General features: G+C 40.4%; 1 protein-coding gene and 2 long non-coding RNA genes across 3 annotated transcripts; 2 read left to right on the top strand and 1 right to left on the bottom strand.

Moving 5' to 3' along the window:
* Positions 1-23,113: 23,113 nt before the first annotated feature.
* On the top strand, positions 23,114-137,069 carry Pex23 (peroxin 23). The gene is made up of 21 exons (XM_068353780.1): positions 23,114-23,240; positions 43,904-44,161; positions 44,370-44,552; positions 51,657-51,809; positions 53,639-53,731; positions 54,508-54,688; positions 57,501-57,730; positions 59,225-60,075; positions 61,536-61,640; positions 71,622-71,793; positions 77,546-77,711; positions 79,424-79,533; positions 81,240-81,379; positions 84,203-84,281; positions 104,114-104,236; positions 106,408-106,527; positions 106,837-106,991; positions 118,001-118,193; positions 119,570-119,779; positions 120,712-120,945; positions 132,227-137,069. Exons 2-21 carry the CDS (start codon positions 43,937-43,939, stop codon positions 132,584-132,586), a joined length of 4,083 nt encoding a protein of 1,360 aa, XP_068209881.1. The 5' UTR covers positions 23,114-23,240; positions 43,904-43,936; the 3' UTR covers positions 132,587-137,069.
* Positions 137,070-156,026: 18,957 nt separating this feature from the next.
* Positions 156,027-194,730, top strand: LOC137623779 (uncharacterized). The gene is made up of 5 exons (XR_011040636.1): positions 156,027-156,135; positions 169,339-169,446; positions 170,641-170,817; positions 193,918-194,127; positions 194,508-194,730. It is a non-coding gene; the product is annotated as an uncharacterized lncRNA (long non-coding RNA).
* A 2,446-nt stretch (positions 194,731-197,176) lies between these two features.
* On the bottom strand, positions 197,177-211,728 carry LOC137623109 (uncharacterized). Its single transcript, XR_011040553.1, has 3 exons — positions 211,679-211,728; positions 211,094-211,273; positions 197,177-199,605 (listed from the first exon to the last, which is right to left on the bottom strand). It is a non-coding gene; the product is annotated as an uncharacterized lncRNA (long non-coding RNA).
* Between the last annotated feature and the right edge of the window lie 23,272 nt (positions 211,729-235,000).

The following is a 235,000-nucleotide window of genomic DNA, read 5'->3' as shown; positions in this document are numbered from 1 at the left end:
AACGCTGGAAGCCATTTGCATCTTCATAGAATGGAGGTTGTGGTTAGGATCGAACCACGAACCCTACGACTGTGAGACAAGTGCCATACCACAGTTGAAGATTCCCTTAGCGGTGACAATAACTATAGTCATTTCAGAGAGAGAGAGAGAGAGAGAGAGAGAGAGAGAGAGAGAGAGAGAGAGAGAGAGAGAGAGAGAGCAATTGAAATAAAAGTTTATTGCTGTTACTTCATGAGAAGAAAAGATGAATACTTTATGTATTTGAGCAGTGGGATTCCTTCTTCTCCCAAACACAACATAAAAACAGATGGATTGTTTACGTTTTCGACGTCCCTTATCGCTCCTTGGCGATATGAAATCCTAAAACTCTCTCTCTCTCTCTCTCTCTCTCTCTCTCTCTCTCTCTCTCTCTCTCTCTCTCTCTCTCTCTCTCTCTCTCTCTCTCCTCTCTCTCTAATAATGTAGACTATTATAGACATGCCTTGAATGCAACAAGTGAGGTACACTGAGCATTTTACATATTAGAAAAACTGCGTGAATTATGTTGTGTAGAAAAGAGAGAAGTATTAAGGGAAATTTTATCTTCAAGATAAGCAACATTATTATTACTATTATTATTATTATTATTATTATTATTATTATTACTTGCTAAGCTAGAACCCTAGTTGGAAAAGTAGAATAATATAAGCCCATGGGCTCCAACAGGGAAAATAGCTCAATGAGGAAAGGGAATAAGGAAACTAAAACAAAAGTAATTAACAATTGAAATAAAATATTTTAAGAACAGTAACATTAATGTGAATATTCCATATGTAAACTATAAAAACTTGAAAAAAAACAAGAGTAAGAGAAGATAAGATAGAGTAGTATGCACGAGTGTACTCTCGAGTAAGTGAACTCTACCCCAAGATGGTGAAAGACCATGGTACAGATGCTATGGCACTACCCAAGACTAGAGACTTCAAAGCACAGTCATAACAAAATGAAGATAACCATCAAATGTATAATATCAGCTTTCCAAATAAGGAATATCAATATATGAGGTATCAAATAAATAAAAAATAAAGACAACATTACCAAATGCATACCAGCAACCTTAAACATCCCATCTGGAGCATACTCCCCTGAATGTTTACTGGAGCTGTTCAGTACGAAAAAAAAGAAAAGCCAGGGAAGGAAATTGTCATTTCAAAATTAGATTTGGGAGCCGTTCTTTTCGGACGTTCGCCTCGCAGGTACTTTGCGAGATTATGTCACAGAGATAAAGGAACACAGACTCGTGCTTAAAGAGGGGATGATGAAGTTTTCGCGCTAAAAGAGGTGAGGAGGGAAGCTTCCGCGCCAAAAGAGGTAGCCTACGGAGGGAAGTTTCAAGTAAAATGAGGAAATGGATAGATAGATAGATTGATTGACAGATAGATTGAGTATTAGGAATAGATGTAACTAAGACTTATCTGTTTGATATAATGGTTTTTGGGCTACAAGCAAATACTTATTCGTGTTTTTTATTAACTGGTACATTAAAAGTAAAGACATTTAACAGACAATATAAACAAACAGACAAACTCTACTCCACCTGACAAACTAAAAGATTTATTGTACTACGCATAGCGTTAAAGTACCTGTAATGCTATTATTGACATTACTAGATATGCTACAAACCTAATTAGAAAAGCAAACATACCAATAATGCATAAAAAAAGGATTAATACACAAACAGACAGTTAGACAAAAAGACAAAACGAACAAACAGAGAAACAAACGGGTAGACAGACAAATAAACTTGAAGACACACTGCACACAAACAAACAAATGATTACTTATCACAGACAGCATTAGAGAGTTAGAAACCGAGACTTATATTTGTATCCTTCAAAAAGATCTCTAAGTTCTTAAGATTTCCTCAGGAGAGACAGACAAGCATATGAATGTACATAAATAGATATATGACCTAAGGCAAGCTTTAATTACTTACGAGTCACAATGAGATTAAAATGAAAGAAAGAAACAGTGTAATGGTTAAACAAAATTGAAAGAAGTAATGTCAGATGAAGAAACACTGCAATGGTAAACCACAGTTAGGGAAAGAAACAGTGTAATTTATAAACAAAATTGAAAGAAGTGCAATTAAGGGAAGAAACAGTGTAATGGTTAACCAAAATTGAAAGAAGTACAGTTAAGGCAAGAAACAGTGTAATGGTTAAACAAAATTGAAAGAAGTACAGTTAAGGCAAGAAACAGTGTAATGGTTAAACAAAATTGAAAGAAGTACAGTTAAGGCAAGAAACAGTGTAATGGTTAAACAAAATTGAAAGAAGTACAGTTAGGGGAAGAAACAGTGTAATGGTTAAAAAAAATTGAAAGAAGGACAGTTAGGGGAAGAAACAGTGTAATGGTTAAGAGAATTGAAAGAAGTAGTTAGGAGAAGAAACAGTGTAATGGTTAAACCAAACTGAAGGAAGTAGTACAGTTAGGGGAAGAAACATTACGATGGTTAAACAAAATTGAAAGAAGTACAGTTAAGGCAAGAAACAGTGTAATGGTTAAGCAAAATTGAAAGAAGTACAGTTAGGAGAAGAAACAGTGTAATGGTAAAACACAGTTAGGGAAAGAAACAGTGTAATTCATAAATAAAATTGAAAGTACAGTCAGGGGAAAAAACACTGTAATGGTAAAATAAAATTCATAAAAGTACAGTAATACGGAATTTATTTTTCCTCGTATCCTTGCTATTTCATTATTTCCTTTTCCATTTTGTATCCAACTTTACATAAGATAAAAACACAATTTGCCAAGAAAGGAGAATAAAATTGTATCATACCTACCTGAAGCACTTGAGAAAATTGATATACTGTTACTGATAACTTTTTTTTTTTTGTCGTTTAAATTGGTGTCTACAGAATAAAATAGAAAGAAAAACACTTACAAAAAAGAAAAAAAATACTTTTCGAAAATGTTTGTGTAAATCATCCCATATTAAAAAAGATATCAACGACGAGTCATCTTCTCATCTCCTTAATGGAATCAGCTTCAGGGTCGCAGTTCATCGTTTCTCGAATAAATAATGATTTTTAAATTAAATTGCGCAGTTTTTTCACCGTTTCAAGTGGAATTATGATAAAAGAAACCAATTAACTAAAACAATAGACGGAGGAGAAGCGTGTAGGAGAGAAGGGCCGGAAGGAAAAAAATAAATAAGAAAAAAAGGAAATGTATTTCAGCAAAAGTTCAGATGTCAAAATGGTGGTCTTTATTTTTTCTCCCCTTCGCCATCAGCTGATATTCATTTTAGAACGTCGTCCATATGATATATTCATATGAGGAATATATAAAGAAATCATTATATATAGAAACGACTAAGAATATAAACAAATAAATAAAACAAGTAACTTGATGCATCAAATTTCTGCTAGTTTTAACATACCACAATTTCAAAGAAATTAATCTGATGAATTATGAAAAAGAAGAAGCAATTAATGGAAGATATTTAGATCTCAGAAAAGAGAGCGTCTACATAGTCACTGGAAGCCTTTTATATCTTAATGGGTTGTGATATCTTCATCAAGGTTCAAAGCATAAAAGAGCAAGTCAGACTTCTTCCCTCTGCTGAGTCCATTTGTAGAATCTCTAGGTATCCAAAATAAATTGTTGTTGTTGCTGCTGCTGCTGTTCCTGCTGCTGCTACTATTGCTGTTCCTGCTGCTACTACTATTGCTGTTCCTGCTGCTGCTACTATTGCTGTTCCTGCTGCTGCTGTTTCTGCTGCTGCTGCTACTGCTACTGTTGCTGCTGCTGTTCCTGCTGCAGCTACTGCTACTGCTGCTGTTCCTACCTCTGCTGCTGCTGTTCCTGCCTCTGCTGCTGCTGTTGTTGCTGTTCCTCCTGCTACTGCTGCTGTTCCTGCTGCTGCTGCCAAACATACAAGAAGTCAGACATTTTTCTCTTGCATGTGTCCACCTGAAAAAAAAAAAAAAAAAAAAAACAGTACAAGTGAATCTTCATCAAGTTTCAAAGCGGATATATTGACGTAAAGGAGGGATATTACGGCCACCAACCCGTAAAAGATAATAAAAAAGTAAGTTAAAATTACGATCGCCTGTATTTCAGTGAAATACGGTAGAGAGCAGTATATCTTTACGGAGAATTTCTGATTAAAATTGCAGTTTTTTTCTAACAGTGATAGAGTCTGTGGTCGGTCTTGTGGGTCTGGTTTAAGCTTAGTAAATGACTCCATTTCCCTCCCGGGCAAGAACGTCATGAGCCAAGGTGGGGGGAAATGACTTCATTGGAAAAGATCGCCTGATCGTCTCGGGAAAAATGGCGCTTTGCCTTGCAAAATAAAACCGGGGTTTACACGCTCGAACGCGGTTCGACAGGCAAGCGTTTGAAGTGATGTTTAAACGTGAGAACGGGGTATCTGGTTGTCGAACAGTTCGAAGAAAGTCTGTTCCCGCCTGACTTTTGTGGGCGGGGTTTCATTGTCCACAAACCTTTGTGGCTGACTCCACCTCTTCGAACCGTTTGACAAACTGGTTCGACAACCCGGTTCGTCGAACCGTTGCCGATATCCAACGTATTTTTCAGTCTGGGTCCTGAGACTTGGAGGAAATGAACTTCCTTCGAGTATCATCTTTCTTATCTTTTTTTTTTTTTTTTTTTTTTTTTGAGAGAGATAAGGGAGCGTGGAGTAAAGGTTATGATATCGTAAACAGATTTAGAATTATATTTTATAATTTTCTTTACATTCAAAGTAAATATAATAGTCGTAATATTCCCTATATAATAAAGAGCTAGTGTCTAGCTATATATATATATATATATATATATATCCAGTCAGGCTCTGCTCTCCCCGTCCATCGGGTACAGGGGAGAGGGAGTAGCCATACCCTGGTAAGAGGCCTAAAAATAAAAATGAAAATAATAATCCTAATAACAACAACAATAATAATAATAATAATAATAATAATAATAATAATAATAATGATAATAATAATAATAAATAATAATAATGAAAATAATAACAACAACAACAACAATAACAATAACAATAATAATAATAATAATAATAATAATAATAATAATAATAATAATAATAATAATAAAAACAACAACAACAACAACAATAATAATAATAATAATAATAATAATAATAATAATAATAATAATAAAATAATAATTAAAATTAAAATTAAAATTATGATAATAATAATAATAATAATAATAATAATAATAATAATAATGATAATAATAATAATAATAACAATGATAATTAAAATTAAAATTAAAATTGTGATAATAATAATAATAATAATAATAATAATAATAATAATAATAATAATAATAACAACAACAACAACTACAATAATAATAATAATAATAATAAAAGCCTCACTTTTGCAGAAATTGTTTATACAATACATTTTCCCATGACGCTCGCAGGAATTTCTCCCGTGACAGATATTTCCATAACAAAAACAACATTAACAAAAATATAAACAACACGAATTCCAATAGTTGTTGGTCACAGCAAAACGTGGAGTGTGAATACGAAAAGCATTGGAAAGGAGGCATGACCCTCCTACCCATTCATATGTAAATAAGGAAAACAATGGCGCGTTCGGTATATATTGGAAACGTTTTCCCACCAAGCGTGCAGAGGGACAAATGTTTTGAAAACGTATGTTTGAAGGAGGAAATTAACGCTTATGGCTGTGTTAAGTGTATAGTTGATCGTTGTTAAAAATGTTTTATTTTTAATTTTCTATTTTCTCTCCTTATCTATTACCTAGATTTTACTGTGTCTAATGTTAGAAAGTAGATAATATGAGAGAGAGAGAGAGAGAGAGAGAGAGAGAGAGAGAGAGAGAGAGAGATCATTTTACTCTTAGCTTTTTTGGAAGCGTTCCATAAACTGGAATTTCTACCGAAATTGGTTTCTTCAGTCTTAATTTAATCATTCATGTGCTCTCTCTCTCTCTCTCTCTCTCTCTCTCTCTCTCTCTCTCTGATATTATTCACTTTCTAGCATTAGGCACAATGAGAATACAATCATGGTTATACAGAAATATTATGAAATAGGATATGGATGTGAAGTTTGTTAAGCTTATAATAATGTTTGTTTAAGCTTTCCTCTTTATTAGTTATCTTATACGTGTATGTATATATATATATATATATATATATATTAGTTATCTTATATGTGTATGTATGTATGTATATATATATATATATATACATATATAATTTATATTTGTATACATATATATATATATATATATATATTTATATATAATAGATTAATAGATAGATAGATAGGGTGATAAAGTTTCTGATTACGTTTTGCAACGAAAGTCGTTAGTGTTCAAACTAGCTAGCACCCAATTAGATTAACCTTCAATTATCATAAGACCTTCGATATAGCGAGCATGGCATAACCGTTAAATGGACACACACACACACACACACACACATATATATATATATATATATATCATCCATTGATTACGTGTATTGGTCTGTTTCTGTGTTCGTGTATGTATACCCCATTGTATGTGTATGTATTTGTGTTAATGTATACACTTATTTGCGTCTTTAACATAATATTACGCCTATGCATAAATAAAAGGAATTCTAAACAACTGTTTGTATGTATATATTGTATACTTTATCAAGATTTAAAGATAAGTAACCAACTAATAGCCGACAAAATAATCATTGGCATATCATACAATCGCCTTTATACTCAGTCATTCATTACTTCATTTCATAACCCAAAATCTATTTCATAACCTATTTCATAATCTATCTAATAACCTATTTCATAACCTGTCTCATAACCTATTTCATAATCTATCTCATAACCTATTTCATAACCTATCTCATAATCTATTTCATAATCTATCTAATAACCTATTTCATAACCTATCTCATAACCTATTTCATATCCTATCTAATAACCTATTTCATAACCTATCTAATAACTTATTTCATAACCTATCTCATAACTTATTTCATAACCTATTTCATAACCTATCTCATAACCTATTTCATAACCTATCTCATAACCTATTTCATAACCTACTTCATAACCTATTTCATAACCTATCTCATAACCTATTTCATAACCTATCTCATAACCTATTTCAAAACCTACCTCATAAACTATTCCGTAACCTTACACGAATGAAAGATGAAGACCGTGTCAATTTAGACCCAACACCCGATAAAACGTTGGTCAGAAAACTCTACGTATCTACCATCCGTATTTCATTACTAGGTCGCATTCAACCAATCTCGGTTTTCATGTAAATTGGCTTAACTGTATTTCCTGTTCGGCTGGCCTCCGTGTCTACTGCAGGGTAAGTGCATTAATGAAAGCGGACTGCAGTTAAAGCTTAACTGATGTTAAATGCATTTCCTGCATCTCTGATATGAGAGAGAGAGATTCTGACTAATTTATGGGAGGAAGTGAGTTGGGCAGTTGTTTAGACATATCTTTGAACGTATCGTATATTGTTTTTTCCAGAGAAAAAACAATATATTTATTTATATTTTATTTGTGTGTATATATATGTATATATATATATATATATATACATATATATATATATATATATACTGTTTGTGTATATGTTTTTTTATATTTCATTTGTGTACACACACAATATATATATATATATATATACATATATATATATATATATATATGTGTGTGTGTGTGTGTGTGTGTGTGTGTATATGTGTGTGTGTAATTACAGACAAATTCATATAACTACGTAAATAAAATATTTTCAGTATTATTGCCATCATAATCAACACTAAAAAGATCCTTTTTCTCCCACCATCACAAAAAAAAATATATATATTTTACCCAAAATGTCTAAAAAAAAAACGTAAGAAATTATGTAACGGTTTCAACAAGTCACAAAAAAAGGTCACAAGTCACAATAGAATTATATCTTTCCTCAAAGGTTAGGTTAGTTAAATCATCAATCAAAATAGTAATTTAGAATTCCCCAATTTCCTACAATACCATCAACTCCAGTTAGAGGTCGAGGGGCAAGTCACACAAAAATGTCACAACAAGTCACAATAAAATTATATTATTCCTCCAAGGTTAGGTTAGGTTAGTTAAATTATCAATCAGAATAATAATTTTGAATTCCCCAATTCCCTACAAAACCATCAACTTCAGTTAGAAGTCGAGGGACAATTTAGACAAGTCACAAAAAAAGTCACAACAAGGCACAACAAAATTATATCTTTCCTCCAAAGTTAGGTTCGGTTAGTTAAATTATCAATCAAAATAGTAATTTACAATTCCCCAATTTCCTACAATACCATCAACTCTAGTTAGAAGTCGAGGGGCAATTTAGACAAGTCACAAAAAAAAAAGAAAAAAAAAATCACAATAAAATTATATTTTTCTACCAAGGTTAGGTTAGGTTAGTTAAATTATCAATCAAAGTAATAATTTTGAATTCCCCAATTCTTACAACACCATCAACTCCAGTTACAAGTCTAGGAATAAGTCACAAAAAAAAAGTCAAAATCAGTCACAATAAGATTAAATCTTTCCTCCAAAGATAGGTTAGGTTAGTTAAATTATCAATCAAAATAACAATTCAAGTTAGGTTAGTTAAATTATCAATCAAAATAGTAATTTAGAATTCCCCCAAGTTCCTACAACACCATCAACTCCAGTTAGAAGTCGAGGGGCAACTTAGACAAGTCACAACAATTCACAATAAAAAAAAAAGGTTACGAACTGTCTGTTTCTCAAAGAAGGCGCCAAGGAGAACGAAGGAAGAGTTTTTCTTCTTCCTTTAAACAAACTCAGTGATCCCTGGTCTGGACTTTGGTGCCTGGACGTCTCGCCAGATGGCAATGTTGGCGGTCTGTTTCGTCTTCAATTTCTCATTTTCTCTGACCTCTTACTCATTTTTTTTTTCATTTTGTCCGTTTCTTCTAATTTCCTTCCTTTATCGCATGATTTTTATTCTTTTATTTATATTTCTTTTCTCCTCATCCTACTCTTCTTTTTCTTTTACCTTTTTTCTCCTGTTCCTTCTTTTTTTTAATATATATAAATATATGTATATATATTATCTAATATATATATATATAGATATATATATATATATATATACATTGTATGATATATATACATATATAATATATAATATATATACACACATATATATGTATATATACACACACACACACACACACACATATATATATATATATATATATATTTATATACTCGTATGTATGTTTCTTGGTACATTATTCTGAATAACTTCACAATTTGAACACTAATGTTACTTTTTGTTAATAGGATGTTAATGTTTTCTTTCAAAGTCCCCATTTTGATATGCTATTTCCTGTGTGTTAAACCATTTATTTGATTACCTTGATCACATCTTATCAATATTTATAGAATTCTTCGTTCTTACTTAAATGTTTATTTGCGTTTTTATCAATTTTGTTAAATTTCACGAGCCACATACAAACAGACAAACATGAGGCATAAAAACATACATACGTAAAACTGGATCTAGGACAACTGCCCCCGAGACAACTGCCCCCGAGACAACTGCCCCCAGGACAGTTGCCCCCCGACAACTGCCCCTGGGACAATTGCCCCCGTAGGACTACTGCCCCCCGGAAAATTGCCCCCCATATTGCCATTTACGTAATTACTTTTTCGTAACAATTTACGAAGATATTCTTCCTAATTACATATTCGGTCATTGAACAAATAATTGTATCTATTTCCTAAATTTATTACCATTTATGTAGTTATTTCCTAATTAGGTCATCGGTCGTACGATTTATAGTTTATTTTCGAAAGCTATCGCCAATTGGCTAATTCTGTATAGTCAAACAGATGTTTACAAAAAAAAAAAAACGCTATCAGGATTCTAGCATACAAATAGCAAACATTGTGCTAGAATTTGAGAACCACGATGTATTGGAATTTTTGAGATACATAGCCCACAATTTAAAATTCTAGTATTTAAATCCCTTTTCAATATTTCTGCAACCCATCTATGTACAAATTTTAGTATATAATGTTATCTTTTTAAAACATGTATTTTTTAAATCATGTATTTTTTATTAACAATAACAAAACATTAGTTTTAATAGTTATTAGGTATTTTTATTTTTTACACCATTGTCCAGTGGTTTTACAAGGGCAATTGTCCCGGGGGCAGTTGTCCTACGGGGGCAGTTGTCCTACGGGGGCAGTTGTCCTATGGGGGCAGTTGTCCCAGGATCAGATGTCAGGGGGCAGTTGTCCGGGGGGCAGTTGTCCGAGGGGCAGTTGTCCTGATACCCGTAAAACTTTATGTCAGTTTAATGAAACACTTTAAATTTATTCTCTAGTTACGTCATATTCTGGTATCTATTTTAAGTATTATTACTCTCTTAGTTCTACTACCCTCATTTTAGCCTTTAGTTCAATCAACAACAATAACAACAAATCCAGTCAATTCTAGTCTACTGCATGACAAAGGCCTCAGACATGTCAATTCATCTCTGGGATTTGGCCAGTTTTCATCACCACGCTGACCAGTGCAGATGGTGGGAGGTTTTCGTCTGATCACTCACAGCCAACTAACCTAGTAATGGTGTCCCTGACTAGTACAGCTTTGCTTATAAGACACTTTCACTACGTTAAGTAATCCCTACACAATACAGGTAACTCTAAATACATTCAGACAAATTATTTAAAAGCTAAATAAAAACTTATCCACGTTACGTAATTTCGTCATGAAGTCCAGAGAGTTTGTAAATTAAAACCCATTCCTCGAATACCAACAGCTCTTTTAAACGGACAAACACAAACAGAAATGGCGTCGACCCCTCTTTAGAAGCTATGAATGACGATTAAAGGGAAGGTTTAAATACGCCTTTATTAAAACCAAATTCCTTGCATTCATAACTCGGTAAAGTGTTCTCTTAAAAAAAATTATAAACCTAAGAGAAGCCTGTCTGAACGAAACATGGACACTCGCTTGATTCTCATCCCCTGTCCACATTTATTTTTCTCGTTTTCTTTATTTTCATTTAATCGTTGACAAACGAGTTACCCCTCGCAACTTTAGGATAATTGTATTTCACTTTTCGCGTCCACTCAGTGTTTTCATTTCTCTTTTTCTCTCTCTCTCTTTAGTGAAAGGGAGAGGCCATGTTCTCTGTTGAGAGAGAGAGAGAGAGAGAGAGAGAGAGAGAGAGAGAGAGGACGGAAATGAAAGGAGAGAAAGTGGGGCACTGGTAATTTGATATGTTAAGTTTTTTCCCGCGAGTAGCTGGGTGCTTTTATTCCATTTTACATTTATTTATGAGTTCATCTAATTCCTTAAGCCCAGTACTTTTGCGATGTTAGTTTATTTACTGTTGTCCTGACAAGTAAACAAGCTTTGTTTATATCTAGATAATTCTCTTGTACGATATAATCTGCTTTGTAGGAATGTAAAGTTATTTTTTTTCATGAAAATCAATTTATGTAGAATTAATGTTCCAGTTTTTTAGAGCCAGCCTTTTGAATGGGAAACATCTTCTTTGTAAAATTTATGCATGCATACAAATGTATACACGTGCAATATAAATGTGTATAGATAAATACACACATATTTATATATGAATATGCATAAACATAATCAAACACACACATACAGCATATATATATATATATATACAAAATATATATATAAATATATATATATATGATACACACATATATATAATATATATATATATATATATATATGTATATATATATATATATATAATACACACACACACACACACACATATATATATATATATATATATACATTTATATATATTCACTTTATAAACGAAAAGAAATTATTTTACATAATACATGTATGCATACTTGCAAATTTTTATTCAATGATACTCTTGTTACCTAAGTTTCTTTACTTTTATCAAAATGAAAATAAAAAAAAAAAACTCAAAATTTCGACATTATCAACGTCATGCTACGCAAAGACTCTCCACCACACCCCACCTCAAGATATGTCTTAATTTAAACCCAACAAAAAGGGGTTACAAGATCGACCTTTGCTTGTTGTTGACCTTTGAAGGCTCTCTCTCTCTCTCTCTCTCTCTCTCTCTCTCTCTCTCTCTCTCATTTATAGATTGTAGAAATCGTAACATTATTCGGTGTTCCCAAGGATATGAGACATTCCCCTTGTTTGAAATTTGATCCAATAATCATATGACACGAACTGTTTTTATCAATAATAATAATAATAATAATAATAATAATAATAATAATAATAATAATAATAATAATAATAATCATTATTATTATTATTATTGTATTATAATCATAATCATTATTATTATTATTATTATTATTATTATTATTATTATTATTATTATTATTATTATTATTATTATTGATAAAAACATTCCCAATCATAAGAAGATCACGCTGTATTACGTTTTATGAATTGTTATCTGTTTTGCTTTACATCTTTTGAATATGATCTAAATAAATTTGCATCAATAAGACAACAGTATATGATATTCCATGAAGAAAACAAAAGAAAATCAGTAATTACTGAAGATAATATCACATTAAAAACACAAACTTTAACTAGAGTGGCACTCAGTAGAGCGCAGACCTCAGCCGCGGCATGTTATTTCTTGACCTTTCGCTCAACCTTGACCTTGACCTTTGACTTTATTAATTGGATGGGATTTTCATACATTCAAATATTAACCAAGTTTTAAGTCTCTGTGACAAAAATGTCCAAACTTATGGCTGATTACGTAAATTGGACATTTTGCTTTACCATAAAGCTAACCTTTGACCTTGTCCTTCCAAAATTTAATATTTTCCAGCTTTTTATATAACAGTTAATCTCTGTCAGTTTCATTACTCTACGACTAAAATTGTGGCCAGGAATCTGTTCACAAAAAACACACACACACACACCCCCCCCCCTCTCTCTCTCTCTCTCTCTCTCTCTCTCTCTCATTACCTCCTTCCAACTTCGTTGGCGGAGTTAATGAATATAAAAAAAAGGAAAAGAAAAAACCAATAACCGACAGAGCCTCCTACAGAGACAAATAACAGCTGGCGACCTAAATACCCTTGTGCCATAACCTGCAGCCAGACATCACCATAAACATGAATGGGGGAAGATTGGATTGGGGCAAGAGCCTAGAGAGGGAGACAGCTTCTGCTCTGCTCTCGACACACCACTTAATTGGACTTAATTATGAGGATTTGCAACTATAGTCCTTTGCACCAACTCGCAGCGGTGCCCTTTTAGCTCGGAAAAAGTTTCCTGATCGCTGATTGGTTGGACGAGATAATTCTAACCAATCAGCAATCAGGAAAATTTTCCGAGCTAAAAGGGCACCGCTGCGAGTCGGTGCAAATCTGCCTCGATAAAAGAAATGGACTATAGAGGCCGTCAGTTCACGAGAACGGACTGGTAGAGTTTCGACATTCGCTTCAGTTCATCCGGCCCCCTTTCCGGCCTGACTGAATTTTAAAAAGGCCAAATTTGAGGTAGTTTAGGCCTGAAAAAAGGCCAAATTTGAGGTAGTTTAGGCCTGAACAAAGGCCAAATTTGAGTTAGTTTAGGCCTGAAAAGGGCCAAATTTGAGGTAGTTTAGGCCTGACTGAATTTAAAAAAGGCCAAATTTGAGGTAGTTTAGGCCTGAAAAAGGCCAAATTTGAGGTAGTTTTGGCCTGAAAAAGGCCAACCTGGCAACCCCGCGCTTCAGTTGAGAATACCCCTATACACGCTCAAACCGGCCCAAATAAATAATGTAATAAAAACTGCTCGTTATCATCTAAGAAATATTGCGTTTATAAAAAAAAGATACCTGGACGAAAATTCTGTAAAGAAACTTGTAATAAACTGTGTTATTACCAGGATTGACTACTGCAACTCTATCTATTACAATTTACCAAAAGTGCAACTTAAGAAATTACAAAACATAATAAACAGAGGAGCAAGACTGATAAAAGTTGTTCCACCTAGAGAAAGGATCACCCCTATACTAATCGATTTACACTGGCTGCCGATTAAAGCGAGAATTGAATTTAGAATATGTACAATAACCCACCAAGTTATCAGAACCGGTCGCCCAAAATACTTAAGAGAACTGATACATATTGTGCAGCCAACAAATGATGTCGATACGAGAATAGTTACAGTGATCTTCAAACTATTGGAACCTAGATATATGTCTACTTAGGCTCCAGAGCCTTTAAATATGCGGCCCCGAGACCTGAGACTATATAATAAGCTCTCACGAAACATTCAAATGATTGAAGACATTAAGGCTTTCAAGAGGAAACTGAAGACTTTCTTATTTAAACAATCCTACAACAGTGACGATTTAACAGTAAATGAACAATACGTGATCTGAAACGATAAATACTCTGAACGAACAAGGTAAAACGACAGCGGAGGTCCTGTAGAGAGTATGGTTCTCCTGCTGTATGGGACCAGAAAAGCAGCCATCAAAGTAAGTAAGTAAATTGATTGATTGATTTAAAGTTTTCAGGCATCCTGACATCTAAGGTAATTGACGCCGGTAACATTTAATTTATGTATACAAAAATAAGAAATAAAATAAAATAAAAAATGAAAGAGTATTCAATTAAAATCATAAAAGTTGAATGTCATAAAAGTTAAATAGTTTTCAGAAGACCTGCTTCTGAAATAAATCTAAAAATGCCACTTGTATGGTAGGACACATCATTTCCAAGAATCTTGGCAAGGATGAACCTGCCACCCTCACCTCGAGCCTCAAACAAATATCTATTCCTTAAGTTTTTATAATTGGGGCATTCGGTCAACAAATGCCTCACTGTTAGAGGTACTAAACAGTCGTCACAATACGGTTGGTGTTGGCCCTTCAGCAGAAACTCGTGTGTCAACCGAGTGTGACCAATACGGAGACGACAAAGAGACGTCTCCCATTTTCGGGGCGTCATATTATACCTCCAAGGAGATATGACATTTGTTACCTCTCGCATTTTATTCCCATCTAGTCTACCCCATTGCTGTTGCCAAGTAAGTAAGTAAATCTGGTTTCATCAGTCGGCCTGGAAGTTAAAACTGTGCGTGTATAGCGGGCTTTAGGAAGCTCTGCCCGGATGATGACGCCGTCTGAGTTTTGATAATGGGGGGTGAGGAGGGGAGGGGGGTTGATTACAGTCCGGGCATCAGTTGTGTAATAGAGGGGTGGGGGTGGGGGGGGGGGGGTGTTATAGTCCTGGCAATTGGTTATGTGTAGACCCTTAGAGCCAGGCGGATTGGTGCTCCTTCTCGGATGGAGAAGTGATCGGTTTAAGTGGCAAGTGTTTTGTGAAGTGGTTTAATTGAAACAAACTTTGCTCGTGTGTGTTTGTGTAGTAAACTGTGATTTATGAACGGTATGTATTCCCTGGTGTATGTTTCATCTCTCTGTTAGTTTGTTTATTTATTTGTTTGTTTGTTTGTGAGCAACTTTGCACAAAAACTACTGTACCGATTTTGACCAAACTTGCTAGTCATATCAGTTATGAACAGAGGATGAATCTATAGTATTAAGGATACAGTACATCAAAGTACAATTAAGCAGCAGTACTTTGAAAATAATAGTAATGTTAATTAATTGGCAGATATTTTGTTTGTTTGTTTTTTTGTGAACAACATTACGCAAAAACTGATGAATCAATTTCAACGAAACTTGGTGCACATGTGAGATATGACGTAAGGATAAATCTATTAGATTTTGAAGAAAATGTATCGAAGTGTAAGTTTGCAATGGAGTTAAGAACAAAATAAGACTGCTTGGCGTGGCGAAGGCGTGCTCTCTACTGAGTGCCCATGAGAGAGAGAGAGAGAGAGAGAGAGAGAGAGAGAGAGAGAAATGGAAATTATTTGACTTAGCGTTGGTTAACTCTGCTGCCAAATGTTATCAAAATTTACTTAGATATATATTGTACACACACGCATATATATATATATATACACTGTATATATATATATATATATATATATTTTTTTTTTTGGTCACGCTCAGCAGCATTGCCAGGCGTATAACTATTCATTCTCTCCTCTTCCACCGGGTAGGGAGAGAGGAAGTAGTCATACCCTAATGAGAGAGGGTACCCTAAAACTTCCGTAGTGTAGTCAGGAAAGGGTGGGAAGGGTTGAATCTGTCTGTTTGCTTGTACGTGCGCGTGTATATGTATATATATATATATATATATATACCATCATCATCATCTCCTCCTACGCCTATTGACGCAAAGGTCCTCGGTTAGATTTCGTCAGTCGTCTCTATCTTGAGCTTTCAATTCAATACTCCTCTACTCATCACCTCCCACTTCACGCTTCATAGTTCTCAGCCATGTAGGTCTGGGTCTTCCAACTCTTCTAGTGCCTTGTGGAACACAGTTAGAAGTCTGGTGAACTTATCTCTCTTAGGGAGTTAGAAGAGCATGCCCAAACTATCTCCATCTACCCTTCCCTATGATCTCTTTCACATATGGCTCATATATATATATACATATATATATATATATATATATATATATATAATGCGTAAAAATCACAGGGAAACGGGATGCTCAGATTCAAAAGAACCACAGGGAAAGTGAAAATATGAAATATAGGATTCAGTCCCGCCTAGTTTCATGGTACTTCTTCAGAGGACTGATTTATTGAACGAGGTTTCTTTAATTTTTGTAGGTACAGTAAACGTACGAACATGCATATACAGACTTATAGAATTTCATTATTCTATAAGTCTCTATATGTATGTTCGTACGTTAATATACCTATAAAATGTAAAGAAACCTTGTTTAATAAATCAGTGCTCTGAAGAAGTATCACGAAACTAGTCAGGACTTAATCTTATATTTCATATTTTCACTTTCCCTGTGGTTCTTTTGCATATATATATATATATATATATATGTGTGTGTGTGTGTGTGTGTGCGTGTGTGTGTGTATGTGAGTATGTGTGTGTGTAAAGAGAAGGAGAGAGAGAGAGAGTGGGAGCCGGGATTGGGATAAAGCTTAATACCCATGAATCTGGGTTATGTGTTTGTGAGTCAACAAACTGTAATTACAGTGTACAACATCCTTGATGTCTATTTGAACTGAAGCCAGGAAGACGTGTCTAGCATTCATTAATATGAATGGGGCCGATGCATTAGATATGTGTCTGTTTGTATACCATACGGCTGGACTTATTAATCATTATTTACACGCTCATAATTATGATATCTTATTCACACTAAGCAAATAGATTGTTGATAAATCTCTCTCTCTCTCTCTCTCTCTCTCTCTCTCTCTCTCTCTCTCTCTTATGTTTCCTATTTCATGTGAGTTGTCTTCCATTTAGAAGCAATGTAGCTAATTTTTTCTGATCGATTTTTCTTATTTATTTTTTTTTTTTTGCAAGAACCTTTTCCATGACGTAATAACACAAAATAAATAATAACCCTCTTTTAAGGAATGGCTTAAAATAATTTCTTTATAGATACTTCTAAAAATAAGAAATAATTAATCTTCTGATTTCGTCTTCAGTTAGGAAGAATACATTCTCACTTTGCAGGACAAAGGCCTCAATCATATCTTTATTCATGTTTGGTGTTTGGCCAGTTTTCATCACCGTGTTGGCCAACTGAGGATTATTGAATGTGGGAGATTTTTGTATGATCGCTCACAGCAAACCAACCAAGTATGATTGGCCCTGACTAGTACTGCATTGCTGATCTTGTCGATCCACAAACCCTTTCATTATGTTAAGGTATCACCTCTCATAAATAGATTATACACACACACACACACACATATATATATATATATATATATATGTGTGTGTGTGTGTGTGTGAGAGAGAGAGAGAGAGAGAGAGAGAGAGAGAGAGAGAGAAGGATGTGTGTTCCATGGAGTACCAGAAATCTGACTTATTTTTCCACCAATCATTTGATCAAATTACAGAGACAGAAGAAACCCAAAAGACAAGAAAAAATATATTCACGATCTATAAAGTATAAAGGTACCCTCTCCATAAAGAAACACGAGTCCTAGCATTTGACAAACAGAGAGAGAGAGAGAGAGAGAGAGAGAGAGAGAGAGAGAGAGAGAGAGAGAGGTGTTTTCACACTGTTATTCAAGTGATAGATTTTTTTCCAGATCCGTCTTTGTTCTTTCATAAAAGACTTTTTCAAAAATCAGTCTAAACTTCCTGTTCAGGTCAGACTCGTCGTAAACAACACGGGTTCAGTGAGTTCAATGAGTTTGCTGAATCAGCCAGTTGGACAGATAACTAATTATCATCCTGACAATGACACAGCACTCTCTCTCTCTCTCTCTCTCTCTCTCTCTCTCTCTCTCTCTCACACACACACACACACACAAATGAATATGACTCTGTTGAAATATCATCATTATCATCCCATCACTAGTCCACTGCAGGGCAAAGACTTCAGACATTACTTCCACTCGCATCTGTTTATGGTCTTCCTATGACAGTCTATACCCACGAATTTTCTTAGCTCGTCATTCCTTCGTCTTCTCTTCCTTCGCCTTCTTCTTTTGCAATCGCTAGGGACCCCATTCTGTTATTCTTACTGTGCATCTGTCATCTGTCCTTCTCAAACATTTATTATGTCCTGCCTATGTCCATTTTTTTCCATACATGTTGTTAGAATATCCTCTACTTTAGTTTGCTCTCGTATCTAAGTTACTCCTCTCTCTCTCTCTCTCTCTCTCTCTCTCTCTCTCTCTCTCTCTCTCTCTCTCTCTTAAAAAACAAAGGAAGTGGGGCATATCAGATTTATCAAGTTCGAAATAACAGCTTCCTCCCTGTGACTGAATGGCTTTTGTTCTTTCGGCGTCAGCCATTGGGGCCAAGTTGAGTAGTGTAAATATAACTTTTCCATTTTTTTTTTTTAACAGATGTCCAATATGAGACATCTATAGTTTCTCAGGCTGTTGAAGAAGCCGAGCTTATTACGATATTTATTGAGTTCACAGTCTGAATCTGTGTCTATTTTTTACTATTAATGTATTTTTGTACAAGCAAATTTGAAAGCGTTAATAATGTATGCATAACTAAAAGGGTATATTTCAAAAAACATATTCATTGTCGTTTTTTCATTGCATTCATGCCAATATATCTTCCCAAATATTTCTTATAATACTGTAGGTCTACTGTGTTTTATTTTACAAATCGGATCATCTTTAAAGAGTATTTTTTAAGAATATATATATATATATATATATATATATATAAATATATATATATATATATATATATATGTATATATATATATATATATATATACATATATATGTAAATATCACCCACGAATGGCATGTAATACCGAATTCTATCTTGCTTGATAGCTCACTCGGTAGAGTCACTGTAGGCAGGGTTTCCAGCCGCACATGTGGGGGTTCGAATCTCCACCCGGCCAGAAGCTGTTACCATAAAATGAATTCCAAGTGGATATATATTCCCAAGATAGAATTCGGTATTAAATGCCCATTCGTGGGTGATATTTACATTGATTGAAATCACGTGTGCTTGTGATATATGTTCACATATATATATATATATATATATATATGCTGTATTTATATATATATATATATATATATGGTGTATATATATATATATATATATATATGCTGTATATATATATATATATATATATATGAAAATCCCCAAAACTCATGATTAAAAAAAAATCCCCAAATCAACCCGAAAATCCCCATTTCCACAAATATATTTTCTTCTGATCCTGTAGGCCTTAATTACATAGAAATAGCTCACTATACATCATATAAGTGCAAGAAAACTAGTTGCAAACTAATTGTAATGATATAAAGGTTTACCCATCTGTGTTTCTTCTTCATTGAAATTTGTACAGAATCCCCCCCCCCCAATTAGACACCCAAAATCCCCAAATCTATGGATAAATCTCCAGTTCTAGAGATAAATCCCCATATCTGGCAACCCTCCCCCTCCCGCTGACTTTAGTGGCTGAAAGGTAGGTTGCCAAGATTTCTAAATGAGAAAAGGCCAACTTCTGATCTACTGCAGCTTTAAAAGGCCAACCCATTAGTAAAAAAGGCCAAAAGTATAGCATTTAAGGCAAACCTTTTTTATGATGTTGCTAAAGGCTAACCAATTAAAAAAAAAGGCCGAATTTGATGTTTTTAGCCTGAAAATGCCAACCTGGCAACCCGCTGAAAGTTGTACTTTATGCTTTATATCAGCTGCTTCCCGTTGCATCCCTATATGGCGATGGAAGTAGGAAAAATCTGCACTCTTTAACCAGAACGTAACCTGTAATAATTTGAAGATAAGATCTAAATCTTAATTCTAATATTAGAATGATATACGGGAAAAAAATAAATATTGTTAAATTCACTGTTATTTTACTAAACTCTTGTACACACCTGATTACTTAAATATTAATTCGATGGTTTCATCTATCCTTTACATAACCCGGAATTAAATTTAGGCAATGTTACCATAATTATCAAAATCTATTATTAAAACCAGAATTGTAAAAAACTTTGAAGCAAATGTTTGGAAATCATTAACAAGGGCCTACAAAATGAGACATAGGAGAAAAACAAGCCCCAAAAGTGGAAAACGTCAAAAACGAAAATGATAAAAAAGGTTAAGAAACCCACAGTTAAATATATAAGACCAATTGCGCATAAAAATGCTCTATACAAGATATTTATGGCTCTCATGAAAGACGAAATGGAAGAACACTTAGAGAAAAATATGGAGATGAAAGAAACGCAAGCCGGATTCACAAAAGGAGGAAGGGTAGAAGATAATATATTTATTTTGCAATATTGTGTAGCAGAAATTTACAAAAGGAAAGAAAGTTTGTTTGTAATTTCAATAGATTTTAAAAAAGTTTATGATTCAGTAAAAATAATAGAAATCATGAAAGAATATAGAATACACCCAAATGTAATACAGTAGATGCATTAGAAGAAATCTACGGAGACAAAAACAAAATAAACATAGGATATGAATTAGAAAAAGACTTTGATGCAAAGAGTGGGATAAAGCAGGGATGCACAGTAATCGACTATAATGCGTATTTGGGAGGATCAACATAATTATGGTTTTGTGGTGCATATATGCTTCGATAAGCTAGACCTGAAGGATTGCATTAAAGAAATGGGGAAAATGATAGGATGGAAGGAAGCACTGATACTTAAGAAAAGGAATGAAAAGGGTAAAGCAGCCATCAACTGTCCAACAGGTATAACAGGAAACATAAAGATTGAAGGAAAAGTGAGACAAGGAACTATATATGGATCAAAGCTATGCAGTATCGGGACTGACAAAGTGAACAGTATTAGTAAAAAGAATATTACGTTGATGAGGGATATTAAAATTGAATCACTGGTATTTGTAGATGATATTATGTTTCCCACAGGAAGGAAATAGAAATAGAATGTGCCGTAAGTAATTCTCAGAGCTTCGAGATCTTAAAGAAGTTCACAGTCAACACCAACACCCTAAAATAGGGTGTATTAATAATTATCAAAAGAAAGAATAAGAAAGAAGAGGAGATTGAAACAAAAGTGAAGAATGGGTCAGTAAGTTTAGTTAAAGAATATAAGTATCTGGGTGAATGGTACATAGAGATAGGAAACAAAAAATTGAGTATCAGTAAAAAGAAAAAAAAACTGTATATATGACCCAAGAAATACTAAAATATGAAAATACGATAAAAGTAGGAAAGATGTCACTGGAAGTCAGAAAAGAATATATGAAACAGTAGTGGAGACCTGGAGTGAAATAAGAGATAAATATATGAAAGATCTGGAAAAACTTCAACATAGGATAATAAGGAATATGTATGAACAACCTGCAAATACTCCATATTGGGGCATTCTTGCAGAAACAGGGATATGGCCGGTGTCCTCCAGAAGAGAATATAAGAAATTAATGCTCTTCCATAATATCATAAACTCAGATAAAAAAAGTCTAGTAAGAGAGATAATTGAGGATCAGTTGAAGAACCCTTATGGAAAGTGCTAGAGTATGAGCAAAGGAGAAATCTATAGTAAATATGGGATGGAAGTTGAAGAACTAAGAATTTGGGGGAAAGGGACCCTGAAAAAAGAAATCAAGAAAATAATTATGAAAAAAATAGAAGAAATTATTGAAGAAAAAAAAGAAGGTAATGAAAAAATTAAGATCAGAGAAATGGATATGTATAAGGCAATCCTTGTAATGAATACAAGATTAAATATTCTCAATTTAAAGGCAAATTTCAAGGGAACATATGAAGATAATTTGTGTGACCTGTGCAAAGATGAAGAGGATACTACTGAATATTTATTTCTATGCCCAAAATTATGACAGTTAATGACAGTAGACATAAGTATAGTTACGTTACAAAATCCTAGCAGGAATCTGGTTGCATTTATAAGTAGGGCAATGCACATGAAAGAAGAATCTAAAAAGTCCAAACTGACCACAATAGGTTACCAAAACTGATGATATCTGTGTGTTATCCTATCTGATTACAAGGTAAGATGGGATAAAAGTAAAGATTGAGAATCTTGTTATTAATTTATTTACGGTACAGGCAAAATAAGCCCAATTACAATAATAACAAACTAAGAAGCTTTGCACATATCTATAAAGTGATAAGAGTACCCGCAAACATATTTGCGGCGTGAGCAATAACCAGAAACCAGATACCAGGACGTTGCTAAAGATATTAAAGAAATCAATTATACCAACAAATAAAATGATTAATTGTAATAAATATATTTTTTGAAAATATGAAATGGCAATAATGAGTATATTCTTTTATTTCTTTTAGTCTAATTGCCTGTTAAGGAGTGACAAGTGATCTGGTAACACTGCTTAACACTTGTTTGTTATCGTGCAATAATAATGAATGAATCAATTATAAAAACAAATAAAACGATTAATTATAATAAATTTATTTTTAAAAATATGAAATGGCAATAATGAGTGTATTTTATTATTTATTTTAGTCTAATTGCCTGTTAGGGAGTGACAAGTTATCTGGCAACTCTGCTTTACACTAGTTTGTTTACAATAATATTACTGACAAGTGTTCGAACTAGTTGGATATCGAAGTTCTTAATTATATATGGCCATAAATTAAAATTTTAGGAGTTGTCATTGCATTTAATGATGCAAGAACTTAGTTGGTAAGTATAACTTAAGGATATTTTGCGAGAATTGCCTTATTTTACTTGAGAAATATGATGGCTGTCATGGTTATCCTCCCCTAAAAAACTGTAATTATCCTAGACGTAAATATTGTTATTTGAAAGAATATTCTTTGTTGGTATATTCTTAAGGTAAATATATACTTTAAAAACATTTTTATTAACCAATACAAGTCCAATTTAAGTCCTATACCCCCTAACATTGATGAGGTCAAGTACCAACTTTCTCTTATTGTAAAATCACTACGCTGTCATATTGCTACTGCTAAACTGGTAAATAGAAGCCTTTGTATATCTACAGCCAGTCCCTCACAATTGGATTAAAAACTGACAACTTAACTAACTGACAACTTACCTAAATTTTCCCCCCTAACCTACAAGCCGTGTCCTTACCCATTTACCTAAGGGGGTTAGCTGCTAACGCCCCCCTGCGAACCCCCTTCCACTGCCGTATTCTAAGTTTGCTGTAATCATGCATACAGGTGGCCGCTATCGTACATACACCCCAATATTCCTAGGGCTTTATAAATAATAGCTGCCATCTGTACGTATGATGACGGCCGACTAAGATCACGGCAGTGAAAGGGGTGTCGCAGCGAGCTGTTAGTCCCCTCCCCCCCCCTGTGTGGTAAATTGGTAAGGACACGGCGTGTAAGATAGGTTAGGTTGGAAAGTTTAGGTTAGTTGGTGTCCATTTTCCATGCACGCGGGAGGATCTGGCCGCTGATATACATAGGCTCTATTCCTAATAAAGAGAAGTCCTTCCTCCCTTCGTAGGTAATGATACTGCTCCTAGGTTGGGTAGTAAATTTATATATTTTATCGATATCTTTTACGTTTATAAACATGGGAATATGATGTAATTATTGGAGTTTTGAATTTTTTTCATTATGGATTCCGGCGGAAATCCATAGTTTTTGAGTTAAGGTTGGTCGATTACCATAACAGAAAAACGTTGGTTTTGCGCACGATATCATCATCATCATCAATTACATTCGAAACTCCTTAAAATACACCGTGTACCAGTTTAATTGTATAATATTTAAATTACCCTTTTTAAACTCTTTTTTCCGTTAGTCATCATAAAAAAAAAAAACAGTTGTGATGAAATAAAAAGTTGCTTTAATCATAACCGAGTAATAGAAATGAGATATCTTTAGAACACTGGAGCTTCTGTTTGCCAGGATATCAGGATGCATAAAAAAACGTGACTTTCCATCCATTTTCTCTGGAGTCATTAGTAACTGTGTTCCCTATTAAAAATAACTCCTTACATAATTGAGCCAATAATTTATTGGTTTTGGCTCTGCTGTTTGTTTGCTTTGCTCGTGATTAAACATTACCTCGTCGATCATGTGTTCGGCCAAGTAAAACATGTTTTATTATGCACGTTAGCCGTGTAGGCTAGTATTTCTGCTTTAATTATCAATTATATAAACTTAGTATTTGATTAATTATCAATTATATAAACTTAGTATTTGATTACCTCGGTTATTATTACCCAGCAATTTACGGTTATGACAGATAAACAAATGTACTAGTAGTGATTTATTGAAATATGCTGGTTGAAATAGTTTGAGGAAATTTGTGGAAAAATAAAACCAGTTAGGTTAGGTAGGGGATCGTAGGTTGGGTGGTGGTCATGTGTTTGTTTCCCTTTGAAAATGTGTTTCTGATAAATATATGATACTTTAATTTCCAGCCAAATACTTGAAACATATATTTTTAAATATTAAACTTAGCCGGTGAATATATAATAGCTGCAACTCTGCGGCTCGACAGACAACATACTCAAAAAACTCGCGAGCGATCGCTATGCAGGTTGCGGGTGTGCCCACCAGCGCCAACTGTCGGCCAGATACCACTCTCGAATGTAAACAAAACCTTCAATTCTTCTCTGTCGACGTTGACGACAAGACGTACTTATACTCGCTGTAGAACCTGGAGTTTTCCCATCATCTTTGGTGAAGTACTTTATTTTGGTTTGAGCTTTCGCAGTACAGGTGTTTTTCCTCAACATAAACTCTTGAACTCTTTATTGAATCGGATTATTTGTTGATGACTTGGATTGTTTTTGGAATTTTCCTTTGACTAATTCAAAGGCTGACCCTTCTCAAGTACCTAGGTTTCGAAAGTGTAATGCTAGGGACTGTAATAGGCGTCTTCCAAAGGCTTCTCTCGACCCTCATACTGTTTGTTCCAATTGTCGGGGTAAAACCTGTCAATTGGGAGATCGGTGTGAGGAATGCGTGGGCCTTTCGGAATTCGATTTTATCGAATATGATAAGTACACACGCAGACTAGAGAGAGATAGGGTAAGGAGAAGTTCTTCTAGGTCCGTAGATTTTTCCTCTCCACATGCCCCTGAACCTAATCCTTCCCCTGTAGTGGTTGTTCCTAACCCCCCTTCTAGCACTCAGGAACCGTCGATGCAAGACATGTTACGTGCTATCCATGCCTTGGGGGAGAGGGTTGAAGCGTTAGCAAGTGACCGTAATCAACTCATGGCTGACGTGAAGGAACTTAAGTGCCACGGCGGAAAGTGGGAAAGTGATTAGTGCGCAAAGTGTTGTGAACAGTGTTGCGACCGAGGGTTCGTCTGTTCGTGCCTGTCGTTCACCTAGTCCGGGACCTCTTGCAAGCTCCCAAGCCCAGGGGAGAAGCAATGTCGTACGACTTATGGGTTCGAGAGGCCTTGATCAGCGAACAGACGTTCCCTCTATGGTATCAGGCGTATCTCGTCAAGATCGCCCCTACCATAAGACGAGAGAGCCCATTTTTACCTCGTCGTCCGAAGGCGTTTCACGTAAGAAACCATGGAGCAAGGTTTCTAGGCCTTTGAAACGCAAGTCGGTCCCTTCAGGACAGGTCCAACGTCCCGGATGTAGTCATTGGGACAGTTCGGACCCGTTGCTGTCATCGGATGACTGCTCGCCGCCTAAGCAAGGCAAAGTTGTGCCGTCTCAGACGCTAACCCCGGCTGTTACCGCACCCGTTACCGTAGACCCTAAATGGGTTATACTGCAGGACATGCAGTCTAAGCTTGCGTCCCTTATGGCAGATTACAACGCAGAGAAGGTTTCCGTTGAACCTAGCCGTTTATCTCATGGAGATCCTGGCCGTCAGCCACCCAAGCGTTCTGTTGTGCGTCCTGTTGACGTTGGTGTTGCCAGTTCACGTCAACCAGTTGGGGTTGTACCACACCCGATGCGGTCTCGTGTGGACTTTCAACCTAATGTGGACGTTAAGCAACTCACTGATGCGGCTGGTGACGTTCAGGACGTTCGCCAACCATCAGAGTTGACTTGTTTTGACGCGGTGCGTCAACCTCCGCAACCTAGAGTTGTTTTGACTGCACAACCCAGGCGGTCTAAGCAGTCTCGGGTGGACGCTGTGCGTCCTCACGCACCTGTTGTTGTTGTTGACAGTTCCCAGACTGTTCAGCAGTTTCAGGACGCTGCGTCCTGCTCCGTCACGTATGCACCAGTGCGGGCGGACGCTGCGTGTCAAGCATTGCCTACCCCTGTGCTTGTTTCTCATCAGTTATCAGATGAGGACGTTGCTGACCCACAGCCTGAGGATCATCCTTCAGATATTGATGAGCCTAGAGCAGTTCCGCCATCTATGGACTTTAAGAAAGTCATGCTCATCTTTAAAGAGTTGTTCCCTGAACACTTTATCTCTGTGGCTCCTCGTTCGCCGCCGTCTGAGTTTGTTTTAGGCGTTCCTGCTGCCATGCCAGCCTTTACAAAACTCGTTCTCTCTCGCTCATCCAAGAGAGCTTTACGGCTGTTAGGCGATTGGTTAGAAACCAAGAGGAGTTTAGGGAAGACTTCCTTTGCCTTTCCACCAACTAAACTCTCGTCTAGATCGAGCGTCTGGTATGCCACGGGAGAAGTTCTCGGCTTGGGAGTTCCTGCCTCTGCCCAGGGCGACTTCTCAAGTCTTGTAGACTCTCCCCGCCGCCTAGCCATGAGACGCTCGAAGATTAGTTGGTCATCCTCAGACCTGGACCATCTACTTAAGGGCATCTTTAGGGCGTTTGAAGTTTTTAACTTCCTTGACTGGTGTTTGGGAGCCCTGAGTAGGAAAATCTCATCAGCCGATAGAGATGTTTCCTTACTCATCATGTCCTGCATGGATAAGGTCATCCGCGATGGATCCAACGAGCTCTCCGCCTCGTTTACATCAGGAGTCCTAAAGAAACGAGAGTCTCTGTGCTCTTTTCTGTCAGCAGGAGTGACGCCCTGTCAACGATCTGAGCTACTCTTTGCCCCTTTATCTAAGTTCTTGTTTCCTGAACTTTTGGTTAAAGAAATTTCGTTGTCCCTTGTGCAGAAGGACACCCATGACTTGGTTGCGTCCTCGGCTCGCAAAGGGACCCCTTCGTCTGCCTTGTCTGCTAGACCTAGGATAGACACGCCAGCGTCCAGGTTTATTCCGCCCTTTCGTGGCAGAGCCCCCAGCAGGGGAAGTACTCGTGCCGAAGGAAAGAGAGGAAAGAGGAAAGGAACCAAGTCCTCGCGAGGCAGAGTCTGACTGCCTGCAGCTTCAGACAGCAGTAGGTGCCAGACTCAAGAACTTCTGGCAAGCCTGGGAGAAGAGAGGCGCAGATCAACAGTCTGTGAGGTTGCTCAGAGAGGGGTACAAAATCCCATTTGTACGCAAACCTCCTCTAGCGACGTCCCCCATCGATCTCTCTCCCAGGTACCGAGAGGAAGCAAAGAGACAAGCCCTGAAACTAGAAGTGTCTCTTTTGCTAGAGAAGGGAGCGGTGGTCAAAGTCTCGGACCTTCAATCACCGGGGTTTTACAACCGTCTCTTCCTAGTACCAAAGAAGACAGGAGGTTGGAGACCGGTGCTAGACGTCAGTGCTCTGAATGTCTTTGTCACAAAGACAAAATTCACCATGGAGACCACGAAGTCAGTTTTAGCAGCGGTCAGAAAGGGAGACTGGATGGTCTCTCTAGACCTAAGAGACGCTTACTTCCACATCCCCATTCACTCAGATTCCCAACCTTTTCTGAGATTTGTGTTCGACAATGTGGTGTACCAGTTTCGGGCCCTGTGCTTTGGCCTAAGTCCTGCTCCTGTCGTGTTTACGAGGCTTATGAGGAATGTGGCAAAATTCCTTCATTTATCGGGTATCCGAGCCTCCCTTTATTTGGACGACTGGCTTCTCAGAGCCTCGTCCAGTCATCGCTGTCTGAAGGATCTCAATTGGACTTTAGATCTGACCAAGGAATTGGGACTTCTGGTCAACTTGGAAAAGTCCCAGCTGATCCCATCCCAAACTATTCTGTATTTAGGGATGGAGATTTGCAGTCCAGTTTTTCGGGCTTTTCCGTCGGCCCCCAGAATAGATCAAGCCCTGCTCGTAATCCAAAAGATGTTGAAGAGAGAACGTTGCTCAGTCAGGAATTGGATGAGTCTGATAGGAACTCTATCATCCCTGGAGCAGTTTGTCTTGCTAGGAAGGCTACACCTCCGACCTCTACAATTCCATCTAGCTTTTCACTGGAAAAAGGACAAGACGCTAGAGGCGGTCTCGATCCCGATTTCCGAAAAAGTAAAGACTTGCCTGAATTGGTGGAAAGACAATATCAGTCTACGAGAGGGACTTCCCCTAGCAGTTCAGAAACCAAACCACGTCCTCTTCTCAGACGCATCGGATTTGGGTTGGGGTGCGACACTGGACGGTCGGGAATGCTCAGGTCTGTGGACCTCAAGTCAGAGGAGCATGCATATCAACGGCAAGGAGCTTTTGGCAGTTCACCTGGCCTTGATAAGCTTCGAAAGTCTCCTTCTAGGCAAAGTGGTGGAGGTCAACTCGGACAACACCACGGCCTTGGCGTACATTTCCAAGCAAGGAGGTACCCACTCTCTGACACTGTACGAGATCGCAAGGGACCTGCTCATCTGGTCAAGAGATCGAGGCATATCCCTAGTGACGAGGTTTATCCAGGGCGACTTGAACGTTCTAGCAGACTGTCTCAGTCGGAAAGGTCAGGTAATTCCAACCGAATGGACCCTCCACAAGGATGTGTGCAAGAGGCTTTGGGCGACTTGGGGTCAACCCACCATAGACCTATTTGCAACCTCGATGACCAAGAGGCTTACAATCTATTGCTCTCCAGTCCCAGACCCAGCAGCAATACATATAGATGCCTTTCTCCTAGACTGGTCTCACCTAGACCTTTACGCATTCCCACCATTCAAGATTGTCAACAAGGTACTGCAGAAGTTCGCCTCTCACGAAGGGACAAGGTTGACGTTAGTTGCTCCCCTCTGGCCCGCGAGAGAATGGTTCACCGAGGTACTTCGATGGCTGGTAGACTTCCCAAGAAGTCTTCCTCTAAGAGTAGACCTTTTACGTCAGCCACACGTAAAGAAGGTACACCAAAGCCTCCACGCTCTTCGTCTGACTGCCTTCAGACTATCGAAAGACTCTCGAGAGCTAGAGGCTTTTCGAAGGAGGCAGCCAGTGCGATTGCAAGAGCGAGGAGAGCTTCTACCATTAGAGTTTACCAATCGAAGTGGGAAATCTTCCGAGACTGGTGCAAGTCAGTATCTGTATCCTCGTCCAGTACCCCTGTAGCCCAAATCGCGGACTTTCTCTTATACCTGAGAAGAGTTCGCTCCCTTTCAGCTCCCACGATCAAGGGCTACAGGAGCATGTTGGCTTCGGTCTTTTGGCATAGAGGCTTAGATCTTTCCAACAATAAAGATCTACAAGATCTCCTTAAGTCTTTTGAGACCTCTAAGGAACGTCGTTTGGCTACACCTGGATGGAATTTAGACGTGGTCCTAAGATTCCTCATGTCAGACAGGTTCGAGCCTTTACATTCAGCCTCCCTGAAGGATCTCACTCTTAAGACTCTTTTCCTGGTGTGCTTGGCCTCAGCTAAAAGAGTCAGTGAGCTTCATGCCTTCAGCAAGAACATCGGTTTTTCGACAGAAAAAGCCTCTTGTTCTCTTCAACTTGGTTTCCTAGCCAAGAATGAACTGCCTTCTCGTCCTTGGCCTAAATCTTTTGATATTCCTAGCTTATCAAAGATCATGGGCAACAAGTTAGAGAGAGCATTATGCCCCGTTAGAGCTCTTAAGTTCTATTTAGCTCGTACTAAGCCTTTAAGAGGTAAATCTGAAGCGTTATGGTGTTCGGTTAAGAAACCATCCTTACCTATGTCAAAGAATGCTTTGTCATATTTTATCAGATTGTTAATACGAGAAGCTCATTCACACTTGAGTGAGGAAGACCGATCTTTGCTTAAGGTTAAGACGCACGAGATTAGAGCTATAGCAACTTCCGTGGCCTTTAAGCAAAATAGATCTCTGCAAAGTATCATGGACGCGACCTTTTGGAGAAGCAAGTCAGTGTTCGCGTCATTTTACTTGAAAGATGTCCAGACTCTTTACGAGGACTGCTACACACTGGGTCCATTCGTAGCAGCGAGTGCAGTAGTGGGTGAGGGCTCAACCACTACACTTCCCTAATTCCATATCCTTTTAATCTGTCTCTTGAAATGTTTTTAATATTGTTTTTTGGGTTGTACGGAAGGCTAAGAAGCCTTTCGCATCCTGGTTGATTTGGCGGGTGGTCAAAGTCATTTCTTGAGAGCGCCCAGATTAGGGGTTTGATGAGGTCCTGTTGTATGGGTTGCAGCCCTTGATACTTCAGCTCCTGGGAGTCTGTCAGCATCCTAAGAGGATCGCTGGGCTCCGTGAGGAAGACAGACTTAAAAGGCAGAGTAATCGTCTAAGTCGACTTCCTTACCAGGTACCTATTTATTTTGGTTTTGTTATATTGATAACTGTCAAAATGAAAAAACTCTTAGCTTATACGCTGTAAACATATTAACTCTGGTCTCTACCCACCTCCTTGGGTGTGAATCAGCTATTATATATTCACCGGCTAAGTTTAATATTTAAAAATTATATTTTAATTATAAAATAAATTTTTGAATATACTTACCCGGTGAATATATAAATTAAATGACCCTCCCTTCCTCCCCAATAGAGACGCAGCGGGACGAGAAGAATTGAAGGTTTTGTTTACATTCGAGAGTGGTATCTGGCCGACAGTTGGCGCTGGTGGGCACACCCGCAACCTGCATAGCGATCGCTCGCGAGTTTTTTGAGTATGTTGTCTGTCGAGCCGCAGAGTTGCAGCTATTAGGCCTATATATTCACCGGGTAAGTATATTCAAAAATTTATTTTATAATTAAAATATCATTTTTTCTACTTATTTTGTTTTATTCTTTTGTGACTATGAATATTGGAACAAACCACCCATTTATGAGTTTTCTTACCCCCTCATATAAAAACAATTATGAGGGATACCAGTTAGAAACCAGGGTTTTAGGGTAAGGGAAACACCAAAAAGGAATTATTTGTAGCATTTGTAATGGTCAGAAATGCATAATAAATACTCATATAACCAGTTGGAAAATATATAGTTCATGTAAGCATTGTGAAATTAAAGTGACAATTACTCTAACTATAATTTATATCATCATCTCCTCCTACACCTATTGACGCAAAGGTCCTCGGTTAGATTTCGCCAGTCGTCTCTATCCTGAGATTTTAAATCAGTACTTCCATTCATCATCTCCTACTTCACTCTTCATAGTCCTCAGCCATGTAAGCCTGGGTCTTCCAACTCTTCTAGTGCCTTGTGGACCCCAGTTGAGAGTATGGTGAACTTATCTCTTGGGGAGTGCGAAGTGCATGGAATTTATATCACAAATTATGTTTGCTCCACCTTGGCTCACTTCACTCACAATTAAACTAGATCTCGCTGTACTTCTGTAGTGGCAAGCGGTACATGGATATGCTGCAAACGCCATCCATATGTTTAATTATTTCTGTGATAATTTTAATTTTCATTTGAGCAACAATAGCTATACAGTATACTAAATGGAGTGTGTTTTAAACATAATCAATTACATAAATAGATAAAATTGCTTTAAATTTTGAAATAGATTGCATTTCCATTTTGAAGGTAACTACTAAGGACAGTAGTCATGCTGGAAGTGAAGCGGAGGGGTAGGGGAGGTGATGGCTATTGTAGAAGAAAAACGCCTGGGAACTTGTGCATGAATATTTGGAAGCTCTTAATTGATTAAATAAGCCAGGTAGTGATTCTGTCGTACAAAAAACAGAACAGCTGGCAAAAGTGAATGCAAACAATGCATACTCGGTAACCTTCAATCAGTCTCCCAAAAGTAAACAATAAACTTAATAAATGAAATGGCGTTCACATTTTGATCGATTGATTCACAAGTTCTTATTCCCCAGCCCCAATTCTTATCATAGATTCCAGTTTAGCTAGATATCAAAGTAAAATCTCGTTCATTTACTACCAATAAGGTGTAGGTAAGTTACATTGGAACCAGTAGAAGTTGAAAAACCTATTGTGTATCTTGTTTAGAGTTTTTTAAATGGAAAAGGAAAGTTGAATCCTATTTGTTCCGTAACTGGAATACAAACCACGCTATTTAATATGGGTACTGTAATTACTTTCGGCGTAGCTGAAATGACGAGCCATAAGAATTTTAACGAGGGTTTACTACTCCACCGCTAGTTAGCGGGGGTAGGGAGGGTAGCTTGCTAACCCCCCCCCCCCCCCGCTCACACACACTTGTGTTGAGCTCACTTTGCTATCGGCTCAGGTGCTAGATGGACGTGTCCGCTGTCACCCTCGCCTTACTGACAGCCATTTTGACTGATCTTTTGTTTGCTTTTTCTTTTCTACAGAGTGTTTGTGAAGTTGGCCTCTGTGATGCGGAAGTGTCCCGGTTTACCTGACAGCCCTTGTGGGACTTATATGTCGCCGGTCGAGACGGACCCTCACACCTTATGTCCTTTTTGTAGGGGCGAACGGTGTGATAGAGATAACGTATGTGGTGTGTTTGGGGAGTGGTCTACCTCCCAGTGGGAGAGGTTTTCCCAGCGCCGGAAGAAGAAGTCCAAAAGGGATATTTCTCCTTCGAAGAGTTCTTTGAAGGGGGAAAACCCAAGGCTTCTTCTTCCGTGCCCCAAACCTCCTCCGAAGCTCCCACTCGATCGGTTTCTTCCGAGAAACTGTCGAGTGGTAGCGTAGGCCGCAGTTCTGTTGACCGATCTCGGGGTTTGGGTGAGGGAGTTGCCTCCCATAGCGAGGCAGCTCCTCCTCCTCCCCCGGGGGAGGATATTAATTCTGATGTTAATGTTAATGTGTCTAACCATGATTTGTTGCAGCTTTGGGCTTCCTTTGGGCTTCAGGGTTCGCCCTCCAAGGAAGCCCTGTTTGACATGATCAAGTTGGGAGCAGCTGTCAAACAGTCGCCGACTTTAGCAGAGGTCGATCCTCTGTCTATCGTCGACGTTGTTGTGGCAGAGGCTTCTGACGAGTTAGGTCAAACCTCTGCTCCTGATGTAACTGAAGGCTTAGCTCCCCCCTCCGAACATCCTTCGAGGGAGGAGCTAAGTCCAACGGTCTCTCCTGCAGGTGATTCTCCCCCTCAGGGGAGTTCACTGGCAGAGACTCCTCTTCGGATGACTGCTGGTCAGGATCACCGACCCTGCCAGCTAGACCCTGGACCTCTCTGCAGATCGTTCGCAATCTCCTTCGGTGGAAGGTTGTCCTTGCAAAGGACGCACCGACCTTCCTTCCGCTAGACCTGCTGACATGCCTTCGCCGTTCCTGGCTGCTGATGCGCTGTGGGCGATAGCATCCCGTTTTCAGGCGGGCATCGGTCCCTTCGGGGCACAAGGGACTTTCTCTCCTAGAGACTAAGTCCCTTACGCGCCATCGATCTCCTACGCGCCAGCGCGCTCCAGTTCCTGTTAGAGTGCGCTAGCGCTCTTCTGTGCGTCAGTGCTCACCTGCACACCAGCGCTCACCAGAGCGGCAACGCTATCCTGCCCGCCAGCGCGCCACTGCGCACCTTCATCCTGATGCGCGCCCACGATCGCCAGCGCTCGCCTACGCGCCAGCATTCTCCAACGCGCCAGCTCTCGCCTGTGCGCCCACGTTCTCCTGCGCGCTCACGGCCTTCGGATCTGGACACAAAGGGGAAGATAATCTCTTCCCCTGCTCGTCGGCGCTCGCCAGCATTGACACCTACGCGCCATCGCGCGACCCGCATGCCCACCGATTGCAGTCCAAGATGTGCGCCCTCTTGCGCGCCTGCGCGCAAGGGATATTTCCCCTGCGCGCGTGCGCCCCACGTGTTCACCTTTACGGGCTCATCATGATCCTGTGCGATCTTCAGAACGCGCCCCTGCGCGCCATCGTTCGCCAACGCGCGCCATCACTTGCGTGCCATCGATCGCCCACGCGCCTACGCGCGGCAACAATCGCCCACGTGCCAACGCTCACCCGTGCGCCCTCGCGCGCGAGGAATCGCTTGAGCGCGGTTTAGGCGGATTTCCATCGCGCGAGCGCCAACGGGACCACCAGCGCGATCCCACACGCGAGGCTGTAGGACGACGAACGGCTAGGTCACCGTCATCGCTTCCCCCCTGCGAGCGCAGAACAGCGTGCTCGACGGAGGGAGGGATTTCTTCAGATAGGTCCAGAAATTTGCCTTCATGTTCTTTTCAGGCCGACCCTGCTTTGGTAACTCCTCCTAGTGATCGAACGATCCCCTTCCCTCCAGAGGGAGTTTCTGACAGCGCGACTGTCAGTCGACAGCCCTGGTTTGGGTCCCTCATCAGAGCGTCCGTACAGGTTTTCAAGCCTGTTCTCTCTGAATTGGGACACAAAGCAGTGGCAGTCTCAACTCCCCTGAAGAGGAAGAGAGGAGGAGTGGACGTGGTAACTTCTCCAAGGGCGACGTTGACTCCTCGGAAATCTTTGAGAAAGGCTCCCCCCCCAGACTTTCTCTCCCTCCCCTTCGGACGAGGATTTCCCGTCCTCAGGGGAGTTCCGTGAGGTGAGACGTTCCCCCATCGCACCAATAAGGGAAACCCCACCTCGCGCAGAGAAGTCCTCTCGGGTAGGGGTGGAGAAAAGCCTCCCACCATCACTTCTGGAGTCCTGTATCCCTCCCAGGAGGGAGTCGAAAGACTCCAAGACAATTCCGAAGTCGTCCTCGAGGATTAGACTAGAGCCAATCAAGCCCTCGGAGAACATCCACGAGTCCCCCCGAGAAGAGCCTTCGGGGACAGGAGACTTTGCTGCCAGCCCTTCAGGAGGGGAGCTTCAGGAGTCAGAACACGCTTTCTGGCAAGTTCTGACCCTTATGAGGAATCTCAACGGGTTCTCGGATCCAGAGATTCCTCCTCGTGAGGGCAAGGACACGGTCCTGGACCGAGTCTTTGGTACTCAGAAACCCGCTAAGGCCAGTGCCTTGGTCCCAAGGGGTTAAGAGTGCCAGAGATTTGGTCGAGGGCCATCTCTCCGAGCTTGCCTCCTCCAGCCGGTCCAGCGCCAGGAACAAACTCCTCCCTCCTCCTCGTGTCCATCAGAGGAGGTACTTCGAGATCATGGAGGAGACTTGTCTAGCTCCTCCTTTGCACCATTCTTTGGAAGAACTTACCAAGGGAGTCCCTCTCGAGAGACTCTCCACCCGGCAGGTGGCTTTCTCGGCTATGGAGATCCTCAGCCAGGAGAAGGTAGCGAAGTGTGCCATGCAGGCAACTTCGTGGCTGGACATCTGGCTAGGGTCTCTAGGCATCCTGCTACGATCCGAGGATCTATCTAAGGAAAGTACCAGGAAGGCCATGGAGACATTTTTACTCTCAGGCACTCGTACCATCGAGTTTCTAGCCCACCATGTCTCGAACTTGTGTGCTAACACCATCTTGAAGCGTCGAGATGCAGTGTCTGAGAGGTTTCACCAGAAAGTCCCCAACACCGAGATAAGCAGGCTCAGACATTCCTCCATCTTGGGGAGAAACCTGTTTGAGCCTAAGGACGAGGAGCAGGCAGCTGAGAGGTGGAGGAAGTCCAACCAGGACTCCCTCCTGCAGAAGGCTTTAACATCTAAGCCCTATAAGCCTCCAGCAACCACGTCCTACCAAGACGACGAAACCGGTAACGGCAGCAAAGACAACGGTGTCGAAGCCCTTTCATGTCAAAGACAAGAAAGGCAACAAGTCCTCCAGGGGGGGGGGGGGGAATCCTAGAGGGAGTGGCCGAGGCCACAAACGCTAGGATTAGCAGTTCCCCTGCATGTCCACCAGTAGGGGGATGCCTGCAAAGTTGCGCAACCAGGTGGCAGCAACTCGGGGCCGATTCCTGGACGATTTCCCTTATCAGTCAAGGATATCGCGTCCCGTTCATAACATCTCTACCTCCCCTGACAGCGGATCTAGTGTCGTTGAGCTCCCTTGCCTCGGGATCGGTAAGGGGGCAAGCCCTTCGGGCAGAAGTCGAGACCCTGTTGAAGAAGGGCGCTCTCCAAGAGGTCGTCGACGGGTCCCCAGGCTTCTTCAGTCGACTCTTTCTTGTAAAGAAGGCGTTTGGAGGCTGGAGACCAGTCATTGACCTCTCAGCTCTGAACAGGTTTGTCAAGCAGACCCCGTTCAGCATGGAGACGGCAAACACGGTCAGACTTGCAGTGAGACCTCAAGACTTCATGTGTACACTGGACCTGAAAGACACGTACTAGACAACAAGATCTACCAGTTCAAGCTGCTGTGCTTCGGTCTCTCCACAGCACCTCAGGTATTCACCAGAGTGTTCACCCTGATATCATCGTGGGCACACAGGATCGGCATCCGTCTCCTCCGTTATCTGGACGACTGGCTGATCCTAGCAGACTCGGAGTCAGCCCTTCTTCGACACTGAGACAAACTTCTGGGACTTTGCCAAGATCTGGGGATCATGGTAAATCTCGAAAAGTCTTCTCTGCCTCCCACTCAAAGACTGGTATATCTAGGCATGATCATAGACACCAATCTCCACAAAGCCTTCCCATCAGACAACAGGATAGCAAGGCTGAGGAGGGTCGCGAGTCCTTTCCTCAGACGAGAAAAGCTTCCAGCCCAGTCGTGGTTACGTCTCCTCGGTCACCTCTCATCCTTGGCCCATCTAGTTCCCAACGGCCGCCTCAGAATGAGATCTCTTCAATGGCGACTCAAGTCCCGGTAGAATCAGGGTCACGATTTCCCGGACGTCATGATCCCTATGGGTCCTACGGAACAGACGGACCTTCAGTGGTGGGTGACAGACGAGAACCTACGAAGGGGAGTGGATCTTCTCGTCCTCCCCCCGGATTTGATGCTGTTTTCGGACGCCTCAAAGAAAGGGTGGGGGGCCCACGTTCTGCATCACAGGACCTCAGGCCTGTGGTCAGAATCAGAAAAGTGCCTCCATATAAATCTGCTAGAAATGAAGGCCGTATTCCTGGCCCTTCAACAGTTCCAACAATACCTGGCGGGTCACTCTGTGGTGGTGATGAGCGACAACACCACAGTTGTGGCTTACATCAACAAGCAAGGAGGTACCTTTTCAAAGCAGCTATCCCATCTCGCAGTAGAGATACTGAGATGGACCGAAGTTCACTCTATTCCACTATCGGCTCGCTTCATTCCAGGCAAGAGGAATGTGCACGCCGACAGTCTGACCAGAGCGTCTCAGATAGTGAGTACCGAGTGGTCTTTGGATCATCTAGTAGCCAACAAAGTCCTGACTTTGTGGGGTTCCCCGACTGTGGATCTGTTCGCTACAGCGCTGAACTTCAAGCTCCCGCTGTACTGCTCCCCAGTCCCGGATCCCAAGGCACTCTGGCAAGATGCCTTCCAACAACGGTGAGACAACATTGACGTGTACGCCTTTCCCCCGTTCTGTCTGATGAGGAGGGTACTCAACAAGACCAGAATATCGGTCAATCTCTTGATGACCCTTATAGCTCCGCTATGGCATCACGCGGAATGGTTTCCAGACCTTCTGCAACTCCTAACGGAACTTCCGAGAGAACTCCTTCCACGACACGAGCTACTCAAACCCCCACACGCCAACATCTTTCACAAATCCGTAGCTTCGCTTCGACTTCACGCCTGGAGAGTATCCAGCATCTCTTCGCTGAGAGAGGATTTTCGCAACAAGTTACGAACAGGATGTCTGGACACCTGCGAAGGTCATCCGCAGGGGTCTACCAGGTAAAGTGGCGAGTTTTCTGTGGTTGGTGTCGTGGAAGGGGTATCTCTCCACTCGATGCCACTATTCCAGCATTAGCGGAGTTCTTCGTGTATTTGCGAGAAGAAATGCGCCTTTCAGTCTCGGCAGTGAAAGGCTATTGCTCAGCCTTAAGTCTAGCCTTCAGGCTCAAAGGAGTGGACATTTCTTCCTCGCTGGAACTTTCCCTACTCATACGAAGTTATGAACTTACCTGCCCTCAGTCGAAAGTGAGACCTCCTCCATGGAACGTGGTTCGAGTTCTCAGGTCTCTTAAGAGACCTCCTTACGAACCATTACGCCAGGCTTCTGATCGCCACCTGACTTGGAAGACGGTGTTCCTACTAGCTTTGGCCTCGGCCAAGCGAGTCAGTGAACTTCACGGTCTCTCGTATGACATCGCCCATTCAAGGGGATGAGGGATGAGGGGAGGTAACGTTCAGATTCGTCCCTGAGTTTGTTGCTAAGACTCAGAATATGGGAGTGCCGGACCCTCGGTTCGACTCTTTCCAGATTTCGAGTCTTTGTTCTGTAACAGATGACCCAGACCATCTCCTACTGTGTCCAGTAAGGAGTCTGAGGCTATATCTCAAAAGAACGGCTGCAGTTCGTCCCCAAGTGCAGGCATTGTTTGTGAGCACTGGGAGAACAAAGAGGAGGGTTACCAAGAATACCATCTCAGCATGGATTTGTAGGGTGATCCATCTGTCCCTGAATCCTGACCCTCCTCCGTCACGTCGCCCTAGAGCACATGATGTCAGGGGCGTAGCCACGTCCCTGGCCTTCAAGAAGAACTTTTCAGTGACGAAGGTTCTTCAAGCGGGGGTGTAGAAGCGTCAGATGACCTTCACAGCCCACTACCTGCAAGACGTGACCCACAGGAGGCTCAATACGTTCTCTATCGGTCCTGTGGTGGCTGCACAACAGCTGGTTTAAAACCTCAGGCTCCTTAATGGACAAGTAGCAGAAGGTTGAGGGCATTGTTACCCAGTCTTAGTCTGCATGAATGAAAAGGTTTGTCTGGCCCTTATTCTTTTCTTCATCCTCCCCTCTCTTGGGGAAAGCAGCATCCTGGGTTCTCTGCACAGCTGACCTCGAACCACTGCAGGTAAACCATGTTTCCTTGTGTTCCTAGTATTAAGCTAATACTGTCACATCCCCATACCCTGACGAGGTGGTATTGGGAGATTCCTAGCCTAAAGTTTCCATCCAAAGGACTACAGGTCAACTTCCTAGGACGAGTCACACTTCATACCTTCACACACAGCTTACGTAGGCCGCAGCCCTTATGCAGCAAGGTTCTAGCGAGGTGCAGGGACTCCTTATTGTTGAGTGCTGACAGACTCAGATACTGAGTCCCCGGGCAAAGCCAAAAGCCAGTACTGGCTGGGACTTGCCACCCTTCCTAAGGGGTGAGTCACCCATATTAAATAGCGTGGTTTGTATTTCAGTTACGGAACAAATGACAAATTCGTAAGTAATTTGTATTTTTCCTAACTATACAGAACTTAGCTATTTAATCAAACTTGCCCGCCAGTCCTATCCCCCGTGAAGTCCTACCTCTAAGCAAAGTGAGCTCAAGCGCAGGTGTGTGTGTGTGTGGGGGGGGGGGGTAGCAAGCTACCCTTCCTACCCCCCGCTAACTAGCGGTGGGGTAGTAAACCCTCGTTAAAATTCTAATGGCTCGTCATTTCAGCTACGCCGAAAGTAATTACCCCATATTAAATAGCTAAGGTTTGTATAGTTAGGAAAAATACAAATTACCTACGAATTTGTCATTTTAATGCATTTGTTCTTATCCATGGTCTGTTTAGGCATGGTAAGGCGTATATATAAGGCACAATTGGAAAGTAACATGAACCCAAAAGTGGACAAAAAGCGGGACACAAAAAAAAAAAAAAAAACAATTCCGATCGCCACAAAGTACCAAGTGCAACTGAGGTAAACAAAGCTTATGCTAAAGTCTCCCCAATTGTTGACACTATGTCTAGAAAAAACGTCGGCTCGTTACACAGTTTTTAGGGGGGGACTTGTGAGGATCCAAGACTTCTTGAAAAAAGGTGTGAACCTGGGGTTAAGGCGTTAATTCATTCCACGCATACTGTACATATGATCAGTGCCCAACCCCCTCTCCACCAAAGCTAGGACCAAGGAGGACCAGGTGATGGCTGCTGAGGACTTAGTAGATAGATCTATAGGCTCCCCCAAAACCCCGTCCTTAGCTCACAAGGATAGTGAGGTTGCAGCGACCAAAGGAGCTAACGAGTTTGAGCCGGGCTCGAACCGCAGTCTGGCGATTACCAGTCAGGAACGTTACCTCATAGGCCACTACAACCCTTAATTGTTGTTGAAGAAGTGCCAAGGAATTGGGGGTAATGTAATAGTCGACAATGCAAATTAACATCTTTCACATAGAATAGACAATCTTTCCGTCTGAATGGGTTCAGTTTGAGCATTTTTAAGTTATTTCATATAGTCTTCCATGATTATAACCCATGTTGTTTTCCTCTTTGACAATATTGGCAGAAGATACTGTATATATACAGGTAATAGCCTGACTCCTCCTATGGTTAGTATGGTTAAAGCACTCAAGAGTTTGATTTCATCTGTGTATAGGTCACAACATGATACAGAAATGCATTCCTTTAAAGAAAACCCATCTCTTCTCTCTTTCAAAAGAAAGTTTCTAACCCACGTTCTGATTTCTCCAGTGTAATAATAGACCAATTAAAACAAGTACGGTACAGTAGACTTATTTCTTATGTTCTTAGCAACAAGTCTAAATAGTTTGCCCTAAGAAAGGATTTTTAGTAGGGGAAGGAACAAATTTCACTCTTATCCTTGACCTCCACATCGGAGATATTCTTCCAATTCAAATACTATTTTATCGGAATTCATGTCTTGAGACCATGGCAGACTAACAGACACATTTCGAAGGTTTTGGAGGGTGGCCAATATATGTTACATAAAGGAAAGCCATTTTGAATTTTCTTTTGATGAAACTGCCCTGTCCCCCTTAAAAGTCATCTTATGGGGACATTAAAGCTGGGACCGTTAAACATTTCCTAGTTTTGTCCATTTCTTTTTGGTTAAATTGATGGGAAGCAATAAATATATATATATGGTATATATACAGTATGTATACTACATTATATAATGTATATCATTATAATACTGTGAAAAAATTGCAGTAACATTGCAATATAATTTTCCTGTTGAAGAATGTTCTCCCTTGGCATATATTTTTTTTAGGGTTCGAGCCATGTCGTCTTGATAGAAGTTCCTCAAAAGCAGCTTTCTACTTGGGCTATTTCTACCAGTGATATACCAGAGATTAGATTTTTCCTATGTCAAAATCCATTATTTATTATCCTTCAATTGAACCATCTATCATGAGGAAATTAATTGGATTTTACTTTTATTGTATATAAAGAACGGTGGAATTATGAGAATTTTCATTAAGTAATGAAGTATTACTAGTGGTAACTAGTCACATTGCATCATTGCAGAGGTCAAACCTTTCGCAAATAATTAGTCATTTGATTGGAAAAAAATAATGAAAAATACTTATGCATAAAATGTTGGCAAGATTCAAAATTATATATTTAAAAATAGAACTAATTTGAATGGAATATGGTAAAATATGACAGAGTTATGAGAGTATATGTAAAGATGGCCCCGTGGGGTGACTGACGGGTGAAATTAAGGAAAGTATGAGTTGATACGTGCCCTAAATTTTAGGGGCATGGTTACAAGTGCGCACAGGCTTCTTTTCTAAAAATTCTTTTGAGTCACTTCAGTTACTAAAGTTATCATTTGCTGATAAGGTATTTACAGTATCTGTGAAAAGGATTACATTCAATTGTACTGGTCTGTATAGAAGCTTTGAAATCCTTATATACTCTCCATTGGCACTTTATACATACAAGGCAGCCATTTTTTAAATGAATATATCTGCTTGTAAAGATTAGAAAAGCAGAAAATCATTATAGTATTTCAATAAAAGAATTTATGATGCTTTAATAGGTTGAGAATTGATTACTGTATATTCATTGCTCAACAGAAAAAAAAACTTCTATACTCCTGAATAGCACATGCTTTAAAAACAGTAAAATTCTTTCTGGAAAAAGCAACAAGCTTAAAGCACGATGCTATTTATTTTTTTATGGGCAAAAGACTGGAATTTGGTCGGACATCAAGGTACCGAAAGATGAACTTTTCCAATTTTTATAGCATAGCACTGTACTCTTTTAGCTTTAATTTATCCCAAATCTGCCTCTCCATTAATATTGATATTAGATTAACAGTGTTTGGACATTGGAAGTGCAATTGTTTGACATATATTGAAGGTCCCCAACCTACAAATACTCGATTTATAAACATTTGGAGATACAAACACAAATCCAACTGAAAATATTGTAATGAAACATTATATAATTTATTACAGTAAGCAAAATGACATTTGTAATAACCAGATATTTATTTCATGTGAAACCGAACGTTCACGGGTGCTAACAAGGAAACAAGGAATGATGGGAGTAGGATAGGTAGTGGTGGTGGTGGGGGGCCAGTAGCTGTAGTGAACGACACCTCGTAGTAACGGGGGATTTTGAGCAGGGAGAAGTCTAATTGGAAAGGGACCTCTGGTAGTGGTTTCACTCGCCCCAGTTTTAATATCGACACCCTATAAGGGTGAGCGAGCTGGGTATATTCCTGGCATTCCATGCAACTTACTTCTCTGGTATATTTAGCAGTATTTTTACCTTAGAAATGGTGCTTTAAGGAGCATTTCACTGGGCGACACAGGTTGAGCCCAGAAATAGATTTTTCCTTCGTCAAAATCCCTTATTGACTTTTGTAGCTGGAAATCAAAGGCATGGGATTCCAATTTGGCTTAACCTAAGCCAAAATGTAACAAAATTTGACTTAGAAACAATTCGACTTATAAACACCTTGGAACCAATTATGTTGATAAATTGAGAACCTTCTGTACAGTATTGTTTTGCTTTTTATTCTCAATTCTTGTTTTAATCTCTAGATATCAACTGATATGTTCTGACCATTGTTTTGATAATGTCATTCATTCCTTTTCCCGTCATTGCTGATGTATTCTAATTCATATCTTGATATTTACTTTGATTAAAATGTTGTGTACAGTTTTAGTCATTTATGTGATGAATGTTTCTTTGGTTTCTTATTTTCTGTTAAAGTCTGTGTTTTTTATTGGATTAATTTTGTTATATCACTAAATCTTTATTACCACCAAGTAATTTTGTTGCTCTTAAGTGATTTTGTTTATATATGTTTTGTTATTGTACGTTAAAGATATAATGCTGTACAATATATGTTGAAGAATTAGTATTTTCACTCCACAAAGTAAATTTGGTTGCCGTAGCTGTAGTTTTCCTGATTATCCTTCAATTCATATAACTTCTGTATTATGTAAAGTTTATGAACATGTGAATGCATATACAGACAGTATTATTATTTGCATATAACGGCAATTGTACGTAAAATGTTTTTTTATTGCAGAACTTTGGGCGGAAGAAGATCAAAGGTCTTAGGATGCCGTCTTCCCAGGTTTTTGCCGTTAATAACCGTGGACGAGTATTCAGCCTTTCAACGGATCAAGCAGTATGGCGAGAGCTACCGTACCTGGGAGTTGAGTTCAAACGAGTTTCGGCTCACGAAACTGTTATATGGGCACTTGGAGGAGATCATCAAGTCTATGTATATGTTTATGGATCGTCTGTTCCTATTCGAGTTTGTGAGGAAGCTTACGAAAACCAGGTGTGTGGTTCCCGATTATCTGTACTGTTTTTGCATTCCCAAAAGGTACTAAAACTCACATTGTTTTGAGATGGTACACTGTTTGCTTTTCCCAAAATATGCTAAAGAGACCTTAAAAAGGGAAAGGTTAATCAAGTATATTGTTGTCTCTGGACATTGTCATGTGTTGCATTTTTAATTTTAATGCTGTGCCTTATGTTTTTGACAGCGGTGGAATCCGGTTGAAGGCTTCAGTAGTGTTTTGCTACCTACTGATAGAGCTCCATTCTCATCAGCAGATGGCTTAACACCTCGTCCTTTAACTAAGATTAGTCTCCCAACATTAGCGTGGTCATGGGAGTCTCCATGGCATCTTCACGACACACATGAAGGCCAGGCGTTGGATAAAGAGGTAAATATTATTATTATTATTATTATTATTATTATTATTATTACTACTACTTGCTAAGCTACAACCCTAGTTGGAAAAGCAGGATGCTATAAACCCTGGGGCTCCAACAGGGAAAATAGCCCACTGAGGAAAGGAAATAAAAGAATTAACAATTAAAATAAAATATTTTAAGAACACTAGCAACAATTAAAATAAATATTTCATATATAAACTATAAAAACTTTAACAAAATAAGAGGTAGAGAAATAAGATAGAATAGTGTGCCCGAGGGTACCCTCAAACAAGAGAACTCTAACCCAAGACAGTAGAAGACCATGGTACAGAGGTTATGGCACTACCCAAGACTAGAGAACAATGGTTTGATTTTGGAGTGTCCTCATAATAGAAGAGCTGTTTACATACATATACCAGAGGCACTTCCCCCAAATTTTGGGGGGTAGCCGACATCAACAAGAAACAAAACAAAAAAGGGGATCTCTACTCTCTACGTTCCTCCAGCCTAACCAGGGACTCAGCCGAGTTCAGCTGGTACTGCTAGGGTGCCACAGCCCAACCTCCCACATTTCCACCACAGATGAAGCTTCATACTGCTGAGTCCCCTACTGCTGCTACCTCCGCGGTCATCTAAGGCACCGGAGGAAGCAGCAGGGCCTACCGGAACTGCATCACAATCGCTCGCCATTCATTCCTATTTCTAGCACGCTCTCTTGCCTCTCTCACATCTATCCTCCTATCACCCAGAGCTTTCTTCACACCATCCATCCACCCAAACCTTGGCCTTCCTCTTGTACTTCTCCCATCAACTCTTGCATTCATCACCTTCTTTAGCAGACAGCCATTTTCCATTCTCTCAACATGGCCAAACCACCTCAACACATTCATATCCACTCTAGCCGCTAACTCATTTCTTACACCCGTTCTCACCCTCACTACTTCGTTCCTAACCCTATCTACTCGAGATACACCAGCCATACTCCTCAGACACTTCATCTCAAACACATTCAATTTTTGTCTCTCCATCACTTTCATTCCCCACAACTCCGATCCATACATCACAGTTGGTACAATCACTTTCTCATATAGAACTCTCTTTACATTCATGCCCAACCCTCTATTTTTTACTACTCCCTTAACTGCCCCCAACACTTTGCAACCTTCATTGACTCTCTGACGTACATCTGCTTCCACTCCACCATTTGCTGCAACAACAGACCCCAAGTACTTAAACTGATCCACCTCCTCAAGTAACTCTCCATTCAACATGACATTCAACCTTGCACCACCTTCCCTTCTCGTACATCTCATAACCTTACTCTTACCCACATTAACTCTCAACTTCCTTCTCTCACACACCCTTCCAAATTCTGTCACTAGTCGGTCAAGCTTCTCTTCTGTGTCTGCTAACAGTACAGTATCATCCGCAAGCAACAACTGATTTACCTCCCATTCATGATCATTCTCGCCTACCAGTTTTAATCCTCGTCCAAGCACTCGAGCATTCACCTCTCTCACCACTCCATCAACATACAAGTTAAACAACCACGGCGACATCACACATCCCTGTCTCAGCCCCACTCTCACCGGAAACCAATCGCTCACTTCATTTCCTATTCTAACACATGCTTTACTACCTGTGTAGAAACTTTTCACTGCTTGCAACAACCTTCCACCAACTCCATATAACCTCATCACATTCCACATTGCTTCCCTATCAACTCTATCATATGCTTTCTCCAGATCCATAAACGCAACATACACCTCCTTACCTTTTGCTAAATATTTCTCGCATATCTGCCTAACTGTAAAAATCTGATTCATACAACCCCTACCTCTTCTAAAACCACCTTGTACTTCCAAGATTGCATTCTCTGTTTTATCCTTAATCCTATTAATCAGTACTCTACCATACACTTTTCCAACTACACTCAACAAACTAATACCTCTTGAATTACAACACTCATGCACATCTCCCTTACCCTTATATAGTGGTACAATACATGCACAGACCCAATCTACTGGTACCATTGATAACACAAAACACACATTAAACAATCTCACCAACCATTCAAGTACAGTCACACCCCCTTCCTTCAACATCTCAGCTTTCACACCATCCATACCAGATGCTTTTCCTACTCTTGTTTCATCTAGTGCTCTCCTCACTTCCTCTATTGTAATCTCTCTCTCATTCTCATCTCCCATCACTGGCACCTCAACACCTGGAACAGCAATTATATCTGCCTCCCTATCATCCTCAACATTCAGCAAACTTTCAAAATATTCCGCCCACCTTTTCCTTGCCTCCTCTCCTTTTAACAACCTTCCATTTCCATCTTTCACTGTCTCTTCAATTCTTGCGCCGGCCTTCCTTACTCTCTTCACTTCTTTCCAAAACTTCTTCTTATTCTCTTCATATGACTGACCCAGTCCCTGACCCCACCTCAGGTCAGCTGCCCTCTTTGCCTCACGTTCCTTGCGCTTTACTTCCACCTTTTTCTCTCTATATTTTTCATACTTCTCTATACTATTACTCTGTAGCCATTCGTCAAAAGCCCTCTTTTTCTCTTCCACTTTTACCTTCACTCCTTCATTCCACCATTCACTGCCCTTCCTCATGCTGCCTCCAACAACCTTCTTGCCACATACATCACTTGCAATCCCAACAAAATTTTCTTTTGCTAACTTCCACTCCTCCTCTAAATTACCAGTTTCTCTTACTCTCACCTCGTCATATGGCATTTTCAACCTTTCCTGATATTTACTTTTTACCCCCGGTTTTATTAGCTCTTCAACCCTCACTAGCTCCCTTTTAAATCCACCTACTCTATTCCCCCACTCTTTTGCTACAACTAATTTTCCTTCCACCAAAAAATGATCAGACATACCGTTAGCCATACCCCTAAACACGTGCACGTCTTTCAATCTTCCAAACATTCTTTTAGTTATCAACACATAATCCATTAATGCCCTTTCTACTACTCTTCCATTTGCCACTCTTACCCATGTATACTTATTTTTATCTTTCTTTTTAAAAAAAGCTAGCACTTATTACCATCTCTTGTTCAACACACATATCTACCAGTCTCTCACCACTCTCATTTTCACCTGGTACGCCATACTTCCCAATGACACCTTCTACCTCTCCAGCGCCCACTCTAGCATTTAAGTCACCCATAACAACTACATAATTCCTTCTACCCAGTCCTTCTACACACCTAGTTAATTCATTCCAGAACTCATTCCGCTCTTCTTCACTTTTCTCACTACCTGGCCCATACGCACTGACAAACGCCCAACATTCCCTACCCAACCTAACCCTTACCCACATTAACCTAGATGATATCTCCTTCCATTCCACTACTTTACCTGTCATCCATTCACTCAGCAATAAAGCCACACCCTCTCTCGCTCTTCCCCTTTCAATCCCAGACACTCTACCAGACATTTCACCAAACATCACTTCACCCTTTCCTTTCATCTTTGTCTCACACAAGGCCAATACATCCATCCTTCTACTTCTAAACATACTTCCAATCTCACATCTTTTACTCTCTATTGTACTACATCCACGCACATTCAAACACCCCAAAACTAGAGTGCGGGGAGCAGTCACTCTCCCCCCAGCTCCATCTCTTTGTTGCTGTCTCACAGGATTTTTTATACAGGAGAGGGGGTTCCCAGCTAAAGAGTCTCTTCTACACTTTCCAAGAGGAATGTAGCCACTGAAAAATTACAGTGCAGTAGTTAACCCCTTGAGAGAAGAATTGTTTGGTAATCTCAGTGTTGTCAGCTGTATGAGGACAGGAGAATGTGTAAAGAATAGGCCAGCCTATTCGGTGTATGTGTAGGCAAAGGGAAAATGAACTAACCAGAGAAAAGGATTCTATGTAGTACTGTCTGACTAGTCAAAAGACCCAATAACTCTAGCGGTAGTATCTCAACAGGTGCCTGGTGCCCTGGCCAACCTACTACCTATGATAGGTCAAGTTAATTATTTTAAAATTTCCAGGGTTCTTTAGTTTGAGAGGATAATAGCACTAGTGTATTATGTTTTTGTGCTGTTATTCATCATCATCATCATCCTTGGCACACTACTTCCTCTTTGTGGTAGCGTTTTGGAAATGTCCCTGCCTGGCTAACTGCTGGACAGGAGTTCAAATCACACTCAAGCTTGATAGTTTCTTGTCGTGTCTGCAACCTCGCCATTCTTGTGAACTATAAATGGGGGCTTTGGAAAAGCTTATGTCTATCTGCTGAGTCATCAGCAGTCTTTGCTTGGCCCTCCTTGGTCCTAGCTTGGGTGGAGAGGGGCTTGGTCACTGATCATATGTATATAATTGTCACTGTCCTTTGCCTCTGCCAGTCATAAGCAACTTTTAAACCTTTAAAGATGTGAAGTAAGCTGTTACTGCTATCATCTGTCTTGGATATTTTCAGCCTAAATTTCCATCTAATCCAAACCTTTGACTTTACCCATTTTCCAAGATTTCATGGGCCTTCACTCATGTCTTTGACCTATTTATGCAACTTCTACTCTGCTGACAAACTGTTTTTTGTCCTTTCTGATCACAGCTTGAAGTATCTCCGTTGTTTTTCCTGGTATCATGCTGTACTCTACATATATCTCTGCTAATTTCTTATTAGTGATATGATGCCTCCACTCTATTCTGGGCATGTAGTCTCATTTTTTTAGAAATTTCATAATCTTATCCACATCTCTGCTACTTAACTTAGTTAACAGTTTGGACGGCATCAAAAGTTTAAAGACAATCCTGTGAGTTTATATATGCCTATTCTTTGGTTAGCAGGTCCAAACATGCTCCAAAATAAAAAAAATCCTCAACTGTTGGTTGGATATTATCGTGTGGTTAACCTAACTTCCAGTATGTCTGGAAAAGTGTAAATACCTTAACATCTGTTCTCTTATTTTCCTCGTTGTTTGTCATTTTCTGTTTAATTGTGTTTAATTTTTTTTTATTGCATTTCCCTTATTTTCATAGTTATAACAGTTGGTACTTTTAAGTATTTTTTAAGTATTTAAGTATTCTTTTTTATTTATTTTGTGAATTATTTCTCTCTGGCTTGCAGTATTGTTCAGAACTATAATTGTTCTCTTGTAGCAGCCTCCTTTTGAAAGTACTGTATTGTATATTGGTTTTCCTTGGCTCAATCATTTGTTTGTTCTGGTACTATATACAAACCTTACGCTCTTAACGTAGGAGTATTATTTCGACGCTAGCTGAAAACCAGCAGTTAGCGTGGGTAACCCACCACCCGCTCACAGTAGCACTAGTAAACAACCGTCCCTTTTTATTTCGGTTTGGTGGAGTACAGAAGTCTTACTCCTCCGCTAAAACCTTTAAACTTAAAAAGATTTAATTTTGAACTGGTGTAATAAGCAAATAAATTTCCTTCATTCTTTCTATTTTGAGGTGTGACTGCCTGTGAGATCCTGTTAAAGAATGCAGTTTTGTCCTGGTCGTGGAGGGCGCCGGTGCTGCACCCTCATGTCCGCTGAGGAGACAGATCCTCATGGTCTCTGCCCTGCATGCAGGGGTTACTCCTGCATGCAGGAGTCTCCTTGTCAAGTTTGTAGGGAGTGGTGCCCTCTCAGTGGTTGAGGTTCATGGAATTGATCTTTTGGCTTAGTTTGCTCTGCTAGAAGAGAGATGAAGTGAGGTGTCTGGAGGTCCGCCTCCAGGTGTTGTACAATCTTCCCTTTCGAGGGAGGGGCCCACCAGATGTGGGAGGATGTTCCCTTTCGAGGGACAGATCCCCTTTATCGGCTTCTGCGCAGCAGCCCCCTCCCTGCGAGGAAATTTGCCATCAGGAGCAAAAGGGGTTGTTCATCCCTCCCACCCACAGGAGAGATGGCCTACTCCTGAGTGGTCTCCCCCCGGGGGGTTCAACCAAAGGTCATTGGACTTGTCCATGCCCCACTCTAATCCATCAGAACTTAGCTTTTCGGAGCTGGTTACGCTATGTAAGGATGAGCTCTGGCGAGCTTGCTTCTTTGACCTCTCCTTCTTGCAAGGAAGAACCTGCTTTACTGCCTGCTCATTCCTCTCCCTTAAGGGGAAAGGAAGACTTGCCTTTCTCCTGTTGGGGAAAAGGCTAGTAGAATTCTGTTTTTTCTAGACGTGCTAGGAAGCACGCTGACCAACTTCCAGCGGACTTGTCTTGTGCAGTGTTGCACACCATATCACCTTGTGAGTTGGGAAGGTGAGCTCTTCTACCAAAGGAAGGCGAGCAGGTTATCACTACGCACGTTGCTTGTTCTAATGAGTTTTTATCTAGACCCGCGAGCACGAGAAGCTTTATTTAGAGCAAAGGTGAGTTCTACGTTGTTAGCGTGCGCTGCACGCATCGCACAAGTAGATGAGCTCACACAGATAGACTACTGTACATCTTACCTGTGCGAACTGATGAGGGTGTGCACACAAGTTTTCCTTGTCACCCTTCGCCTCACCAGCGCTCGTCCTATAGTCAGCCTACCTTGCAAGTTCCTTCCCAAAGGAGTGTAGGTTTTCCTGCTCAGGTTGATCATAGGGCAGGACAGGTTGACAGCGCTCACTTCCGCAAGGAAAATGAGCACAAAGAAAACTTGGAGCGACCATCCTCTCGACCCATTCCTTTCCAGGGCATTCCTCCTAAGTCTTGGAAGCAGGTATGGGGAGCTCATTTGGGAACGATGCTGTTCTTGAAGGACGCCCCTTGTTTTCTTGATCTTGTTTAGGCTGTGAAGTCGGCGGTTTTGGGGCCTACCACCCGTTCCCAGAAACTTCCTTCTCCTGGCATTCCCACCATCCCACTGGAATCCTCCCAGGATTGAGTGCCCATCCTAGTCCTTCAATTATATTTCCTGCCTCAACCACCCCTCAAGTGGTAAGTTTAAGGTCGAAGTGAGAGTTTAGTGGCCTGTCGGGTGGGATGTGCTTCCCCCTGCCATCAAGCCCCTCTGATTTTTAACACCCAAATCCAACTTTCCTGAAACCATACTCATATTAAAGGATTCATGTTTGTTTAGTTAGGAAAAATGCAGATTACTTCTGAAAAATAATTTATATATTTGTTTGATTTTGAGTTCTTTTTGTTTGAATTTAGGCTTGGACCTATGCCATAGATTTCCCTAGAAGTTACTCAGCCGATAGGAAATGGAATTCTTGCGTGAGGAGACGTAAATGGGTGAGGTACAGACGATATGTTGCCCTTGATACTTGGTCAGCAGTTCCCTCTATCCACCAGGATCACACCCAGGTATGTTTTGTATACTACTTTATTTTCAACCTTGTGAAGTATCAACTTTTATGTTATCTTTTATTGTAAATGTCTTGGTAAGAAACAGTAGTGCTGAGTTGAGTTACCAAGGAGGTACCTTTACAATTCTGGTGAGTCCTTTCTTTGAATAATGTTAGGTTCTTCCCTGCATCTCCAGAATATTATTATTATTATTATTATTATTATTATTATTATTATTATTATTATTATTATTATTATTACTTGCTAAGCTACAACCCTAGTTGGAAAAGCAGGACGCTATAAGCCCAGGGGCTCCAACAGGGAAAATAGCCCTCTGAGGAAAGGAAACAAGGAGATAAGAGAAGTAATTACTAATTGAAATAAAATATTTTTAGAACAGTAACATTAAGATAGATATTTCCTATATAAACTATAAAAACTTTAACTAAACAAGAAGAAGAGAAACTAGACAGAACAGTGTGCCCGAGTGTACCCTCAAGCAAGAGAACTCTAACCCAAGACAGTGGAAGAAGTTCTGTCCAGAAGGAAGGTTTTACCATTGAGATACTGTATATTTTTATTGCCGTACAATGATTTTTAGGCTCAAAAGCTAGAACTGGAGCATATTAACATGAATTATGCTTAGATTACATTTATCATACTGTTAACCCTTTTAGCCTCAGGCTATTTGGAAATTTCCAACCCTTAACCCCCAGGGGTTAATTTTTCTCAAGCACATTTTGCAGTATAATTTTTTAAAATTGCTCTAACAGCCTTAATTTTGTCATAGAGAGGTCAAGTTGGTCTCATTCTCTTGGAAAATGCCTGAAGTTTCTCAAAAAAATTATCAAAAATATGCAATAAAAAAATTAAATAGCAGTTTTTTGCAAGAACGTACCGGTACGTCCATGGAGGTGAAGGGATGAGTTTTGTGAAACGTACCAGTACGTCCTTTGGGGGTAAAAGGGTTAAGAGTTGTTTTTTGCTTACCTTAGTATTTGAAAAAACACAGGTTGTAGTAACGTGCGTTCATTCAATATCATAACTGTAAAGTATTTTAACGCAACAGCTGAGCAATACTTTTAGGTTCTCTTATGGGTTATCCAATGGATTCACTATTGAATGAGTGTTATTTTAACAACCCCAGTAGTTTTTAGGTCTTATTGATCCAGTTAATAGAATGAGAGTAATCAATTTTATATTTACAGCTTCAGTTTTATTTTTATAAATCTCCATATTATATCATGACTGTTGAGAATCAAGTCCATTATATTTACCTCTGCCAATGAGATTGGAAGGAGGTTATGTTTTTGCCCATTTGTTTGTGTGTGTGCGTGTGTTTGTGAACAGCTTCCTGGCCACAATTTTAATCGTAGAGTATTAAAACTTGCAGGGACTATCTGTTACGTAAATAGGTGGAAATGATTAAATTTTGGAAGGTCAAGATCAAGGTCACAGTCAAGCAAAATGTCCAATTCACGTAATCAGCCATAAGTTTGGACATTGTTTTCACAGAAACTTTAAACTTTGAGTGTATGAAAATCCACTCCAATTAATATATGTTAAAGTCAAATGACAAGGTCAAGAAATAAGTTGCCGCAGTGGAGGTCTGCTCTCTACTGAGTGCCTCTCTAGTTTGTTCTGTTAATATGTGAATTTATTCCATTTCCTTGACCTGTCTTTGATTGTCTGGGATCTCAACATGAAACTTAATATGTAAATACTTTGCAATCTCCTAAGCTGAATAAGAAGAAAAATATTTCTCAAGTTCTTTTCCTTTACATTTTTCAGAAGCAATTTGAATCTTAAGAATTTGCTTTTAAGATATGCTTGCTTTTTCTTGGCAGGAACCCTTTATAGATATATGTGTTGGCGGAGGGGAAGTACCGGGGGACGATGCAGATAAGCTCATGGTTTGGGGTGTGACAGCTCTTGGAAGGGTGAGTTATGACAGATAAGTAATTTTTTTATTTATTGTGATCTTTTAGCATCTTTTAGTTTAACCCTTTTACCCCCAGGCTATTTGGAAATTTCCAACCCTTAACCCCCAGGGGTTATTTTTTTCCCGCCACATTTTGCAGTATATTTTTTTCTAAATTGCTCTAACAGCCGTACTTTTTGTCATAGAGAGGTCAGGTTGGTCTCATTCTCTTGGAAAATGCCTGAATTTTCTCAAAAAATTATCAAAAATATGAAAAATAAAATTTTTATAGCATTTTTTTGCAAGGACGTCCATGGGGGTAAAGGGATGGCTTTTGTGAAACGTACCAGTACGTCCTTTGGGGGTAAAAGGGTTAAACACAATGATCTTCAATATAAGGATGAGTGTTGGTTTAATATATAAAGCTATTGTCATGTTATTATTATGTGTATTTTTTTCAACTGTTGATTCAATATATTTTTGCTAGTATGTTGATTATGGATGTGAGAATTGATTTTGATTATAATAACAAGACAATTTGTGTTTTGTAGATAAACTTCCAATACTCTTTTGTAAAAGGCAATTAATACAGGTATTGTCATTTGATGTTAGGATCATTTTTTTTTTTTTGTATTTTGGTCCAAATGTATTGATTTCTAAGCCAGAAACCAGAATTATTGTTTAAAGACAAATATGTATTTTTGTTCAAGTGTACATTTTCGAAGTTTTCAATTACTGTCTTGTTAATCAACATACCAACATATAATAAATTAACCTGCTTTTTTCTATATTAAGGTTATGGTGAGAGGTGGGGTCGACGGAACTTGCCCAGAAGGATGCAATTGGGTACACATCCCTACACCAGCAGATAAAGATGTTACATCTGTGTGGGTCGGGCGCTCTGGACGTGTCTGGGCTGTCACTTGGGATGGACATGCTTTGATCAGGACTGGGGTGACCAGAGATACACCAACGGGTAAGTGTAAGATGCTGTCGTTCTGTTCTTCAAGGGATGACTATAGAAATCCATGTTTTAATGGATCTCATAATAGGATTTTTAGCTTTTAAAAGCTCTGTTTTCAAGTGATTATTCCTTTAGTCGTTTATTCGTTGATAGTTTTTTTTAATTAGAAATCCGTTAATCCATTATTTACCTTACTCGTTATGAAGGCAGCACTGTACTGTACAGTTGGACACAAGAAATCCTGACACACCTTACCGCATGATGACTAACCAAACAGCTAGTGTAGGGAGAGTTGGCAAAGGGTGTGGTCAGGGCTGCATACAGGAACTTGCTGTGCAGTTAGGGTGTGGGAGGGTTTACTTCCTCAGAGTGAAGTGTGCCAGGAATTCCTGTGTCCAACTGTACATAAATGTAATGTGTATGGCCTGAAGATTTAAGTTATGCAACAGCTTCACTTGTTCATACATTTCCATAATGTCAGCAAGTTGTTTCCTAGACTTTGTAGATTTGAGCTTTATTTTGTGCCTGTTTGTTACGTTAGTTTTTATTATATCCACTCGTGTTCTTGAAGATTCATAACTATTCTAGTTATCTGAGATGGTTTGGAGTAATAATGAGAATATTTACCAATTTCAATAGCTCACTTTCCTGCTTTTCCATGTTAAGCACCATCTGTTTTGTATAAGATTATGAAAATACTTTGATTTATACGTATAATATTCAAACTTTTTGTCTTTGATAATAGGGAATATCTTCAATGGAGCTTGAACATTCGTTGAATTTGTTAATGGGGTCATATGAAAGGTGGTGAGCACAGGCAATTAAAGATGTTCCCTTACTTGCCAAGGATTCTTCACTTTCGTCTTCAGACACAAGTACTGATGTATTGTTGCATTGTATCCAAAGCTCTCTGATTTGTTTGGTTGAATGGTTGCTAAAATCTCAGAACAACAGGGCTCTTTGATGTCCAGTAGGAACATCATGAACCTTGTTTACAAATTAAACTCGTTAAGCCCAGTAGGACCCAGCATCTTCAAGGATAGGTGAGGTGCTACATCCTTGGAATGATCTCATTGTTGCTTTTTCTCTGCTAGTATTCCTCAAGTTGGTACTAAAAAAATCTTGTAAAATTGCTCAAGGATGATTTTCTTACTGATTCCATCAAATAAAGCTGGAATAGTTTGTAAGCTTACCATCCATGGTGGCTGAACATTCCTTGTCTTGGAGGAAGTCTCATGCAACTGTACTTATTACTTTCACAAACATCCTGGACACAATACATCTTCACACCAGAAGTTATTCAACGTTGTAGAGGTCTTGCAGAATTGCAACTTCTAACCCCTCTCAGGCCAAGCAAAGCCTATCCTACGGTGAGAACAGTGGATGGGGTATTGAACTGATCGAATCTAGTGGATCTTTATTTTTCCAATTTAATCCTCTTCAAAGTTCTTGTAGAGGGAGTCCATATTCATCCAAGTTTTATAGATCCTTCCTCTTGTAGTGTAGTTGATCCACAACTTTGAAAGGAAAGGTTCCTTTGGAGTAGCTCATGATTGAGCTTCAATTCTTGTCCATTAGTGCCTTGTGAATACTCCTCAAGAGCCTTGTTATAAGATATATTTTGTGAACTTCACGATAATGATGGCCATCATTCTAGCATTTACTTCTTGGAAGATCTAATGTACAAGGAGTTGGTCATCGTTGGGTCAGAACCACCAAAACATCGGGTAGCGAGAACTTTTTTGTTTTTTGTCTAATAAGAGCTATCAGGCTTTAGTTGCAAAAGACAAGTTACTTCAGGGAAGATTCTGCTTTATTGTTTCTCTACTTGGGTCAAAGGACAGAGCAACTAACTAAGAACTGTCTTTTTGTCTGTGGCAAGTTTTGGAAACCCACATGTAATGTGATAGTTGGCAGAGTAAAACAGGTAAGAGTTAAGTCACCAGTTGAGAGCACTACTTACTATTGTTTTACACAAATGGTTAACATCATTAATTTATACAGTACAGGTAATTATTTCGGGCCATGATTCCTTTGGCAGAAGAAGTTGCAGACTTATCGATGTCATCTCCTTTACCATTTGTGGCACTGTCACAAGACTTAGTTTTTTGTTGTTATTGACTATTTCTCATGTTCCTGGTAAGTATTATATTTTACCAATTCTAAAGGATTGCTTTACATTCCATATATTTTTTTACCATACCTTTCAATAGCCTGTAAGCTACAAAAGGCGAGGTTTCTGACTCTGTATAGTCCCAAGCATTCTACTGGATTCTATAGCCATATATAAAACACTCATGGCCATTCAGCATTTCAGCTTCCCTTGATAATGATTCAGGCATATACTGTATATGATTAATAGAGATATTATGACAAAAAATATGTTTTTATAATATAAAAAAAGGGCTTTTCATATAAACCTTTTACTTATATAATGAGTTTCCTCACCTCAGCACTTCTAATCTCACTGCCTTGCATAAAACCTGTATGTTAATTAGGTGAAAAATACCTGATGATCCAGAAGCAGCATTTTAAAGGGATTGCTTTCTTGTGAATAGTGTCATAAATCATCATCATCATCATCATCATCTCCTCCTACGCCTATTGACGAAAAGGGCCTCGGTTAAATTTCTCCAGTCGTCTCCATCTTGAGCTTTTAACTCAATACTTCTCCATTCATCATCTCCTACTTTGCGCTTCATAGCCCTCAGCCATAATAATAATTATTAGTTATATTAATGATGATAATAATAATATATACTATATTCTAGTGGTTTAGGATGAATTAAAAATTTATTTTATGAATGAATTTTTTTTTTTCCAGGTACTAATTGGGTAGTTTTGGAGCACCCTGAAGGAAGCTATTTACACCAACTTGCAGTTGGGGTGAAGTCAGTGTGGGCCCTTACCAGAGACCATCGGCTATGGTTCAGGAGAGGCCTAGAGGCATCATTCGATAGTTCTTCAGGGAAGAGCCAAAACAGTGATCTTGGTACATCTTGGTTACTTATGGTTGGCCTTTTAAATATGGTTGCTGTTGGGCCCAATGACCAGGTGAGAGGACAATCTTTAACGCTTTTGTTCTTTTTCTAGGTAATTATTTTGCCATTATGCATAATAAGGCTCAAAGAAATGGGCTACTTTTGCTATAATGTATGGATATGTTCCTGAAAAACTGATTGTAAAGTGATCCATTGGATGAAGGTCTCATTATAACATTGGTTTAATTAGGATACATTACTAGCAACTCAAAAATAATAATGAATTGATGATGAAAAAACCTATTTGGGATCTTAAAATATTTATTACCAATAACAAAATATGGGAGTGGCTTTTAAAATAACAAAAACTTGAAAAAAACATAGAATATAAAGCATAACTGAAAGAAAGCAAAAAGAAATTAAGAGCTTGGATGCTTGAATGGAAACAAGCAAATAAATAAGAATTTAAGTAAATAAAATCAAATGAAACTACTTACGCTTACAGTAATGTTTACATAATTGACATAAATCCTAGCAAATGAACTATGAAAACATTTGACTGTGTTTTTATATTAGTTAGCAGTCTTTAAGAGCCAAACTGGCATATTCTGTGGTAGTGTCTTTCCAAACATGTATGCTTGTAATTATTTACTCAGTAACAGTTTGTAATGTAGGGGAATTGAACACAAAAGATAAAACAGAAATAGTATAAAAAGGAAATAAACAGAAACTGAAAATATTTGTTTTAAACTTTAAGTTTGTGTATGGCAATGTATGTAGGGAGGAGAAGTTACTTACTGCTTAAAGATGTTGGCAGGCAATATAATATGTTTTTTGAAAATATTTTTACTCTTGTTTATTCTAATCTTAGTATATGCCTGTAGTTTTATATACAGTATTACTGTTTAGAGTAAAGCAGCAGAAATGCTTCTATTTTGTTAATTTATGTGTCATTTACCTTTTTATCCTAAAGAAGTTAGTTTAAATCTGAAGGTGATAGTACTTACACTACACAGTATTCTTGAAGCTTACTGTACAGTATACAGACATAAAATCTTCCCCTTTCAATGCATGAATGATAGAAAAATATATGTTCACTGCAGTGTTTTAGGGAGAAGTCTAATTGGAAAGGGACCTCTGGTAGTGGTATCACTCGCCCCAGTTTTAATACCGACACCCTTTACAGGTGAGGGAGCTGGGTATATTCCATGCAGCTTTTTTCTTTGGTATATTTAGCAGTATTTATACCTTTGAAATGGTGCTTTAAGGAGCATTTCACTGGGCGACACAGGTCCCTCGCCCAGAAATAGATTTTTCCTTCGTCAAAATCCCTTCTTTAGGTAGGCATGACAAATAAAGTGTGATATGGTATTGTAGGTTTCAGATTAAAAAAAGAAGAAAAGACGCTTTTCTTTGTATAACAATGCGAAGGTTATTGGGTAAGGATTTTGTGTAGGGAAAAGTGTCAATTGTATAAGCAATGTAACATAAATCAAAGTGTTGTACATTATAATAAAGTTTGCTTGTATTATATTGTATCTTTAATAATGTTCATCTTGTTTTGCAGGTATGGGGTATAGGAAAGGATGACCACTCAATATTACTCAGAACAGGCGTGTCAGAAGCTGAACTCACAGGCCGTACTTGGAAATCAATATGCTTACCTCTAGGAACACTAGATTCTCCAGACCCTAGTCGTAGTCCAACACCAGATCCATTGTCTGTTAATGTTAATAACCAGGTTTTCAATTTTCCCACCGTGAAAGTTTCACCCTCCAGTGAAGCCAACAATAGCCCTACTCCAAGTGTAAATTCCAATTTGCAACATGATTCAGGTGATTTATTCAGCATGCAAGCAGCTTTTGATAAAATAAAGTTAGAAGAGAAAGAGGAGAGTCTGAATGGAAAAGATGAAAATAATGCATCTCTGGATAACCAACAGTTGGAGGATAGTCGTAGTCTCGTGGATGATAGCGCACCAAGTATTGTACCGGAGGAGGAAGTGGATGCGAAAAATATCACAGCTTCTAGTCAGTTTTTAGAAAGTAATGATAGCAGTGCTACACAGGAGGAAAAAACACTTGATACTTTTAATGAGGAGCTTAGTGATGTAAACGGAGATGAAGAAGGTAAAGGTTGTGTCTCTGAATCAGAACCATCAAGGATAGAAGAGGAAGATGAAGGGAAATTAAGTGACATGATTGATCGCCAATCTGGAAGTAAAGACTGGAGTGAAGCCCGCCTCCGACACGTCAGTGGTAGCAGTGCAGGTAGTGAAGCAAGTGTGGTGAAAGGAAACCTTGTGATATTAAGAGAAGATGCACCAAATTATGATCTCTTAGCAATGCAGGCAGAGCATTTGTGGATGTGGGTAACTGGAGGAGGGTGCTGGATAAGAGCTAATAACATGCCAAAGTGGTATGTTTAGCATTTGTTTCTTGTTACAGGAGTAATTCCCCATTTGTTCATATGCATATATGAAGCTTTTGTCCTTTAAAATAGGAATACGGGTGGAGTGGCACTAGAACGTCCATAAAATCGTTAATAAGGTAGTTGGTTATTGAAAGGTGGTACCAGTGAGAAGCCGTGCCCTCCCATCTGCCACAGAAAGCTCCTCTCTCAACTTTAGGATCTTTTCTTACATTAGTTTACGCTTTGTCTTGGTTTATATTCTTTTTTTTTCTGAGCGCTTCTTGCTTGGTAAGCCTTTGATGAAATGAATTTTGTTCCTATAAGGATACAAGCTTCAAAATCCCATGTATTGTGTAAATACATATGTAAATGTAAGCAGCCAACACCTTTTATTGTATTGTTCTTGCTTTTTTTATCAGGATGATAATGAACTCAGAACAACTTGTTTGCTTCGTGGTAGTTTCTCTCCTCAGGTGGGCGTTACCCAATTTAGACAGAATATTGCCTGTATCTGTGCCCAATAGTAAAAATTATTCGTTTACAGGGCTTATCTGCCGCAGTCCGTGTTTTCTGGATTGTGATCCCTTTGTTGCAGTGTCATTTAGTTTCTTAGTGCTCCCCTTGTTAAAAACCGCTGTGTATTGGTTTGTATTGCGGCAGTGGAGACAGCTACCGAGCGGGGACCGCTGCTTCGTAGCAAAGGGGATAATACTTAACAATGAGGGACTTAAAGCTGTAATTGAAGTATTTCAAACTGACGTAAAGAACGGTAGTACTGTAGTTGTGTGGCACTCCCAGCTCCGTCACCGGACTTGGTATACATCCTGTCTAAGGTATCACGTTCAGCCATGAAACAAGTCCTCAATCCCCCTGGCAAAGAGATAGGTCTGTGTCATAACTTTGCCAGTGCCGTCTCCTTAACAAAATTTTCCGGATCCTAGTACTGTACTAGCTTCCTCTTAAGCTATTACTGGCCAAGGCCCTGACAGCTTCTACATCCCTTTTATTAGCTGTTGGAAGTTGTTAGAGCTACTTTCCTCGGTCCTGTATGGGACTTCCTTCCACCAATGACAGTGTCCCTACTTTGAAAGTTGAAAGGTTTGTATACGAATAGGAACAAATAAAATTTTTTTTTATTTTTCCTAACTATGCAAACCTAAATACTTTAAATTACTTTCACAGCTCAACCACCCCTCTAGTTATAGGCCTAAGAATAAAGATGGCATGCCTGCCCCTGTGTGCCACCTCTTGTTAACCAACTACCCTCTTAATGATTCTATGGGCTTTTCAGCGCTGCTAAAAACATCCCTATTTTAAAGGACTCATATTTATTATATTAATTCATGTTTGAAACACATTCTATATGAATTTAAAGTAGCCATTTTCATTACTGAAAAAATAGCCTTTGAATGCATATATCTTCATACATATGAAAGAATATTTTATTAAACGAACTTTCTTTCTAGGTTTCTTAGTGAGGGCAGTCCAGCTGTAGTGTCGGAACCTTGGAGGATAAATATCTTACAGAAACTGAAAAGTCGACAAGAAGTAGAAGTTAAACCGTTTTCTGGGTATGCATCATAGATTTTACCATTGTAATTTTGTGTATGCTAAATTTATAGTTTATCTTGATTGTCAAAGTTTTTATTTAAGATTTCCATTTTTTAGAGTCGGATGTGATACAATGCCTGTCTTTCATTTGTCCTGTGAACCCTTTACCTACATTTCTACCTAATCCAGGTCCCCATTTCCATGATATTTGTATTTTTATCCCTCATGTTCATGACATCACTTTCTTAGCTAATTTCAAGTAGCGATTTAATTTTTAATGTTTATTTGTTCCTAGATGTTTTACAATCCACAGACCTCAAATAAGAATATTACTTCAGTGAAGCTGAAGCTGCCATTAAGCTGGCTGTTGGGTGGTGTGCAGGCCCTGCTGATGCAACAAGTAGCGCTACCTTCACTTTGTTTTCAGTCACCATTCATTACACTCGTACTTCTTGGCATTCTGTTTGGGCAGGATTTGCACTTTTTTGCTTTTACTCCTTTTTTTTTTTTTTTTTTTTTTTTTTGAGTGTTTGTTTGTTGATGATGTAGTGTCCTTAGGGAGACATGTGACTTTACCCTTGTAAGCCTAGCCAAGAATGTGACCAGTACATGGACAAATCTGAAGAAGACCCTCATCAACTATGTAGCTTTTGCAGGAGGCATGACTACTCACAGCTTCCCCCTATTCTCAGTGTGATAAGTGGCCTCTTGTGCAGTGGATTAAGTTCATGAAGAAGAGGAAGAAACCAAAGAGAATTTCTTCAGAATCAGTCTTGGCAATGCCTAAGCTGTTGCCAAACAAGCACTCAAGCTCCTTCATCCCTCCTTTTGGGTGTGAAGCCTTCTATGTACTCTTCTTCTCCCTCCAAGGCCAAGTTCATTGTGATACTACCGCTGGAGAGTTATCGTGTTCTTTGACAGGCCAAATAGTAGTGCATTGAATTCCTCTCTGGTTACAGTCAGACTGTGTAGCAGAGAGAGGCTTGAAGGCTTTAAACCTGAGTGTAAGTCTGAAATTGAGCCTCTGGTTGAGAAATGTAGATGAAAATGATTTTGAGGAGTTTGTGGAGAACCGTGACACAGCACTGACTACAGAGGAACTCCAACTCCAAATTATCAAACCTGCATGTAATTATAACCAAAGTTAATGATAAATTCTTGTTCTTTGCCAAAATCATGTACAGTACATTAGGGCATACTGATTAACTTAGCTTTTACACAAAACTTACAAACAATTATTATTATTACTACTAGCTAAGCTGCAACCCTAGTTGGAAAAGCAAGATGCTATAAGCCCAAGGGGTCCAACAGGAAAAATTAGCCCTGTGAGGAAAGGAAATAAGGAAATAGATAAACTATATAAGTAATGAAAAATTAAAATAAAATATTTTAAAAACATTAACAACATTAAAACAGATATTTGATATATAAACTATAAAAGGACTTGTGTAAGCCTGTTCAACACAAAAACATTTGCTGCGAGTTTGAACTTTTGAAGTTCTACTGATTCAACTACCCGATTAGTAAGATCATTCCACAACTTTGTCACAGCTGGAATAAAACTTCTAGAGTACTGTGTAGTATTTTCTTTATAATCTAGCGTGGAATACAGTTTTGGAGCAATACATTGACCAGAAGCTGCAGGTATCCAGTAAGTTGTGACCTTTCTTACAAACATTGGCCAAATCAACAAAACCAAACTTATTGTACCAAAGGTTTTATCACCAGGTTTATAATATATAAATGCTGGAATTCCTATTAGTGTACAATATATCAAAACTGTATTTATGTTTATAGAATTCATTGAATACTTAAAAAAGTGTGCCAGTAATGCTCTGCTTGTGGTGAGCTTGCAACAGTCTAGCCTGAATTGAGTTGTGTATTGAATGTAGCAACTATTTAGGATGACGTATCCCTTTAGTATTGACGTCAGTGCACCTCAAGCGGTGCACTCTAGGCATTACTTAAAGATCTCTCTTGTATCCTTTCATCCCCTAACTACACTCACTTTTAAACCCCCTACTATTTTTAAATATTTAACTTAGCCGGTGAATATATAATAGCTGAGCCTCCGGCGGCTCGACAGAAAAACACAAAAACTCGCGAGCGATCGCTATGAAGGTTGCGGGTGTGCCCACTAGCGCCAACTATCGGCCAGATACCGCATATACATGTAAATAGCTCCAATTCTTCTCTGTCGGTCTGATCGACAAGACGTACCATTACTCGCTGTTAACCTGGAGTTTTTCAACAGTCTTGGTGAAGTACTTCCTTTTGGTTTGAGCTTTCGCAGTGCAGGTGTTTTATCTTCAACTTAAATCTTGAACTCTTTTTTGGATAGATTTAATTGTTGATGACTTTGGATTGTTTTTTGGACTTTCTTTGACTTTTCAAAATGGCCGACCCTTCCCTTAGTACGGAAGTGTGTTTTAGGCTTTTAGAAATTATCTTATCACGTTATAAATTGTTGTTGTTAATTATAGATTTTCCTCTATATATTTTATATCTCACCCGCCTTTATTAGGCCTCTTCGATTAGCTTTCCATTTATAATAAACATCAAGATAAAATTTAATGATTTGTTTATATGCGGCCTTACCTATTCCTCCCCTAATCCGAGAGTAGGCGGTCCTAACTTGGAAACCGAAGTTAAACAACGTTGAGCCCTTTCAATCGTAAATAACTTTTACAGAGCAAATGATTTAAAACTTATTAAATGAATATTTTTTAGTAGATATTTTATGAAAGATTTTCTTTGAATAGTCTTCGTGCTGTTTCAAAGATGAACTAACGTTTGGTTTTTTTATGCTACGCAGTTTGCGCTCTATCGTTACGATAGAGAGAGAGAATCACGGTTTCACTTAGCAGAAAGAGTAAATCGATTCTGACGTTTTGTTCATTCTTCTTTCAAACTGAAATGTTTTAAATACTAATTTAAAGGAACTTGTTAATTTTCAATTTCTTAGTCCTTTCAGTTTTTTCCTTTGGTCAAATAACCTGTTTATTGACGAAAGGTGAGTGGGCTTTTCTCTTCGGTGTGAAATCAAGAGAGAGAGAGAGAGAGAGGAAGAGAGAACGTTCCGATCTTTATTCTCGTCCCAAGCGAGTAACGTTGTTCTCGAGTCAGTTTTTTTACTCTCGTCCCAAGTCTCTGTACGGGGAGAAAGGATAAAACTTTTTTAATTTTTATTCTCGTCCCAAGGCACTGTACGGTGAGAGATTGAAAACGTAGTTTTGAATGAACTAGTGTTTAGTCTCCTCCCCAGTCACTGATCCTTTTATCTTTATATATTTCCGTTTTATTATATATATATGTTTACTGTTTTTTGCTTGTATTAATGTGCTTACATTATACGACTTATTTCACAATTATAACCTTTTGATGTAGGGTAGAATTGCGTGCTTCAGGTAGAAATCAGTTTTATTTATGCCTAATGTGAATTATTGAAAAATTCGATTTCAGTGAAGTAAGTGCAAAACAGAAAATCGTAGTGATAAAGTGATAATTGCGCAAAGTGTTATCAGTGTTGCGACAGAGGGTTCGTCTGTTCGTGCCTGTCGTTCGCCTAGTCCGAGACCTCTTGCAAGCTCCCATGCCCCAGGGAGAAGTAATGTCGTAGGACTTATGGGTTCGAGAGGCTTTAACCAACGAACAGACGTTCCCTCTATGGTTTCAGGCGTGTCTCGTCAAGACCTCCCCTACCATAAGACGAGCGAGACGGTTTTCTCCTCGTCATCCGAAGGCTTATCGCGTAAGAAACCGTGGAGCAAGGTTTCGAGACCCTTAAAGCGAAAGTAAGTCCCTTCAGGACAGGTCCAGCGTCCTGGTTGTAGCCATTGGGACAGCTCTGACGCCTAAACAGAAGCGTAACACAGGCTCCGAGAGTCTTATTGTAGGCAAGGTTTTGCAGTCACAGACGTTACCCTCGTCTCTTACCGCACCCATTCCCGTTGATCCTAAATGGGTTGTACTGCAAGACATGCAGAATAAGCTTGCCTCTCTTATGGAGGACTATTCTGCTGAGCAGGTTCACGATGATCCTCGCCGCTTAGCTGATCGAGATCCTGGCCGTCAGCCGCCCAAACGAGCCTTTGCTCGTCCTGTTGACGTTGACGTTACAAAGTCACGTCAATCACGTTTTGTAGAGCCTCACTCGATGCAGTCCCGTGTTGACTCTCAGCCGCTTGTGGACGTTCAGCCGCTGCCGCTTGCTCTTGTTGACGTTCAGGACGTTCGCCAACCAGCGAAGTTGACTTGTTTTGACGTTGAGCGTCAAGCACCGCAGTCAAGAGTTGTTTTGACTGCTCAGTCTAGGCAGTCAAGGCAGTCTCGAGTTGACGTTGAGCGTCCTCCCGCACCTGTTGTTGTGCTGGTCAGTCCTTTAAGCAGTTACATGACATAGCGTCCTTGACTGCTACTGTTGCTCCTTTGCGTGTGGACTCTGCTTGTCAAGCATTGCCACCACGGCAATTGTCGGACAAAGTTCCTTCAGATGAGGAAGTTGCTGATCCCCCTCCTACTGATATTCCCTTGGGGACTCTGTCAGACGGAGAGGAGCCTAAAGCTGCTCAGCCCTCTATGGACTTTAAATAAATCATGCTGATTTTTAAGGATCTTTGTCCGGATCTTTTTGTAACTGCTGCTCCTCGTTCGCCTAAACGTCAGAGTTTACACTAGGCCTAGCTACTTCGAAGCCGTTGTTTTCTAAGTTAGTGCTCTCTCGCTCTTCTAAGAGAGCTTTACGTTTGCTAGGCGACTGGTTGATCACCAGGAGGAGTTTGGGGGAGACAGCCTTTGCTTTCCCTCCTTTTAAACTGGCTTATAGAGCGAGAGTCTGGTATGACACAGGAGAAGTTCTCGGCTTGGGAGTTCCTGCCTCTGCCCAGATAGACTTCTCAAACCTCATAGACTCTCCCTGGCGCCTGGCCATGAGACGCTCCAAGATTTTATGGTTGGCTTCAGAGCTAGACCATCTCCTGTTAGGAGTTTTTTCGAGCGTTTGAAGTTTTGCTGTACAATTATGTCATGCATAAACAAGGCTATCAGGGATGGCTCCAATAATCTGACAGCCACGTTCTCTGTAGGAACAAGACTATCAGGGATGGCTCCAATGATCTGGCAGCCACGTTCACTGCAGGAGTACGTAAGAGGCAAGTGCGCTTAATGTGTTCATTGTCAAGACAAACTTCACGATGAAGTCTACCAGGCTGTCTTGACAGCATTAATGGAAGGCGACTGGATGGTCTCTCTCGACCTTCAGGATGCATACTTCCACATTCCTATACACCCGGATTCCCAACCGTTTCTGAGGTTTGTTTACAGGAATGTGGGGTACCCGTTTCGAGCCCTGTGCTTTGGCCTCAGTCCTGCTCCTCTCGTGTTTACGAGGCTCATGAGGAATGTGGCAAAATTCCTCCATCTATCGGGAATCCGAGCCTCCCTGTACTTGGACGACTGGCTTCTCAGAGCATCGTCCAGTCATCGCTGTCTGCAGGATCTACATTGGACGTTGAGTCTGGCCAGGGAGTTGGGACTTTTGGTCAACCTAGAAAAGTCCCAACTGATCCCATCCCAGACTATTCTATATTTGGGGATGGAGATTCGCAGTCCAGTTTTTCGGGCTTTTCCGTCTGCCACCCGAATAGAACAAGCCCTGCTCAAAGTCCAACTAATGCTGAAAAGAGAACGTTTGTTCAGTCAGGAGTTGGAAGAGTCTCGTAGGGACTCTCATCCCTGGAGCAGTTTGTCTCGCTAGGGAGACTACACCTTCAGCCTCTCCAGTTCCATCTAGCCTCTCACTGGAACAAGGACAAGACGTTAGAGACGGTATCAATCCCAGTCTCCGAACCAGTAAAGGCATGCCTGAAATGGTGGGACAGCAATATCAGTCTGAGAGAGGGACTATCCCTAGCAGTCAAGAACCCAAACCACGTGTTGTTCTCAGACGCGTCGGATTTGGGTTGGGGTGCGACCCTGGACGGTCGGGAATGCTCGGGTCTGTGGACCTCAAGTCAGAAGAGCATGCACATCAACGGCAAGGAGCTATTAGCAGTCCACTTGGCCTTGATGAAATTCGAAAGCTTTCTTCGAAACAAAGTGGTAGAGGTCAACTCAGACAACACCACAGCTTTGGCGTACATCTCCAAGCAAGGAGGCACACACTCCCTCACGCTGTACGAGATCGCAAGGGACCTTCTCATATGGTCAAGAAATCGAGGCATCTCCCTGTTGACGAGATTCATCCAGGGGGACTTGAACGTCTTGGCAGACTGTCTCAGTCGGAGGGGTCAGGTGATACCCACGGAATGGACCCTCCACAAGGACGTGTGCAAGAGTCTTTGGGCGACTTGGGGTCAACCCACCATAGACCTCTTTGCCACCTCGTTGACCAAAAGGTTACCAATCTATTGCTCACCAGTCCCAGATCCAGAAGCAATCCACATAGACGCGTTTCTACTGGATTGGTCTCATCTGGACTTATATGCATTCCCACCATTCAAGATAGTCAACAAGGTACTGCAGAAGTTCGCCTCTCACGAAGGGACAAGGTTGACGTTGGTTGCTCCCCTCTGGCCCGCGAGAGAGTGGTTCACCGAGGTACTTCAATGGCTGGTAGACATTCCAAGAAGTCTTCCTCTAAGGGTAGATCTCTTACGTCAGCCCCACGTAAAGAATGTTCATCAAAGCCTCCCCGCTCTTCGTCTGACTGCCTTCAGACTATCGAGAGACTCTCAAGAGCTCGAGGCTTTTCGAAGGAGGCAGCCAGTGCGATTGCGAGAGCTAGGAGAGCTTCTACCATCAGAGTATACCAGTCGAAGTGGGAAGTCTTTCGAGACTGGTGCAAGTCAGCATCTGTGTCCTCTTCCAGTACCTCTGTAGCCCAAATCGGAGATTTTCTTTTACATCTGAGAAATGTTCGCTCCCTCTCAGCTCCCACGATTAAGGGCTACAGGAGCATGTTGGCTTCGGTCTTTCGTCATAGAGGCTTAGATCTTTCCAACAATAAAGATCTCCAAGATCTCCTTAAGTCTTTCGAGACCTCTAAGGAACGTCGTTTGGCAACTCCTGGATGGAACTTAGACGTGGTCCTAAGGTTCCTCATGTCAGACAGGTTTGAGCCATTACATTCAGCCTCCCTGAAGGATCTCACCCTCAAGACGCTTTTCCTAGTGTGCTTGGCTTCGGCTAAAAGGGTCAGTGAAATTCATGCCTTCAGTAAGAACATCGGCTTTTCTACAGAAAAAGCCACATGTTCACTTCAACTTGGTTTCCTGGCCAAAAATGAACTGCCTTCTCGTCCTTGGCCTAAGTCTTTTGATATACCTTGCCTGTCAGAGATCGTAGGCAACGAACTTGAAAGAGTGCTGTGTCCAGTTAGAGCTCTTAAGTTCTACTTAGCTCGTACTAAGTCCTTACGAGGTGGATCTGAGGCATTATGGTGCTCAGTTAAGAAACCATCATTGCCTATGTCAAAGAATGCTTTGTCATATTTTATCAGATTTTTAATACGAGAGGCTCATTCTCACTTGAATGAAAAAGACCGATGCTTGCTTAAGGTTAAGACGCACGAAGTAAGAGCTATAGCAACTTCCGTGGCCTTTAAGCAAAATAGATCTCTGCAAAGTATTATGGACGCGACCGTTTGGAGAAGCAAGTCGGTATTCGCGTCATTTTACTTAAAAGATGTCCAGACTCTTTACGAGGACTGCTACACACTGGGTCCATTCGTTACAGCGAGTGCAGTAGTGGGTAAGGGTTCTACCACCACATTCCCTTAATTCCAATATCCTTTTAATCTGCTCTTGAAATGTTTTTTAATTGGGTTGTACGGAAGGCTAAGAAGCCTTTCGCATCCTTTTTTGATTTGGCGGGTGGTCAAATGTCATTTCTTGAGAGCGCCCAGATTAGGGGTTTGATGAGGTCCTGTTGTATGGGTTGCAGCCCTTGATACTTCAGCTCCTGGGAGTCTTTCAGCATCCTAAGAGGATCGCTGGGCTTCGTGAGAAAGACAGACTAACAAGGCAGAGTAATCGTCTAAGTCAACTTCCTTACCAGGTACCTATATATATTTGGGTTTTGTTATGGTATAACTGTCAAAAACTCTAAGCATATACGCTGTAAACTTAATTAACTCTGGTCTCTACCCACCACCATGGGTGTGAATCAGCTATTATATATTCACCGGCTAAGTTAAATATTTAAAAATGATATTTTAATTATAAAATAAATTTTTGAATATACTTACCCGGTGAATATATAAATTAAAGGCCCCCCCTTCCTCCCCGATAGAGACCCAGCGGGATGAGAAGAATTGGAGCTATTTACATGTATATGCGGTATCTGGCCGATAGTTGGCGCTAGTGGGCACACCCGCAACCTTCATAGCGATCGCTCGCGAGTTTTTGTGTTTTTCTGTCGAGCCGCCGGAGGCTCAGCTATCATATATTCACCGGGTAAGTATATTCAAAAATTTATTTTATAATTAAAATATCATATTTCCATTCCCAATTCCCTTCTTCCATCTTGCTGTCCAACCTCTACATACAAATTTGAAATGCAACTTTTGGGTATTCCCCTAGTTTTTCATGAGTGTTGAATGGTCTCCCAAGCCCCTTGTTTGGTCTTATAGCCCAGATTCAGAAATTGAATCCTTGGATCATTTGAATTCTCCTGTCATGGAGAGCACCTGTGTTGTTTGTTTTAAGCAGCACGTTGATCAGATTAGGTTGGCATTGAAAATAAAGACCATATACAGTAGAGAATCATGAACCTTCCCCGACAGTCTTGTACTCTTACCAACAACTGTTCTCTTACATGACAAAGTTGCTCATGGTTGATTTATATTGGGATGCTGAAGACCCTGCAATTATTCCTAGTTACTTTGGAATGTGGTTACAGTGTACCTTTTTTTATATTTATTATCTCCGCCAACGAAGTTGAAAGGAGGTTATGTTTTTGCCCATGTTTGTGTTTGTTTGTGAACAGCTTCCTGGCCACAATTTTGATCGTAGAGGAACGAAACTTGCAGGGATTAACTGTAATGTAAAAAACTGGAAATAATTAAATTTTGGAAGTTCAAGGTCAAAGGTCAAGGTCTTGGTCAAGCAAAATGTCCAATTCACGTAATCAGCCATAAGTTCGGACATCGTTGTCACTGACTTCAAACTTGGTTCATATTTGAGTGTATGAAAATCCACACCAATTAATACATGTTTTGGTCAAAGGTCAAGGTTGAGCAAAAGGTTGAGAAATAAACTGCCGCGGTGTAGGTCTGCGCTCACTGAATGCCCTTCTACTTCATAATGATTCAGCTCTTTTGAGTGGCTGGAGCCAGGATAAACTAGTTGAAATTAGTTCAGGTGCACTACTAATTTACTGTTGCATTTTGTTTTAACCCTTTTACCCCCAGGCTCTTTGGAAATTTCCAACCCTTAACCCCCAAGGGGTTATTTTTTTCCCAGCACATTTTGCAGTATATTTTTTTTAAATTGCTCTAACAGCCTTAATTTTTGTCATAGAGAGGTCAGGTTGCTCTCATTCTCTTGAAAAATGCCTGAATTTATTCAAAAAAATATAAAAAATAGGGAAATAAAAATGTTTATAGCATTTTTTTGTAAGGACGTACCGGTACGTCCATGTGGGTAAAGGGATGGGTTTTGTGAAATGTACCAGTACGTCCTTTGGGGGTAAAGGGGTTAAAGACTTCCCAGAATAACCATTTTTCTCGACCAAACAATGTCACAATTTTCAGTCCACTTCTCTTATCTTTTAAAACATATTAAGCCTTCTAGGAAATTGAATTTTGAGTTTTTGGACTGTCCAGTCCTTCCTCAATTGCATATGGCAGCATGTGTAATACATTTTATATTTAAACTAAATCACTCAATAAGGAGAAAATAGTATTTCTATGCAGTAAGTTCAATGTGTGATTGCAATACAAGCTTTTGCAAAATTGTGGAAAGAAATAATTGCAGTAACCTGCTAATATTTTTCTTTTTTAGGTATGAAGAAGCTGTTGAGGGTACATCTTGGGTTATATCTGGAAAGTGTCGTTGGTGGGCTGGCAGTCAGTGGGTGCCCGCCTCTCTGGAACTCACTATGGTTGGCTCTCGCAGATCACAAGTTCAAGATGCAACTCTGGTTGTGCAGTACACTCTTGGCTCAAATAAAATGGTTTGTGTTTAACATTTTAAACATTTCAGGTCTTTTTTTTGTATGGATAAATTAACTATAAGAATATTTTTAAGATATGTCCTGAAAACAATTAGTTTCATGTCATAATATTTATATACAAATTGCTGTGTTTAATGTATTTGAAGGAAATTTTACATGATTAGGCAAAATTTGGTTTTTAAAACTGAATTAGATTTCAGTTTTGGGTTTTGATAATTATATGCTTTAGTTTTTTGTTCTCGATCAGTTTGTTTGGCAGGATTATAAGAAGGGCCAAGGTTGCTGGGTTATCTAAAATATATTTATGTAGTACGGTACAGTATATGTTAACATTGTTAATGTTAAATCTTATTTTAAGTGATGTAACAGTTTAGGGTTAATTTGCTCTGTGGTCTCCAAGGATTTTACTGTAAAAAGCTAGAACAGGGAATCCAATATGACATAAATTACCAAAGAAATATTGTCTCCTCTGCTCTAGGGCCAATATATTAAGATGCAAAGCACGTACTCGGTGTGTATAAGGGAGATCCACGAGTACAGACAGTATTGAACCCATCACTGCACCTCAAATGCTGAAATGATGTGGCAGCCGATGACACATCACCACCGAGAACCAATACTAATACTGGAGACAATGCAACTTGTGTACTAACTTGCGCTAAGGCAGCATCATCATGTCGCCAAGTTGTCAAGATGTATCCTACTCGTCTCTGTGAAGTAAAAACTCTTCATATACTGTTAAGTAGCAGGAATTGAATTATGATTTAGTTATTCAGGATTATCAGTAATAACGTTAATGTTATAGAATCGTTTAATGACTGTTCAAGATTGCTTTCAGTGTTTCTTTTTGTCTGTTATGCGTTACGAGTTTAATTTTGAAGGCTTTGAATATCCTTATGGACTTCTCAAGGTCTGCTGTGATGGTAGCTGCACATTAGTAGAACAGCCAGGGGTAGCCACTCTCTAGCATCTGAGACCAAGGGCACATTCTTTGGTCAGCGCAGCTGCATCAGACAACAGGTAGCTGGAATATCTTCGCTTCCTCCTTTCGGACCCAGAGCCTTTTGACTTATAAAGGGCTGTAAGAAGTATTCTTCCACTATACAATACTAGTCGGTGTGGAAGGCATGAAAGGTCTCCGGAGGAAAAGTTTATGTGGTGGGTAACCCCGGACTTATTAGCTTCCTTTCTGGGCCACCTCTGAGATTGGAGGCTTAAGTCATCTATTTACATATTGTCATAAATCTGCATTGACAGAACCCCTTAATTGGGCTTGTGACATAGATTTGACTGACAATTTTTACAAGAATTCTGTCTTTTACTTTATAACAACCATCTCTACCAACCCCTTCATTGTCTTGGTATCTTGATAAGTGTGCTTGAGTTTTTGGAAAAATTAGACAGTTCCTCCATTTCCCTTAAATTACTCCAGAAAGCCATTGTTTGTAGCATTAGCTTTGGCAGAAGGAGTCAGTGAGCTTGCAGCATTATGAAGAGATCAAGAGTTTATCACCATCATTCCTGTCCTCTTAATTTTGACTCTGGGTCTTGTTTGGACAAATACAAAAAAGTCTCTACAGAGGGGACCCTCTATATATTAGTCTTATGACTTGGGGATGGTAACCTCTTTACAGTCTCTGTCCTGCAATTATACCTGCAGAGATCCGCATCCTCAGAAGGTAGTCTTTTCAAAATACCCAGACCAACAAGTTCCTTTAAGCAGGGGCTCTCCATATTCTAATGACCTCACCATGAAAGCTGATCCTCTCTCCATCCCTAAAAACCAGAAAAATGTGAAAAAAAATTTGCTTCCTCAGGCATGTTTTGCTACTATGCAATTTCAGGACATCTAGAGCCTTATGGGTTGGTCTGGGCATAGGGTGTTTATAAGATACTACCTGAAACAACTTCAAACATTGCAACTTGCTGGTGTGGTACTGGAATAATTTGTAGCACCTACGAGGAGAAATCAGATTGAAGAAGGGCACACCAATCAGGTCCTTTAGCCGAAGCTTATTAACAGACATCTAGCTTCTACGGAGTTTTTCCCGTAGTGATGAGTGTCAGATTTGTTAGATTTTCTTCTCACCTATACATACATACATATACCAAAGGCACTTCCCCCAATTTTGGGGGGTAGCCGACATCAACAAAGAAACAAAACAAAAAGGGGACCTCTACTCTCTACGTTCCTCCAGCCTAACCAGGGACTCAGCCGAGTTCAGCTGGTACTGCTAGGGTGCCACAGCCCAACCTCCCACATTATCCACCACAGATGAAGCTTCATAATGCTGAATCCCCTACTGCTGCTACCTCCGCGGTCATCTAAGGCACCGGAGGAAGCAGCAGGGCCTACCGGAACTGCGTCACAATCGCTCGTCATTCATTCCTATTTCTAGCACGCTCTCTTGCTTAGTTGTAGACAGTTATCCTTTAGGGTACTTGTGTGTACTCAGTTATCACTCTGGTATTAGTCCTTGGAGACTGCATAGCATGTTAACCCCAAAAAAGTGGTTTTGAAGAAGGAAAAACATATTTTGGGGAAATGCTGTGTGCTCTCCAAGACCCTCCCTCCTCCCAAGTCTCATATGGTAAAAAGGGATATTTTATTCTCACTCTGAGTATGGAAGATGGCGCCAAGTTAGTACGCAAGTAGCATTGTCTCAAGTATCAGCATTGGTTCGCGTTGATGAGGATTTCAGCAATGGAGTTGCTGTGACTGGTTCACTAATGCCTGAACCTGTGGATCTCCTTTATACACACCGAGTCTGTGCTTTGCCCGGTGAAACACCGACCCTAGAGGAGGGGAGATAATATTTCTTTGTGAATTTATGTCAGATTGTATGCCCTGTTCTAGGTATTTACAGGAAAGTCCTTGGAAACCAAAGAGCACCTCTCCAAAAATAGGTTATTCCTTTGTCAAAACCAGTTATTTGCTGGTTTGTATTTTTTTTACTTTATGAAGATAATGAGGAAAGTCAGTGTGCTCTGGACAGCTCAAGTTTTGTTTGGTGTAATGTAACATCTATAGACTACAGGACAATATTGGTAACCTTGCAGTTGCCTTAAGACAATACCTTTTTAATTTCATAAACCTTAGTTTCTCAAATGTGGAACTTATTTAATCTTATTTTAGGCTGCAAGAAATTGTTTTTAAACATGATGTTATTCATAGAGTAATGTGAAAATTAGTCCCCTGCTTTTCTGCTTTTTATAAGACCTATAATTAATGGGGCTATCATAAAGGTTTCTGGCAGGCATATCAACTTTTATTAGTGTTAATTGTTTAATAGGTTGATAGTTTAGATTGCCTACCACAATTGTGACTTACATACAGGAGAATGGTAGTAAGCTCCATTTTATGTCTTTAGTGATTTTAATGCTCACCATAAGGATTGGTCAAATTCTTTTTATGTAATAGATTTCCATGGCTTAATAACTGAATAAATCACAAACGAAAACGCACACAACTTGGACCTAATATTTACTGATTCCCACAGTTTTTTGACAAACAAGGTTGGTCCACCAATTATGATATCCTAGCATGCTGTAATTTCATCAGTAAGACTTAGCTGGCTGTCCATGATCTGTCATATTTTTTCCAAGATATATATCTAGAAACTCAGGTTGAAGTGGCATTTGAGTGATCTCCATCTAGTTTGGTCTCCATTTCATAAAGATTAGTATGGTTTTTCTGTTAATAGAAAGTTTTTTTTTTTTCGACAAACCAGTAATTAACAGATGTATTTCTTTTCTAGTGATAAACTTCCGTATCAAGAACAAAGTATTGTTCAATGATAATTGTAGGAACACTTATCTGGAGAAACAGTAGACTTATATTCTTCAGAAAAGGAATAGACTAGATCAAACTTGGGATGATAATATTCATTGAAGGACTTTTGTTTTGAGAGTTTGTTTTAGTTAAAAGGAATACAGTACAATATGAGCCCAAATAACCCCCTCCCATAGTACAGTTCAGGAGCAAAATTGGTGGACTATCCTCATATCTGTAATATGTGGTGTAGACTTAACAGTTCCTCTTTTCTCTTTCGCCTAAACCAGATGGTTCTTTCACTCATTGTCCGAAGGAAAAGGCAAACCTCTTGACTGATGTATTTGGCTGTAAGCATAGCTATGAGAGAGACTCAATGCCTCTTCCATTTGTTTTTGGTCATTAATGTGAAAGGCAAATTAAAGCACCAGGCATGGTACATAAGACTTAATCTATTAGCATTAAGGAAGATAGGGACAGGATAGCCATACCTGAAAGTAGGGGAGCAGTTATAAAACAGGTAGAACAATTTAGATACTTGGGATCTACTATAAATCAGGAGGGAGGATGTGAGGCTGAAGTTGAGAATGTGATAAAAGCAGCGTAGGGAAAGTGGAAGGAGGTAGCAGGTAAAAGTCAAGATTTATAGCACAGTAATAAAACCAGTCTTAATGTATGGATCCAAATCTTGGGCTTTAAGATGAAAAGAGGAAGCAAAGCTTGAGAGAACATAGATGAGAATGCTAAGGTGGATTATGGGAATATCACTGCTTGAAAGATTGGAAAAGGATGAAAGAAGGAGAATGGCATGTATAGTAAAGGTTACAGAGATAATAAGAGTGTCACGACTGAGATGGTGGGGGCACGTGTTGAGGATGGATGGTGAGGAGGTAGTGAGGAGGGCTTGGGAGGAACCTGTTAGTGGTAGAAGTTCAAGAGGGAGGCAGAGAATTAGATGGGGAGATAAGGTGAAGGATGGGATGGAGAGAAGAGGTTTTGTGGAAGAGGATGCCTTTGATGGAAGGCATTGGAGAGAGCACATCAGGCAACCAACCCTTTAATGTGGCAAAAACGGTGAGGAAGAAAAAGAAGAAGAATTGAAAGGCAAATTAAAAATGGAATGTGAATGTCAAACCTTGTTATTTTATAAAAATAGCTGTATGAATTCTTTGATACATTTGTAATCTAGATTGCTAGCAGTAGTGAGATGAGCTGGATGGGAACAGTAAAATAAGTGTTTCTAGTTGTTTGTTATTAAGATTAATTGGAAATCAATGAATAGAATACAAATCCATTAGCTTTTCAAAGCATTGACTTATATGAAAACAAGTACTGGGTAGCATTCACAGCAGTAATTTGAGATAACTTGTGTGTAATGTATTTCTGTTTTTTCGTTTCAAGGCACTGATCTGTCTTTGGTGTTATGTAGTTATGAATTATTTATTCTATTTTATGTTATATAATTACCTTGAAGTATTTTCTTTCAAGGCTAAGACACAAGGTCTTCTAGTTGTATAAGGAAATAGAGGGTATGGGAATATCAGACAGCATATATTTGTGGATTTTCTGGTGTGTGTACTACTCATTCCACACAAATATTAAGGTCCAACTATATCATAATATTGTTTAACTTATTTCAAGAATAATATAAATATGCTAAGATTTTATTGAGGTTCTCAATTTTGTTGTTGTAACCAGATAAAGTTTTCAGCAAGCTTAGAAGGCTTAATTATTGACAATGTTGTAATACCGTATGATTCAGAATTAGGTGTTAAATTTTTAGTTGATATTTGTTAACATATATCATTTGAAGTCTATGATCATATGCAGGCACCATTCTTTTAGTTAGATTGATGATGTCGTAGGATACTGTAGTAATATACAGTAGTTTAGTAATAATAATCACAATTGTATTTATTACATCATGATAATGATCATAATACAATATGAGAAAATTGTAGCATGTTTTTCATTTTTCAGGAGGAATTTTCATGTTGCACGATCATGATGGCAATGTTGTGCATTGATCCAGCAGCTACCCGCTCTGTTGTTGCAATCTATCACCCAAATAAACCGTTACAACCTAAGACACTCTTGTTTTCTGGAGAAACAGAAGCAGAAGATTGGCTAAACCATATATCAAGTGGTAAGTTTTGAGTTCTGGCTTTAAACAATCACTTTATATACACTGTATACTTTGATTTTAGTAACTGGGAATTATAACATTTTTAACCTCATTGAATAGCTGCAAGGTTTAATAAGATAGAAGGGAATGTTGAGATCTCGTTTCATGTCTAACCCTTTGAAGGGAGGAGCTGATGTAAAGATCTTTATGATTCAGCAGACTTTAGGGTGGTGTATGCTTGCATTCCATCTAACGGGGCTTTAGGTTTGAATTCAACATTTTGGTTTTTGTTTTGGGATAGCTAGACTTCTGTGATTTGATCTGTCAGTAACCCTGGTTGTTTATTGTAGCATTCACTTGGTCATCAGTTAGGGGCCCTCTTCACATGAGATACACCCTGTTACCAATATTTTTCTGGATCCCTTTGGATTGAGTTTGGCATTTCATACTTAGCAATTTGGAGTTTGCCATAAACTTAAAGAATTTAGACATTGAACCAAATATATGAAATCTGTTGGGACTACATGATGGTATCCTATTGGAAATGTTCCTGCCTGGCAATCTACTTGACTGGGCTTCGCGACATGATCGAGCTCAATAGTTTCTTGTAGTGTCTTCAACCTCACCATCCCCATGAGCTAAGGATGAGGTTTTGGGTAGATTCTTTAGGTCTACCTGTTGAGTCATCAGCAACCATTGCCTTGCCCTCTCTGGTCCTAGCTTGGGTGGCGAGGGGTCTTGGGCGCTAATCATGATTTATATATGATCAGTCTCTAGGGCGTTGTCACTGTCCCTTGCCTCTACCATACTTGAGCAACCTGTAAACACGGTACCTGTGAAAGTCTATTTGATATTCTTTTATGCGAGACAAGGCCCCAATTGAGTGTCTTTGTGAAAGACTAAGTATTGTATTGTTGTAAGAAATAGGGATTTTTTAAAGCTAACCACTTGTTGAAATTCTGCTATTATAGCTCCAAGGAATTATCAGGTACATTAGTTTGATATTATATTTCTCTCAATAAAGGGCCTTTTCCTTTGTCTATATTTTACCTGTCATCCCACTTTCACATCTTCAGATTCTCCTCCTCTCTGTTGCTGTATTTTTTCAGGTACTGCTCCTGTCAGTTCAAGGGGAAAATTCTTCCATTCAGGTTGTCTCGTAAAACCAGTTTGACTTTTTCTTTACACTCTTACTTTAAAAATCATTAACGTGTGGTGTTTTATAGCTCTTTGAAGGTTTCTTTTATTATAGTACTGTCAAACTTGAGAATTCCCTTTTCTGTATCGTTTCTCCCTTGGCTAAGCCTTACCTTTCTCCCTCTTTAAAAATTCTTTTTTTTTTTTCTGGGCTTGGCTAGAGAAGGTGGCTGGGTTGACTGTCCCCTCAGCTTTTGCTCTTAAAAAATATACAGATGATGTTTTTCTTGTTTAGAAAAATGTGAAACCATATTTGGATGTTACTAGATGAAATTGTATAAATTTTCATAATTTATGAGTACTTTATATCTTTATACAAGAAAATTTTAATTTTATGATTACTATCAGTAATGCATCAGTAGAAATATTAAGAATTTCAGGACGTATAGCTATTAGATGAGTACTATATATAGCCTAAAATATTCTTTTAATGGTGCAAGACATATACAGTATAATGTGACAATAGATTGATAAATTTAAGATGAGAATTTCTGAAATGTACCAGTATAGTAAGCTGACAACTATGTTTGTTGCAGCTTGTAATCAGTTTCGAGGGTTATTAGATCGCCCGTCGCCTTATTGTGTGTGGGGCGTAACAGCACAGGGTGGGGTCTTTGTACATGACTGCTCAGTCACAGAAGAAGAAGTAAGTATTTTTGTAAGGCCTTACAACCATCTTAAACCATTTACTACTCTTTGTGATTTTTTATTCTTCATAGATCCTAGTAACTTTTTATTCTTTAAATTCTTTAAAATTTGTTTATAGGAAGGATATGTTTGAAAAGCATTAACAGACTAATATCTAATTGACATTAGTTGACTGTGCAGTATTCAGTAATCACAGTGTGACCTCAACTATAGTCAATTCTTTTTAGTGAGGCCGACTTGTACCGACTCGCAGCTGTGCTTTTTTAGCTCGGAAAAGTTTCCTGATTGCTGATTGGTTGGACAAGATAATTCTAACCAATCAGGTAGCAGGAAACTTTTCCGAGCTAAAAGGGCACCCCTGCGAGTTAGTGCAAATGTGCCACATTAAAAAGAATTGAGTATAGTCATAGTGCCATTGGCCCTCAAAAAGTAAATGTAAGATTATTTTTGGCTCTGATTATAGCAATAAATTATTTAACTTGTGGATCCACTTAATTTGGCCATCCATTTTTTTTTTTTGCGAGTCCCTACCTTCCATATTTATACTGTATATTATCATATCTATGTACATATACTCGTATGAATACAGGAGTAAATGAGAATGGAGAATTTTTTGACTATGGGTTCCATAGAAAAGTATTTACAAGTAGGCTTCGGAAAAATAAAGGAGTGAGGAAAACTGTATTACTGTATCCCAATCTTATGGTCAAATGCATAATAGTGATATTATACTGGTGCACTTGTGTTAATTTTCCATAGCGCAGAGGGACTGAGGTTGATGTTTAGGAAGTCTTAAATTTTTAAAAATAAACAAAAGTAGAGTAAAATTGCTAGATAAAATTAATTTATTGAAAGATGTATTATGACCACATATCTTGAAAAGTTCATCTCCTTTTCAATTAGTATTTGAAAGACTATTACAAAACCATACATTAAGTCAGAATTTGATAATGACAAATTTCTTCACGTATTTTTATTTTAAAATTTATGGTACTGTAGTTTTATTTAGTAATTCAAAAGGTTTTTTCTTTTACATGTTATGAATTTGCTTTTATAGGCTTTTCGCTAATTGTAGGCTTTATTAGAACTTTTTTTAAGAGTGATATTCTCATGTCATAAGTTTTCAGTATGTTTGATTTTTGTGAATGAAAGTTTAAATTATGAAATAGGTATTGCCTAAATTGAAACATCTATTTTATCAAAAAAACACTATATTTAGGTGTTTATGCTAACTTTATCATATTGAATCATGCTTTTAACTTCTGTTTTATCGTTAAATTACTTTATTATACTTAGATCCACTAGTTTTGATTTGTATTCATTTGTAATCCTCATAAAAATTTAAATATGAAAAATAATTTTTTATAGTTTTTTTTTTTCTTTTTTTTGTATATACAGATCTTTGTACAGTACACACTGCTCTATTGGTATGAATATTGTAAATAGATAAATTATTTTTCTTGCCATGATGTACTGTATTGTGTAATAATTATTTATGATGCCTATGCAATCAAGATAAGATTACTTTTGATTTTCCTAAGGATTTCCAAAAAGTCCCATTGTCATGGTCAATTACAATCTGTGATACAGTATATTTATTTTACTGTAAACTTATTAGCATGATGTTGTATGCAGTAGTTTATCGCTTATTCTTTTGTTATTACTCTTTGACTCGTCTTAGACGTAGTAATTATCTGTTAACAGTTACGTGCGGAATCGGTAGCAGCACACAAACAGCTCAGTGTTGGGACGGGAGCAACTCCGCTGACCCTCTTACTAGACAGAGGTTTCAGGCCTGGTTTCTTCATCACTGTCTCGGGCAAGATTCATGATAAAGCAGATCAGTAAGACAGTAGTTTTAATGTTTTAGACTTTTCTGCCTTACTACCTCTGCCTGGGACAATATATATAGTACTGTATTGTGGTCTGCTTGGCATTCAGTATTTGCTTTGTATTTGTGACGGGCTAAAAAGAATATTTGGACCTGGAGTTTTATTATTCCAGTCAGGAAGTAGAGTAATTTGGCATAATGATTTCAATAACATTTTATAGGTAATTCCTTTTACTTTCGGTGTCTTATCTACACACTATAGTACTGTATGTAATTGCTTGAACTATTCTAGACTTGGTAGAGGTATGTACGGTGCTGATTTTCTTCTAGTATTACAGTAACTTTGTTTTAGAAATTAACGTCTTGGATGTGATTGATTTTATTCTTTTATAATCCATGTTAGAATCTTGTGCTTATGTCCGGTTTTCTTTAAACAAAAGTTTGTTCCTACTCGTATACAAACCTTTCGTCCTTTAGATGGGGGAATATCTTCAGCGTATCCCGAATGGCTGTTGAAATCGTTAATGAGGTACTGTAGTTAACGAGAGGTGGTGAGTGCGGGCAAGTAGCCCTACCCACTCTCATGTCAAAGAATGTTCACTTATTTTTTTGTTTGCAACATGTAAAGACATATCATTGTGACCTATCCAAGGTTTTTGATTCTTTTTCTTTGTAGAAAGTAGGTTTTGATTATGGATGCAACTTATCATACTTCCGATTTATAGCAGAACTAGCTGTAGACCCATCCACTCTGCACTTCTTGTAGGGGACATAATTGCTCTCAGTCATCCCCATGTGCTGAGTGCAGATAGGGGCCTCCATTCAGTGGCAGGCTTACACTTTGAGGAGAAAGAAGAAAGCTAAGTCTTCTCTGGGATCAGTCTTGGCAACACCCAAGATGATACCAAAGGAGCTGCTGCTGAGTATTCTGTGGTGTCCCAAGTGATTATGGATGTGATGCCACATGCCAGTAACTCCAGAGGTGATTCACAGAATGCTGCTGGAGTCCAAAAGATTTGTAAAGAAGGCTCTTGAATATCTTGAATACGGAAATTAGGAAACGTTAAAAACTTTCACAGCCTTTTACTTACAAGTCCCTCGACACTTTTGGTCCTGTGGTGGCTACTCAAGTAATTGCGTAAGCAGCCCCGCTCCTACACAAGAAAGAAGCAGCTTGTCTATGGTGATGTGTAATTGGGAATCTAGAAGTGTAGGTAGAAATAACTAGTTATTCTTCTTCTTTCCTTCTCCTCTCCTGGGAATGAAGCTTTTGTACCATTACTTATTGGATTTGACTTTGATGCTGGTAAGCTACATTTCTGAGCACCATTCTCATTAGACTAGATTTTCAAGTAGTAGTTCTCCATCCTCCCTGAACAAGGGGGAGGATGGTGGAATGTACTGTATACCAACACACTGGTCATTATACAACGTATTTCATTCCGGGCTGCATCTCCCTTTCGGGTGAGAAGGATTCCTTCTTTGACTACGTATCAAGTACAAGCTAGGTCCTATCAGCCTACTCATCCCAGTGAGAGGGTTGCTGGAGTCTTCTTGATCACTCCCGTACAGGACCAGGAGTACTGGCATATTCCAGGGAAGAAAATGAACCAACTAGTTCAGTTCTATTGAGTTTCCTACCCACCAATAAGTTAGTCTTCATGTTTCAAAAGACAAAAGGTTTGTGTATGAGTAGAACAAAAATTTTAATAAGTAATTGGGGGCAGTTAAGGGAGTAGTAAAAAATAGAGGGTTGGGCATGAATGTAAAGAGAGTTCTATATGAGAAAGTGATTGTACCAACTGTGATGTATGGATCGGAGTTGTGGGGAATGAAAGTGATGGAGAGACAGAAATTGAATGTGTTTGAGATGAAGTGTCTAAGGAGTATGGCTGGTGTATCTTGAGTAGATAGGGTTAGGAACGAAGTGGTGAGGGAGAGAACGGGTGTAAGAAATGAGTTAGCGGCTAGAGTGGATATGAATGTGTTGAGGTGGTTTGGCCATGTTGAGAGAATGGAAAATGGTTGTCTGCTAAAGAAGGTGATGAATGCAAGAGTTGATGGGAGAAGTACAAGAGGAAGGCCAAGGTTTGGGTGGATGGATGGTGTGAAGAAAGCTCTGGGTGATAGGAGGATAGATGTGAGAGAGGCAAGAGAGCTTGCTAGAAATAGGAATGAATGGCGAGCGATTGTGACGCAGTTCCGGTAGGCCCTGCTGCTTCCTCCGGTGCCTTAGATGACCGCGGAGGTAGCAGCAGTAGGGGATTCAGCATTATGAAGCTTCATATGTGGTGGATAATGTGGGAGGTTGGGCTGTGGCACCCTAGCAGTACCAGCTGAACTCTGTTGAGTCCCTGGTTAGGCTGAAGGAACATAGAGAGTAGAGGTCCCCTTTTTGTTTTGTTTCATTGTTGATGTCGGCTACCCCCCAAAATTGGGGGAAGTGCCTTTGGTATATGTATGTATGTATGTATTTTACCTAGATATACAAACTTGAGTTTTAAAGTTATACTTCCCACCTTAAGCCTCCCTCTTAGTTGTGAACCCACAAAAAATGGAAGCATTTGACTTGAGGGAAGATGGGGCTGTTCACCACCTATCGTTAGCTACCTTGTTAACAAATTCAACATCCGTTGCACCTCCGCTGAAGACATTCCATTTTTTTAATGACTTGGGTTTGTATAGCTAGGAAAAATACAAATTACTTTTAAAATTGGTGATATTTTTTTTATTTCTCATGTAATTAACTAGAGCTTAAATTACAATTTTTGAGCAATACTTCATGAATATTGCTTAACAAATTTTGTTTAAATAAACATAACTTTCTCCCTTACAGATTCCATATCAATCTACAATCATCACGAACAACAGATGCCAACATTGCATTACATTTGAATCCAAGGTTTGCTATAAAAGTAAGTCACAACCATTGCATACGTTTCTGTTTATAACACTCCTTTCCTTCCCCTAAACATTGCAATCAATGTTATGTTATTAGGTAAAGTGTCTTGCGTCTTTCTAGCAAGAATTTGCTTGCGTTACTCATTTAGCAGAATATGGTCATTTCTGGGCTCCGACCCGTGTCGCCCAGTGAAATGCTCCTTAAGCACCATTTCTAAGGTATATAACTGCTATATATTACCAGAGAAAAAATTGCATGGGAATGCCAGGTTGAACCCAGCTCGCTCACCTGTATAAGGTGTCGATATAATACTGGGGCGCGATAAATCACAACCAGAGGCCTCGCACCATTTAGATATCTCCTGTCAAAATCCCCGAACAGCGAGGCGCCGTTCAACCTCGTACTACTACTAGCCAACCCACGCCAGTGACGTTTTTTGTCTGGTGTGTGTATTTCGCTGGTTTTTCTCTGGTTTTACCTCAAGATGTCCGACTCCACTGTCACTACATATAAGTTAAGTACCAGAGCTATGAGTTTTGAGATTTTGGAGGGGGCCTTGCCCTTTTTTGTTTATATTATTCAGCTTATTATTCACGGGGGATACGGGCGCCACCCTACCTGAGGACGTCGCTACCCTCGACCTTGATGTGGAACCCATGGCTCTGGATGATCCCGACGCAGGTAGGAACGTAGGTGAGTCAGGTGGTTCCCGGGCTGGGATTCCTCTCCCTAGCCCGGCTTTCTCTTCTACTTCCGACCAATCTTCTTTTCGCGGGTTTCCTGAGGCAACCGGGACTGATCTCAGCTCCCGACCTGTTCCCCCCAAAGTTAAGGCTCCTCACAAGCCTTTATATAAAACTCACAAATCTTCCTAAGACCACAACCCTTCGAGACCGTCACCCTCGGAGGCTAAATCCTCCTCCACCAGAGTCTCTCAAGACCCAATTGCTGTGCCCTCAACCTCTCAAGAAGTAAGTCTCTGTTCCGGCACCTGTTCCCCCCCAGGCGGGATCATTTAACATGGAGGAATTTTCTGACAAACTGTTTGCTTGTTTTGAGTCGATGCTATCGTCTCATACGAAGCAATCACATGAGAGGATAGCTTCTGTGGAGAGCCTAGTCCAAGGCCTCATGAGTTCGGGGCTACCACCTCCACAACAGCAGTACCCCATTCCCGACGCCTCCAAGCTTCCTCCTTTCAATAAGAATAACCCTTGGAGGTTAGCATTGCATGTCCCCTTTTCGGAGGGTATGCTGTCAATCGAGGGTTTCGGTACACGGCCTCTTACGGACTACGAATTCTACCCGCCGGGTCTTGAATTCCCCTTCCCCGGCTACGCTCGCCTCACAGAAGAAGCTCTGATCCGTTTCGATAAGGTTCCAAAGGAAACTGTCATTTTTCCTAAGGAACAGGCACAGTCTGTCTTGGTTCGCCTGTTCCATGAGTGGGAATGTTTGAACACCATGCTTAAGGCCCACAAAAGTTCGTACACTATGTTTGTGGCCGACGACCAAACCCCTACACCATGTGCGACCAAGATTCTGGAGTCGGTCTTCCAGGCTATCAAAGATGAGAAGCCTTTACCACAACTCAGGGAGACCGACTTAACCTCCCTCCTCTTTCCGGGGGACAGTGAATGTTGGCGGAATGCCCCAGCTACCTTTTCAGTAGGTAAGTTGAGCCCGGACTGTGCCTCGACGCAGTTCAGCGAGCGGCTTCACACACTCCCAGAGTCTCTTCTTAAATTAGAATTTGATTCTAGGTGAAGATTCGGCAGGTCTCTCAATTCGGTCACCCTTTCCGAATTGGCCGTTGCCACTTACAACGAGGAGGACCTCCCTAAGGCCCTCACTAAGTCGTTACTGCAAAACTTCATGGCTGACGCCTATGATTTTACAAGCGCCAGGACCCGTTGTCGATGACACGTCCTCTCTGAAGCCACATTAGGCACGAGTCTAATAAGCTCATCAAAGCTCCGGTCTGGGGCCCGGATCTTTTCCCGGAGGATTTGGTTAACTCGGTCCTTAGCGAGGCAGCTAGGGCCAACCAAAGCCTCAAAGTTAGATGGGGCCTCGTCCCAAAGCGGAGATATGAGCCTACTGGTACCCCAATCCGAGGTAGGAAGAGACTGAGCCCTTTCCTCTCTTCCCAATTCAGGGCTCAACCGGTCTCAGTTCAACCGGCTCCCCAAGGCCCCCAGCCTTCTACATCAAAGGGCCAGCAGCAAGAGCAATACGTCCTGGTCCCTCAGTCTCAAATCGCCTCGACTTCCTTCTCCCCCGCCTTTAACCCCATTTATGAGGCTCAGACCTCCTTCCGTGGCTACCAGCGTCACAGAGGTGCCAGGGGTGCCTTTCGTGCCCGAGGTAGCGGAAGGGGTTACCACCGGGGCAAGTCTTCCCGTGGAAGCAGAGGAGGCAAATCATCCTCCACCCAATGAGACAACGCAGGTAGGAGGGAGAATGTACCTTTTTCGAGACCGTTGGAAGTTCAGCGATTGGGCTTCTAGCATTATCTCCAAAGGCCTAGGGTGGAGCTGGATACAGGGACCTCCTCCACCGAACAGCTTTTACCAATTGCCAACAGAAGAACTGTTCCTTCACGACAGATCTGCTACAAAAGAATGCGATCCAAAGCATACGTCGCTTAAGATTTCAAGGATGCTTGTTCAGCATGCCAAAGAAAGGCTCAGACAAACGAAGGGTAATCCTGGACCTGTCTCGTTTAAATTCCTTCGTTCGTTGCGACAAATTCCGTATGCTTACCGTCTCGCAGGTGCGGACCTTACTTCCCCGTGGGGCCGTCACCACCTCCATCGATCTTACCGATGCCTACTATCACGTTCCAATAGCAAGGCATTTTCGTCCTTTTCTGGGCTTCAAGCTAGGCAAACAAGCCTACGCATTCAAAGTGATGCCGTTCGGGCTCAACGTGGCACCCAGAATCTTCACCAAACTAGCAGAGACAGTCATTCAAGAGCTTCGCACTCAGGGGATACAGGTAGTGGCCTATCTAGACGATTGGCTAATCTGGTCAGACAATGCCCAGAATTGCCTCGTAGCAACGAACAAAGTCCTCACCTTCCTTCGACAACTGGGATTCCAAGTCAACTTCGGAAAATCCCGCCTGGTCCCAGAGACCAAGTTTTAATGGCTGGGTCTACAATGGGACCTATGCTCCTATACGCTGTGCCTCCCCAAAGCCAAAAGGAAGGAGATTGCGAGGAAGACGAGACAATTTCTCAGGGAGAAGTTGACCTCCTGAAGGAACCAAGAGAGGATCCTAGGTTCCTTGCAGTTCGCCTCCGTGACAGACATCGTCCTACGGTCCAAACTCAAGGACATAAACAGAGTTTGGAGATCCAGAGCAACCGCAAAACACCGCGACAAACGTGCCCGCCTTCCCCCACTCCTGAAGAAAAGTCTACAGCCTTGGACAAAGGTCAAGAATCTCTCCAAGTCGGTTCCCTTACAACATCCGGCCCCGGGACTCGTCGTCCACACAGACGCCTCCTTAACAGGGTGGGGAGGTTACTCCGAACACAAGAAAGTCCAAGGGTTATGGTCATCAGTCTTCCGACACATGCACATCAACGTCCTCGAGGCCATGGCAGTCTTCCTCACTTTAAAACGTCTCAATCCAGCCAGGAATCTCCATATCAGACTGGTTCTCGACAGTGCAGTCATAGTTCACTGCCTCAACAGAGGAGGCTCCAGATCAGCCCAAATAAACCACGTCATGTTGCAGATTTTCTCCATGGCGGCAATGCACAAGTGGCACCTGTCAGCAGTCCATCTAGAAGGAGTCCGGAATGTGGTAGCGGACTCCCTTTCCCAGACGACTCCGCTAGAGTCGGAATAGTCACTGGACAATCGATCTTTCCAGTGGATACTATCTCAAGTCCCGGGTCTCCAGGTGGATCTATTTGCGACGGAATCCAATCGCAAACTGGATTGTTACGTAGCCCCCAACCTGGACCCTCAGGCTTATGCCACGGACTCTATGATTCTAGATTGAAATACCTGGAAGACGATTTATCTGTTTCCTCCGGTGAATCTCCTGCTGAAAGTTCTGCACAAACTCAGATCCTTCAAAGGTCGAGTGGCTCTCGTAGCCCCAACTGGCCCAAGAGCAATTGGTTCCCCTTGTTGCTAGAGCTAAGTCTCAGCCCCTGGCGGATTCCCAATCCGGTGCTCACACAGACAGTGCAAACTCGCAATGTGTTCGCTTCCTCAAGGATTCTGAAGGCCCTAACTTTATGGACTTCATGAAGTTCGCTGCCCAACGAGGTGCGAACATCGATCCTTCGAATACTATTTTCCTGGAATCGGACAAAAGGGAATCTACTCTCCGACAATATGACTCAGCTGTCAAGAAATTAGCTAAGTTCTTGAAAGATTCCCAAGTTGAGAAAATGACAATGAACCTAACTGTGACATTCTTCCGGACTCTCTTCGAATCAGGCCTGGCAGCCAGTACCATTACTACAATTAAGTCAGCCTTGAAAAAGATCTTCCATATTAGTTTTGGCATTGATTTAACGGATTCATATTTCTCATCCATTCCGAGAGCTTGTGCCAGGCTAAAACCTTCCACTCGCCCTAGCGCAGTTTCCTGGTTTTTAAACGATGTTCTTAAGCTGGCCACTGACACTCCAAATGAATCCTGTAACTATATGGCATTATTAAGAAAGTCACTTTTCCTTTTGAGCCTCGCCTCTGGCTCCAGAATCTCAGAATTGTCAGCTTTATCTAGAAACCCAGGTCATTTAGAGTTTCTCTCTTCCAGTGAGGTCCTTCTCTCCCCTAACAAAGTGTTCCTGGCTAAAAATGAGGATCCCCAGAACAGGTGGTCCCCCTGGAAGATTGTTCCACTTCCTAGGGATCCATCCCTGTGTCCAGTTACCACCCTGAAATCCTACTTAAGTAGAACTTCCACTACAACCACAGGGCCCTTATTTATTAGAGAGCACGGAGGAACTATTACCCTTAAGGGAATCAGGCAACAAATTCTTTATTTTATTAAACAAGCTAATCCTGAATCATTCCCACATGTCCATGATATTCGAGCTGTGGCTACCTCAATTAATTTTTTCCACCATATGAAATTTGATGAGCTCTCAAAATATAAGGGTTGGAAGTCCCCTAAAGTTTTCAAACGCCACTACCTAAAACCTTTAGAAGCTCTTAGATTTGCCACAGTAGCTGCGGGGAATGTAGTTCCTCCCGAGGGTATTGAGTCCTAATCACAACGTCTTGCTCTGTCCTCTTTCCCTCCTGCCTGGCTTACCTGTTGTTCCTACCTGTTTTATTTACCATGATGTATTATTTATTATTCAATTGATCGATTTCATGAATTATTTTGATCTCGCTTGTTTTTGGAATCCCTGAGCTGATGTTCCTTTGTTATGTTAATTATTTATATCTATGATTGTATGCTTTACCGCATTTTGCTTACCAAGCTGTATTAACATTATTCATACCTGTTGACTTTCCCTTCGGGTTTCATTTTGATTATGTATCATGTCTAATTGTCTCTGTCATTTACGTGTTGATCTATTTTACGGGTTTCCATATCCCTCTTTTTTTATATTAAAATTCATCAGCTATATTAATTTTGTGTTATTCCCTTCAGGTAGTTAGCCTTATTGGGTCCCCATTCTCTGGTACGATTTCACTGGGCGACACGGGTCGGAGCCCAGGAAAGGGATTTTGACGAAGGAAAAATCTATTTCTGGGTGAGGGACCCATGTCGCCCAGTGAACCCACCCGTCCCTCCCTAATTGGGCCCCAATCTGGGGTGCTATAAGGAGTGACGTCACTGGCGTGGGTTGGCTAGTAGTAGTACAAGGTTGAACGGCGCTTCGCTGTTCGGGGATTTTGACAGGAGATATCTAAATGGTGCGAGGCCTCTGGTTGTGATTTATCGCGCCCCAGTATTATATCGACACCTTATACAGGTGAGCGAGCTGGGTTCAACCTGGCATTCCCATGCAATTTTTTCTCTGGTAATATATAGCAGTTATATACCTTAGAAATGGTGCTTAAGGAGAATTTCACTGGGCGACACGGGTCGGAGCCCAGAAATAGATTTTTCCTTCGTCAAAATCCCTTTTGTAGGATGTTGTTGAGGTTATAAAAATAAAATGATGACGTGTAGTAAATTTGGAGAACGTTGTGGTTAGGTAGGTATGATCAACAGTATTATTAAAAGATTTGAAGATTGACTTAGGCACTGACACTTGAATAAAGATTTTGATATCATTACAAAATTTAAAACTCATAATGAGTTGATTGGCCAAAAATCTCTAGGGGTATTTTAAATTAATTCTATTGTAAATTCAAGTTTGGACTGAGGTAAGATTTATAAAAATGTATCATTGAAAACCTTAAATTTTCAATATTTAACTTAGCCGGTGATTATATAGCTGCAACTCTGTTGCTCGACAGACAACTCTACGGAAAAAACTCGCCAGCGATCGCTACACAGGTTGCGGGTGTGCCCAACAGCGCCATCTGTCGACCAGATACCCAGCTCTCAATGTAAACAAAGACTCAATTTTCAATATTAAACTTACCCGATGATCATATAGCTGTCAGCTCTGCTGCCCGACAGAAAAAACCTACGGGCGGAATACGCCAGCGATCGCTATACAGGTGGGGGTGTACATCAACAGCGCCATCTGTCAAGTAGGTACTCAAGTACTCGATGTCAACATAGAACCAATTTTCTCTCTGTCGTGCCAATGGCAAGACCTACTAAACACGCCGTCCCTAACTGGATTTGTTTTCACAACGATTTGGTGAAGTACACTATTCCAGTTTTGAGCTTTCGCTATGCAGGGGTTTTATCTTCATTTCAAAACTTGAACTCGTTTTGGATAGATTTAATTATGGTGACGAAGAGAGTATGGACTCTCTTTCACTTTTAAATGGCCGACCCTTCCCTTAGACGGAAGTGTGTTTAGGTTTTTGGTAATTTTGCTTAACAAGTTATAGATCTACTGTATTTATTTTATATCTCTCCGCCTTTATAGGCCTCTTCGATTAACTTTCCATTTATTATAAACTTTTAAAAAAAAATTTTTGTTTGTTTATATGCGACCTTTCCTAATAGTAGGCGGTCCTTACTTGGAACCGAAGTTAATTAACATTGAGCCCGTTATATCGTATTTAACCTATTAAGAATTTAATACTTTTTTAATTTTAATGTTTTATGAAAGAATTTCTTTGATAGTCTCGTACTGTTTTCAAAGATGAACTAACGTTTAGTTTTTTAGTCTCCGCAGTTGTTGACGTTCAGAACGTTCAACATGCGCTCTATCGTTACGATAGAGAGAGAGTGTATCACGGTTTCACTTTGCAGTAAGAGTAAACCGATTCTAGCGTTTCGTTCATTCTTTCTTAGCTTAAATGGTTTAAAGAATTTCTTTGATAGTCTCGTACTGTTTTCAAAGATGAACTAACGTTTAGTTTTTTAGTCTCCGCAGTTGTTGACGTTCAGAACGTTCAACTTGCGCTCTATCGTTACGATAGAGAGAGAGTGTATCACGGTTTCACTTTGCAGTAAGAGTAAACCGATTCTAGCGTTTCGTTCATTCTTTCTTAGCTTAAATGGTTTAAATTCTAAATAAAGGAACTTTTTATTTGGGAAACCTTTCAGTTTTTTCCTTTAGCAAATAACATGTTTTATCGATATATAATTGGGCTCTTCTCTCCGGTGCTAAATCAAGAGAGAAGAGAGAGAGAGAGATAGAGACGGGGGGAGAGAGAGGAGAATAAACGTTTCGTTCAAGCGGGTAACGTTGTTCTCGTTTTTTTTACTCTTCCTAGTCGCTGTAGGGGAAGAAGGTAAAACGTTTCTAGGGTTTTATTCTTGTTCCCAGGCTTTATGCGGTGAGAGATTGTAAACGTAGTTTATTTGATCTAGTGTTTAGTCTCTTTTCCAGCCACTGAATTCTTTATCTTTATTTATGTTTTTCTGTTGCATTGTAAAACTGTTTTCGCAATTACTACCTTTTAATGAAGGATAGGATTGCGTGTTTCAGGTAGAAATCAGTTAAAGTTTCGATTTCAGTGAAATAAGTGCAAACAGAAAATCAAAAGTGATAAAGTGATATGCGCAAAGTGTTACAGTGTTGCGTCCGAGGGTTCGTCTGTTCGTGCCAGTTGTTCACCTAGTCCGGGACCTCTTACAAGCTCCCAAGCCCAGGGGAGAAGTAATGTCGAACGACTTATGGGTTCCACAGGCCTTGATCGACGAACAGACGTTTTTCCCTCCGTGGTTTCGGGCGTATCTACACACGTTAGCCGACGTGAGATCGCCCCACCCACACAAAGACGAGAGAGCCCATTTATTCCTCGTCTGCGGAAGAGGTTTCTCGTAAGAAACCATGGACCACATCTTGCAGCTTTTAAGTGCAAGTCGGTCCCTTCCGCGCAAGTCCAACGGCCTAGGTGTAGCCACTGGGTCAGTTCGGACTCGCTGCAGTCATCCGACGACTGCACACCTCCCAAGAGAGGCAAGGTGGTACCGCAACAGGCAGTAACTCCGTCTGTTGCCGCACCAGCTGTTTTAGACCCTCAGTCACAACGGACAGTAGCTCCGTCTGTTGCCGTTTTTTGTAGACCCTAAGTGGTCTTTACTGCAGTCTATGCAGACTCAGTTAGCTGCGGTTTTGCAGGAGTTTCGTGCGGAGAAGGTTGACACTGCTCTCGTTAGCCTACAACCTGCCACGGTTGTGCGCCCAGCTCACGCTGAGGCTGCCTGCTCCCACACTCCGGCTGCGGAGAGCTCCACCTCCGATGCGCAATCGAACCTGCCAGACGCATGTTAACGTTAGCCGACGTGCGGCTCCCTCCGTTAACATGCGTGAGCTACCGCATCAGCAGTGGGAAGGTGGAGTCAAGCTGCCGTGTTTTGACGCGATGCGTTAGTTTCCGCAACCCACGGCAGTCCCCACCACGCACCACCACTCCGCTTTGGTTGTTGCCTGCTCCCACACTCCGACTGCGGAGAAGGTTGACGATGCACCCGTTTGCCTACAACCTGCCACGGTTGTGCGCCCAGCATGGCTGCCTGCTCCCACACTCTTGTTGTGAGAGCTCCTCCACCCATGCGCAGTCGACCCTGCCAGACGCATGCTGACTCCCACAGACACACGGAGCACTCCGTTGCCGTGCGTGAGCTACCACAAGCTGCCGTGTTTTGACACGGTGTGTCAGCCTCCGCAACCCACTGTGGTTACCGCCACTCGCCCGCAGCAGACTAGTCAGTCAGAAGTTGAGGCTTACCCACACAGCTTTGGTTGTTGCCAGCTCACAGACTGTCAAGCTGTTACATGACGTTGCCTTCTGCTCTGCTACTAATGTACCAGTGCTGTATGTCCTCACGCACCTGTTGTGGTTGACAGTTCAGTTTTTGACAGTTCACAAACTGTCAAGCAGTTACATAACGTTGCCTTCTGGTCTGCTGCTTATGCACCAGTGAGACCCTCACTGAGATAACCTAGCTTTTCTCGGACATGGTTCCTGTAGATGAGAAAGTGCTGTTCTCCCTCCTTCTGATATTCCTTTGAGGACTCTGTCATTTGGAGAGGAGCCTTAAGCTGCTTAGCCTCCTATGAACTTTAATTAAAGCATTACAAGGCTTCCAGGGATGGTAAATGGTTCCGCTTCAGTCGCTAACCCCGTCTGTTGCCACACCTGCTCCCATAGACCCTTATGGGCTTTGTTGCAAGACATGCAGTCCAAGCTTGTGTCCTTGATAGAGGATTTTTTACGGAGAAGAACCTTCTAGCCAACAACCTTCCTACCGGTTGGTTGTACGCCCTGTTGACGCTGAGGTATCCTACTCACGTCCGCCAGTTGAGATGGTTCCTCCACCGGTGCGACCCAGTGTGGGTTGCCAGTCGCACGTTGACGTTAAGCGACTCTCGGAGGTGGTTGTGGACGTTCAGTATGTCACTAGGAAGACGTTCAACAACCAGCAGAGGTGACTTGTTGTGACGCAGTGCGGCAACCTCAGCAACCCGGTAGGGGGTTGACTGCACAACCCAGACAGTCTAGACAGTTTCGGGTTGACGCTGTACTTCCTCGCGTCCCCATGGTTGACAGTTCACAGACTGTGCAGCAGTACCATGATCTTGTGTCCGGCTCCGTCACGCATCCACCAGTGCGACCGGATTCAGCGAGTCAGACGTTGTCCACTCCGTTGCCGTTTCCTCATCAGTTTCGGATGAGGAACCCTCTGATGAGGACATTGCTGAACAAGACGATCAACCCCCAGCCCTGCTATCCATCCAGAGGATGCTGAAGAAGGAACACTGCCCTGTCAGGCTGTGGATGAGTCTGGTTAGGACACTGTCATCCGTGGTTCAATTTGTGTCACTTGGAAGACTACACCTCCGTCCTCTTCTGTATCATCTAGCTTTTCACTGGAAAAGGACAAGACGCTAGAAGCGGTCTCGATCCCGGTTTCCGGAAAGATAAAGTCTGGTCTGACTTGGTGAAAGGACTTTATCAACCTTTGAAAGGGTCTTCCCCTGACTGTTCAGACTCCCAGCCACGTTCTCTTCTCGGACGCATCGGACGTAGGCTGGGGTGCGACATTAGGCGGTAGGGAATGCTCGGGATTATGGAACTCGAGTCAAAGGACAATGCATTTCAACTGCAAGAAGCTTCTGGCAGTACGTCTGACCTGGAAAAGCTTCAGGTCTCTCCTTCAAGGCAAGTGGTGGAGGTGAACACGGACAACACCCTGCTTTGACGTACATCTCCAAGCAAGGAGGGACCTACTCTCTGACATGGTACGAGTTCGCAAGAGACCTCCTCTCCTGTTCAACAGGTCTAGACTTTTCACTAGTAACGAGGTTCATCCAAGGCAACTTGAAAGTCATAGCAGATTGTCTCAGTAGGAAGGGACAAATAATTCCAACATTTTGGACCCTCCACAAGGATGTATGCAAGAGACTTTGGGCCACCTGGGGCCAGCCAACCATAGATCTCTTCGCAACCTCGATGACCAAGAGGCTCCCAATACTTTGCTCACCTATCCCGGACCCAGCAGTAGTTCATATAGATGCCTTTCTACTAGATTGGTCACATCTAGATCTATATGCATTCCCTCCGTTCTAGATTGTCAACAAGGTACTGCAGAAGTTTGCCTCTCACGAAGGGACAAAGTTGACGCTAGTTGCTTCCCTCTGGCCCGCGAGAGAATAACTCACCGAGGTACTTCGATGGCTAGTAGACGTTCCCAGAACACTTCCGCTAAGGGTGGACCTGCTACGTCTGCCACGCGTAAAGAAGGTACTCCAAGGCCTCCACGCTCTTCGTCTGACTCCCTTCAGACTATCGAAAGACTCTCGAGAACTAGAGGTTTTTCGAAGGAGGCAACCAGAGCGATTGCTAGAGCAAGGAGAACATCCACCCTTAGAGTCTACCAATCGAAGTGGGAAATCTTCCGAAACTGGTGCAAGTCAGTATCCGTATCCTCGACCAGTACCTCTGTAACTCAAATAGCTGACTTCCTCTTATATCTGAGGAAAGAACGATCTCTTTCAGCTCCCACTATCAAGGGTTACAGAAGCATGTTGGCATCAGTCTTCCGTCTCAGAGGCTTAGATCTTTCCAACAATAAAGATCTACAGGACCTCCTTAAGTCTTTTGAGACCACGAAGGAGCGTCGTTTGGTTACACCTGGTTGGAATTTAGACGTGGTTCTAAGATTCCTTATGTCAGACAGGTTCGAACCACTTCAATCAGCCTCCCTGAAAGATCTCACCTTTAAGACTCTTTTCCTGATATGCTTAACCACAGCTAAAAGAGTCAGTGAGATTCATGCCTTCAGCAAGAACATCGGATTCTCATCCGAAACGGCTACATGTTCTACAACTTGGTTTTCTAGCCAAACACGAGCTGCCTTCTCGGCCTTGACCAATATCGTTCGATATTCCAAACTTATCGTATGGTTGGAAATGAACTAGAAAGAGTATTATGTCCTGTAAGAGCTCTTAAGTTCTATTTTAAAAACCTTTACGAGGCCCGTCTGAAGCTTTATGGTGTTCAGTTAAGAATCCATCTTTGCCTATGTCAGAGAATTCTTTATCCTATTTTATCAGACTGTTAATACGAGAAGCTCATTCCCTTCTGAATGAGGAAGACCAAGCTTGGCTGAAGGTAAGGACACACGAAGTTAAAGCTGTCACAACTTCCGTGGCCTTTAAACAAAATAGATCTCTGCAAAGTATATTCGACGCAACCTATTGGAAAAGCAAATCAGGGTTCGCGTCTTTTATCTTAAGAATGTCCAGTCTCTTTACGAGAACTGCTACACTCTGGGACCATTCGTAGCAACGAGTGCAGTAGTGGTGGGGGCTCCACCACTACAATTCCCTAATTCCAGAACCTTTTTAATCTTTCTCTTGAAATATTTTTGGGTTGTCCGGAAGGCTAAGAAGCCTTTCGCATCCTACTTGATTTGGCGGGTGGTCAAAATCATTTCTTGAGAAGCGCCTAGATTAGAGGTTTTGATGAGGACCTTTAGTATGGGTTGCAACCCTTCATACTTCAGCTCCTAGGAGTCGCTCAGCATCCTATGAGGATCGCGAGGCTCTGTAAGGAAGACGTACTTAAAAAGGCAGAGTAATTGTTCAAGTCGTCTTCCTTACCAGGTACTTATTTATTTTATGCTTGTCATTTTGAATAACTGCTAAAATGAAATACGGAATACTTAGCTCATAATAATGTCAACATGTAATGCTGGTCTCTACCCACCCCCCTGGGTGTGAATCAGCTATATGATCATCGGGTAAGTTTAATATTGAAAAATGTTATTTTCCTTAGTAAAATAAATTTTTGAATATACTTACCCGATGATCATAAATTAAAGGACCCACCCTTCCTCCCCAATAGAGACCCAGTGGACAGAGGAGAAAATTGGTTCTATGTTGACATCGAGTACTTGAGTACCTACTTGACAGATGGCGCTGTTGATGTACACCCCCACCTGTATAGCGATCGCTGGCGTATACCGCCCGTAGGTTTTTTCTGTCGGGCAGCAGAGCTGACAGCTATATGATCATCGGGTAAGTATATTCAAAAATTTATTTTACTAAGGAAAATAACATTTTTCTCTCTGTCGAGGTGTCGACAAGACGTACTTTACTCGCTGTTGCTAAACTGGAGTTTTTCACATCTATTTGGTGAAGTACTATATTCTAGTTTTGAGCTTTCGCTATGCAGGTGTTTTATCTTCATCTTAAATCTTGAACTCGTTTTGGATAGATTTAATTATGGTGACAAAGAGAGTATGGACTTTCTTTCACTTTAAATGGCCGACCCTTCCCTCAGACGGAACTGTGTTTAGGCTTTTTGTAATTATCTTATCACGTTATAGATTTTCCTCTATATATTTTATATCTCTCCGCCTTTATTAGGCCTCTTCGATTAACTTTCCATTTATTATAAACATATAAAAATAAATTTTAATGTTTTGTTTATATGCGACCTTTCCTGAGAATAGGCGGTCCTAACTTGGAAACCGAAGTTAATCAACGTTGAGCCCTTTATATCGTAATTAGCTTTTAAAGAGCTAAGGATTTAAAACTTTTTAAATGTAATATTTTATGAAAGAATTTCTTTGATAGTCTTCGTACTGTTTTCAAAGATGAACTAACGTTTAGTTTATTTATGCTACGCAGTTGTTGACGTTCAGGACGTTCAACATGCGCTCTATCGTTACGATAGAGAGAGAGTGTATCACGGTTTCACTTTGCAGTAAGAGTAAATCGATTCTGACGTTTTGTTCATTCTTTCTTAGCTTAAATGTTTTAAATTCTATTTTAAAGGAACTTTTTATTTGAAAAACCTTTCAGTTTTTTCCTTTAGTCAAATAACATGTTTTTTTTTTTGACGAAATATAATTGGGCTCTTCTCTTAGGTGCGAAATCAAGAGAGAAGAGAGAGAGAGATAGAGACGGAGGGAGAGAGAGGAGAGAAAACGTTCCGTTCAAGCGGGTAACGTTGTTCTCGAGTTACTCTCGTCCCTAGTCGCTGTACGGGGAGGAAGGATAAAACGTTTTTTTTTAGTTTTTTATTCTCGTCCCCAGGCTATGTGCGGTGAGAGATTGAAAACGTAGTTTATATGAACTAGTGTTTAGTCTCTTTCCCAGCCACTGATTTTTTTATCTTAAAATATGTTTTCTGTTTTTTGCTGGTATTAATGAGCTTGCATTATACGACTGATTTCGCAATTACTACCTTTTAATGAAGGGTAGAATTGCGTGTTTCAGGTAGAAATCAGTAAAAGTTTCGATTTCAGTGAAATAAGTGCAAAACAGAAAATCGAAGTGATAAAGTGATATGCGCAAAGTGTTACAGTGTTGCGTCCGAGGGTTCGTCTGTTCGTGCCTGTCGTTCACCTAGTCCGGGACCTCTTGCATGCTCCCAAGCCCAGGGGAGAAGTAATGTCAAACGACTTATGGGTTCGAGAGGCCTTGATCAACGAACAGACGTTTTCCCTCTATGGTATCGGGTGTATCTTACCAAGATCTCCCCTACCATAAGACGAGAGAGACGTTGTTTCTCCTCGTCATCCGAAGGCTTTTCGCATAAGAAACCTGTCACAAGGTTTCGAAGCCCTTAAGCGAAAGTCAGTCCTTTCAGGACAGGTCCAGCGTCCTGGTTACAACCATTAGGACAGCTCTGACCCTATGCAGTCATCGGATAACTGCTCGCCGCCTAACAAAAGCGTAACACAGACGCCGAGAGTCTTTTTTTGTTGGCAAAGTGTTGCGGTCACAGACGTTACCCTCGTCTCTTACCACAACCATTTCCGTTGATCCTTTATGGGTTGTATGGCAAGACATGCAGTATATGCTTGCCTTCCTTATGGAAGACTATTCTGCCGATTAGTACGTTGAGTCTAGCCGTTTATCTCATCGATATCCTGGCTTTCAGCCAACCTAACGTTCCTTTGTGCTTACTGTTGACGTTGGCGTAGCTTAGTCACGTCAGTCAGGTTGTTTAGAACCACACTCGATGCGGTCTCGTGTGGTCTTTCAGCCGCATTTGGACGTTAGGTCACTTGCTGATGCTCCTGTTGACGTTCAAGACGTTCACTAACAATCGGAGTTGACTTGTTTTGACGCTGTGCGTCAACCTCCGCATTCGAGAGTTGTTTTGACTGCTCAGTCTAGGCAGTCAAAGCAGTCTCGAGTGGACGCTGTGCGTCCTCACGCACCTGTTGTGGTTGACAGTTCAGTTGTTGACAGTTCACAGACTGTCAAGCAGTTACATGACGTTGCGTTCTGGTCCGCTACTAATGCACCAGTGAGTGTGGACTCTGCTTGTAAAGCATTGCCACCACGGTAGGTCTCTCCCTTGCTTGAGACTCAGCTTTTATCGGACAAGGTTCCTGTAGATGAGGAAGTTGCTGTTCCCCCTCCTACTGATATTCCCTTGAGGACTCTGTCAGATGGAGAGGAGCCTAAAGCTGCTTAGCCCCCTATGGACTTTGATTAAATCATGATGATTTTTTTAAGGATCTTTGTCCAGATCTTTTTGTAACTGCTGCTCCTCGTTCGCCTAAACGTCAGAGCTTACACTAGGCCTAGCTACTTCGAAGCCGTTGTTTTTAAGCTAGTGCTCTCTCGCTCTCCTAGAGAGCTTTACGTTGGCTAGGCGACTGGTTTTTCACCAGGAGGAGTTTGGGGGATACAGCCTTTGCTTTCCCTTTTTTTAAACTGGTTTATAGAGCGAGAGTCTGATATGACACGAGAGAAGTTCTCGGCTTGGGAGTTCATGCCTCTGCCCAGATAGACTTCTCAATTCTCGTAGACTCTCCCTGGCGCCTGGCCAGGAGACGCTCCAAGTTTTTTACAGGTCAACTTCACAGCTGTTTTCGAGCCTTTGAAGTTTTGCTGTACAATTATGTCATGCATAACAAGGCTTTCAGGGATGGTAAGCGGTACCGCCTCAGTCGCTAACCCCGTCTGTTGCCGCACCTGCTCCCGTAGACCCTAAATGGGCTTTGCTGCAAGACAGGCAGTCCAAGCTTGCGTCCTTGATAGAGGACTTTAATGCGGAGAAGGTTGCTACCGAACCTTCTGGCCAACAACCTTCCAACCGGTCGGTTGTGCGCCCTGTTGACGCTGAGGTAACCTACTCGCGTCTGCCAGTTGAGGTGGTTCCTCCACCGATGCGACCCAGTGTGGGTTGCCAGCCGCACGTTGACGTTAAGCGACGCTCGGAGGTGGTTGTTGACGTTCAGGACGTTCAACAACCAGCAGAGGTGACTTGTTTTGACGCAGTGCGTCAACCTCAGCAACCCGGTAGGGTGTTGACTGCACAACCCAGACGGTCTAGACAGTCTCGGGTTGACGCTGTGCTTCCTCGCGCACCCATGGTTGTTGACAGTTCACAGACTGTGCAGCAGTTCCATGATGTTGCGTCCGGCTCCGTCACGCATGCACCAGTGCGACCGGACTCAGCGAGCCAGACGTTGCCCACTCCGTTGCCGTTTCCTCATCAGTTTTCGGATGAGGAACCCTCTGATGAGGACGTTGCTGAACAACAAGACGATCAGCCCCCAGAATAGATCAAGCCCTGCTATCCATCCAGAAGATGCTGAAGAAGAAACGCTGCTCAGTCAGGCTGTGGATGAGTCTGGTAGGGACGCTGTCATCCGTGGAACAATTTGTGTCACTAGGAAGACTACACCTCCGTCCTCTTCAATACCATCTAGCTTTTCACTGGAAAAAGGACAAGACGCTAGAAGCGGTCTCGATCCCGGTTTCCGAAAAGATAAAGTCTTGTCTGACTTGGTGGAAGGACAATATCAACCTAAGAGAGGGTCTTCCCCTGGCTGTTCAGACTCCCAACCACGTTCTCTTCTCGGACGCATCGGACGTGGGCTGGGGCGCGACACTAGACGGTCGGGAATGCTCAGGACTGTGGAACTCGAGTCAGAGGAGCATGCATATCAACTGCAATGAGCTGTTGGCAGTACATCTGGCCTTGAAAAGCTTCAAGTCTCTCCTTCGAGGCAAAGTGATGGAAGTTAACTCGGACATCACCACGGCCTTGGCGTACATCTCCAAACAAGGAGGTACCCACTCACTGACGTTGTACGAGATCGCAAGGGACCTGCTCATCTGGTCAAAAGGTCAAGACATCTCCCTAGTAACGAGGTTCATCCAAGGCGACTTGAACGTCATAGCAGATTGTCTCAGTCGGAAAGGGCAAGTAATTCCAACCGAATGGACCCTCCACAAGGATGTGTGCAAGAGACTTTGGGCCACTTGGGGTAAAACCATCCATAGATCTCTTTGCAACCTCGCTGACCAAGAGGCTTCCAATCTATTGCTCTCCAGTCCCGGACCCAGCAGCAATACATATAGATGCTTTCCTCCTAGATTGGTCATATCTGGATCTCTACGCATTCCCACCGTTCAAGATTGTCAACAAGGTACTGCAGAAGTTCGCCTCTCACGAAGGGACAAGGTTGACGTTAGTTGCTTCCCTCTGGCCCGCGAGAGAATGGTTCACCGAGATACTTCGATGGTTAGTAGACGTTCCCAGTAGTCTTCCTCTAAGGGTAGACCTTCTACGTCAGCCACACGTAAAGAAGGTACTCCAAAGCCTCCATGCTCTTCGTCTGACTGCCTTCAGACTATCGAAAGACTCTCGAGAGCTAGAGGCTTTTCGAAGGAAGCAGCCAGTGTGATTGCTAGAGCAAGGAGAGCGTCTTCCATTAGAGTCTACCAATCGAAGTGGGAAGTCTTCCGAGACTGGTGCAAGTCAGTTTCTGTATCCTCGACCAGTACCTCTGTAGCTCAAATAGCTGTTTTTTCTCTTATACCTGAGAAAAGGACGATCCCTTTCAGCTCCCACTATCAAGGGCTACAAAAGTATGTTGGCATCGGTCTTCCGGCATAGAGGCTTAGATCTTTCCAAACATAAAGATCTGCAAGACCTCCTTAAGTCTTTTGAGACCACCAAGGAGCGTCGTTTGGCTACCCCTGGATGGAATTTAGACGTGGTACTAAGATTCTTCATGTCAGACAGGTTGGAGCCGTTACAATCAGCCTCCCTAAAAGATCTCACTCTTAAGACTCTTTTCCTGGTATGCTTAGCCTCGGCTAAAAGAGTCAGTGAGATTCATGTCTTCAGCAAGAACATCGGATTTTCGTCAGAAAAAGCCACTTGTTCGCTACAACTTGGTTTTCTAGCCAAAAATGAGCTGCCTTCTCGGCCTTGGCCTAAATCTTTCGATATCCCCAGCTTATCAGAGATCGTAGGCAATGAACTAGAAAGAGTCTTATGCCCTGTTAGAGCTCTTAAGTTCTATTTAAAGCGTACTAAACCTTTACAAGGCCAATCTGAAGCTTTATGGTGTTCAGTTAAGAAACCATCCTTGCCTATGTCAAAGAATGCTTGGTCAGACTTTATCAGATTGTTAATATGAGAAGCTCATTCACATCTGAGTGAGGAAGACCGAACTTTGCTTAAGGTGAAGACGCACGAAGTTAGAGCTGTAACAACTTCCGTGGCCTTTAAGCAAAATATATCTCTGCAAAGTATAATGGACGCAACCTATTGGAGAAGCAAGTCAGTGTTCGCGTCATTTTACTTGAAAGATGTCCAGTCTCTTTACAAGAACTGCTACACACTGGGACCATTCGTAGCAGCAAGTGCAGTAGTGGGTGAGGGCTCAACCACTACAATTCCCTAATTCCTTATCCTTTTAATCTGTCTCTTGAAATGTTGTTTTTTTATGGGTTGTCCGGAAGGCTAAGAAGCCTTTCGCATCCTGGTTGATTTGGCGGGTGGTCAAAGTCATTTCTTGAGAGCGCCTAGATTAGGGGTTTGATGAGGTCCTGTTGTATGGGTTGCAACCCTTGATACTTCAGATCCTAGGGGTCGATCAGCATCCTAAGAGGATCGCGAGGCTCTGTAAGGAAGACGTACTTAAAAGGCAGAGTAATTGTTCAAGTCGACTTCCTTACCAGGTACCTATTTATTTTGTTTTTGTTATTTTGATAACTTCTAAAATGAAATAAAAAACTCTTAGCTCATAAAAGTGTAAACATATATTACTGGTCTCTACCCACCATCCTGGGTGTGAATCAGCTATATAATCACCGGCTAAGTTAAATATTGAAAAATTTTATTTTGATTATAAAATAAATTTTTGAATATACTTACCCGGTGATTATAAATTAAATGACCCTCCCTTCCTCCCCAATAGAGACGCAGTGGGACGAGGAGAAAATTGAGTCTTTGTTTACATTGAGAACTGGGTATCTGGTCGACAGATGGCGCTGTTGGGCACACCCGCAACCTGTGTACCGATCGCTGGCGAGTTTTTTCCGTAGAGTTGTCTGTCGAGCAACAGAGTTGCAGCTATATAATCACCGGGTAAGTATATTCAAAAATTTATTTTATAATCAAAATAACATTTTAAGATTATTTCAATTATTACTTTCACACCTAAGAGTCTTGGTAGTTAGGGAAGCCTCATGGAAAGGAACCAAATTTTATTGATAGAATTTATTGATGTATTTTGAAACTTAACAGTCAGTCACATTATTTCCCGATCCTCCCTACTTATATTGATATATAGTAGTTGAGTTACAGGTCTTAACAAACTATGATAGCTTTTTGAGGCTATGACTCTTAGTCCAAGATGGCGACAATAGCATTAAGTCTTGATAGCACACTTGATGGCTCCCAAAGAAAAGTTTTGATTGTTATTTTTTAGCTTAAGAAGCTCACACTTCATAGACAAGTATTGATATAATAAATTTTATTAAATAAACTGTTTTTGTCATTTCTTTTCAGAAGGCAGTTTTGAATAGTAAGAAGAAAGGTATATGGGGATCAGAAGAGAAGGAGCCACTTCTTAACTTGACTCCTGGAAATTACTGCGAAATATCTATTGTCTGTGATGATAAAGACTTCAAGGTATGTCCTTGCATTGCATATATAATGTTCAAAGCCAATTGTAGCAAATTATTATCTTTTATGTACAGTAGATATTGGAAACTCATTTGAGTCCACTTATATTGTGTAGCTATTTCAATGAACAAATTATGCAAACCCATTAATTAAAATTTGTCAGAATTCATAGTCCTTAGAGGCTCCAGACAATTATTCCAAGGGCTTACCATCCAATGGAAGAATGGTTGTAGCTTTGAATATGCCCCCGTCAGACCTTGCATTTCTAGCAGCTAATTGCTTCACTATTTTTGCAATTTGGGCTTTTAGTGTTGTGAAATTTGCAAAAATTAGTTGTATTTTGTCACAATATAATGTGAATTTAGGCCCAAAATTATGGTGGCTCTTGGCTTTATATTGTGTTGTGATAAAAATTATATATACAATAGGTAGTAGGTTGGCCAAGGCACCAGCCACCCTCCAAGATACTACTGCTAGAAAGTTATTGGGTTCTTTTATTGGCCAGGTAGTACTACATTGGATCGATACCTCTCTGGTTACGGTTCATTTTTCTTTTGCCTACATATACACCAAATAATCTGGTCCAGCCACCCACCGAGATACTACTGCTAGAAAGTTATTGGGTTCTTTGACTGGCCAGATAATACTACATTGGATCAATCCCTCTCTGGTTCTTCTTCTTCTTTGTCTGCATCTTTTCCCACTTCTATGTGGGGTTGATGTTTCTGGCCAGCTTTCTCCATCTAGCATTAATTTTATTCTGATAATTATATTATATTCACTGACCATATTCGTTTTGGCAAATTTTTCATGGCCAGATGCCTTTCCTGCCGCCAACCCTCCCCATTAACCGGGGCTTGGGACCGGTACCAAGTTGAGGCTGGATTCCCCCCCCCCCCCCCCCCCCCCCCCCCCGTGGCTGATCAATCACTCTCTGGTTACGGTTCATTTTTCTTTTACCTATATATACACCAAATAATCTGGTCTATTATTTACACATATCCTTCCTTCCTCCAACACCTGACAACACTAAGATAACACTGCAATTGTTCAGTGGCTAATTTCCACTTGGTAAGGGTAGAAGAGACTTTAGCTATGGTAAGAAGCTCTTCTAGGAGAAGGACACTCCAAAATGAAGCCATTGTTTTCTAGTCTCAAGTGTTACTATGGCGTCTGTACCGTGGTCTTCCACTGTCTTGGGTTAAGAGTTCTCTTGTTTGAGGGTACATTCAGACACACTATTCTATGTTTCCTCATTTTTCTTCCTCACTGGGCTATTTTCCCTGTTGGAGACCTTATAGGGTTTATAACATCCTGCTTTTCTAATAGAGTTGTAGCTTAGCTAACAACAATAACAATAATAATAATAATAAAATACAAATTTAATTTATGAAAAATATTCAAAACTACAGATAAACTCCTTTTATTTTTCACTTTATAATGCACATACTGTATTTATAGAGCATTTAATTCTATCACCTAAGGCCTCACAGTGTGTAAGACTTGTGAATAGGGCAATTTTGATAAACACAACTTCTGTCTTGCTAATTTTACTGAAGAGGTATCTACTTGATATGACTGTATATGTAGGCCTTAGCAACCACGAAGGTGCATGATTGATGTTTATACACAAATATTGGATCTAGCACCGTCCACCAATATATGGAAATAAGAATTACATAATAGCAATAGAATAAGTAAATTCTTAGTAATTTATTAGGATAAATCTCTCTCTTTGTACATATAATTACTTTGAATCTTTTAAATTAATATGTATAGGTTTATGTGAGTATATACCATAGCCCGGAGGCAAACAAATATGGGTGTGTATGGCTTGCCTGGCTTATTTTCTGTTAAGTATCTCTTCAGATGAAATTGGAACTGAAACTTTTAACCTTTAAATGCTGCTGAAAAAAAAATGAGTACAAGTTGTTGTCAGTTTAACTCATGAAATATGAGGTTTTTGGTGAATGCTTTTCTGCAGGTCCAGGTGATACCAGGGAAATAAGCCTACCCTTTTTTCTGGACAAAAAACAAAGTTCGGCGCCATCACGAACATTGAAATCTGTATTTGTAAGATTGATTGGATTTGTATGTACAATTCAGTTTTTTATATTTTTATTTATATTGCAGATTTTTTTTGTATTCTTTGTTATTATTTTTAGAACTTCTTTCAGATATCAGTGAATGACAAATTTTGGTGCAGCTTCAAACATCGCCTACATACAACGGAGATTAGTCATATTTGTGTGAGAGGTTCCATTAGTATAGATTCAATTACTTACAACCATGGAGCTGTAAGTAATGTATTCTATTGTCATTTTTAATGTAGATTTTCATTTGCAATGTTGACTAATAAGGCAGCTTGTCAGTTTTTATAAGAAATTTTAATTAATAAAATTTTTAAAGTACTAATCATGAACATTTGAATCTCTTAACATTATTATTAGTTTTATTTTAGGAACAACTAAAGGAAAAGTTATTGATAATTTTTACTATTGAAGAGATTCAATGAAATTATAATTTTAGTCAGGTGGAACTTGATTTCAAGCCTGCACACATGAAATAAGAACAAGGAGCTAAAACAACTTTGTCTTTTTCCATAGGGTGAACGACAGTTATGCGAGTGGTATTGGAGAGGCTTAGGAGGGCATTTACTCCGTGTCGAAGGCGGTGCTGGTGGTGTCACTTGGGGTATTTCTCATGATTATCATGTTTTCACTTATACGGGAGCAACAGGAGGAGGGCTGTATAAAGGCAAGTTTTGTTTATTTTTTTCCATTTGAGAGAGTCAATATTCATATGAATCTAGCACAGTGCATATATTGTTTATTTGTAGCTATTGTGCTTTTGTTATTTTTATAAAACTCCACTGATATTCATATTGCTTCTACTTGAAGCTGTGTTAATGTCTACCCCAAAATAAACATTTCTTGTTCTCAGTCAGTTGATGGTAACCTACTAACGAATAACATTACTATTTACCTTCTCATTTTCAGTTCATCTCTCCATTTATGTTTAATTGAATGTTTTTTATTCCACCTTGCTATACAATTTAAATTTTGGTAATTCATGACTGAACTAATAAATTGCAATGTGACTAAAATTTGTCCTGGCTTTGTGCAATGTAAACGTATACCGACCAGCGGCCTCAGTATTGTGTTTATCAGTGGCATTGTACAGTCCTATTATTTGCCATGATTTAGAAAGTGTGAAATAAGTTCAGGCTCTCTCCAAACAGTAGAATGATTCTTATAAACCAGTTCTGGTAACAAGGGGAATAGTCCCAATCTGTGGCCTCTGCTGCCGGAGTGCTCAAGAAGATTACCGTAGAGACCTATCTGGTCAGACAACCAATTTATAAGTGATTCATCTACACACCTGTTCTTCATTTAACCATCTGGAGAATCTATTCATCGCATTCTCAAAACCTAGTCTCTGCAACTCTGTAGATTGTCCATTATAGGATCTAAAAAGATTCCACCATTATTTTATATGAAAGACACTAGTGTGTTTATTTTTAATGGTGTCAATTTAGGAATGTACCAATGACTTGAACTCTCTTTGATAATATTGTTGACAATTTGTGTTATCCTTTTATGAAAAGAATTTTCATTTCGAGCCTTTAAGGGATATAGCTCAATGCTTAATTGTGTATTTAAGCATCTGAGATTAGATATATCAGTTTCAGGCATTATAATGAATGTGTTTAAGACTTTAAGCATTAAAAGCCTTCAGTAAACAAGTTTACTTTTTGGGATTTGGATTGGGTTTTATAGTATTTAAAAGGTTTGACTTTTGAAGTATTCTAAAATCCTTCACTTGCACGTTTTACGGCTAAAATGCTTTTCCTATTAGAATTGGGGTCAGCTAAATGCATAATAAACTGCATACTGCATTCCATATCTTTTAAGATAAGCTTTAGAGTAAATATTAGCAGAAGACCAAGGGTCTGCCACAATTTCTTTGCTTCCCCTCTTTAACAATGGATGTAAGCATTTCATAAAAAAGAGACATCTTTGTTCATTAATTTTTGGACAAACTGTGGATGTCAATTTACTATGTGGGATTAGAATACCAAATTATCCTTTGTCCAAAAATGCAAAGTCATTTCTACTTAAAAGCTTGGTCACAGAAACTCGCAAAATTTTTTTATATGAATATTATAAAAGCCTGGAAGGTTAGGGCTCAGAATAATTTATGATATTCTTATTTTTCAAATACTGTATGGTATTTAGAATATCTTTAGAAAAACAATCTGGAGTCTTGTATCTAAAGGATACCATCAAGTCTAAAATTTTAATTATTTTATACTGTATTTTCATCATCATCATCTCCTCCTATGCCTATTGACGCAAAGGGCCTCGGTTAGATTTCGCCAGTCGTCTCTATCTTGAGCTTTTAATTCAATACTTCTCCATTCATCATCTACTACACGCTTCATAGTCCTCAGCCATGTAGGTCTGGGTCTTCCAACTCTTCTAATGCCTTGTGGAGCCTAGCTGAATGTTTGGTGAGCTAATCTCTATTGGGGAGTGCAAAAAGCATGCCCAAATCATCTCCATCAGCCCCTCATCATGATCTCATCCACATATGGCACTCGAGTAGTCTCTTATAGTTCCATTTCTAATCCTGTCCTGCTACTTAAATCCCAATATCCTTTTGAGGGCTTTGTTCTCAGATCTACTAAATCTATTGGAGATTGTTTCATTTTCATTCCATGACTCATGTCCATAGAGTAACACTGATCTCACTAAACTGATATATAGTCTGATTTTATATGTAATTTCAGGTGATTTGATTTCTAAATTTTACATAACCTAGCCATTGTCTGATTTGCCTTTTTCAACCTTTCACTAAACTCTAATTCTAAAGACCCTGTATTGGAGATCATTGTTCCTAAATACTTTAATAATTCTACCTCATTAATCCTTTCTCCTTCTAATGAAATTTCATCTTCCATTGCATACTCTGTTCTCATCATCTCTTTCTTTTATTTATCTTGAGCCCAACCTCCTATGATATTTCATGCATTCTGGTGAGTAAGCATTGCAAATCCTATGGTGTTCTGCTAACAAGGACAAGTATTATCGGCATACTCTAGGTCTGCTTAATTCCTATCACCAACTCAGTCCAATCCTTCTCCACCATCTCCGACTGTTCTACTCATTACAAAATCCATGAAGGAGGAGGATACTGTATTTTAATTCTATAATTTACCCCTCTTTCCTTCACTGGTGTCCCACCTCCATCAGAGTGTAGGAGTCAGCATTATGAAAATCAGGGGAGGTTCATAAAAATAAATAAAATTTTAATGATAACATGTTATTTTTATACAGCCATGATGTTCATATACATTGATCAGTGATATCAAGAGGCTAATGATAATTATTTTCTTCAAGACTGATGATGATGAGGTCAGTATATTGTATCATTGACTGGTTAGTGGCTTTCAACTCTCAGATGGTGTGGTGGTTCCCGGAGTGGGAGGTATTTTGCAAGAAGAGAGAACATGAAACTATTATTTTAAGGTAGATATTGACACAGCTTGAGTGAGTGCAATGTAAACATTAGGCAAGTATAAGAATAACAAATATTATTATTAGAATTTTTTTTCTATATGTGAGTAAATTGTACTGTAAACTTCTAATGTTCTGTTCTACTTCCCATGATGAAAGAATCATTTATCCTTACGTTCTAGTTTTGCTTAAATTTTCTTTTTTATATCTTTGATATGGTAAGAAAAATAGTTTGACTTCCTTCAGCCTCTGTCCTACAACCAAAACATCATATTCTTACTCCATGACTCTATGCTTAACAATTCACACAATCTCCAGTGTCACCTGCAGTAAAACTGGTACATATTCCACTTGGTTACTTTCCAGACTTCATCTTGCGCCTTACTTCCATTATTATTATTATTGCTATTATAAGCTAGGCTGTAACCCTAGTTGTAAAAGCAAGATCCTATAAACCCAAGGGCTCCAACAGGGAAAAATAGCCCAGTGATGAAAGGAAACAAGGAAATAAATAAACTACAATAGAAGAATAAACAATGAAAATAAAATTTTTCAATATTAAACTTAGCCGGTGATTATATAAGCTGCAGCTCTGCTGCCCGACAGAAAAACTCTACGCTCAAAATCCGCCAGCGATCGCTATGCAGGTAGGGGGTGTACTTCAACAGCGCCATCTGTCGTGCAGGTACTCAGTACTCAATGTAAACACAGAACTCAATTTTCTCTCTGTCGTGCCACCGGCAAGACCTACTAAATTCGCTGTTGCTTACTGGATTGGTTTACACATATTTTGGTGAAGTACACATTTCTAGTTTTGAGCTTTCGCTTTGCAGACGTTATCTTCAATACATCCTTGCATTCTTTTGTTGAATTTGGATTATTTGTTGACGACTTTGGATAGATTTTGAATTCCCCTTTGACTATTCAAAATGGCTGACCCTTCTCAAGTCCCTAAGTTCAGGAAATGTAATGCTAGGGACTGTTCAAGGCGTCTTCCGAAGGCCTCTATCGATCCTCACACCGTTTGTTCCAATTGTCGGGATAAGACCTGTCAATTGGAAGATCGATGTGAGGAATGCGTTGGGCTTTCGGAATTCGATTTCATCGAATTCCAGAAATACACACGTAGGCTAGAGAGAGATAGAGTCAGGAGAAGTTCATCTCGCTCCGTTGAATTTTCCTCTCCTCATGCCCCACAACCTATTCCTTCCCCTGTAGTGGTTGCTCCTGATCCCCCTTCTAGCACTCAACAACCTTCAATGGCAGATATGATGCGTGCCATCCAGGCTCTGGGTGAGAGAGTCGAGTCATTGGCTAGTGACCGTAACCAACTCATGGCAGACGTCAAGGAGTTGAAGTGTAAGAGTGCAGTGGGTAGTGACAAAGTGAGTGGTAGTGTTGTGGAAAGTGTTGTAGATAGTGTTGCGCTTGAGGGTTCGTCTGTTCGTGCCTGTCGTCCTCCCAGTCCGGGACCTCTTGCAAGCTCCCAAGCCCAGGGGAGAAGCAATGTCGTACGACCAAAGGGTTCGAGAGGCTTTAATCAGCGAACAGACATTCCCTCCGTGGTTTCGGGCGTATCTAACCAAGATCGCCCCACCCACACGAAGACGAGAGAGCCCATTTATTCCTCGTCTGCGGAAGAGTTTTCTCGGAAGAAACCATGGACCAAGGTCTCGCGGCCTCTTAAGCGCAAGTCGGTCCCTTCCGCGCAAGTCCAACGGCCCAGTTGTAGCCACTGGGTCAGTTCGGACTCGCTGCAGTCTTCCGATGACTGCTCACCTCCTAAGAGAGGCAAAGCGGTACCGCATCAGGCAGTAACACCGTCTGTTGCCGCACCTGCTCCAGTAGACCCTAAGTGGTCTTTGCTGCAGTCCATGCAGTCACAGTTAACGTCATTGATGCAGGACTTTCGTGCGGAGAAGGTTGACGCTGCACCAACCTCTAGCCTACAACCACCCACGGTTGTGCGTCCAGTGGACGCTGAGGCTACCTTCTCCCGCACTCCAGCTGTGAGAGTCCCGTTACCCATGCGTTCCAGTGTACCCTGCCAGCCGCATGTTGACGTTCAGCGACGCACGGAACCTTCCGTTGACGTTCGCGAGTTACAACAACAGCCTAAGTTGTTTTGTTTTGACGCGGTGCGTCAACCTCCGCAACCCAGTGTGGTTACCTCTACTCGCCCACAGCAGACTAGACAGTCTGGAGTAGACGCTTTGCGTCCCCGCGCTGCTATGGTTGTTGCCAGTTCACAGACTGGGCAACAGTTCCATGACGTTGCGTCCGGTTCAGTCACGCGTGCACCCGTGCTGCCGGACTCAGCTGACCAGCCGATTCCTACTCCTTTGCCGCTTCCTCCTCAGTTTTCATATGATGGACTCTCTGATGATGACGACGCTGCACACATTGACGACCCGCATACGGACATCGACGAACCCAAGACCACGCAACCCTCCTTGGACTTTAGGAAAGTTCTTGCACTGTTCAGGGAGATGTATCCTGATCAGTTTGTATCTGCGGCCCCACGCTCTCCTCCATCTGAGTTTGCTTTAGGCACGCAGTCATCCGCGCCTGCCTTTACAAAACTCGTCCTCGCCCGCTCGTCCAAGAGAGCTTTACGAGTGTTGGGAGATTGGATGCAGTCCAAAAAGAACCTTGGGAAGACAGCATTTACGTTTCCCCCTGCGAGACTCTCTTCCAGATCGAGCGTCTGGTATGCCACGGGAGAAGTTCTCGGCTTGGGAGTTCCTGCCTCTGCCCAGGGCGACTTCTCAAGTCTAGTAGACTCTCCCCGCAGGCTAGCCATGAGACGCTCTAAGATATGTTGGTCTCCTTCAGACTTAGACCATCTGTTGAAAGGAGTGTTCAGAGCCTTCGAGGTTTTTAACTTTTTGGACTGGTGTCTGGGAGCTTTGAGCAGGAAGATCTCCCCTTCTGACAAGGAAGCTTCCTTGCTCATTATGTCCTGCATGGACAAGGCCATACGTGACGGATCCAGTGAGCTTGCGACTTCGTTCGTTTCCGGGGTCCTCAAGAAACGGGAAAACCTTTGCTCGTTCCTGTCAGCTGGAGTAACACCGTGTCAGAGATCGGAACTTCTTTTTGCTCCTCTCTCAAAGTGCCTCTTCCCAGAGGAATTGATAAAGGAGATTGCTGCCTCCTTGATTCAGAAGGACACCCATGACCTGGTTGCGTCCTCTGCCCGCAAAGCCACCCCTTTGCCTACTGTATCTAGACCCAGGATGGACACTCCAGCGTCCAGATTCATTCCGCCCTTTCGTGGCAGAGCCTCCAGCAGAGGAGGTGCTCGTGCCGAAGGGAGACGTGGGAAGAAGAAAGGTACCAAGTCCTTTAAAGGCAGAGTCTGACTGCCACCTTCTTCAGACAGCAGTGGGAGCCAGACTCAAGAACTTCTGGCAGACCTGGGAGAAAAGGGGCGCAGATGCACAATCTGTGAAGTTGCTCAGAGAAGGGTACAAGATCCCGTTTGTCCGCAAACCCCCTCTAGCAACGTCTCCCATCTATCTCTCTCCCAGGTACAAAGAGGAAGACAAGAGGATAGCTTTGAAGCAGGAGGTGTCTCTCTTGCTACAAAAGGGAGCGGTAGTCAAAGTCCGGGACCATCAATCCCCGGGCTTCTACAACCGTCTCTTCTTAGTGGTAAAGAAGACAGGAGGGTGGAGACTGGTGCTAGACGTCAGTGCGCTGAATGTCTTTGTCACAAAGCAGACGTTCGCCATGGAGACCACAAAGTCAGTTCTAGCAGCGGTCAGAAAGGAAGACTGGATGGTCTCTTTAGACCTAAGGGACGCATACTTTCACGTCCCCATCCACCCAGAATCCCAACCTTTTCTGAGATTCGTTTACGACAAGGTTGTCTACCAATTTCAAGCCCTGTGCTTTGGCCTAAGCACGACTCCTCTTGTGTTTACGAGGCTGATGAGGAATATTGCCAAATTCCTACATTTAGCGGATATCAGAGCCTCCCTCTATTTGGACGACTGGCTTCTAAGAGCTTCTTCCAGTCGTCGCTGTCTGGAGAATCTAAAGTGGACTCTAGATCTGATCAAGGAATTGGGTCTCCTGGTCAATATGGAAAAGTCCCAACTGGTCCCATCCCAAACTATAGTGTATTAAGGGATGGAGATTCACAGTCAAGCTTTTCGGGCTTTTCCGTCGGCCCCCAGAACAAGTCAAGCCCAGGTATGCATCCAGAACATGCTAAAGAAGAAACGATGTTCAGTCAGACAGTGGATGAGTCTGATAGGGACGCTATCATCCCTGGAACAGTTCGTTTCATTAGGGAGACTACACCTCCGTCCCCTTCAATTTCATCTAGCTGTTTACTGGAAAAAGGACAAGACGCTAGAAGCGGTCTCGATCCCCATTTCCGAGAAGATGAAGTCAGCACTGACTTGGTGGAAGGACAGTATCAACCTCAGAGAGGGTCTGCCCCTGGCTGTTCAGACCCCCAACCACGTTCTCTTCTCGGACGCATCGGACACGGGCTGGGGTGCGACATTAGACGGTCGGGAATGCTCGGGAACGTGGAACTCGAATCAAAGAACGTTACATATCAACTGCAAGGAGCTACTGGCAGTTCATCTGGCCTTGAAAAGCTTCAAGTCCCTCCTTCAAGGCAAAGTGGTGGAGGTGAACTCGGACAACACCACGGCCTTGGCGTACATCTCCAAGCAAGGAGGGACCCATTCTATGACGTTGTACGAGATCGCAAGGGACCTCCTCACCTGGTCAAGAGATCTAAACCTTTCTCTAGTAACGAGGTTCATACAAGGCAATATGAATGTCATGGCGGATTGCCTCAGTCGGAAGGGTCAAATCATCCCAACAGAATGGACCCTACACAAGGATGTGTGCAAGAGACTATGGGCCACATGGGGCCAACCTACCATAGATCTCTTCGCAACCTCGATGACCAAGAGGCTCCCAATATATTGCTCACCGATCCCGGACCCAGCAGCAGCTCATATAGATGCCTTTCTACTGGATTGGTCCCATCTAGACCTTTATGCATTCCCCCCGTTCAAGATTGTCAACAAGGTACTGCAGAAGTTCGCCTCTCACGAAGGGACAAGGTTGACGTTAGTTGCTCCCCTCTGGCCCGCGAGAGAATGGTTCACCGAGGTACTTCAATGGCTGGTGGACGTTCCCAGAACTCTTCCTCTAAGAGTGGACCTTCTACGTCAGCCACACGTAAAGAAGGTACACCCAGACCTCCACGCTCTTCGTCTGACTGCCTTCAGACTATCGAAAGACTCTCGAGAGCTAGAGGCTTTTCGAAGGAGGCAGCCAGGGCGATTGCTAGAGCAAGGAGGACATCCACTCTTAGAGTCTACCAGTCGAAGTGGGAAGTCTTCCGAAATTGGTGCAAGTCAGTATCAGTATCCTCGACCAGTACCTCTGTAACCCAAATACAGTAGCTGACTTCCTATTATACCTGAGGAAAGAAAGATCTCTTTCAGCTCCCACTATCAAAGGTTACAGAAGCATGTTGGCAACAGTCTTCCGTCACAGAGGCTTAGATCTGTCCAACAACAAAGATCTACAGGACCTCCTTAAGTCTTTTGAGACCACGAAGGAGCGTCGTTTGGCTACACCTGGATGGAATTTAGACGTGGTACTAAGATTCCTGTTGTCAGAAAGGTTCGAGCCACTATAATCAGCCTCTTTTAAAGATCTCACTTTAAAGACACTTTTCCTGGTTTGCTTAGCCACAGCTAAAAGAGTCAGTGAGATTCATGCCTTCAGCAGGAACATCGGATTTTCATCTGAAACGGCTACATGTTCTTTACAGCTTGGTTTTCTAGCCAAAAACGAGCTACCTTCTCGCCCTTGGCCGAAATCGTTCGATATTCCAAGCCTTTCAAATATGGTTGGAAATGAACTAGAAAGAGTCTTATGCCCTGTTAGAGCTCTTAAGTTCTATTTAAGACGAACTAAATCTTTACGAGGACAGTCAGAAGCTTTATGGTGTTCTATTAAGAAACCTTCTTTACCTATGTCAAAGAATGCAGTTTCCTATTATATCAGACTGTTGATACGAGAAGCTCATTCCCATCTAAATGAAGAAGACCATGCTGTGCTGAAGGTAAAGACACATGAAGTTAGAGCTGTCGCTACTTCAGTGGCTTTTAAACAAAATAGATCTCTGCAGAGTATAATGGACGCAACTTATTGGAGAAGCAAGTCAGTGTTTGCGTCTTTTTATCTTAAAGATGTCCAGTCTCTTTACGAGAACTGCTACACCCTGGGACCATTCGTAGCAGCGAGTGCAGTAGTGGGTGAGGGCTCAACCACTACATTCCCCTAATTCCATAACCTTTTTAATCTTTCTCTTGAAATGTTTTTATTGTTGTTTTTGGGTTGTCCGGAAGGCTAAGAAGCCTTTCGCATCCTGGTTGATTTGGCGGGTGGTCAAATTCTTTTCTTGAGAAGCGCCTAGATTAGAGGTTTTGATGAGGTCCTGTAGTATGGGTTGCAACCCTTGATACTTCAGCTCCTAGGAGTCGCTCAGCATCCTAAGAGGATCGCGAGGCTCAGTGAGGAAGACGTACTTAAAAAAGGCAGAGTAATTGTTCAAGTCGACTTCCTTACCAGGTACTTATTTATTTTATGTTTGTTATTTTGAATAACTGCTAAAATTAAATACAAAATCCTTAGCTCATAATAATGTAAACAATTAATGCTGGTCTCTACCCACCCCCCTGGGTGTGAATCAGCTTATATAATCACCGGCTAAGTTTAATATTGAAAAATGTTATTTTTATAATAAAATAAATTTTTGAATATACTTACCCGGTGATTATATATTAAAGGACCCTCCCTTCCTCCCCAATAGAGACCCAGTGGACCGAGGAGAAAATTGAGTTCTGTGTTTACATTGAGTACTGAGTACCTGCACGACAGATGGCGCTGTTGAAGTACACCCCCTACCTGCATAGCGATCGCTGGCGGATTTTGAGCGTAGAGTTTTTCTGTCGGGCAGCAGAGCTGCAGCTTATATAATCACCGGGTAAGTATATTCAAAAATTCATTTTATTATAAAAATAACATATTTCAAGAACAGTAACAACATTAAGTTAGATCCTTCACATGTAAACGATAAAAAAAAAAAAACAAGAAGAGAAATAAGATAGAACAGCATGCTCGAGTGTACCCCCAAGATAGAGAACTCTAATCCAAGACAGTGGAAGGCCAAGGTACAGAGGCTCTGGCACTACCTGAGACCAGAGAACAATTGTTTGATTTTAATTTTAGAGTCTCCTTCTCTTAGAAGAGTTGCTTACCATAGCTAAAGAGTCTCTTCTACCCTTACCAAGAGGAAAGTAGCCACTGAACAATTACACTGCAGTAGTTAACCTCTTGAGCAAAGAAGAATTATTTACATGATGGTGTTCTTTTATACTGAATTTATGTCTTATGGTTTGTCTTCTTTGCTCAATTGATTTGGTTTTGAATTTGTTATTATTCTATGTTTAAACATTTTACATATTTGTGGTACCCAAGCATTTCAAGTACAGTATTATGTTTTTGTAATGACAATAGAAAGTTTTGTGTACTTTTCCATAAAAAAAATTTAAAATATCAAATATATTCATTGGTTTTGTAAATTTTTGTGAAGTATTCTGTACCACTGGAAATATATTTGTTTATTTTATTGAAGATAGGTAGAATATGATGTAATACATTTCTATTTTCAGTTTAGTACATTTTCTTAGTTTTCAAGCAAGATAATCTAAGCCTATAACAAAACAGCCATTAGGTATAAGAAATGATTCCATGTAATTTGGTTTACAACAAATAATTCATTGATTTAACTGCCACTGAGGTCAACTGGAAAACAATGATTTGGAGAGGATTTCATGATTTTATTTTTCAATTACATTAGTTATTAATACTAGGAACATTTATTAATTATTTGTTTCACAGTTATGATTGCAGTACTGTATACAATAAGTAGATGGCATTTTGATTTTAGTGATGTAGCTGCTTTTAACTTATTATTGGAATATTTTTCACCCAATTTTACTGAACTTTCACAATGAATATTATGATCTGTTGATTTATTTCTTCTGTAATGGCAGTATCTGAGTTTCCTCTGCCTTTTAAGACCTATACAAGTATAATGGAACCCAGACCATTTAATCAAAAAAATTTCACTAGCACTATTTATTTCATTCATCATATATTTTTAAATATTACTTATATACTTTCAAACTATTCATTTAGGCAGCAGCAATGAGGCTCAAGTAAGAATAATGAGCGATGTCCGTCATATGTACGTTTGGGAGAATCAGCGTTGGAATCCGGTTACTGGTTTCACTTATAGAGGGTTTCCTACCGATCGTTATACGTGGAGTGATCAGACTGGTCGGTTACATAAAACTCGCGAGTCTACAAAATTACCCTCTCGACATTGGCAATGGGTAATTGTATGAAATGGATTGAAGTTTTAAGATTTAATGTTTAATTATTATTTTATTTTAGTAGCATTCAGAAATTCATGATCTATTCATTATTTAATGAAAAGCTTTACTGAAATACAAGGCTAAAGATTTTCAGAAAAACATTTCAGCTGAAAAGAGATAGTGATAAATAGAGTGGTTGTGTAAACAAAATTCCCCTTAAGCATTTACCATCTTGATTTCTCCTTCATCGTTTAGTCTTAACCTTGACAGAACAATTTTCGGTGGGGAAATTGTTTGTCGATATTTATCTGTCAACAGCTTTGTATATCAGAAGCTCCTTTATTGCCTGAATTATAGATTTTAAGGCTCCAAATACTTATCTTGAGCATATTTCTCCATCCTGAGATCTGACTATGCAAGTTCCCCATGCAGAACATGTGCCTGTCCCTACTAATTCTTTCTTTGAAACAGGTCTTTCCTGCTAGCTATTCAATGCATGTACTTGTTTCCGACACGTTTAGTATTCCAGAAAGTTACATAGAAATTATTATTATTTCTTTTTTAAATAAAATAATTTATTTCCATGCATTACGTACTGGAATTCTTTTAAGTTCCCACATGCCTCCTCGCTCTCAATAGTTATGGTTCTTTCCGTATCATGAAAATTATTCAAAAACAATTAATTGAAAACAATTATTCGAAAACTATTATTTGAAAAACCTCTATTCGAATGGAAAATTGGTCGAAAGAAAGTTATTCGAAAGGACAATTATACGAAATGATAAATATTCAAAATGTTGTTTGAATCTTACGCTAATAGGCAATTGTTTTCGAGCAATGTTCACATAATCGTTCTTTCTACACATTTATTTCCTCTAAACAATGAAGGAAAAATTAAGATGGTGGTTGCTGGAAGGGGATCTTTTTTACACTGATGCTCTATTTATCAGCCCCTGCTTCTAACTGGAATGTCATGCCAGAAATTTTGGTATTTGTTTTATTTTAATCAAAGCTTTTCATTACCATGAATACTAGGTAAATATTAAAACAATATAATTTTTAAGATTGGGTTATTTTATTAATTGAATTTCTTAAGAGCAATTGCTTATTTTTATTGAATGTTTTTTCTTTGTAAGTAATTAGAGTTACCAATGTGAATTTTAAAATTTGGTTATTTTATTAATTTAATTTCTTAAGAGCAATTGCTTATTTTTAATTAATGTTTTTTCTTTGTAAGTAATTAGAATTACCAATGTAAATACAGTACAATAAACAAATTTATTAGACTATTTTTAACTCTCATACTCTCATTAACATTTTAAAGCTAAGTATGAGTGATTAAATTTGCGTTTCTAAGAAGTTATATTGACTTGAACTGAAAATTTCCTTCCCAGATCAGCGAATGGTGTGTTGACTACCATACACCAGGTGGTGTAGATCGAGAGGGCTGGCAGTATGCCACAGATTTCCCAAGGGATTATCATGCCCATAAATATGTAACGGACCTTGTGAGACGACGACGCTGGGTGAGAAAATGTAGGATCTCAACATCTGGTCCTTGGCAGCTAATGGAGAAGGTGGCATTAATCCATATCTCGGTATCGGTGAGTATGCAGCTTTTCGTTGACTATTTTATTAGTTAGAGGCAAATAATTTTGTTACTCAAGTCCCATTTATATGGTTCAGTAATCACAGTTTGGTTGATTTTATGGTGAACTCGGCATATCAAATGCTATACATTACTATTTATGAAATTGTGATCAGAATTCAAGTAAACTTTTACTGCCTTGAAGACTTGTCAAAGGTGGCTTATAAGTGACAGAGGCAAGGGACAGATTTTTACGCTTGTCACACAATGTCTTAGAAATCAACCATATTTACATATAGTAAACTCCAAAATCCTGTTTCCACTCCAGCAAGGGCCAGGTAATGATTGCTGATAACTCAGCAGGCATCCTAAGGTCCCAAGGACAATGAGGTTGCAGTTACCAGCAAAACTTTTTGGTCTAAGAGTTGGGACTGAACACTCAGCCTATCTATTTTACATTTGCCATATTCCAATGTTTAACCCATTATAGAACAAATCTTTTTTTGCAAGCACTATGAGTCTATAAGACTTATTGGTCTTGTTACACTTTTTGTAAAATAAGAATGATACTGTATAGTCTTTCCCCAGTAACGAGTCATCCAAATATCCTAGTTATCCACCTCTGCTTATGCCAATCTGTTTGCATTGATAATGGTTTTTTTATTATATACAACTCCATTAGCAGAAGTTGCTTTTAGAATTAAAGCTTTAAGATATTGAAGGATTGATATATTGTTTAAATATATATACTGTATATTTATAGAATTAAAAACAAATGTAAAAAGGAATACTAAAAAACCAATAAAGGCATAATTTAGGATATTGAATGAGAGCTGAAGTTATCATTAGTTTTGAACAGTTATGGTAAAAAAAAGCATTATAAAGAGGAAAAGACCATGCTAACAGCTTATTATAGCTTGAATAATTTTCTATATGTGATTATTTTAGCCTGAGTGTGCTGCTGATAACACTGTGCCTGTATGGGGAGTCTCGGCATCGGGTGAAATAGTTTTCCGTTCTGGAGTCACAGCCTCCAGACCCTGGGGAGAGAAGTGGAATCTCATCCCAGCAGAGTGCCCAATGCGTACCATTTGCGCAAGCGTGGACTGTCGGGGTGTCTGGGCTGTCAGCAAAGACGGAAGGGCTCATCTGAGAATTGGAGTATCTAAGAAAAATCCACGGGTAAGTCTTACTAGTAAACAATCCTGGATTGACTGGGATGCAAAGCAAGTCTTCTCTTTGATGGACAGTATGAAATATAAGATTCTTGTGCAAATATTTAGTGCTTGTCGTCGGCGCCCACTCGTGTCCGAGTATTGGGTTCTGTCGTTAGCCATCAGCCTCCTATCTATGGGGTGGGTGCTTATGTCTGATTAGTGCTTGTAGGTATTTTAAATGTTACTCAGATTTTTTTTAAGCAAGCTAAAGTGTGTTCATATGGTACTTTTTTAAAAGCCTTGAACTATTCATAATAAATCCATCATTCATTTAGAACCCAAATTAATATGTGGATGTCATTACCATGGATATCACTTGTTTATTGCATTTGAAGTATACTAGTCTATTCTTTTACGATATACAGCATTGATCTTATTTTTGTTGAGATATCAAGTATGTCTTATGCTTTGATGACCATTATTGGTGTCTGCATTATTTGCTTCTTTTAGCATGGTTTCTGCACTTGAATGTGCGCTCTATAGCGTTAATGTCACAGGTTTGTGAAGTGCTGAAAATATATGACTTCTGTTTTATTCACTTATCATGAGTACATAATGCCTAAGTATGTAAGTAAATGTATGTCAGTAGGGGCCACTGTGTCTTTATCTTACTTAGAAATCTTACAAAAGATTATGACTTTCCAGTCACTTGCTTAAAAAAGATTTATTTATAATAAATCATATTTTGCCTCAAGACATCTGTTCTCATTAGCTTGCTTCCTTTACTTGATACAGTCAGGTAGATAATAGAAAGTTACTTTCAATTCATCAGTGGTTCACATGCCCAAACAGTAATTCCTATTTATTTCTTCTGATGTTCAAATGACTTCCTTTTCAAGGTTTGTTAAATTTTGACATCTAGCCTAAAAATATAAACATTTTCCATTTTGTATTCTTTCCCTGCAATAGTCTTTCCCCCTCTAGGGGAGTACTGAGGTTATATGGGAGTAATTGGCAATAAGAGCACTCGGGTACAACAGCACCAACCTTTTTCAGTCTTCTCATAGCTAATATGTTAGTCAGTCATGTAGTTCAACATACAAATCCAGATAGTGTTTTATTATGATTAAGGGGTTATTTAGCTGCATATTTTTCTGGTTTTTCAATCCATTCCTGTGTTAATTGTTTAAGGAATTTCTTTCTGCATAATAAAGATCTGCATTTGTTTTGTATTTTGATTTGGAGTGTGGCTTACCAAATTTATATGAAGTACTCCAACCGTGAAACAAAAGCTTTTAGTTAGGGAAAAGACTAGACTAGTGGATTACAATGTGGATGATGTTAATGCCTCTCATTCTATTAACCAGCTATCTAGGGTTGCTAGTAGGAAGCTTCATAAGCTCTATACTAAAGTTGCGATGTTTACGCAATTTGAGAAGGCTAGCGCGCCTTCGGACAAAGTCAGTAATACTAGCCTAACTGGCCTGGTTCAAAATCCAAGGCTAACTCATCAAGTTTTGTCTAGTGGTTTTGATGTGAAAATTTTGAATGTCTTTAAAAGATTTGGCTGGAGTTGGAAAACAATTGCTTCATGTTTTGGTTGGCAGTGGGATTTGGTGTAAGGTTTGCTATTAGCTAGTACCTTTGTGGCCGAAACGAGTCTTTTGCATACCACTAGCACAAAATTTACAGCTAGTAATAAACAAAAGGGAAATGCTGAAATTTCAAATCTGGATGCCTCACCAGAGCAGGACCCATAATATGGAAGAAGTTGGTATGGATGTTGTATCACTGTGTCAGGCTTTACGAAAGCTTACTGCAGAGATGTATCCAAATAGGTTAATTCAGGTAAGGTCTGGTAATGCTTATTCTGCCGTGCTGTCTAATGCTGCTACTTGTGCTAAGACTTCTTATACTCTGAAGTGAATTGATTAATGTCTTGGTGAAAGGAAAGTCTGCTCAATACTTCCCGTCTGTTGTTAAAATCTTATCTCCTGATGAAGATTTCATTTGTTTGTTAAACAAATAGATTGCTTAAACTTATTATTTCACATATCAAGCTGATTTGCTAGAATCTCTAATCAGTGTCAACAAAAGGAAGTTGTTGAATATGGGTTTTATGTGTTGCTTAACTCAAGAGATTCTGTTTAAGGGTAATAGCCAATTCAAGAGTAGTGGTTATTTAAAATCTTTTTAAAGAGAAGTTTGTGAACCACCAGGATTTTAATCTTAATTTAGATTATCTAAACTGTTTGGATTGAACAATTTCAGATGATATTCTAGAGGTTTTTCAATATTAAACTTACCCGATAATCATGTAGCTGTCAACTCTGTTGCCCGACAGAATTCTACGGAAGGGATACGCCAGCGATCGCTATACAAGAGGGGGGTGTACTCACAAGTGCCACCTGTGGCCAGGTACTGCAGTACTTCTTGTTGACACCACTTCAATTTTTCCTCTGTCGTGCTTCCGGCAAGACGTTCATGGATACGCTTATAATTTTGGAGTCTTGTTCACGGTTTTTGGTGAAGTATTGCTCTAAGATTTCAGCTTTCGCTATTCAGGAAGTTCTATTATTAGCTTAGCTAGCTTTTGGAATTAATTTGATTAATTATGGTGACGAAGAGAGTATGAACTCTCTTTCACCTTTAAATGGCCGACCCTTCCCTTAGACGGAAGTGTTGGTGTCTAAGAGAGTATAGACTCTTTTTCTTAATTTTGCTTTACAAAAGTTATAGATTTATTTTATATCTCTCCGCCTTTTATAGGCCTCTTCGATTAACTTCCTTTTATTATAAAATTATTAAAATTAATTTTTATATTTGTTTATATTCGACCTTTCCTAATAGTAGGCGGTCTTTTCTTGTACCGAAGTTAATTAACATTGAGCCCGTCATTTCGGTTTTACCTGTTAACATATTATGCTATTTTAATGTTTTTGAAAGAATTTCTTTGATAGTCTCGTACTGTTTCAAAGTTGAACTAACGTTTTGTTTTGTCTCTGCAGTTGTTGACGTTCAGAACGTTCAACTTGCGCTCTATCGTTACGATAGAGAGAGAATTTTCACGGTGTCACGTTGCAGTAAGAGTAAACCGTTTATAACGTTTTGTTCATTCTTTCTTAGCTTAATGGTTTTAATTCTAATAAAGGAACTTTTTATTTGGGAAATCTTTCAGTTTTTTTCCTTTAACAATAATATGTTTTAACGAGTATATATGATTGGGCTCTTCTCTCAGGTTCTAAGTCTAGAGAGAGAGAGAGAGAGAGATAGAGACGGAGGGAGAGAGAGCTGGATAAACGTTTCGTTCAAGCGAGTAACGTTGTTATCGTTTTTGCTCTTCTCCCTAGTCTCTTTAGGGGAAGAAGGTAAACGTTTCTAGAGTTTATTCTTGTTCTCAAGCTTTATGCGGTGAGAGATTTTAAACGTAGTTTATTTGATCTAGTGTTTAGTCTCTTTCCAGCCACTGAATTATTTATCTTTCATTAGATTTTTCTGTTACATTGTAATTCTGTTTTCGCAATTACTAACTTTTAAAGAAGGATAGAATTGCGTGTTTCAGGTACAAACCACTTAAAGTTTCGAGTTCAGTGAAATAAGTGCAAACAGAAATTCAAAAGTGATAAGTGATTAGCGCAAAGTGTGTCAGTGTTGTGCGTGAGGGTACTTCTTGCGTGCCAGTCGTCCTCCCAGTCCGGGACCTCTTGCAAGCTCCCAAGCCCAGGGGAGAAGCAATGTCGAAGGGCAAAAGGGTTCGGCAGGCCTTGATCGGCGCACAGAAGTATCCTCGGTGGTTGCGGGCGTGTCTTACAGAGACCGTCACTCCCACCCGCAGACGATTGAGCCCTTATTTTACTCGTCTGCAGAAGAAATTTCGGGGAGATAACGCTGGACTCAGGTCTCAAGACCTCTTAAACGTAAAGTCCAGACCTCTAGAGTTCAACAACCCGGATGCAGTCATTGGGTTAGCTCTGACTCTCCGCAGTCATCAGGTGACTGCACACCTCCTAAGAGAGGTAAGGTGATGCCGCAACAGACCTCATCTTCTGTTAAGGCTTTGCCTCAGCAGACCTTAGCGTCTGCCGACCCCAAGATGACTTTGCTGCAGTCCATGCAGTCACAGCTTGCGGTCTTAATGCGTGAGTGTCAGGCTGAGAAGGTTACACCTCCTCCTGCGATCGCTCCGCCTCACCGCAGTCCAGTCTGCCAGGCGTACGATGTTGAGGTTCCTCAGGATACCTTACCGCGTACTGAGTTGCCAGTTACCAGCGGTGTGCAGCAACCTCCGCCTTCCTTAAGGCAACCTCAGCAATGGGAGCAGGAATCTTATGCCTTACTTCCTCCGCTTCCGCTTGCGGTTCCACCAGCGAGGCAACAATCTCTTGAGGTACGACAACCTCTTCCATCAATGAGGCAGCCACCTCAGCACTCGCTGCAGCTTAGGCTAGCACCTCAGGAACCTCAACTCGCGAGACAAGAACTGCGTTCTGCGCAGCCGCTACCTCAACTCTCGCAGCTCACACCTCAGGAACCTTAACTCGTTCCTCAGGAACCTGCTACTGCGCATCCGCAACCCTTACAGCAAGCGCAACTCTTGAGGCAGCAACCTCATGCTATGAGTCAGCCACCTCAACGCATGCATCTGCCACTTTCTCCTCAACTTAAGCCTCTTCCATTCAACTTGGAAATAACAAATGACAATAATAACACCTCATTACTTTCATAACTTGCATTTGTAATCATATACATGTATGCCTACACAAACATTATGATAATGGAGGTTATTTGTATTACTTATATAAAAATATATATGTATTCCTTGCAATATATTTTTAACAATATCGCAAAATATGGCAAAAATATCTTCAAAACAAAAATGAATCATGAGTTATGAATGTAAGGTAAATATTATGTTGATATTAAAACCCCATGCAAGCATGCATGAAGTAATGCAGTGTTGCCAACAGGGCGAGTTTCCCTTTCCTGAGGTGAAGTAGATTATAGTACATTTAGTGTAGCTTAATTCTACGATTATCATGCTGGCTATCAAATTCATCAACAAAACAGTCTAATCAATTCCCTCGGCACGTGCACTTTCAATGGACGGTAATGCGATATTACTCACTCTAGCACTGGTCATGGAATTTCTGAGAAATGTTACACGCCATGCAACACGCTCTGCTTACCTTACAGCATGCTCTACATACAGCATGCTCTGCATACAGCATGCTCTGCATACAGCATGCTCTGCATACAACATGCTCTGCATACAGCATGCTCTGCATTCAGCATGCTCTGCATACAACATGCTCTACATACAGCATGCTCTGCATACAGCATGCTCTGCATACAACATGCTCTGCATACAGCATGCTCTGCATTCAGCATGCTCTGCATACAACATGCTCTGCATACAGCATGCTCTGCATTCAGCATGCTCTGCATACAACATGCTCTACATACAGCATGCTCTGCATACAGCATGCTCTGCATACAACATGCTCTGCATACCTTACCGCATGCTTCTCAGTCACACATCTTTGGTTGTTGCCAACTCACTAGACTGTCAAGCAGTTTCATAACGTTGCCTTCTAGTCTGCTGCTTTTGCACCATTGAAACCCTCACTGAGAGAACTTAGCTTTTCTCGGATATGGTCCCTGTAGATGAGAAAGTGCTTTTCTCCCTCCTTCTGATATTCCCTTGAGGACTCTGTCATTTGGAGAGGAGCGTTTAGCTGCGTAGCCTCCTATGGACTTTTATTTAAGCATAACATGCTTCCAGGGAAGGTAATGGTTCCACTTCAGTCGCTAACCGCGTCTGTTACCACACCTGCTCCCATAGACCTTGAGCTTTGTTGCAAGACATGCAGTCCAAGCTTAGTCCTTGTTAGAGGATTTTTTGTTTACGGAGTCAGTGTGTCTCTGGGAAGACGTTCAACAACCAGCAGAAGTGACTTGTTGTGACGCAGTGCGGCAACCTCAGCAACCCGATAAGGAGTTGTCTGTACGACCCAGACAGTCTAGACAGCTTCGGGTTGTCACTGTACTTCCTCGCTTCCCCATGGTTGACAGTTCACAGACTGTGCAGCAGTACCATGATCTTGTGTCCGGCTCCGTCAGACGACTGGCTTTTAAGAGCTCCCACAAGTCGTCGCTGTCTGGAGATTCTCAGATGGACTATGGATCTGACCAAGGAACTGGGCCTCCTGGTCAATTTTGAGGAGTCTCAGCTCATCCCATCCCAGACCATTGTCTCCCTGGGTATGGATCTTCAGAGTCGAGCTTTTCGGGCTTTTCCGTCGGCCCCAAGGATCTTCCAAGCCCTAGAATGCATCCAGAGCATGCTGAGAAGGAACCGATGCTCAGTCAGGTAGTGGACGAGTCTAACAGGGACACTTTCATCGCTGGCCCTGTTCATCGTGTTAGGGAGACTCCACCTCCCTCCCTTCAGTATCATCTAGCTGCTCACTGGATAAAGGACATGACGCTAGAGACGGTCTCAGTTCCTGTTTCCGAAGAGAGGAGGTCTTCTCTCGCGTGGTGTAAGAACAGCTTTCTTCTCAAGGAAGTCTACCTTTCGCTGTTCAGAAACCCGACCGCCGTCTCCTCTCGGACACATCAGACACGGGCTGGGGTGCGACTTTGGACGGACAGGAATGCTCGGGAACATGGAATCAGGAGCAAAGGACACTTCACATCAATTGCAAGGAGTTGTTGGCTGTTCTTCTGGCCTTGATAAACTTCAAGTCCCTCCAGCTTAACAAAGTGGTGGAGGTGGACTCTGACAACACCACAGCCCTGGCTTACATCTTCAAGCAGGGAGGGACTCTTTCGTGAAGTTGTTCTAGATCGCAAGGGACCTCCTCATCTGGTCTAAAGATCGAAAGCTCACGCTGGTAACGAGGTTCATTCAGGGCGATATGAATGTCATGGCAGATCGCCTTAGCCGGAAGGGTCAGGTCATCCCCACAGAGTGGACCCTTCACAAGAATGTTTGCAGCAGACTTTGGGCCCTGTGGGGTCAGCCAACCATAGATCTGTTCGCTACCTCGATAACCTAGAGGCTCCCGTTGTATTGTTCTCCGATTCCAGACCCAGCAGCAGTTCACGTGGATGCTTTTCTGCTGGATTGGTCCCATCTCGACCTGTATGCATTCCCGCCGTTCAAGATTGTCAACAGGGTACTTCAGAAGTTCTCCTCTCGCAAAGGGACACGGCTGACGTTGGTTGGCTCCGCTCTGGCCCGCGAGAGAATGGTTCATAGAGGTACTGCAATGGCTGGTCGACATTCCCAGGACTCTTCCTCTAGGAGTGGACCTTCTACGTCTACCTCACGTAAAGAAGGTACACCTAAACCTCCACGCTCTTCGTCTGACTGCCTTCAGACTTTCGAAAGACTCTCAAGAGCTAGGGGCTTTTCGAAGGAGGCAGCCAGAGCGATTGCCAAAGCAAGGAGAACATCCACTCTCAGAATCTATCAGTCTCAAGGGGAAGTCTTCCGTAGCTGGTACAAGACCAATGCAGTTTCCTCAACCAGTACCACTGTAACCCAGATTGCTGACTTCCTCTTATATCTAAGGAACGTAAGATCCCTTTCAGCTCCTACGATCAAGGGTTACAGAAGTATGTTGGCAGCGGTTTTCCGCCACAGAGGTTTGGATCTTTCCACCAACAAAGATCTACAGGACCTCCCTAGGTCTTTTGAGACCTCAAAGGAACGTCGGTTGTCCACTCCAGGCTGGAATCTAGACGTGGTCCTAAGGTTCCTTATGTCATCAAGATTTGAACCTCTCCAATCAGCCTCTTTTTAGGACCTCACATTAAAACTCTTTTCCTCGTGTGCTTGACAACAGCTAAAAGAGTAAGTGAGATCCACGCCTTCAGCAGGATCATTGTTTTCACATCTGAAACGGCTACATATTCCTTGCAGCTCGGTTTTTACTAAACGAGCTTCCTTCACGTCCTTGGCCTAAGTCGTTCGAGATCCCAAGCCTGTCCAACTTGGTGGGGAATGAACTGGAGAGAGTACTTTGCCCAGTTAGAGCTCTTAGGTACTATCTAAAAAGGTCTTAACCTTTACGAGGACAATCAGAAGCCTTATGGTGTGCTATCAAGAAGCCTTCTCTTCCAAGGTCTAAAACTCAGTTTATTACTAATTCAGGCTCCTGATTAGGGAAGCACATTCTCATCTGAAGGAAGAAGACCTTGCTTTGCTGAAGGTAAGGACACATGAAGTGAGAGCTGTGGCTACTTCAGTGGCCTTCAAACAGAACCGTTCTCTGCAGAGTGTTATGGATGCAACCTATTGGAGAAGCAAGTCAGTGTTCGCATCATTCTATCTCAAAGATGTCCAGTCTCTTTACGAGAACTGCTACACCCTGGGACCATTCGTAGCAACGAATGCAGTAGTAGGCGGGGGCTCAGCCACTACATTCCCATAATCCCATAACCTTTTTAACCTTTCTCTTGAATACTTTTTATGGGTTGTACGGTCGGCTAAGAAGCCTTCCACATCCTTGTTGATTTGGCGGGTGGTCAATTCTTTCTTGAGAAGCGCCGAGGTTAAAGGTTGTGATGAGGTCCTTTAGTATGGGTTGCAGCCCTTTATACTTCAGCACCTAAGAGTCGTTCAGCATCCTAAGAGGACCGCTACGCTCAGTAAGGAAGACGTACTTAATAAAGGCAGAGTAATGGTTCAAGTCGTCTTCCTTACCAGGTACTTATTTATTTTATGTTATTTTTGAATAACTAATAAAATAAAATACGGGATACTTAGCTTCTTTGTTAACATGTATGCTGGTCTCCACCCACCACCCTGGGTGTGAATCAGCTACATGATTATCGGGTAAGATTAATATTGAAAAATGTTATTTTCATTAGTAAAATAAATTTTTGAATATACTTACCCGATAATCATGATTTAATTGACCCACCCTTCCTCCCCATAGAGAACCAGTGGACCGAGGAAAAAATTGAGGTGGTGTTGACAAGAAGTACTGGAGTACCTGACCACAGATGGCGCTGTTGTGTACACCCCCACCTGTATAGCGATCGCTGGCGTATCCCGACCGTAGATTTCTGTCGGCAACAGAGTTGACAGCTACATGATTATCGGGTAAGTATATTCAAAAATTTATTTTACTAATGAAAATAACATTTTTATGGGAACTTTTCTAAAGTCCAGGGGCCAGTAAGGAAAGCGTATTGGATGTTTTCAATAGAATCCTGAATCAAATTCCCTTGGTAAATGAATGGTGCAAAAATATAGCAGTTCAAGTGCCTATGTTTTGGACTGAGGACTGCTCCTCAAATATTCAGCATGGTGATGTATTCAGTCTTGAAATGTCTGTGACTGTTCAACACATCCTTAGGAAAGATTCAGGTTTAGTACGTATGGTTACATTTAATCAGGATTCTATATTTTTGAATGATAATAGCAACAGTTGCTTTTATTTGGGCTTTTCTATTGGAAAAGATTCGGTCATCCTTGCATTATTTGGAGAAGTTCAAGCAAATGAAAGCACTGTTGGATCATGTGGATGAGGTTATTAAGGATCTTGGCTTCTCTCAAGAAATTTTTTCTGATGAGTCAGTTGGAAATAGGGATTTCCAATTACATCTCAGTCATTCATTGAAATGACTTCAAATCTTTACATGATTTGCATACCAGTGATGCATAAATAGAACTGGTGAAATGATGGTACGTCCCTCGATGTTTGATGTCATTGGAAGCAAAGGTTCTAGATGTTTCTGTTCATAGACGCTTTCCAGGAAGGTTGGAGCACAACCTTGGATAACCCTTCACCTGCCAGGAAAATGGATGGAGAAGGAATTGCCCGTACATATCAATTTCTTGGAGCTAATAGCTGTATTGAAGACCCTTCAGGTTCTGTGAGTATGGCGATGGGGAAGTGCGTAGCTGTGTTTTCAGACAACACGACAGTACTGGCTGGTGAGGAACCAGTTTGGTGTCCTTGTTCTTGTCTTGTACGGATATGAGGAAGATACTTCTACCTTAGTTTATTATAGGCAAATTGAACGTATTGACAGATCAATTAAGCATGGAACAACAAATACTACAAAATGAGTTGTCTCTACATCTTTAGTGGGTCAAGGTATATGGAGTTGATGGGGAACACCATGTTTGCAACCTCATTCAGTAAAAAATAAAGGTGTTTTGCCCTCTGTTCTGGATCCCTTTGCATAGAAGGTGGATGCCCTGTTACAGGATTGGTAGAATTTAGAACTCTGCTTTTCCTCCGTTTTCAGTGATTCAGGCGTTGATAAGCAAATTCAGGGTACTGTATCTTGAAACAGCAGGATGAATCTGGTGGCTTCTCTTTGCCTCTAAAAGATTAGTTTAGGAGTTTAATACCTGTTGTTGGAGTGTGTGAGGAGATTGCAATAGAGAACCAATTTTCTCAGACGACCAATTTTGAGGTCGGTTCACCCAAACCCCTTTGCACTACATCTAGCCGCATTCTCAGAGGTTTTGTATATTAGGTTCTAAAGTGAAGTCTATCAATAATATGTATCAAAGACAATCAATTGTGTATTTTTATTGATGCAAGTCCAGGAATGCTTCTGTGACAAGAACTAGTTTTGATAATAAAATTTGACATTTTCTGTTTTGTATTAGATTTATCATGAATATGCTGAGGTCTTTTGCAATTTTTTCACATTTCCCTCATTGGAAAATAAGTCTGTTTCTTTGTTCCATTAAAGAAGTTAAATTTATTTAGGCATTTAATGTTTAAGGATGGTTAATATAAAGTCAAATCAACCTAAGAAGGGGTATTACTATAGTAATGGTAGTAGTAGCAAGGATTTCCCATGATGACAAGATCAGATATTTGGACAATTTTTTTTATTCCTAGACTAGAGCAGCCTTTACCTGGGTATGTCCACGCTTAAATTTTGTCCAGTAAAAATGAAGTCCAGTAAATTGAAAGGGAAATGTACATTCAAACTACAAAGACATTTTATTACCATATGTAGTAGGATGCATTTAGCAAGGGAGTTGCTTTTAGTGTTTGAATACCAAAAGACTGACCAAGGTGTTTTATTTATCTGTAGAATAACTTGAACAGTTGGTAACCTGAGCGTATTTGAGCTATATTATAGATTCTATACAGTAGTATAATTAACTAAAAAAGTTTGTATATGTGAAAAAAATATTTTAAATTTATACCTTTACTGTATTTGGAATATTTTTTATTCTGACATGATTGTATGAGCTGTAAAATTGGTGTCTTTAAGTTTTGTATCAATGTCACTATAAATTCAGGGTCATTACATCTTTTCAGGGTTTGCAGTGGGTCAGTGTTGATGCCCCCAACCAGCCATTAGTAGAAGTAGCTACTGGTGCTGGTGCTGTATGGGGCTTAGATCAGAGTGGAGCTCTGCATCGTAGGAAGAATGTGCTCCCGTTGTTCCCCGAAGGCACTGAATGGGCTTTTGCAAGCAATAATGTTGCTAGCATTAGTGTAGCAGCTAATGGCGCAGTGTGGGCTGTGTTAGATTCGTTTGACTCGGAAAACGGAACTGTTCAGGGTGTTATAGCAAGACTAGAGACATCAGATACTTCTTTTGTTGGCACTGGATGGGAACATACCTTGGGCACTGGGTGGAGTCACGTTTCTGCCAGAGTTCCTTTACCATTATGACAGAGAACTTAGAATCGTTTACTCTCTCTGTAATTTTAGATGTCCTTTAATTCACACTGAATTTTTTTTTTTGCACTGGAATGCCACGTCGATGATGTTTTTTAACTGATAAAATTCTCAAGCTCACAGCCATCCAGAATTTAAATGGAATTATCTAGTCTTTGTAGTTGTGGTATAGATTTAATTTTTTTATTATGTCGAATAGTACTGTCCATGACAACTCTTTGAAACGTAAGAGTTCATGTTGTAATACAACAACTCTATTTATTAGAAAAATAATATGTTTGGTAATGCCTTTATCTCTGATTGAGGGTTCTTTCAAAGTTGGTGTTTAAATTCTTTAGAGTTGAAGGAGCATTGAGTGAGAATTGTGCTTTTAATATGGTGCAATGTTGCATGACGTTTTCTGGGGAAAGGAATGTATAAACTAGCATGCTGGTAATGTTATCTGATTTGTGGAAATCTCAATACAGTACAAGTTGAGAATCCTTTAACTAGAATTTCTCAGCCAGGAAGCGTTTCAGATTTCTGAATACAGTACTGTATTCCTATAATGACGGGCTCACAGATCTTTCTTTCATTCAGGTGAAATTGCATAATACAGTATTATTATTAATTTGATCACTTAACAAGGTTGAAGTAAGTGCACAAAGTTCATTATTATTCGCTATAAATTCTTTTTTGAAGTTATAATAGTCTTCCATCTTTTGTCAAGAAAGTAATGATGAAGTAACTTTTTGATTTTTCCTTTGGAAATTAAAATCATACAATACATTATAATTTTTTGATCTACTAGGAGGGTTCATATATAATTAATGGCTCTATTCCCATTGCTAATGTGCATAATTAATTTGTAAACAAACAGACAGCAGGAATACGTCAAACAGTGACCAACAACACGGGGATGGAAAAAGGAAGGAATTGACAAAGGGCACCTCGACCTTGCTGCCAGAAAACGCTAAGAATTTAGTCCTCAGGCTATAGTTTCATCTTATTTATCCATTTATTTGATTGTAAGGTATAACTGTCTGGTGAATTAGACATTGAAAAAATTCAAATGACCGAAAGGGTAAAAATAATTCTTTATTTCTTGAGTTCATCATCAAGTTACTTTCATACAATATTTCATTCAGTAATGTATAGGATACAACATTTCTTTTTTATTAAGCTCAGTAAGAACTTCTATTTCTCTTCAATATGATATTTAACTAAGTGGCTAGAAATAACATACCCATTCACTGTAATGACTGATACAAACAGATCGTATGACGGTAACTTGAGTGGCAACCATGCAATACAAAGACAATTAATTTTATAGATATTTGTGAAAGAAAAAGAGTTTAATTTTGGTAAACACAAAAAATATCCTACTTATCTGAGATCTGCGACGAAATATTTAAGTAAACTCAGGTCTGTAAGGATCAGAAGTTAAGTCACTAGGAACTATAAAAATTTGTTGCTAAACATAAGATATGTCGTAGATATTTTTACAGCAAACCATGAAAAAAGTTGAAAAGGCAATATATAATCTTGATGCAGCATGAAAAGAAATTTTAAAACTTTTTTACTAGAATTATTAAATATTTTATGATGTAAACAAATTCTTGATATAACTAATATGAGTGGGAGTGGTAGCAAGCTAACCCCCTACCCACCCGCTAACTAGCGGGATGGGTTGTTAACTATCACTAAAATTTTAATGGCTCGTTATTTCAGTTTCACCGAAAGTAATACCCCTAATAAATAGCTAAAGGTTTGTATCGTTAGGAAAAATACACACTATCTAAGAATTTGTCATATTTTCACTATTTTATTTAAAGTTAATTGCTCTTTTTTCATAAATGAAAATGTAATAAGAATTACCTTATTCTTGCCAGAATCATGGAATTATTGCTTAAAAGAAGGTAGACACAGCACGAAACACAAACTTCATTACATCTTCAGATCCTTTTTGTTCTATATAGCGATTTGTCTACTTTTCATTGACTTTTCTCATCACTTCCAGTATAGAACTTCAATGTTGTCTTTATGTTTCTTTAGTTCATATATAGTTGTTATTCCGATAACAAACTCATTGCCGTAATCTTCATAATTACACAGTTTTCACGTTTTATGAACAATTCAACTTTTTCTATTTTAAATGAACATAAATGCTCTCTTTTTTTTTCACTTCGACATAGTAGGCGTATCTCCAGGCTTTATCAACATTTTGAATATATCTTGAACCACAGAACCCACAAAAAGGCCGCAATCAGATTAGTTAAGGAGCGAAGGGGTTACTATGGCAACTGCTAACAGTAAAGTGATACCATGTAGTCAAAGGGTATGTCACATAAAGGAACAGCTGTACTTGATGAAACCTTCCCAGCACTGGAATTATCTGTTCATCATTTCAAAAACTTTCAGAATTCGGAGAAAGGATTCTCAGCCTGTACTTGTATACTGTATAAAAGGAAGTCTATTCTTTGACTTAATACAAAAGTATGATGTGTCCGATTGTATAATTCTGTTTAGAATCACTTTTAATTTGCCTATTTTATTATCAATATTTTTTAAGGACTGTACTGTATTTCAAGGTGTAATGATTAACAAGTGATTTGATAATCTTTTAACCTTAATATTTATTTTTTGAATCAATTTTAGATATGACCTTTAAATTCTGTTCTGTATATGTATTGTTATGTTATAATTTCATCTGCATTATTTTTCTTTACAACTATTCATGCTGACTGCTAGCCATTGGTAAACTAAACGTAACAGGTTTGAAAGATGTTTGAGGTTTGAAATTAAATGTAACAATTTTGAAAGATGTTTGAGGTTTAAAACTAAATTTAACAAGTTGAAAGATGTTTGAGGTTTAAAATTAAAACTAACAATTTTGAAAGATGTTTGAGGTTTAAAACAAAATTTAACTAGTTTGAAAGATGTTTGAGGTTTAAAATTAAAGGTAACAGGTTTGAAAGAAGTTTGATGTTTTAAACTAAATATAAAAAGTTTGAAAGATGTTTGAGGTTTAAAACTAAATGTAACAGGCTTGAAAGAAGTTTGAGGTTTAAAATTAAATATAAAAAGTTTGAATGGTGTTTGAGGTTTGAAATTAAATGTAACGGGTTTGAAAGATGTTTGAGGTTTAAAACTATATGTAACAAGTGTGAAATATGTTTGAGGTTTAAAACTAAATGTAACATATTTGAAAGATTTTTGAGGTTTAAAACTAAATGTAACACGTTTGAAAGATGTTTGAGGTTTAAAACTAAATATATCTGGTTTGAAAGAAGTTTGAGGTTTAAAACTAAATATAAAAAGTTTAGATGGTGTTTGAGGTTTGAAATTAAATGTAACGGGTTTGAAAGAAGTTTTGAGGTTTAAAACTAAATGTAACAATTTTGAAAGATGTTTGAGGTTTAGAACTAAATGTATCTGGTTTGAAAGAAGTTTGAGGCTTAAAACTAAATGTAACAAGTTTGAAAGATGTTTGAGGTTTAAAATTAAATGTAACAGGATTAAAAGAAGTTTGAGGTTTAAAACTAAATGTAACAAGTTTGAAGTTTAAAATTGAATGTAACAGGTTTGGAAGTTTGAGGTGTTCTTTAATTGATTTCACAGTTTTTTTAAATTAGGATTTTTCTGTAGTATTTCATAAGTAACTAATGATTGGAGACCTTTCAATTTGATCAAATGTGGTCAAATGAGTATGAAAATTATAGTACTAAAATTATGGAAATGTTTCAAGTAGTAACTCAGTTTACGAATTTAATTTGTTCTGGGAGCGAACTCGCAAATTAAATTCTTGTTCTCTATACTAAAACTATGGTATTTTTCCCATAAGAAATAAAGGAAATTTATTCAGTGTGTTCCAAACGTCCATAAAACACAGATACACTAATTTTTAAAGGTTTGTAATGGTAATTAATATTAAAATCATAACCACTAATATCAGAAATGAATATGTATTAATGATTCACAATGAAAAGTAAAAATAATTGACAGTTTAACTTGAAATCAAACTTCATATTACTATAACTTTAGACAAAGAATCTTGAAAATACTTGTAAAACTATGAAATGTGAAATATTCATTTTTCGTATTTAAGATTTTTCATGTTTAAAAAATTTTCATAATTGTATGTATCAAACCTTTTAATTATAAAATGAGTCATACCAAGAATTAGCACTAGTTTCACAGACATATATTGTAGTAATGGAAGAAGCTACAAAAGTGTAGAAAAGGAATCCCCTAGGAGTTATCATAAGAGGACCTAGTGTTAACAGGAGACTTTGGGGAATAGATTGTGGGAGTGTTTGAAAGTTAGAAGTATGGGATGAAGAATGAAGAATTTGAAATTATTGTAGGAAAAAGAACCTTATATAGACTGAACAGAAACCAATAGAAAAATTAATCAGAACAAAATTGCCTTTCAGTTATTGTAAGAAAGGTTTTTGGGTGAATTCGGCAATGTGTACTGAATTTAAAGAATGATGTCTCGAGAGCTGCGTGAAGTAAGAAATTTAAGTCATAAATGGTTTGGAAGATCTGTGGGAAATTCAAAGAAATTGGTAGAGATGTTGGGATGAATAAGGACATTTTTTTAGTTATTGGTATATGATCTGCCATTTCGGTATTTTCCAGATAAGCTTTTTCATCACAATTTATTCATGATGCTAGTTAAAAGGAGGGCAGTATTAAAGAATTGGAAATATACCAGATGGTTTAGTTTTGTGCTGACTATGGAAGTGTTTGAGTACACGGGGAGAAACACACTTGTAATGTAGTTAACACTATTTATATACAGTAGTATGTTGGTTCTAGCATAGTGTGTATAGAATATTGTTATCATTGCTATTGTTATTATTATTATTTTTTATTGTTGTTGATGTTATTTTGACTACTGAAACATTCATAGATCCTCTTAGGTCAATGCTGAAGGATTTATTATAAAATGAGAGTTGAAAATAGAAACAAGTTCAAGTTTTAAGAAGTTGGTCAGTTAGATTTGAAGGACACAAGTAAACAGTGACTATGGTGTGTTTTATCATCCTTATACAGGAAATCATTTTCAGTCATTCCCCATTTTTCTTATAGTTTTCTATGACTTTTTTAAGGTTTATGAATATGGCATCACGTTTGGTGATAAATTCCAACTTTTTCATATATACACATGTAACAGTTCACTATTATTTGCTTTTTTCAAATTTATGTGCATATATACAGTAGATATCTTGATAAAATTTACCTTAAGATTTAACTGTCATCAATTACAGGTACTCCTCGTTTAACGACAGAGCTCCTTTTCACCTGCCCTGAGTGAATTCGTCGTTATTTCAATTAATAGGATTCATTTTAAGTTGCATGACCATAGCTTTTCTTTACAAAGTGTATTAAAGCCTTACTGGTATTTACTGTTTTAGCCGTGTATTTCAAGGTTTTCAAACCCAAGGTGGGGCTAGATTATTCGCACTGAATAGCCTTTCTCTTGACCACTGCACTTCACATGCATCGTAAATTTCAGCGATTTTTGCTAAACGAATATTGGACTGATCGTAAAGCTGCCGTAACTCCGAGTTGTAAAACAAGTACACCGTTAAGTGAGGAGTACCTTTATTGTCTTTAATTCCTGATTTATCCATAAGTTAGTGAATGTAAAGGCTGTTGGGTTGGAGATCTTAATGCCCTTGATGAAGATTACTGAGGCCTGATGAAAATGAGAAAAGATACAAGGAAAGGACATAGAAATGTTTATTCCTGAATTAAGTGATTGACTCGTCATGCATCAGGAAAAGTAAACAGGGCAAGAGTAACAAACCCAGACTGTTAAAAGAAAGAACCTTTCAGTGAACCATACACTCTTGACGCCCAAATTCCACAATGAGAATATGGAAAGAAGTCACTTGAAAGGATTCATGAGGTTGGCTGAAAAGAAAAGCTGTTGTACCCCAATTTCAACAGACAGTAAACAATGCAGTACCTTTAGAAAAGAGAAATAGAAGCCACCTTATGGAAGAAAAAGGAAACCAAGTGAGAGGGTAAATTGTGTTAGAATACTCATTTTAAGAAGGGAAACCATGATGAAAAGGATCCCTCGTGGCACCCCGCTGAAGAAGGCGCAGCAGCTCCTCCTTTGAATGGGGTCTCGAAATCCCTAAGGACGACCACACATGCAGCAGATCTTAAAGGGAGAAACATAAACTTTAATAACTGGAACTGTGATGAAAAAAAAAGAACTGACACCCTCCAAAGAAAATGCTTGAATTTTTAGAATCGTGTTACTTCGGGGATAAACAATCCCGGCAAGACGAAGTTTGAAATTACCCGGACAACCAAAATGTTGATAGAAACTACAAGTTTGGTTGCATTTTAATTGGGAAAGAATTAAAGAATTGTATAGAGAAGATATGAAGGATTCTAGAAAGTGCCTTGTATTAATTGAACTTCCCAGAGTTATGGTATCCTAATTCAGATAAGCACACGGACTTGGTATTGATAGAGATAAAAAGCAATACTGTACTATACAATACTGAGTACAATACTAACATAAAAAATGGGCTTAAAATGAAGGTAGGAAAAATGTAGACAAGAAGTTGACCAGAAAAGGTAAATAATTAAGGGAAGGAAGATGTGACAGAATAGAACCCAAAGGAATATCACAAAGGATGGTGAGGGGAGCATATATAAATGGTTTAATTAAATTTAGAAGAGTATAAAACTAGAATCACGCTAGTTATTTCTTGCTTGAGGTTTTGGCCAATGTCCACCAGATGCTCGTAAGCAAAAGTGTTGTAGCGTCACACTACGATCTCATGGTTCGAGGAGCAATAGGAAGAAATGTAAACAAAACCGATCAATTGACATCATCATGGCCCCCCCCAGAAATTTTCTGACTATTGCAGTAATATGTAATCTCTGAATGCTATGTGAATTGAAAACGGACGGAAAACGTTTGTGGATTCAAGAGTGGCTCAGAAGATAAGCCAAATGTATCCTTGATAACCTTTGTTGGGAAATGAGGTTGGAGGATGCTTCTGCCTTCTACAATTATCAGAGGATGAACAGAACAGATTTTTATTATCTTAAGGCTTGTTGGACCCAAGATTGCCAAGCAAGAGCACGTTCTATTTGCAGCAGTGATCTTTTTTGTTTACATCCGAAGTCATGTTTGAAATTTGCGCTCGCTGCTTCCCGTCCAGTCGGGAAGCCAATATCTCAAGCAACAAGCTCCTGGTTTAGCATTTTCGACAGCAACAGCTCGCCGTAGGTGAAATAAAACCCTATTGTGATTCCAGCTTAACAAGTTGAAAAAAAAAAATCATGGTGGTGTAAAAAAAGTCAAAATAATTTTGGAAATACACTACTTTTCATAGAAGTGGTTGATTGAATAGCAGCCCAGTGATCTGTGGAGATGACATTGAGGGAAACAGATGCCCTACCATGTCGTCCTTTTCTCGTCGTGCTGAGTATAGTAGTTGATCATGCTTTACAGAAGCCATACTAGTGATCCAAAGGAAGAGTTTTACTGAATATAAAGTTCAGGAATTTGAGAGATGAATAAATCTTTAAATGTGTTAGTTATAGATATGTGACAGTAGAACTCTGAGCCATTAGATAGTAGAATTAGAGTTTTCACCATCCCTAGCTGAATCAGTACGGGCTTCCAAGGTAGATAATTACAGAATTTTAATGTCAGAAAAGTAATATAACAAAGCACTAGAAACAGGTTGCTTTTAACCCTTGAAGGCAGATTATATATAAATATATTACCCAGTGATAAATTAGGAGCTTGTACAACAATTTTAAGGTTAATATTTCTGGGTTAAGAGAATTATTAAGATCACCAGGTATGCTGTTGGGGTTACGTCTTAAGCGTCAAAATCTTCCGTACAGTATAACCTTTTCTCTGAAATGTCATCCATGGTTACATGAATTACAAGAAATGCATGAAAAGTTAACTTAGTGCTTTTACATAGTGAAACACTATTACATAATGAGATTTTAATGTCACATTGATAGTCTGTGAATCAATTTGATGTACATTTCACATCCTATTAAACTGATTGTCTCATTCGCATCCTTTATACTTGTGCTACTATGCAGTTATCCTGTGTGCCTAGCTGACCTATTATCATAATAATCTAAGTAACGTTTGCTGGATGTCTATAGCTTTTTTTTTAATATTATTATTACTAACTAGGCTACAACCTTAGTTGGAAAAGCAGGATGCTATAAGTCCGAGGGCTTCAACAGGGTAAAATAACCCAGTGAGGAAAGGAAACCAAGAAATAAATAAACTGCAAGAGAAGTAATGAACATTGTTCCCATACTAACAAACCTTCCGTTATTTGTGTGGATATTCTTTCAGTGGTAACTGGAGGTAGCCATTAGACTTTAATTGCGAGGTGGCAACCCGGCCTAACCGCTTAAGCTGTTAGGCTGGGGGTTACCCAGTGAGACGTCACTTTTTCTTTTTGCTCAGTAGAGATGACAAATTCAGAGATAATTTGTATTTTTCCCTAACTAATACAAACCTGGAGTTATTTATATAAATTGGCCCGCCATCACCTGTCCCCCAGAAGTCCTGCCTGCAATAAAAAGTGATGTCTCTCACCGCTGTAAGAGTATATATAGAGGCGGCTAGGTACCCCCCCAGCCACCCCCAGCCTACCCGCTTAAGCAGTTGGGCAGGGTTGTCACCTCGCAATTAAAGTCTAATGGCTACCTCCAACTACCGTTGAAAGAATATCCACATAAATAATTTCAGGTTTGTATTAGGGGAAAATACAAATTATCTCCGAATTTTTTATATTAAGATAAAGTATTTTAAAAACAGTAACAACATCAAGACATATATATAAATTCCCTTTCTGTCAACTATGTCAGTAAGTCCTACTTTGTGATTAAGAAGTAGCCAACAGCTTGTCTGAGACTTTTCTTCCCTTCCATGTGCTGTTTGATGTTTATAGACTTTGGTTTGAAATTGCAGACTTTAATGAAATGTATGTAAAAATGTTGATAGTACCATCATGGTCAAATTAACTTAGCATTTGAGTTCTTTCATCATCATCTTTCCATAAACATTAATTTTGTTACTGATATGTCTTACAGATGTGTTTTCCTTGTACACTTAAGTCATGGCATACAGACACTACCTGCAGTTAGCAATACTTCCATCTTACTAATCCATCAAGTTGTACTTGCAATGTTTTATAGTCCTTTATTTCCAGTAACCATCATCTGTAGAGGAAATTTAAAACTATGTTTTGTTAAGGGTGTATTTGATTTTGATGCCTTTATTTCAGTAATGCTTAATTCTTTTGACCAGGTTTTGTTCGAGTTTTATTTTACATTTTTTTCTGTCAGTTCATACTACAGTATGTAAGAATAATGGGGGATTATTTCTAGGTAAGTTCGTTTTATTACCTCTTATCTTATTTAGTGTGATACCCTTTACAATAATCAGTTTAAATAATTTTTGCTTTATTTTAAATTGTTTGCCTTGAAAATTATATTTTCCTTATAATGAAAGGGTTAAGGCTCACAGAAAACATCAAATCTGGTTTGATCTCTAATAAAAAAAAAATTCTTAGATCTCAACATTGCCTAAAACTTTCTCTAAAGATTTTATTTGTTAATAATTAAGCAGTGGAAACTAACCTTCTTATAGAAAGATCTTGCAATAAATAGTAATGTTATTTGATACATAATCATGTTTGGTGGAAATTAAAGGCATTCAAATAATGGTAAGTAACAAGTGGTATTTTTAGTTTCCTGCTTTCTTGTTTTTCCATAAATTCAGTAATGAAACTGTATCGATTTCCATCATAAGCTTAGCCTACTGTCTCTTGATGTTTTTTAGTACTTGAAATTCTAAACCTATAAAGGTATACACACACACTCTCTCTCTCTCTCTCTCTCTCTCTCTCTCTCTCTCTCTCTCTCTCTCTCTCTCTCTCTCTCTCTCTCTCTCTCTCTCTCTCTCTCAATGCTGTAGGTAGTTTTAAGCAAACTAAACATATTTTTCAACCTTGTTAAATATAAAGTCAGATACAGTTGAGTAACAACCAACCGATATGTTTTCTTCCCATGACACTTCTAATCTTATTTGATAAAGTATTTTCTGGGTCGACCTGTGACGGCCGGCGAAAAAGTCCTTCTTTGTACTTTTTCTGATATAAATCTTCCAAATATACCAGAGAAAATTAAAAGCATGGAATGCAGAGGTTACAACCCTCGCGCGAGCACCTTGTTGGTGTCGTATATCTAACAAGGGCGTTTGTAAAACACTATTCACAGGCTGTCTTCCATTTAGATAATCCCTTCATCAAAGGGGGAGGGCCGTGACAGGCCCTAGAGAATACAGTTGGGTTACCCTACCGACACCTACCACTCGCGCTCACCAGGTCATCCTTCTGTTTTGGACTTGCCCGCTAAGTTGATAAGTGTTTTGCCCAGTGTTTTTCGAAGTGATTGTCGTTAATTCAACATGACTGACGTTGATACTTCACCCTTACCAATGTTAAGTACCATAGTTTGTTTTGGCAGCTTTTGTCAGTACCGGGCATTTGTTCTGTTTCCAATATGGTGGTTTTTAGTTTTGGAAGCGATTGTCCTGCCGAGATATCGGCAGCCATTTTGGGTTATGTTCGCTTCGGTAAATATTCTAGTTAATTTTGCCCATCTGGTACTCTGTCATCTAGGTTATATCACTTACGTTTTATGGCCTTTTAGTGTTATCATTAATTTTTACTATGGTATTTATTTGCTTGCAAGTCCAATTTGGACCTACGAAGAATAGCGATTTAAAGAATAGCGAATTAAAGTTTAGCGATTTAGTCTGTTAGTTTGTACTCGCCTCAGAGTCTTCGATTTAGACTATATCCTCGTTTATTTGTTACGTTGTCGTTTTTCTTCGTTCTTGGTTATTACAATTACTAAGAAAAGCAATCAATTTTATTAATGTTCTTGTTTTATTGTGTGATGTTAGTTTTTTATTATGTAACCTTGAGAGCGAAACAGAGACTGCTCGTTCCCTGTTCTACAGATATGAGTTATCCCTTCTCTCGTTTTCTTTGTTAGCTCGAGTAAGAGAGGTGAATTTCCCGTTCTCCGTTTTTATACGATCACGAGTTATTCAGGCCTCCTCTTAGTATCAGAGTTGATGATAGTACGTTTAATATTATAAACGTTTTTATTGATGTGGTTACTGTTAATATAGCTAACACTATTAATAGGTACGTTAGTGTATGAGTCATTAATTGGGGTCGTTTTATACCGACACCCTTAGCTCTGCCTTGAGTTATGCTTAGCTCCGCCTTGAGTTATGCTCCGCTATATGGATACTCATTGGGTGAGAACTAGTTAACGTTCAAGAGCAGATTTTTGGAGTGCAACGGTGAAATCCGGCACTCGGACTCCGGCTGAAGCCTTTTACACACGAACCTTTGTCATGTTTGATCATAATTACACCGTTACGGCCGGCTTCACGGGAGATAACACAATCATTCATTGAGGTTAATGTTATCGTACCGGGAACGGTCACGATATCACGGTGACGGGCCTTTGCTACCGGATCTCCGGTACAAACAGAGATCAAGCAGATGACCAGAACCGGAGTTAACAATGTGATACCGATGAAGACTTCACAGTTTCATTATTACGGTCCCTTTTTCATCGAATCTCCGGCTTCACTGGAGATAACACAAACATTCAGTATTAGAGAATGTTATCGTACCGATGAGGATCACGTTTTCACGATGACGGACCTTTGTCACTAGTTCTCCGTTACAAACAGAGATCAATCAGACGATCAGAATCAGGGTATGAACCCTTTTTTCATAAATAATCACAATATCGTTATTACGATCCTTTTCATCGAATCTCCGGCTTAACCGGATATCGTACAGGCGATCAGCATTGAGGTTAACATTAGTTTTCCTCTGGTGTTCACGTTGTCACTATGACGGACCTTTGTACCGGGGATTGTTACCGGAGCTCCGGTACAGACAGAGATCTCTCAGACCACGGGTGGCCAATCTCTTGTTTTTGCTGTAAAGGAAAGGATTTAACATGAATACAAAGTAAACTGTACTTACTTTAATGACACTTTGAATTTGCGTTGGTAATATTCATTAGTTATTCTTGAAAGTCCAAATAAAAATATATGAACATAACTATGCCTATATTTATGCAGATATTTAATTCTAACTATGTATAAATATGGATAAATATCCATACAACATCGTGTTCAAATAGAAATAAATTGATTATGCCTATATTTATGCATTTTCAATTCTAACTATGCCTAAATATGAATAAATATCCATACAACATAGTGTTCAAATAGAAATAAATTGATTGTGCCTATATTTGTGCATATTCAATTCTAACTATGCCTAAATATGAATAAATATCCATACAACATAGTGTTCAAATAGAAATAAATTGATTATGCCTATATTTATGCATATTCAATTCTAACTATGCCTAAATATGAATAAATATCCATACAACATAGTGTTCAAATAGAAATAAATTGATTGTGCCTATATTTGTGCATATTCAATTCTAACTATGCCTAAATATGAATAAATATTCATACAACATCGTGTTCAAATAGAAATAAATTGATTATGCCTATATTTATGCATATTCAATTCTAACTATGCCTAAATATGAATAAATATCCATACAACATAGTGTTCAAATAGAAATAAGTTTCCACTCAGTACTGGGAACCAAACGTTGGCCCCTTCTAATGAAGGGCCGGGTCGAGACTAACCATGCCATGAGAGGCTATCTACTGTTCCTTGAAACTCTGGTCAGTGAACAGATGAATCAATAGAATACTAATAGCCAGTAAATAATGTTAGACCCGGTTCTGAACGTCTGAGTCAGGGGTGGCCAACCTGTGGCGGATGCGCCAACAGTGTCACATTTCATGAATACAAGTGTCGAACTATACCCCAAAAGATAGTACATTAAATGATTTTTCTTTAAAATTGATTTTTATGAGTTATACAGCTGATCCCAGCCTGTGAATAGGATCACTAACCAAAGTTCAAGGAACATCCAGACTTATGTCCCCTTTCTTTTACAGAAGGTTCGCCTACATGGTTCCCGTCAGGATGATGATGAATCTCTCTGGCCTGCAAGAGAGGCTCTCCGCCCTTGGTTATCAAGGTTGGGAAGAAATGCTCCATCTGAGGTCCCTATCTCCTCAGAGTGTCCTCTCTAAGGTTGGACGACGACCCCATGGACGGGCAGGTAGGTGGGGATGAATTTTGAGCCTTCAGCTTTGCAATTACCTACGTCACCGACCTAGGACCCTTAATGGATCCTGATGTTCATGTTACCCTGCATAAACCGTGACTGCTAAAAGCAACACATTCTAGGGAAAACCAAGGGGCTATGACGGAGCTCAAAAGTATGGTAGTGAGTCGGATCTGTTCAGGAACTCAGAAGTTTCCCCCTACAGCCCCAGGCATATCGAAGTATCCTCCTTCGATAAAAACAACACATAGAGATTTGCCTTACATGTTCCATATATAGATGGTACCATAAATCTGGATGGCATAGACTTCCTCCCTCTGGGGGACCTAGAATTTACTCCCAGGTACTAGAATTCCTGTTCAACGGATTCGTTCGATTGAAAGAGATTGCCTTGGTTAGGTTAAACAAGGTACCGAAGGTAACAGTATATTTCCTAAAGGGCAGGCCCGATCTGTCTGGACCAGGATGTTGTCAGTCTGGGGGGTACGATAATTCCAAGATCTGCCCTTCCAATTCGACCTACACGTTTGATGGTCTGATCGGGTTAGTTGTGGGAAATACGTTCTGTCTGAGGCCTCTATCAGACAGGAATCGATAGTCGGTTACCCACTCGTCATCACAGCCTCCCTCTGATTCGACGTCTATGCATCCAAATCCCCCTCATCAGGTGGTCTACCTCACTGATTCTCCAGGTACACAGCCCAACCCCGTTGGGATGTTTTACCTGCATACAGCCCTAGATCCGAACCCTCAGGCTCCTCTCGTGGACACCAGAGAGGAAGCTACAGGAGTAGAAGACAGTCTCGCCATCGAGACGGACCTAGAAAAAAGGGGGCTCGGAGAAGGAAAGTACCTAGATTCACCCCCTCACAACACGGTGGTCCCGGTAGGGGGTAGACTTTACCACTTTTGAGACCATTGGACCTTCGGTCTGTGGGCTCATAGCATAATCTCTAAAGGTTTGAGGTGAAAATGGCCACAAGGTCCTCCTCCTCCACCAGTGACCTTCTCCCAGAAATCCACTCCCATCCTGGAAGAGTACACCACAGGGTTACTCAAGAAGAAGCAATCAAACGGGATCGATCACTGAAGTTCCAAAGCCACCTGTTCACAATTCCGAAGAAAGGCTTGACGGCATTGAGAGTGGACCTGGACTTGTCAAGCTAAACTCTTACATTCTCTGCGACAAGTTCCGGATGTTGACTATCTCTCAGGTACGGACCTTACTTCCCCGTAGGACCGTCACCACCTCTGTCGATCTTACCGACGACTATTATCTTGCGCCTTTAGCTCGAAACTTCTCTTCTTATCTGGGTTTCCGCCTAAGCAGGAAAGCCTTTGTGTTCAAGACATGCCCTTTGGCCTCAACATTGATCCCAGGATATTCACGAAACTGGGAGAGAGAGTGTTAGAACAACTCAGGAACCAAGAGATACAGATCATTGCTTATCTGGCCGGTTGGCTCATTTGGGCCCGGCCGGTCATAGAAGGCAACAGAGCTACGAAGGAATTATTTCAATTTCTCGACAACCTGTGATTTCGAAAGGTCCCACTGCGAAGCACACGTTGTCTCTTCCTTCCAAAAGGTAAGAGGAATAGTTTCCAAGATCAAAAAAAAAAAAAAAAAAAAAAAAAAAAAAGAAAAAAAAAAAAAAAAAAAAAAAATTTTCTCAAACACAAACAGGTGTCCGAAGAGCCTTAGAAAGTATCCTCGGACTTTTCCAATTCACTTCAGTAACAGATCTAATAAAAGCCAAACTCAAAGACATAAATCGAGTTTGGAGAAAGAGAGCTACAGTACCTATAAGAGACATGGTCTCGAAGATCCCCTCTGTCTTGAAAATGAGACTACGCCCATGGTCCGAACCGAAGGACCTCTCCAAATCGGTTCCTCTACAATTCTCACCTCCACAAGTGACATTCCATACAGCCGCGTCTCTAAGTGGATGGGGGGGATTACTCCGAACATCAGATGTTTCAGGTTCTTGGTCACTCTCCATGAAACAGTCCCATATCATTGTTCTCAAAGCCATGGCAGTGTTCTTGACCCTGAAGAGAGACTCTCCTCCGAGGTCGACCCACATCAGAGTAGTGTCAGACAGCACAGACGCAGTACACTACGTCAACAGGGGAGGATCCAAGTCACCCAACCTGAATCAGATCCTGGTCACTATCTTCGCCTGGGCAACAGAAGAGAACTGGTTCCTGTCAGCACCTCACCTAGCGGGAGGCCAGAATGTGAGAGCGGACTCACTATCCAGGACGGATCCACTGGAGTCAGAATGGTCTCTAGACATAATTTCATTCCGGTGGATACTCAGGCTCGTTCCAGGCCTCCAGGTAGATCTATTCGCAACTCAGATGAATCACTAACTTCCTTGTTATGTGACCCCAACCCTGGACCCTCGGGCTTATGCCATGGACGCATTACCCCGGGATTGGAACCATTAGAAGAAGATTTCCCTATCTCCCCCAGGGAATCTTCTAAAAACTTTTACACAAACTACGCTCCTTCCGGGACGCAGTGGCTTTAGTACCACCTCACTGGCCAAGAACAGTTGGTTTCCTCTCCTCCTCGAGTTGAAACTCAGTCCCATCCGGATCCCGTTCCTCAAACTGACCCGAGTATCCAAACTCACTGTGTCAGATTACTCAAGGATAGCCAAAACTCTAACTTTGTGGACTACAGGAAGTTGGCAGCTCGTAGAGATGCGAACATTGAACCGGAAACGATCTCTTCATCGAATGGGACAAAAAGGTACTCGACAATTCGCCAATATGATTCGGCCGTTAACAACTAGTAGGTCCCCTAAGAGTGCAGACCATACTCGTATGTCCCCGCATTTAGCCATCTCTTTCTTGAGGTTCCTATTTGACAAAGGCCTAACAGTTAGCACTTTAACCACCATCAAGTCAGCTTTGAAGAAGATCTACCTTGTTGGGTTCAGCATTAACCTAGCTGATTCCTATTTCTCATCAACCCCAAAAACATGTGCTAGGCTTCGACCTTCGGTTCGGCCACAAAAGGACTCTTGGTCTCTGAACGGTGTTCTCAAACTTGCGATGGACACGGACAATGAATCCTGCTCTTATATCACTCTTCTTAGGAAGACTTTATTTCTAACGGCTATGGCCTCAGGTGATGGAACATCAGAACTAGCAGCTCTCACGAAACCCGGAAAACATAGATTTCCTCCCTTCAGCCGAAGTACTCCTTTTCCAGACAAAGCTTCCCTAGCTAAAAAATGAGGATCCGCAAAATAGGTGCTCCTCTCGGAAGATTATTCTTCATCCCCAGGATTTTTCTCCGTGTACAGTCACACTCTCAAGCCCCTTTTTAGCTAGAACTGCCACCCGCTCGTCTGGCCCCTTGGTTATCAGGGAACAAGGAGGTACTATTTCCATTCACGGTATCAGGCAACAAATCCTCTACTTCATTAAACATACTAATCCGGAATCATTTCCCCAGGCTCATGATATACGGACAGTAGATGCCTCCAACAATGACTTCCAGAGCAGGGACTTTGATGATTTAAAAAAAAAAAAAAATATACGGGTTGGAAATCCCCTATGGTTGTCAAACGCCAATATCTAAAGATCTTACAGGCCCTTAAATACCCGACGATGGCAGAGGGGAGCCTTATCTCTCCCCATTAATCTCCTCTTCTTCCTTTCTTCCATCTCTTCTCTTCTCCCTCCTACCCGCCACTCACACCACGTCGCCGCTCTCCTTGGTAGTTCGTTAGCCCTATGATATTTGCCATGTTTAATTCCTATGGTTTAACTGTTATTGTAGTTACCGTTCCTTTAATGTTTAGATATACTTAGACATGTAAGGTTTGATGCCTTTTGCGATTCGACACTCAGTTGGTTCCTTGTCGTCATTTTTATTTAACCTTACGTTCCCTATGTCATTTGGCTGGTTGGTAATTGGACGATTACTTTATTATATCATAGTATTGTCATACATGGTGATTGTATTCTCCTCATTATGTTATTAATTTATTGGGCTTGGAAGGCATTCTCTGGTACTTTTTCGCCGGCCGTCACAGGTCGACCCAGAAAAGGGATTTTGACGAAGGAAAAATCTATTTCTGGGGAGAGACCTGTGACGCCCGGCGAAACCCTTCCCGATTATTTTTGTACGGACCCACCCTTTTCCTTGCCAAGCCATATGTTCTTGCAGAAGGATGACCTGGTGAGCGCGAGTGGTAGGTGTCGGTAGGGTAACCCAACTGTATTCTCTAGGGCCTGTCACGGCCCTCCCCCTTTGATGAAGGGATTATCTAAATGGAAGACAGCCTGTGAATAGTGTTTTACAAACGCCCTTGTTAGATATACGACACCAACAAGGTGCTCGCGCGAGGGTTGTAACCTCTGCATTCCATGCTTTTAATTTTCTCTGGTATATTTGGAAGATTTATATCAGAAAAAGTACAAAGAAGGACTTTTTCGCCGGGCGTCACAGGTCTCTCCCCAGAAATAGATTTTTCCTTCGTCAAAATCCCTTTTATACATTTGTATTTTCTATGTTATCAGATGCTTGGGGCTAACAAAGCCCGATAAAGTACCAATAAACTTTAAAGTTTAGCGTACAATTGAACATGGTCGATGTATCCCATACCTAATAGTAAAGGGTACTTCTATATACTTTCCAGCTTATATTACATTATACTTGACTCTTGGAATGAGTTTCAAAGATTTATACAGATGTTTAAGCGGTGGCATTGTAAGAAATCTCAATACTAATGTTGCTGCTTAAAAAAATGTTGTAAGTTTAGATGTTATTGTAACCCATTTAATGACAGGACTCTTTTATGTATAAAAGATCACTTTGGTTTATGTTTATATCTAGTAATTAGATTTGTTATTCATAATTGAAACCAATTGTTTATGGCCTTTAGATCAAATTTATATACTTAACCTTCACCTTATAAATCATAACATTAATTGCACTGAACTTTATATTTTGGAAAAAATTATTTCCCAATGTATTGTCCAATATTGATGAGGAATCATTACAACTATTTGGTTTGCATGGAAAATATGTAATATGTTTTGCAAATGGTCAATCAATTTGGTGTTATCCATGATGGTTTCCTACATGTAAGAAGAATTATAACATTTTGATGAATAAATGTTACTGGAGGAAAAGACAGTGAGAATAGGTACCAAGGTTGCTCTTTAAGTCCTGAAAATATTGGTGTACTTGATAAATTATTGATTATCTGGAAAATAATTTTATGCATTGAAAATTGGTTTCTTTTAAAAAGATGATAAGTATAAAAATGGCTTTTGATTGGTGTTGAAATAACCTTCCCCTTTAAAAGCATATTAGTCTCTGAGTTTGGTATTCCCTGTTGTATAGTATGTCTAGTTATTCCACATTTATGTGTGTATATATATATATATATATATATATATATATATATATATATATGTATATATATTTATATGTATATATAAATACATATATATATATATATATATATATATTTTCGTTTGTTTTTATACAAAATATGTTGATTTTGCCTTGTGTAAATGAAAGTTCCATCCATGTATGATTCACTTGATGACTAAATTTCCTTAGATGTAATTCCTTTTGAAATTCATGTATATTATAATCTCTCATTACAAGTCATATATAACCCATTAGAGGACTTTAAAAATATCTGGGTTCATGTCACCCCAATTTACTCTATAGTATTGTTACTGTTTACAGTTTATTACTTTACAAAAGATTTTCTCAAATGAAATTACAAAAAGAATTAAAAATGCTATGATTTCCATAAATCAAATTAATCAGATCATTGAGTGATCCCTTTGAGTCTTATAATGCTGGCCTGCAGGATTTGTTCGTAAGAAGTGAAAATTGGAGCTCCAAAAAGTCCAGAAATTGTACATCCGAACAGAAATAGACTAGATTGATGAATAAGCAAAGAATAAAGGCTGGAAGCAGTACAGCTAGAGCATAAAGATGCTGTAAGGAACATAGAACCGTCATTGTTGCATTTTTCAAGATAATGGAGTAAGTACTTTTATACTCTGTGTTTTTATGGAAAAGTACAGAAAAGTATGTGAAGGCTCTCGAAATAAAACGGTTTTATGCTCCACTTGTCATTATAAATGCAAATAGGACAGTTTCCTTCTTTTGTACCTTTTGTGATGTTTAGGACATATATATATACTAAATGTAGCATATCATTTTATCATGTTTGTAAGAAATACGAACATTTTTATGATATACAGTATGTAAAAGTTTTGTACTCATAAAATTTTAAAATTTATACATTCAGTACATAGATGATTATTGTTTTTAATATATTAAATAGAATTATAGAAGTTTTGTTGTTAGAATGTTCCCTTATAAATAGTTCTTATATTTTGTTTACGAATAAATGTTGTTGTTGCTGAAAAAGTAGTTGTGACTTGGGGATTTCTGCATTTGTAGCTTTTCCTTTTTTAAAATATGATTCTTCTCCATGACTGCTTCTGGAGTGCAGAGTTTTGTTGTAATAAAGTGTTTGCTATTTTTATCCTTTCACTTTTTAGATTGGGAATGATGATTATGCATTGCTCAAACTAGCAAGACACTTTTTTTCTTCTTAGGCCGGGAGCACACTAGCGACTGTGGCGCCACAAAGCCACAGCATAGTGTGGCGGGGATGTGGTCTCCCAAAGGTTTCAAGTTTTGTCGCGCAAACTAGCGACTGTGGCAAGCGACTGTGGCTCTCTGTCGCTCATCCCCACCACAGGCGTGGCGTGGCTTGAAAACAATGGAAACCTATGGGAGACCACATCCCCGCCACACGATGCAGTGGCTATGTGGCGCCACAGAGTCGCTAGTGTGCTCCCGGCCTTAAAGAGAAGAAAGTACATTTTATTTTGCTTATGTTTGTTCTCATAAACTTTATTCTCTCATTAATAGCCATTGAGTGGATGATCTTCATGATTTACTTAACATAACTGTAATGAATTAGACATATAAGAGAACTGATTTTCCTTACATCTCTTTACTTCTGTTTACTCTATTATAGAATTAGCTTTACTGTGATACCACGTTAATGAAGTGCATTTTATTTTTTCATTATAAATGCACATTTTTCAACTTGAAGCTCAGTTCTGTCTGGTGAAACTTACTTCGCTATACAGGATCTCGTAGTAGATGATTTTTAGTACGGTGATTTCTCTCTAGCTGTGATTCGTAATCTTATGTATTCAATTCTACATGTACTGTGTTTTACTCGCACCATACATTTGTATGCATAGTGATCTTATGGAGGTTTTGTATAGAGTAAGGTATTACGTATTAGGGAAATGATGTTTAACTTGTTGAAATATTTTGCTTGACATCTTTTAACATTCTTTATCCCATTGCCAAAATACAGGTGAAAGGCTGGTGAATATACTTTATTCTAAAAGTTTAAGGTACAGTATAGAGTATAAGATTTAGTGGAGTATGAAGACTCCATCAGTATTGTAAGTCAATTAGAATTTTCATATATGAATTAGCTGTCCATCCATACTTTATAGTTATCATGCTTGATTTTATTCAATTTTGAAAAATAATACAGTGCTAACTTAAGACAATAATTTTACTTAAACCAGACAGTAATGTAATGAGGTAATAGATAGAAAGCCAGGTTAAGTCATGATGATTTTGGTAATAATTTTTCTTATGCAGTTTAGAAAATAATAAATATAAAGTAAAGTTACTTTTATTTTCAGGACCACCTTTTTATCATTTTATCATCACTTCTAAAGTAGCAAATTCTGAATTTAATCAAATAGACATTTAAAAGTTATTAATAGAATCACTCAGATATATAAACCAAAATGGTTTGGAGGAAAATAGAACGAGTGATTAACCATTAAAAATTCATAACGGAAGTAGCTGCCAGTATTATGGTGCAGTAACTATACTTATATATAATCCAGAAGTTCTGTTAACAACGTAATATTGTAGCCTCAAACTTGGCAGAATTATCATAAGTGGAATGTAATAATTTTTTAAAGCTATAGAGGCCTTTAAACTTGAACTGGTATTTTCACGAATCTTTTCTATTAATTCCAAAGCTACAAGTTAATGACTTTGAAATAGAAGTAATACATTATATTTTTCTCTCACTGCCATGTACCCACCATGAGAGACTGCAATGAACACTGCCAACTGGCAGTCTTCTCAGAGGTAAATGGGGGAAACCAAGTGCTGGAGAAGCACCAGCAAAGATCATGTTTTAGAATACTATACTGTACTGGAATTTATGATATTCAACCTAGTGCATCACCTTAGCTAAAGTAGAGAGGAGGGACAAACTGATATTGATGAAGTTGTGTTTCTCATTCCTATTGGAGGAGAAATTCAAATATATATATATATATATATATATATATATATATATTATATATATATATATATATATATATTATATATATATATATATTTATATATATATATATATATTATATATATATATATATATATGTATCTATATATATATATATATATATATGTATCTATATATATATATATATATATAATACATATATATATATATAATTTATGTCTGTGTGTGTGTACAAATAGTCGTCCTCTGTAAAATAATCTGACCTTACATGGTTGCTGTTGGCTTTTAAAGTGGGGGAGGGAATCCCCAACAATTTCGGGACATTTCCTCCCACAGGGAGTTAACATCCTCCACTAGGTGCTTTTCCTTGGGGTTCTTAATGAATATATGTACAATGGACAGACAATGAGTGTTTCTCCAAGACACGAGATCCAAATTAAAGAAGGAAAAGCATAGGATGGAGAGCTTTTGGCAAACGAAATGAGATTAAGAAATGTAAAATGCCACTTACTATTAAAAGAAAATATTTAAGTAGATGGTCCTACCAGTATTAACCTATGTATCAGAAACTTGGAGCCTAAATAAAGCCTTAGGATATAAGCTAGTAACAGCTCAAAGAGCCATGGAAAAAAATAATGGTGGGCCTAACAATAAGATAGAGAAAAAGGGTAACGTAGATATAAGAGCAAACTAATTGGATACATCTTAGGCAAGATAACAGTTGCAATAAGGGACATGATTTAACTTATGTTGTGGGAAATTAATGTAATAAGATCTAGTATACAACAACACCAAGTCATGTAGTATGGTGGTTTGCTCTCTCTCTCTCTCTCTCTCTCTCTCTCTCTCTCTCTCTATCAATGATGGCATTTGTCAGGTATATATATATATATATATATATATACATATATATATACCTGACCAATGCCATCGCTGGTCTACATCTGGTTCATCCATAATGAATTGATCGCCAAAATATAAGGATTAGCTTGGTGACAATATCTGGTAAATGAGATGAATTTCTCAATGAAAAAACTTAAAAAAAAAACTTTATCTGTAGTTTCAATAGTTCTCCAGTCATAGTCATGTACATTAGAGGTGATGCACATGCTACAATCTGCATATAGCCATTTTTTATTTCTTGACAGCAACTCCTCATCAACTGTAGAATTGAGTAATAAACTTTAAACAACATTGGCGAATTTATAAGCTTTCAATGGAGAGTATAGTGTATACACCAGAACTGGGAGACAGCAGAAGAGATAGACTAAGAGTGGGTAGATTTTTTTTTAAACTACATTTTTACCGGGAATTACTAGCTCAATAGTAACAATATACATCGAATGCTTCAATGATAGATGAGATGAGGATCTTGGGAGACATACTATGGAGATGGAGGTTCAGGTAAGAACTAAGAAGAGGGATACCAAGAAAGAGATGGAGGGACTGTGTGTGTGTGAGAGGAGACTTACAGGAGAAGGGGATTGATGAGGCAGAAGCGCAGAATAGAAAGAGATGGAAACGGCCCTTTCCGCAACGGCGACCCCATAAAAAATGAGAACCAGCTGGGAAGAAGAAGAAGAATAGGTTAATGTTTTTGTGATCCTTGGATTTGACTCCGCCGGGTCCGCCCACTTGAGTTTAGTTTTGCCTCCTAGTTTCCTACAACAGGTTTCAAGTTTGGTAACCCTGGGTAAGGATATGGCTTTTAGCATAGGTTAGGTGGGTTTTTTAAGTTAGCTTTTCTCGCCAAAATCGTTTTTAGAACGACAGCCACAGATCAGAATATTCCCGTTTTCTACGGGATCTGGCCGTCACCCTACAAACGCTCCGTTTGTTGACTATGTAAATTTAGTAATGTGGGCATTTGAAACTAGAATAGTGGAAGCAAGCAAATTTGCTCTTGAAAATATTTTTGTTGATATAGACTTCTAAATAACGGTAGGTTTTATTTTGTGAAGTGATAATGTTGGCTTGGCAAGTTTTGTTAGTCCCTAAACTTTATTAGCATCTGTTTTTTTTTGTGTTTGTGGTGAACCCTAGTATAGTAAATCCATTAATGCACGTGTTTATATATATATTTTTTTGTAGTAGGCTACTTTAATCTACCATGATGGGGGTGAATGTAGCTCATTGCAACGTATAATCTTTATTACTTTTCAAATTGATTTTATCAGAGGAACTTTTTTATTTTGGTCTGACATACGATATGGAGCTAGCTTAATGGTTTACGAAATATGATTGAATGATCCCTTACTGTCTTTGGTTAGGAAGCAAAGCAGTTGTTCATAGCTCACTGTAGGTAAGGATACTGCTCGTAGGTTAGGTTATGTTGGGAACCTAAAGTTAGGTGGTGGTCTCAAATTTCTTCCCCTTTTGAATTTTTATACCGTTGTCTTAAACTATTTAGGCTCCTCCATGAAGTAGAGCAACAGTAATTATGGACACTGATCGTGGATAAAATTAGGTTACGAAGGTTTTGTGGTTTCATTGTAAAACGGTGCAATGATTTTATTATAGTCGGGCAACGGACAATAAAAGCTTTTCTACTAAAAAAAAAAAAAAAAAAAAAACTGGTGCTACCTATAGAAAAACGTTGGGTTTTTGTTTATTTGCTATAATGATCAAATTCAGTGAAAGCACATTATTTACTACTGGAAGAAAATTTTTTCTGTCCGTAACTATAGATTTACCAGTGCAATATTACTTATGACATTAGAACTTTCATAATTAACTACACTATTTTCAGTCTCATACTATTGACAGAAACCTCTATTAATGAGGTTGGAGATTTTGGTAAGATTATAGAACTCTTTCAATGACATTTCCAATTTAAAGAAAATTTTTCTACTGTAAATATTGTGCTTTCACAGAATTTGACCTTTATTTCCACGGCAAATTAAGTTATCCCCCTCCTTCCTAACGGACATAGGTGGGAACCTGGGACTTTTGGTGGGCGAAAGAAGGAAAAAATTTGATTACTTTTGAGATTTGGAAAAGGCCACAGAACCTAACACACCCCACCTAACCTAACCTAGTATTTCCCAGGTAACAGACCTAATGGGCAAGCTTCCGGATCCCCCTTCCAAGGTCACAGACCCCCCCTTCCTTTTAATAGCAGTACCCAAATTTTAATGAAAAATTACCGTTTCGTTCCTTTTGTCATCTTCGCACATACTACAGGAACCTTGATCCACCCGGTAGTTCAGAAAAAAGTAAGTGGTGTTTCTGTCGTTAGTTAATGTAGGCTACTTGTTCAAACAGAATAAGGGACCCAACGTTTTATCTAAACCTATTTATTTGTTTTCAGTATTTGAGTATACGATATATTTACAGCACCTATTTTATTTATCATATTAAAAATGAAAGGTTACACAGAAATGTGTTTGTTATATTTAGACTGATAATGGGAAATGAAAGCTAAGTCCATTTATGAACAGAGGCTATAGAGCGCAAAGCTACAAATCACCCCATTGTTAAGTTTGTATAATTGAAATAAGAGTTAAAATAACGTCGGAATGCTAGCCCACAGGGTTAACATGTTTATCAAAAAATTTTCCGCTTCCCAGAACATAAGAACAATGAGAATTTGCTTACTGTACTTGCGAGCAAAGCAAGCTGGCTACGGCAGAGCAAAAACCGGTACATTATTAGCTCAATTAAGTAAGGAGGTATTTGTATTACAAAGAACATTGCTACAGACAACTCCATAGAAAATTGGATGGAAAAATCATATTTATTATGCATCTTGAAGTCCTGGCAAACAAGAGCTCCTGTGATTTGACAGTTTCATTACTAATACTGTTTTGATTTAGTTAATTTTTTTTTTATTACAGTGACTGGCGGGAATAACAAAGTTTAAAGTTTAAACTTGCAATAAACTTACAATTAGACTGGTACACAATATATTTTAAGGTGTTTCGAACATAACTGATGACAGTATTTAGTGTAGAGACATTGCTTTGCAGTTAGGGTAGTCTACCCACCATAATTCAAAACCATGGATTTCTGCCAGAAATTGTTATAAAAAACTTCTTAAAACACCTCAAAGTACCTTTAAAAACAGCCTTACTCTCGATAAATAGTTTATAGCACAGTTCTATAATTTTACTGGATTTGGTCCATTATCTATTAAATCTTGAGTTAGGTTAACAAACATTAGTTGTTCCTACACAAATACATACCTTCATCCTTTTTCTAGGATATTGATTTGAGCGCAACTGGAACGTTGCTCTTAAAACTTGTACAGTACCAAGGTGTTGGCAGTAGCCAGTAAGTAATAGCCCGTGATGGGGAAGCCCTCTCCCTTTTGTACACTGAACTGTTGTTTTGATTCCAGCCACCAACACAGACATGCTATTGGGGCCTCTTAAACGTGGCTTTTAAAAATATTTCTCCCTCAGAGCGTTTATGTATGCTGGCATCGAAGGTGGAGATATGGACTTACCCTAGAGTGATGGGAAGATGCAGTACTTTATGAGCGGTAGGGAGATGGTTCCTCATACTTTGTGCCCTTCGTGCAGGGATCGTGTGGGCCACTTGGATTAATCCTGAGTAATGTAGGGAGTGGTCACCCTCCCAGTTGCAGGTGTATGGCATGTCACAGAAGTCTAAGCCTACAGTAATTCTTCTCCCTGATACTTATCCTTGAAGTCAAAGAAATTGGCTTGACCTTTTCTTTCAACCCTTGGTACTCATACCCTTTCTAGCTCTTAATGTGAGGTCTACGGCTGGATTGACTCAATGCTGAAGGTATGTCCTTCTTGGCCACTGTGTTGTCACCCAACCTTTTGATTATGGCTCGGAACATTATGATGGAGTGCTGCTGGCGTCTGCCAGCCCCAAGATCTCGCCCCCTAGAGCAGAAGGGTGCAGACCATCTTTATTTGTAAGTTTTGTACTGCATAAGGAGGGTCAATAACTTAGGGGAGCTGAATCAAATTCCGGCGAAGGGCAAGGACACGATTCTTGACCGCTTCTGCGATATTCAGAGATCCACGAAGGGGGATCAAGGCAGCAAAGAAGAGGGCCTACGCCTAAGTGACGGAAACATCTCAGTCCCTCTGTGGATTCCTCTCGATTACCACCTCACTCGTATGTCCGGCAGATGAAGTACTTCGAGATGGTAGAGGACGATTTATCTCCTCTTCTGTTAGATCCGGCGATCTGGCCTCTAACTCGTAACTCCTCTTTGGCCAAACTGGCAACCTTTCCAGTACACTTCTCTGCAGGAAAGGCCACCAACATGGTAAGTGTTGCAAGGTGTTCATTGCAATCAGTTTCATGACTGTCTTACTGGTAGGGGACGGTAGATTACCTTATGAAGAATGAAGACCTCTATCGCTCGGATTGGTGTCAATGTCCTTCGATGTTAGGATGCCAGAAAACCTAAAAATCAATCAATCTATCCCTTGGAGGAAAGAGGCGTTGTTGGCCTTCCTCCTCTTGGGGGCTAGAACTCTAGTTCCTAACCAAAAACATAATCAACCAGTGAGTCAACCAGGGTTTGAGGTACTGTGATGTAGTTCTCAGAATTCCAGAGGCAGGTGCCGAAGAGGGAAGCGATGAGGTTGCGCAACGCCCCTTTGTATGGGCCTTCCTTTTGTAACGTGGAAGACAGAGGCAGTTGCCGAAAGATGAAGGCGAGCCAGGACTTTCTCCTCCATAGGGCGATAACCTCATGCTCCCACTTAGTGAGATCTCCTCTGGCTAAGGCACAGTGTCGAAGAAGAGCTTCCAGTGCAGACTCAAGGCCTTAGACAGCCCTTTTAATCTAGGGGCATGAGGAGAGGCAGAGGAGGTAGAAGAAAGACGAGAATGAACCTGCTAGGAGTGGCATTCCCCCAACCATTCCACTGGTAGGGAGATGCCTGAAGTGCAGACAGTGTAGGTGAATGTTCCACAGAGCTGAACGGTTTCGTATTAAGATGGATAAATCTACCCGTTCACGAGCTATCGCCCCCTCGGACCCTCCATCCTATGATGTCAGGTTCCTACGTGAGGTGATTCGTGAAGGATCCGGCTGAAGTCCAGATCATGCTAGAGAAGGACGCTTTCCAAGAGGTCGCGGAAGGGTCCCCAGGCTACTACAGTCGCTCGCCTTGTGTGGAAAAGGTGTTTGGGGGCTGGAGAAGTCATAGACCTCTCAACCTTGAAGGAGTTCGTCCATCAGACCTCGTTAAAGATAAAGACGGGCCAGACTTTCAGGCCACAGGACTTAACGATATAGTTAGACCTCAAGGTTACGTACTAGCAGATCCCCATTCATCCATTCTCAAGGAAGTACCTAAGATTCACATTAGTAGGAAAGGTACTGTATACCTGTCCACAGTACCCTAGGTGTTCACTCTGATTTTCACCCTAGTGTCTACTTGGGTACACAAGAACGATTTTCATCTACTTTGGTATGTACTGTAGACGAACGGCTGTTTCTAGCAGACTCAAGGGAGTCCCTTTTCCTCCATCGAGACAGACTTCTCGCATTTTGCCGAGATCTGGGTTCATGGTAAATAACGAGAAGTCTCGTCTGCTACCATCTCCTGGTACAGTATAGTATATCTAGGAATGAGAATCAGGACCAAACTTGGCAAGATCTTTACATCCAAGGAACAAATATATACTGAGAGATAGCACAGACCTTTCTTGTGAGACAAGTTGCCAGCACATCAGTGGCAAAAACTAGTGGGACACCTAGCTATTCAACAGAAATTATTTCCCAATAGTTGTCTTCGCATCAGATCTTTACAGTGGCAGCTGAAGACCTATTGGTCTCGGCATGTTGATATATCGAGCACTAGTGCTGGTAGGGCAAGAGCAGAAAAGACCCGAGATGGTGGGTGTTGGACTTCAACCTAATTCAGGGGAGTAGACCTTCTCTCCTCCCCTCAATTTGTTACTCTTCACGGACGCATCAAAAGGGTGGGGGTTTCATCTGTTGCACCTCACGGTATCTGGACGGTGCTCCAAATCCAAGCAGCAGTGGCACATAAACCTGGAAATGAGAGCAGCCTCTCTCGCCCTCACACACTTCCATTGGCTCTTTACGGGACACTCCATAGTGCTGAGGAGCGACAACACTACAGTGGTGTCGTACTTAAACATGCAAGGAGATATCTTTTCACAGCACCTGTGCCAACCGCCAGTGGAAATCCTCAGGTGAACAGAAAACAATTCGGTAGCCCTTTCAGCCCATTCATCCTGGGCAAGAACTTGTTGGCGGACAGTCTTAGCAGGAGAACTCGGATAATACGCTCCGAATGGTCCTTGAAACAACAGCTAGCCAACAAAGTTTTGCCTTTGGGGTTCGCCAAGAATCAACCTTTTTCTGATGTCCCTAAACCGGAAGCTTCCAGTGTACTGCTCTCCAGTACCCGATCCCCAGGCATTCTGGGAAGACGCCTTCCAACATCTGTGGGACAGGATGGAGGTCTACGTGTTCCTCCATTCTACCTAGTAAGGAGGCTCTTAAAGTCAGGGCAGCTCAGATCTGTTGATGACCTTAATAGCTCCGCTGTGGCATCAGGGGGAATGGTTTCCCGACCTTCGGCATCTGCTCACAGAGGCACCGAGGGAACCCTTACACTTCCCGATCTACTTGGACAACCACACGTGAAGATTCTATTAAATGATCCCATCGCTTTGATGGAACGTGGTCAACCTACATCTCGGCTCCCTTGTAGGACAAGTAGCAGATGTTACCCGCGAGTAAGACTATGGTAAAATGAATGTGTGTGACTGGCTAATTTCTATTTAATTTCTCCCTTCTCTTGGGGTACAGCATCCGAAGAACTCTGCAAAGCTGACATTCTCTTAACTGCAGGTGGTGCACCATGCTCTTTGTGTAACCTAATTTTTCAATATTTAACTTAGCCGGTGATTATAATAGCCGCAACTCTGTTGCTCGACAGAAAAACTCTACGGAAAAATTCGCCAGCGATCGCTACACAGGTAGGGGGTGTACTCAACAGCGCCATCTGTGGTTCAGATACCCAGTACTCATTGTAAACAAAGAACTCAATTTTCTCTCTGTCGGGCTACCGGCAAGACCTACTAATTCGCTGTTGCTAACTGGATTTGTTTTCACAACTATTTGGTGAAGTACACTATTCTAGTTTTGAGCTTTCGCTATGCAGGTGTTTTATCTTCATCTTAAAACTTGAACTCGTTTTGGATAGATTTAATTATGGTGACAAAGAGAGTATGGACTTTCTTTCACTTTTAAATGGCCGACCCTTCCCTTAGACGGAAGTGTGTTTAGGATTTTAGTAATTATCTTATCACGTTATGGATTTTCCTCTATATATTTTATATCTCTCCGCCTTTATTAGGCCTCTTCGATTAACTTTCCTTTTTTTTATAAACATATAAAAATAAATTTTAATGCTTTGTTTATATAGACCTTTCCTGAGAGTAGGCGGTCCTAACTTGGAAACCGAAGTTAATCAACGTTGAGCCCTTTATATCGTCTTTAGCTTTTAAAGAGCTAAGGATTTAAAACTTTTTAAATGTAATATTTTATGAAAGAATTTCTTTGATAGTCTTCGTACTGTTTTCAAAGATGAACTAACGTTTAGCTTTTTATGCTACGCAGTTGTTGACGTTCAGGACGTTCAACATGCGCTCTATCGTTACGATAGAGAGAGAGTGTATCACAGTTTCACTTTGCAGTAAGAGTAAATCGATTCTGACGTTTTGTTCATTCTTTCTTAGCTTAAATGTTTTAAATTCTAATTTAAAGGAACTTTTTATTTGAAAAACCTTTCAGTTTTTTCCTTTAGTCAAATACAGTAACATGTTTTTTTTTTTGACGATATATAATTGGGCTCTTCTCTTAGGTGCGAAATCAAGAGAGAAAGAGAGAGAGAGATAGAGACGGAGGGAGAGAGAGGAGAGAAAACGTTCCGTTCAAGCGGGTAACGTTGTTCTCGTGTTACTCACGTCCCTAGTCGCTGTACGGGGAGGAAGGATAAAACGTTTTTAGGTTTTTATTCTCGTCCCCAGGCTATGTGCGGTGAGAGATTGAAAACGTAGTTATATGAACTAGTGTTTAGTCTCTTTCCCAGCCACTGATTTTTCTTATTATCTTAAAATATGTTTTCTGTTTTTTGCTGGTATTAATGTGCTTGCATTATACGACTAATTTCGCAATTACTACCTTTTAATGAAGGGTAGAATTGCGTGTTTCAGGTAGAAATAAGTGCAAAACAGAAAATCGAAGTGATAAAGTGATATGCGCAAAGTGTTACAGTGTTGCGTCCGAGGCGCAAAGTGTTACAGTGTTGCGTCCGAGGGTTCGTCTGTTCGTGCCTGTCATTCACCTAGTCCGGGACCTCTTACATGCTCCCAAGCCCAGGGGAGAAGTAATGTCAAACGACTTATGGGTTCGAGAGGCCTTGACCAACGAACAGACGTTTTCCCTCTATGGTATCGGGTGTATCTTACCAAGATCTCCCCTACCATAAGACGAGAGAGACGTTGTTTCTCCTCGCCATCCGTAGGCTTTTCGCATAAGAAACCTGTCGCAAGGTTTCGAAGCCCTTAAGCGAAAGTCAGTCCTTTCAGGACAGGTCCAGCGTCCTGGTTACAGCCATTAGGACAGCTCTGACCCTATGCAGTCATCGGATAACTGCTCGCCGCCTAACAAAAGCGTAACACAGACTCCGAGAGTTTTTTTTTGTAGGCAAAGTGTTGCGGTCACAGACGTTACCCTCGTCTATTACCACAACCATTTCCGTTGATCCTTAAGGGGTTGTATGGCAAAACATGCAGTATATGCTTGTCTCCCTTATGGAAGACTATTCTGCCGATTAGTCCGTTGAGTCTAGCCGTTTATCTCATCGATATCCTGGCTTTCAGCCAACCTAACGTTCCTTTGTGCTTACTGTTGACGTTGGCGTAGCTTAGTCACGTCAGTCAGGTTGTTTAGAACCACACTTGATGCCGGTCTCGTGTGGTTTTTCAGCCGCATTTGGACGTTAGGCCACTGGCTGATGCTCCTGTTGACGTTCAAGACGTTCTCTAACAATCGGAGTTGACTTGTTTTGACGCTGTGCGTCAACCTCCGCATTCTAGAGTTGTTTTGACTGCTCAGTCTAGGCAGTCAAAGCAGTCTCGAGTGGACGCTGTGCGTCCTCACGCACCTGTTGTGGTTGACAGTTCAGTTGTTGACAGTTCACAGACTGTCAAGCAGTTACATGACGTTGCGTTCTGGTCCGCTACTAATGCACCAGTGAGAGACTCAGCTTTTATCGGACAAGGTTCCTGTAGATGAGGAAGTTGCTGTTCTCCCTCCTACTGATATTCCCTTGAGGACTCTGTCAGATGGAGAGGAGCCTAAAGCTGCTTAGCCTCCTATGGACTTTAATTAAATCATGATGATTTTTTTAAGGATCTTCGTCCGGATCTTTTTGTAACTGCTGCTCCTCGTTCGCCTAAACGTCAGAGCTTACACTAGGCCTAGCTACTTCGAAGCCGTTGTTTTTAAGCTAGTGCTCTCTCGCTCTCCTAGAGAGCGTTACGTTGGCTAGGCGACTGGTTTTTCACCAGGAGGAGTTTGGGGGATACAGCCTTTGCTTTCCCTTCTTTTAAACTGGTTTATAGAGTGAGAGTCTGATATGACACGAGAGAAGTTCTCGGCTTGGGAGTTCATGCCTCTGCCCAGATAGACTTCTCAATTCTGGTAGACTCTCCCTGGCGCCTAGCCAGGAGACGCTCCAAGTTGTTTACAGGTCAACTTCACAGCTGTTGTCGAGCCTTTGAAGTTTTGCTGTACTATTATGTCACGCATAACAAGGCTTTCAGGGATGGTAAACAGTTCCGCCTCAGTCGCTAACCCCGTCTGTTGCCACACCTGCTCCCGTAGACCCTAAATGGGCTTTGCTGCAAGACATGCAGTCCAAGCTTGCGTCCTTGATAGAGGACTTAAATGCGGAGAAGAACCTTCTGGCCAACAACCTTCCAACCGGTCGGTTGTGCGCCCTGTTGACGCTGAGGTAACCTACTCGCGTCTGCCAGTTGAGGTGGTTCCTCCATCGATGCGACCCAGTGTGGGTTGCCAGCCGCACGTTGACGTTAAGCGACGCTCGGAGGTGGTTGTTGACGTTCAGGACGTTCAACAACCAGCAGAGGTGACTTGTTTTGACGCAGTGCGTCAACCTCAGCAACCCGGTAGGGTGTTAAATGCACAACCCAGACGGTCTAGACAGTCTCGGGTTGACGCTGTGCTTCCTCGCGCACCCATGGTTGTTGACAGTTCACAGACTGTGCAGCAGTTCCATGATATTGCGTCCGGCTCCGTCACGCATCCACCAGTGCGACCGGATTCAGCGAGCCAGACGTTGCCCACTCCGTTGCCGTTTCCTCATCAGTTTCGGATGAGGAACCCTCTGATGAGGACGTTGCTGAACAACAAGACGATCAGCCCCCAGCCCTGCTATCCATCCAGAAGATGCTGAAGAAGGAACGCTGCTCAGTCAGGCTGTGGATGAGTCTGGTAGGGACGCTGTCATCCGTGGATCAATTTGTGTCACTAGGAAGACTACACCTCCGTCCTCTTCAATACCATCTAGCTTTTCACTGGAAAAAGGACAAGACGCTAGAAGCGGTCTCGATCCCGGTTTCAGAAAAGATAAAGTCTTGTCTGACTTGGTGAAAGGACAATATCAACCTAAGAGAGGGTCTTCCCCTGGCTGTTCAGACTCCCAACCACGTTCTCTTCTCGGACGCATCGGACGTAGGCTGGGGTGCGACATTAGACGGTCGGGAATGCTCGGGAATATGGAACTCGAGTCAAAGGACAATGCATTTCAACTGCAAGGAACTACTGGCAGTACGTCTGGCCTGGAAAAGCTTCAGGTCTCTCCTTCAAGGCAAAGTGGTGGAGGTGAACTCGGACAACACCACGGCTTTGGCGTACATCTCCAAGCAAGGAGGGACCTATTCTCTGACGTTGTACGAGATCGCAAGGGACCTCCTCACCTGGTCAAAAGGTCTAAACATATCACTAGTAACGAGGTTCATCCAAGGCAACTTGAATGTCATGGCAGATTGTCTCAGTCGGAAGGGACAAATAATTCCAACAGAATGGACCCTCCACAAGGATGTATGCAAGAGACTTTGGGCCACCTGGGGCCAGCCAACCATAGATCTCTTCGCAACCTCGATGACCAAGAGGCTCCCAATATTTTGCTCACCAATCCCGGACCCAGCAGCAGTTCATATAGATGCCTTTCTCCTAGATTGGTCACATCTAGATCTATATGCATTCCCTCCGTTCAAGATTGTCAACAAGGTACTGCAGAAGTTCGCCTCTCACGAAGGGACAAGGTTGACGCTAGTTGCTCCCCTCTGGCCCGCGAGAGAATGGTTCACCGAGGTACTTCGATGGCTAGTAGACGTTCCCAGAACACTTCCCCTAAGGGTGGACCTTCTACGTCAGCCACACGTAAAGAAGGTACACCAAGGCCTCCACGCTCTTCGTCTGACTGCCTTCAGACTATCGAAAGACTCTCGAGAGCTAGAGGCTTTTCGAAGGAGGCAGCCAGAGCGATTGCTAGAGCAAGGAGAACATCCACCCTTAGAGTCTACCAATCGAAGTGGGTAATCTTCCAAAACTGGTGCAAGTCAGTATCCGTATCCTCGACCAGTACCTCTGTAACTCAAATAGCTGACTTCCTCTTATATCTGAGGAAAGAACGATCTCTTTCAGCTCCCACTATCAAGGGTTACAGAAGCATGTTGGCATCAGTCTTCCGTCACAGAGGCTTAGATCTTTCCAACAATAAAGATCTACAGGACCTCCTTAAGTCTTTTGAGACCACGAAGGAGCGTCGTTTGGTTACACCTGGTTGGAATTTAGACGTGGTACTAAGATTCCTTATGTCAGACAGGTTCGAGCCGCTACAATCAGCCTCCCTGAAAGATCTCACCTTAAAGACACTTTTCCTGGTATGCTTAGCCACAGCTAAAAGAGTCAGTGAGATTCATGCCTTCAGCAAGAACATCGGATTCTCATCTGAAACGGCTACATGTTCTCTACAACTTGGTTTTCTAGCCAAAAACGAGCTGCCTTCTCGACCTTGGCCAAAATCGTTCGATATTCCAAGCTTATCGTATGGTTGGAAATGAACTAGAAAGAGTCTTATGCCCTGTAAGAGCTCTTAAGTTCTATTTAAAACGAACTAAACCTTTACGAGGCCCGTCTGAAGCTTTATGGTGTTCAGTTAAGAAACCATCTTTGCCTATGTCAAAGAATGCTTTATCCTATTTTATCAGACTGTTAATACGAGAAGCTCATTCCCATCTGAATGAGGAAGACCAAGCTTTGCTGAAGGTAAGGACACACGAAGTTAGAGCTGTCGCAACTTCCGTGGCCTTTAAACAAAATAGATCTCTGCGAAGTATAATCGACGCAACCTATTGGAAAAGCAAGTCAGTGTTCGCGTCTTTTTATCTTAAGGATGTCCAGTCTCTTTACGAGAACTGCTACACTCTGGGACCATTCGTAGCAGCGAGTGCAGTAGTGGGTGAGGGCTCAACCACTACAATTCCCTAATTCCATAACCTTTTTAATCTTTCTCTTGAAATGTTTTTATTGTTGTTTTTGGGTTGTCCGGAAGGCTAAGAAGCCTTTCGCATCCTAGTTGATTTGGCGGGTGGTCAAAGTCATTTCTTGAGAAGCGCCTAGATTAGAGGTTTTGATGAGGTCCTGTTGTATGGGTTGCAACCCTTGATACTTCAGCTCCTAGGAGTCGCTCAGCATCCTAAGAGGATCGCGAGGCTCCGTAAGGAAGACGTACTTAAAAAGGCAGAGTAATTGTTCAAGTCGACTTCCTTACCAGGTACCTATTTATTTTGTCTAGTTATTTTGATAACTTCTAAAATGAAATAAAAATTCTTAGGTCATATGATGTAAACATATTTTGCTGGTCTCTACCCACCCCCCTGGGTGTGAATCAGCTATTATAATCACCGGCTAAGTTAAATATTGAAAAATGTTTTGATAAAATAAATTTTTGAATATACTTACCCGGTGATTATAAATTAAAGGACCCTCCCTTCCTCCCCAATAGAGACACAGTGGACCGAGGAGAAAATTGAGTTCTTTGTTTACAATGAGTACTGGGTATCTGAACGACAGATGGCGCTGTTGAGTACACCCCCTACCTGTGTAGCGATCGCTGGCGAATTTTTCCGTAGAGTTTTTCTGTCGAGCAACAGAGTTGCAGCTATTATAATCACCGGGTAAGTATATTCAAAAAATTTATTTTATTATCAAAATAACATATTTGTATATATTTGTCCCTGTTCTCCAAGCAAGGTGGAGTCTGGCAATGTGTAGGTTAAGTGAGGAGCTTAGTTCAATTTTACTCTTACCTGGTCAAGTCACATTGCTAAATTTTACACGCATCGATTGCCCCGGCGTCATCCTATAAGGACCACAAGGTGTTAGGGTGCCCTCTAAAACAGCTTGTGTGCAGCATAAGATAGCATCCGGGCAGTCTCCAGCCAGTCTGGTTTTAGGACTTCCAACCACCATTGGGCGACTCAATGTAAAGTGTAAGGTTTATCTTAAGTGCCGAACAAATGTCAAATTTGGAAATAATTAGTATTTTTCCAAACTATACAAGCCTGTAGCTCTTTACACATACTGGTCCTGCTAATACCTTCCCCCAGATGTCCTGCTGCAATTTCTAAGTGACAATTGTTTGCTAGTGATGGTGTGTGCAGGGTGGTGGGTATACTCCCTGTTCCCCTTCTACTAATTAGCGAGGGTAGTTACACATCGTAAGAGCTTTAACGGTTGGTTTCAGCTAGTGTCGAAATAATACCCCTATGTAAAGAGCTACAGGTTTATATTTTAGAAATATACAAATTATTTCAAAATTTTCTTTTCAGTCCACATATACATCTGCCTAGAATCTTTTAACAAACTTGAAAATGGTTGATGAAAATAAATGATATAGAAGAGTTGCTTCTTCATGCTGATTTATCTGTGATTACACTAACTCATTGGTTTCCAGCATGTTTTTAGAATTCTTTAAGCCCTGCATTCAGTATGCAGTAGAAGATTTATTTCTTGTATACAACATTGAATCATAAGTACAGTACTGTACAGTACATTAATGGTATTTTTAATTTTTTCAGTGGCGTCTTACAAGGGGTGCCTTTTATAAAAGAAGTCCTGATACACCATAGTATGATGATTGGTTTATGAAAAAATGAAAATCAACTTCAATGATTCTGTTGTAGAAGGTAAGCTTTGTTTGATTATATTGTTTCCATATGAATTAATATTCTCTCTCTCATCTCTCTCTCTCTCTCTCTCTCATCTCTCTCTCTCTCTCTCTCTCTCTCTCTCCTCTCTCTCTCTCTCTCTCTCTCTCTCTCTCTCTCTCGAATTTAATGTTCTTGAGATTCTCTCTCTCTCTCTCTCTCTCTCTCTCTCTCTCTCTCTCTCTCTCTCCTCTCTCTCTCTTCTCTCTCCTCTCTCTCGAATTTAATGTTCCCTGAGATTCTCTCTCTCTCTCTCTCTCTCTCTCTCTCTCTCTCTCTCTCTCTCCTCTCTCTCTCTCGAATTTAATGTTCCTGAGATTCTCTCTCTCTCTCTCTCTCTCTCTCTCTCTCTCTCTCTCTCTCTCTCTCTCTCTCTCTCTCTCTCTCTCTCTCATTAAATCTGGATTTAGCTTAATATATTTTGTAGATTACAGGAATTTTTTTATTTGATTATGAATACATTTACTTATTGGGGTTGTGTATTTGAAAATGTGGAGTGAATTAATGGTGATGGTGGAAAATTCATTGGAACTTATAAAAAGCAGTCCTTATGATATATATGAATTGATGATATTTTTACTTTCATCGAGGCAAGAACAGTTGTACTGAGTGTAATAGTTAGACAGTTGTTCATGTCAATAACTGAGCAACTTCACTGATGTAAAGTGAAGTACATTAGTGTAATTGTCACCAACAATGTAACAATGTTCCAACTCAAAATATTACCCTTTGAACAATAGGGGTCCTGGCTGTGCCCATTTGAAAATTAATGGTCCCTCTGCTGAGTGGGACTGCTGCTCTATAAAGGGATTTGTTTCCATGTAGCGAAATGAAAATTGAATTGCTAACTTACGCATACAAATGCATAAGTAAAATCAAAGAGGGTTTGAAGTGTAACCAGTAATGAATGTTACTGAGAAAGGCAACCATGAGGTATGCGGATAAATGTAGTATGAAAGCCATAAAAGCCATATGTAAGGATGTAAATGAAGATCCAGACCAGATATGTCTTACCTTTAAGGGATAAACTGAATGTTAATATTTTCTAAAATACAGTAATTTAACAATAATTGTCCTAATGATCCATGTTTTAGATTGTAGTCTAAGATGTATATGGTTTATGTTGGAATTTATTAGTTGTCCTTGTAATAATTTTTTTTTTTTTTATTTTAGGACAATGAAGGGAATCTTGGAAAAGCTGTAATCTGACAAACAAGCTTAACCACCAAACCTAATACTGTATAAAGGTTGGCAACAATTGCTGTGCATCTGACAAGATAAGTTACAGTTTTGATATGTGATGAGCCTTGAAACCTTGTACAGTACAAACATACTGGGTTAAAAATGCAGGTAATGTACATATAAACAGTATTATAAAACCTCCTTTTTAAATATTTAACTTAGCCGGTGAATATATAGCTGCAACTCTGTTGCTCGACAGACAAAAAACTGTACAAAAAACTCGCCAGCGATCGCTACACAGGTTGCGGGTGTGCCCATCAGCGCCAACTGTCGGCCAGATACCATACTCAATGTAAACAAAGACTCAATTTCTTCTCTGTCGACGTGTCGACAAGACGTACTTTTACTCGCTGTAGAACCTGGAGTTTTCTCAACATATTTGGTGAAGTACTTCATTTTGGTTTGAGCTTTCGCAGTGCAGGTGTTTTATCTTCATCTTAAATCTTGAACTCGTTTTGGATAGATTTAATTTTTGGTGACAAAGAGAGTATGGACTTTCTTTGACTTTTAAATGGCCGACCCTTCCCTTAGACGGAAGTGTGTTTAGGCTTTTAGTAATTATCTTATCACGTTATAAATTAATTATAGATTTTCCTCTATATATTTTATATCTCACCGCCTTTATTAGGCCTCTTCGATTAACTTTCCAGTTATAATAAACATAAAAAATGAATTTTCAATATTAAACTTACCCGATAATCATGTAGCTGTCAACTCCGTTGCCCGACAGAATTCTACGGGAGGGATACGCCAGCTATCACAATACTAGAAGGGGGTGTACTCACCAGCGCCACCTGTGGCCAGGTACTACAGTACTTCTTGTTGACACCTCCTCAATTTTTCCTCTGTCGTGCTTCCGGCAAGACGTTCTGGGATACGCTTATGATCTTGGAGTATTTTCACGGCTTTTGGTGAAGTATTTCTCTCAGATTTCGGCTGTCGCTTTACTGGAAAACTTCTATATTAGCTTAGATAGCTATTATTTAGTTCTGATTAATGGTTAACGATCTTTTTGCTTGATTTGGAATCCCCACTTGGCTAACTCTTTGATTCAAGATGTCTGACATTTCACAAGCCCCACCCCATAGACGATGTAGGTCTTGTAATAGGCGTATTCCGAAGGCCTCGGTAGATCCTCACACCGCTTGTTCTGACTGTAGGGAAAGACCCTGTCAGTTGGAAGATCGATGTGAGGAATGCGCCGGACTTTCGGAACTTGATTTTGTCCGATTTCTTAAGTATTCAACCAAGTTAGAGAGAGTGAGAGTTAGGAGAAGTTCTTCTCGCTCTTCACTTTTTTCCTCACCTCATGATCCCCTACCTTTTCCTCCCCCTGTAGTGGCTACCCCCGAACCTACTATTTGCCCTCAACCTGATATGTCTGTTGTTTTGCGTGCCATTCAGGCTTTAGGTGACAAAGTGGAGTCGGTGGTTAGTGATCATAAGTCTCTTATGGCCGAAGTCAAGGAACTTAAGGTCAAGAGTGCAGTGGGTGGTAATAGTGCCAGTGCTGTGACGAGTGCTAGTGTCAGTGCAGTGCCAAGTGCTAGTGTCAGTGTCAGTGTGGTGCGTGAGGGTACTTCTGTGCGTGCCAGTCGTCCTCCCAGTCCGGGACCTCTTGCAAGCTCCCAAGCCCAGGGGAGAAGCAATGTCGAAGGGCAAAAGGGTTCGGCAGGCCTTGATCGGCGCACAGAAGTATCCTCGGTGGTTGCGGGCGTGTCTTCCAGAGACCGTCACTCCCACCCGCAGACGATTGAGCCCGTCTTTTACTCGTCTGCTGAAGAATTGTCAGGGAGGAAACGTTGGACTCAGGTCTCAAGACCTCTCAAACGCAGAGTCCAGTCCTCAAGAGCTCTACAACCTGGCTGCAGTCATTGGATCAGCTCTGACTCGCCGCAGTCATCAGTTGAAGGCACTCCTCCTAAGAGGAGTAAGGTGCTGCCGCAACAGATCTCTTCTGTTAAGGCTTTGCCTCAGCAGACCTTAGTGTCTGCCGACCCCAAGTTGACTCTACTGCAGTCCATGCAGTCACAACTTGCGGTCTTGATGCGTGAGTGTCAGGCTGAGAAGGTTACACCTCCTCCTGCGATCGCTCCGCCTAACCGCAGTCCTGCCTGCCAGGCGTACGATGTTGAGGCTCCTCAGGATACATTTCCACGTACTGAGTTACCAGTTTCCAGTGGTGTGCAGCTACCTCCGCCTTCCTTAAGGCAACCTCAGCAATGGGAACAGGAAGCTTATACCTTACTTCCTCCGCTTCCACTTGCGGTTCCACCAGTGAGGCAACACTCTCTTGAGGTACAACAACCTCTCCCATCCATGAGGCAGACACCTCAGCTCTCGCTGCAGCGACCTCAACCCTCCTCAAGGCGAGAGCCTCAACACCTTAGCCTTGCGCCTCAGGAACCTCAACTCGCGAGACAAGTTATGCGTTCTGCGCAGCCTCTACCCCAACTCTCGCAGCTCACACCTCAGGAACCTCAACTCGTTCATCAGGAACTTGCTACTGCGCATCCGCTCACCTTACAGCAAGCTCAACCCTTGAGGCAAGACACTCATGCCAGGAGTCAGCCTCCTCCACCCATGCGCCTACCTTCTGCTACTTCTTTTGACCAGCCTTTGCAGCCTGAGCCTCAGGTGTTCCCTCAACAGAGACTTGAGGAGGAAACCACAAGCGTTTTTGCTCCAGCTCGTGCAGATTCTGCTGTTCAGCATACCTTACCTCTCACTTCGCTACACTCTGGTGATGAGGTTTCTGATGATGAGGCTGCACACCTGGACCCCTCATCAGACGTGGATGAATCCAAGTCTTCTCCGCCTCCTATTGACTTTCGTAAGGTCTTGGCTCTTTTCAGAGAGGTATACCCAGACCATTTTGTCTCTGCTACCCCCCGCTCTCCGCCATCTGAGTTTTCGCTGGGCATGCAGCCAGCCAAGTCAACGTATACTAAGCTCGTCTTTGCAAGGTCCTCTAAGAGAGCGTTAAGGATTTTAGGGGAGTGGTTGCAGTCTAAGCAGCAACTAGGAAAGACTGCCTTTATGTTTCCTCCGACTAAGCTCACTTCTAAAGCGGGCGTTTGGTATGCCACAGGAGAGGAACCAGGCTTGGGAGTACCTGCCTCTGCCCAGGCTGACTTCTCAAGTTTGGTAGACTCTCCTCGTAGAACAGCAATGAGGCGCTCTAAGGTTTGCTGGACCTTCTCAGATCTTGATCACTTCCTAAAGGGTGTATTTAGAGCCTTTGAGATGTTCAATTTCCTAGACTGGTGCCTGGGGGCCCTTAGCAAGAAGACCTCCCCTGCGGACAAGGACTCAGCCATGCTCTTAATGTCCTGCATGGATAAGGCTATTAGGGATGGATCTGGCGAGCTTGCTTCGATGTTTGTGTCAGGAGTGCTTAAGAAAAGGGAGCAGCTTTGTACCTTCCTTTCCTCCAGCATCACACCTTGTCAAAGGTCTCAACTCCTTTTCGCTCCGCTCTCTAAGTTCCTGTTTCCCGAAGAGCTTGTTAAGGACTTGTCTGCGGCCCTGATACAAAAGGACACCCATGATCTTGTGGCCTCATCAGCTCGTAAGACTAAGGTTGCTACCTCAGTCCCCAGGACTTATCGCACCCCAGTGGCTGATACTCCTGCTACGAGGTTTATTCCGCCCTTTCGTGGTAGAGCCCCCAGCCGAGGAAGCTCCCGTCCAGACTCTTCCAGGAGCAAGTCTAGGAAAGGTTCCAAGACTTCTAAAGGCAAAAACTGACTCTCCTCATCTCCAGACAGCAGTAGGAGCCAGACTCAAGATCTTCTGGCAAGCCTGGGAAAAGAGAGGTGCAGACGCCCAGTCTGTCAGTTGGCTGAGGGAGGGTTACAGGATTCCATTCTGCCGCAAACCCCCTCTGACCACATCTCCCATCAACCTCTCTCCCAACTACAAAGAAAAGGACAAGAGGCTAGCGTTGCACCAGGAGGTGTCGCTCCTTTTACAGAAGAAGGCAGTGGTTATAGTCCGGGACCATCAATCCCCGGGCTTCTACAACCGTCTCTTTCTGGTGGCCAAGAAGACAGGAGGTTGGAGACCGGTGCTGGACGTCAGCGCGCTCAATGCTTATGTCACCAAGCAGACGTTCACGATGGAGACGACGAAGTCAGTCCTAGCAGCGGTCAGGCAGGAGGACTGGATGGTCTCGTTGGACCTGAAAGATGCTTACTTTCACGTTCCTATTCATCCAGACTCCCAACCTTTCCTGAGATTCGTTTTTGGAAAGGTTGTCTACCAATTCCAAGCCCTGTGTTTTGGCCTAAGCACAGCTCCTATGGTGTTTACGCATCTGATGAGGAATATAGCAAAATTCCTCCACTTATCGGACATCAGAGCCTCCCTTTATTTAGACGACTGGCTGTTGAGAGCCTCCACGAGTCGTCGCTGTCTGGAGAGTCTCAACTGGACTTTGGACTTGATCAAAGAACTGGGTCTGTTAGTCAATCTAGAAAAGTCTCAGCTCATTCCCTCCCAATCCATTGTGTACCTGGGAATGGAGATTCGGAGTCAGGATTTTCGGGCTTTTCCATCGGCCCCAAGGATAAGCCAAGCCCTAGATTGCATCCTGAGCATGCTGAAGAGCAGTAGTTGCTCGGTGAGACAGTGGATGAGTCTCACAGGGACCCTTTCATCGTTGGCCCTGTTCGTCGAGCTAGGGAGACTCCACCTCCGCCCTCTTCAATTCCATCTTGCAGCTCATTGGGACAAGGGTTTGACTCTCGAAGCAGTCTCTATCCCAGTCACCAAAGAGATGAAGACCACTCTCTTGTGGTAGAAGACCAGTCTCCTTCTCAGGGAGGGCCTATCGTTGGCGATTCAGACCCCCAATCTTCATCTCTTCTCGGATGCATCGGACTCGGGCTGGGGCGCGACCTTGAACGGACAGGAGTGCTCGGGAACGTGGAACGAGGAACAGGAAACGCTCCACATCAACTGCAAGGAGCTACTAGCAGTTCATTTAGCCCTATTGAACTTCAAGTCCCTCCTGCTAGGCAAGGTGGTGGAGGTGAACTCCGACAACACCACAGCCTTGGCTTACATCTCCAAGCAAGGAGGGACCCATTCGAGGAGCCTATACGAGATCGCAAGGGACCTCCTCATTTGGTCAAGAAGTCTAAACCTCACCCTAGTTACGAGGTTCATTCAGGGCAACATGAACGTCTCAGCAGATCGCCTAAGCAGAAGGGATCAGGTCATCCCCACGGAATGGACCCTCCACAAGAGCGTGTGCAACAGACTTTGGACCTTGTGGGGTCAGCCGACCATCGATCTGTTTGCCACCTCCATGACCAAGAGACTTCCTTTGTACTGTTCCCCAGTTCCAGACCCAGCAGCAGTTCATGTGGATGCTTTTCTGCTGAACTGGTCCCATCTCGACCTTTACGCATTTCCACCGTTCAAGATCATAAACAAAGTCCTTCAGAAGTTCATCTCGCACGAAGGGACACGGCTGACGCTGGTTGCTCCCCTTTGGCCTGCAAGAGAATGGTTCACAGAGGTACTACAATGGCTGGTCGATGTCCCCAGGACTCTCCCTCTAAGAGTGGACCTTCTACGTCAACCTCACGTAGACAGGTTGCACCCAAACCTCCACGCTCTTCGGCTGACTGCCTTCAGACTGTCGAAAGATTCGCTAGAGCTAGAGGCTTTTCGAAGGAGGCAGCCAGTGCGATTGCCAGAGCAAGGAGGGTATCCACTCGTAGAGTCTACCAATCCAAGTGGGAAGTCTTCCGGAGCTGGTGTAGAGCCAATGCAGTTTCCTCTACCAATACCTCTGTGACCCAAATAGCTGACTTCCTATTACATCTTAGGAATGAGAGATCCCTTTCAGCTCCTACGATTAAAGGGTACAGGAGTATGTTGGCTTCAGTTCTCCGCCACAGAGGTTTGGACCTTTCTTCCAACAAGGACCTTCAAGACATCCTTAAGTCTTTTGAGACTTCTAAAGAGCGTCGTCTACCCACTCCAGGCTGGAACCTAGACGTAGTCTTAAGGTTCCTTATGTCACCTAGGTTCGAACCTCTCCAGTCAGCTTCCTTCAAGGACCTTACCCTCAAGACTCTTTTTCTCGTCTGCCTTGCGACAGCTAAAAGAGTCAGTGAGGTTCATGCCTTCAGCAAGAACATTGGGTTCACATCCGAATCTGCAACATGTTCTTTACAGCTCGGATTCTTAGCTAAGAATGAACTTCCTTCACGTCCTTGGCCTAGATCGTTTGAAATACCTAGCCTCTCCAACATGGTAGGTAACGAGCTAGAAAGAGTTCTTTGCCCTGTCAGAGCTCTGAAATATTATCTTAATAGGTCAAAACCTATTCGAGGACAGTCAGAAGCCTTATGGTGTGCCATCAAGAAACCTTCGAGGCCCATGTCCAAAAACGGGGTTTCGTATTATATAAGGCTTCTGATTAGAGAAGCCCATTCTCACTTAAAGGAGGAAGACCTTGCTTTGCTGAAGGTAAGGACCCACGAAGTGAGAGCCGTAGCTACTTCGATGGCCTTTAATAAAAACCGTTCTCTGCAGAGCATAATGGATGCAACCTATTGGAGGAGCAAGTCAGTGTTTGCATCATTTTATCTTAAAGATGTCCAGTCTCTTTACGAGAACTGCTACACCCTGGGACCATTCGTAGCAGCGAGTGCAGTAGTAGGTGAGGGCTCAGCCACTACATTCCCTTAATCCCATAACCTTTTTTAACCTTTCTCTTGAATGCTTTTATTGTTGTTTTTATGGTTGTTACGGTAGGCTAAGAAGCCTTCCGCATCCTTTTGATTTGGCGGGTGGTCAATTCATTCTTGAGAAGCGCCTGGGTTAGAGGTTGTGTAGAGGTCCTTTAGTAGGGGTTGCAGGCCTATATACTTTAGCACCTTTGAGTTGATTCAGCCTCCTAAGAGGAACGCTGCGCTCAGTAAGGAAGACGAACTTAAAAAAGAGGCAGAGTAACGGTTCAAGTCGACTTCCTTACCAGGTACTTATTATTTCATTGTTATTTTGAGATAACTGTTATATGAAATACGGGATACTTAGCTATCTTTTAATCTTGTACACTGGTTTTCACCCACCCCCCTGGGTGTGAATCAGCTACATGATTATCGGGTAAGTTTAATATTGAAAAATGTTATTTTTATTAGTAAAATAAATTTTTGAATATACTTACCCGATAATCATGATTTAATTGACCCTCCCTTCCTCCCCATAGAGAACCAGTGGACCGAGGAAAAATTGAGGAGGTGTCAACAAGAAGTACTGTAGTACCTGGCCACAGGTGGCGCTGGTGAGTACACCCCCTTCTAGTATTGTGATAGCTGGCGTATCCCTCCCGTAGAATTCTGTCGGGCAACGGAGTTGACAGCTACATGATTATCGGGTAAGTATATTCAAAAATTTATTTTACTAATAAAAATAACATTTTTAATGTTTTGTTTATATGCGACCTTTCCTGAGAGTAGGCGGTCCTAACTTGGAAACCGAAGTTAACCAACGTTGAGCCCTTTCAATCGTTAATAGCTTTTAAAGAGCTAATGATTTAAAACTTTTTAAATGAATATTTTTAATAAATATTTTATGAAAGAATTTCTTTGAATAGTCTTCGTACTGTTTTCAAAGATGAACTAACGTTTAGTTTATTTATGCTACGCAGTTTGCGCTCTATCGTTACGATAGAGAGAGAGAGTATCACGGTTTCACTTTGCAGAAAGAGTAAATCGATTCTGACGTTTTGTTCATTCTTCTTTCAAAGTTTAAATGTTTTAAATTCTATTTTAAAGGAACTTTTTAATTGAAAAACCTTTCAGTTTTTTCCTTTGGTCAAATAACATGTTTTTTGACGAAATGTAATTGGGCTCTTCTCTTAGGTGCGAAATCAAGAGAGAAAGAGAGAGAGAGATAGAGACGGAGGGAGAGAGAGAGATAGAGACGGAGGGAGAGAGAGGAGAGAAAACGTTCCGTTCAAGCGGGTAACGTTGTTCTCGAGTTACTCTCGTCCCTAGTCTCTGTACGGGGAGAAAGGATAAAACTTTTTTAGTTTTATTCTCGTCCCCAGGCAATGTACGGTGAGAGATTGTAAACGTAGTTTTGAATGAACTAGTGTTTCTTCTCTTCCCCAACCACTGACTTTTTTTTTTTTTTTTTATCTTAAAAGATGTTTACTGTTTTTTTGCTGGTATTAATGTGCTTGCATTATACGACTGATTTCGCATTTACTACCTTTTGATGAGGGTAGAATTGCGTGCTTCAGGTAGAAATCAGTAAAAGTTTCGATTTCAGTGAAATAAGTGCAAAACAGAAAATCGTAGTGATAAAGTGATATTGCGCAAAGTGTTACAGTGTTGCGTCCGAGGGTTCGTCTGTTCGTGCCTGTCGTTCACCTAGTCCGGGACCTCTTGCAAGCTCCCAAGCCCAGGGGAGAAGTAATGTCGAACGACTTATGGGTTCGAGAGGCCTTGATCAGCGAACAGACGTTTCCCTCTATGGTATCGGGTGTATCTTACCAAGATCTCCCCTACCATAAGGCGAGAGAGACAATTTTCTCCTCGTCATCCGAAGGCTTTTCGCACAAGAAACCTGAGACAAGGTTTCGAGGCCCTTAAGCAAAAGTCAGTCCTTTCAGGACAGGTCCAGCATCCTGGTTGCAGCCATTAGGACAGCTCTGACCCTATGCAGTCATCGGAAAACTGCTCGCCGCCTAACAAAAGCGTAACACAGACTCCGAGAGTCTTTCTTGTTGGCAAAGTGTTGCGGTCACAGACGTTACCCTCGTCTCTTACCGCAACCATTTCTGTTGATCCTAAATGGGTTTTACGGCAAGACATGCAGAATATGCTTGCCTCCCTTATGGAAGACTATTCTGCCGATTAGTCCGTTGAGCCTAGCCGTTTATCTCATCGAGATCCTGGCTGTCAACCAACCTAACGTTCCTTTGTGCTTCCTGTTGACGTTGGCGTAGCTAAGTCACGTCAATCAGGTTGTTTAGAACCACACTCGATGCGGTCTCGTGTGGATTTTCAGCCACATTTGGACGTTAGGCCACTTGCTGATGCTCCTGTTGACGTTCAGGACGTTCGCTAACAATCGGAGTTGACTTGTTTTAACGCTGTGCGTCAACCTCCGCATTCTAGAGTTGTTTTGACTGCTCATTCTAGGCAGTCAAAGCAGTCTCGAGTGGACGCTGTGCGTCCTCACGCACCTGTTGTTGTTGACAGTTCACAGACTGTCAAGCAGTTACATGACGTTGCGTCCTGGTCTCTCGCACCTGTTGTTGTTGACAGTTCAGACTGTCAAGCAGTTACATGACGTTGCGTCCTGGTCCGCTACTAATGCACCAGTGCGTGTGGAATCTGCTTGTAAAGCATTGCCACCACGGTAGGTCTCTCCCTTGCTTGAGACTCAGCTATTATCGGACAAGGTTCCTTTAGATGAGGAAGTTGCTGTTCCCCCTCCTACTGATATTCCCTTGAGGACTCTGTCAGACGGAGAGGAGCCTAAAGCTGCTTAGCCCTCTATGGACTTTAATTAAATCATGCTGATTTTTAAGGATCTTTGTCCGGATCTCTTTGTAACTGCTGCTCCTCGTTCGCCTAAACGTCAGAGCTTACACTAGGCCTAGCTACTTCGAAGCCGTTGTTTATAAGCTAGTGCTCTCTCGCTCTCCTAGAGAGCTTTACGTTTGCTAGGCGACTGGTTTATCACCAGGAGGAGTTTGGGGGATACAGCCTTTGCTTTCCCTTCTTTTAAACTGGCTTACGAGCCTTTGAAGTTTTGCTGTACATTATGTCATGCATAAACAAGGCTTTCAGGGATGGAAAGCGGTACCGCCTCAGTCGCTAACCCCGTCTGTTGCCGCACCTGCTCCCGTAGACCCTAAATGGGCTTTGCTGCAAGACATGCAGTCCAAGCTTGCGTCCTTGATGGAGGACTTTAATGCGGAGAAGGTTGCTGCTGAACCTTCTGGCCAACAACCTTCCAAGCGGTCGGTTGTACGCCCTGTTGACGCTGAGGTAACCTTCTCGCGTCTACCAGTTGAGGTGGTTCCTCCACCGATGCGACCCAGTGTGGGTTGCCAGCCGCACGTTGACGTTAAGCGACGCTCGGAGGTGGTTGTTGACGTTCAGGACGTTCAACAACCATCAGAGGTGACTTGTTTTGACGCGGTGCGTCAACCTCCGCAACCCGGTATGGTGTTGACTGCACAACCCAGACGGTCTAGACAGTCTCGGGTGGACGCTGTGCGTCCTCGCGCACCCATGGTTGTTGACAGTTCACAGACTGTGCAGCAGTTCCATGATATTGCGTCCGGCTCCGTCACGCATGCACCAGTGCGACCGGACTCAGCGAGCCAGACGTTGCCCACTCCGTTGCCGTTTCCTCATCCGTTTTCGGATGAGGAACTATCTGATGAGGACGTTGCTGAACAACAAGACGATCAGCCCCCAGAATAGATCAAGCCCTGCTATCCATCCAGAAGATGCTGAAGAAGGAACGCTGCTCAGTCAGGCTGTGGATGAGTCTGGTGGGGACGCTGTGAACATCCCTGGAACAGTTTGTATCACTAGGAAGACTACACCTCCGTCCTCTTCAATACCATCTGGCTTTTCACTGGAAAAAGGACAAGACGCTAGAAGCGGTCTCGATCCCGATTTCCGGAAAGATAAAGTCTTGTCTGACTTGGTGGAAGGACAATATCAACCTAAGAGAGGGTCTTCCCCTGGCTGTTCAGACTCCCCACCACGTTCTCTTCTCTGACGCATCGGACTTGGGCTGGGGCACGACACTGGACGGTCGGGAATGCTCAGGTCTGTGGAACTCGAGTCAGAGGAGCATGTATATCAACTGCAAGGAGCTGTTGGCAGTTCATCTGGCCTTAAAAAGCTTCGAGTATCTCCTTCGAGGCAAAGTGGTGGAAGTAAACTCGGACAACACCACGGCCTTGGCGTACATCTCCAAACAAGGAGGTACCCACTCACTGACGTTGTACGAGATCGCAAGGGACCTGCTCATCTGGTCAAAAGGTCAAGACATCTCCCTAGTAACGAGGTTCATCCAAGGCGACTTGAACGTCATAGCAGATTGTCTCAGTCGGAAAGGGCAAGTAATTCCAACCGAATGGACCCTCCACAAGGATGTGTGCAAGAGACTTTGGGCCACTTGGGGTCAACCAACCATAGATCTCTTTGCAACCTCGCTGACCAAGAGGCTTCCAATCTATTGCTCCCCAGTCCCGGACCCAGCAGCAATACATATAGATGCCTTCCTCCTAGATTGGTCACATCTGGATCTCTACGCATTCCCACCGTTCAAGATTGTCAACAAGGTACTGCAGAAGTTCGCCTCTCACGAAGGGACAAGGTTGACGTTAGTTGCTCCCCTCTGGCCCGCGAGAGAATGGTTCACCGAGGTACTTCGATGGTTAGTAGACGTTCCCAGAAGTCTTCCTCTAAGGGTAGACCTTCTACGTCAGCCACACGTAAAGAAGGTACACCAAAGCCTCCACGCTCTTCGTCTGACTGCCTTCAGACTATCGAAAGACTCTCGAGAGCTAGAGGCTTTTCGAAGGAGGCAGCCAGTGCGATTGCTAGAGCAAGGAGAGCGTCTACCATTAGAGTCTACCAATCGAAGTGGGAAGTCTTCCGAGACTGGTGCAAGTCGGTTTCTGTATCCTCGACCAGTACCTCTGTAGCTCAAATAGCTGATTTTCTCTTATACCTGAGAAAAGGACGATCCCTTTCAGCTCCCACTATCAAGGGCTACAGAAGCATGTTGGCATCGGTCTTCCGGCATAGAGGCTTAGATCTTTCCAACAATAAAGATCTGCAAGACCTCCTTAAGTCTTTTGAGACCACCAAGGAGCGTCGTTTGGCTACCCCTGGATGGAATTTAGACGTGGTACTAAGATTCCTCATGTCAGACAGGTTTGAGCCGTTACAATCAGCCTCCCTGAAAGATCTCACTCTTAAGACTCTTTTCCTGGTATGCTTAGCTTCGGCTAAAAGAGTCAGTGAGATTCATGCCTTCAGCAAGAACATTGGATTTTCGTCGGAAAAAGCTACTTGTTCGCTGCAACTTGGTTTTCTAGCCAAAAATGAGCTGCCTTCTCGGCCTTGGCCTAAATCTTTCGATATTCCCAGCTTATCGGAGATCGTAGGCAATGAACTAGAAAGAGTCTTATGCCCTGTTAGAGCTCTTAAGTTCTATTTAAAGCGCACTAAACCTTTACGAGGCCAATCTGAAGCTTTATGGTGTTCAGTTAAGAAACCATCCTTGCCTATGTCAAAGAATGCTTTGTCATACTTTATCAGATTGCTAATACGAGAAGCTCATTCACATCTGAGTGAGGAAGACCGAGCTTTGCTTAAAGTGAAGACGCACAAAGTTAGAGCTGTAGCAACTTCCGTGGCCTTTAAGCAAAATAGATCTCTGCAAAGTATAATGGACGCAACCTATTGGAGAAGCAAGTCAGTGTTCGCGTCATTTTACTTGAAAGATGTCCAGTCTCTTTACGAGAACTGCTACACACTGGGACCATTCGTAGCAGCGAGTGCAGTAGTGGGGGAGGGCTCAACCACTACAATTCCTTAATTCCATATCCTTTTAATCTGTCTCTTGAAATGTTTTTAATGTTGTTTTTATGGGTTGTCCGGAAGGCTAAGAAGCCTTTCGCATCCTGGTTGATTTGGCGGGTGGTCAAAGTCATTTCTTGAGAAGCGCCTAGATTAGGGGTTTGATGAGGTCCTGTTGTATGGGTTGCACCCCTTGATACTTCAGCTCCTAGGGGTCTGTCAGCATCCTAAGAGGATCGCGAGGCTCCGTAAGGAAGACGTACTTATAAGGCAGAGTAATTGTCTAAGTCGACTTCCTTACCAGGTACCTATTTATTTTGTTTTTGTTATATTGATAACTTCTAAAATGAAATAAAAACTCTTAGCTCATAAGATGTAAACATATTTAACTGGTCTCTACCCACCACCCTGGGTGTGAATCAGCTATATATTCACCGGCTAAGTTAAATATTTAAAAATATTTTAATTTTAAAATAAATTTTTGAATATACTTACCCGGTGAATATATAAATTAAACGACCCTCCCTTCCTCCCCAATAGAGACGCAGTGGGATGAGAAGAAATTGAGTCTTTGTTTACATTGAGTATGGTATCTGGCCGACAGTTGGCGCTGATGGGCACACCCGCAACCTGTGTAGCGATCGCTGGCGAGTTTTTTGTACAGTTTTTTGTCTGTCGAGCAACAGAGTTGCAGCTATATATTCACTGGGTAAGTATATTCAAAAATTTATTTTATAATTAAAGTATCATTATTATATATAGATTTTGTTTTAACAAACTAAAGTAATCTGTGTTTTTTAATTATTAGATTAAGAATTCATGCCGACTACCAGGATAGGTTTGATAGTAACTAGTTTCCAGTAAATATGGGTGTGAAAATTTATCTTACAAGTAAAGAATTTGGCTGTAGTAGAATGTGTGGTTGACATTGAAGGGTTTTAAGAGTGAAATATTTTCATATATATTTTACTGAAGGTGACTTGTTTATATATTTTGCATTAAAGTTACCATCATACCATTAGTGGATTTCTCATGGAATATTTTAAGATCAACTAGCTGCTTTCAGCTCATTTTTTGTCAGACAAACCCCCTTTTTTTATGAAATTTACTTGAACCTGAATGAATCTAATTTTAACGAGTTAAAGTTTAAATCTTATGCAATATCTGAATAGAAGATACAGAGTTTTTCAAAGTCTAACAGTGGTCTTCATATGGTTTCAGTGGTACCCATTTAATACCATATTGACAGTTTGCTGGAGCATTTTCAAATTTAACCCTCTAAGAATTGTCTTTTTTTTTTTGGGGGGGGGTGTATGAAGATTAAGGTGAGCACTAATTGCTGTACTGTACAGTAGTTGAAAAAGTTTTAACCAGATAATCAACAAAATCCAAGTGCTGATATTGCATTTATATATGATGCAATGAAGATATTTTACTGAAAAACTTTTGAACTACTACTTGCAATTCATTCAACTTGAAAACTTAATACTAGATCAGATAATTTCTTAAATATGGAATTGTGCAGACAGATTTTATACTTTCTATTTACCCAATACAGTACTGTACATGCAGGTAAAGGAAAGAAGGGTGTCTTGAAATATTTAACCCAGATGTATTTGCATGTCATCAGTTTTTCAAGTACCATAAACAATTTGATGGAGAAACTGATTCCTTGTGTGTATTGGCTAGACCAGCGTTTCTCAACCTTTGATAGCCCATGGCCCCCCTCACCGAGTGGTTAACACTCGTGGCCCCCTGCCCTTCAATAAAAAAAATGCAGATTTTGTTTTATGTTGTTTATTTAGTCACTAAAATTATAAATCAAAGTAAAAATTTTTGCTGAACAATATAATCAATGAGACACTTGCTGTTGGGCTCGTGTGACGAGGCCTCTTATGTCCGGCTCCGTCTTGGACACAGCAAGGCAAATATCGTTCCCAACATCAAGACGGTTTCTGGACTTCGTTTTAATGGTCGCCAGGTCAGAAAATCCAGACTCGCAAAGGTATATTGTGGCGAATTGAACGTGCATTTCGGATGCCTTCTTGCTGAGTAGTGGATATGCATCCTGAACAGACAACCAGAAGCTGGAGAGGTCTTCTCTGTTACTGAAGGCCAGCTTCATTGCTTTTGAGACCTTCAACTCTGCGAGCTCCTCTGCTTCGTCTTCAGTAGGTTCAATTTCGGTGTTGAATGGGTCTCTGTGCCATGGAACATCCAATGGAGCATCGTCGAAATAAGATTTGAACTCAGCGGAGAGAATGTTGAGATGTCCAATGATGCAATCTTTGATGACGATGGGAGGTTCAATCCTCTGCGTCTGCAGATGTCCACTCGTGGCCCCCCGGTTGAGAAACGCTGGGCTAGACTGTGCAGTAATTCCATTAGCTATGATCATGTGGAAGGTATGGTGATTTCCCTTGCATTTATTGTAAAGGAATTTATGCTGGTAACCGAAGTGTGCATAGAGCTGCTTTTCTCTTCCATGGCAAAGTATTTATGCTGGTAACTGAACTGTGCATAGAACTTTTTCTCTTCCGTGGCAAAGTATTTATGCTGGTAGCTGAACTGCGCATAGGACTTTTTCTCTTCCGTGGCAAAGTATTTATGCTGGTAGCTTAACTGCGCATAGGACTTTTTCTCTTCCACGGCAAAGTATTTATGCTGGTAACTGAACTGAGCATAGAACTGTTTTTCTCTTCCATGGCAAAGTATTTATGCTGGTAACTGAACTGAGCATAGAGCTGATTTTCTCCTCCATGGCAAAGTATTTATGCTGGTAACTGAACTGTGCATAGAACTTTTTCTCTTTCGTGGCAAAGTATTTATGCTGGTACTGTAGCTGAACTGCGCATAGGACTTTTGCTCTTCCGTGGCAAAGTATTTATGCTGGTAGGTGAACTGCGCATAGGACTTTTTCTCTTCCACGGCAAAGTATTTATGCTGGTAACTGAACTGAGCATAGAACTGTTTTTCTCTTCCATGGCAAAGTATTTATGCTGGTAACTGAACTGAGCATAGAGCTGATTTTCTCTTCCATGGCAAAGTATTTATGCTGGTAACTGAACTGTGCATAGAACTTTTTCTCTTCCATGGCAAAGTATTTATGCTCGTATCTGAACTGGGCATAGGACTTTTTCTCTTCCGTGGCAAAGTATTTATGCTGGTAGGTGAACTGTGCATAGGACTTTTTCTCTTCCACCCCAAAGTATTTATACTGGTAACTGAACTGAGCATAGAACTGTTTTTCTCTTCCATGGCAAAGTATTTACGCTGGTAACTGAACTGAGCATAGAGCTGATTTTCTCCTCCATGGCAAAGTATTTATGCTGGTAACTGAACTGTGCATAGAACTTTTTCTCTTCCATGGCAAAGTATGTATGCTGGTAACTGAATTGAGCATAGAACTGTTTTTCTCTTCCATGGCAAAGTATTTATGCTGGTAACTGAACTGTGCATAGAACTTTTTCTCTTCCATGGCAAAGTATGTATGCTGGTAACTGAATTGAGCATAGAACTGTTTTTCTCTTCCATGGCAAAGTATTTATGCTGGTAACTGAACTGTGCATAGAACTTTTTCTCTTTCATGGCAAAGTATTTATGCTGGTAACTGAACTGAGCATAGGACTTTTTCTCTTCCATGGCAAAGTATTTATGCTGGTAACTGAACTGAGCATAGAGCTGCTTTTCTCCCCCATGGCAAAGTATTTATGCTGGTAACTGAACTGTTCATAGGAACTGTTTTTCATATCCGTGGCAGTCCAGTGTGTAGGGTAATGCTATGGTTAAATATAAGCTGGTTGTAGGGATTGTCTTGCTGTTACTGGAGGAGTCTAAGCTCATTCATCATAAATTATGAGAAAATATATTGTTCACATTTGTGTAGAACAATTGAATTGACTTAGCAGATGATATTTTATGAACAAATTGAAGAGGAACATTGTAATTTGTACTACAAACCTGAAATACCATCGAGGAATAATTTCCAGCACAAAAAATAAGTTGCCTGATGAGAATCATACTTTTTATGCTCAACTAACCTCGAGTTAGTAAAAGTAGTTTGTTGAAGATTTCATCTCTCGGTGATTTTATGCTTCATTCTGCCCTGTAGTTAATTACTATGAACACAGAGCATCAAGATACTGTATTACTTGTTCCAATTCATGGGGTTTTTCAATGTTATCTTGCTGAATTTATAGAATTGTCTTTTGGCAATTTTTTTTCCTTTTTAAAATGATTGGTAGGGCCACCACTTTTAATATCCTGATGTTATTCCATCTCTGGAAACAAATATTATGGCATCTAACCATGTCTTAAGTTTGACATACCAAAGGTATGTAAATTCAAACCATAAGAGAATAAGTTTGACATAGCAATGTAATGTAAACTCAGACCATAAGAGAACAAGAAGCATTTAGGATTGACAAGACATCCAAAGATTTGTCCAGGAATTTACATAATCTGCCACATTTATTGTTGAGTAGATGTCTTAATTTCCATGCAAGCTGCATTTCTGAATTCAAATGCCATAGTTGGCTAATATGAACATTGTAGTGCCATTGGCTTTTGTTACATTTCAGTCTCAAGCAAATACACAATAGACTCCTGCTGGATGTTAAAGGTACACGTAAGTTTCAGCTACCGTAATGATTCTTAGAAGTGTTCACACATAACTTGAAGGGATACGGTTCAAAGGTTATGCATTGGTTTTTGGTCAAGAACAACTTATTCATGCTCAAACTGTAAGCTTCGTATGACCTAATTGGGTCATTTTACATACAGAACTATGCATGTGACAATTCAAAGTAGTTATAATTAGGTGCTTTTGACAGGTTCTATAAGTCATTTATAAGCTGTCAAAATATAGACTGGGGTCTTTTTGTTCATTTTACATTTCAACAATGGCACATGCATCCGATACAGCAGGAAAGTTGCTCTTTGTTACAGCATGCAAGTTGCTCTTCACAAAGAAAACTTCATTCATTTTGGGCCTCCTACCAGCACAGTCAAATTATGCAACAGCATTTAAACAAGTTAAAAATTTAGCTGGTATGGAAATCTCTCACGGAGTTCCTCTGACATGTAAATTTCAAGATGGGGGTATTTTAAGACCACATTATTGCAATTTTGGACTTTTCTTTTCTCATTGAATTTGTTCTTGAGGCTACTAAGTGATGGAAGTTGGTCATACGAAAGGCCAAGTGGAAGTACTGTATTCCATGCTTTAAGTGTTGCACTGTAGATTTTATTTAAGGATTTGGCCCCTATCTGCACCCACCTTTAAGGCTTTCCTTTGTTGTTTACTTAACATTTTTTCATATCTCCTTTATTTCATCTTATTGTTAGACATCTTAGCAATTTTGGGTAAAGGCAGTTTTCACACAAGTGACCCTTGGTGCTGGTTGACTTCTTTGGTCCACTACTGGACCATATAGCCCCAATTTCCATGAGTCACAAAAGTGGATCAAAAGATAAGACAAACCTCGAGGCCAAAGGGTGGCTTTAAAGTGTTTAGTGCTGTCTTTGGGTTCCCCCACAAGACAGTGGGGAATTTATTCCTGTGTGCAGAGGAGAAGGGAAATATTACCTTTCTGTAACAAATAAAACCATGATATTTCCTGAGCTTTTGGAAGGTGTCTGTAAAGCCATTTGTGAAATGTCAATTTCTGTTGTTGCAAGAGAAATTTTTAAATAAAAAGTGTAAATTAGTAGATGTAGATCATTGTATTTTTTGTGAAAGTAATTTGTATAAAGCCAATTTTTTTTCTGCAGTGTAAATAAAAAGAGCATAATAATGTACTGTTTCCTAAGTTTCATCTCCCAAAATGTAGCCAGAATTGTCAATCCGTATAAAGTAGTTAACAGTAAATATAGGAAATATGTTAATCTAAAGTGCATATGGTAGAGATATTTAGATTTTTAGGGCTTTGTTTGATTAATTTAAGTATCCAAGTTTTGCTTTAAACTCCATAATGCTTAATTATTGTAAGGTTAATTTGGTAGCTGTAATTATTAAGCAAGCTATGACTTAATGTGCAAAAATAGTGAGGAATTCTTATTTCATTCAAATGTTACATTTATAAGTGGTATGGTTTGCAGTAAATGTTTTGATATGTGGTATCATAGTTAAAGAATGTTTCTTTACATTTATTCTAGTGTCTTAGTCTATTTGCAGTTTCTTAGAATTGCAAACTATAAAAAAAAAGATGATACCTGAATATTGTTTTTTATCAAAGGCATGGCCAGCAACATTAAAGTTCTGCACTTGGTTTCCATGAGGATGGCTGGCTGTGTGTGTATTCACTTTTACCAATCTCTGTGGCTGGCTTTTGGCTTAAATTTTGTAATCCAACCCATGGTTTCCATTTTTGTTTAATGCTGCTAACTTGGGCACTTCTCTGGGATCCAAGATCCAGTTTTATGTTCCTTTTAATTCCTTTGGTTGTGATATTGTAAATTTTCTTATTGGTACTTTGCCTGTCACCCTTTTTTCCCCATGGCCATCAGACATTTTGATATTTGAGTTTTATCATCCCTCTTGTCATTGTAATGTGTCTTGAATGAGTTGAGAAAACGAAAAGTTTGTTCTATCTATTTACCAGGGCACTTCCCCCAATTTTGGGGGCAAAACGGGACTTTTCCTCTCCGCTCCTCCCAGCCTGACGAAGGATTCAATAGAGTTTGTTGGTACAGTACTGCTAGTGTGCCACAGCCCACCCTCCTCCATTATCCACCACAAATGAAGTTTCGTATGCTGAATTCATTCCAGCAACTAGCAGTTTTGTTACATAATGGGCACATTTGTGATTTGGATTTTGCTTCATATGACATATCACAGTTAGCTGCAAATGACAAGATGATGACGGAGTTTATTGGGAGCTACTGCGTTTTGCTATCTTTGGTAATATTTCTTTTGGCTATATTTTTATTACATTAAGATCTCTAGGTATTTGATTGCTGTTGGTTCTTGTCCCTTCTGGACACTTGCAACTACGTGATATGATTCCCGATTACTGCAGTTAGTTTGCCTCCGACACACCAGACACTATTTCTGCCTCTTGTGATCTTGGCATATGCTCTTCTGAACTTTTCTTTTTAATCCAGGTTATTCTTTTCACTAATAGTACATAACTTCCAATACTATACTCTTCCTCACACTGTCCAATAATTTGATTGCCACTAATTGGACCAACTACTCTCCATTTTCTGAAATATTTTGAGAAGTGGAAAAGTGGTGAGTTAAGCTTTGTGCAGAGGAATCGGGACACACGACCTTCCTGGAGCAAAGAAAACTAGGAATTCCTGAGCATTTGGAAGATATCTTCCTAAAGCCATCTGTCAAATGTCAATTTCTGCCATTGCAGGAGTTAATTAAATGAAAAGTATGAATTAGTGCTTCCGGTAGAAGCAGATCATTGTATTTTTGTGAAAGTAATTTATAAAAGCTCGAGTTTTTCTCCAGTGTAAATAAAAAGAGCATCGTAATATACTGTTTGTTTAGTTTCAGCTCCCAAAATGTAGCCATAATTTTTAATCCTTATACAGTAGGGACAGTAATTATAGGATACAGTTCTGTATAAGTTAATCTGAAGTGCTTAAGGTTCTGAGATATAAATTTTTAAGTGCTTTGTTTGATTAACGTAAGGACCCAATTTTTGCTTTAAATTTCATAATGCTTAATGATGATAATGTTAATTTGGTAGCTGTAATTATTAGATAAGCTATGACTTTTAAATCTGCAAAAATAGTAAAGAATCCTTATATTAAATTTACATTGGCAGTAAATGTAATTTTGTGGTACCATAGTTAAGAAAAATTTTTCTTTTCTTTCAATTAATCATAGTTTCTTGGTCTATTTGCATTTTCTTAGGAATACAATCTGTTCTTACAAAAAAAAAAAAAAAAAACTTACCCGAAATTATTTTATCATATGCAAGATCAGCTTCATTAAATGAAACTCCTGGTTCCATAAGTGTAGCTTTCTCTGTGTATATACTCGTAGTATCCACAAGTGTAGCTTTCTCTGTGTATATAGTATTCACTTTCACCAGTCTTGGTGCCTAGCTTTTGGTTTATATTTAATAATGCAGTACAAGGTTTCCTATTTTTTAATGCTGCTAACTTAGGCACCACTCTAGGTTCCAATTTTGTTCAGTGCTGCTAACTTAGGCACCACTCTAGGTTTCAATTTTGTTCAGTGCTGCTAACTTAGGCACCACTCAAGGTTCCAATTTTGTTCAGTGCTGCTAACTTAGGCACCACTCTAGGTTCCAATTTTGTTCAGTGCTGCTAACTTAGGCACCACTCTAGGTTCCAATTTTGTTCAGTGCTGCTAACTTAGGCACCACTCTAGGTTTCAATTTTGTTCAGTGCTGCTAACTTAGGCACCACTCAAGGTTCCAATTTTGTTCAGTGCTGCTAACTTAGGCACCACTCTAGGTTCCAATTTTGTTCAGTGCTGCTAACTTAGGCACCACTCAAGGTTCCAATTTTGTTCAGTGCTGCTAACTTAGGCACCACTCTAGGTTCCAATTTTGTTCAGTGCTGCTAACTTAGGCACCACTCAAGGTTCCAATTTTGTTCAGTGCTGCTAACTTAGGCACCACTCTAGGTTCCAATTTTGTTCAGTGCTGCTAACTTAGGCACCACTCAAGGTTCCAATTTTGTTCAGTGCTGCTAACTTAGGCACCACTCAAGGTACCAATTTTGTTCAGTGCTGCTAACTTAGGCACCACTCAAGGTTCCAATTTTGTTCAGTGCTGCTAACTTAGGCACCACTCTAGGTTCCAATTTTGTTCAGTGCTGCTAACTTAGGCACCACTCAAGGTTCCAATTTTGTTCAGTGCTGCTAACTTAGGCACCACTCTAGGTTCCAATTTTGTTCAGTGCTGCTAACTTAGGCACCACTCTAGGTTCCAATTTTGTTCAGTGCTGCTAACTTAGGCACCACTCTAGGTTCCAATTTTGTTTAGTGCTGCTAACTTAGGCACCTAGTGCCTATTTTGTTCAGTAATGCTAACTTAGGCACCACTCTAGGTTCCAATTTTATTCTTATTAATTCCCTTTGATTATATAATATTGTGAATTTTCTTAATGGTGCTTTGTCTGTCCTTTTTACTTCATGGCCATCAGTCATTTTAATACTTTGAATTTTATAAATTTTGAAATTGTAACGTCTTAAATGAGTTGAGGAAATGAAACTACTGTAATTACTGTATTAATTCCGGTAATTATCAGTTATGTTACATTATTGGCATGGTTGAAGATCTTTGTGATTCTGCTTCACATGACATCACAGTAGACTGCTATTGACAAATTCTAGCAGCTATTTCAGTTCACTAGCTTTGCTAATTGCTATATTGGGCATATTGTTCTAACACTTGATCAATAAGTATTAAAGTTTGCTGTTGGTTCTCATCCCACCCCGATAGTGGTGCTGTTGGTATTTGTTTTTGTCCTACCCCGATACTGGCAACTACCTGTTATGATTCCTGATAACCTGTTAATTTGATTGTGACAACAGGTACTATTTCTGTCACCTCTGGTCTCAGAATATCCTCTGATGGAATTTATTTTTAATCCAGGTTATCCTTTTCATAGTAGTACAGTACAGTATTTCATATACTGTACCATACTCTTCTGCACACTTTCCTATGATTTGATTACCACGGACTAGATTACCTGCTCTGTATTTTTCAAGTACCATTGGAGAGACTATGCAGTGATAAAGATTTCTACAACTGCTATGAACTAAGACATTCTATAGGTTTGGCACCTCTGCATTGATTAGTAGTTATCTTTGAATATCATTTAATAGCCAGTTCGTTGTGGGTATCTATGAAAGATTCTATAACTGGCTCCCAAGAAAGCTAGAGCAGATTTTACTACTCAATAGGTTGATTGATAAACTTTTCAACCCCCATTGACTGCAAATTAGAATCTCTTGTCAAGATTGGAACCCCTCTTATTCTCAGAGAATTTTGCAGTACAGCCATAGCTTTCCATCTGCCATAAGTTTTAGGCAAACTGTTTAACAAACTATAACACCAATTCTTATGTACTGTTTTCACAGCTTGTGTTTAACCCTTTTACCCCCAGGCTATTTGGAAATTTCCAACCCTTATCCCCCAGGTGGTTATTTTTTTCCCTGCACATTTTGCAGTATATTTTTTTAAATTGCTCTAACAGCCTTAATTTTTGTCATAGAGAGGTCAGGTTGGTCTCATTCTCTTGGAAAATGCCTGAATTTTCTCAAAAAATTATCAAAAATATGAAAAAAAAAAATTTTATAGCATTTTTTCGCAAGGACGTACCGGTACGTCCATGGGGGGTAAAGGGATGGCTTTTGTGAAACGTACCAGTACGTCCTTTGGGGGTAAAAGGGTTAAACTATACTGTAATATGTTTGTGCCAAGTATTATAGGTTTTGCTGTAGGTATTGAAATTTTCATATGTGGTTTAGGAATTTAACTGTGCTTAAATATTCCATGAACATCTTGAGGTAGACATTATGGTTGCTTTTTAGTAGCCCCTGTCTATCAGGATTATTGTAATCGATAAAAAAAGCATTTGTATAAGAAATTTATAAAAACAAACATTTTTGGTGTAACCTACTTTTTTAAAGCTTTTCAGGAAAGGCCACAGGTTCTAAAATTGGGTTAGTCGCTTTTTAGCAGAGCATACGAAAAGAAATTTAGATTTAAGTCGGGCCGGGATTATGCTTAACAAAGAAATACTCAAGGCAGCAAGTCCTTGAGTTACCACCAATAATTTTGTTCAACCATGATTGGATGAGCAAGCCTTGCCCGGTTGCAGCTACAAACTAGCGTACATGGTAAGCATTATGACTAATCCTTGCTTTGTGCAAAAGTACTGGTTGTATCTATTTATTAGCTTTAGCAAAGTGTTTTATCAATAAAGCAATATTGCCAGATTTTATGTTGTAAATATTGGCAAGATGTATAATAGTAGGATAGTTAAAACTAAAACCAATTTGATTTTGAATAAGAAAATTTATAAAAATCATGACCTTGTTAAATATTGGTCACTGGACTAACTTTCGTGAAAGAATTTTGGTATGCTTGATGTTTATACTTAAATCTATACTTCTCAATTCAGTTTTGATTTTTATTAATTTAATTTATCTTGAAAATCTATTACACACTTTTCTATCTTACAAGATTGTTCATGGAATTTATTAATTTTGTATTTCAGAATGAAGAGTGACAAGTCCTCTCCTTTAGCACGTTAAAAAATTCACTAAGTGAAGAAAGGCTTTAATTTCAACTGATAGAAATGGAAAGAGGACCATAGAGGAGAACAGCAGTGGAAAGAGGACCATAGAGGAGAACAGCAGTGGAAAGAGGACCATAGAGGAGAACAGCAGTGGAAAGAGGACCATAGAGGAGAACAGCAGTGGAAAGAGGACCATAGAGGAGAATAGCAGTGGAAAGAGGACCATAGAGGAGAATAGCAGTGGAAAGAGGACCATAGAGGAGAATAGCAGTGGAAAGAGGACCATAGAGAACAGCAGCAGTGGAAAGAGGACCATAGAGGAGAACAGCAGTGGAAAGAGGACCATAGAGGAGAACAGCAGTGGAAAGAGGACCATAGAGGAGAACAGCAGTGGAAAGAGGACCATAGAGGAGAACAGCAGTGGAAAGAGGACCATAGAGGAGAACAGCAGTGGAAAGAGGACCATAGAGGAGAACAGCAGTGGAAAGAGGACCATAGAGGAGAACAGCAGTGGAAAGAGGACCATAGAGAACAGAGGATTAACACAAAAATGGAAATGGAAAAAGGTTTAAATGAAGATTAAATCTTAAAGGAAAAGAACAATTTTATGCATGTGAGTTTAGAGTATGAAATAAAACAAATCAGCAATTCGATGCATTTTATTTAGTAACCAATAAATGTTATGAAATTTATTTACAAGAAAAATAACCTATTTGGTTATATAGTATTGAAAGTAGATTCCTCTACTTGCTTGAAAAATTGTTTTCCTTTGCTTGAAAAATTGTTTTCCTATGTCTATTTCTTGTATCAATGAAAATAGTGCTGCATAAAGCCCAGTCCACACAAAGCATGCCCGACAGGCAGTGACCAGACCACAATAGTCTGGTAAGAATGAGGGTTAATGATGTCAGAAGCAGGAAAACCAGACTGATCTGGCAGTGCTGCCAGATCCCTGCCTTTAGTTTTCCTGCTTCTGACATCAACCCTCATCTTCACTAACTATTGTGGCCTGATATCACTGTTTGGCCGTCAGGCATGCTCGATCGTGTGGACAGGGCTTTGCAATGTTCAAGCCGTCACTTTGCGACATGCTTGAACCAAGTATTCTTGCATAGCTGTAGACTATTGGGGAACAAATCTGATCTAAAGACATGTGGGGAAAGTGAGGGCTTGAGAACATTAGTATCACACTGCTTTCATTGAAAAATAGGGGGAATGCTTGAAGGACGAACCAGGTGGTTCTTTCCCCCCAAAAAAAAAAAAATTTATAACTCCCTCTTAAACATTCTCTTCCCCCTTCTGCATAAAGAACTGTCCCCCCCCACACAATCTTCCTCTTGCCACACTACAAGTCTCATACTTTTTTCTTCACACTTCTAACTTCTCCCCCTATTTACACACATCTCCGACCCGTCGCCCTCTGTACACACTTGCACATCTAACTTTTCTTTACAATCACATCACTAACTTCTCCCCCTCTACAAATGTCTATCATCTTCTCCCCCCCCCCCCTCTGCATACATGTCTGACTCCGCTCCTCTACCCACACATCAACTCATCTCTGCACATCACTATTACTCTCCACACACACCCACACACACACACACACACCCACACACACACCTAACTTCTCCATCCCCTACATCCTTCTCTCTTAACTTTCCTCCCCCTCCTCTACACACTTCAACTCATTTCTTCCTCCTCTACACACATCTCAGACTACTACTCCTCCTTCACACTTGCGTCAAACTCCTCTCTTCCTCCACATGTTGGTCACCAACTTTCCGTCTACATTTAACTCTTCACCTAAATATCCAAACCTTTCTCCTCTAAAGCAAGTGTCTTCCCCTTCTCTTCCTCTTCTCTCTCGGCCCCCACCTACATTTCTCATCCTCTTTTCTCTATACGAAACACTTTTATCCCCACTACTCCCACTACCTAAGTCTTCCTCCTCTACTCCCCCACCAAATGTGGATGTTCCTCTAGTATTATCACTGAGGAATTCCCAAAAACCGGGTTAGTCTAAAAACTTGTATGGTACCCCACCAGTTAATTTATGTACTACTGATGACTCATCCAAATTGCTGCAAGTTCATTTGTTGAGGCTCATGAAGACAGGTAAAAATATTTGGTAGTCAATTTCCTTGACATTTAATAATTACTGATATCAAAACCATCACTTTATATAGGTTTAAAGTATAGTTTAGATTATTTATAGCCTGCATCCAGTAATAGAAAATTTTATATTTAGCAAAACTATTCCTATACTGTTACAGTATTCTAGAATGCTTAGGACCTATAATCCTTAAGTATTTGTACTGTTGAAAGGATTCAAATTCAGTTCATCTAGTACAAGGGGTTAAAGGGAGAAAAATTCTTACAATAAAAACTTACCCTAGCAAATAAGGCATTCAGCCAAAAAAAATCAATGCAGATGAAAATTCTCCCAAATCAATATTTTAACCTTAGTACACATCTAAAATCTGATATAAATTATAATTGTTGACTAGTTGTCTTTTCACATTTAGTAAATTCAACCAGCCATCTAATTAAGTAATTAAAAAAAATTCATAAAGTCTACAATGTAGGAGGTTTTGTTATTTCAATTCTACATGAAAATTAAAAAAAGGAATACTCACAAGCAAAAGAAAACTTAGGATATTTATTAGTCAACTTACAAGGTTCCAACATTACACGAAAATATAATTAGATTACAGAAGACAAGCTCAAGTAAAAAATTCAAAACTCCCAACACCACATTCTCCATTCACTTTCTTTACAGACTTGGGTAAATTGGCTTTTGCTTTACAAGTGAGCCAACTTCAAAGATTCTGCTTTTCAATATGAGTTTCATAGGGATGAAATAAAGATAAAGGTACCTAATAATTCCTAGTTAGCAAATTTATAATTCACAGTATCCTATAATATTTCCTTAAGTGAATCTATTGCTTGTGCAGTTACCCACCAAGAAAACTTATTTGGTCTTTAGTCTTTAAGTTCACATTCTAAAAGCCGGCAAAACTATCCTAAATAAACTAACTTGAGTATAATTCAAAGTTATTTAAAAATGACTAAACTTATGAAACCACCTTTAGCTGCTACACTGTCACTACTGAAATTTGGGGGGGGGGAGTATATTTAAGGTTGGTAAATCATTATATTCTCCTAAGGCAATACTCCAAATAAATGCCCTATCAAGTTTGAGCAAAATATTCTGATATCTAACTAAAGTATTACTAAAATATTAAAGATTAATCTACCACTAAAATCTTCAGGGAGCAAATACATTCAACATATAAATTTCAACTAAAGATTCTTATAAAAATATTTTCTTAAAATTTATCCTTACACTGCACAATAACCAGGTCTAAAGTCGCTGGAAGTTTTCCAAAGTGATCAGATAATTAGATATAAAGTACTGAACAAGAGGAAAAAAGTCAATCACTTTTTAGTTTCTTACACTACCTATAATTAAATTTATTCTTACAAGCTTTCAGTTTACTTAAGTTTGTATAAAAGAATCAGAAAACGGTAGATTGCACTAATACCTACAAGCTTTCACCAGTTTAATAAAGTTTGTAAAATAAAAGTATTGTATTACAGAAAAAAGTAGATTGCAGTAATACCTAGCCTTACTGTATTGGAATCAAGGAAATTTCAATTTATGTTAGTGCTTACTAAAGGTGTTGTTAAATTGAAATCTAATATAGCTGTCCCTCTTTAAATCATCAACTTATAAAACAAACAACCATTTCTGGACATTCTAAGATTAAGTAATGAAATTTAGTACAAAGTATTAAAAATATAGAAATTGTTAAAGCTATTTACCCCTATACATTAAACTATTACAATCCTAATCTAACTAACATAATCAACACTTATCTTCAGAAGAACTACTGGTTTATAAAGTTCAAAGGGGGGGGGGGACGAATACCTTTTTGAGCAGAGTACACACAATAGTACAACAGAATATTGCACCTAGCAATGTTAAAAGGGGAACTAAGCTTAGAATTAGCAGCAAGTGAAATTAGTCAAAATGCCAGATATTAGCAATAAAGTATTGTCAAATATTTAATCTTTGAAAAATTGTCAAAAATAATTTGAATATAAACCTCACTAAATTGCCGTTTAACAAAATTCATTATTCAAAACACAGTAAATGCTTGAATACTTTAATTTCCGAGCAAATTTTTTTTATAAAAATTATAACTTAATATCCACTATAGCTTTTCAGTGAGTTAACAATTCAACCCCTAAACATTAAGGAAGGTATTCAAGTACTATAATAGCAAATACTGAAATTCCTAATTTCATACACGAACTAATTTTAGAATTATTACTGTACTAGCTAAGCTACAAGCCTAGTTGGAAAGCAGGATGCTATGATCCCAAATAGGGAAGAAACCAAGCAAAAACTAAATTTAATACGTGTATAGCTAAACTACTAACTAATTAGATTAATTTTACAATGAAATCTGGTAGTTATATTTTCTAAATACAAAACCACATTAAAGTTTATACCTAAAACCCAGCCCCTCTCAAATTCTAATTAAAGATTTACTAGTGAAACCAATAAGAATGAAAAAGCATAACAAAACTAGCCATGCAATAGGCACTGGACTGGAGCCTCAAAGACCAGCAGGTTGAAAATTCATAAATGGAAATAGACAATTGATCTTTAATATTCCATGAGTTATTTCAGTAAGAATACATAACATTGCCGGTCATACCAGCCCACAAGGCACTAAATTGGGCATTTTCATATTCAGTTTACCCCTCCACAAATGAACCAGCATATACAAATATGGATGGCAACAGCAGTAACAAGCATTTTCTTATTGCGTATCCACCTAAAATTTGAATTTCAAACCTGATTTACACCAAAAAACCAACCCCCTTCTGCAGTGGCTGAATGTTATGATAATGCTTGACCAAGCAACCTTAACACAGGCTGGAACTCTATCCACAATCCAAATGGCTGGGAGTCTTCTAGATAAATCAGCATCTTTTGAAGACCATATACAACTCCCACACCAGGTCAATGGAATGCAGGCTTGGTTTTCTCCAATTCACCTATCTGAAAAAAAAAAACATTACATGAATTAAGTGAACAATTTTATTGGTCAGAACTAACTGTACTGCAATACATTAAATTAGAATCAACATCTGCACTCTTACTACATCAACTAGAAAATCTTTTGAACCAATGTCAAAGCATGTAATGTCACTCACTTGGTTGAATTGAAGAGATTAATGCAGCCAATGAATTAATTGGCTTAAAAAATAGTTGCTTTGATACTCTCAATCTAGGTTTGAAATTCTTACACATTGCTTATTGAATGTTATACAACACTATCGTATGGTATATGTGAAATAAGATACATTAAATTTAATGACAGCAGATAAAGGTTCTAAGAAAATAAGTTCCATCTATCTGACAGGATTAGGAAGATTATGTTTAAGCACAACAAGACTTCCAATCACTGGCTTGAAGTTCAAAGGAACCAACCTAGAGGCTGCAGGAAGAGCTACATCACAGGTCTCAACAACAATGAGAAGAGCAGTACACAATGTGTACACAGGCATCTAAAGAACATCCCTTTGCTCAAAGTACTGTGGAAATGAGAGGCCCTTCTGGGATCAATAATTAAAAATAAAATGCTGGCATAGTCATGACATTCAGACATGACCCATAACATTAAAAGAGCGTGGGCAACGATCGATAACCTGCAGAAAGAATCCCCACCTTCAATTAGGTAGTGCATAAACTGCTGTTGAACAGCAAGCCTCAACAAAGAGCAGGGTTACCCTAAGAAAATGAGAAGCCTGACTGAATCATGAAAGAGCAAGCGAGAGGACATGGACTAAAATTAAAGACTGATGACAACTTCCATCTGTTCACCTTAAAACCAAATGCTGCCATGAAACTCCTCAAATCTGGAAGGTGGCTGGCATAGATGGCATAACTGGATCTTACATTGGGAGAGAGCATGGCTCCTGTTGGTCTAACAATTACTGCGCAACAACTTATCTAATCCTTAAGATTTGGCAGTGAGAGTATAGTGGCCTTCCTGAGACCAAGTTAAGACCCATCATCCCCAAAAGCTATCAACCAATATCCTTACTGTATATCCTGTACAAATTATACGAACAAACTATCTTGGCCCATATCCAACCAAATGTCGACAGACCAAGTTGTCTTTAGACCACGTCAATCCTGCTACAATGTGGTACTAAACTAAATGCAATACATTAAGGATGGGTTTGAGAAGAAATGTCTTGACAACTTTATGGCAGCATATGATACTTAACTATAGAGCACTATTGAAGTGTGTGTTCAAACCATAGGGTACACCAGCAGTCCACATTACCAAATGATTGCTTGCCAACTGGCAAATATTTGTAGTGATGAATGGCAGAATAAGAGTATTTAGATCGGCCTTCCAAAGGAGTTAGTGCTGGCACTGATGCTAGTTAACACACTGATGACCAATCGCAGTAACAGAATATCCACAGGTACGCAATAACCTGTGCACTTCCACACAATCTGACACTTGTCAAAAGACAAAGCACCCCAACTAACCTCTCCAGTTAATACAGAATGTGGCACCTCAATGGCAATTCATGCAAAACTCTGAACAAGTGCCATACAAAAGGCTAGCTATCAGAAGGTGACAGAACTGGAAAATAAACACACTCAGTCTACTTAAGGTGTGGAGCAGAATGCTATCCTTTAAAGGGCACACACAAAAGCAAAGTAACAACCAACTTACTTGCCAGTATAGCTGGGGAACAGAGACTGATAAACAGCCCTATTACTTTGTTCTGTACAGATGAGTACTGTGCAACCGAGATGATCTTGCCCACAAAGTAGAACCAGTGCTAAAGAAGTCTTATCAGATATTACTTGCACCCTGAAGTTAACACCTCTATCATCTTTATATGAAATAAAGAGTATCCCAAAAATACTAGCAAACCCTGAAAAGAAAATTAATGACCTTGGGCATCCACTCCAATCATCAGGAACCAAAGGATAAGTCTGAAATCAAGCAGAAGTTTCCTAAGTGGACGAACTAAACCAATAGGGGCAGCTGCTCACAGACTAGAGAAGTGGTGGGAAGGTGACTAATGGCTATCCCATGTGGTGCTGCCCAACCCTAAATGAAGGCCTGCCAGCAGAAAATCCCTCTACAGGAAGGACAGATCAACGAAGGCCTACCCAGCGAAATGACCCTAACCAGGAAGGACTGGGCAAAACTGGAGATTATCACAATTGGGGATTAGCTACCAACCCTGGGGCAAAAAATGAACATCCTATTTGAGGGACCACTGGACCATCATTGCTCAGATCAAGACCTCAGAGGCTAACAAAAACTCCTTCCTGTGGGCTTAACTTAGGAGCAATAAGCTATGAGTAAGAAAAATTATGAGTAGGCCCTGTGATTTAACAGTTTATTTCACCCAATTTTTCCCGGTCCACAGATCAGATTTAAACCAATGGACTTCAATTAGTTAAAAACCCTAAATTACTTCGAACAACGAAGTTTGAAAAATGTAATTTTAATTTTAAAATTAATTTTCTAATACTCACCTGCACAATCAACATTTGCCGATAGATCTTGTTACAGCAAGATGCTTCCAATTTAATTTACTCTAGTCCATTTACCCAAGTATAATACACACTAAGTCCCGAGTGAAAAAAAAAATATATCAGGTAATTAAAAAATGTTAATGTTAATTAATGATAAGAAATATCTAAGATTGTTAATTTAATGAGCTGGTAGGCCGACATAGCATAGTAAAATTCTTATAATTGTTTATACATGTCATTTGCTAGTTATCCAACTACCATATTTAATTTGGTCGCCATCTGTTCTAACAAGAGCGATCTGCCGGCTGACTTTTTGAGTCCAGAACAATAGCATAACAACGTAAGGCGACAAAGGCCGCTCAGGACTTGTGTGGTATCCTTCCTGTAAACCTCACCACCAGGAATCACTTTTGATCTCTGCAGGTGTAGGAGAGACCTGAAACTGCTCTGATCATTGATAGTGGGGCAGGTGGGAAGGCATCTAATGTTGATTGTGCAGGCGAGTATTAGAAAATCACAAATTTTAAGTAATTTGTATTTTTCCTAACATACTTACCTCGAACTACTTTCTTAGGAGAGTCTGGGGATCTCTCAATAACAGACCAAGAATTTTGCGTAGTTGCCCCCCTCTCCGCTGCCTCTCAAGGGCGTTCCAGGGCGAAGGGATACACGCCCAGGAGCGACCCAGGTCACGCGGGTGGGCATCTTTTCAACCATTAAGCTTATGTTTTAAGTCCTCCTCGAACTCCAGAAGATACTCAGGGCAGGATGGGAGGGCCATTACCCGAAAGTAGTTCAAGGTAAGTATGTTAGGAAAAATTCAAATTGCTTAAAATTTGTGATTTGTTCCAAGAGAATACTTACCTCGAACTACTTTCTTTGGAGACTTTTACTTAAGGAGGAGGGAGTAGCTTACAGATTGAAATGTTCGAGTCGCCATGTCAGGGCCAAGTCCATAGGGAGCTACTGTCTAGGCATCCTCTATGGTGGTTCTGTTGAAGCTACCGACAGTGGTCCTCTTCCAACTATCTGGTCATGTTTCGGACACTTACGACTTGTGAGAGGTGTCCTGTACTCTGCAATCTAGACCCTCCAAGGTGTCACTTCCGTTGAAGGGGTTCGATTGGTGGTACATGCGTCCTACATTCAATCATCTACCCCTTTCAAGGTGTCCCTTCCATTGAAAGGGTTCAGTAGTTGATGCTAGAGGACCTGAGCTTAACGATTCTGCCTCTCAAAGTGTCACTTCCGTTAAGAGGGTGTAATCGTCATTGCATGTGAAGGTATGACGTAATAATTCCATCTCCCCAGCCAAGTTCAGCGTAGAGGAGAGGAAACGGTGATGACAGTGGTTAAGCAATGAATCCGCCTGCTGCCACAATGAGACCTAAGGAACGGACATTAATATATACTAATTCTACATCTTCTAAGTAAAATGATGAAAAAACCGAGTTAGACCTCCACGTCGCAGCCTTCAGAATAGAAGACATTGATGTGTTGGTCCAAAAACGTACCGAAGTAGCCATACCCCTAATACTGTGGGCTCCTGATGATCTCCCTTGAATTGATGATGTGGGCGATGCCCCCCATTGCAAGCTTAATGACCTGTCTAAGAAGGAAGGCCATAGCATTCTTTGACAAGGTTTTGTTTGGGCACTTAGGAGAGACTAAAAGCGCTCAAGGACGTGGCTGGATACTTTGTCCTGTCTAGGTAGTAACGAAGAGCTCTTACTGGGCACAAAAGTCTCTCCGAGAGGGATATCAGAACGAATTCCCAAGGAAGTGGATTGTTGAATACTTTTCGCTCTGAATTCTGGCAAATAATGCAAAACAGTCTCTTCCCCTCCAAGCCACCCCTGCTGAAAGAGCCTGCAATTCCCCAACCCTTTTTGCAGTTGCCAAGGATGATAGTGGTTTATAAGGCTCTGTAGTTAGCCTTAAGGACCATGTCAAGTCCCAAGGAGGAGCTGAAATCACCTTTTTAGGAATTTCTATTTCGAAGGACCTAATGAGATCGGTAATGATTGGATCCTCAAGCATCTCCCCTGAAGCCAAATCTGAAAACAGAGGATAACATAGCTCTATATCCCCTGATGGCTGGAACGGATAGAAATTTTTCCTTATGAAGGAATAACAGGAAATCTGCAATCTTGGCAACTGTCTGGTTCGACATGGAGTGTTTTGAGTCCCTACACCACTTCCTGAATATCTTCCACTTGTACTGGTAATTTATACGAGTGGAAGGTCTTCGAGCAAAGGTAACTTGTTCGGCCACCTGCCTGGAGACTCCTCGAGCCCTGACAAATCTGCGCAGTCTCCATGCAGTCAACTGAAGAGCTTATGGTCTGAAATGAAACACGCGTCGATGAAACTGTTTGAGGTGGTCCCGTCTGACAGGCAACCTCCTTGGAGTGTGTACGGACAGCTGTAAGAGGTCCACAAACCAGTCTTTCTGAGGCCAGAAGGGTGTCAGCAGAGTAAGACTGCATCCTGTGGACTATCAGTTTGTGCAGTATGTTCCTTATCAGAGGAAACTGAGGGAATGCATATCCCTGAAGATGCCTCCAGTCCTGAAGCATTGCATCTGTTCCCACTGATCTCTGATCGATGTGAGGACTGAAGCAAGCCTGAAGTCTGTGGTTCATTGTGGTGGCGACTGAAGTAAGCCTGAAGTCTGTGGTTCATTGCGGTGGCGACTGAAGCCTGAAGTCTGTGGTTCATTGCGGTGGCGACTGAAGCAAGCCTGAAGTCTGTGGTTCATTGCGGTGGCGACTGAAGCAAGCCTGAAGTCTGTGGTTCATTGCGGTGGCGACTGAAGCAAGCCTGAAGTCTGTGGTTCATTGCGGTGGCGACTGAAGCAAGCCTGAAGTCTGTGGTTCATTGCGGTGGCGACTGAAGCAAGCCTGAAGTCTGTGGTTCATTGCGGTGGCGACTGAAGCAAGCCTGAAGTCTGTGGTTCATTGCGGTGGCGACTGAAGCAAGCCTGAAGTCTGTGGTTCATTGCGGTGGCGACTGAAGCAAGCCTGAAGTCTGTGGTTCATTGCGGTGGCGACTGAAGCAAGCCTGAAGTCTGTGGTTCATTGCGGTGGCGACTGAAGCAAGCCTGAAGTCTGTGGTTCATTGCGGTGGCGACTGAAGCAAGCCTGAAGTCTGTGGTTCATTGCGGTGGCGACTGAAGCAAGCCTGAAGTCTGTGGTTCATTGCGGTGGCGACTGAAGCAAGCCTGAAGTCTGTGGTTCATTGCGGTGGCGACTGAAGCAAGCCTGAAGTCTGTGGTTCATTGCGGTGGCGACTGAAGCAAGCCTGAAGTCTGTGGTTCATTGCGGTGGCGACTGAAGCAAGCCTGAAGTCTGTGGTTCATTGCGGTGGCGACTGAAGCAAGCCTGAAGTCTGTGGTTCATTGCGGTGGCGACTGAAGCAAGCCTGAAGTCTGTGGTTCATTGCGGTGGCGACTGAAGTAAGCCTGAAGTCTGTGGTTCATTGCGGTGGCAACTGAAGTAAGCCTGAAGTCTGTGGTTGATTGCGGTGGCGACTGAAGTAAGCCTGAAGTCTGTGGTTCATTGCGGTGGCAAACATATCCACCGTTGCTGGCCACAGATGAACCAAATCGTCCACCACTTGCTGATGAATGGTCCATTCGGAGTTTAAGATCTGATCTCTACGACTCAGAGCATCTGCTGTCAGGTTCGCCTTGCCCATGATGAACCGAGGCATGAGATTCACGCTCTTTCCCTCTGCCCAGGCCAGAATCTCTTTGGCAAGACTGTCCAACTTCTGGGACCTCATCACTCCTTCCTTCCTTATGTAAGTAAGAAATAGCCGTCGAGTTGTTGGCGAAACACTGCGACGACTTTAAGAGCACAGATGGTTGAAGTGACAGAGCAAGCTGTATTGCTCTGAGTTCTCTCCAATTGATAGATTCCTCCAATTCCTGTGCTGTCCATGTCCCCGACACGAGCTGGTTCCCTATTGATGCCCCCCATCCGGAATCCGAAGCGTCTGAAAACATGATATTTGGGAGAGGAGTTGACAAGAGAAGACCTTGGTTCAAGTTCACTGGATTGGACCACCAGATTAAACTGTCTGATCATCTGTCCATTAAACCTGAAAATGATGATCCTCTTTATCCCAAAGGTTGTGGAGTTGGTGTTTTAGTTGTCTGATTCTCCTCCTTCCTCTGGGAACTAACAGAATTAGCGACGACAGGAGGCCGACGAGTCATCCAAAGATTGGCTGGAGGTGCCTTTGTCGGTAAAAATAATTTTATGCATTCCTGAAGAGTCCGGATGCGATCTTGTGTCGAAAAAGCCTTCAAAATTGAGGAGTATCTTCATTCCCATTTAGATGGAAACTTGACTGGGGATTAGGGTCGACATCCAAGTTGATTTGAATGCCCAGTTTGTTGCAGAATCTCGGGACTACATGCCTCGTGTAAATGGCTTCCTGTTCTGAGCTCGACAGGAATAGCCAATCGTCCAAATATCTCACCATTCTTATGCCCCTCTTCTGGAGGGCGGCTCCCACAGGTGCCGTAAGACGAGTGAAGACCTGTGGAGCTGTCGTTAGGCCAAAGCAGAGAGCTTTGAACTGCCATACCTCCTGTTCCCAGCAAAATCTCAGTAGATGTCGGGACTGAGGGTGGATGGGAACTTAGAGATATGCGTCTTTCAGGTCAAGTGAGAAGAACCAGTCGTCCCGTCTGACTGCCAAAAGGACCGACCTTGGAGTCTCCATTTTGAAGAGTTTTCATTACGAAATGATTCAGACGAGAGGGGTCTATGATGGGTCTCCAAGAACCGGAAGCCTTTTTAACGATAAACAAAGCTGTAAAAACCAAGGAATGGAAGCGAAGCTAACTATCGCTCCCTTTCTTGCCAGTTCCTCTAACTGCCTGAAGAGCTCTTCCCTTCTCTGACGACTCCTGGTACGAGTCTAATGCTATTGGACTGTGATAATGGAGGCGGCTGGCTGAGGGGAATCCTGTACCCATACTTCAGTACTTGAATGACCCAAGGGTCTGGATCCAGGTCCTCCCAGGCTTGCCAGTGGTGTTGAAGGCAGCCTCTTATCTTACACACGAGGGCTGTAGTCCCTATGGACGAAAACCCTTGCCAACTGTCTTTAGCCTTCTTTGTCCTCTATGTGCTGATGTCGAGCTAGTAGAAGGTTGAGGTTGTCGTTGGGTTGTGGAAGGATGGGAAGACGAGATTCCTGGGCCTTGATAACCTGTCCTCGGCTTCTTGTATGTTGAAGTCTGGAAGCTGACCTGTCTCTCCTCACCTACGACCAAGGGCTGTCTGGCCACTGGTTTTGGCTGGATAGGTCTTTATGCTTCGGCTACTGTCCTTACAAGCAATGATTGAATCTTGTCCTCCCTTGTCTCTAACTTTGAGATGTGCCCTCTCCAGGGATGAGGTAAGTGTGTCCTCATTGACAACTGCTCTGCTAAGAGAGGGGAAGCCCTCAACGCTCTCTTCTGAATGTCAGAGAGAGAGGGGCATGGGACAAGATGTCCCTCCTCCTCCTGCTTCTTGAAGACATCTCTGTCATGGATAACTTAATGGAGAGGTTTATGGAGTTGGCCAACTGATTGTAAAGGGGTCAGTACTGCTCCAAGGCTCCTGGTTCTGACAGAAGGCTCATCAGTGAACCCCAAAGCCATCACATGTCCAGATTCTCCTGAACTGTTCTAGTCGACACCTCGAGCTTGGCACAATCCTCCAAAGAAACACCCACTAACGATTTATGGTTTTTCTGGAGGTTGGTCATATCCTCCCATGAGGAGTTAAGAGGCGCTGGAGATTGAGCTGGAGGATCCTCTCCAATAGCTAAATAGGCCCTCCTGTTTTTAGCCAAGATAGAAGATGGAAAGTAAGGCTTGTCACCTTCCACATACTCATGCCAACTTCTTGGTGACCACTTATCTTCCATGCCCGAGAAATTCTCCTGTCGACCAGCATGGGATAGGATTCCGTTTCTTTGACTGACGAGTGTCCTCCAAAAATCTGGATACCGAAGGGAACTCTCCCGGTTCCTGTTCTGTAATGGTCGATTTTGACTCCACTAAAGCCTCTTGGGTGAAGGCAATCATCCTTCAAAAAGCAGACGATGGAATGTCGCCCTCCTCAGAGCTTTGGATGTCATCCCCAACCTCTGGAGCAAACCTCCTGGCTGTCCTCATGATGGCTGACAGCTCTGACGATGAGCCCCCTTCTCGAGGGGTTCGCGAAGGAGAAGACAATGAAGGAGCCATGACTGGAGACCAATCTGGTGCAGCATGTACCTGGGCTTCGACCCTACCCTTCATAAGACCATCAGGGTGTTCCTTAGAACCTCTAACAATCACATTTTCTTGATTCCCAGGGGAATGGGAAGCAAGAGCATTCCCTACACATCTACCCTGTAGCTGGAGAGTGACGCTCTCTCCAAAAACCCTCCCTGACGAACCCTCGTCCGACACAGGACAAATGGGGGTTACCTGAAAGGCATTATCCCCACAAGGAAGACTGGAAGGTGCAGTCAGCTGTGACCCTGCTTGCCCCTTTCCAGTCTGGTTGAAGCATCTACCATCATCACTAACCCTAACATCTAACTGAGCTAATAAGGGAGTACGACATTACTCGGGACCTGCTATGCATCGGGGCGGGCTCACACCCGGAACCCGTTAGGGCCGGTTCAGCACGAGTGCTTCCTTCAGCACAGGATGGAATGGGGAGACCCAGAGCAGGACCGAGGGAGCTGAAAATAGTAGTTAGTGCGCCTAATTGAGAGGCTACATTCTGAAGACCTGAGGCTAAAGTGTCAATTCTAGAGTTAACAGACCCCAATTGAGACCCCCCCAACATTCTTCTGCTGCGGCAAAACACACTTCAAGGGTCACTGACCCTATTACACTAGGTCCAACTGGGGAAGGGGACCGGACGCATTGCTCATCTGACATGTTGATCACCTTAGACAGTACAGACATACGGTCACACTCACCTGACCCCTCGGCAACCGAGTTAGATCTAGTGGGATTACCCGATGCCAGTCAATCCATTGAACCCTCCTTAAGTCTTTGCTTAGAAAGTCTTTTCTTAGCCAAGGTAGTCATATGATTAACATACACCTGTCTCACCGAGAGACCAAGTGTTACATTAGTCACAAACATCAGTCAGGTTACAATTACTGTAACTACCCTACAATTAACACAATGAAATTTTAGACTTAGCTTAGCCTTGCGGCATGAAGTACAATGGGAAGGTCGGTCTAAAGTCGAAGGATGGTCAATCTGGTCCATGTCTGATGAACTCCAAGTTCGATCAATGTCCAATCGTTGTTGAATACTCGTTCACGAGTTGAAAGCACTGAATAGTTGTCGTTAAGCAGCAAGCTTCCTAGCTGAATGAAAAAATGTTAAAAGCCGAAAAAGGTAAACAGGACGTCTGCTCACACCGGCAGCAAGATCAAAAGTGGTGATTCCTGGTGGTGAGGTTTACAGGAAAGATACCACACAAGTCCCGAGCGCCCTTGGTCGCCTTACATTATTATGCTATCGCTCTGGACTCAAATATAATCGCTCTGGACTCAAATATTGAGCCGGCAGATCACTAGTTAGAACAGATGGCAACCAAATCAAATATGGTAGTTGGATAACTAGCAAACGACATGTATAGACAATAAGAATTTTACTATGCTATGTCGGCCTACCAGCTCATTAAATTAACGGAATCTTAGATAATTCTTATCATTAATTAACATGAACATTTTTAAATTAACTGATATAATTGTTTTACTTACGTAAATGGATTAGAGTAAATTAAATTGGAAGCAAATTTCAGTAACAAGATCTATCGGCAAATGTTGATTGTGCAGTTAAGTATTAGACAAACCAAATTTCATTGTATAACTTACACCTTTAAACCCAGGACAATATCCAATTCACTGACATCCTACAACACTGGATATATCAGGATGTTTGAACAATAATTATAGGTTTGCAAATAACTCGCTAATAAACCAGCAATTTTAATGTTAGGCTACACTTCTTATCTTAATAGTACTAAAACTAAACATATGGAACTTTTAGCTATTTTATTGCTCACGCACAACTTCGTGACAAAATGTTAGTTACCATTGCTAATAGCAGAAACTGAAACATCTACTTTTGAAGAATATGGAAATTTTAATGCTTCAGCTTATTACCTTAAGGTACAGGAATGGAACATTAAATTGAAGCACTGGTTATATGCAAGCTTATTTTAAGCTAGTGTAGCCACAATGACTAATTGCACAAAATTTAATTATGAATTTATCGAATATTAAACTTGCCCCTAGAAAATTATGTAAATTTTGGTAAAACTGGTTAGAGGCCAATCCAAAGAAAATTACATGAGATCAGAAAATTTTATACAAGTCTTTTATTTTGGAATGCCAAGGTATCTATGCTATTACCCTTTGTAATTTAATCATAGATATAACCATTTCAATAAATCGCATAATTTGCACCATTCCTAAACTCATTTACTTATGGACATACCTAAGATTGTTAATGATGTTTCCACAAGAAGCTAGACAAATTAAAGTAGATTTTAGGCTAATATGGAACTAGAAGAGAAAATCAAATACTTTAATCAATAGTTTAAAAACATTACAATAACCACCTGATATGCGCTAACAAGTTTTATAAATTTTCTTTAATAATGATCCTTTTACTCCAAATATTCAAGGCTTCCTGAACTCGAGAATTCTTTGCCTGCAGAGCTTTCAATAACCTGGTGCAGATCAGTGTTCCAGGGTTACTAAGTTTAAAGAACCACAGACTTAAAAAAAATTTAATTATAAAAAGGCTATGGAAGGTCTGGTTGACTAGCATGCAGAACCCAAATTCCACTTTTCTTAGAGTTTGCTATGATGTGAGTATTAAAGACCTGGGTTTAGATTCCCTAGACAGTACTGATGACAGCTAAAATACGAAATTGTAGTCCATCCTTACCTGGTAACTAAAAGTCGCAGCCATTATTTCACGAAGACTATGTAACTTATCAAGATGCAACTTAAATGTCAATTGGTAATAAACTCTTCCATCTTGTATGAAGAGGCTACATACAGCTAACCCAACTCAAATGAGATCAATACTGAAATCTTTTCTCTGCATGCAGCCACAAACTTGTTCCTGGAAAATAAAAATGGATTATTCCTCAAGACTAATTAGCAAACGATAGCCATTCCAAAAATTAAAGACACCAAATTTACTACCTTTAGGATTTGATCCATTAAAAGCATTTTATAAATTTTAGAGTGCTAATTCAGCTTGAATAATCTAACAGCAGTGAATAAGTTCAATCTTTATATGTCAAAAAAAAAATATATATATATATAGAGATTGAGAAATTTCCCACACTAACTCAGAAGCCAGGCTATAAAATCAGTTAAACTGGGTTCAAGGTCTATTAATCTACACACCCCAGAAATTTAATCAAACTTTTCATGTGAATTTGACAACTAACATTAAGTATATATCAAAGACTTAAGAAATTTGAGAAGTTTGCTTATTAAAATTGTCCAGTATGCAACCAACCTCATCATTTTACTCTGGTTTTAAGTTCACCAGCCTAGAGTACATATAACGGATTTTGAGCGAAGCGAAAAATCTATTTTTGGGTGAGATAGCCATGGCGTCCTGATGGAAGGTTCCTGTTTGGTAGCTTCCTTGGGTATAAGACTACTAAGATATTCCCAGAGAATTTAACCACAGGTTATCACAGAATTCTAACTTCTGGAGCGAGTATCTCAAAGGTTTCCCTTTAAGACATCGTAATACAACAGGGGACACGCATGTCTGGTCGTGCCACATAGCTATCTCCACCCCGAACAGAGTTAACGCTTCGGTGTGTAAGGGCTGAGAATAGCTGGGAGCCGTTCCACAGCTAATCTCACTCGTGGCTACTACTGATACTCGAGACGTAAACAAACGGACGCCATTGCTCTAATGACGTCACGAGCGTCTTTATCCTGGCGCCAGTTGCTGCCCATCACCATGATACAATTGTGTAGGGTGGGAACAAACTGACGAAGTAGTAGGGAGGGTCCATCAGGACGCCATGGCTATCTCACCCAAAAATAGATTTTTCGCTTCGCTCAAAATCCGTTTTTTGGGCTCAAGCCATGGCGTCCTGATGGAAGAGTACCAGAGAATCAATGTATCGTGGTAGATTTTCCCCCAGAGTTAAGTGCCTAGGCATTGACAAAATAGCAAAGTAATCTTAGATAAGAACCATAGGAACGAAGTATCCTGCCCCCCATTGGTAGGAAGTTCCCATGGGCTATGCCGACGTCAAAGTGGTATTGAAGGACTATTCATCTTGACAGAAGAGCTTTTTAAGAGCTTAGAGATGAAGCAGAATGTTTGATATTTGTATAGGAACATTCTGAGTAGGTCAGTGGTGGTTGGGCACTGTGTGTAGGATTCATCTCCTGATTATCAGAAGTAAGTATTCGAGTAGGAACCTTACTGAGACAAGGTGAATATAATTTAAGGATAGACATCTTAAATTCTTCATGACCATAAGAAAGGAGGAATAAATAAAACTATGACAGTATGTATTTCATAGTAAGTAGGAGCTGAAAGAGACGCACAAGTAATAAAATAGAAATTTTATTTCACAATGCAGAAAATAAATAATTTACAGCAAAAAGTAAAGTTCATTTACAGTAATAATAATGTACATAGAAATAAAGGCTTGCTCTTGAATCTGAAAGGGAATTTCAGGATTAGTAGGTACTCGTTCTCGAGGAACGCAAGTCTTTAAATAACACATCATGCTCAAGGCATGCGGCACTTGTGTAACACTATGACATTTCACCTGGGATAAGAACAGTTATAAAAGCACTAAGTGTTTTTAGACATCACTATGAATCACTCGAGGGTCAACATAGGCACCCGAAGAGTTAGAGTCCCAAGTAACTCACTGTTCTACGCAGAGTCAGGTGCAGGTTTCATAACACTACCTGCGGCTACCACAAAATGTTTGATTTCGTGCACTTGTTTCGCATAATGTTTAAAGAAAACTCGCGAGGACTTCCAGCCCGTAAAGTTCTTAAGACTCTCGAAGTCCATGCTCTGAAAGAAGTTCAGAGAAGATGCCACTTTTCTAGGATCATGACCAGCGGGTGTACTGTTCGGATCCGCTCTGCGAATGAAGTAGGTGATTTTCGCTCTTAATTGTTTCAGTGACAGGTCGCTGCCCGATGTTTCTCCTTTGAAGAGTTGGCCTCCACCAAAGTTTGAAGTTCTGCGAAGATAGACCTTGAGACTCTCTACTGGACATAGAGAGACATCCTCCTTCAGGGGGCATATTCTCCAAGGGCCCCATCTTTTGGTGGGTAATTCATTTTTGGCGAGAAAAGTCGGATCGGGGGAGAGGGTCACTTCTCCTGAATCAGCAAACAGGATGTGTCCCTCTTCTCTTGATAATGCCACTATTTCGCTGACTCGAGCTCCCGAGGCGAGAGCAAATAAAAATATAACTTTCTGAGTCAGATCCTTGAGGGGGCATGAATCATTGTCCAAGTTGGAGGCGAAATGGAGCACCTTGTCTAGTGACCAGGAGATCGGTTTCGGAGGGGGTGCTGGGCGTAGGGGAGCACATGCTTTCGGCAGTTTGTTAAAGATGTCGTTGGACAGATCAATTTGGAAAGCATATAGAATTGGTCTAGTCAAAGCCGATTTGCAAGTTGAGATCGTATTGGCTGCTAATCCTTGTCCATGAAGGTGAATGAAGAAGGACATACAGAAATCAATGGTGATTTCTTTAGGATTTTTTGCTTTAACAAAGGAGACCCATTTCCTCCAGGATGATTCGTATTGCCGTCTCGTGGATTCGGTCTTGTATTCCTCTAGGAAGTCTAAACTTTTCTTCGAGATCCCAAACCTCTTCTTTGCGGCAAGGGAGAGAAAATCATGAGATGAAGGTCCTTGATTTTCGATGATGAAGCGAAGACAGTCGACTTCTGTACTTGTTGAGAGAGAACTGGGCCCGGGAGAGGGATCAGCTTGGGCTGCAGCTCCAGGACCAGGGGGTACCAGTTGCTCCGGGGCCACTTGGGAGCCACTAGGGCCGCTGTCCCTTTGAAGGTTCTCAGTTTGGAGAGGACTTTCAACAGAAGGTTGGTGGGAGGGAACAGGTACATCTTCGACCATCTGTTCCAGTCCAGTGACATGGCGTCCACCGCTTCTGCTTTGGGGTCCTCGTACGGGGCTACGTACAGAGGAAGTTGATTGTTGTCGCTCGTTGCAAAGAGATCTATCTGAAGTTCTGGGACTTGATTGGAGATGAAGGAGAATGATCTTGCGTCTAGAGACCATTCCGACTCTATCGGGTTTGTCCGAGATAGAGCATCCGCTGTCACGTTGCGGAATCCTTGTAGGTGAACTGCAGACAGGTGCCACTTCTTCTTCTCCGCCAGACGGAAGATTGGGAGAAGCACCTGATTTATCTGGGGCGATCTTGAGCCCTGGCGATTGAGACAACGAACTACCACCGAGTTGTCTAGGGTTAGACGGATGTGGATCGAGGGTGGCGGGGATAACTTCTTCAGAGTAAGAAGGACCGCCATGGCCTCCAAGATGTTTATGTGGAACGTCTTGAATAGTGGAGACCAGGTCCCTTGAGCTTGTTTCAGGTGGGAGTGACCTCCCCAGCCCTCCAGTGAGGCATCCGTGTGGATGTTGAGTGATGGAGGAGGGTGTTGGAGAGGAATGGACCTTTTCAGGGCCATTGCTTCCGACCACGGCTTTAGGAGGCGTCGAAGTCTGTTTGGAAGCCGTCTCTTGAGGTCTCTTCGAGCGATGGATGCCGATCGTCTCCAGACTCCCGCGGCATCCTTTAGCTGTGCACGAAGCACTGGGTTTGTCACTGAGGCGAATTGTAGAGAGCCTAGAACTCGTTCCTGCTGTCGTCTTGAAATGCGTTTGGATTTCAGTAGTCGCTTGACAGACCCTGCTATTTCCTTCCTTTTCTTCTGGGGGATGGAAAGGCGGTGTGACTGAAGATTCCAGTGGATTCCCAACCACTGAAACTTCTGAGCCGGAGAGAGGCGAGATTTCTTCTCGTTGATCTTGAATCCCAGGTGTTCTAGGTACTGGGTAACTTCGTCGCAAGACTTTGTACACTCTTCGGGCGAGGGAGCCCAGACTAGCCAGTCGTCGAGGTAGGCCATCACCTGGACGTCTCGTAGGCGGAGCTGTTGTACTATGGCATCCGCCAGCTTTGTGAAGATCCGAGGGGCCACATTGAGGCCGAATGGCATGGCCCTGAAGGCGTAGCTTTTCCTTTGGAGTCGAAATCCTAGGTAGGAGGAAGCGTGATGGTTCATTGGAATGTGCCAATAGGCATCCGCCAGGTCTATAGAGACCGTGTAGGAACCCTGAGGCAGAAGGGTCCTTATTTGTTGAAGCGTCAGCATCTTGAATTTGTTGTTCTCTATGAACTTGTTGAGGGGGGATAAGTCCAGAATGACTCTGAGCTTGTCTGAGTCCTTCTTGGGAACGCAAAACAGTCTCCCTTGGAACCTGGTGGACTTTACCTTCCTTATCACCTTCTTGTTCAAGAGGTCTAGAACATATTCTTCCAGAATGGGGGTTGATGGTTGAAAGAACCGCTGTAAGATTGGGGGTGGTTGCACCCAACTCCAGCCTAGACCGTTCTTGATGATGCTGTGTGCCCAAGGATCGAAGGTCCAACGATCCTGGAATTGGCGGAGTCTTCCTCCCACCGGAAGCACTTCATTGCTTCTGGTGTCCCGAGGACTTGTTGCCTCGGCCGCTAGCTCCCTTTCCTCCTCTACCTCTGGAGGGACGACGAGAGGCGTCTCTGCTTGCACCCCTGGACGAGCCTCTACCTCTGGCATGAAAGGTAGTGGATGACTGCTCAAAGGCAGGGGTGAAGACCGGTGACTGTGACAACACCGGTTGGGGGACCAACTGAAAGGTCTGTTGTGGTTGGGCAACCACTTGGGAGGTAGCGGGTCCCGGAAACTGACGTCGTTGTTGACGTTGCTGGGGTTTCGGCTTCTGAGGTTTCCTCTTAGGCTGAGGTCCATCGTCCTGAGAGGTTTTCCTTTTTCTTGACATGCCCCACTTGTGGAGAAGGTTCCTATTCTCCGTGGCGGCTCTGTCAGTTATTTCCTTGACAAGGTCAGAAGGAAACAGGTGCTTTCCCCAGATGTTGGAGGAAATCAGCCTCCGGGGTTCGTGTTTCACGGTGGCACCGACAAACACGAATTCACGACAGGCTCTACGAGCCTTTATGAAATGGTACAAGTCCTTCATTACCGTGAGTAAGTGGGATTTGGCCAGTACCATGTAGTGATCGGGTACCGCTGTGTCACAGGCCATTACTTCAAGTTGGACTTGATGAGAAAGCGAAGCTGCAAGCCTCTCCTTCGTGTCTTGTTCCCGGCGAAGGAGGTGGTCGTTGAGCTTAGGGAGGTCTTCATTAAACTGACGTCCGGCGACGTCAGGATCGAGCCTACCCACGACGAAAGTATGTTGGACATCTTTCCATTGCCTAGTGTCAGGGGGTGTCACGATGGAGAAGGGTCTGCACTCCTCCAGTGCAGGGCAGGGTTTCCCTTCTTCCGCCGCTTTAAGGCATGCAGCTAAGGCCTTTTCCAGAAATGGAAGAATCGCAGTGTCAGGTGCGACATAGGTAGGATGCTTCTTGCTCAAGGCAGGAAGCTTAGAGCAGGTAAAGCCCCTGCTCTTAAATGCGTTGGCTAGCATAGCTTGGGCTTTTGCGAGATCGAACACTATCTCTTCTTTAGGTTCGGTCTCCTCCTTCGAGGCAGGTTCAGCACGAAGTCGGACGTAACAGTCCGGGTAGGCCTCGAAGCTTGGGAAGAACTCCACATCTTCCAACGGGACCGTGCCGATCTTGTCGCTAACAAAGATCCTGCCGGTTGCAATAACCATATGCTCTGCATACCTCCACGGGTTGGCATGAGAGCAAGCTGGGAGATCCTTGACCGAGATCTTCTTCGTGTCTCTGGATCCAATCATCGACCTGATGGACTCCTGGTTCTCCTTCAGTCTGTCGTCCATGACAGCTCTAATCAGTCGGATCAGTTCTTGGGTGGAAGAGGAAGGATCCGGGGTCGAGGAGGTAGACGGAAGGGACAATTCCGTCGGTGTAGGAGTAGGCGGAGGGATGGACGAGGGAGTAGCTCCAATCTCCGACTCGGTGTATTCCACCTTGTCTTCGTCCTCTTCGGCTCCTTGAGCCATAAGCGTTTTCTCCGTATCTTCTGAGACGTCGGAGATCCGTTCATCATCCTCAGAATCTAAACGACACTCGTGCATGGACTGAGCCATGACCACATCAGGTTCCACCGTAATTTGGACAGTGGGGATTGCTTCCTTTGGAACCACTGAGTCAGGGGAGGCCTTAGGGAACAACAGGGACCTCAGTTCTTCGGTGGCCAGGTACGGTCCAGTAGCATTCCTCTGAAAACCACGCACCCACTTGCGCAGTTTCTCACGAGCAATGTCCCTAACCTCCGCTGAGGGAGGGTTATGGAAGGCCTCAACTAGATAGGCCTGGCAGACCGTACATTCCAGTGGATTCCAGAACTTCCAATCCCCTTTCTTGTCTGAGCAAGGGGCGTGAGTCCTGCACGCCGTATGTCCGTAAAACTGGGAGCGTTTCACAGCACAGTAGGCGAAATCGCACTTCATCTGCTCCTCCTGTGGAAGAAAGAGAAAATGAGTATGGGGGAGCCATAGGAATGGCTCTTAAATTAAGTTAACATTAATCATTAATTTTAACTTAAGGAAGGTGTGATGCATAGAGAATGAAACAGTAAAGGAGACACGCTCCATGCATCTCGCCCGGCTGGTTACCATAGGCTGGTCCTGGGATAATCCAAATGACCTAGGTCATTGGATATAGTTTCCTAGGATTCCCATTATAATGGAACTCCATGGAAAGCCAAGGACAAGGTTGGGATCGAATTCATTCGGTTCCCAGATAAGAGCCAGAAGGCCTCATTAAGGGTAATTGCTTCTGGCAACCAGCCGCGCTAAGATGCACATAGCATGCTGGAAATAGAAGAATGCAAAGAGACAGCATGATCACTAATAGAGCAGTACTAGGTACTGATCTTAGAAGCAAAGCAGCTTATCTATTTGCAAGGTAGGGCTATCTAGTCTTATGATAGCTAAAGAGAGGGGGTGCAAGTATTCTTGATGCCTCTGGGGCATCCGGCAGCCGCCGGCACGCCGGAGCTCGCTCCAGCATAGATTCTGGCACTAGAACAGACAATTTTCAAGTCAGTTAGATACCAGGATGGCGGCCGCCGGCACAACGGCGGCACGCCGGCAGGGAGCGGCGGCTCCGGCAGCCGGAGGATGCCGGATTGGTGACGGGTAAGGATGGTACAGGTAGTATCGGGTTGCCGGCAGTATATGCCGGCACTCCGGATATCGACCGGCAAGCGGACGAGTAGATAGGAGTAGGAGAGCCGCCGGTAGTAGCCGGCGGCAGCCGGCAGTCCCTCGGTACACGGGGGGCTGGGGGCAAGGGTAGGGAAGTCACCAAGAGGGAGGCAGGTATTGCCGGCAGTAGAGGCGGCAAGAGACCGGCACCCGGATAGAGAGAGAGACAGGGGGAGGGGGGAAGGGATGTAGGAAGTACCGTCAGGGTTCCAGACATCCCTCCCCCTCCCTGAGGGGGTGTACCCATGATAGAGACAGGCTCTAGCATCCAAGCAGGGGTCACTAGGGACCGGGAGCAGGTAGCCCAAGGGAGGGCTAGGGAACACCCCAGAGGGGGGGGGGGGGAGACTCCCCTATGCAGAGCTACACTAGTAACTAACCTTATAGGACACTATGAAGGTATATGTACCAGAGCGGACAGCACAGGGAAGCTCGGGTAGCCCTACTCTTCCACCCTAAGGAGGAATTGTAGGACAGGGGACAGATGAGTATAAACTAACCTAAGCATAGGCTAGGCTATACAAGAGATAGGTGGGGAGGGAGAAGAAAGGGGTCTTCCCAGGAAGGGTTTCTGTACCAGAGCGGCCACAAAGGGAAGGGAGGACACTCCCTAACCTAAGATTAGGCTGATCAGCTAAAAACGGTGCAAGAGTACAGTTTCAGCATGGAACAGAGAAACCTTCCTAACCCGGCCTAGATCAGGGCTAAAAGTCCTGAACTAGGCAAGGAAGAAGACATATCGCTATCGCAGGAAAGTCGTAGACTATCCTAGCCATAGAGGTAGGCTAGCCTAGCCTCACTCTCAGACGCAATCCTAAAGGGGGTTCATTCCTTTAGGGAGGACTGAGAGGCGATATAATACTCTATTAGACAATAAATCCCTTTACTCAGAAAAGGGATCAAGGCTAATTAGAGGGAGTGCCAAGGCAGGGGATGAAGGAAGCATATAGGGGTCCTAAGGTTAGGTTAGGCTAGAAAGAATCACTGACTAGCCTATCCCCTATATGGTCCCTGAAGGCGAAAACATTTGCATCACTAGTCAAAAGTATTGTAAAATAATAATGCCACTATCTTCATAACTTAGTCTAGGATCACTGATAAATCATGCATGAACACTTGTATATAGGCTCCTGGCCTGGAGGCTATAGTAGCCGACTGGTATGAGGTCAATCGATGACCGATAAAAAGCGTCTAAACACGATATAAAAGTTCCTAGCTATGAAGACTAAATAAACTAATGTATTCGATTAGTATATAAGGCCGGAAGCGTTGTTGTGGCTAACTAAATAAGACATGCAAAACAACAACGACGCCATAAAATGGCGGGTCCGGTAGAGGCACAGCTCTGCCACAAAACATCAATTATTTCGCGAAATAATATTTACTTTACGGCCAGAGCTTAATTAAACAATACTGGAACCTTGTACTCAACTTTCCAGAAGAAGGCGAGGCTGAAGGTAACGACATAGCGAAGATGCAAAGCGATAAAGTTCACACAAGGGAAAATCCGTCTAAGTAGGGCAGCTACTAAACAAAGGATGAAGACGCTCGTGACGTCATTAGAGCAATGGCGTCCGTTTGTTTACGTCTCGAGTATCAGTAGTAGCCACGAGTGAGATTAGCTGTGGAACGGCTCCCAGCTATTCTCAGCCCTTACACACCGAAGCGTTAACTCTGTTCGGGGTGGAGATAGCTATGTGGCACGACCAGACATGCGTGTCCCCTGTTGTATTAAGATGTCTTAAAGGGAAACCTTTGAGATACTCGCTCCAGAAGTTAGAATTCTGTGATAACCTGTGGTTAAATTCTCTGGGAATATCTTAGTAGTCTTATACCCAAGGAAGCTACCAAACAGGAACCTTCCATCAGGACGCCATGGCTTGAGCCCAAAAAAACAGTTAGTTCGCTTCAACATTCCTAGTTTGTTAACTTCAAAATCCTCCAGGGTCATGTCAAAACTAGTTCCTGGTTAATTCTGATAGGCATTGCTGGTACTTCCTAAGAACCCTGAAAAATAGATTATGAATATTCATTACATTATAACAGTTCAGCATTTACCTACCAAAGCTTTTTGGCTCAGTCATTCACTGAAATAGCAAGCTCGAAGTATCAGGTTCACCAATGAAACCCAAACATTCTTTATACTGTAGCTATAATCTAGTTCACAAAAATAATACTTCGCATATAGTAGCTTCATTAAAACTATCTAATGACCAGTTTCAATTTGCATATTTCAGGAACTTGATTGAATCTTTCTCTAGTTTTAAACATACAAGCTTCTACGTTGAGTTGAATTGTTTTTCTAGTCTTAATAACAAGCTTCTAGGCATGAGTATAATCATAGTTTCTCTAGTCTTGATAAAAAGCTTCTACTTAAGAGTTGAATCATAGCTTTAATAAATAAAACAAGCTAATATGTATGCAAAGTACACTAGCCCACTTAATGAGCTAAATTTTCAAAATTAAATTTCACCTTGTAACCTTGTCTGCCCTCCAATAGTAATGAAACTACCTTTTAAGAGTTTCAAAATTCACATTCCACCAACTAGAAAATTATACTTAAAAATTTATAACTCTGTAATTGTGTAATTTACAGCTCTGTAATTGTGTTAAGTATTCTCATTACTAAAAACAATTAGAACGTAGGACTTTTCAAAATCAGAAAATGGTGTGAACAAAGTTCACCATTGAAGAAATAGTCGTGTTTTTTCATGACTTACTTCAAATATAGGATACCAACTGTATTAACACCAAATAAGTCTTCTGGAGAATTTAAAATACTTCTCGTGATGCAATAAAATATTTAAAAGTATAACAATTTAGTACCAGGTCTAAAACAAAAAGCCTATATTTGGAGAGATTACATGCAGCATGTTTAGCTAAATAATTAAACAACATGAAATATTGTAAAAATTTAAATTCGTCAACAATTTTTCATTAAGCACTACCTGCAATTTGAGAAATTTTCAAAGATCATAATCAACTATATATCCTAGTTTAACCTAAATTAATTTCAGTGTTTAATTACAGGATTCCATTAATTTTAAATAAATCATACCCTATACCTAATTTTCTGCTTTACCATCAACAGTAAGCTTATAACGACCACATTTAGCCTTACAGCCTGCAAGTAATCCAGGCTTCAACTGCCTCAGCCTATACTATTTTGACACTTCCATCAACCCCCCCCCCACCACACACTTTGGAAATTCTTTTCCTCCCGACACTTGCATGTTAGGAATTAAGAATTTCCAAAATATAATTCAACGCTATATTTCAATCTAATGTAGCCTATGGACACTGGTCCCAAATAAAGATTAAGTATAATTTATTTCCGTAGACGAATTAATAAATTTCAGCATTGAATACAATCCTGAGAATTCAACTACAGTACCAAGTTCTAACAATCACCAGTATTAGTTTCATTACAGAAAACACTTAAGATGCTTAAAATTCCAAACTAGAATAGAATTCCATTCCTAGGATAAAAATTAATTCCTTTACTCTGGATCCATCAAAAACCACAAAATAAAAAAAAATTACTTTTAACAAAAACCTTACAAGTAACAAAATGTCTAATTTAATTTGAGGATTTTCCCCTTAACTCTCTTCAAAGTATTAAAACTGATGAAAAATTGGGAGACTACAGAAGTTCTAGAGTGAAGCGAAAATACCATACAGTAGTTCCTTATTAGCCTGGCATGAAATTTCAAGATTTCTATCACATAAAAAGTTACAGTACATGCAACTTTTAAACATACTGGTAACTTAATTTTTCCTCATCTCTCTACAAACAGCAAAGATTCTAATAAAGTGTTTTGTGGGTAAAACCTAGCGAAATGCTCTAACCCTTTGATTTTTAGCAAAAACATCCAGAATACTAGAACAAAAAAGGCAGTTACTGTACTAATAACAGCCTGAAAATATTAAAAACTAAAATTCTAAATACAGGTAATTTTTGTAATTGTTTGGTTAAATACCTATGATGTGCCCAACCAAATAGACAAAGCAAATTAAAGATTACGTCACCACGGGGCCTCGTTTCAACAGTATATTCAGTAGATTACCCAACCGTTAGATTTTTACATTATGGAGCCTTTAACCACAAACTACTTTCGGTGAAGGCAGAACTTCAGTTGGCAACTTCAAGTTCTAAAATGCACGAGCCAGACCATGACTAGACAAAGAGCTGCTTCTTCAGACTCCCGACTTAGTTTAACTGGTAACCACCACCAGGGAAGACTGGAATGCGTGAGAAGGACCGGGAAAGCAATTCAGCATTGAGGTGCATTGCAAATAAGGGAACAACACAGTACCATAAGTAAAAATTTACTGTATATTAGTTTGCAAAATTAAACTTAGTCGTCGAGGCAAAAGTTGAAAAAAACCTTCAAATAAGACCTACCCACCCAAGTAATATATCCTGATAAAATGCAAATCGTACCTACTTTATCCGGGGGTCGTAATGTAAAACTAAAATTAACTTAAACCTAGAACTCAAAACTCGACACATTACCATTTAGACAACCATGAAATAACTTGTCACCCCACTTCAACCACCTTTAATACTTTTGAACCATCATAGAAAGATTCAATTTTTTTTTTTTGCAATTTTGCCATTTTAGGAATCATCAGCTCCAGTACCCATCAAATTAAGATTAAAAGTTTCGTAGCTTTGGTAAAAATCTAAATACTGTTATCCAATAGATCTACTGTAATTTCTTTCAATTACCTACACTACAACAACGTTTAGTTGAATTGTTAATTTCAAGCTTCAATTGCCTAGTTTATGATACTGAGGCACCTTTACTAACAATAGTATAAATTTATCCTCTTTACAAGAGACCAGTGGGTAATCAAACCCACTAGCAGGACTAATGTGGAATTCAAGAAAATTGCTGCGTGTAACTACATCATGATCTACGGTTAATTATTACTATGGAAAACTCAATCTATGTATACTGTAGTTGAGACCAGAACTGTTACACTGGAAACCTTGAATTTACCTATACTTCTCCATGCATCACCTACTTCACATTCCATAGTTCTCAGCCATGTAGGACTGGCTCTTCCATTTCTTTAGTGCCTAGTAGAGACCAGTTAAATGTTTGGTGAATTAATCTCTTGGGGAATGCGAAGAGTATGCCCAAACAGTCTCCATCTCCACATATAGCATTTTAGTAATATCTCATTTCTAATCCTGTAATTAAACTCAATACTCTGAGGGCTTTGTTCTCAATTCTACTAAATGTTGGAGTGTTTCATTGTCATGCCATGACTCAATGTCGATACAGTAACAGATCAAGCTTGATTTATAGCCTGATTTTCATGTAATTCAAACAGCTTCGATTTCCAATTTTTACTAAATCTAGCTATTGTCTGATATGCTTTATTCAATCTTTCACGAAACTAATTCTAAAGACCCAGTATTAGAGACCTTAGTTCCTAAATACTTAACTACCCCATTCCTGTCTCCTTCCAATAATTGATCTTCCATTGCATATTCCTGTGATATTTCATTCATTCTGGTATATGTAAGGAGATTAAATTGAGATTCTATTCTTAATGCTGATTTCTTCTAGCAGTATTAATTACAGTCTTATAAGGATTTCCTTCCCACAGTAAATGAGCACATTACAGTAATCCCTGCATTTCTGAACCAATTTCTTTTGAGAAGTTACTTTCCACTACTCACTGCATGGACCTATGTAAAGTTTATAAATTTGAACCTTACAAATCACCTAGTGAATATGTAGACAGACTGCTCCTCTTAACTCACCTAAAGCTTAATAAACTCCCTTTAGTATGCTATGATCCAACCAGTAACACAGTGATTGTTAAATGAAAACTTAGGGATTACAACAGTAAGGATAAATTTTAAGACTAAAAACTAATAATGGATGTAGTTTTGTTTTACATTAGGAATTAGATATTTTTGATATTGGATTAATCATTAAGCATATTTTCCTATTATAAAAATTACCTTCACAGCAACACCAAATAACTATTATAAGCATGCATACCGGTGTAGCAGGAATTAAAGACTGAAATACCCCCCCAGGAAAAATTAGCCTAGAATCTATTTCCCCCGGGGAAAAGCAGCCAGGGCTGTTATTCCCCCAGGGGGAATTTCAGCCCTTAGATATTCTGCCCCCCCCCCCTCCATTAGAGAAACTATTTTGATTAATTAAATAATCAACGGTAAGTTTGACAAAATATTAGGAATATATAATCAATGGTAAGTTTGACAAAATATTATGAATATATATAAACATACAATGTTACGCAACGTTACCAACGTTACGATACCATTGCTAACGTAAGCAATGCTACGATAATATTAACGTGTATTTTAAAGCATTATTCCATATACCCTTTACACAAAATATAAAAATGTACAAAAGGGAACAGAACCTAACAAACCCACCTAACCTAACTTTAAAGTTCCCAGGTCACAACCCCTAGACAGGGGCAAGACCTCAGACCCTCTACCCAGGTCTCAAACTTGTACTGGCAAGAGGTAATGTTGAACTGCGCACTCTAAAAACACTAAAATTAAAGAAATGATGACTTATGACCCGGTGTAATGGTCTTTTGTAGGTAAAACATAGCGAAATACTGTAACCCTTCGATTTGTAGTAAAAACACCCAGAATGCTAGAACATGTGTTCCTAATAACAGCCTTAAAATTTTTATTAAGTTAAAATTATTTGTCAAAATTCTTGTAATTGTTGTGTTGAATACCTATAAATGTGCACAACCAAGTACAAAATTAAAATCCAAGAATACTTCACTATGAGACCTCATTTCAACAGTATATTCAGTAGATTATCCTACTGTTGAATTCTTATTCTATGGAGCCTTTAAACATAATAAACTACTTTCAGCGAAGTCAAGAGAACTTCAGTTGGTAATTTCTGAAACGCCAAGCCAGACCATGACTTAAGTCTTGAAAGAGCTTCAGACTCCCCATGACTAACAGTTTGAACCAGTAAACGCCGACAGGGAAGATTGGAATGCGTGAGAAGGACTGGGAAGGTAATTTAGCATATACTGTAGGTGCATTGCAAATAATGGAAAACAAAACTGTTGTACCAACAGCAAAAATTTATATTAGTCAGCAAAATTGAAGTTGGATGGAAAGGCAAACATTGAAAAATCTTCAATGAGGCCTACTCCCCGAAGTAACATAGCCTGATAAAATGTAAGCCGTACATACTTTATCTGGTCTTATTAAACACCTGGGGTTGTAATGTACTACAACTACTATTAACTTGAAACCTAGAACTCGAAACTCGGCACGCAGTAACATTGACAATTATGAAAACTTGTCACCCCACTTCAACCACCATTAATACTTATGAACCATTTTTTTTTTTTTTGCAAAGTTGCCATTTTAGGAACAACAGCTCCAGTACCCACCAAAGAGTAAAACTTTCGTAGCTTCAGTAAATATCTAAATACTGCTATAGAACCCATTTTTTTCCAATTACATAAACTACTTAATGTTTAGTTGCATTATGTCAACTTCAAGCTTCAATTGCCTAGTTTATGAAACTATTGCACATTTACTAACCTATAAATTTTTCCTCTTTAGAAGAGAGTGGGGGGTAATCAAACCCCCAGCAGGACTATGGAATTTAAGAAAATAGCTGCGTTTAATTACATTATCTACGTAAATTATTACTATGGGAAACTCAAATCTATGTACACTTAGTTAACAGACCAGAATTATTACATTGGAAACCTTAAATTTAGCTATACTCCATTCACCACCTACTTCACATTCCACAGTTCACAGCCATGTAGGACTGGGTCTTCCAGCTCTTTAGTAGCAAATTCATAAAATATTTTGACAGTGCCATGGTCAACCTAATTACCGTTGGCTATTTTCTTAGCGTTTAGTGAAATGCATACACAAGTAAACTTTAAATTTAATCTGTACTCTATTTTAAAATAAGGCCATATGCATTTATTCAACCCTACCTGCTGAGGCAAAAGACTACTTAGTATACTTCAAGATTAACAGATTCTATTTTAAACTTAAAATATTTCTCATTCAGATTACAGTTCAAACTGAAAATACTTTGCCTTTTAGTTATAGGTCAAAATTTTTTTCCAAGAACTAAAATACCTTCAACATACGGTGCCTAGTAAATACACCTTTACCGCTATCAAAAACTGGCTGTGGGTACCCTGTAACTGGCTAGATTAATTTTGAAACCACAAAAATACACGCATTAAACTTACATTTGTCAAATTAAACTAAAATAATTTAAAATAATCTTAAAAGGACATTAATAATGAAAGTATGAAGTTTGTTCTGTATACTTACTAAAGTAAAGCAAAATCAAACTTAAAATGCTGCAAAACCAACCTACATTGAACTTTCAAGTAAAACCTCAAGATGACCTTCCAGGAATGAAACTTAATTCTTAAAATTCCTTCTTATTTACAAGCTAGACAAAAATGATGCCGGCACAAGGAACTTTTATATGGAAGTAAATTAATCCATTTTTTGGCTATTAAAAATTAACCACCTAAATAAAATTAAAACTAATTCTAATAAAAAAAATACATTACAATCAAAGGCCACAAGTTAACCCAACAAAGATTAAGCTTTTTGTAGATATTTATCAAATACTATCTTAGCCTATTCCCTAAGGCTGTCATTTAACCAAATTTATTGCGGTAACAGTTTTAATCCTTCGACATTGTGGATTTGGCATAAGAGCAATGCAGTGAAATGCTGAATGCCTTGAAATGCTAATAATCAAATTAGGTCCTGTACAGGAGGAACCTCTGCTGTATAGGACCAGAACAGCAGCCCTTACAAGTAATTATCCACAAGAAACATTCCCATAAACACTGGTAGCTCAAAAGGGGAAAATTAAAACAATTACGCTAATAGTTTGACGCAATTACACTGTCCTCGATGCTGGATTAAAACAGACTACATATTACACTAGTTACTTAAGGTCCCCAATATTCCCGGTTTAGTGATAATGAACTGGACTGAGGGAATGTCCTAGAGCAGTTGTCTGTATATTATTTCACTAAAGTTTAGTATACGGCAGCAAGATATTTACATGAAACGTGACGATGGAATGTCTAATTTGATATAATTCAATATTCAGGTAGGGATGGTAGAACAACAATTACAAAAAATATCTACGCCAAAGACCAACCCCACCGGACACTAGAAGACCAACTCACAGGATAATTTCCTATTACCCAATATCTAACTGTAAAGTGCTTTCATACTAGAAAATTATGCCATATATCTGATAAGACTAAAAAATGGCATTGTGCTAACTACTTAGATTGAATTACTAGTTTAATCTACCATAGTTATCCGCTAACATCTTTAACCTCTTCACTTTAAACACTTCAAGACTAAGGCCCTTGAACTTATTTCGAAATATTACCTGATAGCGGATATACTTTGGGCCACCAACTTAAGCGAATAGGAAAATGTTATACAATTACATTATAACCCCACTAAATTCCCTGCGCATTGTCAGGAAATTTAACCTGAAAGGGCTAACAAAATGTAGCCCTCTTCCATATGCAAGTTAAAATTTATGATTTGACAATTTGGTAACTCATTTAATACTAACTGCAACATTAAGGTTCCCGAAATTAAGTTAAAAGGATTTATAGACCATCTACGAGTAACCTATCTAATCTTTAGTCTAGCATATTTTATTTCGCACCCTCAAAACTGAAGTTAAACCATAAGATGTTAAGATTCCTTACACTAACATTCTACCACATTCCTGCCAATTGGACGGCATTAGCCGCCAATATCAACAGCCACTTAAAATTTGACTTTCCTGATACGTATAACATCAGGGAACAACAACAGTTGATGCTAATGGCATTAACAATGCTAAGGTTTAAGAATAATCCTATGCATACTGTCCTAATACACAATTACCAGGGTTTACGCAACGTAATAAAACAGGTTGCAGATTATAAAGCTCCATTTTGGAAAATTACGGGAAGTATACATGTAAACTACCATTTGTTCGAATAAAGATCTGGGTAATCTTACCTACAGAATTCCCATTAAAGTTTCATAACGTAAAAACATTTAAGCTGGTGACATTTCGCTTAAAGGCAAGAATAACTCCAGAATACTGGTATCTCACTTTCGCAAATATAGTTACTTACAAATTTAAGCTGCTCAAGCTCGGAATAAAGCCGTGCCAATACCTAGTTAAATTTTGGGACACCAACAATTGGTGAATTTCATGGAGCCAACATTGGGACGCCTACAAATGCCGAATTTCATGGAGCAAAGCTACTTCCTCTAAAAACATTTAATTCACTGCCGTTAAGCAATTTCCTTAGTTTCAGTCGTTTCTCATTACCTTGTTTATCTTCAGTTAAGAACGAAGCTTTACGAAAGATCTGTCAGCTGTCATGTGTAGACTAAAAATGAAAAAAAAAGCAATATGCGAATAACTATACTTGGCATGCCTTTAACTTGAATTAGGCAAATTAATTGCGTTAACACGTGTTTAACGAATTTACGTTTCGTTAAAAGTTCACACCAACAGTCTATAGACAAGTTCTATTCTTCGAATAAGAGCGTATCAGGCTTTGAAGTACCAAAGCGTCATTTAACAAGAGCCAAATGTTAGATTTTGAAGCAAGTGGAGAAGCTTAATCTTAAAACTCTTAAATGCTTTCGGTTAATAAACTACTTTCTCCACGCACTATTAAAGCAGTTCCCAAATTGTTAACAGCGCCTAATTTGTAGAAAATCAAGACTACCATGACACCCTTTATCCGGTCTAAATTAACATTATACTTTTTATACAGCACGTGACTTCCGTATACTATCGTAATGACAAGAATATTTCCCAAGGAGATTAAGGAATCATTGTTCGACCTTAGATTACCACCATAGCTTTACCTCTTTCAACATTTTCAAAAGTTGAAAAAAGACAAACCCAATAAGAAAATTTATATCTAGCAGTTTTACAAGAATTTGGCCTTTTATTTTGCTGCGAATACAGATTTTTCTATAAAACCTCCGTACCTACAATGTTTTTTTTTTTTTTTTTTTTTTTTTTTTTTTGGGGGGGGGGGGGGGGGTTGGAAGGACATACCTCGTATGTTCGCTTCGCTCCCGATAAAAGTATCTCTGGTATTATGTTCTGGCAAGCTATTCATCACTATGCGCGTTGGACCCGTGGGCCTATTCTGGTATTATCAAGCATTCAAACTTCAAGGGGTAAATCGGCATATATTTACGAAACCTTTACGGCAATTTCACATTTCTTATATAGAACGCGTACCCTATTTACCTCTTCTGAAGTTCAACGGTAAAGTCCATGAAACCGGGAAATAACACCAAAATATGAAGAGATCCCAACTGAACGTATCTACAGCGGAGGCTATGAGTCAACTGTTACTCACAAGTCAAGAACTAACTTAAAATCCAAAATTAGCATAAATTCGGTAAATATTGAAAAAATAATCACGTTCCAGCATTTCATACTGAACAGATCATACCCTTAGACAAGGACTAAACATTTTTACCCACAATGCAATAAGGAAAAATTCGAAGTGCTATAGGGAGAAAACTAACATGGCAGCATCTAGTACATCTTTGGGGGTAAGTTAGGAACTATTTATCGGCAAAAATTTCGGTAATCCTTAAATTGCTGAAGCATTTAATAACCCTGTCGTAGGGATTGTCTAGTAATTATATGATATATAGATGCGAATCTCGTTGAAACACTTTTTAGTCTATCAAAAACTTACAAAATTTCAGATCAAATATAGCCGGAACAGAAATCGGTAAAATTAAAAAGAACAACAAATCTGTCAATTACTACTTAAATACGTCAGTGAAGTAAAGAATATCACAAAAACAGCCCTAATTACTTTCCATTCGGATAAATCGTTATAAAATAATTACAGTAACCTAAAATTATAACGTAGAAATAACGTTAATCTAACAATAGAAAATGAAGTACACAACAAACTAACCTTTCAGCATGACGTCCAGGAGAGAAAAGGACGCCATTATCCAAACACTGGAAATTCTTGACTACGTCGAAGATTCTCCCCGGCCAATCAGGGACTTCATAAAAAGGAAAACGTAGTAGGGAGTTTGTGTTCGCTTCTCCTATTGGTGGAATGCTTTGCTATGTTTACCAAGGACAATTTTCAGGGAATGATACTCGGTACCGTTTGTTTTTCTAGAAAAAAAGAGGATCACTATCGCCGTAAAATAGGAAAAATAAATAAAAAAGAACGATCGTTAATTAATAAAGGAAAATGAGTAACTGTGTGAATTATTAATATTAATTGTGGATTTTACACTTAAAACCAAATTAAATTAAAGAAATATGAATTTAAAGTAGAGAATTGTGTTAATTCTTTTTATTGGATAGAGAGAAATATGCAATTTCATGGACACAGAATACTATTGAATTCTCACACTGATTTTTTGCGGGGAACTCTCATATGTGAATTGTGATTATAATTTTAATTTTCATAATCATTAGTAATGAAAGATAACAAAACAAAGACGGAAAGACAAACTAAAATGTAAATATGACTAAAATGAACGAAAAGAACAGCACTTAATTGCTTGCGTAGTTGATACCTCTTATGATGGAGATCACATTTGGCTTCATAAAACAAGTGACAAATGCGAAGTTGCCTTAATGTAAATGGTTGACCTGAATTTAGCACAATTGCCGGAAATATGGTATCTGCTCAATGCCAAAGAAAATAAATAAACCCTATGAGAACTAAATAAAAACAATTTTAAGAATCTACGAGAGAGAGAGAGAGAGAGAGAGAGAGAGAGAGAGAGAGAGAGAGAGAATGGTTTTGCACTAAATGTGGCTATCACATACTGAAATATTGCTCATTAAATGGGTTTTAATATGAGCTTATGCAGGTTTCCGATAACGCAGTAAAATAGGAAGGGCATGTGATTGTTATAGCAAACTAATTTAGCTCATTAATATGCCAATGAAGTTTACTAAAGTTTGCGCTGCTTTTCCGGAAGGTTTCCCCGAGGCGAGCTGTAGTTTCTGATCGTGACTTGGTATTAGATTCACACTATGAATTTCCAATATTTAACCCATTAGAGGTACCTATATTATATATATCGTCAACTATTAACAAATGTCAACACAAAAAATAGTCTAGTCAATGAAACAAACAAGTTGTATGTCTGAGTTACAGAAATACAAACCTACTGGCTACTTTTATTCGAGTTACTGACATTGTAATGTGTTCTCGAAATATAGAACCACAAATTACACACACACACGCACACACACAAAACACTTACCCACAGAGAGAGAGAGAGAGAGAGAGAGAGAGAGAGAGAGAATTACTTGAATTAGATATTTCATCACCTAAATAGAAAGTTTTTGTACATCTTTTAAAGGCGTAATGGTAATATATATATATATATATATAATAGAGAGAGAGAGAGAGAGAGAGAGAGAGAGAGAGAATCTTAAAGAATTACTTGAATAAGATATTTCATCACCTAAATAGAAAGTTTTTGTACATCTTTTGAAGAAGGCCTACTGATATTATAAAACGAGAGAGAGAGAGAGAGAGAGAGAGAGAGAGAGAGAGAGAGAGAGAGGGAGTCTTTAAGAATTACTTGGATAAGATATTTCATCACCTAAATAGAGAGTTTTTGTACATCTTTTGAAGAAGGCCTACTGATAATATAAAACGAGAGAGAGAGAGAGAGAGAGAGAGAGAGAGAGAGAGAGAGAGAGATCTTCATGAACTACTTGGATAAGATATTTCATCACCTAAATAGAAAGTTTTTGTACATCTTTTGAAGAAGGCTTACAGATAATATAAAACGAGAGAGAGAGAGAGAGAGAGAGAGAGAGAGAGAGAGAGAGAGAGTGTGTGTCTTTAAGAATTACTTGAATAAGAAATTCCATCACCTAAACAGAGAGTTTTTGTACATCTTTTGAAGAAGGCCTAATGGTAATATAAAACGAGAGAGAGAGAGAGAGAGAGAGAGAGAGAGAGAGAGAGATAATCTTAAAGAATTACTTGGATAAGAAATTTCATCACCTAAAAAGAAAGTTTTTTTTCACATCTTATGAAAGAAGCCTATAGGTAATATAAAAGGGGAGAGAGAGAGAGAGAGAGAGAGAGAGAGAGAGAGAGAGAGAGATAATCTTAAAGAATTACTTGGATAAGAAATTTCATCACCTAAAAAGAAAGTTTTTTTTCACATCTTATGAAAGAAGCCTATAGGTAATATAAAAGGGGGGGAGAGAGAGAGAGAGAGAGAGAGAGAGAGAGAGTGAGTGAGAGAGTGTGTGTCTTTAAGAATTACTTGAATAAGAAATTCCATCACCTAAACAGAGAGTTTTTGTACATCTTTTGAAGAAGGCCTAATGGTAATATAAAACGAGAGAGAGAGAGAGAGAGAGAGAGAGAGAGAGAGAGAGAGAGATCTTTAAGAATTACTTGGATAAGATATTTCATCACCTAAACAGAGAGTTTTTGTACATCTTTTGAAGAAGGCCTAATGGTAATATAAAATGAGAGAGAGAGAGAGAGAGAGAGAGAGAGAGAGAGAGAGAGAGAGAGAGATCTCCATGAACTACTCGGATAAGAGATTTCATCACCTAAATAAGAAGCCCTTTTTTGTGCGTCTTTTGAAATAGGCCTAATGGTGCCTTATTGCAATTCCGGAGTTTCAAACTAATATCTTTTGTTGATGAAAAGTTTGAAAGTTTATTAACATTTCCGCATGAATGTTTCGTTCTTAATATAAATTTTGTTACTTAAATACATTCGGTGATAAAATACAATTTCTCAGATATATATATATATATATATATATATATATAATGATATGAATAATCTCTCATTATTATTATTATTATTATTACTTGCTAAGCTACTGTACAACCATAGTTGGAAAAGCAGGATGCTATAAGGCCAGGGCCTCCAAAATGGAAAAATAGCTCAGTGAGGAAAAGAAACAAGGAAATAAGAGAAGTAATTAACAATTAAAATAAAATATTTTAAGAACAGTAACGGGAATAAAATAAAAATTTCCTATATAAACTATAAAAACTTCAACAAAATAAGAGGAAGAGAAATAAGATAGAATAGTGCGCCCGAGTGTACCCTCAAGCAAGAGAACTCTGTTCAATGAATATTCTTTTCAACAGTGTTGGTAAAACAAAAAAATAACTTACCTTCTTAGAAGAGTGACCATTCCTTCTTGATGTTAGCAACTATGGAAGGAACTCCAACATATCACCTGCAATATGACCTTTAAAGTATCGACACAATTATATATTTCTATTTTCCATTCACTAAAAATGTCTTTTGTAAGCCGAGATATACAAATCTCATGGATTATAGGTGGTAGTCTTTATTTGGGACAGAATTGCTTCCTTACTTCACCGTATCTTTGGCAGTACTGCGATTTAGCGCATAAATACTGACGAACGTATTACTCCAAAGGATAGAGGACTTTAGGTAATATTTCACTTGGTAGTCATTATGGGACTAAGCCTCTACAGAAGGCCATAATAACCTGAGGTTATGTAAAATGCACTTGCATTTTCAGGCTGCCATAATGGATATCATATCTTCCAATAGATTTATTCATGTCCACGTATTTTAGATCATCTGAGGTTTATAGATTTTGAGGCTTCGGTACATTGCTTCAATTCAATGGAATTATTGAAGATCAATGAGTCCCAGCGAAAGTTTAAAGGCTAAATGGCCGCACATGAATGGCAGAGGCAAGGGACAGTGACATTGCCCTATCAAACAGGACAATACCATAGAGACTGACCATATATACATATGATCAGCGACCACGCTTCCTCTCCATACAAGCTACGACCAATGGCTGCTCATGACTCAGCAGATAAACCTATAGGCTCCCCCAAAACTAATATCCTTAGCTCACAAGGGTGGTGAGGTTGCAGCTAGCAGAGAATCTAACAAGTTTGAGCGGGACTTGAACCAGTCTGGCGTTCAACAGTCAGGGACGTTACCACATCAGCCATAACAATTGAGATTAGCACTAAGCTAATCATATTTATGTTACCGCTTATCCTCCATAGGAAACTTGTGAGAAATACCCGAAGTAATGCAAGGGTAAATCTATTATTCAGACGTTCCCACCTGAAGCACAGTTTGCAGGAATGAAACTTATCCTGGCTAAATAAATTGAGATAAAGTAAAATGAGACAAGGCGACTTTTAGCTTAAGGGACCGAAGGTTAGTTTATTAAGGCAGGCTTTAGGCCTACTAATGCTGATATTTGGGCAAGAGGAGTTTAGTTCGGTAGGCAAGATTATGAAAGATAAGATTAGTTCGACTAACACTGCATTTATGCTTATTAACAAGATGAAAGTACTTTTA

This window comes from Palaemon carinicauda, chromosome 30, assembly GCF_036898095.1.
Source record: "Palaemon carinicauda isolate YSFRI2023 chromosome 30, ASM3689809v2, whole genome shotgun sequence".
NCBI lineage: Eukaryota > Metazoa > Arthropoda > Malacostraca > Decapoda > Palaemonidae > Palaemon > Palaemon carinicauda.
The sequence above is the reverse complement of the archived record's forward strand: the minus strand, read 5'-3'. Positions and strand labels throughout refer to the sequence as shown.

Bases quoted from the DNA above. Each gene is read 5' to 3' on its own strand.
- Pex23 (XM_068353780.1), top strand. From the start codon at position 43,937: ATGCCGTCTTCCCAGGTTTTTGCCGTTAATAACCGTGGACGAGTATTC. The intron at 54,689-57,500 runs GTAAGTGTAAGA...TTTTTTTTCCAG, and splicing joins GACCAGAGATACACCAACGG to GTACTAATTGGGTAGTTTTG. The intron at 81,380-84,202 runs GTAAGACAGTAG...TCTCCCTTACAG, and splicing joins ATTCATGATAAAGCAGATCA to ATTCCATATCAATCTACAAT.